We start from the raw sequence: 264,665 nt of genomic DNA, 5'->3' as shown, positions 1-264,665 counted from the left end.
AGTTGTCAAACCTTTCGATCGAACCCGCATTTAACAAATCCACATAGTGTAGATATTCTGATCAAAACAGATTGTTCTGCTTTTCGAAGTTAGCGACAATCTAAAAACCAATCTGACCCATTTTTGGGAACGACTGGTTAAAGACAGTGGACACATTGTCAAAGACTAGTCTTCACAGTTGGTGTATCTCAACATATCCATAAAATAACAAACCTGTGAACATTTGAGCTCAATTGGTCGTCGAAGTTGCGAGATAATAATGAAAGAAAAAAAAACACCCTTGTCACGCGAAGTTGTGTGCTTTCAGATGCTTGATTTCGAGACCTCAAATTCTAAATCTGAGGTCTCGAAATCAAATTCGTGGAAAATTACTTCTTTCTCGAGAACTACATTACTTCAGAGGGAGCCGTTTCTCACAATGTTTTATACTATCAACCTCTCCCCAATGCTTGTAATCAAGTAAGGTTTTATGATAATAATTATTTTGAGTAATTACCAATAGTGTCCACTGCCTTTAAGCAAGGGTATTCATTTTGATTATGCGTAAATGTTGACCCATTTTGAGGTCAATGTGACACAGATTTCAGGCCATACTGACCCAAATGGTCAGGCCCCACACGACCCGGATCCGGCTTTACTTGTACCCAAAAGTTATTAGAGTTGTTGTAAATTCAATGTTGTATGCGTTATGTACATTGTCCATAACCATCACTATAAACAATTTCCAATATCGTGTTTATCACCTTTAACCCAAAATTATCAAGGCAAAATTGTTCTGATTTATAGTTATTAATAAAAAAAACAATCCTCAAACAACTATGACGGTTAGGGTTACCATATATTTCATTTAAACCTAACCCCACACTGTATGGATGCCCCTACTGTTCGTCAATTGTCTTTGGCCTTGTGCCCATCACCTGTTCCCTCCTGTATTCAATTTCATTGCACCTGTAAAGAGGTACCCCAGGGATATAGAATACATTTCCTGTTCTATTATGGGCCGAATTAGTTGTCAGTGCATATGGGAACTTGTGATCTTGTTTAAATTGCCTCAATTTGAACCTGTTTAACTCGTTGACTAAGGAAACAAGCACAGTTAAAGACAGTGGACACTATAGGTAATTGTCAAAGACTAGTCTTCACAGTTTGGTGTATGTCAACATATGCATAAAATAACAAACCTGTGAAAATTTGAGCTCAATCGGTCGGCGAAGTTGAGAGATAATAATGAAAGAACAAAACACACTTATCGTACGAAGTTGTGTGCTTTCTGATGTCGCTAAGGTCTCGAAATCAAATTCATGGAAAATTACTAATTTCTCGAAAAAATACATCACATCAGAGGGAGACGTTTCTCACCATGTGTTATACTATCAACCTCTCCCTATTACTCGTTACCAAGTAAGGTTTTATTCTAATACGTATTTTGAGTAATTACCAATAGTGTCCACTGCCTTTAAACATTCTCAATTGGGCTCAAACGTATATCGTTTAAAAGGAAACAACGTGACCCACAAATGACTGTTCAACACTTTTATTTCTATTTACTTGTATACATTATATTTAACGTTATCAAATTACAAAGTGTAAAGTGGCTCTTTCAAATTACAATTATGCACATACGGTGTGCTGTTGGTTAGAAAACAAAGCATTGACACAAACAATCCAGAAGTCATCTCCTTAAATGATAGTGGGATGCCTGATGTGAAGGAGAATACCCGATTTAAACTGTTAGAAACTTTCAATTATATCACTACGTTTGTGTTTAATGCGTAAAGTTGTCATTTTTACATAGTGAGTTTCAGTTCTTTCCCGTTTAGTGCACGTGTGGCGTATCACTGGCTAAAACATCAGGAAAGAAACACAATTACGTAGGCCTATAGTGTGGTGAATGAAGAGTGGTTTGGCAAGGTCTGGTGTGTCATAGTAGAATGGTGCATTTTGAATGTGTATCTCATAACACTGATTTCACCCGGGTGTCAGAAGGGTGTAACACAAAAATTACTCTCTAAAATGGCTGCGGAAGAGCCATTAAGTCTGAATACCTTAAAAAAGACAATTGTTCTTCAACACGACCGCTGCAGCCAACAGTCACAGTGGTAACCAAATTGGTGTATAGAGTAGGATTGATCAAATAAATGAAAACTTCCTTGAATTTTGACAAGCCGGGCCTACTATTTTGTTTTGATCAAAATTCAGTTAAGATTGCGTCATCTACTTCACCTCTGGCAACTACACTTACAAAACGCCACCAAATAAAAAAATGCATTGATATTAAACCATATTACAACTATTTCCTTCAAATTCAGAGATTAATTATAACATGAGGAACTCCTCATAGACATTACACCTTTCATAACTTTGTAATTTAGGTTTAATAAGTGGCGAGGGTTTGAAGTTTTTTGTTGTCAAACAATTAGATCCTAATACCCAGCTTTTAGATTATTCCTCAGCTCCTCGTCGAATAAAGCAAACCAAATAAAAACTTAATCCTCCAAAACGTTTTGGTCCCGCAACAAACAATACTATCAATTAAATGTCAACAATTATTTACAACAAATGTTGGCTTGGTGCAGAAGGGGAAACACTCGAATTAACCCGGATATATAATTCGCATTAAAATCCCCGTTTTAACCGCTTTTAGGGTCAGGCTGACCCGGTTATGGGTCAGACACCCTGGGACCTGGGATCTGGGTCAAGGAGACCCGGAATTTGAGTGATCTGAGAAACCTGAAGTCATTTCCAAGAGGGATCAATCATTTCCTCAAGTCCTACGACCCCTGAAACGATCATTGCTTTATAAAATAAACTAGAAATCTCTTTCTTTACTTAGATTTGATATGGTTTTACCTCCCTGACATCTTTCATGTTGCCAATCGTCAAAATCCATTCCGAAATTAGATACCTCCACCATTAAAAAAGATCCGAAAACGCTACTTAAGAGCGCCCTCTATCGTTCGAAATCCTCTTTTTTTTTTTAAAGCTCATTCCGATTGTCTATGTCCACTTAAACAATGTTATAGTATAATATAGAAAAACTAATCTATATATAATACATGGTTACTATATGCAACATTTATACACATTTTGTAGTTTAAACATTAACACAATAATTATAGAAATACTGATCGATTACAAAGATTCTAAGACTCAATCAAACCATGCCATGGTCTTGAATCGATTAACAAATTATTATTTTTCCAAAGCTAAAACTTTAGTCACAGCTTTGCTTGGAAACCTCAACGATGACCGTGACAGTCTGACAACACATTATTAATAATACGATGTTGTCCTAAAAAATGTTGTCACTTATGAAAGAATGGCTGTATGTCGTGATTCATTTATGGGAGTGCAGGAAGTTTTTGTTCCAGTTAGAAACAACTATGGAGACTGTCAACATATGGTTGGATAGCTCATGTGGTAGACCGGAGGTCGGTGGTTCGAGTCCTGCTCCAGTCAATGTTTCTTTGTTCAACTCAAACTATTTTAAAACTTACCAAGTCAGTGTCCCTTATCGTGTATTACTTGATTATTACCAACAATAAAAGTAACATATGAAACTACCAATACATAAAATAACGCCAGCTAGCTTCCAACATTTCGTGTTGTTCAAAACATTTCGTCAACAACTTGCAACAAGTTTACCTACACCCACAAACGTCAAAAGTTACAACAAAATGTCTACTTATATGCCTACACAACGTTGAAGGTTATAATTTATAATAAGAACGGTTTACAATAACATATATTTATTTCATTTTACTTTAATATAAAATTGACAATTTGTTTAAATATTAACATTTTCACAAACTGGCAAGTGTAAAAATCGTATACTACATGTACTTACAATTTCAAACATAATACCAATCTGGGAACATTTTTTAATACTCAATAAATAAAAATGTTAGAAAGTGCAACATCTGGTCAGCTGAGATCAGTCTAAAACACGTACCGTTCAGGAAGCTAAGACTGTTAAACGCTCGTTAAACTTTGTCCATATGTTGTGTCATGTTTCTCCACACAATGTCCATTTTGGAATAAGCCACTTCGGAGTTCCAGCTGCGCATGTCTGTTAATACTGCTGACAACGGACTCTGTCTATCTCCCGTAACCTTTTGACAATACCAGCGGGTATTGTCAAAAGGTTACGGGAGATAGACAAAGTCCGTTGTCAGCAGTAACAGACGTGCGCCACTGACATTCCGAAGTGGCTTATTCATTCTAGTCATCACAGGTGAACCCGACTAAATTCCACTCCAGCTATTAAAGCACATTGGTTCTCTATATGGGGTACGGTGTGCCCCTGCCCTATTATGTCTTCAATGTGTGCATTCTCAGGATTTTGTTTTAGAAGGATTTTGGGTGAACCCTACTTCTGTACAAGAGGAAAATAGCGTTTAAAGTATATATGGGAACTTTTTGGAGATACCATCTGCTCCATTTTTAGGGGTTCCTCATGTAGGGTCTGAAAGAGTTTGAAAGGTGGTTATTTGTTCGTGTGCGCCGCGCTATACCACTGTTTCATGTTCGTTTTATATCCAAGATGGCGGCGTCATGACGTCACTGCATAATGTTCGTATCAACACGACGTCGTACATGTCTATAGCAGTGTGTGGAGACACTCAACAAGTATTAATTTTAGTGTAGTCTTGTTTTTTGACGATCATAAAAATCGACAATAAAGCAGTAACTATAATTCAATCGTACAGGAAACCTAAGATATCGTTGGACGACAGTGTCATTGGGATGATATCGTTTTCCGAACTGTGTTAGCATTCTCACACTGTGGTTGCTACGTCAAAACAATCATTTCGTTCAAAGACCATGGTTCTTAAAACTCATAAACATAAAAAAAGCATATCCGACTAGTCTACTCCTTATTTTGATCATCGATCTTGAATCGTCAAACTGTTCTACAACCTCGCTCCTTCAAGCTGTTCTACAACCTCGTTCCTTCAATCTGTCTTTAACTTCGCTCTTTCAAGCCGTTCTACAACCTCGCTCCTTCAATCAGTTTTACTACAACCTCGCTCCTTTAAAGCGCTTGGGTTAATCCATATATTGTTTTAAACCATAAACCAAAAGTCAGCCTGACACAGAACTTGTCTTAGTCTTCTCGCATCATTCACGAATTATACTTGTCATTTACAACTAACATTTCAAAATGATGTGCAACATTAACAATAACTTTATCTTATCACACAAATTAACAACAAAATCAGTAACCAAAAATTCAACAACCATGATATTAATTTCGTAAAAACAAATCTATCAAATATATATATGTATAATATATCTAAGCTCCCGCAATGCATTGGCGGGCTCTGTTTGTTTTACCCATAATGCATCAGTCACCGGAAACAGCTTCTTCTAGCCACTGTTTGATGTCTTCGTAGTTAGTCTCCATCCAATGAACGTTGACTGCCGTAGTCTCCTCAGCCTGGCGGAAGTTCTTCATCCCTGCTTTGCCGATCAAGGAGAGCTCATTACCGGCTATGAACTCTCGCAGCTGTGTAATGATAATACAAATCAAATAAATGTGCACATAAATTTAAAGGCATCTGGTACTGTTGGCAATTACTCAAAATAAACGTTAGCATAAAAAGTTTCTTGTAAGAAAAGGCTTCCTCTGAAGTAACATTTTTTTTTAAAGAGGTAAATTCTCACTCAAATAATAAAAAACTTCAGGCCTACAGCTTATTATTAGGCACACGTGCCACAATTTTTTTTTCTTTCAATATTCTCTTGCAACTTCGATGACCAATTAAGTCAAAATTTACACATAATATTTGTTAGTTTATGCAAAAAATTATGTTGGGATACACCAAGTAAGAATACTGGTCTTTGACAATAATTAACAAAGGTGTCCACTGCCTTTATAGGGTATGTATCGGGCAGGCCCTACACTTGGTAATGACTCTATCAATTAATGGCAAAAGAAGTTACTTGGTAAGAAGTAAAGCATATTTGGATAGTATAATGCATACCAAAAAAATTCACTTAACTCCGAAGCACTGCGGTATGAAAACAATGTATCACTTTTTATCCTCAAAATTATGTTGAACTTGAGAAGCGTTATTGACAGTAACGTTTCTCAGATTGTGTACTCCAATGCAGATTTGTCTTCCTGCTTGGACAAATCGCTCCAGATTTTCAGCAACAATTATCTCACAAACGCTACCCGATTTTCAAATGAATCTTGCACAGGTTTGTGTTTAGGTATATCTTATCTAAAACCTATTTCAGGATTGAACATTATCTAAGATGTTCCATAGAGCCTGTATGGGGAGTTTCTGACCTCTTTAAGGTGGAAGTCCGTGCTGAACCACTTGGTGACTGTGTCAATCAAACCGTTCATCAAGAAGATTCCACCGCTGTACCTGTATCAAGAAGAACCACAAAAGAAATAATTACACTTTACCAAATGAAAAATACATCTACAATATTGGCATGCTGTAGGCCTGGGCCCTGCTTTCACAGCATAGTTTCGTGTCATGGCCTAGCGGTTAATAAGAGAAACGGATTCAAGCTCTGGGCCCAATTTCATAGAGCTGCTTAAGCAAAACATTTTGCTCAAGCAAACAAACCTTTGCTTTGTAAAATCAGATTACCGGCTAAGACTCCACTCAATTGTTATGCTAAGTAAACAACAGCTAAATATTAGTCACAAGCAATGTACATGGTATGAAATTTTTGCCAGTAACATGTGTAAAATAAGCAAGCTATTTTCGTGCTTAAGCAAATTTTTTGCTTAAGCAGCTCTATGAAATTGGGCCCTGGTGTTTGATCAGCAGTGGTTCATACCTCTCTACAAAGATGTCCCAGTGTTGACGGAAGAAGTTCCAGGCGAGGTATCCGCCGATTGGATTATTGACGACGTGTTTGAAGACTTCCACAGTATCGACCACGGGCACCAGACTGGGATCCAGGGATCGCTCCATGAATCTGGAAAATTTATAAAAATATTGTTTGTCTTAAAAACGTATTTCTTAACAGCATTTTTGTCGCAACTTCTGCCTATCATTTTTCTTTACTAGATACTATAGTGCAGATTTTCGAAAGGGATTCAGCTTTTGGGTTTTCACGTGTGGATTTGGATATGTCTTTATTGTGTTTGGAGGGGAAAAGGTAGAGAACACTTTGGGGGTATAGCAGATGCGCACGCATCCAACGCCATGTGACGCGCGAGCTTAAATTGGAAAATGTCAATTTCGCGCCTTATCGTGAGCGCATTTTCAAACGCGCGCGTAAAAAACCGCGGAAAAGATCCATTCACAGAATTAACACAACAACAACTGCATCAAATAAAGCGAGAATTTTTCGTCAAGACGGACGTGTCTACAAATGTCCGTAACATCGGACTTTAGGGTTAGGTGAAAGCTGGATACTATACTCCAGCTAGATTCATCGTCATTAGTCAACTCTCAAACACAGTAAACAAAGCATATAGTAATGATTGGGTCTTTGATGGTAGCGATTGGATACTTTTCGTCCAATTTTGAGCTGGAGAAGGAACTAGACGAAATGGCAACTGAGCAAATGAAGCAAAACCAAGGGTAAGCTCTTCGGCATAATTTCATGTTAAAAAAGCTTCCATAACAATAACGATAAGCTGAGTTTTGATTTGGACCGAGATCATGATATCCTCGAGCAAGATACTTTTCCATCATTGTCCATAGTTAAGTGTTTTGGCCATCACATGGGACATTTTAAAACCGTAGGTCTCGTGTACTAGAGTACAGCAGAGGATTGTAAGTGAAAATAACGTATAATCGGTGTTTCTGGTTGACGTGGCATGCGTCCTTGATTACACTCACTTACAATTTATGTTTCCTCAGCTCGGGACTGCGAGGAGCTACAGTGGTTAAGTTCACTTTGAGTGAAGCATCATTGGTGTTATTTAATACCAGAAATACATATCAAAGCGCCATCTTGTTTTAATTTAAGGGATAGTTTCAGAGAGATTTGTTTATGTCTGTAAATACTCGACCCTTGACTTCCAGTGCACGCAAGAATCAGGAACATTATTGAAGGTTCGAGAGCCGAGTCACATACGCCATTGAGTGTTCGAAATAACATTGCCCCCTTGATCAATATGGCGCTTGTTATTGTGAAAGCACATCTACCAAATTCAATTACATTACATTACACTTTACCATTCAAGCAATGTACTATACCAAAAGAGCAGTGACGTTTGGTGCGTTGTGTTTCTATTCTTAATCTCGAGAATTTCACAAGTATTTTTGTCGGAATTGTTTGTTTTGTTGACGATAACCCAAACCAGACTCTTAACGTATTTATTGTACAGGCCTTGGCCGCGACTGCAACTTCAATAAGTTTATTTGAAGTTTCGGAAGTTCAAAGTTAAACTTACGGAATTTCAGGTAGCATAATATTAAAAATACTAAACAATATATTGAACTGGGCAGGGGAAGAACATCCTTGGTTGTCTATAAAGGGTCACTCACTAGCTCTTTCTTTACTTTAAATTTATGCAGCAAACATAATCGTTCAATTGACACCACATTCGCAAAGACAATGTCTCCCAAAGAAGAAAGCCGCATCCGCACTTTCGTCCTGGAGAAACTAACCGCCTTCAGACCGGGGTATCTGCATGGCAACTGCCGCAGGCAGCTACACATTGCCAAGCAGCACATCTTGACCCTGACCAATCACTACGAGGCACTCAAAGAATGGTCCCAATCAGCTGCCGAGGCCGCGATGAAGAAGAACCAATCACACGAGGCTAAGTTCAGCGCGATGTCTGCCGAGCACAAGGCCCATCTCAAGGTCCTGGACGAGGAGAAAATCAGGCTGGAGAAGAATCTTGAGAATCTCCAGAACACCTACAGAGCTCTGAGCGAGAAGGCAGAGAAGACATCTAAGCAGTTGAAGAATGCCCAAGGTAACATGAACAAGCAAGTGGACCTCAACACCACGTTGGCAGAAAAGCTGAAGGGGTCTCTGCTGAAGGAGGTCGCCCTCAAGAAAGACTACGACGTCAAGCGAGCTGAACAGCAGGCAACATTTAACGCAAGGTATGACAAACTGGAAGCCACCTTTAAGTCAACGAACAAAAAGCAAGAAGCTTGGTTCAGCCAGAAGTTGGCCGAACAAGAAACCAAGATCAAGTGTCAGGATAGGATGGAGGCTAGGTACGGGGACCAATTTGTTGAGTCAAGGCTCCGGGAACAGGAGGCTTCATACCAGAACAAGCTTGCCGAGCAGGAGGCAACCTTCACCGCCAAGAGCCAGGAGCAACTGGATGCCATGAACGACAAACTGACGGCACAGCAGGCGAAGTTCGATGCCGATTACAAGACACAGGGGGACACCTACAACACCAAGTGTGCCGAGCAGCAAGCGGCTTTCGACAGGAGATACAAAGACCTGGAGGACATGCTGGACCTGAAGTATAACAAGCAGAAGGTGGCGTTCAACAAGATGCTGCAAGGAGAGAGACGTAAGATGGAGCTCCTGGGGAAGGAGAAGCAGGCTTTGGGCAACAGGCTTCAGACCACTGAGATCGCTCTGCTAAAGTCTAGACAGGTGATTACAGAATGTTACCTCAAAATACAAATACAGACGACCAAAGAGGCAACCTTTTAAAGAATTTTGGGCCAAGTACCATCTTTTCATCTAATTTCAGCGATTATATATTTGATACTTGACCACAATGAAAACTGGAGGGATTTATTTTTTAATGATTCGGCGTTAAACAAAGATGGAGAAAGCTTGAATTGGACTAAACTAGGGCAGAAGCCAAGTATTTTTCGGGAAAATTTAATAACAGAATTGAAGGTTGAAACAGTCTGGTACTTTTTGTAATGTTTTTTTTATTCGAAAAATACCATTCGGCAAAGATAAATGATGAAGTTCACTTCCATTCAGTGAAATACACATATTATTTCGCTGAAATAACAAAACTCCACACAAAAACAAAAATGTTTTGACCCTTGCAGAGTCTTTCTCGAAGGCTCCGAGGAAGACACTCTGCGTTTTTTGTTCTATGTATACAACAGGTCATTTTGTTTCGTCAGCAGTTTCTCAAAATATTTCCATTTGACAGATCAAGGTGACCCAGGAGTACCAATTCAAGGACACAATGAACGGCGTAGTGCCCAGAGACGAGCTGAAGACAGCCCATGAGCAGTGCGTACTCTACAAGAAGATCGTGTCTGTAATGGCTGCCCTTGTGCTGGTACTCGTCGCCCTAGTGTTCATTGTATCCAGGTTTCTGCTGTAGGAGGTGGTAGGAAGGATTTGGGGGCTACTTACTAAGGGGGAACAGCACGTGGGGGTGTACAGCACAAGAACCAAAAGCACCGGGGAAACAGTCTACCCGTTCGCGAATGGGCAGCGGGAGGGGAGATCTGTTTGCCATAGATCGATGAAGTCTACATTTAAGCCGTGGGACAGAAACAAATTGGATTAAAACTTTGGGATTGTGTACACGATACTTTTATGACGGGAAGGCAATGGAAACCAAATAATGTAGAGTCTGTTCAGACAAAGAAAAAAGGTAATTTGGAAAATAACCTACGCGTTTGGGGGGTATAGTTTGCTAAATTAAATGAAAGTTCATTTTAGGAACTCGCTGACAAAAAAACGTGTACTTGACACTAAAATGCAACAAATTACCAACATTTAAGCAATGCAGACTCTGACTTGAAAAAAAACAAGTATTGGCTAAAAGAACTTAATTAACAGTAATATGTTTCTTTTGAGTTGTAACAAGAATTGCCTAGTATAAAGACGATAGAGGGAGCTATATTGTTCATGCACATGTAATAACAGACTTCTTGTAGAAAAAAATCATGAATAGAGTACAATTGAAGATCAATATCTTTAAACAGCTTAAAAAACATAATCAAGTTGATATAATAATTGTATTGAATACTTTTAGGACACGGACAATTGATTTTAGCTCATCGGAAATTGAAATATAAAATCATAAAGTAAATTACTCGTAGGGCGACCTCTACGGTTCATCATAAAACATTAAAATTGTCACCGAGGGTCAACTGAATCAATTCAATTGGCATGGACTTAGCCTACATAATAGATGATTCCTCCTTTAACAAAAAACACTCTTACAAGTAAGTATCCTGATGAAGTCATGAATTTGTATGAATTTGCATGATATCATTGGTGAAAAGATTTCAAAAACTAAGCACTTGCCATAAGTTTTGCCGTATAGTATGTAACAAGGATCAAGAGAGTGACATAATAAAAAGAATCATGTGAAAATACGTAAGCTTTCAGAGTGTTTATTTGTGTGTGGAAAGCGGTTACTAGAAGGGTTGTGAAATCAGGCCAAGCTTAAAGGGGAAATAACTTGGGTGAAATACCTGCAGAGTAGCCATGGTTCTGTGGTCCCGGCGAGCGAGGCCAGCCAAAGTAGGTTCTCGCCGGTTGTATCTGAACGGTACTGTTCCCAGGCGTACTCCCTGGTTGAACTATTGCCGTTTGCCACACCGACCTGGTACACACACGGCTTCAAATCGGGTGGTATTCTACGAACATAACAGCATTTCCAAGGTAAAACTTTGTATCAAGCACAGAACTTCCGTGGAATAAATATGGCTTTAGAAATGTAATAGTGTATTTTTTTTTTGCGGAGAATTTATACAAGCTTTCCATGCACTAAATTGCACTTTCGCAGGTAATCTGCTCAGCATATAATGCTTTGAGGCCTAAGGTCGTAAAGTTTGGGTGAGAAACTAAGCGAAAACCAGTCAAAGGCTTTTGGGTGATAATGTGTTGGCTGATACCCCGATTCAGGATTGCTTTGTGCCCAGCTACACTTTTGCCAAGCACAACCGAATTATGCTTACCAGAATAATGATATCAGCTTGTTGTAAATAAAGCACATTAGAACGTTTGTTTTTTTGCAGATTTAGGCAAACTCATAAAAACCAGTTAAAGCCATCTTCACCATAAACATCTTTGTAACATAGGCTTTCAGATTAAAATTGAACAATTTCTTGTTGTGGTCATTACCAAAGTATGACGCTAACTTAAAGTGAAGCAGCTACATTCTATCAACATAATGATAACAATGTGTTCATTATTAATAATAACCTTTGTCCATGTTCTACGTGATTCTTGAAGAGACTATTGGCTTTAGAGATGCAATCTTCGTTTCCATAACTACAGAGAGCCTTTAAGACTTCTCCCTGCAATAACCTGACATAAAGAAAAAAAAAAAGAAAAAAAATCATTACAAATCTTGTTTTTGAGTTGTTGTTTTTGACAGAGACAGAAATAAAAAGCAGTAGAATACAGTCTTCTCAAGAATGTGTACAACACAAATAATAGTTATAGTTTCAGGTGTTTGGTCTTACCTTGCACCATGCGAATCGGTGTGATTCCAGCCGATATCTCTGTACACAGGCAGTAACTGTTGTTCAATATATTTCTACAATCAAGAAAAGAAATTGTGAAAAATTAAGGAAACGTGATGTTGACTTGAGATGACGTCCCGGGACAAAAAGCAGTACGCTGAGGAGTTGAGGCTATCCGGGTGGGGTTATTTGTTATGGTGTCTGCTTGTCGATACCGATGATTTAAATAAAAAGGCCCCGGGTGTTTTGACAGATCGAGAACGTTCTCCGTTTGACTTCGCGACGCTGTTTGTTTTATTAGTCACCGGCAGAGGGCGCAACATCGGAGGGACTGGGAAGTCTATAAATTGGATGTTTGTGTAGATACAAATACCTCTTCTCCAGTCGTTCGTGTTGTGACATCAGCAACTATTTCAACAAAATGAACGTCTCAAATCAAGACTAATAAAAAAAACAATGGTTCCCTACAAAAAGCGAAGACGAAACGATGGGAGAAAAGGATAAGACCTTGGTTGAAGATGGTTTGAAAAGATTGGTCTTTCATTATACCTTCAGGTTTCCATATGAAGAAGTGAAGCTCAACATCCGTGCAACATAACCCATGAGTTGCAGCGTTACTTTCCATGGGACGTATTCTCGTTCTTTGTTGAGGTACGTGGTGAGGTTGAGAGCCACAGTGATACTCAGTCGACCTGCAGTGGCAAGATGGAACGCATCATCGATCAACATGGCCCGATTGGACGCACTGATCACCTGTTAAAAAAAATAAATAATATAGATACAATATTTTAATTCAAAGTTGTTCAGATAGAGGAAATATTTTGGGAAAATGTGCATTTGGTGGTACAAGCATGGAATCGGGCACACATAGTATGTCATGAGAAAGATATGTGGCCATAGAGAAATCGCAGATTTGTCTTAAAGTCACCTGGAAGTGGTATTTTTTCAAATTAAAGCTTTTGTCACTAATATATGTGTTTTGATGAGTGGAATGTGAATAAACAGTTAACTAAGGTTTAAAAAAATCAGTTCTTATGTTATTTACAAATTTAAGAGTAGACCCCGACACGAGAGGGCGCTGTTCGTGACGTCAATCGAGGCAGACTTTGCCTGTAATGCGTAGAGTAAACACACTTGCAAAGTACATGTACGGACCAAGTCGTGAGTTTGTACGTTTCAAAAAAAAAAATGTTTTTGTTTTTTTCCGGCAATGCCGACCAGGTGTATTGCTGTAAAAACACTTTTTGAAATGTACCAACTCACGACTTTGACGTACATGTACTTTGCACGTGTGTTTACTATACGCATTGCAGGCAAAGTCTGCCTCGATTGACGTCACAAAAGGGGTAGGTGGAGTCAGCCCCCCAAACAACTTAATATATGTTTTAAACATATAAATCGTGACAAACAATTACTAAAAAAATTGTTTTATTGTTCGTAAGCATATACTCTTATGTTTGAAAGAAAAAAAAATTATATTTCCAGGTGACTTTAAGGGGAAGAACAGAGTAACAAGCAATTTTTTAGATTTTAAATATGGCTGAAATTGCTTTGGTGTGCTATCTACATTTAGCATATGAATACTTGTAAAATTTTTACTTTTTGCTAAGCTTTTGGTTTATTTTAAAGATTTTTTATGTACATTTTGTGTGAATTTGTTTCTTGTTGGAGCGAATAATTCGCACAACAATTTGTTGCACAATGAAGTTTTTGCAGGTACGGATTGGCACTAGTTTTGTTCTGGTTAATACTGGGCTTTTTCTCGAGAAAAGGAGGAAATTACTAGACCTTCCGTAAGTGTAACTCTCGTGTGGAATCCTTGAATTTAATTCGCTTTTTAATAACACTACTCCAGTAGCTTTTCTCCTCGTACTGCATTTCTTTGGAACTCCTTGCCTCCACTGAGTTTCTGCATTTCTATGTTTTTTCCTTGTAGCCCTTTACCTAGAGTGGCTTTTTTAGCCTTGTTTTGGGCGAACTTATATAACACAAGCATGATAAACCAAACACATTAATGGACAGACTGGCAAACACACCATATGGTCTTCCCTCAGCTGTTTTATGAGTAAGTCCCAATTGGCTTCGTCGTAGTTAGTTCGGTAGAACCCGGTGCGTTTCATATTAGCCAAGATCCATTGCTCGGTTCCCATCTCCTGCACAGATAACGATCCTACACAAACAGAAATCAAGACGTGGTGTTTAGGAAAGTAAAGGCCAAGGATCATGAGAAACGGGTACATCATTAACCATTGCTGTTCATTTTGCGGAGCGTGTCCTTACGAAGAAACACAGGACCGATATTATAGAGGTCATATTGTGCTAATTTCGAGTACGAGATGGAGAAAAACAAAAAAAGAGTAAACAAAAGGACTCCATGGGGGAAGTCTAAAGTATAGACGATGTGACCTCTGACGTCACTCGAAAACCATAGTATGATTCGCGCGCATACCGCTGGGCAAAACCTTTGTGTTTTGCCAGCCAGCTAGAAAGTGTATGCAATCTTATCATGACTACGCGTCTTTTTGCCCGGCAAAACATGACGTATACAGTGTTTTGTCAACAGAGGGCGGTTTGATTGTAAACATAGGTCACATCGTCTATAAGGCTACGCTTTGTTGCAATGACTAATACATGTATATATCATTTAAGAGCTAACCTGAGGTACCACGAAGCACATGGATCGGTGGTTGGGCCAGCTGGTCTGCGTATGAATATAGTATTGGGATTCTCCATTGGTATCTGTAGGGGAATACAAAGGTTAATTAATTAATAATTTACAGTTCAATTCCTTAGATAAATTTAGAGTAATTAATGATCAATATAAGTAAATGTGAACTTTCACACTAGGTTCATAAAGTTCTTTAATAAATGATCGGACAACTAAGAAAAATGAAAAACAAGCACCCACCAAAAAAAAATTAAATAAATAAATAAATTTCTACCCATTGTTTTTCTCGATCACCGTGATTAGATCACGCTAAAATGTATATATAAATATTTATGTCTCTTGTTTTTGTATGTTATCAACTTAATTTATATGTATTACAACCCGTAGCTCATTTAATCTGTTATATAATAGCAGTATGTATCAGAGCTTGTTGTATTGATGTATGTTGTTGTTGATAATTGTTGTTGAATAAACGGAGTAGTATAACTCCACATCAAGAGAAAACAAAATAAATAAAATCAGTTTATATAGGATTTGAGGCATTGCATGGTGAGGTATCAATGTATATTTGGTTTGCGGTAACACCATGTGTGTATCTACTTGCCAGGTAGAGTTGTTCTTAGGGAACCGTCTTGCTTTATTATACTGCCGTGGAGTAGATAATCGAAGGTTCGGGAGACTTCTCAGTTCGGGAGACTTCTCAGAACTGAGAAGTCTCCCGAACCTCCGATTATCTACTCCACGGCAGTAGAATAAAGCAAGACAGTTCCATAAGAACAACACTACCTGGCAAGTAGATACACACATGGTGTTACCGCAAACCAAATATACAAAAATCAGTTTAGTCATCTAGTTTTTAAAAAAAATAATATTTGAATAATACTTTATTCAGATATAAGCCCAATACATACAAATAATATGTCTTCCTTTTTATAATAGATACAAAGAACAGTGATATTACGTTAAAAACATGGATAGTTCAAATCTACTCATTTTCAATTTTATAATTTCTTTTAAAGCCAAACTATGTTTGTGTTTATGTGGGACACCATCGGCTTCTTACCCGTACGGCGACGACGGTAGACGGTTAATAGCGTCAGGATGCAGTAGGAATGGCTCTTGCGACATCTCGACAATTCTCGTTTGGTAATCTCGCGTCATCGTGACGACTGGGTATCCCATTTGTAACATCCACGGATCCATGAAGTCGGTAATGTTGATCCTGGTGCCTCGGTCGGTACGTACGGCCTTTAGACAAAAACAAATAGGGATCCCTTAAAGGGTATATCGACTTGTATTCACTCTTAAAAAATAATGACAATACAAACTTACAAGGTCTCAATTTCTTACTGCTAAGCACAAAGAAGCAGGATACCAGTTATATTTTGTACGTGTAAATGTATACCGTAGCATGGTTAGCATTATTAAGTTGGACCAGTTTCCCTGTGACCCGGATCAGAGTGTAAACTTGCTTAAAAGTTCATTTAGTTCTGCTGCTGGCAGCGATTTGAATGTTTTTTTAATAAACCATTGGATGAATGAATGATAAAAAGAGCTATCAGTTCCCATTTGTTTTGGTTAACCTTACGATGCAGCTGCGGATGCTGTGTTAACCTTTAACCTTTAACCTTTATTTATAACCTTTCTGTCTTGTTTATAAATACCTCCGATAGTGCTTCCCACAAATCGGTTGCCTTGGCATTACTGTAGGCATGAGTCTGTAAGAATTTCTGGAAAGTACAAAACAAAAGTAAATTAGAGAACAAACCAAATGGAGGGGGACATAAACTATCATTTATTGATTAGCAAAGTAAACAATTGATGAGATGATACAGTTAAAGACCTATCTTGAACAAAAATGGCAACTACCTTTAGTTTTTTCAAAACCTTGTTGGGGACTTATTATATGATCGATGATAACGCAAAATTTTGACTATTAAAAAAATTACATTATCAACAAACGCAATGTAAAAAAGCATTCCCGTGACGTGACAGATATTGTGTTAATATCAAAGTTCACCAAACTTTAAACATGCAGTCAAGATAATTCGGAAAGGGCTCATAATAAACTCAAAATTACAAACGTTAAAATAACATCAGGGCCAGGGTATTTTGTTTGAATTGTTTGAATTCACCCTACTTTACAAAAATTGTATTATAGGTTACTTACTGTCATTCCGCTCTGGAAGACATCAGATCCAACTAAGTATCTTAACATCCTCACCACAGCTTCGCTCTACAATCGACAAAGACAGTTGTCAAGAAAAGAGAAGATAGAAATAAGAGAGAGAAAAAAAGAAATAAGATAGAAATTGATAGAGTTCAACAATTATTTATGTTTATGAAAACAAAGTTTCGTGATCAAGCTGTCGATGACATAGGGAGAAAAAAAGCAATGTTAAATATCGAGGACTTGAAACTTTTCTATGTGGAAGTATAAATGTTAGGTGTTCATCGCGGTGACCTAAACGGTCATGTATAGATGATATGACCTCTGACGTCACTCGAAAACCATAACATGATTCGCGCGCAAACCGCCGAGCAAAACTATTTTTTTTTTAGCAGCCAGCTAGGAAGTGTGTGCAATCTTACCATGACTACGCCTCTTTTTGCCCGGCGAAACATGACGTATACAGTCTTTTGTCAACAGAGGGCGGTTTGAATGTAACATGGGTCACATCGTCTATATAGAGTGAGTATAGTGTTTGGATACCACAGTCTATGCACAGACTCTCCCTCTCACACTCACTCCAATTGGGCATTTAGGTCTCACACAACATAGATTTCTGTGAACCACTGTCGCATGTCGTTTGGTTCAGCACGAAGCCATCCATTTTCCAACAAATCAGGAGAGCTTTCAATCATTAGAATAATAAAGACTCAAAGTAGTTACTTCTCACCGTTCTTCAAATGACATTATTTGAGAAGAAACCTAAGAATACCTTATAATAGCTAGTGAGGTCAAAGTTATTGAGGATATCACTGATGTCATTGATGGTACCCTGTATGGCGTGGGACGTTGGTAACGCATCTAGTAACATCACTCGCAGGAATTCCTCGGTGGCCAAACTCAGCTCATCCATCTAATATCAACAAATATATATAACAATTGAATGAATGAAACTTCCCTGAGACAGATCGAGTATCTTTTATTTAAAGTGATATAATAACTGTATTAAAGGCAGTGGACACTATTGGTAATTACTAAAAGTAATTATAGCACAAAACCTTGCTTGGTAACGAGTATAATGGAGAGCTGTTGATAGTATAAAACATTGTGAGAAACGGCTCCCTCTGAAGTGATGTAGTTTTCGAGAAATAAGTAATTTTCATTTCGAGACCTCAAATTTAGAATTTGAGGTCTCGAAATCAAGCATCTGAAAGCGCACAACTCTGTGTGACAAGGGTGTTTTTTCTTTCATTATTATCTCGCACCTGTGATGACCGATTTAGCTCAAATTTTCACCGTTTTTTTAATGCACATGTCGAGATACAGCAAGTGAGAAGACTAGTCTTTGACAATTACCAATAGAGTCCCTTGCTTTATAAAGGTGCTCAAAGCGCATGAAAAGAAGGGGGAGAAGCGACAAAGGGAAGAGGGAACAAAGGGAACCAAAGAAAGGAAAAAAAACTACTTAAAAATCTGTATGAAACAAATTGAATTTCAATCTGTTCTTAAATGTCTCCACGCTGCTACTATTCCAAATGTCTGAGGGTAGTGTTAGTGAGCACGCATGATGTGATAACTCATGAGAAGGGTCTACATACAGACCTTATGAAAATGACGCAAGTGAGTAGTGTATATTAAGCATAGATTTCAAAATTTGTGCGTTTCCGGTGTTTTCATAGTAGGTTTACCCACCTTATAGATGGCGGCTGGAATATCTATGGAGAAACGCGTACGTATTTTTTGTGCAATTTCTTATTCATAGCTTTCATAAATCTCTTGTATCATACCATATTACGTTCAGGATGGATGTGATCTAGAGCCAGGTAAGCCAGAAGATTAGCAAAGCATTCCTTCATCCAAAGTTCACCCCAGTACTCCTGCGTGACTAAGTTGCTGTACCACTGCCAAGTAAAACAAAAACAGATTCAATAGAGGGCGGACTTCATCCATAGGCATCATATCATTAAGATGGACTTGCAAGTATAAATATTCAATATTTGGGTTCTCCGTGCATGTTTTGGGGCCTAACCAGACTAAAACTCAGTGTGCATGCGTAATCCCTGGAATGAGTTTTAAATTGGTTTGTACACAGCACAAAATTGGGTGTAGAAATCAACATCTCGTGTGTTGTCGAAATGTACCGAAATCAAAACCCAATTTACACCATTATGGTGCCAGAAATAAAACTAATTTCTGACGAAGAAGGAACTTACATTGGTATTATTTTAACACTCGTTGTCGTTTATTTTTTTTAAGGCAGTGGACACTATTGGTAATACTCAAAATAATTATTAGCACAGAAACTTACTTGGTAAAAGCTAATGGGGAGAGGTTGATAGTATAAAACATTGTGAAAAACGGCTCCCTCTGAGGTGGAGTAGTTTTCGAGAAATAAGTAATTTTCCACGAATTTGGTTTCGAGACCTCAAGTTTAGAATTTGAGGTCTCGAAATCAAGCATCATTCTGAACGCACACAACTTTGTGTGAAAAGGTTTTTTTTTTTCTTTCATTATTATCTCGCAACTTCGACGACCGATTGAGCTCAAATTTTCACAGGTTTGTTATATGTTGAGATACAGCAAGTGCACAGACTGGTCTTTGACAATTACCAATAGTGTCCAATGTCTTTAAGTATATATAATGTGACAACACGTTGCCAATTTTAACTCTGTTTGTCAAAAATGTTTGCAGTGTACTAGACAAGCATGCACCTCATTTCAAGTCAACACTTGCAAACCCAGTACTTGCAGATAGTATAAGAAACTTGCAGTGAACATTTTAAAAGACATATCAGATGTTGCGATTGCTAAAACAAGGTTGACGTTTTTTAAAGTAAGGCCTTGATTTCCGATTAGGCTTTTGCTGATTTGGCTTTTGCTGCAGATTAATTTACAGAATAAGCCCCCATCCATCAAATTGGCTCTGGGTAAGGTCAAAGGTCAGGCAGACCCTGTGCAAGAACTGGAAACAGTGCATAAGACAAAGCCTATAGAAGGCATAATCTGAATTGGCGGCTACAGCTACGGCTACGGCTGTTGCTAAGGGTTTTGCTAAGGACGTCCTATACCTCAACGCACGGTGACGAGGAGATCAAGCCGTAGCCGTAGCTGTAGCCGCTAATTTGGACACGGCCTAAGCCAGAAGCAGAGCCAGTCACTATTCCTACCTGGTGTGCGATTTCATGACCTATGATCGTGGCGATTTCTTGACTGGTATCGCTTGAAGCTTCATTGGGGTCCAGTAGCATGTGAGACTCCTTGAAGGTCAGTAACCCCCAATTCTCCATTCCGGCGGCAATACTTTGCGGCAACGCTATCAGATCTTCAATAACACGAATAAGGAAATAGGCAATCAAACGAAGATGTTTTTCTGATACGACAAGTTCTCAAAACGACAAATAATCGTGAGCACCCCCCGGTCTGTTTTTTAAGGTAAGGGCAGCCTTAAAATTGCCAAGGGTGGATCAAGACAGAATCAAAGCGGAATACACCAAAGTCAAATAAGTACCATCACAAACACGTGCAGATTGGTGGCTAGGGTTTTACACAATTTGCATCCGTGCAGGAATGGATATGGGTTTATAAGGAATTATAATAATTACTTTGTGAAATATCTTGACTATATATAGCTTGTCCGAGGCATGTTTTTCCATAGTATCAAGCCAGGTACGCAAAATACATTGTTTAACTTAAACATGCACATTTAAAAAAGAATTACTGTTTGCCTTTATCTTTTGTCAGTTTGCAGCAAGATTGATGAAAGTCGCTACTTTGCAACCATGAACCACTTTTTACACTTTCTTTCAAGAGTATCCCATAATCTCATAAGAACGTAAAAGCCTTCATGGGAAATCCCCCCTCAATTGACTGACCTATTTTTGGCAGAGGGTATTCCAATTCACTGTAGTCCTCCAGGAACGTGAAAGCCCTGGTGCCGTACTCCAGAGCGAAGAGCGTGTCGTTGAATACCTCCTCTCGTGCCCAAACGCTGAACTGCAGAACAAAGCGGGAACCAGTGGGAAAACATGATTTTGTGATGTATAATAATTAGAATTTTCTACTATTGTCGTTTTAAAACAGTGGACACTATTGGTAATTGTCAAAGACCAGTCTTCTCACTTGGAGTATATTAACATAAATAACAAACCCGGTGAAACTTTGAGCTCAATTGGTCGTCGAAGTTGCGAGATAATATAAAAAGAAAAAAACACCCTTGTCACACGAAGTTGGGTGCGTTTGATGGTTGATTTCGACACCTCAAAATTCTAAATCTGAGGTCCCGAAATCAAGTTCGTGGAAAATTACTTCTTTCTCGAAAACTATGTCACTTCAGAGGGAGCCGTTTCTCAGAATGTTTTATACTATCAACCTCTCCCCATTACTCGTCAACAAGTAAGTTTTTATGCTTAGTAATTATTTTGAGCAATTACCGATAGTGTCCACTGCCTTTAAGTTAGCCTGGTATTTTATTCTTTATATTTTGTTTGTTTGTATGTTTGTTTGTTGGTCTGTCTGTATAAAGCTGTTTTCTACAGGCATCGGTTTACTCTAACAGCCTCACGTCTCGCTCCTCTCTTGTACATAGTTAATTCCTAGTTGTTTTTTGTATTGTTTGCTTTAAAGGCAGTGGACACTATTGGTAATTACTCAAAATAATTATTAGCATAAAACCTTTCTTGGTGACGAGTAATGGGGAGAGGTTGATGGTATAAAACATTGTGAGAAACGGCTCCCTCTGAAGTGCCATAGTTTTCGAGAAAGAAGTTATTTTCCATTAATTTGATTTCGAGACCTCAGATTTAGAACTTGAGGTCTCGAAATCAACCATCTAAAAGCACACAACTTCGTGTGACAAGGGTTTTTTCTTCTTTCATTATTATCTCGCAACTTCGATGACCAATTGAGCTCAAATTTTCACAGGTTCTTTATTTGATGCATATGTTGAGATACACCAAGTGAGAAGACTAGTCTTTGACAATTACCAATAGTGTCCACTGCCTTTAACTTCACATTAATCTTGTATACTTATATGCGCTTTTGCTTTTGTTACCTTTCCTTGTACTGTACTGATCAAATCTCATATTGTACTATTTTCGAACAAGAGTTTGGTTGTACCATACTAAATGTTTGTATGTCCATATGGTAGGGAACACAAGCATCTCACTTAACCTTATACCTAAATGTTGTCTTTAAATTGCTGCTTATTGAAACAAGTTGTAGTACCTAATATATCATACCTCATACTATTGCTTTTGTAATTTCGCAATAAATGTGCGTTATTGTATTACACTGTATTGTGACAACATTGAAATAATTATTACTGAAAAAATAAACGTCTTATTGAATTGAATTGAATTGAATTGGAAAGAACCCTGCATTGGTCGCCCATCGCTGAGGTCAAACGTTGGTGCGAACCACTTTTGAATCAACCGAACGGTTAACGAGGCAAATGCCTGCCTATCATTGGCTGAGATGCCTGCCTATCATTGGCTGAGATTCTCAGCCAATGATAGGCAGGCATTTGCCTCGTTAACCGTTCGGTTGATATAATCCTATAGATACATTATGCAATAAAACGCACTTGTGAAATTTTAATGTCAAAAGGTGGAAGCGTTTTTCAGATATTGAAAAAAATCCGGAGCGGTTACGTCCACGCAGGAAGAATAATCTGCAATAGGAGACTTTGGAACGCTAGGTGGCAGCAGACTTACCAGGTAAATTTCCATTGTTTACATAGTTCTGAGCATGCGTACAGGACCGAGAACAATGGATTTTACCTGGTAAGTCTGCTGCCACCAAGAGTCCCAAAAGTCTCCAATTGGAATACACAATCTGAGAGAAAGTTTCCGAGAGTGATGTTTTGCAGGATAAAAACTGACATCTTTTTCCATAACCACATACTTCGAAGTTAAGACTCTCAGAATGCTTTTCATTATCAAAAGCTGCTGTACTTCTCATGAAGGAAGTTTTTGATTGCCTTTGCCAAATGTCTACCTTCCCGCTAAATCAACACAAAACAAGCTCAAATCTTATTTACATACTCTCGTGTTGTCGACCGTGCGGCTCTCCTGCCAGAAATCGCACACAATAAATGCAACAAGATACGTAGACATTTTGGGCGTTGTCATGAAGTGGGTGGCAACCAGTCCGTCCTTGGTAGGCACTCTCTTCTCTTCTGGCATGTTCGAGAGGGCGGTATAACCCTGCTCGTGGACGATGGTGATGGTGTAGTTGGCTTTAAAAGATGGTTCATCGAAGCAGGGGAACACAAGCCGGGCCCCGTTGGGTGACAAGAAGGACGCCACGACGTACCTGGAAGGGGAAATAAAGGGAGATTCTGAAAGAGGTCTTCACCGACGTGATAGAAGTTTATGGTAATAATGTCAAAGACCAGTATCCTCACTTGGTGATGATGCATACAATACAAAATCCGTAAAAATTTGGCTCAGGTTATAAGAAAGTTATGAAAGAAATAAACACCCTTGTTGAATGTACCTTGAAAAGGAAACCAAAAAGGCAAATTGTGAAACATGTGTCCACCGACGTGATAGACGTTTTGGTGTATCTCAACATTATGTATACATTTAATCATCTGTGCAAATTTTTCCTCAATATCAACGGCACATCCAGTGCATTTCTAAGTAAGTTTTTATTGACAGTAAATTTTCGGAAGAATTTCCGGAGGTGTACCCTCCCTTTAAAACTGATTAAAAGTTTCATATAAAATCCTTTAGGAAAATGGAGGTGCCCCTTTGCAAAATGAAAACGGCCTTTCCATCTCAAAAACAAGATTCCAAGCCTGTGTCGGAAAGTTCCGATGGATTCCTGACCCGGACTAATCCCTCTTCCGAGTCATTCAGAGCCCAGAATCCGGATCGCACTGACCAAGAAGTGGGACAAGCCCCATGGAAACCGGGGTCTAGTCTTATCTCGAGTTAGGACGATTTACTCTTCCTAACTTAGGACTACCCTTAAAGGAACACGTTGCCTTGGATCGTTCGAGTTGGTCTTTGAAAAGCGTTTTGTGACCGTTTGTTATAAAATGCATATGGTTAGAAAGATGATTTAAAAGTAGAATACAATGATCTACACAAATATGCCTCGAAATTGCGTGGTTTTCTTTTTACCTCGTCCAATAACACGGTCGGCCATGAGTTCGCGACGTAAAACGAAAACCGTGCAATTTTTGAGTGATACTTGTGTGGATCATTATATTCTACTTTTAAAACATCTTTCTAACCGTATACATTTCATAACAAACGGTTTCAAACGCTTTTTATAGACCAACTCGTCCGATCCAAGGCAACGTGTTCCTTTAAGTTTTAGGACTAGGACTAGTCCTTAGTTATAGGACTACAGTCCTACTTTGTGAAATCGACCCCAGCCGGGTCCTGGTAAATTCTGAAAAGGGAGTATTTTAGGGCACGAAGGTGCACAAAACCCAAAATGGATCCATTTTCTCCAAGTAATGTGTGTACAATGAATGAATAATATCACACAGTTCCAGGGGTCGATTTCACAAAGAGTTAGGACTAGTTTTATCTCGAGTTAGGACGAGTTACTCGTCCTAACTTAGGACTTAGGACTACCCATACATTTTGTATATCTCCTAGGACTAGTCCTAAGTTAGGACTAGTCCTAACACTTTGTGAAATCGACCCCAGGAACATTAGCGTTGGAATGTGCCGACACCAATTTAATAAATCGGACGGACATACTCGAGACGCAAAGGTGTCAAAAATTAATCACCGCATACCGAGAAACGCACGTGTTTGCATTTCCTTCTCAGCGAGTGCCAATAATGAGGGAAAATCGCATAGAAACAGCTGACGGGGGAACAATATTTTGTAGAAGTTTACAGCTGTGTTTACAATATTGAATCCTTTGAAGTAATATTCGGCCTGGGTGTGACACTTGCCTTGTTGGGTAACTGTGGCAAATACCCTAAAGGCTGCCTACGTGGCCAAATTATGTTTTTGGAAGTGACGTCAGTTGGGTAAATATTTATCCGGATAATATTTTGTTGTTGTAATATCAGATAACGAAGATTCATAATCACTCTAAATTTTTTTTTTTTAATTCCAGTTCCTAAAGCCCCAGACCCGTTGCTGGGTCAGACTGACCCGCAAACTGGTTAAGAGGTGAGAATTTAAATTGGATTCCGCATCAGTTTGACCAATTTTGACACGAATTCAGGTGTGATGTTATTGACCAGTGAGTCAGGACTGCCGCCGAAATTTATTATGGTTCACAATTGAACCATTATGACATCAAAGGAGTTAAACTTGACTAAAGTTCTGTTCTCGCGTGAGAGGTCCCTTAGCTTATCGCGATAACTACACTTTTTACTAGCAATCAATCCGTATTATAGCAGTGTGCGCTCGCTGTCAAAATGTGGTCCCGAGAACGGGGGAACAGGTTGGGGATACCGGAAAATCACAAAACAAGTTTTTTTTGTGGCGATGGCACGGGATTGGGACTTCAGTCAAGCCTTCAAAGGAGTGACCTAAACAGGAGAAGTGGACTGCATGCAATCTGCTGTACAGACAAATTTCCATATCCTTTACAAAGTGAGCAGGGCTTGACCAATCATGAATTATTTTCAGACTTTTTGGTGTCATATGAAAATAAATTGAGTCAATAAGCTATCCATACATATAAACCTTTCCCCCCAGAATCATATATATTTTTTATTCGGTAGCCATTTCAAAAGTGTATTTTTTTTTAAGACACGATGTAGTGTATCTCTAATGTGATCGTTCCCTTTTAAAAAGCAGCTCGACTGTGGCGTTGTTAGCTTATTTAATACCGATCACGTGCCGTTCAAAATCAAGTGCCATTCAAGATCGATAAAGCGAGTTCCAAGTATTTAGACTACGACGGTTTACACGTGTTTGTACATTTAGCTGCCATAATAATCTAGGTCAAGTTCTTTATGACTTCAATCCCTACAACCCCGTTTATCCCTAGTCCGTATAGCATTGACCTATCTTGCAACCGTTTTTTTTATTTAAATCTTTCTATTTTAATATTTTGCAACGTTTCTGGGACGCAGTGATTGCAGTTCGATTGATTGATATTGAAAGTGACAAGTGGTTTCTGGCAAGAAAACACAACAATTTGCGTCCATAAAGTGGTGCGAGCTGGCATGCACAAGATATAGAAGTGAGTTATTTGATTTGCTGATTGGCCAGTCCTGGCCCTCTATAGGGGAATGTTTTTTTTTATTTTTATGACAGCCATTTTATCTAGCTCCCTGAACCAAGTTACGATTACGACTAGCTCGATTCTACTCATACTGTTCAGGAACCTGGCTGTTTCTAATTTTAAGTTTTTTTTTTTAGATCGATATGGAATTCTGATACATGAAGTCAGTGTTTAGCATGTCAGTGCTTAATTAAATTCCGACTAAGTCGTGCAGACAATCAGGGGCGTCAATCCGTCTTGAAGTGTGGGGGGGGGGGGGATATAACATTTACGGCGTGGGGTCCGGGGCCCGCTGTAGGGCCCCGGAATTTTTTTTAGCCCGTAGATGCTCTCTGGTGCAGTATAGTGAATCTGAGGGGTGATGTTCCCCCCTCTCAGAAGTTGGAATGTAATGCCTATTTCAAGCTATGATGCACCTATTCTTGCTATCATGGTAAATGTACCTAACTCAATTATAGCTTCGTTATATCAATATTGTTTCTGCATTCTAATGCTCAGACGGCGTTTCATCCCTATAATCACCAGACCTAAGACACAAGTCTTATGGGGCAAATCTGTCAGAATGGAACAGAACATCTGTAAAATGTGAGCAGCAGTATAGAACCTTTTTGGTTGACAGCATCTTCAAGTGCGGACCTATGAACCAAGTTTTAGGGGGTAAACCTTTCGAAGAGTGAGCTCACGAGTGCGAAACCTTTATGGCATGGGTCCGGGCCCGCTTAAGGGCCCGGGAAAATTTTGCATTCTAGATGCTCTGTGGTGCCAATAAGAGGCATACAGAACGGAACAGAACATCTGTAAAACTGTGAGCAGCAGTAGAACCTTTTGGGTTGACAGCATCTTCAAGTACGGATCTATGAACCAAGTTTTAGGGGAAAATACTGTCAAAGAGTGAACACGCGAGTGTAGAACCTTTACGGCATGGGTCCGGGCCCGCTTAAGGGCCCTGGAAAAGTGTGCATTCTAGATGCTCTGTCGTGCAATCTAAAAGCCCAATAAGAGGCATACAGAACGGAACAGAACATCTGTAAAAATGTGAGCAGTAGTAGAACCTTTTGGGTTGACAACATCTTCAAGTGCGGATCTATGAACCAAGTTTTAGGGGAAAATACTGTCAAAGAGTGAGCACGCGAGTGTAGAACCTTTACGGCATGGGTCCGGGCCCGCCGAAGGGTCCGGGCCCGCTGAAGGGCCCGGGAAAATTTTGCATTCTAGATGGCTCTGTGGTGCTATCTTAGGCCAATAATGGGCATACAGAACGGAACAGAACATCTGTAAAATGTGAGCAGCAGTAGAACCTTTTGGTTTGACAGCATCTTCAAGTGCGGATCTATGAACCAAGTTTTAGGGGAAAATACTGTCAAATAGTGAGCACGTGAGTGTGATACCTTTACGGCATGGGTCCGGGCCCGCTGAAGGGCCCGGGAAAAATTTGTATTTTTAGATGCTCTGTGGTGCAATCTTTAGGCCATTTAGCGGCCAAATGGCAAACAAAACAGAACAATGGGCTGTGTGAATATTTGTGTTCCAGTGCTCCACAGTTTCACAGTGCAAAACACGATTTTCATAATAAAGGTGGTCAAACGACACGGGGAACATTGATACTGTGTCCCCCACCCTTCGAAAATGGGGTGGGGTTGGGGGATGTACACGTCCCTTCCACTCTTTCAAGGGGGAGGTGCAAATCTGTCAAAGATGGAGGATGCGTGTGAGAAGCCTTTGCGGCTCGGAGTCGGGCCCGATTAAGGGCCCGGGGAAATTTTGCATTTTAGATGCTCTGTGATGCAATCTAGGGCCAATTTAGAGGGGATATTGTGTCATCCTTTGCCCACAGGATTAATGCCCATATAGGGACACAGGGTTTCGTCTTACACAGTGCAAAACTTGGGTTTCATGATAAAGGTGGTCAAAAAGGTGGGGGGACATTTGATATTGTGTCCCCCACCCTCCAAAAGGTGGGGGGGACATGTCCCCCTGCCCCCCCCCCCTGATTGACGCCCATGCAGACAATACCCACCCTTAAAATTGGGTATTCCCTCGAAATTTAGATCAATTAAGTTCAACACTAAAGGCTAAGGGGAAATTACTTTTACATAAAAAAACACCCACACCACCCAAACCAATGATTTACAAATAAATATTGCACATAAATTTTGTTACACTCATAATAATATTGGGTATGGACGCTATTCTGAGGCTCGATAAATCTGTTCATGTTTTCTGAAAGTGAAGACAGTGATGAATGACATGTTTAAGCTGTGATTCACATTCGTCACAAAATGACAACAAAACAATCTTTTTAGCTACAAAACTATCCACTTATCCACTCCATGCATTTCCTCGTTATTAAAGTTCATATTTGTTTCCAGGGGACCACAGGGAATAAATCAGAGTTATTTAGCCGATTGCATCCCTCCTTTTTGATGTCTCTGACTGGCGGCAAATGGCCCAATAATTGGCGGATCACGGGTCTTCCCAAGTGGTCTGTGGCCAAATCTACCGTGAAAAAATCAATGTTCCTATTCGTTGTATACTACCGAAGCGAAGCGCACCACGGCCCTGGAACCCACTCTAAGAGGCGGGACACGCAGGCAAAGTGCAGACACAGCGTTAAAGGGTTAGGGTTTAAGAACCCGGTCCAATTTTATAAAGCTGCTAAGCAGGAATTATTGCTTAAATAGCAATGCCTGAAGCAGAAAATAACAGGATATCAGTTACAAATTATGTTTAATGACATGTTAGTTTATCTGGTAAAATTTTTCTGCTAAGTAAAATGTTGTGATGTTAGCTATCCCTTACGTGCTTAAGCAGCTAAAAGATATTGGGTCATGGTGAGTTCATTCATTATGTCATCTAAATGTCATGAAACATCTTAAAGGTTATGTTGTAAAAACATCACCGACTGAGTTTTATTGCTGTATTCAATTTATAGTTTGTATGCCAAACGGGGAAGTAGTACGTTTGGTGTCACTTTTAAAATTAAAGGCAACACAAACTTACTTCATCAGAAGTACAGCAATTTTCTAGAGTATAAAGCTTTATGGAAATCATTTAACTTCAAAGAAACGTGGTTATGGAAACAAAATAATGTAAGTGTTTATCCCTCAAAATTTGAAACTTAGAAACGTTATTGTCTAATTCGTTTCTAAGAATGTGTATTCTAATGACAGATTATTCTTGAACTCCTGTTTTTTGGAGATTTCTATAAAAACAAAATGCGTCTACCTGCTAAAATTAAATTTTCTAAATTTTCACGGGTTGGTTCTACATTCATATAGGATTAAAACAATCGAATGGTTTCAAAAACCAAAGGTACTTTTAAAGGCAGTGGACACTATTGATAATATTGTCAAAGACTAGCCTTCACAGTTGGTATACCTCAACATATGCATAAAATAAAAAACCTGTGAAAATTTGAGCTCAATCGGTCATCGAACTTGCGAGATAATAATGAAAGAAAAATAACCCTTGTCACACGTAGTTGTGTGCGTTTAGATGGTTGAATTCGAGACCTCAATTTCTAAATCTGAGGTCTCGAACATATTCGTGGAAATTACCTCTTTCTCGAAAACTATGGCACTTCAGAGGGAGGCGTTTCTCACAATATGTTTATACCATCAACCTCTCCCCACTAATTGTCACCAAGAATGGTTCTATGCCAATAACTATTTTGAGTAATTAACAATAGTGTCCACTGCCTTTAAAGCAAAAAGGGCCCTGTAAAAGCCAAAATTATAAATGGTCGTCATACAGTGTTCTCAGTCGTACAAATTTGTTCACGTCTGTGTGTCAGGTATTAACGAAATTATGAGATCTAGACATTTTACGATTAACATAAAATAACATAATTATGTTTACTCTTAGTGATTGTGACATATTATTCCAGCTAAGGGGTCAGCAGTTTATAAAATATAAATTTTCCAAACAGCATTCTGATCATTTTTTTATTTTCCGTAACTTGATTTAGGAAACCTTGACCGTGAATTTGTCATTCTTCCAGTTGGTAACTGCATTCCCTGGACATTTAAGTCCTTTTTATGACTGCCATATCTGTTTTGTATACCAGTAAAACTGGCTCGAGTCATGCCTAGTATCATCTCGGTAGGGGGTGGTCGCAGAAAACAGCTAACTATTCGGAAACTATTTATGGAAACAAAAAAATGTCCTTCCGTTTCAGGACCCTTTGGAATCTGCATTCTTTTTTTATTTGATTTTGTCCCCCACCCGACTCTGCGTAGTTATAAAACGCCCAGTACTGCACGGGGAATAGTTCAACATAGAACGTGTTCAATTATACAATGTTGAAAGCCCCCCCCCCCCCCCATCAAATCAACCCGGCCTTGATAAGTTACATAGTACCCAACTTTCACCTTATTCTATAGTAGATTTACGCAGATAGAAGGGCGTAGGCATTTTATACCCTTCCACTCTGTTACGACTGAGTTTGTTAACATCTATTTGTCGATTACAAAACTTTCTGTATGACTTTATTATTATGTTCCGTTTAAAAAGTTGGTGTGTGGCCGATGGTCTTCATATTATACTATATGAATTTGGAATTGACCCGGATCGGGTCACAGAGGGCCTGACCTATTTCCGGGTCAGGCTGACCCGAAGGGATTTTTTTCTTGTTTTTCCTTTCCTTTTTTAGACATGCTTAAAGGATTATGACAATCATTTCGCTTCGAAGTAAATTGATTATGGAAAAATATATCAGTTTGTCTGAAAAAATAAACAGAACTCGATAATTTCACAAAGTGGAATCGACAGTTATTCCCTCAAATCCTGGATTCTGTTTGAACTTCCTGATTGACCTTGTTTGTTCATTTTTTTTTCTTCAAAAAAGTAGATTACGAAAAGGTTGATTCTGTTATCCAGGTCAGTGTAAGTGCCTGAAGCCTATTTGAGATTTCCAAACACACCAAAATAATCATACAGTGTAGTATACGTAAACAAACCTATTACCGTTCATTACAAACCAGTTGTTAATGTTTTGGGGTGTTTTTCAAATAAACGACCGTAGAGGACAGAACTTTCCTTCTCGTTTTGAAAAACACTTTTTTCTTTTCTTTCTGGGACACTGGCCTAAAGGTGGTGTTTGAACTCGCTTTTGTCATTGCGGGCAGTCGTTACGAAACAGTGGAATGTGTGTGCATAAGGAAAGTAGACCAGATTACCCAACTAACGTCAGAAATTACTACGCTGTAAAAAGTACAGGTCAGGATCAGAAGATGAAAGAGGAACCAGCACGAACTGGTGACGTCAATATGATTTCAAAACTTATTTTGTATCAAGACTTTTGGTATTAAACACCGTGTGTATGACCTTTTCCCCATTGTGTGCGTAAAGCATCATTAACTTGGTACTTTCCCCGAAGTTCGTATTCACAAACGTAGCTAATGGGTTTGATATCAACTTACAAGCGATAGAATAGTTTTGTATCGGGGATAAAGAATATGTTTTTACACGTAAAACGATCTGTATTAAAGGCAGTGGACACTATTGGTAATTACTCAAAATCATTATTAGCATAAAACCTTTCTAGGTGACGAGTAATGGGGAGAGGTTGATGGTATAAAACATTGTGAGAAACGGCTCCCTCTGACGTGCCATAGTTTTCGAGAAAGAAGTAATTTTCCACGAATTTGATTTCGAGACCTCAAATTTAGAACTTGAGGTCTCGAAATCAACCATCTAAACGCACACAACTTCGTGTGACAATGGTTATTTTTCTTTCATCATTATCTCGCAACTTCGATGACCGATTGAGCTCAAATTTTCACATGTTATTATTTGATGCATAATGTTGAGATACACCAACTGTGACTGCTGGTCTTTGACAAGTACCAATAGTGTCCACTGCCTTTAAGCACTGTACCCAGTACTTCCTGAGTTATGTATAAGGGTAACAACAAATTAAACAACTTAGGTTTGCATGGTGGAACTCATAAAAACTAACAATGTAGACTGACATAGGAAAATCTTAAACGATTTCTCAACATGAGGGTTAAATAATTTGCATAAAATAATTTCACCAAGCTATACGAAAGCCCATGTCAACAACATACATCTAAACCTTCTATAATACTTCTTAAAAACAAATCCTGACGACAGATTGTGTACACTGTTTGTGTGTTTGGATTCCCCCCAGTGGAACGTGAGAATATTTTGACATGAATAGAAGAGAGTGTTCATATGAAAAGCAAAACCCCAATAGTGTTGAAATTCCTCTCTATATCAGTTCATCCCAGTGAAAACATCCCACAGCAGAGCTTATTGTAGCTGTGAGGGTATCTATGCATTCCAGTCACCTGTAATAACACTGTTAGACTTCCAGGCTGAATCATAAGTTAATCTCGGCTTCGGGATAAACTAATATTAGTCTATTCAACGCGTTGATGGAAAAGGCACTTGTCAATGAGGTTGATGGCGTCACGGAACTGTAAAAGGCAAAGAGGTTAAGAATGTGTTTCTAGTGTTATTGATTTCTCCTTTGGTTAAATTATTTAGAGTTAATAGTCTATCAAACCACAAGGGGGAAACAACTTCCCACAAAGTGACCTTGATCGCGCTAGAAGGAAACTGACAACGGCTGAATGTGATCAGAAACTCATAAATGAAAGCTCCATATCTAGATTATTAAAAATTTCTGGTAATTACAGTAAGGCTATCTCACAGGTGAACTTGATCACCGTGGCTTGCCTACGCGCGGTAACAATCATGTAAAACCTGTAACCAAATGCTTGCTTTTGCGAACCAGAGACATCGTAACCCCTGCTGTTATGGTACGTGTTCTGGGTTCGTGCACTGCAAATCTAAGTACACGGGACCTACGGCTTAGTGTCTCATCCGAAGTACGAAGCATAAGTATAGTATCTCGCTAAAGACAAGTGCCACGACCGGGAGTCGAACCCACACTCTGCTGATCAAAGCACCGGAGATTGAGTCCGGTGTTCTAAGATGCTCGGCCACGACAAGCCTCCCACATCTAAATTAAACATAAATTCTTCATACTTCCTCGTAATTATGCCTACGAGTTTTAAAGTGCGTTCGTTTCATTACCAGAACGATTTAAAATAAGAGAGGAACATGTGCCAATATTATACGCTGGAACGCCAGGTAGCGGCTAAAATACAGTGTAAATGTCCAATGCTTTAAAAAGTATATTGAGCATGCCCACAATTCTGAGAACAATGGAAATACCTAGTAAGTCTGCCACCTAGCGTCCTGAAAATCCCCCATTGACCCGAATCACGGGTCTGAGGGGTTCTGACCCAATTCTGGTTCAAGCTGACCCGGAAACTGTTTCAGTTTCTGCGTGAGCTTGACCCATTTCGCAAAGCTATCAGCTACACATACTATAACTGATTAAAAGAATAAAAATAACCTAGAGAAAGCCAAAAACATGGAATAACTTGCCAAGAAACAAAACCATTACCTCCCCTTAAGGCTTTAAATGTTCTCCCTGCAACTCAAGTAGAGGCGGGGGGGGGGGGTAGGTCAAGTCTTTTAATTGTGATTTATTCCCTTGATGAACCGCCTCCTGACTCAGGCACCATCGACCCATCGCAACCGTCAGAGAGCCATCGGTGACAAGGTAACTTTAAAGAGCCAGAGAACTGACCGATTACTACAATGCAAGGAGATTATCGTAGAACACGTGCATTAAGTCATGGATCGTTGGCGAGTGTAATCGATTTGGGGGGTTTTCTTCGTTTTTATTGAGACACATTTCGTTTTAAAGGTTAGGCACATGACATTTTGTTAAGGTTGATATAGGCTTTTTTATGGACCTACTGAGCCAAAACGCAAGAATGAACAGTTTGTTTTACAAGGCACATGGGATTTTGTTAAGGTTGATATAGGCTTTCTCTGTCCATTTCCTCTAATCAGAAAAAATGGCAGAACGGACACCCTTTAAAAATTCCCTAGACTGGTCCCCTGTCGTATGCATTGGTTTATGTATACACATGTACGTCTGGTTTAACCGCGAGTCTCATAACCATATGAAATGATGATCACGAGTTTTGTTGTGCTCAACAGTATAACTCTGGCGTAATTCACGAACATCGAAGAGTGACGTCAGATTTCCAGACTAAAAAAACTCCCTGGTCAGAATATGAGATCTTTGAACGCTAGGTGGCAGCAGATTTTAAAACCAGGTATCTTCCATCGTTACGTAGTTCTGAGTATGTGCAAATTACTGAGAATAATGGATTTACTATAGGTAAGTCTGTTGCAACCTATAGCGTCCCAAAAGTTCTCCATTGACCCGATCTGGGGGTTCCAATGGCTGACCCGGAAACTGGTTGTAAAAAACAAATGGGTTTTCAGCTCGGTTAATAGAGTGTACTGCCGTGCTTTCTTTAAATGAGTCAATACAAGGTACAGCAATGGAAATGCTTGTACATTACTGTTCATGCTATATGCATGAATCACGAAAATGCAAACCGTACGAAACATTACAAATAGGCCGTGTAAGAAAATGAAAGACCAAAAATCCCATCGGCATAGAATTGTGTTTTAAGATGCACGAGTGTTTTTTAACAAGTCAGTTTATACATTTTTTTTCCAATTACCAAATGCATACACCACCTTTAAGCTAATCGCAAAAGGCAACATTCCAAATATTTAGCCATTATTTTTCAAGCGAAAAGAAAAAGCCGTCCATTTGCCTTTAACGTACACTTTTTTTTGCAATGCAAAGATAATTTAATATTGCCACAGTGGCCTAAAGAGAGAGAGAGATGCGGAGAAAAAATCGAAGTTTGAAGGCAACTCAAGATACATTTATCGCTTGAAAGGATCTGAAAGCTCTTTGCTTTAATTCCAGGCTCTTTGTGTTTTGTTTTGGGTGGATTTGATGCTGTCTCTAACAACAACTTGTATTTTCACAGAAAGAGTTTGATTATGATCAGACACCGTTATCCAAACAAACCGTATTACTATGTTACGATACGGAGTCAGTCTGCAGCAGGTTCAGCATTTTTTTCTTTCTGATTTTGTAGAAGGATAAATAAAGTTCTATTAAAAATATAGGGTTGTTGCGATACACTGAACCAAACAGTGCATTGTATGGGGTGTAACTCTGCATCAAGACATGGGGCGACAGCGGCAGGAACAGTTGTGTGTTCCTTTCCACAACATAACAACTGCAGCCAACAAACATATCTATCATAAGGCTTGCTACAAGTGTTTCTAGCGTTGGAATTACCTTGGGACCACCTCCAAACAGAATCAATTGTCCTCTAATTAAAAGTGCCTTCCAATGAGGCGAGCATTTTCCGGTAAGTGCCTCAGCTGAGGGCCTAAAACAGTTCTGCAAGTGGGAGAAGAGTAGCTTCAAAAAATATAAACAATCAACCAACTTCGTCACACAAAATATTGAGTTAAACAAGCAATCACAAATATTGCCTAACACCAAACCGACAATCAGTTGAGCTGCGACCCTGACCTTCCCCGTCATCTCTTGTCGATGAGCCAGCCTTGAAACCAACCAACGATCAATCAATCAATCATCTAACGGAAATATCAAATTCAATTAAATACAATTGTCTAGCCCTTGCATCGCACAAATGACATTTGGTTTCCCTTTTCGCAAACTTCGTCTACGTGACTTTTTAAAGGTCTATTTTACTTAATGGCTTTGCGGTCATACATCTAATTTGTAATTTCTTCTAATGGACTTCGTGTACATTCAGACCATTTCAGACGCAACTCAACCTGTATGTAATGGAGACGTCTTTTTAATTTTGAAATAAATAAACCAGTTACCAAATCAACGAGCAATGAAAACAGATATTCAAACCACCCATCACCTACCACCAACCGACGCATTCATAAGTCAAGCAACCAGCCAAACAACCCACCAACCAACAACCCATCACCTAGTCTTGGAACAAGACGTTTCTCGTTTTCCCTTCACGCACAACGCGGCCAATTCACTATTGATGAGTTGGCCTCGCTGCGCGGGAAAAGAAGACGAGAAACGTCTTGCACCAGGACTACCAATTACCAAGCCTTTTGTCAAGGCCATTTTGGCTCAGGAGCCACTCGCGTGGTGGTCTCCCGTTTCATTCTCTATGGATTGCGGCTCTCCGAGCTACGAATGCCTTGACAAAAGGCTACCAATCACCTACCACTACCGATCATTCAACCATAGACAGTCACACAACCAATAAACCACATATTCGTCAAACCGATGAAAATATCAATCAACCAGACATGAATTATAACCATGCCAGTCACACACTACACAACACTACGCCCACCAATTCTACCCAACAGTCACCAAACAACCAACTAACTCCACCCATCACACAAACAACCCAACAACCAAACATATCAATCAAACCCATCAAACCATACAAGCCATAAACGAGATAAACTAACTATTAACCACCACAAAACGCCAACCAAGTCACCAAAAACCAACCTAACAATCAGTCAACCAATTTTACCCAACCAACCCACGCATATCATTGTAGTTTGATTGGTGGAACATGCGTCACGTGTCATCTTTTTTATATTTACATAATGCTGCGACGTTCCAACTTTTAATACTGGAGTGCGATATGGATAATTATTGGACGCTTTGACGCGTCGTTACCCAAATAATCGAGGAGAGGTCATGTCACAGCATACAAGGTTGGTGTATCGACGGAGTCGTGTGTAGTCTCCCCCCTTTTTTTGGGGGGGGGGAGGGATTCCAGAGAGTGGTGTGAAAGGGTTTACTTGGCTATTTCGTGTTCATTGTGACAACAAATTAAATGTGAGTTATACAAAAGAAATACTGAATGCATTTCGTTCGTGAATTAACGCAGAATCACTCGGTGAAGCTTTTTCATTAAACGAGGCGAACAGTTTTGATCGTGACTTAATTCTGCGACATCGCACTCGTGCATCCATATGTATATAACATCTCAAGATTTCTAGTTAAGAGAGTTCCATATAAGACGGCAACAAAAAGATAGACATGTGTGCTGTATGCCAAAAGGTAAATGGCTCTTTCGGGACACTGTATTGTCTATTCGGACCAAAATAGGCTAACCAAGTGAACAAGCATTCCCTCTAGATTTGTACACATATAAGATGACAAGTGACATAGAAACCATAGCTGCAAGAAAATATTCCAATCATAAAACACCATGGGAGAAGAAAGGATTGAGATATTTTTTGAAAAAACATCTCTGTGGATTCATGAAATAAGACTTGATCCTATTTTACCTCGAGGAGCTATGGGGGAAAACACTGAGCGTTAAGTTGAGGACAATTGCATTTGCAAATAATCTTCGGACTTAAGGTTTTATGATAATGCTAATTTTTATGGATGAACAAATATTTATGTTGATTGCATTGATGTCTGAATAAAAAAAACGTTTTTGGATTTGTTGAAATAACCTTTTAGGTTTTCCATTAAAGGATTTGGGCACTTTATGTAGAACACAAAACTGTACACAGTTTTCACCGACTTACATTAAACTTACACGAGTTTAAAGAAAATGATGATAGAAAGCTTCCCTTAAAAATTGACTTGCTGAGGTGCTGTAGTTTTTATTTGAAATGTGTAGAACAAGTCACAGAAAGTGTTCGTCTCAGTGAAATGAACATTATTTTAGCATGCAGAAACGTAATAACCAATTATGGTAAAATACTATAACTGGTAAATACGTTTTACATGCAAAAACTGAGACAAAAATATCTTTTAAGCTTTTTACTTTCATTATCTTCAAACTGTGTAAGAATGTAAATCCGTGGACATTGTGTTTTGTTTTACAAAAAGAACCCAGACACCTTAATGTGAGTCAGGCTAACTCGGAAACTAGTTTAAAAAAAATACTTTAGCTCTAAGTATCAGTTTAACCCATTTCTGGGTTAGCACCGATTCCGGGTCATACTGACCCATCAGGCCCCACGAGAACAAGATTAGGGTCAATTCTGACCCATAAGTTATTACAGTGAGCATTTATTTGTTTTAAAGTACATGCACGGTTCAGGATGACAGTTTCAGCGAAACTATTACTGCTCATTTCGTTATGTGTTTTACAACCCCTTTAACCGGTTAGCATTAAAATAATGCATGGAACGGAAAACACTTCGCCCATCCTTGATATCACAGTTCCGAAAGATCTTGAAGGAAACTAGCAGCGGATGTTAGATTTCAGCGGGGCTCTTACACGTGGATGATAGATTGTGAGGTTTACAAACTCATGTAAAATTGGCCCATTTAGAAAACCACTCGGTTACCATTAAGCGTCAATTAGGGTCACATTTGTCACGGGCAAACGTCCAAAAACAACCCATCAGATAAGTTGGAGTCTTGGTGGTTGTTGGGCAGGTTTTAACTGCAGTTTTATTTGTATGAGCATCTACAGAATTCAGAAGTACAACAACATTTTTCTTTTCCCCCTGTACCTATCGAAATTTCCGATGATTGAATTACCGCACTGATTTGGTTAAAAGTAAATAGATTAGTTTGAAGTTGAAGATGCTATGTCAGATTTTTGGCCCCAAACATTAAAAAAAAATTTGAGTGAATGGTATTTCAAAGAGTATCACCCGCCCTAACGAAACAAAGTTTAACTTTTACTTTTAACGGTCAGGAACCATGACAAAAAAATTAAAACGTTTCTTATAAAACACATGAGAATTGGTCACGTGATATAATTATTGTCGGGATCCCGACAAAAACTAATTTTGAGCACTTCATTTCACTGCTACTAATAATTGGCGGACTTTTCGAGCAATGGCTCAAATGAAAGCTCGTAACTTTCTCGACCCCCATCAAAATACCTATTGGATTTTAAATCACAATTTTGGGGTCAAATCGGCCAAAAATCTAACATACCATCTTTAAGTGTTTGAGTGTTTTGTAGGCCCGTAAATTATTCAGTTATTCCGAAAATTGTCAATTCTGAAGTTTCATAAAAAAATTATGTGCGTAATGCATACAGCAAAATGGACTAACCAATCCCACTGTTTCGGTTTTGACACACTGTTTGGGTGATTTAAACAAGATATGATGTGCACTGAATGGATAAGGTTAACTGGGTTTTTATTGTAAAAACAAAACAAAAAAATTCCCGGCAAATTTTAGTAAACCAAAATAATTAAATTTCATTAACGCGAGTTCAAACTCACACATTTCCCCCTAATCTACTCAAACTATAAAGGGCTTCTTTTTAGCTGTTAAAGACTCTGGACACTATCGGTAATTGTCAAAGACCAGTCTTCCCACTTGATGTATTTAAAAGTATGCATAAAGTAACAAACCTGTGAAAAATTGAGCTCAATGGGTCGTTGAAATTGCGAGAGAATAATGGAAGAAAAAACGCCCTTGTTACACAAGTTGTGTGATTTCAGAGGCTTGATTTCGAGACCTCAAAATCAAACTCTGAGGTCTCGAACTCAAATTCAAATATTTTAGTGGAAAATTACTTCTTTCTCGAAAACTACGTTACTTCAGTTTTTCGTTTTTCTCAATTAAATTGGTTTCAGTCATTCTATTTCAATTACAGGCTTTTAAGATACCTTGACCCTTCTTATACTACCTATTTACACTCGATAAAATTGAATGGTTGACCAGCTAAATACTTGTATGGATTTCAACGAGTCTTGCAGCCTGATGAATTTTAATCATCTGATTTGACCAGTGAAAGCTAAAATGATGAAGTTGGATTACTAATTTGCTGAATGCTGCTTCAACGGAGCACTCATTTTCAAACGTAATTGGATAAGCCGGTTGTTAAAATGAATAGATTTTTGTTGAAATTGATCGAAAAAAACAGGGAACAAAAATAAAAATTCCTGAAGTCTATACTATAACCAGCACATTTTGAATTATTTGTTAAAAGTTGCATTATTTGATATCTCATATAATTATGTTTTTAGTTTACTTTAATGACATGGTTCACCCATTCCAAGTATTCACGATGATCTTCTCACGCAGCCATGTCACCTTCAAAATAAAACAAATCCCTCAAAAAAAAATAGCGCATACAATTTAGTACAAGTTTTGTCCATGTATTTTACTGGTCGACAAATGCATGTTGTCCTGTGATAAAAGACAAAAATTTCAATTCCCTCTCTTAGTCTCTACTCCTCCTACATGAACGTCGCAGGAGGAATTACCTTCTTGTCAGCCAAGAAAAGGGCATCTCAACTTCTTCTGACAAAACAAAAAGGAGACAAAAAAAGAGGAGAGATGTTGGGACACCGATACTTTATATTCAGGAGACAAAAGCCGGGCAGGGACGAATAGTGGCGCTAAAAGCCAGCGGTGTATACACGAACAATGGCCAGCAGGAACTCTGACACTGGCTCAGAGTATTGCATTTCACGTTCGGGTATCGCAATGGCGGAAGTTGATGCGAGTCCAAGCATCACTTTCTCATTTACTGGAAACATGACGTTCACTCAAATTGACGAAGTTATTTTTCTCCACCCCCCCCCCCCTTGCGAGCGCAGCCATTTTTATCTGTAGTATACAATTCCCATCCTCTAAAAAATTCCTGATTTGTTTTTCTTCAGGATTCCCTTTTTAAAATCGATTTAGAAAAGAAGAAAAAATTCCCCATTGAAAAAGCACTACGACAGTGGAAATTTTGATGTACAGAAAACAAAATCTAGTGGAACAACACACGGCGTCTCAGCACCGAGGTTCGAGCCTGAAAGATTACCTCATTACCATGTCAATAGGGGGTCCGGGTTCCCAAGGTGTATGTGTGTGTGGGATTTTTTATTTTATTTTTTAGTGTTAAGGATTGGTTGCCGGGGGCAACAGCGGGAATGGAGAAATCCCGACGGGTGCGTGCAAATAGGTTCCGTGTTTCAAACCATGAACTGTGTGTGGGTAAGAGTTCTTAGTCCGTGCTTTTGGTGAAAATTAAGAATTTTTGCTGTCAGTTTCATAATTTCAACTGGATGACTGGCTAATGAAAAGACAGTTGGTGTTTTTAGTTCTGTTTGTTTAGGTGAAAATTTAGAACCACCAGCAGACTACTGTGGGTGATTATTTATATCGGTTATATTCACTTCTAGTTTGATTAAAGGCAGTGGACACTATTGGTAATTACTCAAAATAATTGTTAGCACAAAACCTTTCTTGGTAATGAGTAATGGGGAGAGGTTGGTAGTATAAAACATTGTGAGATACGGCTCCCTCTGAAGTGGAGTAGTTTTCGAGAAAGAAGTAATTCTCCACGAACTTGATTTCGAGACCTGAAATTCTAAATCTGTGGTCTCGAAATCAAGCATCTGAAAACACACAACTCCGTGTCACAAGGGTGTTTTTTTCTTTCATTATTATCTCGCAACTTCGACGACCAATTGAGCTCAAATTTCCACAGGTTTGTTATTTTTTGCATTTGTTGAAATACAGCAAGTGAGAAGACTGGTCTTTGACAATTACCAATAGTGTTCAGTGTCTTTAAGCACGTGAAACTTAAAAAGAGGTATCACAATGTAACTTGAGGATTGTCGTACAAACAAACATAGTGTAGTTATTTATTTATTTATAATGGCGGGGGGGACGATAAAAAGTATTCACAAGCAAGAGAGGTTTATGATGTATTTGTTTTTAACGTGTATAGAGTTGGTACCCGTGGCCGTTTTTGCAAATCCAAAAACAATGCTGATTGAAACAAACTTATACAAAAAGGTCAAATATTGCTAATTGATAAAGACTATTTTCTTTAAAAAAATACAAAAAAACGTTAATCAGTCTTATACTTACGAGTTACTGCAAGTCTCCTATTGACTCCTTTGTGAGGGAGCTACACTCAAATGACGTCATAGGTACATTTTCTAAGACAATAATGCTGCATCATCCCTCATTACTTGAATTCACCCCTTAAATCGTGCTCAATGTCGTTGAACCTGGTCTAGTCACAGACCTCGAATAGATCGGGTATACTCCAACAACAAAAACGGGCATTCGCTAGTAAAATGCTATTACAGTATAGTCTGGTTTCCCAATACTACAAAATGGACTCTGTGCGACCCTTTCAGTCCGTGGCAAGATGTTCACCAATTCTCGTTTGATTAACCATTGCCCTCCGGCAGAGGGTGGTGAATCCAACTCATTATTAATCAAGTCCTAAAATGACGTCCTAAAGTGACGCCCAAAACCCCCTATGAGAAGTCACACGTAAAACGTGCCAGACTGCAACCTGTCAACAGAAACAACTCAATTGCAACGTAACATTTACCATTTTCACAATATTTGGTAGCCGAGATTACCATTTTATACAATAGAAATAGTAGAAAGGCAGATAGTAGATAGTAGATAGCATCTACAATAATTATTTCACTTCAAGTAAAATAAAAGTTCTGCGATACATTTCATTTGAGAACTTATTTTCTTCCGATTGATTTATCTCTTCCGCTGCATTAATCGAAGACATTGAATTGCCGGAGGGGACAGCGCTCGTCCAGCTTAAATTACGTTTTTATGAGATGGCCTCAGGCGGATTTAGAATAGCTACAATATTATACGATGGTTGTTTCATAATATGGGATGGAGCCAATAACGCATTTATTGTCAAACTAAAGTATTTTTGTTTGAATTAAACCTGAATTTTCTTTTGACAATGAGTTGACAAAAGTATCCTTTTCCACTTGAAACTTGTCAGTTTCCTTGAGATCTTAAACCCCGATCAAAGATTGAGGTTTCTCACTTCCACTCTGCACTCTATAATTTAAAAACCGAACTCCCCATCACCAAAAATAAAAAAGAACATTCCTTTATCAACACCACATACCCGCATCTGAAATTGAATTGTCCACACAACGAACCCCCACTAGAGACCGTTGGAGTCTCACGCAATTCGCAAATCAGATCCACGTTCCATCTCAAACTAACCTTGGAGCATATTTATTTGGTCATCCAAGTATTCTTCCACTTTCTTCTGAGTCTCAAGAGTTCCCCAGGTATTCTCTTATGCACTTAATCCCCCGGAATCTCTTTCATACCCCTTCTGTCTTCTCTCCTTAGGGGTTTTTCTCCCAATCCTCATCCATTTCCAGTGCCAGACGATACTTCAGTTAACAAGCAAGCGCCAAACAGGCTATCCGTGCTCATCTTCTTCCTCTTTTTCGTTTCATAGTGTGATAAGTGGTCTACAACATTTTTATGTTTCGATTCATAGTGTGGAAAGTGGTTTATATGGCAGTGTACGGGAAGTATAGTGTTTATACCTCAACAGCCCTTATCCAGTATTTAAATTACACCTTCTCACAACTTTTTGATACTTTCAAAAGTCTCATTCGACCCTTGAATATGGGTTTAAGTGAACGTTTTTCCAAAGGAAAACGCTCAAGTTTATCTCGTGTTTACTATAAGACCTACAGCAAAAGGGAAATAAACAAACCTGAAAAACATACGCGTGGCATCATCCTTAAGGAGTTGCCTGAAATTCTGCTCTGAAAAAAATGGGAAATCTCAACTTTTTTGAGAAAGTTGTAAACAAGTTGCTGGGACAACATTCTTTAGCTGTATTTGACTTGACTTTACGAGAGAGGTATATTCTACATACAGAGTTGTTTCACACTCTGTGGACATTCGTTTGTACTTGTGTTGTGTGCACTTAAAAAATACCTTCTAATTGAAAGCATGGGTAAGCAATGTGTGGACCTGAGAATAAAAGAGGTCCACATAAGGCAAGAGTTTTTAAACACTATGTGGACTTACACACGTCAACACAAGGTGATCAACGCTGAAAACAAAGGATTTTCATTGGGTTTATAGAACAAAGCATATTTATACACAGAGTGACTGAAGACACATTATACCCGGGGTATTCGCGAAAGGTCCACAGTTATCTCGCTTATTGTGTACGTACACAATAACTTATCATGTACGTACTCGATAACTTATCGTGTTAAATCCAAACTTATTATCGTGTACGTACATGATAAGTTATCGTGTATGTACATGATAAGTTTGGATTTATCGTGTACGTACACAATAAGTTATCGTGTACGTACACAATAACTGAGATAAAAATTATTCATTTTGCGGCCATACCCTTCCGTACAAAACCAATGGGAGCGAAAAAGTCATTTTGAAAGGTGTGTGGCCCCACGCATAGTTACTTTAGAAGTATCCCACAAGATCGATCATGTGCTTAAAATTCAATCAATCATACAGGACTCATTCAGCACTTATTTTCCACAGCCATTCATTTATAATAGAATTTAACAATGGATAAGGGCATTTGGTGTAGATCTTGCAGGCTTTTCCAGGAATGTTATTTTTACAATTTGAAAGCACAGTGTATAGCTATTTGTTGGGAGGGGGGGGGGCACATGTTCGTGTGATAAAAATCTACCGGTTTCATACCCACAACAGACACACAATGAACACAACTTTATATATATTGCTTAACGTAGATTTAGCCGATAGCTGAGCCTTTCATCATCATGGAAAAGTGCAAGGGTGTCACGGGCGTGACTGATGACAGTCTATTTGGGGTATAATATTATTGAAGCCATTCTTTAGTATAATACTGACATTTTCTTTGGTGTTAATGGAGGGAGGCAAGTTTGCCAACTGACATTGTTCCATGGTGTCAGTTTAAAACGAAAACGTTTAAGAGCAAACGACCATGCTCGAAGCACACGACTTTTGGGGGTTATAACAAACATGTCGGCAGGTACAGAGTGTTACAAGAGAATCATCAAGAATTTTCCGTTTTTATGTCCAGAGTTCCGGGTAACTTTGTGTAGAACTAAGAAGTTGTTTGAGGTTTGAAAGTAACCCATTAGTGTGACCGTTTGCTATGTGCAACTTTCATTTGAACACAAAAATCCGCACCGTAAAATCGACTAGCATATGACTAAATTTACTGCTAGCAATTAATGCCACAAACTTGGAAAACTTTATTTTAAGTATTCAAAGCATGAAACTGCGATAAACAATGCCCCATAATGAGGCTTGCTGTACAAGAAACATCCTATGGCATCCAGGGTCAGATTTGACCCGATTTCCGGTTTAGCTGACCCGGAAAGTGGTTGTAAACTTTGGGATGTAAACTCAGATTGTGCGTCATTTGACCCATTTTGGTTAATTTTGACACAGACTGGGTCAGCTTGACACAGACAGGGTCAGCCTGACCCCACAGTACCCGAGTCTGGGTCACTTCTGACCCGGTAGTTTTGAATTGTGGGTGTCTTGTGACCTTGCTGCACACCAGTGATCAGAATGACAATATTAGGCTAGTTACACAAATCAATCTCAGCAAATCAAATTTAAAAAAAATAAAAAAAATCGAAAACAAGACTGAGAAATCGAACTCCACGACTGCAGGATATCATTTTGCGGACAGGAAAACGTTTCTATAAAATGAAAACAGAACTGAAAGCACTTCCATGGTCAGGTACTTTATTTATTCCATGTAGAAACAACAAACCTACACTAGAGACACGGGTTGAGATTGTTGACATTCTGAGATGGCATGCAGGAGCTTGAAACCAATGGAGTCCGCCCAAGACGGCACTTAACATCAGAGACACGAATATTAACTATTCAGTGATTTCAAAGGCATTTTAATGGAATCAATTATAAGCAAAAACGGGCGTAAGTCACCACTCGGATTCGTAGGGGTTTCCAAGAAGTCGAATTTGACATAATGGCAAAGCGGATGCTATAGAAGTCCCCGTAAAAACAACAGAGGCTTCCGTTACTTTCGAAACTACTCAAAGGGTAGAATAAAATGTAGATCAAAGGGATAGGAATTGCAATTTCAGGGGTCAAGTTAGGTTCATTGTGGGTATAACGTGTAACAAATAAACCATCAGCATAGAGACAATATTGTGTGTTTAAACATCCTTTGCTGCATTGACAAATTACAAATGTCCAAGATAAATTCTGGATTTTTCCGCAGGCATTTGAAACGACATAACAATACACAATTCGAAATCAAACAGTTGCGTATTGGCAACAAAAAATGGCGTACGAGTTAAGTAAAAAAAAAAACATTGCCAGTTTTCTTGAAAATGTGAACATTACCAAGCGCGAATGTCAAGATACCACTCAACACATGTAATGCGCTGAGTAAAGTCAATGTTTACTGTGGAAGAGAAAGACTGCGCTGTGATCTGTATGTGTGTTGTGACTCTTAGTCTCTTTTAAACTTGGTGAAGGATTTGTGAACGAAAATTGCTATTTTCAACTTCAGTTTCAATTATCCCCGATGGGAAAGTCATTTCGGCCTTTCATACATCAAATTTGCCATAAACCTTGTTGGTTTTCGGAGCTGTAAAGTTTTGGCATTTTCTCTTGGTTAACTTTCGAAAGTTCGGTTTTTGAAGAGCTATAACTTACACAGCAAAAGTAGTTGCAGTGAATATCGAATTTGGGTCAGGGTTTTAACATTGGTTTAGTAATTTAGGTTTGACAATCATATAAAATAGCAATGCACTTTCCTACTCACTTTGTTTTTCCATGGTTAGCCTCATATTTGCTGACATAAAGCCCCATAAGCTTGTCGCTGAACTTAGCATGGTACCTGATTTTGAGCGAGTAAATATGACCTTTCTTCAGAGGGCCGTTGAGTTGAAGTTTCATGAACGCGTACGGGGTAAAGAATTCGGGTTCTCCGGTCAGCAGCCCGGGTGCCTCGCCTGCTCCTCGTCCGTCCCCTTGCCCAACTTCGGTGAGCTCGATCGAATTAGCTATGTCCAGCTCGGTGCTGTGGAGCAAAATGAAACGAGTGGGGCTGTAACACTGGAACCTTATCACGACCGCCCCCGCAAAAGAGTTACTGGAAATGTCAGGACGTAACTCCAGCTCGTAGTGCAGGGGCTTCAGGGTTATCGGGAGGCGGAAACTGCGAGGGTGTGGGTTGCCCACGGAGCCGTTGCTAGCCGGGGTGGTGATGGGGCCGAATTCGGGCTCTTGGGTGCCCCGATTCGCAACATCCTTATCGCCAGCGGAGTTACCGTCCAGTTCCGATGTCAGGTTTGAGCATTGGGTGCTCTGTCTCGCTAACAGAGTAACGAGAAGACATGCAGTTAAGATTAAGACAAGGCACACTGCTATGACTGCGATGGCGACAGCTAAGCGGTTACACGGCGTTGACTTAGCGGTGTACATCCTCACCCCCGCCATGTGGATCTCACCATCTTGGTCGTGATGGTTTTCACCACCTTTTGATGGTCCTACGATAAAGTTGACAAATCTGTCTTTCTGGGGCGGCATTGCGATGTAATGTTGAGGTACAAATGAGAGGATCTATGGCTGTTCAACCTCTTTGCATGAGGTACATTGATAAGTATCAATATCTGTGTAGATTACATCTGATGGTATCTCCGAGTCGCTCTTCGAGACAGCTTCAGAGAGCTGAGGTGGTGCGAGTACATCTATCCCCAACGCAATGCACAATGACTTGAAGAACGGTCCATCATGCGCGCACTGATGCCTGTAAGTCAATTGGAAATAAACTCAGAATAAAGACAGACCTAGGTACAAATCCACAGTCCGAGTCAAAGTCAAACTGATTCAAAACAATTGGGTTTTAGGTCATTGACTCCATTCGGCTCTCACGCACAAACTTCCATTTCAAGCTATCAAAACATCATCAAAGGATGCGTGGGGATCCCTGCAACTCTCTGAAGTAAAACGAAAAATCACAAACTCGGTGAGAAAAGCAAATTTACAACTGTGGGATGCAGCATGCTGCACATCAGGTATTGTGTGAGGAGATTAGTCCACGTGCCGTTGCGCGAAGGTGGGAGAGACAATGTCAATGCACTGTACAAGCTGTCAGATGAAGTCATGTGTATCGTGCAAGGAGAGAGCTATACATGCAGCGCAGAGTGATTAACGGGTAGTCACCGCTTCGAGGTTTCAACACGGCAAATTGTACCACGTGGAGATATCATATAGCGATGACATAGCATTGAGGACGATTGCCTCGTTCAGCATTCGGATGCAACCGAGTGAGTGGGGAGATTGAGATTGCTTGTAAATGAAAATCTTGCCAGCTCTTGCAAGGGTGAAGAATCATGTGAACCTAGTGGGCACTAGGTAAATGGCCTCTCTGCAATCACTCCATGGGAAAACGGCAATATTTTGATAGCAAGGGGGACTGTAAGCTCCTTGAATCCAAACCCTTAATCAAAAGCTGCAAGACCGAAGATGAAATGCTGAACAGCAGCCTCAAGACCGAGCTACTCCTCCTGAGTAAAAAAAAAACTAACAGCCCGTTGAGAAGGTTACCCCAAACGCCACGCCTCTCGACACCCACCTGCCTAGGCAGAGAACACACACACGCGCACAGGTCCAATGCCAAACTCAGTGGGTCAAAACCGGAGATACCATCTCCTCGATGTCCTCAAAGAAATCTTCAACTTGTGGTGATTGGTGATTATGTATCAAAGGTCAAAGATCACAGGCTATGACGGGTCACTGTCCAATGAGAGTGAAGTAACAGTGATTCAACTTGTGGCGATTATGTATCTAAAGGTCAAAGATCACAGGCTATGACGGGCCACTGTCCAAAGAGAGTGAAGTAACAGTGATTGGGGCAGTCCACCCACATGAGGAATGATGATCAAAGTCTAAGAAGGTTCATGCTTGGCGGCATAGCAATCTGGTCAAACTCATTTGAATGTCAGGTTCTTACGGAGTAGAAAAACCAGTGTACAGTATATGCATTAAGAAATCAACTTGAGTGTCAGTCTTTTTCAAAGTACAAAAATGGAGAAAAACGGCTCCGTGGGTGCGTGTGAGCATATAGCAAGGTCCTTCCTAAACGACAAAATCGAAAAATCAAAGCAGGGGAAAGAAAATGCTTAAAAAAAAAAAATCAAAAACAGACTCCCCACGAGCGATGTAACCAGCGGGTACAAACGTTATCAAAACACTGCTGCGTGAGTTGAGTACACACGCCTTTAGAAAAGAAACTCGCCGGCTGAATCTGGTGTGCATTCATGGTGATTTATTTCATGTCAAAGCATGGTTTTACCCCCACTGCCAAAATAGAAAAAAAGAAAAAAATAACTATACAATAAGGAACTCTAGCTGTGAAGGCATCCACCGTAAGCGATGATGACTAGAACCCTACCGGGGCGCAATGAGCTGAATCGCCTCACGAGTACACCGGGGGGATGACGGCAGACCAAGAGGAAGAACAAGAAAGAAAAAAAAGGAAAATCAAAGGCCACTGGAGGCAAAAGCCCTTGTTTACCCGGTGAAAATTGCGTTCGCAACACTATTAACATACTTAATACTGGGAATTTATCATTATGCAGAGACCAGATTTACAGGTTCAAGCAATGATGGGGCATTAACGTTGGAGGCGCTGTTCAACGAATGCTGCTGAGTTGAGGGTGTTTTCACAAACACGTGTCCGAAATGTGACCCTGTTTGTAAACTTAACAAAAGACAGTGCAACAAACTTTGATTACGTGCATTATTATGTCTGGAAACTTGGCACAAAAAATAAAAAATGTAATTGTCATTCAAGCTGAGAGTTGAAGTGGTGTATCGAGTTCTTGTACCGTCACGTACGAATGTAACTTTTTAAGGAAACTACCGGTAGCCTGATTGATTTTTTATTATTTGTTTTTTTAATTACTTATTGGTTATCATGTGGAAACCTTAAAGGTGCCCACTTTTTATAAACAACGTTTAATACAAATATAGACAATATTGTACGTACGAGACAATCGTGTCCAAACAAGGTACTACAAAGGATATAAAAAGGGACGATTCAAAACAACGAGTTCTGGGCCGGCCAGGAACAGATGGATGGAGAATTTTGTTTTTTTGTAATTGTACCTACATTATAGACAACCCCTTCATGCACAATTGCTGGAATACGGACAGGTTATTTTTTATCATCTCTGCCATATACGCTTGGGATATGACTCTAAAAAGTATTGTCAATAAAACGTATGTGGTAAGAAGTACCGCAGCTTCAGAGCCTTGGATTAGTATAAAGCATTTTCAGAAACATTTCACTTCGAAGTAATGTGGTTATGAAAAACAATCAGTGTTTTTATGCTCAAAATATGATCATTATTTTCTATTCATATGGATTATTCTTCACTTCATGCGTGGACATATTCGCGAAAGAAACTACAACATAGTATATCTGTTATTCAGTACGGTAAACGTCATATTGTTTGATGATATTAAGAAAACACAAAAATTTCTCAGACTCCAATCACAACGGGATCTGCTCCGGATGATATCTGAGTGGTTCAGTATTATTCTACCCACTCCGAACTGTCATCAGCCCGGAAACCGGTTTCACGAGAACTGCATCAGTTGATTTTCTTTTCTTTTTTTTTTTTCTTTCTTTTTAATCAATGGTTATATTTGTACAGTTAAAAGAAAAAAAAAAGTGATGAAAAAACTGCATTCCTTAAATACAGACTATACTTCCAAGAACGAGACCAAGACTAAACCTTACGGTGTGGGTTGTCGTTTTGCGTAATGCGAATAAAAACAAATAGTGGTTTAGAGCCAGTGGACACTATTGGTAATTACTCAAAATAATTATTATCATAAAACCTTTCTTGATTACGAGTAATGGGGAAAGGTTGATAGTATAAATCATTGTCAGAAACAGCTCCCTCTGAAGTGAAGTAGTTTTCGAGAAAGAAGTAATTTCCACGAATTTGATTTCGAGACCTCAGATTTAGAATTTTGAGGTCTCGAAATCAAGCATCTGAAAGCACACAACTTCATGCGACAAGGGTGTTTTTTTCTTTCGTTAATATCTCGCAACTTCGACGACCGATTAAGCTCTAATTTTCACAGGTTTGTTATTTTATGCATATGTTGAGATACACCCAACTGAGAACTGGGTCCAGTGTCTTTAACGTTTAACGGCTTAAAGGCGATAGACACATTAGGTATACTCAACAAAATATGTATCTGGTGCCTGGAGAAGACTTCAGACCTGAAGTATTTTTCAAATTAAAATAATTTAGTGAGAAGCTACGTTCTTCAGAGGGAGCCGTTTCTGAGAAAGTTGTACACTTATCAACAGCTCTTATAGTTGCTTGCAATAGCTTTCTAACTTGGGATTAATCTTAGGACTTAGGACGAGTCCCAGCTTAGCACTAACATGTAAACCTTTAATCCTAAAGTTCGGACTAGTAATACTCGTCCTTACTCGAGATATAGGTAGCAATAATCACAGCATTTCGTGAAATCAGCTGCCTTGCCTTTAACCCCATCCATGGTGTAACTGGTTTCACAAATCGCAATATTTCTATACACATATTTTGCTTTTATTCATATTTGTATGGCTTATATAGGATTGTTCGTTTTCTTTACTCATTTGATCATCCATCATTATGTCAGCAGCCTAAAAGGAACGCGCACAGTTCAGACTACACAAACACACGCGATGACAAAAAATATATCCACTACTAACTTGCAAATATATACCAGGCCACTGCGGAAGTGTGCTCAATATATTCAGTTTCCAATGGAGGAACTCGAGAGCTTCCGATGTGAGGCGAGTTAATTGGCCCCGGTTTGCCCGGGGTAGAGCGCTCCGTTGCCCCGTACAAGCTACCCCAGACCATCCGGTGTCGATGTTGACTCTCTTCGGAACGGATGTCCCCTTGCATCGATTTTGGCTGTGACCGGCACGGGGACCGCATCCAGATGGACTCGACGGCAGGCGTGACTCGGAAAGAATTTTGAATAAAGTATTGACTTTTTGTTTTTCAAGAGTTCCCCTGAAGATGTCGACTGAAAGCCACACCAAGATTAAAGAGCAATGCGCGGGGGAATATATTGGCACGTTATGGGGTTGACACATTGTAGGGCAAATCCAGGCGGTTTGCAGTTATTGTCTGGATTGATGTTTAAACACTAATCACTTGCTACAAAACACTAAACATTGCTACTTAACTATAACAATCCTCACGTTCAATTGGTTTGAGACGTAGTTCCTATCGCTCTAAATAAACAAAACTCCCGGTTCAGATTTGACCCGATACGTTTCTGGGTCAGCTTGACCCGGGATCAGTGACAAAATGACCCAGAAATTTGTCAAAACTGAGGCAGAATCCGAGATTAAACCCGAAAATTAGTGCACATTAGAATTGCAATCCTCAACAATTGTCCTGAAGGTTTTTTAAGGATGCACACTAATGCTGAAATTCTCAAATAGACAATCTCTCTGTCTTTCCATTTAATCAGTGGTTTTGTACACAACATCAAATCGTGGACGAATTAAAAGTATTGAATCATAACACTTTCGAAACTTTGGGGACAGAACTGACCGGGGTCTCCATCTGCACCCCCATGGGGCATGACCCTTTTCTGGGTCAGAATGACCCGTAAACTGTATCAAAATTACCTAGAAATGGGTCAAACTGACTCGGAGTTTAAAATCCCAATAACCACTTTCCCGGTCAGCCTTATCCAAAAATGGATCACCCCACCCCCCCCCCCTCCCCCACCGAAATCCGATTTATTTCTGACCCTGGAGTGGTTTTGTTTAAAGTGAAGACCATGGGATGATCACAAAAAGCCAGGTTTACAAGGGGAAATGCGGAAGGACAGGAGGTATTGAGGGACATAAAAAGGGGGACAATCACAACATAGATGCATCTGTTAAAATACTCTGTTTCAAAACGGATACAGACCCACTCCTGAACACACTACACGGTAATAGAAACTGACAACCATTCAGGTAGTACAATTCAGACTGTTATTATCTCCCCCAACCAGCTGATCTTTATCCACTCAGATAGACCCTTTTACCGGTAACTACATCAACTATCATCAAATATAACGCCATTATTGCTTGAAAAACAAATACGGTCACATTGCTTTAAAACCGTAAGAGACACTCCTCTATTCGTTATTTTCTTGTAAAATGTCCGTTTTCAAGAAACTCGTTAAATGAGGCAAAACTGTGTCCCCGGATGGTTGAAATGGATTTTTTGTGTATGCTTAGAGCGGAATGCCCGATTCTTGATTTCATCAGATGATATCAAATTGGGTTTCATTCAAGAAAAAGACAATTTACATTCGGCCGGCCTAGATTTGGCTGATTTAGTATCGCTGTTTACCAGGAAAGACGTGCATTTGGAACATTATTGCTCATCTCTTAGTCCAAGGTCATTTCAGTTTTGCTTTGTGTGTTTTGTTTTGGGTTTTTTTTTATGCGCGAGAACATCGAGTCTTGGACAAGATTCTGCAAAGTCACTCTTTCAGAAGTATGCTTTGATAACAATCTTCTTGGGGCGAATTATTCAAAGAAAACTGGTTTCCGTCTAACAACTCTTGGACATCAATTCATGTCATGTTCGTGTTTGTTTCGAATCACCATGCTATTATTTAATAAATGTAAAAATGTTGTTATTATTATTAACAGATATGATATTTGGTCCTAGGAAAGAAAAGAGACATATTAAGTGCATGGGCTGACCTCTTCACATGGTGCACGCTTCAATTAATAGACAATTCAGACTGTTTAATCACAATTTGTCACAATTCAAAGTGGTCCTGGGCCATTTATTTCATTCCTGAAACCATCTCAGCTCCTGAGAGGAACGTACAGCCTGTGATGCCAAAAATGGCTGCACCAACTACACGTTCAAAAATGGCCCCACAAACTACACGTTCAAAAATGGCTGCACCAACTACACTTCAAAAATGGCTGCACCAACTACATGTTCAAAATGACTACACCAATTACACGTTCAAAAATTGCCAAACAAAAATGTTTTGAACTTGAGCCTGAAGCACTAGTCTGCTCAGCCAGGACATTTAAGTTTTACTAACTTTTGCCTTTCTGTTGTATAGATTGTTGTGCTTCTCGTCTTTTTTATTGTATTTAGATTTTGTCTTTGTATTTAAATATTTTTAGTATCTTTATGTATGTTGTTGTTTAGGTTCTTGTCGTTAGGGCGAGGTGCTGGTAACCTCTCACCTCTAGTATTTTGTAATCATGGTTTGCTCCTTGTGGTTTTGTTAAGTTTAAATTCTATACCTTTTTTGTGGTTTTAAGACTGCCTTTCCTTCAATTAGTGTTGTTTTTTAAACATTGATAGTAGAAAGCGCCTTGAGGCCTGGCATAAGGCGTTATATATATACGCTTTCATTATTAATATTATTTATTTACCAGTCTTACTATAGGCCTATATTTCAGTATGACCACTGAACAGTCTACAAACCCTTACTCCAAAGGCACACTTGCCAACATTTGACCTCAATCCTAAAAAAATCCACCTGTTTCTCTACACTAGACTCCAACATGTTTGGACCTAGATATAGATGTGTGTGGATGGCCCAGTGATAAGGTGTTACACTGTAAAAACTGGGGTCTTCGTAAAAGTATTCCCCAAACCACATGTAAAGCAAATTGTCGCATGGATTCAACATTGAGCGTTCACTTGTAACAAATGCGAAGAATTCATTGCAATATTTATTCAAATTAACTCAAAACTGCCTTAAAGGCACTGTACAATTTTGGTTACGAATCAAAACAAAAATTAGCATAAAAACTTACTTGGTAACAGAAATGGAGAGCTCTTGATAGTATAAAACATTGTGAGAAACGGCTCCCGCAGTATTTTTTGAGAAAGAGGTAATTTTCACTCAAATATTGGATTCTAAAAAGACTTCAAGGCTGAAGTCTTAAGGTCTTAGCAGATGAAAGCACACCATTTTTTTATTTTCTTTCATTATTTTCTTGCACAATTTTCTTTTTCCACAATTTTTTTGTTATTGCTATATTTGGAATACACAAAGTGAGAACACTGGACTTTGACAATTACCAAACGTGTCAAACAGTGACTTTAAAACTTGCGGTTATATAGTATTATTATGGGTTTTCCCTCAACACTGATTTATAAATTTCTCACCTTCAATCTTGCTCTCTAAGAACTGAAGGACGACTAAAATGTGCAAACCATCGATAATAGTTTTCATTTTTCATGCAGTTACTTCTGGAGTGGGTCAATAAGAACAATTGTATGCATTGGTGGCGATGATTATTGTACATCCACATTAGTGGTTTATAGAAAGGGTACTTTCAACTTAATGTATTTTGTGTAAGGGAACATGTACCTTTTGGTTTGCTTAAAGGCAGTGGACACTATTGGTAATTACTCAAAATAATTATTAGCATAAAACCTCACTTGGTAACCAGTAATGGGGAGAGATTGGTAGTGTAAAACATGAGAAAAGATACGCAGTTTTCGAGAAAGAAGTCATTTTCCACAAATTTGATTTCGAGACCTCAAGTTTAGAATTTGAGGTCTCCAAATCAAGCATCTGAAAGCACCCAACTTCGTGTGACATGGGTGTTTTTTTCGTTGACGTTGACGACGACTGATCAAGCTCAAATTTTCACAGGTATGTTATTTTATGCATATGCTGAGATACACCAAGTGAGACGACAGATCTTTGACAATTACCAATAGTGTCCACTGTCTTTAACAATAACACACTCAGCAAAAATTTAATGTATTTCAGTACACAAGTTTAGGAAACACTGAAAAGCATGATTTTGTCTAAGTGCTGGGAATGTTGGAAAAAGCTGACTAATAATAATAACAGGCATGATATTTGGCACTTGGAAAATAGTAAGAACAAGTATCACAAGGACTGGCCTATAATATGTACATGCTTTATATAGTAATTCCATAGAGCTATATTGACTAGAGTGCTAACTTGCTCTGCGTTTTGAAGCCACCCTGGGCGCAGACATGTTTGATGTGTTGCTTGACTACGAAACGATTTTTATTTTAAGAGAACACACATTGCCGCTTTTTTTTAACACTCGGAGTATGCGCTTTAATTACGTACGCGACTGCCCTTGCGTACACCGTAAGTTCGACTTGATTGACATACTACAAAACTGTATACGCGCCTTTTAAATTTGACGCACATGACGCTCGCAGTTTTTATGCTCATTCTAGCCGTACAATTGCCGTACAAAGTTTCAAGCTTTTGTGTTGATTTGTACATAAACATGGATGCGCACACACGGCATAAAAACCTTAGTGCGTGTATAACGGGGTGTTAGCACTCTAGTCAATAAACATAGCTCTATGAGTAAATCTGACTACTAGGCCGAATGTCATGCCTGTTAATAAATAAAAACTACAACACACTGTATTTACCCTGTCCCTAAAAAACTTGAGGCAAGGATATTTTCATACAGAGAAAACAAAACCCATAAAAAATTTTTATGCAAATTAACGTAGAGTCCATTGAATAACCCAAACAGAGTGGGGAGGAAAAAAATCCTAGTACCTTTTATAAATGGAATTGCTTTATATAAAGTCAAGACTCATAAAAAAAATAACACCAGCTGTACAAGTTTTGAGATGATGTACTCCTTTCTACACATCAAACATTGATACAAATAAGACAATGCAATCTCTACAAAATATAAGACTGATTGTTTTCTGCTACCGAGCTGTGTCCAAAGCGGACCTGCAAGAAGTCCATGCCCTGTGGTTCTTTCGTAAACACGTCACACGTCACATGGTCTAACATATGTTTAAAGGGCACTTAAAAATAGTTTTTACACTGAAAGAACAGGTTCGACACAAGAATGGCAGAGCACTTGTACAGAGGGTGCAGGGGTCGATTTCACAAAGAGTTAGGACTCGTCTTATCACGAGTTAGGACAAGTAACTCGTCCTAAGGTAGGATTAATCTTAACGTCTGCATCCTACAGTGCAGGGTTTGGACTCGTCCTAAGTCCTAAGATTAGTCTTAAGTTAGGAAGAGTTTTGTGAAATCGACGGCAGGTTTGAATCTTAGATCCGCCCACATCTATCCCTTTCTTTCATACATACAGGCAATCATGCTTTTCCATCAACCGAACTAAACACCTACTGTCATGTTTCTGTCTTTGTATTTATGGAGCTGACGATCTTCCCTGCCCTCTTCAAGATGTTGTTGCAGATGAGGATCCAGATGGAGATGCCAAGAGCCCCCGGGATGCCGCTGGGGAAGGAGACAACTCCTGCTAGAGGCCATAGCCATTCTTCCTTCAGCATGATCATGGGTTCATAACGATACCTCCAGATCACTGAGATCAGGCAGCAAGTCTGAAACACAGAATGTTAAAAAAAAAAAAAAAAACGTAACTCAAAAGCCCTTTTCACACTACTCTAATCCCTGGGGAATAACCGCTTTACCCCAGTTCTACCCCGGTAATAATAATACTTATAATAACATGCATTTATATAGCGCTAAATACATGGTTTCTATGCGCTGAAACAAAAAAATAGTTAAATACAACATAAAAAGACCATCAGGTGTACGATAAAACATTTTTTTTAATTGAAATGAAAAAGCTCAATAGGTAAATGGGCAAACCCTTTGGAACAGCCACCCCTGCTCTAAGGTATGAAGGTAGGGGTCAGCTAAAACCCTGGGGTATTCTTGAAACCTGACACCGAAACCCAGTGGAAAAGGGACCTAGGAATGGACAGTGTGAAACATGGGCCTGGGTAACTGTTGGGGAGAAAATCTCCTAGGCTGTGAACAAAAGATCCAGGGAATCTGAAATCTTAGGTTGGGGGGGGGTCCCTCCTTTCTTGCTTGGTGATGATAAGTATTAAGCTAATGAATTTAAAGGCAGTGGACACTATTGGTTATTGTCAAAGACTAGCCTTCACAGTTGGTGTATCTCAACATATGCATACAATAACAAACCTGTGAAAATTTGAGCTCAATTGGTCGTCGAAGTTGCGAGATAATAATGAAAGAAGAAAACACCCTTGTCACACGAAGTTGTGTGTGTTTAGATGGTTGATTTCGAGACCTCAAGTTCTAAATCTGAGGTCTCGAAATCAAATTTGTGGACAATTACTCTTCTTTCTCCAAAACTATGGCACTTTAGAGGGAGCTGTTTCTCACAATGTTTTATGCCAACCTCTCCCCATTACTTGTCACCAAGAAAGGTTTTATACTAATAGTTATTTTGAGTAATTACCAATAGTGTCCACTGCCTTTAAGCAGTAGTTGCTCGCTCTGATCCTGAGCAAACATGTTCACATTCTTGATGAAAAACCTGACAACCTTACCTGCAGTGCATTGAGAGCTAGAGTAAGACCCCAACTGAAGGTGAACGTCTTGGCAGTTTTGCCTTGCCCTGGAGTTAAAGGATTGGCAAGAAGGAAAACAAATTTGAACAAATGGTTTGCGAGAGGCACAAGTTCATGTAGGTTTGGATTTCAAAATGAAGATAATTACAAGATGAAGGTACATGTATAAGTACCCAGGTTTCTGTCTACAAGAATCTTGGAGTAACTAGATTGAACAGCAGGACAAGCTCTTATCTGAACTAGGAAAAACCCAAGTTCCGATAATTTGACACTCCTTAATGCAATGTCTAAAATCACACGCATGCAAACTGCACAGCCACGACCACTGCAAAACTTTTTGTTACAAAGACCAACAGATAACTAACTCTTCGAGCACAGTAGTCATAATAAACTCACCAATAACATTGAGATAACTGCCATAGCTACATCACTGGATTCACACCTCTTGTCCATAAAATGGACACAAAATGTGTACCCATGATTGCGACTGTCCACACATACAAGCCTACCTCCTCCATATCAGACAACCCATCAACAGACTTGCTCATATTGACTACATTAGGGCCTATCTTTAAAGCCATTGGACACTTTCGGCACAGAAACAAAATAAAGTTCACAGATTTACAAATAGGGTACAGGGTTTACAGAAGGTAATGGTGAAAGACTTCTCTTGAAATAGTATTCCATGAAATGCTTTACTTTTTGAGAAAACATTAAAAAAATAATCAATTCTCGATATCGAGAATTAAGGATTTATTTTAAACACATGTCATGACACGGCGAAACGTGCGGAAACAAGGGTGGGTTTTCTCCCGACTCCGATGACCGATTGAGCCTAAATTTTCACAGGTTTTTTATTTTATATTTAAGTTGTGATACACGAAGTGTTGGCCTTTGGAAAATACTGTTTACCGAAAGTGTCCAATGGCTTTAAAGGAAAGAGGGTAAATTTCAATAACACTCACTGAGTTTTTTCATATCATCTTTTATCTTGTTGATTTTTCTCTCGATCCTGGCATATTTGGGGAAGTCCTCTTTGACGTTCAGTTGTGATTGCTCCTCTTGTAATTGCATCAATTCCGCTTTCTTTCTTCCCTCCTCCTGTTTCTCTCCAAATACATATCTCATTACCTACAAAGATAGTATTTAAAACGTAATTTTTGATAATCTTACAATGCTGCATGCTCAGTGAACATGTGGTGTGCCGTGGCCGAGCAGAAAAGAGCAACTAGGCTCAAGATTGTGTGTCCTTAAGCAAGACACTAATTATAGCTGCGAGCTAGGTATTAAACTGTGGGATCCTTTAGCTAACTTGATGCATTATATCATATCAGCTACCTACATGTCATTGTAAGTACCCATCACAGATGGGCTCTACAAGATTTGCCCATTTAAAAGGGCTTACGTTAGAAAAACATTGCCGGTAATGGCATCCACTCTGCCTGTATATTTGAACAAATAAACTGATGAATCTGACAAGACTTTTTTTCAGTCTTTGAAGTTTGAATGATGTGTTTTGTTGGACCTAATTTCCCCACGCTTATCAAATTATACAATTTTTAAACCTTTCCATTTAAAATCGTACATTGGAAAAGTTTCCGTATGGCGCCACAACTTTTTCATTCGATATGAAATAATATAGTATCTAATTTACCTCAATGAGATATCCCTTTTTGTAAAAATTAGTGAAAAAGTGGTGGCGCCATACGGAAAGTTATCCCGTACATTTTCCAAAACACACTTTTAATTTTATTTAAAACAGAGAATGGATAACTTTCCGTATGGCGCCACCACTTTTTCACTCATTTTTACAAAAAGGGATATCTCATTGAGGTAAATTAGATACTATATTATTTCATATCGAATGAAAAAGTGGTGGCGCCATACGGAAACTTTTCCCAGAGAATTTGTGACAGTAGGATTAGGAATCAGGATAGGCCTACAATTTACAACAACAAGTACGGGATAGCCACACCACCAGTGGCCAATTTCATAGAGCTGCTTAAGCAAAAAAATTAAGCAAATCTCAGGCCCAATTATATAACCACTCGTCTAACATCTCGGATTTCAACTCAATGAAGCTTACTTACTTGTTTCACGATGTGAGGAATGCAATATTTTGACAGGTGCAATAGCGAAATGAACAGAAAAACTATAACCATGGAGGCTGCCATTTTGTTGCGCTGGCCTCTAGTGCTCGGCGGTCCCTTGTCGCAAGAGGGCGCCATTGGTTAACAAAACTCTTGCGATTAGAAGCCATTGTGTCCAAAACAAACGCGCGGGACCAGACTAACGTGGACTACACCGCAAATTAAACATGTAGGATGCGACGTCCCACGATGACCCGGTTACCTCGCGCACACGAACAAAATCCATCGTTTTGTATCGAGTAAAAACAGAGATTCTTCTTTAGTTTTGAGCAGATCAGCAGGGAAACAATGTACTGCCATTCAGGTAGTGATATAAAATCGTTTAACCTTCCACCCAGGAACTTGTACGTTAAAGTTGTATTGAAAAGTTTGTTATGACACTGACTGAACTCATGCTGAGTCAGTCGGCGACTGTGTAAACACAATACAATACAGTGACAAATGTGGACCATGTCATTTCTGAACTTCTTAACTCTTGAATATTTAATAACTGTTTACATAAGAATGTACAGGACAAAACACTGGGAAGAAGAAATAACTGGTCCCCCCATGTCGCAACTCTCCCAATATACGGCTCTGTAAAAACTCAGAGTAAAAACTGGCTTTCGGGTGCGCACCACCACTGATGCAAAAATAATACTCATCAGTTGGAGCACTCTCGGTGACTCAACAAAATTAATAATTGTTATTATTATTAATTTGGTCTCTCAGCCCCTTCTAAACCAATCAGATATTTTTGCAGGCAACTAAACATCAAATTTCATTTTACTTTTTTGTAGGTCAACCGTTTGTAGTTTTTGCCTATTACCCTAACAAAAAAACGACAAAATAATGAAAGTGTCCTTTTTACAAAACTGACTCGCTGCCAGTTTCCACTGAGGCATCCTGCCATTTCCAAGACAAATTAAAAAAAGCCTAAATTTATCAAATCTCCTCAAACGTTGCAGCACAGAACCCCACTGGTTCGGGTAGATTGTTATAATAACTATTTACACAGTGACCACCAAAACGTCATTATTCAAAATATATTTAGGGCCGACACAATTCCGATAATAAGCTACGATAATCAGAGTAATGGCGCACGGTGCACCCTTCTCGGAAGCAACTCATTCTCTGAAAAGTAGGCTACCATTTTGGATGTTGTTACAATTCGTTTTGGTCTGTTTTGACATCAAAATCTTTGACGATTTGTTTCTATACCAGTGCTCCAGTGTACTGTTTCTGGGAACAGGAGATAGTTTCTCCCATATACGGTGAACTGTGATCTGAGACTTATTCTGATTTACTATACCTCAAACATATTCATGACCGAGAGTCGAGTTCTCATTGGTCCATTCACCATCACGCGCCAGGTGTTAATTGTGCTAGCTATACCAAGCGCGCACGTGAGTATTCACGCAAGTGAAATTATGCGCATGACAAGTTTAAATAGTTCCCTGGGAACTTTTCTACTTGTCATGCGATCGTGGACAATTTTATAACAGCTGAAACATTAATACGTGAACATTAATGGACTGAGCTAGATCCATTTTGTACCTTCCCTGTTTTTATTTATGAATCAGAGATTCAGTAAGTTTTTGTGTTCATCAGAGCCAGTTTGTGTGCTCATAAAGTGCAGAAACTAAAAAAAGTTAATGAACAAAATTATCCAGAATGCATTTTATTTTAGTCGTCATTTCCTCTTGCTCATATAATTTGCAACGGTAACTGCATATGTATGAAGTATAGTAAAACAAATATAACATGGTTTCTTTCGTGTGACTAGTTGATTATTAGCTCCCCTCGGTTATGGAAGTTGACAAACTAGTTCCCTCGGCTTCGCCTCGCCCTCTTTTGAAACACCCTCCTTCAGCTCCCATTATGGGTGTTTAAAAAAAAATTCAGGGGCCCCTAAAATTAATCAAGCGCTATAAAGCACTATAGGTGTTTTTTTTTTTTTTTACATTGGGTAGTCTACTTCTAACTTAGTAGAATAATGCTTATCCCTTGTATAGACGACCGTTCCAGTCCAGTACCTCCCGTCATGGGGTGATCATGTCCACGAAACGTCATCATCCCAACAACAATATTCATGGGCTTAAAAACTGCGAGACCCAGTCACATGTAGTTCGTGTACAAACAACAAGTATATTGTCCCCTTTTCACCAGGTCTCAGGGGGAGTGGCAGATTCACCTAGTTAAGCCAGATTGAGGATCGGAATGGAGGGAACTAAAAAACCTTGCAAAGGTAAGAGTGCTATAATTCAGATTTTTCGGACACACCTAGACTGATCTTTGCTCCATGTTCGACTTTATAGTCACTTTGGGTTAGCATAATAATAATAGGCATTGCAAACTTTTTTTGACATGGTTTGGTGGAAACTGTTCTGGATCTAATAGTAAGTGTCATGCAGCTACAACTGACAATATTGGTGTCAACTTTTATTTACACGTCAAGATAGATCGTTTAGCTGTTGCAAATTGCGGCTTACGGAAATGCCGCAATGCACATAAAATTAATAAGAACAAACACTACCTTATCGTGTACGTACACGATGAGCTATAATGTACGTATACACGACAAGTTGGGATTTATCATGTACGTACACAATAGTTACAGGTACAAGAGTGAAGTTTTTTACTTTCTTGTCCGCGAGTGGTACTGGCAGTTCCACTCTTGTGAGAGTGAAGGTCAATCTGTGCCACTGTTTTGAGTGAAATTGGAACGAACTTCACTCAAAAATCAAGTTGTACCAGTCTCTCACTCCAAAAACACAATTTGACTTGTCATTTTACGTACACGATAAGTTACTGTTGTTTTTATTCATGTGACGACACAATACGCTTCCGTAGCATACCTAGTATCTAAATATGCAACTCTGTTTGACCTGACCTTTCGAAAAGTCATATAGATATATTGCGATAAATAGCTAAATTTGTTTGTATAGGCCGATAGCATAGAGAAACCTCTGTACAAAAGCACTACATGTATAGTATTGTATCAGGCTAACAACTACCTTTACTCATGCTCAAGGACAAAGCCTGCAAAAAGCTGTGAAGTGTGACAGTGCGAAGGTCGCAAAATATTATCCAATGGCCGGGGGGGGGGGGTGTAAAAAAAAAGCTTTCCAACATGCACACAAAATTGCTAGTGGGCTAACGTTTTTACCTTCGCGAGTCTTTCTCAAGGCCATAGCCTTTGAGAAAGACTCAAACCTTTCAGGTCAAAATAGAAGTTCGAGAAAAACTTGTCTATAATGCCACAAACTGTTTAATTGTTGAGGTTATTGTTTTTTGGTGTTTTTTTTTCTCGATCCCCCCCCCCGTCACTTTGTCGTTTTTCCATCCACTCTAGGTCTCCTGGAGCGTTTGCGTGACGGGGAGACTGTAATCTGCGCAGAGGGCTACCTCTTCGTGTTTGAGCGTCGCGGTTACTTGACGGCTGGGTCATTCGTCCCGGAAGTAGTCATTGAACATCCGGAGTTGGTCAGGCAGCAGTATGAGGAATTCGTTCACGCTGGAAGTGACGTAGTGTTGGCGTTTACTGTAAGCACAGAAGTCGAGTAGTTTTCAGCACAGTTGGGCTATCCTTGGGTGTCTAGGCAGTGACTTTTCGTAATAATATTGTCAAAGACAAATATCCCCGCTTGATGTATCCAAAACATGCATACAATAACAAACCTGTGAACCTTTGGGCCCATTATTGTGGCCATCGAAGTTGCACAAAATTAACGAAAGAAAAATAGGTATACTTACTACGTAGTAATTCTTTGTTCACTTGCGGCAGTTATTTAGTGCATTGGCCACCGAACAATATTAAGATATTGACAAACGTAGGGAGATGTTAGTCTTGCTCTATAGTAAACACTCTTTTTAGAACTTAAAATTTAATAGCTTTGTAATTTTTAGTACTATGCACACAGGGAAAAGATGGCACTGATTGGTCGTGAACATGAACTGGAGGCGATCAACAAAAAGGCTCTGCGCATGGCACGTGAAGTTGCAGACGAGACTGGGACGCTAATGGCGGGAAACATCAGCAACTCCAACATATTTGTGGACACAGTGCCAAACTATCGTGAGAAAATAATGAACATGTTTAAGGTAATACTATTAGGGAGGTTTAGCTGCATGTTTCGCGAGCAAGCACGTGAACGTGAACGTGAAAAAAAATGTGTCGTTTTGGGTTGAATTGACGTCATCACTTTGGGCTTATTTCGTGCTCACGACGGGTCGTGATCATGAACGTACATGTACGTGCCTGACGTGAAAATGGTAACTTCACGTAGCCTATGCTAATAAAAACATGAGATTTTAGCAACACGATTTTTAAAGTCAGGCCTATAGAGTCCAGTCCTGTTGTCGAGTCCCATAATCAGAGTGTTCGATCCGAAAACGTACCCTTGCGTTTAACGTCCAAGTTCAAATGCCTTGCCTTTATGAGTCTAGGCCCTTTTCGAAACCACGGCTTCGGCTTTGGATTCGGCTTATGAGCGCCTATGCAAATCACGCGCAATCGTCATAACAACCGCGGGCCAAGCTAGCCTGAGCCGAATCAGGACTCCCCCTCGAGCCGAAGCCGTGGATTTGAAAAGGGCCTATGTTTAAAGCCTACTAAATTCCAAGTTCGCGTCCCAACTGCAAACGTAAGATCGTAACATTTCGTCCTTTGTCTTGAGTTGAGGGTGCATTTTGACCTCATGCATAATATAGATTTTATAGTGCACAGTGTTAAGTCTATTCGAATTGGTACTTTGATTCAGACTGCGCGATATTGAGTAGCAAAACTTGTAATTTTAATCAAAGAAAATCTGAATCTACACTACCCAAACTACACACAAAAACAACGGGAATATTTACACCATGCAATCAAGTTAAACATTGAATGTTTTCTGGCGTTTCCCTCATCAGGTTCATTACGTAAAATAAAAATAACATTGTCTGTTGTCCTAATGCTTATTACAGGAACAGATAGAATGGGCAGTAGAGTGTGGTGCAGATTTCATTGTAGGAGAAACCTACGACACTTGTGGTGAAGCATTACTGGCTGTTGAAGCTTGCAAGAAGTTCGGTAAAGGTAAGTTGGTATCTCTCCGAGTTCGATAGATTTAGCTATTAATGGTAAACAATCACAAAACATTCGTATAGACCCAAAAACTTTCAAATAAGCTCTGTATTTGGAGTACAATATTTTTGAGTACAATTTTATTCTATTTCAAAATCTGTAAAGTTTCCCGTGTGGTCTTATCAAAGCGAAAACAAGGACTAGCGGTAAATAGCCACGCCCTGACTCATTTAATAAAAATAGTTGGTGAAGACTAATGTCACCACACGCACATTCATAGGGTTTATAACAACTGCGAAAATCAGACGTTTTTGACATACGATCATTTCTGGTGTCACCCATAATCGTTAGGTCTCCCCTGCGTAGTGACCATCGCGTGCCAGAAAACGGTTATCAACGGTAAACGGGCAACCATAGACGGCGTGGAAATCTGTGATGCCATGAATCGTCTGGCAGCGGCAGGGGCTGATGTGGTGGGGCTGAACTGCGCCATGGGTCCAGTGACTATGCTGAACGTTGTCGAACGGGCAGTAACGGAATGCAAGGTGGGTTGTGGCGGTATACCTCGCTATAATTGCATAACCTACAAAATTGTACGTCTGGTACCGGGAGTTCTGTTGGGATTTATTTTCACCTGCATTTAGTGGGGAGGGTGGTGGTGGGGGCTGTCGTGTGTTCGTTCACTTGCTTGTTTCTTTTTCTAGAAAACCTAAATATTTTGTCACAACGACGAGAAATGGGTCAAACTAACGCGTTATCCAAGGTGAAATACTATCGTTTTAAAATTACCTTCCGGGTGAAATTATATATAGTACAATAATAATATGCCATCAATTAGTGTTAGGGGTTACCAGTCCTCACCAAAACTAACATATGTATCTTTATAACCCAATGTCATGCAGGCACCACTTGCAGCAGTACCCGTGCTGTATAGAACCACTGAGGAGTATCCCAACTTCATATCTTTAAAAGATCCGCAAACAGGTAAACCACAATATTTTCCACCTAAACCGAAGGCAGGAGATTCTGCAACCCCCCCCCCCCCCCACCTCCAATGAGGCGAAATGTGCCCAAACTTCTTATAGTGCCCTCTTTTGAATCATCCTCCTTCAGCCAATGTCAACTTCCCAGAGTGGACAGAACCTCCGGCGGGCGGACATATTTTCCTGCAACATCGACTTACCCAAACTTTTGACACATTAGTATTGACCACAAACACTGGTTGTTTTCATGTCAGTGTATACACATACAAATTAAAAAAAGACTGGCAATTATGACTGGGACAACCACAGCCAGCTGTGCGCAGCATTAAAGCATTAAAGGACACTATTGGTAATTGCTCAAAATAATTATTAGCATAAAACCTTAATTGGTAACTAGTAATAGGGAGAGGTTGATAGCATAAAACCTTGTGAGAAACGGCTCCCTCTAAAGTGATGTAGTTTTCGAGAAAGAAGTAATTTTCCACGAATTTGAATTCGAGACCTCAAGTTTACAACTTGAGGTCTCGAAATCAAGCATCTGAAAGTACACAACTTCGTGTGACAGGGGTGTGTTTATCTTTCATAGTTATCTCGCAACTCCGACGACCAATCGAGCTCAGGTTTGTTATTTTATGTACATGTTGAGATACACCAAGTGAGAAGACTGGATTTTGACAATCACCAATAGTGTCCACTGCCTTTAACTCCTGCAGAAACACTGTCCTTTATACCCCATATCACACTTCACCGTTTTCGTTCTTGCCTGCAGACAAGCCGATCTTCCCCCTGGATCTTGACTGCGTCCAGTGCAACCGCACGGACGTCCACAACTTCGGCAAGCGCATTCAGGAACTGGGCATCAAGTACGTAGGTCTTTGCTGCGGTAACTCCGCTCACTACACCCGTAGCCTTGCCGAGAGCCTTGGCCGTAAACCACCGGCTTCTCGGTACACCCCGGACCTCAACAAGCACTGGCTCCTCGGCAGCGACGCTAGCCTGGCTCCCCTCGACAATGACCACAAGGAGACCAAATATTCACAGAACCTTGTTCAACCTAAATAAAGTTCAAGGAGATTCTGGAAGACGTGCGAGCTACTCAGTTTCTTTTCGTTTCGCACCGTTAGTACTCATCCTGCTATTTGTGCTATGTGCCATTGGATAAAAAATAATTGTAAAACAAAATCATAGTGTAGAATGGGTTTGATTTTTTTCCCGAATGAATAATCGTTAAAAAGTTGTTTATAACTGAATGATGGAACTTTGATCACCGAATTACAAATTAATCAACCATTCTGGTATTATCTATACTCCTGGCAACAATATTAGTATAGTAATTTTAGAATTGGTCTCTTTCATTATTCGATTGTGTCAACTGTACACGTGCGCCTTAACACTATAACTGGTTGGCAAACTATGTCCCCTTTGGAAACCACGGCTTCGGCTCCAGATTCAGCTCCCCAGTCTAGCTTTTGACAACACCCAACATAATCATAACAACAAATTTAAAAACATCGATTTTGTTATTTATGTACTTTTAGGTTGCCTAAATCTCGAGTAAACTTGCATGGTCTTACATTTTTGTCAAAAGATTAATAAAGATCTTAAAACAGACGATTTCTGAGCCGTGTTATTGTCCAAATTATCAACAAATGTTTGTAAATAACTCCAAAGGTAAAAACATTCGCCCCTTTTGAAGCCGCGATCGCTTCCCTTTGGTTTTTTAATTGTATACTTTTTTTTTAAATTTCAAAAGACAGTTTTTAATCTAAAGAAGCCCATTATACTACTTTGACAAGCAATGAGTGTTATTCCTTAAGAGTGGTAGAGATTGCCTTCAGTTCAACAACTTGCTCCGGATTCAAGGTCAACTCACAGGCGCTTTTACTTCTACGAAAGCTGCGCCGTTTGCCCGCTCCCCCGGTCCCGTTGTTCTTCTTCAGTGTCGCCACGCTGCTCCCCGTGGATGATCGCACGCGGTAGCCAGACATGGCGACGCTTTGCCTCTTCCGCAGCATAACGTCATTGATGTCACCCCTCACGAAGAAGATGACGTACATCTTGGGAATAAAGATACATGACATCATCAGGATGGAGTTGGCAATCATTCCGAGTGAACGATACATGATTGACACAGACGAGACGGCCGATGTGGCGGTACCGAAACCCGCGGCGTAAGCACCCACGATGACGAGCATGGAGCCCGCCGACGCAAACGCGCAGAACTGGACCTCGTGGTAGTTGTCCGGAAGCTGCCGGGCGAGAACGCTGAAGACCAGGGTCACGAACAGGAGGACCAGACTGAAACAGATCTCGGTTACACTCTCGTGGAGCTGGATATTGCAAGCTATGAGGAGATTCACTGACTCGCCGCCTGTTGAATCATCTTGGAATGTAAACTGGTTGCTCACATCGGGCGGGAAAACGATGATCCATGCAATGCTTATGCATATCTGAAAAGAAAAGACAATGCAATGACAACTCTTTAAACTTGGATTGTACTTCTTGTTTTGACGAAATTTATCCAGTGCAATGCATGTTTCAATTAGATTGTAAATCTTAAAGTTAATACCCACCTCTGTGGCCCAAACGAATCCCAAGATAACCAACTGCCGCGTCAAACTCCAAAGTTCAGCTTCTTCTTCGGAGTCGGTCTGCTTAGCCTTGGCGAATACTCGATACAGCCTGGTGCTTTTCATTGCGAATGGAGCAAACATCAGCGAGTAGGCAAAGGACGGACCCATACGGGTAACCACACAGAGCCCCGGGGATGGTGTGAAGGTCGACGACAAGGCCGCCACAGTGGCGAGTATGATGCCCCCGTAAATGAAGAGGCAAAGCACGGGATCTGACCTCCTCATGATGCGTTGTTTATACTGCGTGAAGTAAAACAGTAGTACCAACATGGCTTCCAAGAAGGCCACACCACTCATGATGGTGACCACCGTGCCTTCGATGGTACCCCATGACATGTAGAATACATCTACTGGCCTACAATCTGTGCGATTGGCATCCGGCCACTCCGGAGGTGCGCATTCCTGACAGAGCGTTTGGTTGAGGACAATGGCATTGTCCACGCACTTGATACAGTGCCAACAGCACTTCCTCTCCTCGTCGAAAAACTCTTTCCTGTACCCCTGCGGACATGGTGAGCTGCATACAGACAGAGGCACAAAGAAGGGCAGGCCGTCTGTATCATTGGTGTAAAACCTGATGCTTGAATCCTTGATATCCAACACAGTTAGCTCTTCCCAAGATCCTACATCTTTGAAACTTGTCAAGCCCCATGCGCTGTTGAGATTCCGAATCTTGTACCTTACTTTCCCGTCTCCGTTCCCATCAAACGCCACCTGCCCGTTGGACAAACTCGTGAAGGTTGTCTCCATCAGGTATGATCGCAAGAGCTTCCCGTCTATATTCGCCACGAGAGGGCAGTATTCCAGGTTCTCTGAACCACCACACTCTGTGATGAGCATACTGTTCAGGGCATGCGCAAATGACATGACGCTATCAATCACAAGAGTCTCGTGCGGGGATAGGAGATCAGTCTCGTTCCCACAGACTCCAAAGAAGTCGCACTTCTCGCTGTATACTGCAAGATACTCCTTTGTCCAGGGGTTCGGATTGTTTGCATTCAGAGAATCGTAGAAGAAGGTGTCGAAGTCTTGGAGTCTCTCTGAGAATGGGACGACGGTAATCATACCTTCAAAAGGAAAATAAACATCGACAGTAATTAGAAAACACTCAAATATGCAATCTACTTTTGCAATCTACATCTTGAGTAAAATCCATACGAACGTTCGGTTAATTTTTGCTATACTTTTGTCTGAGAAAATGGAGGTGCAAGTTTAGAAATATTCTTTATGCATTTTAGAAACTAAAATAATTTTCCCGATGACGTTGCAAACATTATTGTTTGCATCCAAGAAAAAAATAATGTCCTTTAAAAAAACATTTTAAGTTTTTAGTATAACTGAAAGAGAGGCTTGCGACAACACCATTTGAAAATCTCTTTTGAGTAGTGTCTGGTTCTAAAAAGAACCGGTTGTTAACAACTCAGAACAAGCACTTCTCAAAAGAGATTTTCATAATGGTGTTACCGCAAACTTCTCATAGAACCTTATTCGTAGAAATACAAAATGTGAAATACAAAAGAAGAAATACAAAATGATTTTGCAACACTCACCCATAGCAGCATGTTCGACCTTCTCAAGTCCCTGCCGACCGAAGTTTCCAACCCCATCGCTGGCGATGAAGGTAAACTCCCCCACTGCCTTGTTTCTCTCCACCGCACCCAGCAGCATGACGGCCTCTTCCAGGTGGGCAAAAAGGACTACAGCCACAGCACGGTTGTATGGATCAGTCCGAAGGTTTGCGACAATTTCGTCGTAATATCTGTGAATAAAACAGTTTAAGGGAGTTAGGTTAAAGGAACACGTTGCCTTGGAACGGTCGAGTTGGTCTTTGAAAAGCGTTTGTAACCGTTTGTTTTAAAATGCATATGATTAGAAAGATATTTTAAAAGTAGAATCTAATGATCCACACAAGTAGCACTCGATATTGCGTGGTTTTCCTTTTACCTCGTCGACAAACATGGTCGGCCATTAAATATGGGAATCAAATTTTTGACTCCCGTAAATGGCCGGCCGTGTTAGTTCGCAAATTAAAAGGAAAACCACGCAGTTTCGAGGCAAATGTGTGCGGATCATTGTATTCTACTTTTTAAACATCTTTCTAACCATTATGCATGTTATAACAAACGGTTACAGACGCGTTTCAAAGACCAACTCGACCGATCCAAGTCAACGTGTTCCTTTAAGTCTCAAAAAGTTAACATACGATGTGATCTATTGACATAGGCCTATACGCCCAACAGGTTGCAATAAAGTCAGCCATTTTGGGCACGTCGTGGAGAAGCGAATACGAGATCCGACTCAAGTTCTGGTGGCTAAATCATTGCAGTGTGTGGGTTCGATTCCCGGTTACGACACAGGCAAGGAACATAACCATAATAACTTCTCTTCGCCCAGGTGTACAAATAGGAGTCTGCAATTAGAAGTACCGATAGTCGGATTTATCCCTAAGAACTACCATCAGCTGAAGCTGTGTACTCCAAAAGGAATTGAGAAAGTTTAAGGAATATTCTACCAGGGGTAATAATGTTTGTTGTCAAGCACTTTGATGGGCGCAAAAGAAAAAATGTATATAACGAAAATACAGTAAAAGTTTAGGACTTCCAACATGAATTATGCTTTTTAATGACAAATGCAGGCCTTACTCTTCTGAGAAACTTGTAGATATCTCCTTAGTGTAGGCGAGGCAGACGTTGTCATTGGCGGTGACCTGTTTGGAGAATTCATAATAACCATTCTCCCCGTACTCATCGTCAGAGAAGAGCAACGATACGTAGGTCCACCCATAGTACTGCACAATGTCCATTATGGCATTCACCTGGTGACGGTCAGACGGCACGACACGAAAGAAGTACGGGTAAGCAACTTTACTGAGGCTGTCAATTGTCGATAAGTAGCTCACCTACAAGGAATACGGAAAAGCAACAATAAGAAGTACAGTTTGAATCTTATTTCGACAGCATGTGAGTGAAGTAAACAATGTTGGGGGGTAAAGAACAGTACAGAAATGTAGGCCTAATGACATTGAGTTCTAAATTAATATAATTATTACGTTTGAACACCCTTAATATTTTGCAAAGCTATCGAACTAATAATAGAGTTATTAAATCTGATTTGATTAATGTAAGTATAATTTGCATTCCTCCTCCCTGCCGTCTGTACCTTTCCACTGCAATATCGCTCTCAATTGGTGAATATTGGCTTATAATTTAACTCCAAACTTATTCGTAATCAAACTTGTACAGATCAACCACTTTTCACATTAGCAGACTTTTCGATGTTAAAAAAATGCTTTGCCAGAAGTTAAAAAGTACTGTTTAGCTTTAATGTTTTCCAGTCGTCTCTTATCGAATAAGGGTGATAACTGTGGGTTGTAGAGGGAAAGTATGCCTTTGGTTTTTAAAACCGTTTAATTGGTTTAATCCTATGGCCTAAAAAACATAAAACTAAACCTGTGAAAATTTAAAAAGGTGGTAGCTTTTGAGAGCGGTTTAATCCAGGCAGGAATAATAATATCCGTGCTAAAAACACACTATCTGAGAAACGTTTCTGACAGTAAACGTTTGCGTTTCACACATCAATTATTATTGTTTGTTTAAAATGGTTGAATTTTTTTTAAACAATGTTCCAAAACATTAAAAGAAATCAACAGTATTTGGGTCAGACCAACGCACATTTTACCTCATGTCTTCCGATTTTGATTAACATTGCTTTGCTTGTAGGTCCTTACTAGCAATGAATGAACACCAACTGAAACAAAAAATGTGTTGGCCTGACGTGGAATGACCGATTATGTTAATAATCCAGTCAGTTTTTAAGCAGGAAAAGTTAACACTGTAGGCCCTATCCAACGAAATTCGAAGTTGCATGCAAAACACTTTAAAATGAATCTGGTGTAAGTTAGTTTTAATGTATGGGCTTATTACAAACATGATTAAAACAGTCAAGTGGTTTGAGAACAAAAAACGGTATACTTTCCCTTGTGAAAGGTACATGTAGTAAGTTGTTTTTACCCACCTGTGGTATCTGATACAATCCAAGGAGTATGGTCAGCTCCGAGCTACTCGCACTCTTCTGTGATCCAACGACACCCGCAACCCTCTTACCATGCAGACAACTAATACCATAACCCCTGCTCCCCGAAGTCACATTCTTCTCCCAGCAAGCTCGTCTCATTTCCGGGGGTATGAAGTTCAGACCTTTCTTCAGCGTCCATATGTCGCTGTAGCACGAGTCGTATATCTCGAACCCAAGACGCAGGCCTGGGAGCAAGGATGTGTTATTATTGACGTAGCTCACTGCATAGACCATGGCCTCGACCAGCTTGAGGGCTTTACTCTCGCGAATTGCCTTACATTCTCGCGAGAACTCGTCGTAGGTGTGGAGAGGGAAGAAACCGCCGAGGATGATGTCGCCATCTTTGAAGTACACGTCGGAGGGCGTGGTAGATGAGTTACCAGTTGCCGTGGCAGCGGTAAACGAATGGATTGAGTGTCCGGGATGGATGAAGACATACATCAATAAGATGAAAATTGAAGCTGACGCCATGGCTTCAATGAATAATTATCGACAACAGCTCAAAAAGAAACCAGAATTTATTTTTGAAGATGTTTCTACCGGTTCTCAATAATGCAGTGTTTTTATAAATCGCACACATCCTAGACTTGAAATTAAATGTCTTCTCTACCTCAGGCCTTAGAGGGGTTCAACATCAATCCACACATTCAGGAGGAGAACCACCGACTCAAAATGTCCGCTCATTTATTCATTTGGTCGTTTTCTTTGTAAAGGTTTCTTCACCAAGCTGTTGTACCTCTATGGCGATCTCTTTGTAATTAGTTCTCCACCGTGTGTTCATGGGACACCTTATGGTCTGTTGTCAGACCTCCAGAAGTCCAGTTCAGTTGTTGGAAATAGTGTCCAGAAAACAGTCTGCATTGAGTCCTCATTTGCTCATATTATAGTTGCAAGCGTGTCATCTGTGATAATTTATGCAAGATGAAACGATGTGCGATGCTTCTTATGTACACATTAACATCAAATACGACCACTTCAACCGTAGAGCAAGGACCAGATGCTTCAATAGTGCACAAACTCGCCCTTAATCATCTCTTTGAGCATTAAATACATCATTGTTGCAACTCACATGTAGGAGCAAGTTCTGTACTAGATGGTTTAGCCAAAACAACAACATGTATGAATCAAATTCCCATGGAATTTCCAATTGCTTCACGAAATGTTCCCACGAAATCTGGCAGGGAATCACACAAAACGTCAACACATCTTCACAGCCCCTCCAAGATACTTCAAAACATGTAATTGTGAAAACACGACCGATGTTAAAAACAACAATAAAATGTAGCCTGGAAAACAATCCGGTGTGTAACAAACCCTATCTGAGACTGCCCGTTTACTAGGAAACGGCTAAGGTACAGGCTAGCTATCTAAGTAAACTTCACCAGGGCCATGTTTCGATCCTCAGTTGTGAAGCAGACATGGTGTAATTACGTTGTTCTACCACATTGTCTAAAGAAGATCAGCTTCGACCTTTAGCACCGAGTTTGCACAAGAGATATAATCTTACGGGGTGATACTATACTATAACATTGGTATACGGAGTTTGGTAAACAAGGTTTCCACTTTAGGATCATGCATTCCGAATCTACGACCATTGTCTGTTAATTTTATTAACAAGATAGACGTGAAAGAAGCCTGCGCCCCACCCCAAATCAATACGACAAACTGTGTTAAAACTTCGTCTAGTAATAGTATAGCGCCCTCTGTTGAGTTCGCTTCCTCCAGCCAACTCATAGTCATAGGACAGATTTTCCAATGACACATGCCTTCTTGCATGTTCCTTTAAAGGCAGTGGACACTATTGGCAATTACTCAAAACTAATTACTATCATAAAACCTTTCTTGATTACGAGTAATGGGGAGAGGTTGATAATACAAAACATTGTGAGAAACAGCTCCCTCTGAAGTGACGTAGTTTTCGAGAAAGAAGTAATTTTCCACGAATTTGATTTCGAGACCTCAGATTTAGAATTTAAGGTCTGACAAGGGTTTTTTGTTTTTTTCATAGGTATCTCGCAACTTCGACGACCGATTGAGCTCAAATTTTCACAGGTTTGGTATTTTATGCATATGTTGAGACACACCTAGTGAGAAGACTGGTCTTTGAAAATTACCAATAGTGTCCACTGTCTTAGGGGTTGGCAGTTTAATGTTATTTTATTCAGTTAACTAATTATTTCCAGATGAACTTATGTATGCCTATTGATGTTTATTATAACCCGAGTCCTGACTAAAACTCTAGCCCTCTAGCATTTGCAATTAAAATGTTTAATAGGGTTTATTATTTTGTGTAATTCGAAGTATTTAAAATAATATTAAATTTGCATCGGGGTAAAGAAATTAATTTTGGTTTTACCCATTTATACACCTATGTGTGTAATAAGCACTAATCACTCAGTATTTTCCGGAGCTCTGTGGGAAAAAAAATCGAGGCAAAACATTAATTTGCTGATTGGGATTTTGAAATTTATTATCATATTATTATTTCATTCAATGACGTTTTGATCATTATGAATATGAAATTGCCATAATCTGATCCGACGTTTCGAAATGGTTCAAACGCGGACCTCATTATCAGGGCCCAATTTCATGGCTCTGCTTACCGTAAGCACAGAATCTGCGCTTACGGAAGCAGGGAATTCTGTGCTTACGGCAGGCGTATTTCACGGGTTAGCGGCGAATTTGGGCTTCTGCGCGTGTGTGCTTCACGTTACTAGGCATTCTACGCTTACTAGGCTAGCGCAGAAATTCGGCGCTTGCACGTAAGCGGGGAATCGCGATAGTAAGCACAGAATTCGGCGGTAAGCAGCGCCATGAAATTGGGCCCCGATGAACGCGCCCCGCCCTTCCCCCTCACCGTTGCTAAATACGTCAATTGATTATGAAATAATTGATGTATCGGGATTAGCGAGTTATGGCGATTTTAATCTTGTTTTTGTGACGAAACTGTTTACACAAGTAGCCTATGTGGGAAATGCGGAAGTACCTAAAGTAATATGTAAACATAAGTTGATATGAATAATGCTGTGGGTATGGCACTGATGGACACTATTGGTAATTACTCAAAATAACTGTTAGCATAAGAACATTCCTTGGTAACGAGTAATGGAGAGCTTTTGATAGTATAAAGCATTGTGAGAAACGGCTCCCTCTGAAGTAACACAGTTTTTGAAGAAGAAGTATTTTCTCACTAAAACATTTGAATTGAATGAGAGACCTTAGCTGAGGTCTCAAATTCAAGGCATCTGAAAACACACTTGTGCGACACGGGTGTTTTTGTACCACTATTCTCTCGCAACTTCGACGACCAATTGAGTTAACATTTTCACAGGTTTGTTTCCATGGATACACCAAGTGAGAAGACTGTTCTTTGACAATTATTACCAAAGGTGCCAAGTGCCTTTAAAGTATACTACTTTTGGTTTTAAAACAAAAAGCGTTCGAATCGAACGCTTTTTAATGTTTTGTGTAAAGTTATAATATAAACCACAGGGGAAACAATTAATATTAATTTTTGAAATAAAAAGATGCGCCCTATAAATAGGGATCCATCAGTTGCTTCCCAGCAGGCCCTATCCTAAACTTTGGGTGTGATCCCTGGCTAAATGGCATTTTACAGGTTAAATTGCTTCCGACTGCCCCCCCCCCCCCCCATTCACATGTGCGTTCGATTGTCACGTGAAATTAGGCTTAACCGAACGCTGCAATGTTTCCGCTTCTTGGCACTCTTGGGAAAATATAAGGTCAAAGAGCTGCCTTGGCAATGGGTGCGTTCGTTTAGCTTCCCTGGGTCGACCCCGGTGTGTGGCGGTTTTTTTCCAGGGCGAACGTGGGTATCGTTAGCTTCCCTGGGTCGACCCCGGTGTGTGGCGGTTTTTTAACAGGACGAACGTGTGTATCGTCCTGGAAAAAAACCGCCACACACCGGGGTCGACCCAGGGAAGCTAAACGAACGCACCCACAGGGACTTCAAAGGTCAACAAAGGAAACACGGATGACTCCGTCGTCTGCCTGCTGAGAAAAAAACCGATACCCAAATTTTCTAATAAATACAACATTCATAAATGCATAGTCACCAATTTGCTTGTTTTTCAGGAAACACATTGCGTTTTAATTTGCAATCATTTTTATATGAGTTTATTGTACACAAAAAACAACCAATACGTCCCTTTAAGTCGTTTAGAAACCCTCGAGTTTTATAGCACTATAGGGAACAGCGTCATGAAAATAAATCAATCAATACAGGTCATCGGGTATACACATTTTTTTTATTTTATTTTTATGAGTCACACACTATATAATGTTTCAACCCTCACAATTACAAAGGACCACTACAAAAAAAAAATGCAGAATCAATCAAATGTAAAAACGTGTATGCATGTCACCTCATTCTTAGAATATTCCAGAAAAGCCTGCACAATAATATTGTGACAATAATATTAAACACACGGTGTATTATTTCCGTGTGACAAACTCCGTACACGTGTAATCCGCATAACTACAAAATGAAACTACTGTACTCAGCTGACAACAAGATTAAACATTGACCCCTGTCATTTTCAACACGCTATAGGCGTGTATTATTGATTCATTATACGCATAGACAGCTGCTGATGGTGATCCAGAGCTCATGGATGTGAACAGCCGATAACAAACAGCACACGAAATGTTTTTAGGTCAATGAGTAAATAATATTATTGAGGTTCTATTCTAGAGGCGAGCGCTGGAGCTGGATGGGATAAGAGACCTTGAAAAGCCATACACATACCAAAGGCCATCAACACCAAAGGTTTGTTACCGTGCAGTTCAAAGAGCACCTTACATTAAAACCGCTCTCGTAACGCTGATGCCACAAAGTTGAGTAGAGACTGACATTAACTTGAAAGCACACGGAGATCTACCTCACGACAACCAAAAGGTACATCGGCATCTTAAGAAGTCTTTCAACAATTGAAGTGGGCACCGATTGTTGCACGCCTACCCTTAAGCATTGTAGTAGAGAACACAATTGGTGGCGAATTATAGTGTCTTTTGTATTGCGGACAAAGCCCACCCTACGGCCTGGCAAAAGGCCCAAACGTATATGGCATTTGCTTTCAGCTTTAATACTGTTTTTCTTAGCCTCGCCTGCAGTTTATACCAAAGTACTGTACACTGCTTAAAGTACACATCTATGGTACTAGAAGGTAAATAGAGAAGGAACACATGCTCATCAAGGTCGGTTAGTTCCTTACTCTATGGTTGGGACCATAGAACAAGGGTGCACCGTAAAGTTAAAATGTCCACATCCATGCACTGATGAGCCAACCCGATTGGACCTTGACACAACGATAAGTAGGCTATAGTCAACTGTTCGATTTGGAGTTATCAGTTCCCCGACAGTATCGAGCCACCTCTCCCACGAGTGCCTCCGACTCTGCTCTTTGCCGTGCTCCCAGGACACCGTCTTTCCACCAAGTCGGGGCCCCGTGCCGGGCCCCCACTGCAGCCGGGCGAGAGCCCCGCAGACCGAGGTATTTGAAGTTAATTCCTTTTGTAGCTCGGCTCCAAACGGACCAGTAGAGGAAGTAAAATATGGAAAATGGAACAGGTTATGAGGAGGTGCAAGATGCTGTCAACTGCTCTCAGGGGATTCCCAGCTCAAAGGAGATGGTTTTACGTAAGTCATAGTAAATGCCGAATCCATATGAATCATTCATTGAGGTAAAACCCTATATCAATTAACTTTTGGAACAAGTGAAGGGACTAAAAAGATTTGTTTTTGTTCTCAGAATACGAGTATTATAGTGTTCACTGTTCGAATCGTCGTGACCACACCGCACCGGCTCTGACACCTGGCTCTTCTCTTAGAGCCAACACGATGTCCGCCAACACTCCTCCAAAAGAGATTTTACACATGGTTGTAGGCCTACCCGAAAGTTTACCAACAATTACAACTTTTCCTGTAAAGCTATTCATCCGTAAATATTGTATTTTTTTTAAAGTATGACAACCTGTTATAATAATAATGCAAACGTGTTGCATATATGTTTGCTTGAAAACGTCAGCCCCGTGCTTACTAACTTGGCCAACTTCAGACGGTTGAGATGTTGATTTCAAATTCATATTGAACATTTCTCAAACTTGTAACAATGGTCTTGACCTTGAGCTTCTTCAAAATCTCTCTGATATCTATGTCCACTGAAAGTGTCCTTGGCAAAACAAAAAAATGGCCTTGCCCTCTAAAGGTAAAATTCCAGGTCTGATAGCAATACGCAGTTCAAGTAAACGTTTTATCACACCCGACGGGGCGTCTCACAAAATCACCCATTATTAATTATGGACAGGTATTGGAAACTAGAGGAACATTCCTTTAAAATTACATGCTGTGCTCAGTTCAAGTTCTTCTAAATAGTATTGTCTACTACCCTGGTTGTCCAACGTCAAAACAAATAACACTCAAGAATAAGTCACTCCACAATTGTACTTCAAATTGTTCTCGCCCACGAGTTCAGCGTGCGGGTCAACAGTCTTGAAAGCTATGTACGTGTTGACAAATATTGTAAGATCAGACAATGTTTGATTTAGAACCCGTTCGGTCAAAGAACCAGCTGTTAGAGGCCAAGTTCAAACTGAGTTTCTTCTTCTACCCCCTGGAATTGTTATTAACATATTAACACCTGTTTGATTCTATTCTCGTGGCCACTAAGTTATGGAGTTGGGTTCTAACTCAAGCTTCCTCCCCCCCCCCCCACCGTCTAGTCTACGCAAAAGTCTATGTTAAAGGGGGAGGGGTATCCCGTAGAATGCCGCGGTCCTGGGGGTAATTGATTCCACTGCCGATTTACAGACGAAAACCATTCATTAAAATTCGTAAATGTTATATAAGTTTGGGTTAAACAAAAACAAATTGACATAAGAAGGACCTCCTGATAATCAAATCTGCAAACAAATGAATCAACACAGCACATGCGGCATGTGCGGTGTGTGCAATAAACTGACATCGTAGCATACGTTGCAAAATGCTAAAATAATAAAACATACAAGAAAAATACTTAAAGGTTTCACAGCTTATGACAGTAAAGAGAACATTTTCTTTGACACTTGAACTTGTATCATCTGCTTAATTTGATATGGGGAGTCCCTGGGCCTGTCGAGTTATTCCCCCTCAACATAAAAACCGCTCAACAGTCCCTACAGCACCGTTGTGGTTTTCCAAAACATCCGAGCATCAATCTTGAAAATTGTCCCTGCCTCTTGGCAAAAGGACCATTTAATTCAGGGCCAATATCATACGAAATACCTCAAGTTGGAAGTCAACACCCCCAGGCTCACTGTATCCCTTTTCTTGTCTATAATAATATAATCTTTTGATGAGGGCCTACAAATTATTAACGTGCAGACGCTCCGTTTTTTCCTATTAGTGGGGTGCACCCACTTGGTTCACGAGATTGTTTTTTATTAATTCCATTTCTGATTGTGAACTTTTATTGAATTTTTCATCGCAGTGTACATGTCCCAGCCATGGTCACAAGCTTTAATGATTACGATGGTCATCGTTAGTATCCTAAGCTGCCTCATGTACGTTGAGACGGCACTTAGCATTATGAAAACCATGCGCTATGGTGAACGGAGAGGCTATACCATCTTCATCTTAGGACTAGTTCCGGTAAGTCAGCAAAACATTACTTAAAGGCACTGGACACTATTGGTAACTACTCAAAAATAATCGTTAGCATAAAAACTTACTTGGTAACGAGTAATGAGGAGCTGTTGATATAGTATAAAACATTGTGAGAACTGGCTACCTCTGAAGTAATGTAGTTTTTGAGAAAGGAGTGATTTCGCACTAAAATATTTGAATTAAATAAGAGACCTCAGCTGAGGTGTCGAATTCAAGGCAACTGAAAGCACACAACTTGTGCGACAAGGGTGTTTGTTTTTCCTTCCATTATTCTCTCGCAACTTCGACGACCAATTGAGTCAAAAACTTCACAGGTTTGCTACTTTATGCATACTAGCGGGATGCCGCTTCGCGCGGCAACCCCGCTAGAAAGCTCTAGTATAAAATGCTGCAAGTGTAGCGTTGTGTACAGGGGATGGTTAAAGTGGCTAATCGTACACTAACCCTTGGCAAATTCAAGGCATCTGAAAGCACACAACTTGTGCGACAAGGGTGTTTTTCCTTCCATTATTCTCTCGCAACTTCCGACGACCAATTGAGTCCAAATCTTCACAGGTTTGCTACTTTATGCATATGTTGAGATACACCAAGTGAGAATAATGTGTTTTTTTGACAATTACCAAAGGTGTCCAGTGCCTTTATTATATGTTAGTTTTACTTTAGGGATAAAGAATATCATTTTCTTTACCCTAACATCGATGTATATACTCAATGAGTTCTGTGTGAAACAAGTCCAACTTGAGAACACTTGTGTTGAAATGAAGTCACAAAATCTTCAACAGTACTTGATACTTCGTATAATTTGTTCTCACCCTTCACCGATGTTTAAAGGCAGTGGACACTATTGGTAATTACTCAAAATAATTATTAGCATAAAACCTTTCTTGGTGACCAGTAATGGGGAGAGGTTGATGGTATAAAACATTGTGAGAAACGGCTCCCTCTGAAGTGCCATAGTTTTTGAGAAAGAAGTAATTTTCCACGAATTTGATTTCGAGACCTCAGATTTAGAACTTGAGGTCTCGAAATCAACGATCTAAACGCACACAACTTCATGTGACAAGGTGCTTTTTCTTCCATTATTATCTCACAACTTCGATGACCGATTGAACTCAAATTTTCACAGGTTTGTTATTTTATGCATATGTGGAGATACACCAACTGTGCTAGTCTTTGACAATTACCAATAGTGTCCACTGTATACGTTTGATAATTGGCACCACTGTTTGTTTTACTCCTAAATACTTGTAGATAAAAATCATAAAACTAACCTTTGAAAATTTCATTTCAAAGGATGGTGCCTTTTTTGAGATATTACCGAACATCTGGAGCGGTTATATATGCACACAGAAGAGTAATCTGCTTTTGGAAAACACTATCTGAGAAGGTTACCGCGGTAACGCTTCATTAAGATGGTGGGGAATAAAACAAAATCAAAAACCGCAGTACTTTGTAGTGAAATGTTTCTCAACATTCAGTGTGCTATAATACAAAGCTGCTGTTTACTTCTTATCACGCAAGGTTTTTATTGTCATTAGTTTGCAGAGTTAGTACCAAACGTATACAAACTGTGAGTTCTTTCCCGACTTTTATTCTGCGAGAGTTTGGCAGCTCTACCAATGGTACAGACATTTATCACAGTGCTGACATCTAATTGTGTTCTCTTCCATGCAAATCAATGTGCCCAGACTGAGGCTGGAAGGAAAAACACTCTGGCATCCTTTGTTGTAATGAGAATTTTCAATATTTGTGTAACGTAGTATTCAGGGAACCTGACAAACAATATAGCAGAGTCTATACCTGGAATAATTGTATCTTATTTTGTTGAATAGGTGCACAGCTTGACATCACTGGCAAGTATCTTCATTCCTAAAGCAGCAATACTGGGATCATGGGCGGCCAGTTTGTAAGTTGAAGTAATGACATTGAAGCGCACTATATGCAATATGGTTCTGTTTACATTTCACATCTTTAAAGGGAAGGTACACCTTTGGTAATTGTCAAAGACCAGTCTTCTCACTTGGTGTATCCCATTATAACCATAAAATAACAAGCCTGTGAAAATTTGGGCTCAATTGGTCATCGAAGTTGCAAGAAAATGATGAAAGAAAAAACACCCTAGTTGGACGAAATTGTGTGCTTTCAGATAAGAATAAAAGACTTCTAGCTTGAAGTCTTTTATTATTTTAGTGAGAAATTACCTCTTCCTCAACAACTACGTTACTTCAGAGGGAGTCGTTTCCTACAATATTTAATACTATCAAGTTCAACAGCTCTCCAAGCTTGTTACCAAGTCAGTTTTTAAGTTAATACTTGTTTTGAGTAATTACCAAACGTGTACCTTCCCTTTAATTGATTCTAGAAAAGATTTCGTGACTGGTATTGGGGTGGGATGGGGGAGTGGTCTTGGCAATTCCCAGTTAAGGAGAGTGACATTTTGAGGATATATATCAATATTGCAAACGGATCAATGTATCAATGCCAGTTACAAGACATAATGTAAACGCCTCCCACTTTTGCCAAAACAAGTTTAATTTGGGTTTTTTAAACTAAACGTTTCTGTAACGTTGCTCCTGTAGTGTTGACTTCGAACTTAAATGATTTGTTTCGCTTTATTTGTGCATTCTTTTTTTTAATTCAATGTTTCCTTGTACTTTGCATGCATTTTTTATATTATTTTTTTATATTATTAAAGCACATTCGTCTTTTTTTAGAAATGCGCTTTATAATTTGTCTTTATAATAATTAAAACAATTATAATAGTCATTGATTTTCTGCTCTAGGTACATGGCAGTGTCTCTATATATCTTTCTGATGCTAATTTTCAACTATTTTGGCGGACCTGACGAGATGGTTGTTAAGTTAGCCACCACGACGATCTCCCTTGCACAGCCCCCTCTAGCATGCTGTTTCCCTTGTTGCTGTAGGAAGATCAGACTAACAATGTAAGTTGTACGTGTATGCTCTTGGTTACCAGTTACATGTATATGGCTTGACCTGTGGTGGGGTCAACAACAAGCATATTTGGTCATTGGGAAAAGTCAGAAAATTGTATAAGGGACATTCCAACATGTGAATATGTAATAACCTTTTATAAACTTTTTAGACAATTTACTCACAATTTTTTTGATTTTTCAACTTTTGCAAGGGCAATTTTGTTTTTTTGTCAGACTAAAGTAAGAAGAGTTTCACGCCTGTTCTTGATAGAACCATATGGTTGTCCTGTGCTTACAAGGTGGCATATGGGGTGGTTTTTAGGTAGGAACTGCAGGGGTGTACCTCTATATTACCAATATTGTCCAGTGCTTTTAAGGAGACTGAACTGAGTTTTATTTTTTTACAATCAATCAATTCACCAAGAGCCTAATCGGATTCAGTGATCAGTAACTCGGTCGATCTTTTTGATAACTCATTCAATCCATTTCTAATCTACAGGCCTCATTTACATCGATTGCGAGCTGCGGTGCTTCAGCTAGCCGTAGTCCAGCCGATGACTCTCTTTGTAACTGCTATCCTTTGGGCAGATGGGCTTTATAACCCCACTCAGGTATGTCATCAAGAAATGTGAACACCAAGGGCATGTCCATGTGGGAGATCACGGTTGTGCTCATTTCCAGCTATGGGGACAGGACATTCAGTAACATTTCACCCCGCCTCTGGAACTCTCTGCCTCAATATCTCAAGGACACACATGACATCTCACGATTCCAACATTCTCTCAAAACCCATCTCTTCAGATTAGCCTCTGCAGATATTGAGTGAAGTTTTCTGCTTGTTCTTTGACCAGCGCCTTTGCATGTTTTACAGATTAAGTGCGCTTTCAAAATGCTGTATTATTATTATTATTGTAATTATTTCGGTACCTTATTAAGACCAAGGACAAGTCAAAAAAAAAGAGAAAAGAAGAGAATAGGGGGACTAAGCAAAGAACAGAATAATGCTCCACAAGGAGGTCTTTTTGAGAACGTGTGTTCATGTAAACTATTTCAACAGATCCCAATACACACTAATAGAAAAGCCCATCTCTTTGCTGCTTAGACTCTGTGGACACTCATTGTTCTGTACACTTCATAAAAATCATATTCTTCAACACAGTAAAAAAACACTGTGTGGATGTTTGTAAGTTCACATAGTGTTTTCATATTCACTACTACCAAGTGGAGACCCGAGAACAAAACAGAAAAGGGAAGACAAAAGGTCTCCATAGGGGAATTCTAAAGACTGTACTCCACAAGAAGTGTACACAATCTATTGGAGGTTTTTAACTACAGGGACAATAGAAAGAACAAAAGATGTTTTCATAAGGATAGAATGTGTGTTTCAAGTCCTTTCACTGTGTGGACCTTTGTTCTCAGGTCCACATTTCGTATGTAACGCTTTTAAGGGTAACATGAAAACACAAATCATCGAATAAAAAATACAAATTGAACAGTACTTTAAAAGAGGTAACACTCGCCCAGAATACTAGAAGGACAACTTTAGATAAATTTACATAAATTTACATATGAGTCTCCTACAAAGAAACATGTACAGACCACCATTTTTAATTTATGTCTACACAGATAGATGCAGAATCAGCCTTCATCTACCTCACTGCCCTTGTTATTGTGTCGACACTGACAGCGATGTATGCATTGACCATCATTAACGTAGCTGCTAATGCCAGCCTGGCAGCGATGTACGGCAACTTCAGGCTCAAGTTCTCGCTGCTCAAGGCTTTCATGATCATACCAAGCGTCCAGTCACTTGTGATTAGTATCATTTCCCAGTCCATCTCTCTGCCTTGCAAGGGGGTGTTATCACCCAGTATTAGATCGACTTGTAAGTACAGTTCAATTTCTAGATTGGAGGATCAGCCTTGGGGAACCCAACAAGTCAGGATTTCCCTAACCCCTGCCCTATTTTGGGAAGGTATTCCTTAAATTCCATTCTACTCTACCAGCCACTATTCTACTCCTGCTATCCATGCCTACATCCTTACGAACTGTAAAGGGTTAACCCTGTTTCAGACCAAGGAGTACATGTGGGTGGGAACATGCCCCTTGTGGCACTTGATTCGGGTCCATAGTCCAAATCAGTTAGATCAGATAAGTGTGTAACCCTCACCTTAAAGAGGCTGTCTGTGGCCTTGTGATCGTTAGGCGATCTCTCATTTAAAACGAAAAAAAAAACTCGGGGGGGGGGGAAGGGGAAGGTAGAGCATTAAAGCCATTGGACACTTTGGGTAAACACTATTGTCCAAGTCCCACACTTCCTGTATCACAACTTATATATAAAATAACAAACCTGTGAAAATTTGGGCCAAACGGTCATCGGAGTCGGGAGAAAATAACAGGAAAATCCACCCTTGGTTTCCGCACGTTTCGCCGTGTCATGACATGTGTTTAAAATAAATCCGTAATTCTCGCTATCGAGAATTGATATTGTTTTAATGTTTTCTCAAAAAGTAAAGCATTTCATGGAATAATATTTCAAGAGAAGTCTTTCACCATTACCTTCTGTAAACCATGTAAATTATTTGTAAATCTGTGAACTTTAATTTTTTTTTCTGTACCAAAAGTGTCCAATGGCTTTAACAAATAAGTTTATTTGCTTTTTCCCTTCCAGTGCTGTACAACTACCTCATTATTGTGGAGGTGTTCTTCATTCTGTTGTTGGGACGTTGCAAAGTTTTCTTCAGCCGTATTGACCAGCCGCTCCACCAGGCTGAACAACCAGACTCTCTGAACAGATCCCAGACCAATCACCGCTATGCGGAGGTCAGAGACCTGGCTTCACCTATGTTGGACAAGGACGGGAAGAGGCCTAGCTTCCCCACGAATCTGTTGGATGTGGAGAAGGCGAATGAGGCCAACGCTACTAAGTGGATTGTTGAGCAACAGAGCCGACAACCTCAGAGGGAGAGCGAGGTTTGAAGGACATCGTCGAGAAATGCTTAACTCAAAATGCAATAAATGAGCTCCTTTTTTATACTTCAGGGTCGAGATATGTATGTGAAAACTTCCTGGAATAAAAAGGCTTGATGGTCTTGGTTTTCGTTTATTCCAGACCCGGCATCTGCAACATATTACCAGTCAGGAGATTACAGACTCTGTGCATCACCTGAAATACAAAGCTACAGGTTTGGACACAATGTGGACTATTCTTCCTTTGGTGACTGCTTCATTTCTATTAAGAAAACTTGAAGGCTTTTGTCCTGAAAACAGGGAAAAGTCCTTAGAAAGACAGCATTGGTTTTCAAATGCTTTATACTAAATATGAAATAGACATAAGCTGCCTTTGGTTCAATGACGGGGGAGAGAGGCATCACGGTGCCCTTCAAGGACCAATTCTAGTATTGTAAGTCTCCACGCCAGTCTCCCAATTCGGACCCACAGGTAATGATCTCCGTCTTGCTCTCAAATGTCTTGATCCTGACTACAACAAAGAATGTTATAGAACCACCTCAAGCTGACCTGGAAAGACCCACTATGAAAAACAAACGTACACAATAACGACAAGACTTAAAGACCAACAATACTGGCAACAAAGGATGATAGGATAGTGTTGTCTCCATTGGACTTTAACATTGAGTTTCACTGAAGGAACACTGTAAGGAGAAAACATTGAAGTGTACAGGACTTGAAATAACCCGCGGCACCCACAGCAATTGCCGTGGTGCATTTGTCGGGGTGCCTTTTTGCAAAGTTCCAATAAAAATTTACATTTTCTTCAACAAAGTGCCTCTAACCAGAGGAAAACTGCTATGCCCCTTCAAGAGTGAGGTTCAAGGTCTGATGAGAGTAACATTTTGCTCGAAAATTACCTTACCAAAGTAAAACGCAACAGCAGCATTATCGGGGAAAACACATGATTGAGAGTGGACTTTTTTCTAAAATCAAACAGTTTGATTCAATAAATGAACTGTCACAGTACAAAAGTTGGTTTTATGTCAGAGAACAATTATTTTGTCAGTTTTATTTGAAAAAGACCTCATTGTTATTACTTTCCATTGTTTTGTAAAGGCATCCCAGCCTACAAGCTTTGCTTTAATGGGCCATGCCTCCATACAGTTTTCAGTCTTGTAACATCCTACTGTTTGTATTTGTTTATTGTGTCTGTATGGAAATAAATTTTGATTGATTCGATTTGATTTGATTTGACAACCCCAACACCAGGAGGTAATTTAATTACAGCCGAATTCAACTCATATTTTCTAGATGTATTTCTTAAATTCATAGTTGTATTGCTTTCCATTGTTATTTGTAGTGTGTTTTCCATGATTGTATTTTTGCTTTCTTTTCACTGATATATTATGTACATGTTTGTTAACATTGTCTGTTTCTCTGCGCCTTCCAACATCTCTGTATAGATTGATTTTGCACATTACAAAATTCCTACATTATTATTAATATGTGGTGATATTAATTTGTACTTGATGTGGTGGCTTAACAACACCATTCAGGGAAAAATTTAAACAGAAAACAAAACAAAAAACAGAAACAAAATGTGTTACTGGCATATTACTCGCGTGGGATTCGAACCCAGGACCTTTGCAATTCTAGAGCAGTGTCTTACAAACTAGACGGCCGAGATTTCCCGGAAGCTGGAGGCAGTTCGAATCCTATAATTTAACAGCAGGGAGCGCAACAATTTCATCGATATTAAATTTGCAACAGAGATTTTTGCCTGTGATTCTTTTTCACAGAACTCGGAAAAAGTATTGAGCAAAACTAATATTCTTTGTCCCCGATGCAAGTTAAACATCTATCAAAATGTTACATAAAAGAAAAATCAACAGGAATAGTTCAAAATTTGTTGCCTTTTTAGCTGGTTGCCATGGTGAGCATGAGCTTCCGTTTCTTCTTCTTTTTCTCTTTCATCTTGATACTGGCATCTCCAAAAAGCTGGACGTCACTTCTCGACTCCACTTCACGATGGAGGAATTGCAGACCAGCAAGATTGAAACCTATTTGGTCCTGAAACACAATAGGAGAATAAGAGTTTTAGGTTGGGGTTCTGATTTCTTCTGAAATAAAATGCCAAATGATTTTGTTAAAGCCATTGGACCCTTTCGGTTCAGAAAAAAAAATAGAAGTTCACAGATTTACAAATAACAATGGTGAAAGACTTCTCTTGAAATATTATTCCATTGAGAAAACAGCAAAACAATATAAATTCTCGTTAACGAGAATTACGGATTTATTTTAAACACATGTCATGACACGGCGAAACGCGCGGAAACAATGGTGGGTTTTTCCGTTGTTTTCTCCCGACTCCGATGACCGATTGAGCCTAAATTTTCACAGGTTTGTTATTTGATATAGAAGTTGTGGTACACAAAGTGTGGGCCTTAGACAATACTGTTTACCGAAAGGGTCCAATGGCTTTAAAGAGACAAGACTGAGTGGGCTTGTGCCGTGGACTCAACTCGTGGGCTCAATTTGATAAAACCTGTGAGCACAACTTTTAAGAGTTATCTGACTAAAAATGGCTAATAATATTCAAATTTCCCACTAGAATCAGTCAACCATTTTGGGAATGCTCCATTAAAGAAAGAGGCCAAAAAGGATACATCCTTTTTATCTGACAACTTACACCTGTTATCTCCATGTAATTCCTTTTCCATACAGTGTAGCTAAGTTGATCATGCACAAACCAGTGGTCATGCTGAATAACCAAGGCAAATTAACTTCTCATCCATTTAGTTTAATGACCAAGTTAACTCAAATGATGGACTTGCGGCCCACTGTTTTTAATGGGATTTTCCCGCATGGGCTCAAAATAGTAGGTTGATATGATTTGGTGCTGTGGACTTACCCTGAGATGGTGTACTTGTCTCATGGAACTGCTGCGTACTTTATCAATGATTGGTAACAATACTTGACTAGATGTGATCTGACCATGATGCACCCTACCAACACAATTGTAAACAAAGATTTGTAAATATTTCATAGAAAGACCAGGGCTTGAATTTCCACAAAGACCTTCGGGTTTTGTAACCGTTCTATTATTTTAATCCTATATAAATGTAGATATATACGTTAAAAGTAACCTGTGAATATCAATTTCACATGTTTTAGATATTGTCAAAATTATTAAATAATTTTTCATAACAACATGATTAAGTGTAAATGGACAGAGAAAATGCATCAATATTAACTATAATAGTTTCAATACTAACAATACATGCAAAAATAAACAATTTAATACAAAGCACCAGAATATGATCAAAAGCATTCATAACAAGTATAAAGCATGGCTGATATATAAATTATGATCGCTTACAAATTAAGTAGGCAAAATAACAATGGAAATACAAAAACAAATACAGTGGAAATAAAGCCCAACATTATTTTTGCTTGTCAAACAAAATTCCTGAAGACGAGGAGAGTATACTTTTGGAACGCCGAGACCACAACACCAGGGCCCAATGTCATGGCTCTGCTCACCAAACCCAAAGAATCCGCACTGACAAAAGTAGGGAATTCCACACTGACAGCATACATTTATGGGTTAACGAAGAAAACAATTCAGCGCTTGAATAGTAAGCAAAGAATGGGGACTGTAAGTGTACAACTCCGCGCTTGACAGAGCCATGAAATTGGTCGTTGCTTTTGTCAGAGCCAACACTCCTCCCCTTTAGCCCGGTTTATACCCCCTGCAAATGTGAACGGAAGCGAATTTCGATGTCATATGGCTGTTTTCGCCTTGAATGTTTGGCAGGAGTTGAACACAAGTCAACTTATGCGACCTGTTCGTTTTGAATTTGTGATGTCAATTTTTGTAGCCCATTAACTTTCTCAGGAAGTATGAACCGGATTTTAGAGTCTTAGGCAACTGTCCTCTTCTAAGAGATATTAATATGGTTGTACCGATACCCACAAGTTTGCATGTAACAATGACTTCCTACAAACTCATTGTTTTAGACAAGCTTACCTGAGTAGGAAGAGTAGACACCTGCAAGACAGCTCCACCTGCCACCCTGAGTTAATGAAGGTCTCTAGAAGAGGTAGAAGGTCCAGTACATAGCTGAAGGGGATGACCAATAACGCCTCCTCTAACTCACTGCAAAACCAAACAGGAATAAAACAAATTAATTCCAAAGTGTTTAAGGATTTTACTACTTGTTGGAGCATCAAATAGCACATAACAGTCTGGGTTGACATGACATGCCACTAATCTGCATTGGTGGCTGATGGGTTTGGCTGTTGCTTTACAGAATTGGTAAGAAACAAAAATCGTGAAGATCACAGATTTACATAAAACTTACATGGTGATGATGATAGTAGAAAACATCCCTTGAAATATTTCTGTCTGAAATTTCATATTTGATGAGAACGAAATAATTTAATTTCGCGTTTTGAGTTTATCGCTCAGTGAGCGTTTTATTTATTTTTGTTTTGGCATCGATGCAATGCAAAATTTGTAATCTGTTTTTCACTATTCTCTCATGACCCAGATGGCCGGTCGATCTCAAACTTCTACAGGTTTGTCAGTTTATGTATATTGCGGATTGCATAGTGTGCTTACACTGCCAGCAACTTTTTTGCTAGCAAAACCAATTCTGTAAGGTTCCTTTAAGAGCAGCCTATGCATCAATGCACATTGATATTGTCATCAAGTCATAGCCGCAAATTGTACTAGATAACACTTTTCACGTGAACAAAACTGTTTTACGCTCTAAATTAAATTTATATGCTTAAGCAGTTCAACCAAAATGAATTGGGTCAAAAGAGTTTTATTCAAACTCTGTGCCCATGATGAGCATGAGCTAGTATAGAACCTTCTGATTTCACATTTCTGGAGTAAGGCGAGAGTACTATGCACATGAGCTTTGGAGCACATGCTTATGTGCATTTTTAGTCTGGGTTGACATGACATGCCCTTGTATAAAGCACCCCAGCATGTTAAGTGAAAAAAATGGTGCTGTCATCGGAGAAGGGTCTATTTAAAGCAAGGTGACCACCTTTTCATTTGGAATGTGCATTCAGCTGCAGGTCGCACTCTAAATCAACATACCTTGATTTGACTTTCCTGATGACATCGAGGACATATCTTGTGGGCTGCAAAAAAACAAAACATATGGTGATTATCTGTTTTACTTCACATTAATTTGTAAATTTGCAAAACGGCATCCCAGACATCGTTTAAAATTCAGATACATGTAATATTAAAAAATCATATGTATAGGTCAGGATGAGCTCTTCATATTGTGGATATCAATTGTTACACTTACCGATATGTTTCCGAACGCCTGAAGAATTGGATGCATCTTCATGGGTGGGATCTGTAAACAAGGAAAGATGTGAACAAACTAAAATTGTATAACTAATTACAAAAAAAGAGTAGTTTTGGACCCAACATAAGAAAAGCACAGATATAATTTTCCAAGGTTTATCAGGCATAATAACCACAATTTAAAACAGATTAAAAAGAAAAGAAAAAAGGGTATCCACGGTTGCTGTAAATAAAAATAAAAAAACATCAAAATTGCTGGAAGACTCTTACCAATCCTTTCTTATGAGCCTGTTGAGTCTCTCTATGCTCTTTTTCCTTGGCCGTCTCCTCCTTGTACAGCTCAAGAGCTTCCATGATTCTCTCTGCTGCTTTAACTGTTTCAACCGTCTTCCTCCCGGCTGTGCCTACCTCATTGGATGCCACCTGACCTGGAAGCTACAACCAGCAAAACAATAAAAAAAGACTTAATCACTGTAGGATTGATTAACTTTTTACATATAACTGCAAAAGTTGTTTTGTCTTTAAATTTCTTGATGCCTTTGTCTCACAAGTATGCAAGTCTTTAGTGCAGGTCAACCCAGATCAACTGCCACCAGGGGCATGTTGCCACCTACTCCTGGGGGCTGCAAAAAGGGTTATCCCCCTCTCCAACCGCTAAGAATATAGGCAAGGGGTATCGTCCACTAGGAGCTTGACTGGTAGAGCAAAATGCACTACCTTCCCAACTCTTTTCGAAACAAGTGTAATGATCGGGATTTGAAACCACATTCTACAGCTGACAACACCAAAGCTTGGATCCAGTGAATCAGACCACTGTAAGGGGCCATTCATAATAGTCAATTATTCAAAAATTTTGATTTTATTTTTTTTCTCGAAATTTTGGGCGGGTGGGTCAAAAGAAATAACTGAAAATCGAAATTCACTTTCTTTACTACATGATGAAAATAGGAAGGAAATAAAATACCACGCTGGTCCAGATCGTCGTCTGGCACATAGCAGTTCTGCTCGCCGTCACTGGACAATTAACTAAAATGGGTCATTTAAGGGTCTTAAGGGTCATATCAAACTAAAAACTGTTGTACAAAGTTTGATGTGCTTGACAATTTCATTTCTGATTACAACTACAAAGTTGTTTGTTTTTATAAGCCAGGAACAGCTATTATAAACTACTGATGTTGGAGTCCTCTGACCTGATAAATCTGCATCATTAGAGGCATTACTTTGTTCTTTAGTGCATAGAGTATATTGTGAAAAATCAATATTTAAAAATCGAAATTTGGGGTGGGTGGGTTGGTCAAAACAATTTCGAAAAAGAATTTGGCCCTTTAGAATAGATAGAATTCTTACCACTTGTTGCTCTTCATGAGCAATGGCATCCTCAGCAGCCTTTTCTCTCTCCATCTCCCTCTCCTCCTCAAGAACAAGAGGTTCTTGAGTCCTCTCCCAGAGACGCAGTGACTTATCATGAGACCCGGACACCTGGAGTATCAAAACAAAAAGCAGAGCAATAATTTTGTGACCCATAATGGTTTCCCAAAGTGGTGCTGGTGCATTAAGCAGCTACTGCTACAAACACTGAGACAAACCCATAGAGTTATATATAAGAACTAGAGGGCGCACTGGTGATGCTTCTTGCACAAACGCGACGGGACCACAAGGAGACGCTCGCACGCCATTCTGTACGTGCATTGAATATGAAACACACGCTGGAGTTTGTGTTTATTGAATGCTACGCGATGCTGTTTTGTCAACTTACAAAATGGCCGCCTGCGCGCATGCCGAGTCACGTATATAGGCCAGTGCGCCCTCTAGTTCTTATATATACATGTAACTCTATGGGCAGACCCCTTCTCTATGCCATAAGTGGTCCTTTACATGCAGAATACACAGCAAACGGGACCTATGTTTTTTTTGTCCCATGTAAAGGACAAAGCATTAAAGGAAGAGCCTTGCTCAAGAACACAAGGGTCAAATCCAGGACTTGAACACACACTCTGCTGATCAGAAACACCAGAGCTCGACTCTGAGTTAAAAGTCTGTACTTATTTACAAAATTCTCACCAGAAAATTGCCGTTTGAGCTTACTGCAAGGCACCAAACTTCAGCATGATGGCCCTGTAATGAGACAGTATAAGATGTTATTGGCAAAAACATAAATATATACAGAAACACATTGGAGTTGTAATTCAAAGGAGGTGTGTGGGGGGCGGGGGGGGGGGGGGGGGCCATATCAGCACTCCCATCAGTGTGGTCCATATTTGGGCAAGTACAGGATTTCAAAAATAAGCAGATTATTTACTGGTGCTTGGAAAGTTAACATAAAAGCCGTCATTACACCACTGACCAGGCCAGGAATCAAACCCACATTCTGTAAATTACAGAGCTGGAGTCCACCATCCAAGACGGCTTGGCCACGACACCCCACAAAGACACGCCCATACATGTACATAGCTATCTATTATTGTTGACAGTTGTAATCTACGTTGTCAGTAAAAATGTCTTAAACATAATCTGAACTGGAATTTCTGTTGTGTTTGACAAATTAATGTGAACAGTACATCAACATGAAAACTTTTGAAAATTTAGGACATGACTTTCCAATAATGACCTCTTTCTCTGAGAATGTAATTATGACAAATCTTTTACAGCCGCTATGGGCATTTTAGTACAAGCCACTTATGGCCACTATCATCTCTCAAGGATTATCACAATCTTCACCTCTAACGTTGTGATCAGCTCAAAGTGATCTGCATCCCACTGCTTGATCTTCTTGTCTTTACCAGCGCTGAAGAAGAGATGCGTCTTAGGGACAAACTGAAGGCTCATGATGCTGTCATCGTGGGCAAACATCGACCGGTGACAGTCACCAAAGTCAAGACCCCAGATCTTGATGTTACGATCCGCCGATCCGGTCACAATGAGAGTACTGTCCTGTGTTTCCAGAAACAATCAAACGGGTTATAGTACCAGGTCTGGAGATTCTACTTTCAGATGGCAAGGCCAGTTTCATTTAACAAAGGCTATTCCAGCAAAAAAAAATATAAAAAAATGTATAAAAATTCCAGCTACAAATTTACGAAGAGGTTTAGGGAAAGGGGTCTACATGTTGATGAAAGAAAATGAACTGTTACCCAGAGAAGTCATATTGGCAAAAAATAATAATAATATAAACCCATATTTATAACGCACCTTTTGCCAAAGGATACAAAGCGTCAGGTATTATTACTGCAAGGAGTGGGACGAAGTTTGAGATATAAGACCTAATCCTTAGCACCGTGTAATGGTTTACAAGGTTGTGTCGTGGCGCAATATGCTGCCAATCCAGCCACGAACACCGGGGCGCACCCCTTCTTTTTATGTGCCCTGGGTTCTTTTACATGCATTTACACAACACGTGAAAAATTTGCAAAGTGGTCACTGAAAGAAGTACGATAATCTCAGAAAGCTTTTACAGGCGATACTACATATTCCCATTAACAGGTATAGTAATTGGCCCTTGGGGAAAAAAAAGTATGACAATGGAAGACAAGGGCTGACCTAAAAATAATTATAATATATATTGATTTATATAGCGCCTAATGCAAAGTTATCTCTATATATGTACATTTAATATATTGTATAGGCTTTTCTATAGTTCTCATATTATTTAATAATCATTTTGTCGGCCTTTCAGAGGCAAACATTTGGAAATCAGACTAAAGAAGGGAGAACATCATGCTTTGATTAATCACATGATACGATTGTATTAATATTTAACTCAATTCAATATTTTCTGTACTCATCAAATGCATCATAAAATATTAAATATGATGGCAAGCAAAATGATGCAGAAATATATATTGATATAGAATACACACCATGATCATACATGTACATTAAGAGAAATGATAAATCAATATAAATGAATGCAACAAATGTCATAAAATATAGAATGCAAAACACAAATATAATACACTGCAAACAATACAATAAACAAGTACAACATACACAATCATAATACAATCAAGAATGCAATATGAAAATAAGATACACTGCAAGCAAAACAATTTATATGCAATTCAATAAATACATTTCAATAAAGAATGCAATAGAAAAAACAACACACTGCAAAGAAAACAATACATGCAATACAATCAATATAATATAACAGAGAATGCAGTTACACAAATATAATATACTGCAAACAAAGTCATCAATAAACATCTACACAGTTTTTGCAAAGACAAAATAAATACATCAATCAACTACACAAACAAAAAAATATTCATGAAAATAAATGTCAAGTAGCTTTAAAGGGTCTATGTAACTTTTGTAGAACAAAAAACACAATGTCCACAGATTTACACTAAACTTACACAGTTTGAAGATAATGATAGTAGAAAGCTTCCCTGAAAATACTACGAGCTGAGGTGCTGTAGTTTTTGGGAAATGAGTTAAACAATGTCACGAAAATTATTTTAATCATTTACAAACGTATTTTCATGACATTGTTTTACTCATTTCTCAAAAAACTACAGCACCTCAGTAAGTAAGATTTGAAGGGAAGCTTTCCACTATCATTATCTTCAAACCCTGTAAGTTTCATGTAAATCTATTGACATTTTGAAAAAGTACCAAAATCCTTTAAAGTGAAATGAAATATTTGTTTTTAAAGAGTTAGCAACAATGGAAATAAGTACTCACTGATGAGATGTCCATGGTTAGAACAGGCAGCTTGTGTCCATACAAGGCCAGGAAAAACTACAACAAAAATCCACATTGGAAGTTATAAGAATTGTTTCACTAAGAAATGTGTGTGTTGTTAAAGACAATGGAGTCTGGACACTAATGGTAATTGTCAAAGACCAGTCTTCTCACTTGCTGTATCTCAACATATGCATAAGATAACAAACCTGTGAAAATTTTAGCTTGATTGGTCGTCGAAGTTGCGAGATAACTATGGAAGAAAAGAACACCCTTGTCACACGAAGTTGTGTGCTTTCAGATGCTTGATTTCGAGACCTCAAATTCTAGACTTGAGGTCTCAAAATCAAATTCGTGGAAAACTACTTCTTTCTCAAAAAACTGCGTCACTTCAGAGGGAGCCGTTTCTCACAATGTTTTATACTATCAACCTTTCCCCATTACTGGTTACCAAATGAGGTTTTATGATGATAATTATTTTGAGTAATTACCAATAGTGTCCACTGCCTTTAAGTAAGAAGCCACAGGAGAAACTGACTGGGCACATTTTAATTACTTTTTTTGTTTCACTAAAAAAATATGGTATAAAGTTTTTAAAAGAAACTGACTGGATTAATTTTATTTAATTACGGGTTGAACAAAGAAGGATTTGAGCAAAAGTTGAACCTGGGACTTCCAGATCAACTTCTGGGGTGGCAGTTTCTCTATTTTGGAAATATCTTTGTAACCTGTAACTGTCACGCTGCACATAACAAAATGGTGAAATCCCAATAGTAAAATTGAGCACCCACATGTTCTTTAAAGGCAGTGGAAACTATTGGTAATTACTCAAAATATTTATTAGCATAAAACCTTTCTTGGTGACGAGTAATGGGGAGAGATTGATGGAATAAAACATTGTGAGAAACGGCTCCCTCTGAAGTGCCATAGTTTTCGAGAAAGAAGTAATTTTCCACGAATTTGACTTCGAGACCTCAGGTTTAGAACTTGAGGTCTCGAAATCAACCATCTAAATGCACACAACTTCGTGTGACAAGGGTGTTTTTTCTTTCATTATTATCTCGCAAGTTCGATGACCGATTGAGCTCAAATTTTCACAGGTTTGTTATTTTATGGATATGTTGAGATACACCAACTGTGAAGGCTAGTCTTTGACAATTACCAATAGTGTCCACTGCCATTAATGAAATAATTGAAAGAGAGGTACCCTGATAGGGAATGCAAAGCAATTTTTTTTAATGCAAACAATCAGTATGCGCTGTTTATCAACTTTACCCCACTAAAGTTTGTTTCATTCTAAAAAATTCGTGTGCGAAGTCCGAGGCAGGTTAAATGTGATTTTTCTTTTGCAAAACCTAAACACAAAAGTCTAAAAGGTTAACTACACACCTTAAGAGTATCAGCAAAGAAGACTTTGACTGTTGAATCCAGCAGTGCTACAGCAAGAAGCCTCTGATCAGGTGAGTATTTCACACATAGGACGTCATCAGACATCTGCAGAGTACGCTTGTGCACCACAGTAAGACGTTTTCCAGACTCTTTGGAGTCAGGGTCGGGAATGAGCTCAAAATCCCAGAATTTCAGGGTTTTATCGGCGCTGCCGGTCACGAAACCTCTCTGTGTAAACATGAAATGTGTCAAATGGAAAAATATTAATAGGGCAATTAAAATCACAAGATACTACATAATTATGTATAGAATAAATGAGCCAAAATCAACACACCAAATGGTCATGACAGGAAAGCTCCATTAAAGAACTTCCGAGTTTGGCCACAAAAACTCAAAAAGTATACATCCTTTTCACCTAGTGGGTGTTATCATTGAATTACTTTTGTCATTAAACCTACAGTATGGGCACTTAATCTGCCTGGGGCAGTCAGCAGCCCTACTGGTTTGTGCGCCAGTAAATACACTGTCTGTAAAAGGAATTACAAGGAGATATCAGGTGTGAGTTGCTAAAGGAAAAGGGTGTGTTATTCTGGCTTCTTTCTTTGATGGAGCTTTCTCTCAAGTTACTTTGCTTGATTTACCTTATCAGGAGCTACAGCAATGGCCCAAAGAGCGCCCTCGTGTGCTTCAACATTCTCAAGCATGACCCCAGCTGCGATATCAAAAAGTTCCAGATGGCCCGTCTGAATGAAACACAGAAAAAAAAGAAATACAGAATTCTCAAAACCTGAAAGAACTTGGGAGTAAAAATTTGGATGTCGCAATGTTTCTCACAATGTGCCAGAGTTTCATTATCGACGTACCTTGGTGCCGATCAGGCAGTGTCGTTCCCCGGTCACAAACGCAGAGCACAAAGCATAACCAGACTTCATGGAGCGAATACACTGCTGGGTGGCCCTACAAAACAAAATGCTGTTATTGTATCGTGCGACTTCCAAAATAGTTCCATGCACCACCTTTCACACTATCTCTTCCATTCATTAATATCATTATTGATTGATTGATTGATTTATTTGGATTTGAAACAAAACACAGAAGCATCACAGAGCAATACCAAGATGACATGTTTACAATATTAAGATTGATTTTTTTTTTTTTAACAAAATAAATCCCACTATTATTACTCTGATAAAATGTAGGTCAACAAAATGAAAGGAAGCAAAAAGGAATTGAATAAATTCAATGCAAAATATAAGAACATCCCAGTAGTGTAAAATGGTAAGAGACCAGGTATTTAAACAATCTTTGACAGCTATGGCAGCGATATAAGTACTTCTGAGACAGGCAGGATCCTAACTTTATACTGTAGTAGAGTTTTTATAATGACAAAAGAATACAAACCTGTTCCAAACTTTGATGGACTCTCCGGAGCCAGTCAGCACAGTGGTGTTGTCCGCACTGAAGGTCACTGTCCTGACATCTGACCTATGACCCGGTAGGGTGACGGCACCTTGCTTCTCCCCCGCCCAGCGCTTTCCCTCCAATGACTGAATGACATGGGTCTCTAGGGAGTTATTGTACAGCTGCAGTACCATCTTCACTGATGCACCGTCGTTCTCCAAGAGGGTAGCAAATGACCTGTGAATTGTTTCATTTTATTTCATTTAATTTTGTTAATTCTTAGTGTGAAGCGAAGGAAAGAGGGTAGCAAATGACCTGTGAATTGATTCATTTCATTTCATTTTATTTCCTTTCATTTAATTTGGTTTATTCTTAGAGTGAAGCCAAGGAAATAGGGTAGCAAATGACCTGTAAATTGTTTCATTTCATTTCATTTATAGGGCCCCATATCATAGAGTTGCTTTTACAGCACAAAAAGTAGCACGCACAATAAAATTATGCTTACCAGAATAAGATTACTAGCCACATTACCGTGTCAGAGTACAATTTGTGACTACTTTCCTGCTCATTTCTGCTAAGCAGAAATAGAATAATAGAATAGAATAATGTTTTATTGTCACTTGTAAAAAACAGATATTTGAACAGTGAAATTCGAAAATTTCACAAAAACAGAAAATTGAATATACCATCTGCTTATAAAAAGAACCTGTTCTGTAATATTCCTGTAAGCAAGGCACTGACCATTACCTTATTTTACTAGAAGCCTCCAAGATGCAGCAAGTTTGGATTTCATCTTTGACAGCCAAAGATTCAAGAATCTTCTCTTCTTCTTCACCTTGAGTTTCTTTCTCCCTAAAAGATCGTCAACAAATTTGATTCTATCATTAGGTCATATTACAAGCGTTGGGATTAAAAATATTAAAAATATAAAAATGGCTGTCGCAAATTGCGTACCAACCAAACAGAACTATGTTATTAATGCAAAATTATAGCAAGTGTCCTGTTGTTTTGACACTAGCAGAGTATCAAAGACTAAACGAAAACACAACACATAAACAGGGATTAAAAAGTTTCACACAAGTATTCAATCTTCCCGCAGATGACTTAAGAAAATGTAGTTTGTAATTAATGTGCTTGTTTTTAAAAACCAATGATTCTAATTCCCTTGATATTAATCAATCTCATCAAACCAAGATTAAGTTTTTTTTTTGTTTTTTTTGCAAGTCGCCAGACACACAAGGCCTGAAGGTCACTTCAAGGTGTGGGCTACAATTATTTTTTTCCAGAGGTCTATGCCAACTTTTCCTAGGGCTGAAACAGGGTTACCCCTTTTACAGTCCATACGGATGTAGGCTTGGGTATATAATAACTACTGAAGTTGAAGGCTTATTCCTTCAGTGCTTCCCACTAGTTGTTTACAGAGTGTTTTCTTACCTGATTTTCTTTCTAGCTTTCCTTTGCTTTTTGTTGAGCAGCTTTGTACGCTCATCCTCAGTAAGTACAAGGAAAACCTCTAACCTACGATCTGCCCCCTGTTGGAGAATTAAGGGGAATTTTTGTCTTTGATTAGTAATAGTAGCTTCAGTGATGCTCAACGTTCAGCATTTTCCTGCAAGGTATGTGGGACTACGTTTTTGAATTATGAGACCTTCTCCTTTTACATAGCACCATGTAATGGTTTACAAGGTGCTGTGGCGTAATATGCTGCCAATCAAACAAGGAACACCGGGGCGAACCTCTTCTCTTTTCGGATAAGTGCACCGAGTTCTTTTATGCGGGTGGCATGGTTGGCTTGTGCGTAAAGGGCTCCCCTCTCACCAAAATGACCCCTGTTCGATTCCCGGGCAGGGCCGTATGTGAGTTAAGTTGTGCGTTGGTTCTCTGCTGTGCCATGAGGGTTTTCCAGACCATCCGGTTTTCCTCCCTCGGGAAAAATCAAACACTTTCGATCTTTGGCTGTGCTCCGTGGTCATAATGGGTTGATGTGGCTGGCAGCCAAAGGCGCCCTTGCATGCCTGCTTCGTTGTAGCCGCGTCCTTCGCATTTCAGCTCTTAGCTGCGAGTAAGGATGATTAGCGCCCCAAATTATGATATAAGTTAAACAACACACAGGGCCAATAGCTTCACGTCCTATCCGAAGTCCGCAGGGCTCTTCTCATGCACAAGCTTTTGTATCAAGCCAATACAAACTTAAATGTAACTTACGTGACAAGATAGCACCCTTCCTGTGCAGTCAGTGGAGAGAGACACCACACGTTGACTCCCTTTACGCATGATGGATCCTACACAATGGCAAGTCAGTATACTCTGTGCAGAAATAAATGAAAATGGTCAGTACAGAGCCGTCAACATTTTCATCTTGCAATCAGGGATATTTTGAACAACAATCAGAGAGATATAAAAAACACAATACAATACAATACAATACAATACAATGCAATGCAATGCAATGCATTGTCTTTTCTCCATTTGTTTTTTGTCTAGTATAGTGACTTAGTTGGATTTTCAGTATCCTTGGCTTCACAACCAGAATCAAAAATGAAAATTAAATTTGTCCACCAGATCATGGAGAGCAAACTATCAGCAAAAACAAAAAACTCTTGGACAATGTCTACATACTGTGTCATCATCGTCTTCGATGTCTTCCTCCTCATCATCACCAATAATGGTCGACAGTCTAGGCTTCTTGGCCGGTACCTCAGCCCCATCTTCAGTCTATTAGCAAGAAATCAAAATAACAAGTTTTCAGGGAGCATCTAGGAACAATATCCTTAGCACTAAAAAAAATACATGTACATGTAGATCAGAGAGTAGGATTTCCGGAACCTCTCAGATATTACAATTCAGGAGGTTTCTGTGCGTCACCAGAAACACAAAACAACAGGTTTGGACAAAGTGTGGTGTATTTCTATCCTCCTTTAGTGACTTCTTTACTTATTTTAAACAAATTTCAAGGAGGTTCTATGGGTTACTAGGGATGAGGTTTGATGTGAAAACTCCTGTCAATATAAGGCTTGTTAGTTGGGTTTCCCCCCTTATTCTTTACCATTCCGTTTTCCCTTTGGTGATTGCTTTACTTCTTTCAGGAACAATTTTGAAGAATCAAGAGAAAATCCTGAAATCAGGAGAAATCCTGACAAATTCGCGTGTCTGATGTACAAGTATGGTGTGACCACATCAAAGTTCTGCAGCTAATACTTCACCATTTTCTTACCTCATCTTGAAATGCGATGTCCCAGACTCTCAGCTCACTGTCTCCTGCACCTGTCACCAGTCGATGGTCATCTCCAATTATCACAAAATCCCACACCTGCAAAACAGCAACATCGAGTTTATACAAACCTGATGTCAAACAACAGATCATGGTAATGCTCTTCCAGCATTTTAACGGTGTGGCATGTCTTGGCTGAGCGGTCTAGTTCACCGAAACCAAGCTCTGGTGTTGTCAGCAGCAGAGTGTTGGTTCGATAACCGGTCAAGACACTTGTGCCCTTGAGCAAGGCACTCAACCATAATTGCTTTGTAAAAGTTAAGAAGGTAGTGCATTCAGCTCTACCAACCAATCGCCTCATGGATCCACGACTACTCCTCATGGACTGTGGAGGGGTTCACCCTGTTTGGGCACCAGGAGTAGGTGACAAAATGTCCCTGGTGATAGTTGATTTGGGTTGATGGCCCTTGTGAGTAGAGCATTATCTCCCCCATAATATATTTCAAAAATTGTCAATTATACTACTTCAAGCATTTGAGTTACTGTGAAGAAAAAAAATGACAAACTTACTTCTGTCCTGTGTCCAATGAGGGTCTTGAAGCAGTGCTGAGTGTCGATATCCCAGAATTTGACAAATGTGTCCTTAGAGCTGAAATAAAGCAATTCACAAATCAATGAAAACTCAAGTAATTAACTACAAGGGGAAACCAACACAGTGAATTTCAATTAATTTGGGGTTGATCAAAGAAAAAATTCCTTATACTACAGCAGGTTTTCAATCTGCGACTCCTGATGAATGTGCCAGCGCTCTACTAAAAACTTCCTGCTAACCCATGTGTGTAACCCTTATGCTTGACGTATGCACGGAATTCCCTGCTTCCATAAGTGCCGATTCTTTGCTTACGATAAGCAGGGCCATACAAAACTGGGCCCAGGACTCGAACCCACACTCTGCTGATCAGAAACACCACAGTTTGAGAATCATGTGCTCTAATAACAAGATGTGCCTTGACAAGCCACTGAACGTTAACCAACCTTGTAATGAGGATGTTGTGTTTCTGCATGAAGTGACACTGAGTGACGACACCTTTGTGGCCTTTGAGTCGATACAGACCACTCTCATTCACCACATCCCACACAATGACATCCGTGTCCTAAAATTCATCGACAAGAAATAGACAAAAATTTGCTTCATGGAAAGTCCGCCCAAACTCTAAAGCTAGGGCCTGCTTCAATGGAATGTACAAATTTATTTTATACCACTTTATACTTCGAATGATTTACTGCCATTTATCCTCAAACCTACAGCCAACAAAATGTAACAAACTTCAACACCATAGGCCTACAATATTGTTTTTCAATCTAGTGGTTTGCCTGATCTCATGTAAATCCTAATGAATTTACCATTGCAGAGGCCTGTCCAACAGAATCAAACAAAACTATACAGTTAGGAATACATCACAGGGGGGCAAATTCGGCCACAGCAAGAAGAAAAATAAAATGATCAGAGAAAGTAAAACAACTTTCAGTCCTGACACTTCACAGAGGCAACAAAGGTGATGGCCTTCATGCTCCCCGTTTAATGCCTTCATCCCCTAGAAACGCTCCTGTAGAAAACTACAATTTCCTCATAGGGTGCCCACCAAAAAGAAAATGCCTTGGTGACCTTGCCCTTTCAAAAATGAAGCATACAGGGCTGAACTTTTTACCCGATTTAAGAAATTGGGTACTTACATGTATGTTTTATCTGTGTCAAATTTCAAGCCAATCATTCTGCCCATTTTAGCTGAGGAGTCCCCATGTGCCCATGAACAAAATGTGCTGTTTGATTTTGTATGGGATGGGTCGGGTCAGGTACAGGTTAAGAGCTCAGACCTTTCAAATTGAAACACCAGACTATTCGGCAAAACATTCTGGATCAAAAGAAGAAAAAACCCAGTACTCACTTTGGAACCAGATGCTAGTCTCAATCCATCCTTATCAAAACCTAGAGCCGTTACGGCCGATTTGTGGCCGCTGAAGGTGACGGTCATTTCACCGGTGGCAAGGCTGAAGAGCTTGACCGTTCCGTCAGCGTAGCCGACAGCCAAGGTCTGGGCTTGAGGACTCTTGGCCAGGATTGACACTTCTGAGGACTTGTCTCCATGGAGAACCATCATCTACAAGATACGGACATCAATCATTAACAGGTTTTATGCATCTTTTTAGCTCGGGGCTTTAAATGGCAGTTTAAGAACTTGTCGCTACCCTTTTATTCCCTCATTTAAAACATTGCAAAAAGAAACAATAATCAGATCCACTTGCCCTCAAGTCCGGTTGATACTTCCTGCGAATTCGATTGTAAAACAAATGTTGACGTCACAAACTTGCAGAGAATAATTCACAACAGTTGAACTGTGTTTGACTCCTGCGAAACATTCGCTGCGAAAAAAGCAATGTGACGTCAAAAATTCACAGGAAGTATGAACAGGCTTTTCTGATCTTCTTTTACTTTACCTTTTCAGATTTACGTAGATCCCAAATGAAGACATGCTCACAAGCTGCAGCAGCAACATACTTCCCCTTGATGCCACGGAGCTCGACAAATAAAACATTAGCTTTCTGAGTGCCTACTATGCCAAAGGTAGCGCTGGATGCATAGCGCAAGTATTGCTTTGTTAACCCCATAGTTGGGTTTTTGTTGACATCCACAAAATGGGTTTTCAATATTGAGTAATTCGGTTCACTGTAGCCAGGACTCTAGAGCCTTCCTGCAGAAGAACAAATTGAGAACTGTTAATAATGATTGATGTAGCTGAGCAATTAAATAGAATTGCAGCTGTTGACAACTGCTCACAAACTGCAAAACAATATAATTTGTTAAACAAGTTTTCTGGGCAGGGTTCGTGTCAGATTATTTTCGCAATGGTTTCAGTTGTCCGGTTACTATGCCCACCGTTCACTCATATAGCGCAAACGCACTGCATTGTAACAACCCTTTTACAGAATGGTTTAGTCCAACTCGGCCGCGGCTCAGCAGTTCGTCAATCCAATTGGCTGATACCTGCGGTTCAGCACTTGGTGACCAAAAAATAAAGCGTTGAACATATCAGGAAGTCACAAAATGGCGATGCAACAGGTTCAAAATAGAACCTGGGAAATTTGTGACTGTTTCGCTCCAGGATCTGGTAAGTTATTGTCCCTTTTCTTCAAAATATTTTCTCAATTGTGTTTTTGAATGTGTTTCATTAGACATTGAGGATTTAATAAGTTTGTGTACCTAGAATTTGTGTCATGATTTTTGAAAGTGGTAAAAATTGAGCAAATCTGTGGACTAGACCATTTCGCCCTGTTTGTTATGAGCATGGGTCGTAACCCTCCGGCTTCGCCGTCGGCAGGAGGGTTACGTTATCGCAACTAGATCTGTCTACATTGTAAATGCCAGAGTGCCACTCTCCAGGTCGTGCATCCAGCCAAAGACTAAGACTAAGAGAACAAAATATTTGCTAGAAATGCAGGATTTACACAGTACATTCGTGTGTTTCACTGTCACAGTGTCAGTCACGACTAACAATACATGACATCAGATCATCATGATTCATATTCATCATACATAAATTAGAAAAATGGAGGTCGGATGGTCGAACGTTCATCAAGTCAACCGACGACTTGTCTTGCTTTTTGCCATCCGTCAAGTTGTTTTAAATTCGAATTGTCTGAACCGTCGGGTTGTCCGAACGGTCGAATATGTCCCGACGGACGAGTTGTCTGGTCTGACCATGGAGGTAGAATCCACTAAATTAGGGGCCGCTAAATTAGTGCACTGCACGCATGGCCTATCTCTAACGTTAGTCCGGAAACTGGTCACCATATTTGAATCTCGATTATAAACATAATTAAATTATAACATTGTTTAATATACTTCAATACCAAAGGCAAAATACTTACAAATACTGCCTTGTTAAAAACACTCAAATAATACGCTCTCTTTAATCGAAATATTGGTGGAATTTATGAGCCTGTTTCTACTGTACACACACGCCGCTGCTGCAGGCGGTCGAGTGATTCGATCGTTCTCAAAAAGCATCAACTCATCGAGACCGTGCATATTTTAAAGGCATTTTGTTTCGTACCCCTGAGAACGGGTGTAGCGAGCTTTAAGCACATGGTTTCGCGGGTCAAAGGTCATAATTTATTATTTACACTTCCCTTGTCTGCTAATAAAGGTTTCGCAGCATCGCGGAAGCAGCCGGCAAAACAAGCCGGTAATTTCGTCAATTTTTGTTCTCTTTGGTTCTGCATTTTTCTGAAATAATCCACGACATAAAGAGAGAAAATGGCGAGGCATACGATGAAGTTTATCGCCACAGTTCTCGGACTTTTCTTTGTCTACAACGGCTTCGGAAAGATCAACCCAAAATTGAATGCAGATTTACATTTGCAGATGGTAAAAAAATGCTATTGTCTTTGATATTGTTTATTCGTTCATTATTGTCAATTTGTTTGTTTAAAAATATAGTATAATAATAATAATGTCTGTTCATTTTTGCGTAGTGTTTACTTCCTCAATAATGTTTGTTAGATTTATAACCATCATTATTAATAACATAAATACCTTGCTATTCTAATGGAATTTTAATTAAAATCTTCCCCATGAATGACATGAGTCCATCTAACAAATCAATACAATGACAAAACAGGTCTTCGTTTCGCTGCCATTCCATTATTGTATTTACTGTTTGATCTTAATACAATAATAGAGAGAGGACCCTCAGTGGTAGACCCAGTAACTGGGGCGCTGTACTCCTTTTTTCGAAATGTTGACATTCTCGGTCGAACTGCTAGTTTCTCGGTCGAACTGCTAGTTCGACCGAGAATGTCAAAGTACGAAAAAAGGAGTACAGCGCCCCAGTTACTGGGTCTACCTCAGTGGAGTGTGGGTCTTTTCTCTTTTTTTGTTTGATTAACTATTTTAAGTTTAAATTACCTCTTTAGCTAGGCAAACAAAATAGTTGACTGATCAGTTCTTCAGTTCAGACAAAAAAAAATATTACAATAAAAAGCCTAAAATGGCTAGGCCTATAGTTATTATATAGTGCATTCAGGACAGTTAGAGTTCATGTCTGAATTTTTGCAGTTGCACAAATGTTACACCAGCTTAATTATTTTTGTTTTTTCATTTTTAACTCTCTACAGAAAAAGCATTTTGTCAACTATGCAAGGGTTGCTCCGCTGCGTACATACTTGGACAAGAAATTCAAGGCCTCAGATTACCGCAACTTCATAGGAGGGATGGAGATTGCCGGAGGAGCAGGAATGGTCCTCCTCTCCGGAAGATTCTCGTTACAAGCGTCTCAACTATTTGTCCTCCTCGCCTCCGCCTTTATGATTCATACCCACGTCATCCTCGGTGATCCGTTTCCGAGGGCAGCCACTCTCATCGCTACGTCGTTGATGGTCGTCGTTCAGATGGTTTTCACAAAGTTTGTCGATAAGGACACACAGGAAGAGGAGAAAGCAACAAAGAAAAGTTCAGCGAAGACAGATGAAACCGACGAGGGACACAAGAAGGAGGTGTTGGTTGAAAAGAATGACGAGGTCAAGAATGTGCAAGAAAAACCAAAAACTAAGAAACAGAAAAAGAAATCAAAGAAAGATAACTGATTCTTTCTTACTAAAAAATTCCCATTATAACAATCATATCAGCATCTCTTGATTGTCTGTTTTATTTCTTTCATTTGAATCTCTTTCCCCAGCCTGATTGGCTCTGGAAGACAAACAACTTTCCTTTTTTTTCTGTTTCCAAATGAGATTTTGATCTTTAAATATCGGCTGCAAGACCAATCACTTGTAGTCAAATCTACCTCTGCCAGATGGGGCTTTATATAATTTATTCAGTTTGAAGGTAGGATCATAGATTTGAAACCGGAATGCTGATTTATATTTAAAGCGCAATTATTATAAAAGAAAGATGAACTAAATCATAAATGCCACATGTGAAAGTTTCAGCTTAAAAATACATTGTCTACTTGCTGAGAAAAGCAAAAAGATGTCACAATATTTTTTACAAGATCTCTGCTGAAGGGATTCCTTTCTCAAAATAGTTTGTTGCTATCCACAGCTGCAGTGCTTTTCACCAAGTCAAAATTATGGATTAGTATTTACCACTAACTAATTTTCTTTTGAAATAAATTGTTTGCAAGAAAAGCTTGTACAAAGTGCAGAGCTGCTCCTTGAATGCAATTACACAAATGGATTGACTTTAACATTTACATGTATCCTGTCTAAAGAAACTGCCAATAATCTTTTAAAAAGTTGTGAATCAGTAAAATTGAAAATAAATTATAATTCAGTTAATTAAAGACAGTGGACACTATTGGTAATTGTCAAAGACTAGTCTTCGCAGTTGGTGTATCTCAACATACACGTATGCATAAAATAACAAACCTGTGAAAATTTGAGCTCAATTGGTCGTCGAAGTTGCGAGATAATAATGAAAGAAAAAACACCATTGTCACACGAAGTTGTGTGCTTTCAGATGCTTGATTTCGAGGCCTCAAATTCTAAATCTGAGGTCTCGAAATCAAATTTGTGGAAAATTACTTCTTTCTCGAAAACTACGTTACTTCAGAGGGAGCCGCTTCTCACAATGTTTTATACTATCAACCTCTCCCCATACTCGTAATCAAGTAAGGTTTTATGATAATAATTATTTTGAGTAATTACCAATAGTGTCCACTGCCTTTAATGGTAGTTTATTTGGGCCTACTGTCCTCAATCAACCACAATCAGACATCTTCATGATGAGAATTTTGAAGGGGTTTGGGTTATTTGCTAACATTTTGACAGGGGCACACTTCTTCATCTTTCTGCCAAACAAATATGATGAAATTGAAATATTTTGTAAGGAAATGTGTTTTCTTTGTGCAATGAATATTGTTAAATTGATCCCACAATATATTTAAAGTACTTTAAATCAAAGTAAAAAGTTACTTGCATAGAAGAAGGTTAGATGCGTTGGAAGAATTTTGTCAAAATGTTATCCTGAATTTATTTAGAACAATCAGAGAAAAATTTACGGGATGATTGAATCCTAAATCCCCACTTTCTGTCTTTTAATTTTTTAGCCAAATGTAGGTTTTAATAAAAAGGAATTGACAAATAGTTTTAAAAATACACTAGACTTTTACTTTTCTGTTCAGGAATGACATTTTGTGTGGATATGGTTCGACACGAAAGCGATCAGATTTCTGTTGAGGAATGGCGTATTGCTAAAGCAGACTGGCTAAGTGGTTTCTTAACCTGCCTTTTACTTCTGTTGAGGAATGGCATATTGCTAAAGCAGACAGGCTAAGTGGTTTCTTAACCTGCCTTTTACCTCTGTGGACCCTGGTTTGAATCCCACTTTGAACAGGAGCCTTGCATGTGGTTTAGGTTTTCAGTCCCTACTAGACTTGTGGACAAGTCGTTAATGGTCCAATGCGGTGAGATAGTAGAGTTGTCACTGCTCTCGAGCGAACTGCTGGTTGCCGACTTCTACTCCCCAGGGGAGTAGAAGTCGGCAGCGCGCAGTAGTCGCGCAACCAGCAGTTCACGTGGAGAGCACCGCTGCAACTCGACTATGTCACCGCGTGGGACCATAAACGACTTGTCCACAAGTCTAAGTCCCTACCTGATATGCATGGCTTTTCCCCAATGGAGTTTTCCCACCACATTGAAAGCAGAACATCTCTCACTCCCTATCGATGCTGAATTGTGTAACAAATAATACAATTTCGGTGAAACATCCTGTTTAGCCCAAGTGTGTACTTGAAATTATGATACCATTTTGTTCTTAAATATTTTAGACAATGAATTTTGATTGTACATTTTGTGATGTAATTGTAATAGTACATATTAATCAAATGTCATTATTTCAACTGTGTTTTTTTGTGTGTTTTATCTTGAAATTGTGAAACAATATTTTCTAATGGTGAATAATTGGGTAGTTTATAGTAAAGAGAATGTACTGTAAGTAACACAAATACAATTTAGAAGATACAGTTTTTAGGACAAAGAGAGCTTCATTTTCAAGGCTCGAATTTGGGGTAAAATTCCACAAGACCACGACTCAAAACATTTTACCAGACCATTTTTAGAGCTTATTTTACAATATAAATAAAAGAGAAAGAACTTTCCAAAATGTTTAATTTCATTTAAACTGTTTCCAGTTAAACAATCATTGAAAGAAGAGTTAGCTCGGTCTTTTGTCTTGTGTAAGAAATCTTTGATGTTCAACACATAATTTGAAAGGCCTTCCTTAAACTAAAGATATTACACAGTATCAAGGTATTATTATTCAATTGAAAATCACAAGACCACTGAAGTTGTCCAGTCCTGAGTTTAGTGGCCTGATGCTAAAATGGCTGGCTTGGGCATGTAGTCCAAGTGGAAAACAGCCCTGATTACACCGGGCCCAATTTCATGGCTCTGCTTACCACCGAATTCTGCGCTTACGATCACGCCACGCTTATGATGCAAGCGCCAAATTTCTGCGCTAGCCACGTTAGTAAAGAAAGCCTAGAAGCGTGGAGTACGCATGCACAGAAGCCAAAATTCGCTTACCTGTGAAATGCGCTTGCCGTAAGCACAGAATTCCCTGCTTCCCTAAGCGCAGATTCTGTGCTTATGGTATAAGCAGAGCCACGAAATTGGGCCCAGATCAAGTAACCTCCGACATAACATATTTACAAAGAGCCACCCATGGTGTATACACAGCCCAATTGAAGAATGTTAGATAATGTAGTGGCCCAAGATAGTTTTTTAGACAATCCTTAGTGTAGAAAATTCCTTTCAAAATTTCACTGTCTTGGTTTGTAAAGGTTTGAATTGTAAAATACGTACATTGTTGTAAGTGTCAAATCTGTGCCTTTTGTGTTTGACATTATTGTGTACTTGTGGTGGATGTTTTGGTTTATACATAGGTGAAAAACTGCCCAAGAATATGCAAGTTTATCCAGCAATAAATGTCGGTTTTGATTCAAAGGTAAATTTGAGTTCTTTGTGTTCTTATTTAAAGACAGTGGACACTATTGGTAATTGTCAAAGATTAGTCTTCGCAGTTGGTGTATCTCAACATATGCATAAAATAACAAACCTGTGAAAATTTGAGCTCAATCGGTCGTCGAAGTTGCGAGATAATAATGAAAGAAAAAAACACCATTGTCACATGAAGTTGTGTGCTTTCAGATGCTTGATTTCGAGACCTCAAATTCTAAACTTGAGGTCTCGAAATCTAATTTGCGGAAAATTACTTCTTTCTCGAAAACTACGCCACTTCAGAGGGAGCTGTTTCTCACAATGTTTTATACTATCAACCTCTCCCCATTACTCGTAATCAAGAAAGGTTTTATGATAATAACTATTTTGAGTAATTACCAATAGTGTCCACTGCCTTTAAGTGAGTATTAGGAACCATGACCCTACATGTACTTTAACTGTACAATGTTAAAAAGGGTGGGGGTAGTAATTCCTCATTTTAAAATCAACTGCTTCGTGTTGACAGCTAACTTTCAACATTTGAAATGAAGATAAAACAAATATTTACGTTTTGATGTTTTATTTGACTAATTTTAATCAAACTCCTTAATTGTATTTACATACAATGTACATCTATAACTACAGGTAAAGTATTTACACACTGTAGTACTGCCCCTCAATATATACAAAAATAAGAATTACCTGTTGCAAACAACTTATAATTTACCAACTAAAAGGACCTATGTTATAAAAGCAAACAATAGTTAATGGCCTGACGTTTTGGCCCTGGCAGAGTCTTTCTCAACAGATAAAAAATTAAAATTCAAAATTTGCCATCATTGTATCCTGACTAAAGATGTGTAAAGGCTCCCAAACTAAATGTTTAATAATGGCTTTTCAACTACACGTTCACGCCCATGAATTAACACCTTTTACTGGTCATGAACAAAGGTTTATACACACCCACGTGACGCGCTCTCCACCAATAGGAATAGCGAAACTGTCTGAGGTATTTATGAATAAAGATTTTGGTCACTGCTTTGCAGCCTTGGTTGACACAGCACAATTGACCATCATTTACATGTATGTTGGTGGTTAAGTCTTGATAGAGCTTTAAAAGCCATTGGACACTTTCGGTAAACAGTATTGTCCAAAGGCCTACACTTTGTGTATCACAACTTATACATAAAATAACACACCTGTGAAAATTTAGGCTCATTTGGTCATCGGAGTCGGGAGAAAATAACAGGAAAACCCACCCTTGTTTCCGCATGTTTCGCCGTGTCATGACATGTGTTTACTATAAACTGTAATTCTCGTTGTCGAGAATTGGTAATTGTTTTAATGTTTTTTCAAAAAGTAAAGCATTTAATGGAACAATACTTCAAGAGAAGTCTTTTACCATTACCTTCTGCAAACCCTGTAAGTTATTTGTAAATCTGTGATTTTTTTTTCTGTTCCGAAAGTGTATAATGGCTTTAAGTTGCAGTATCTTTGGTCTACAAGTAGCCTCATTTAATGGTGTCATCGTAGTGCTTTATCAGGCTGGGGACCCGGCTGTTAACCTGGTTGTAAACAGGCTGACACAATTCAATAGGGATCGACATAGCATACGACATCATCATCAACTCATTGTTGGGCCCATTTTTATACCATTAAACAGCCAACAAAGGATGATCTCAAATATACAGATGTTACAGTTTTCTAATAGCTGGGGTCCATCCAAGAAACAAAAAATAAAACGAGTCTCTTACCTCGCGTTAAAACAGGGTAAAAATGGGTTTTCTCCAGAACGCTCCAAGCCAAATTTCTGAAAAACTTGGGGTCAAACAAACCCGCGCGACAAAGGAATCGTGACGTCAGTGGTGGCTATTTGGTGTGGAAATGCCAAAGCTGGAGAACTCTGTTCAAAACCAATAGGGGAAATTCGTCACTGGTGTCCAGGGTCATTATAATAGATAAGCCGTTTTTGACTCTCGGCTGAAAAAGCCGCGCGGCCGGGTGCATTTTTGACTTGAGATATTTATTACTTAATGCAAATTTTGAGAGTAAAATTGTTTTTAACCGGTATCTGCGATGTCTATTTGGCCATAAAAAGGTAATAGTTGACATATTGAGATCATCCTTTATTGGCTCTTTAAACTTTGGTGGTCACTACTTTGCAGCCTTGGTTGGCGCACAAGTGACCATCATTCACCTTGGTCTTAACACAGCTTTGGATTTAAAGTACATGTACATGTATAGCTTTGATCTGTAGTTATGGCTCATTTATGATAGCTGTCACTCCTGTTGATAGCAGGACGTGCAGGTCTTGGTGATCTGCGACCAGCATTAAATTGAGCAAGTTGTGTCTCTAGATTTGGCACACTCCCTTGGGTAAGAAACAAAACAAAACAAGTGTGTCATCAAGAGCGATGATAGCAGAGAAAGAAGAAGTTGTAGTTTTAGTTTACATGTGTTACTTGTGTCTAAAGTGCAAGCTCATCAGATTGTTAACTTGTTTTTTACATTTAGTGCAACTTGTTAGAGCAAGGGTGAATTTCACAAAGAGTTTAAGACTAGTATTTTATCTTGAGTTAGGAAGAGTTACTCATCCTAACTTAAAGGCAGTGGACACTATTGGTAATTGTCAAAGACTAGCTTGCCTTCATCTCAACATATGCATAAAATAACAAACCTGTGAAAATTTGAGCTCAATCGGTCATCGAACTTGCGAGATATGAATGAAAGAAAAAACACCCTTGTCACACGAAGGTGTGTGCGTTTAGATGGTTGATTTCGAGACCTCAAGTTCTAAATCTGAGGTCTCAAAATCAAATTACTTCTTTCTCGGAAACTATGGCACTTCAGAGGGTGCCGTTTCTCACAATGTTTTATACAATCAACCTCTCCCTATTACTTGTCACCAAGAAAGGTTTTATGCTAATAATTATTTTGAGTAATTACCAATAGTGTCCACTGCCTTTAAGACTAGCAGTAAGTTTTGAATATCTCCTAACTCTTTGTGAAATCGACCCCTGAGTCAGTGATATGGTACTGAGTTTTGTCACCAAAATGGGGTAACCCCTCCCCACCCCCTTTAAAAAAAATGTTTTGCCATGCGTCTTTGTTCCGCCAATTCTTAAACTAGATTTCATACACTTCCTTCTGATGAGGTGCGAGTTTAAATATGGGTAAAATTGTCATACCATGAAAATGTTAACTTTGGTATTTCTTTCATTAATGATGGATGAATTGTGTATAAAACTTGTGTTTGATGTGCAAAGTGCTGGTGTTCTACACAGTTGTAGAAAACGAATTTGATCTCCCCCTTCCTATCCGTAAAAATTGCAAAAGTAGTTTGATGCCACCATAAAAACTATTTGTGCTGGATGGATCTATAAACTAAAATTCTTGTGCAAATAATGGCGGTATAACTCATCAGATGTTAGAACCACAATTCAAAATTGATGGATTATTAACTAATATGGTGTAATCTGCAAAGGTGTAACATGACTTCAGCTATTTGTAATGTGGTGCGGTGAGTAAAACGCTTGTTATTTAAAATGCCAAAAAAAAAGAAGTTAATAGCCTGACGTTTCGACTCTAGCAGAGTCTTTCTTGCAGGCTAGAAATCAACAGCCGTATGTTAGTTGGACCCCCTTAGCAACAGATGCTATATTAAAACAATTAAATTGAAATGGTAAAGTTATTCAAATAAGGCAACATCAACTTCTAAGAAGTTCTATGATTGTCACTATTTGTGATTAGTGCTATGATTAACAATTCTTTAAATGGTAAAGTTATTCAAATAAGGCAACATCAACTCCTAAGAAGTTCTATGATTATCACTATTTGTGATTAGTGCTATGATGAACAATTCTCATTAGTGCAATTGCTGTATATACTCTGCAAAAAATGGCATTGAACAAAACAAAGAGATCAAGATGCGCTAAAGTTACTTCCAACTCCAATTTCTATAAAGACAAACTATTAGCGCTGATTGCTGTGGGTGTAACTTCTTATTTGTGCAAACGATGGCTGTATATTTTCTGGAATGAATGACAACAACACCACGAGATCTCCAGACGCTTAAGTAACTTTCAAAAATTCATTTGCATCTTTATAGAAAAACTAATTGTGGCGTGTTGCGGCTTAGCACCAAACTATGGTGTTTCTGATCCAGCAGAGTGTGGGTTCGAGTCTCACTCGTGACACGTGTCCTTAAGCAAGACACTTTAGTTAAAACACTTAATTGCTTCGTCCCTTCGGATGGGACATAAAGCCAAGGGTCCCATGTGTTGTGAATGCAGGTAAAAGAAACCCAGTGCACTTATCGTGTAAGAGAAGGGGTTCGCACCGGTGTTCCTTTTGATTGGCTGCATATTACGCCTCAGCACCATGCAAACCATTACATGGTGCTTTGTAAAAGAATCAGTCTCATACTTCAACACGTAGCTCCAAAACTGAGCACGTAGGGACCTTATGGTGATATCATGGATATAGAATTATAGATCGGCCGCGCGTACATACGCGCCATTGCCTTTGTAGAACAAATTTTGGTTCGCCATGGACGCGGTACAAATTTCATGTTCAAAAGGTTAACGCGCGAAAATAAACACGGGAGATAGGCCTTTGACGCGCTAAATGTCATGTGCTGATGGCAAAAAGTCACGTGCTGACGGCAACGCACAGAAAATGAACATTGGAGATAGGCCATGGCGGCCCCCATGCCAGAACCCGCGTATTCTATATCTGTGGGTGATATGCGTTGCATAAGAATGGTTTATTATATTATTATTATTATTATTAGTGCTGGGTGCTGTGAGTATAACTTTTTGTTAGTGCGAATGCAGTTGAGTTATTCTCAGTAGCAGCAATCTTCACCTCTGTGTCTCATATGGGATTCCTTGAGGAGTCGAGGGACGGGGAGTAAGGATCCAGAAGAGGCTGCAGGATAAACACTCATTATTCAATAGTGACCTCTTGACCCTGCATCATTATTCAATCTTGACCTCTGATCCAGCATCATGAACTTTTCAGTTAACTTCCACGACAAACTACTCATTTATGACGGATCACATTTGAAAGTTGTGAGTATTGCTTCAATATTTTGCAAGTAAAAGCACAAGTAAAAACGAATGGGTAAACTTTACAACAATTTTCAGTTGAGCAACTTACTCCAGCAGGATAACAACCTGAGACCCTCCAGAGTACCATGCCAGGCTCTAAACAACTGAGTAATCCAACCCTGTGTTGTCGGTCTCTCTATTTTGTCAATATCTTTGTTCGGGGTGACAGTCGAAAGCCATACTTTGATAGAACCATCATTGTTTACAAGCCTATAAACTTGAAAAGGTCCTAACTAAAACTTTTGTCACTTTGGTAAAACCATATTTTTACAGAAGATTTTGTAAGCTCAACCCCTTTTATAGGCATCTTGGTAAAGCAACATCTCAAATATCTATAAAATTCCTCATGTCTGGTAAGCTAAACAATTTCAAGTAAAACATCTTTCACTCTCAAAGAAAAACATGGGTAGATTCAGTAGAAAAATTTCTTTTTAAAGCCTATGTGGAAATAAAGGATTTATTCTAGCCTGAAATTGTCATACTTACTGACTGCAATACTCGCTCTGTGGCCTCTATTTCTGGCGATAGCTATTGGCGACATATCACCTCCTTGACCTAACACAAACAATTTGAAAGTCACAATGTTACAACTAAATTTAAACCCTTCTGTAATGAGATACAAAGAAGAGCCCAATGAGATGCAATAAGCACACTTTATACACAACTATCCTGTCTGCCAATTTGGGAGTCAAAATGCACGAAAACAAATCAACTCCCAAAATACTGGGAATGGAAGACGTGCAATTTGCAGATGCGTTCCATGCAAGGGTTCAATATACAAAAAGTTAGAAACAAAATATAAATTTTAGTAATCCTACAATTGACTACTCACTGATCTAAAAATAACACTTCAATTTCAAATAATGATCAAAACTTGACATTATTAACAATAAAAACAAAACAACTTACAGAAAAAATAAAATAAAATGTACTTACTTGGGTGAATGTTACTACTACCGGTGGCGCTACTATTTCCAGATGCATTGCGTTTCTTAGTTGGTCCCCGCTGCACCTGTCTTGCCCTGGTTCCAAATCCAAGGCACTGCAGCGTCTCTGTGGCAAAAGCCTGCGTCGGTGACACACAGCAGAGTACCAGGAGTTTGGCATCACCGCCTGCATGTTATAAGGGAAAGTATGCTTTGGGTTTTTGGAACCGTTTGATTGTTTTAATCCTATACAAATGTAAATGTATACAATGGGTGCGTTCGATTAGCTTGCCTGGGTCTACCCCGTGGTACTCACCCGTGGGTGAGCCCCTGACAAGAGCTAAACGAACGATCACACTCGCCCCCTCAGGGTGACGGCATGCTCCTCAGGTCACCCCCAAGTGACCCACTCCACAAGCAGGGCACTGGGGGCTGACCTGGGTGAGCCCCGTCAAAGCTATTCGAACGTACCCGGGCAGACCGGGGTCAACCCAGGGAAGCTAAACGAACGCACCCAATAAAACTAGCCTCATTTTTGAGATATCGCCAAAAATCAGGAGCGGTTATGTTATCACAGGAAGAATAATCAATTATTTGAAAACAAAATCTGAGAAATGTATCTGAGAGAAAAAATTCTCAGGATCAAACTTTGGGGGATGACTGCTACCATTTTTTACAAGCATATTACATTGGACGTGAAATGATTTTCAAAATGCTATTAACTATCGACAGCTCCTATACATCTAACCAAGTAAGATTTCAATGCCATTAATTTGAAGAGTGATTGCCGAACGCCAAATTGGTATTTTTGTTTCACTTAATAATATGAGTAAGATTTGAAACTTGCACGGTGGACACCCGATTTAGTGTTGTTTCCTGTAATATCATTTTTATAAATGTCTCCCTTGAGTTGTGTTGATTCTAAAAAGAGCAGTTAGTTTGATATCTCTGCTACTATTTATGAGGTCCAATGATTGGTTTCCAACTTATTTACTTTGGAAGTGTCTCGGCCGAGCGGTTAAGAGCACCAAATTCAAACTCTGGTGTTTCTGATCAGCAGAGTGTGGGTTCGAATCCCCAGCCGTGACACTGTGTCCTTGAGCAAGACACTTAACCATTGCTTCGTCCTTCGGATGGGACATAAAGCCGTTGGTCCCATGTGTTGTGTAACGCATGTAAAAGAACCCAGTGCACTTATCGTAAAGAGAAGGGGTTCGCCCCGGTGTTCCTGGTTGTGGCTGCTTAATGCGCCGTAGCACCTTGTAAACCCTTATAAGGTGCTACATAATTGGGTCTCAGAATTCATCACTGCAATAACCTATCTTTCTGAAACTTTGTATATACTCAGCGCCTTGAATACCTTGTTTGGTAGATACGTGCGCTATATTCGATATTATATTATTATTATAAAATTGAGCACAAATAATCCTGACTCACCAATGGAATCCTGCAGTAGATGCGTGAGACGACTGTTACGGTAAGGTACATGAGACCTGCCCTCGGCCAAAGCAGCGAGTACATCGGACAGGGCGGACAAACTCCGATTGATGTGGGAGGTCTCTCGTAAGGCAGCGCCTGTCACACCAGACATACCTGTAGCAAATTCATTATAATCAAGATCATGTTAGATGTCATCATGCAACAGGCGTCATCGGGCGCCTTATTTGATGAATTGTGCCCACATGAAGAGCTACCATTGGAAGTCACGCACAGCGTGTACACGCATGTATTTTCCAATGTTTTACATCAAAGATGACGGTCGATGACGCGTATTGCAATCCATCTATAAACCACAAGGAAAACTGGGTGGGTAGGTTTGAAATAATTCTGGGTTGATCAAAGAAACATTGACTGGGGGGGTGACTTGATCCATTGACCTCCAGATTAACATACTGGCGCTCACAAATGAGCTATCTAGCCCTATGTTGGCAGTCTCACTTTTTAGTCAATATCTTTGTTCAGGAGTGCCAGTCAAAGCTTCCCTGAGGCGAGGTATCACACCCAAGTTTACAATACAACCTGGGAAGCGGCAGCCAGGGTATCACCTTAAAGGCGTGTGTAAGGGGGATGCAACTTTTTAATACTAAATATCAAGTAATAAACCACAAGGAAAACTGACTGGGTAAATTACATTAAAGCTCCTCTGCTCTGCTTTTAATGGGTAATTCACATAACGTAGACCTCTCATCAGCCATTCAGTCTGATGGTTGATACTCACCAACGCATTCACTTCCTGCCAGGTCGACCAGCTGCAGTTTAGTCTTAACGACACCAGGCTGGCTAGAAGGGAAGAAAACAGGTGTACCACTCGCTGATGAGATTGGCGACTGCGTTCCACTCAGAGATGAGATTGCTTGGAATGAGATGGCCGGTATCGACATGTTACGCCTCGTACTCCTGGATGGGAAACTTCCTACAGTAAACAAAATAGTACAAGGTGTTTTATTGTTACACGTTTAATAACCTATAGACATCTAAAGACTGAAGGTTCATGTAAGGTCATTAATTATCTAAATTATCTTTCCATTTTATCTACAGGTCATTATAAAATCAAACCAGTATAAAATACTAATGTTAAAAAAAGGGGTTAAATGGTACAAGAAAGAAAGAGTAGGCCTAAATAGAAAGTTAAAAAGTAAACCCTAGAAAGATAAAAGGGCAGTTACTAAAAAAATGACACTATACAACAATAGTAAAAAGGTATGATAACTACAGTGGGGTTACAACCTGTACTCGGCTAAATCAATGGTATCTGATGGCTCTTTAAGAAATATGATTGCTTCTCATCAGGCTTTCCTGGTGTTTTTTTGTTTTGTTTTACCTGGTGATGGAAGTTCAGCTACTGGTGAAGCACTCCTGGATGCATTGGGTGTTGTGGTTGGTGCCCCTCTAGGGTAGGTAGTGACGGTCAGTGTTACAATGAGATGGGATCGGCTGGAGTGAGCGTGTACGAATGTGGCATCTTCATGTCTATGTAACATTCCGTGCTGTACGATCCCCACAACTTCAGCTGCACTTTCCACTTGTCTGAAATGAGGACAGAAAAATATATTAAGATATGCTGCAGTAGGATGTCGTAGCCGAGCAGTTAAGAGCATCAAATTCAAGATCTGGTGGTTAAGTCATCAGAGTGTGGGTTCGAATCCCGGTCATGACACGTGTGTCCTTGAGAAATATGCTTTGCTTTTAGTTGCTTCTCTCCAACCAGGGGGTAAAAATGGCTTTCTGCGAGGGATTGTGACCTTCTGATCTACTGAAAATTCAGGGTGTATTCAGTGTACTCCTTATTTAGATAAACTCAGTATGACACAACAATTTCTTATACCAGAGATAATTTTATGTTTGCTCACCATCTTATTAATTGATATCAAAACATAAACCACGAGGGAAACTGACCGGGTTAACTATAAATGATTTGGGTTTGAACAAAGACAAATTTACTAGAGCGGGATCTGAACCAAAGACCTCCAGTTCAATTATGCTGGCTCGCTACCAACTGAGCTATCTACATGTACTAGTCCGATGCCATACAGCCGTTAACTGCCGTGCAGCCAGGGATCACAACCAAGTTTACAATACAACCTGGGAAGCGGCAGCCATAAGCATTTTTATGGTATGGCGGTTGTGATAGGAGTGTACTATTTGTTTTGGGTGTACATGTAATACACACAGTTTTACCTAAACAAGGTGTTGTAGCATTGTGTCCGCCATATCTCAAAAAGGCTTATGGGATCACTCTAAGAGGATGCACAATGGCACATTGGCACAATGACCGATTGTCTTACCTTTGTGTCAGTGAGGGTATTTCCATTGAGCCGTCATCAGCAGTGCGAAGATTGAGTTTGGCGACACCGGCGTCAGGCTCTAAGAGGTCCCGGATATCGTTATTATAAACCTCAACAACGGACACTTCAAGGCTGTGACTGTTGGCTGGCTTGTCTTCTATCAATCTGCAATCAGATACATGTACCACAACAAAAAACATTTCCGAATTTCACTCTAACAATTCATTTATTTTTCCAGCTGAACGGAAACTTGCACCTCGGTCGGGGAACTGACTGTTGTATTTACAAGTTTAACAAAAGACAATGTCATTTGCTCCTATATCATGTATATCTCTTAAGACACAGTTTATAAAACAACTCCTCCCTAAATATTTAAGTGGAATCAGTTGTGTTGCTCTTGCGATCTCTTAAATTGTGTTTCTCATACCACTACAGATTTGTTTTGACAACATTCATGTACTCAAAAACCTTTATATTATGTACATGACTCCTGAACAGTAATTTGGGCAAACTGCGGAACCTTGTGGTACCTTCTTGCACGTCAACAGTTACTCCTACATGTAAGTGGATTAAAACCTTTCTTGGTTATATAATCTTAACAAAGACTCTAGAAAAGTAATGTGGACAAACTATGGAACCCTGTGGTACCTCAAATACACGTAAAAATAGTTACTAAAGACAAACCTTTCTTGTTTTTATAATCATCACATGACTCCAGAACAGTAATGTGGGCAAACTATAGAACCCTGCGGTACCTCTTGTGCGTGTGAATAGGTACTCCTACATGTACATGCACACATTTTTAATGGACCAAATATTGAACCCTAGCTGGGGACACCTTAATGTACATACTTGAACATTTCCACTGCAGCTCTGGGTATGACTCCATCTGATGGATGCATATCTAACTCCTCACCGATGTCTTTATGCAGGTCAGTATAGTTATCTCCAAGCATGGTATATGTCTTCCCACTGCCCGTCTGTCCGTAGGCCATGATACACACATTATAACTGGAAATAATTTAAGAAATAACTCTGCCACATAAATGAAAGCTAATATGCATGAAACCAATTTGGAGCATTATGAAATGAATAGAGCCTACTGAAGAAAAAATGTGGGTTTTGAGGCATTATGCAAGGTAAGATATCAATGTGTGGTTTGCGGTAACACCCATGTGACAAGTTTCTCAAAAGAACATAGTCTACCACGCAAGAAGAGACATTAATGGTGTTTACCGCAAGTGAAACAATATACAAAAATAAATATAGAAACTACCTCGAAAGAACAACATTCAAAGCAACAAATACTCACCCATCAAGAAGTGAGGTCAGCAAAGGTTGTACTTCCTCAAATACATCAGATTGGACATCTTGTGGTGAGTAAACACTTCGAAAGACAACAAATACAATTTTGGACAAAAGTTGAATAACAATAAAAGTATTGTTTAATTAATCCTTTTACGTAGACTAGGCAGTTTGGCTAGACTAGAGTGCGGCTCAAATACTACCTCAAATACATCAGATTGCACATCCTGTGGCGAGTAAACACAGGATCAATAAAGATGTGAAAAACATTGTATACAATTGAAATTTCGTAGTTACTAATCAATCTAAGTGAGTTTCAGCATCTATAGTTGGTACTCTTGCTCAAGATAGTTGGTACTCTTGCTCAAGATGTCTCCATGTGTGAAATAATGTCATCTTATAAAACATTATTTATAGGGGCATTTTCCACATTGCTCTTAACATTAAGGAGTGCCTTGCAACAAATCATGTTTAGGTTTTGCATGTAAACTTGTATACAAGAACAAGTAAACAAAGCTGTGTCTTGTTTGTTTGTACTTACTGTTCAAACTCAAACATTTTGTTGGTGGCTCCAGACCCCGGTTTGTTGTACTTGACTGATAGGTTTTCCTGCCACAATAGAATGTAAATAAAATAATACACATGAACTGTACACATCAACAATTATAATGCAAAACTTATTGTTGAGCTTAGAACCCATAGTGTCTCTGTTGCCGAATGATCATGTTCGGTATACGGACCCAGAATCTGGAACAAACTTCCACAATACATCAGAGATACCACCTCACTGCATACATTCAAGACACTCCTGAAAGCTCACCTGCTTCAGGAAGTGTACCATCAATAACAATTTTCCTGTTTGTGCCCATACATCAGCACCTTAGAGCAAACTTTTGATTGCGGCCATGAAATTAAACCCTGCTCTAAAATACAGGATTGTTGGAGCAATCCCCACCCAAGAAATATGTCCCTCAGCTTTTTCCACAGGACTTCGGAAAGTTCAGTGGAAGAGTAAAATCCCAAATATTATTTGACACATAATTGACTTAATAAGACTTGCTTACACAAAAACCTCCTCAGAATTAAAATAGGGTGACTGACGAAATGATTTATTATTTTTCAACTTAATAGAAATTATATCGAAATGATATACTCTTACTCACATCGTCAATTACATGAACCACCTGCTCTAATTGTGAGCCCTGCCTAGAGTCTCTTGCCATGATCGGTCTGGATCTACAATGCACTCTGATGTTACCTCGTAGTTCCTACAAGAAAACAAACACAAAATACACACAAAATAACATGTGGAACTGTTACGGGGGAAGCTACATTAACGAAAGAGGCCAAAATAAAACATCCTTTAGCCTGGTTCATACTGCGAATGTGAATGCGATACGAATGTTGACATCACATATTCGCAACGAATAATTTGCAGGGTTTGAGTTGCGCTCAACTCTTTTGCGAATATCGTTGTCAAAACAGAGTTGTGACTTCAAATTCACATTGTATTCACATTCGCACGAAGTATGAATCAGGCTTTTTCCTCTGGCAACTCATACAGACTCACACTAAGTATCTCCATGTAAGGCCTATGTATTTGAACATTGCAAAGGGCACCACAACAAAAGCACAGGGCACCACAGCATTTTCTATGGATGCATTTAACTATTGACTTGAGGCCTGACTTTTTAGAATTTTGTTGGATGCAATTTTTTGAATGCGTTTGCCTTTCAGTGCAGGAATCATCCTTACTTACCACCAGTGTGTTGTGCAGCTGTTTCCTTCTCTTTTTCTCCTTCGTGAATCTCTCCTCAGCCGTCTTGATTCCTTCCTCCAGCTCTTCTAACCTCTCCCTCAGGTCTATCCCAAAGAAATAACATCATAACATGATGTTGACAGTGGCATTTTGCGGTGAAATAAAGTGAGTTTAACAGTTTCAAATGAAAGAACTTATGTAGAGAGTGTGGAAATATTAACTTTTTTGACAATATGGGGAGTCCTGCCTGTGCGTGGAGAATTTGGAATGTATTGGGTTTATACCCCTGGGTGAAGAGAAGCCATTACAGTAAGCATCTTGCTCAAGGACACAACTGTAATGTTTGAGATCCGATGATGTTAAATAATTTTCAGAGCAACAACTCTCCTCTCATAATCAATCAAAGCAGCTAGAAAAACTAAAATTTTTGAGAACTGATATCAAAATAATATCAAGTTTTAACGTTTCATTAATCCATACCTTTCGACTCCAAATTATCTGTAATGAGCGACTGACTGAGAGACGCTGCTTTGTCTTGCAGTGAAGTCAGGTCAAAGGTCATCTTACTCGGTATTGACCTCACAACTTCACGTAGCTGCTTGAGGTCACGCTTAGTGTCCTGAAAAAAGAATAAACGAGATGAGACATGTTACAATTAAAATAAACTTCTAAAGAAAGTTTACCTGAATCTGATAAAGAGAACTTAATGTCCTTAGCTTACGTGTGGTAATCATTCTTAAAATTAATGGCAATAAAAATCTTTGGTGGTGATAAGAGCCTGGACCCTTTAAAATATAAATTTATTGGTTTTAGTTTATAACAATAACAATGTTGATTGATTAAACGAAAGTACAGTGAAAGGTGTAATGCATACAGCAAAAATAACACAAAACAATGTTTGTTTGTAATTTTTTAACAATTTGTTTGCTATGCAGCCTTAAATACATATTGAGAGTTGATAACAAAAAGGAAAATTTACAGAACATATTTAGGAAATTACAAAACTTGATAATTTGGAATGGATAATCATGGTACAGTACGCGTGTAGTTACAGGTGGTGTCATTTTAGACGATACTGGTTATAAGTAGGTTTTTCAAGTATTTTTTGAAGCTGTGCACAGTTCTAAATGAAGGTATTGGGGTGAGCTGATTCCAGAGTAGGGGGCCTTGATGTCTGACTGTTTTCATAAATAAAGTGGTCCGAGCCTTTCCAATATGAATTTTAGTAGCTGATCTAGTGTTATGTGAATGGATGTCAATATTTCGTGTAAAGAGGAGTCTTATGTTACCTGGTAACAAGTTAGATTCAAACTTAAACATAAGGACCCCAAGATGATATTTATAAAGTTTAAAAATATCGAGTGTTTTAAATTGCTTGAAAAGGGGTGCAGTGTGCTCTCTAAAGCTAGAATTGGGTTATTACTCTCAAGGATTTCTTCTGAACGTATGCCCCAAATTTTGAATCTGGAAATAAGGAATATTCTTTCTGTGTGGAAATTCCCTCCAGATCTTCGGCGAAATATATCTCAAAACCGCTAATACCATTTGAGATGAAATTTTTAGATGTCAGTTTTCTTGTATATGATTAAAACAAGGTGGCCTTAAAGTGCTGTAAATGTACCTGTACTTGCTGATAGATCTGAGAGCAGGCACGTCCAACACGCAGCTGTGTATCATCCTCAACATCCATAACACGTTTCAGATGACCCATGGCCTCACGACTGCTGATTACTTCACCTTGAAGCTGTCTCAGGGACACAAAGAAAGACAATGAGAAGGACATAGATAAGATTGATCAAAGACACCCCAACAATGAGCAACGGCATCCCAATAATGAGCAACTTAGACATCTCAAGAATGTGCATAGACATTCCAAGAACGAGCAAAGACATCCCAAGAATGAGCAAAGACATCCAAAGAATGACACAGATGCAAAGACATACCAAGAATGAGCAAAGACATCCAAAGAATGACAAAGACGTACCAAGGAATGAGCAAAGACATCCCAAGAATTAGCACAGACATCCCAAGAATGGGCGCAGACATCCCGATAATAAGCAAAGACATCCTAAGAATGTGCAAAGACATTCCAAGAATAAGCAAAGACACCCCAAGAATGAGCAAAGGCATCTCAAAAATAAAATGAGCACAGACATCCTAAGAATGAGCAAAGATATCCCAAGAATAAGCAAAGATATCCCAAGAATAAGCAAAGAATTATATAAATAAACATCACATCCATTGTTAAGTTTTATTTTATGTATGATTCTCCTGTACCCAAAAAGTTATCATTAATTTCATCTTTTTCTTATTTTTATTTTTATTTATTTTTTTAGAAAAAATGACAGCTTTTAGTTCTGAAAATATGTTTCTTTAAAATAGATCACCGTAATGATTCTAGATACTTTTTTTATTTATTTTTTTCATACGTAAAGGGCACGGGGTTACAATGGAATGTATTCACCAGTTTTACCCATACCACACTCACCTGTGCCAGTTTGAGATACAGCATGGCATTTTCTGTTTCCAGGGCAATGATTCTTTCATCTTTTTGCTGCAAGATCACAAAAAAAGAGTTGAGAGTTTGACTACAAAAAGTGTGTAGATGCCCCATACAAGAATGCATGGCTTGGGAAGGTGGAAAATTGATATTACAGTTTGTAGACCAACATAAATGAAATGTGACCATCCATCACCCATGTTGACTTTCAGATGTTCTTCTCATTTCTAGTACAATGAGCCACTGGATCAGTTCCCATGTTCAGCGGCTTCATACCACTAGAAGTTTTCTAGGCGGCCCTGTCACAACTAAGTTAATGCAGCGAAATGCTGTTCAGCAGAGTGCGGGTTCCAGAGCCGCGACACTTGTGTCCCTGAGCAAGACCCTTAAAGCCATTGGACACTTTCGGTACAGACAAAAAATTAAAAGTTCACAGATTGACCAGTAATTTACAGGGTTTACAGAAGGTAATAGTGAAAGACTTCTCTTGAAATTTTATTTCATAAATGCTTTACTTTTTGAGAAAATATTAAAACAATATCAATTCTCGATATCGAGAATTACGGATTTATTTTAACAACATGTCATGACACGGTGAAACGTGCGGAAACAAGGGTGGGTTTTCCCTTTATTTTCTCCCGACTCCGATGACCGATTGAGCCTAAATTTTCACAGGTTTGTTATATTATATATAGGTTGTGATACACTAAGTGTGGGCCTTGATGGACAATACTGAGAAAAGGACTGATTTAATGCCCAGCGCCAACGCAACAGTGGATTATCCTGCACAGAGAAATGAACCCCAGTTGGTATGGGGCATTTTACTCTCCTAAAAGCACCAATAATGGGGTGCTTCTGTCAAGTATTTTTTGCAAAATTTTTACAATTTTTAATGACTGTTTTTGTATATTGTACATTTCCAGTTTTTAGCTATATAGTTGTTCACTTCAGTATTTCGAGCCATTAATAAAAAGTAATACAGTAGGCCTAACTATTATCGAAGAAGCCTCATTAGGATGAGTAATGAAATTTTGTTCAAGATAGCTATCTTGAACAAAATTTCATTACTCATCCTAATGAGGATGAAGAACCTCTGCTTCCGTTTAAGTTCTTACCCGTATTTTGCGATCACATTCTTTCATCTTATCAGGAATGAAATGGGTGAGATCCATTGGTGCTTGTTGGCGAGGCATGGTGATAGTAACAGGCATGTCATGTAACAACTGGAAACAAAAACCAAAACCGAAACAAAATTATGAGTGTTATACACATCAGAATATTTCTTAGCTTTGCATTCTTTCAGCAATGGCAGTGGTTCTCCAATGCACCTCTACAACAACTGAGAAAAATGTTTTTGTCTTAATAGAATACCAGGTAATTGTGGCTTACTCAGATTTCTTAATGTTTCTTTATTTACTGAGAGAAATGTCCTGTAATACACCCATAGAGGTTGAAACAGGTAATATTACAACAAAATACAACAAAGTACTTACTTCCTTGAGCTAAATACTGTCTATGAAATAGCAAACTCTGTGCAATGTATAATGGAAGTTTGTAAATTTTGACTGCGAGTAGGGCCTACAAAATAATATTTGTACAAAATTTATAGTACAAATAAATCTGTATGACAAGCACTTGACACTCCCCGATGTCCAGAGTCTAAAGTTAATATGACCTGGGACACAAATGCTATTAGACCTACATTCCCCCATTGATGAAGCCAGTATAACGCTGTCTCCTTGGTAACAGTACACACAATCATGAGTGCTTTATAAAACCAAGTCCTAGACAATTCATTGTCAAGGCTGACCAAAACACAGAGGTAGCCTTTTTGAAAAGGAGTACAGCAACTACCCACTTTGACTTTGCCATTTAAGCATAACAGGGTCTCACTATGTACTATCTGTCTAGTGTCAAGGCATCTGTAGGGAAAGGTTTGTTTGATTAATTTAAAGACAGTGGACACTATTGGTAATTGTCAAAGACCAGTCTTCTCACTTGGTGTATCTCAACATATACATAACATAATAAACCTGTGAAAATTTGAGCTCAATTGGTTGTTAAAGTTGCGAGATAATAATGAAAGAAAAAACAACCGTGTCCCACGAAGTTGTGTGCTTTCAGATGCAAGTTGATTTCGAGACCTCATCTAATTCTGAGGTCTCGAAATCAAATTTGTGGAAAATTACTTCTTTCTCGAAAATTACGTTACTTCAGAGGGAGCCGTTTCTCACAGTGTTTTATACTATCAACATCTCCCCATTACTCATTACCAAGTAAGGTTTTATGCTAGTAAATATTTGGAGTTATTACCAATAGTGTCCACTGCCTTTAAACATGGAGGCGATTTAGAATGATGCACATACGCAATTTGAATGAACAGTTTTATTAAACAATAATTTAACAAGATCAACAATATTGTTTTTTTTGTGTGTTGTTACTTGTTTGGTGCAAACTTCAAAGTTCATCCTTGTGCAAACTTCTGCCGCCGCTGAGTGATCAGTGAGCGCGCAGCTTGAATCCGATTTAAACTTGTGGGCACATTAAAAAAAATTAAAGGATTCGGGTACTTTTTCAAAATGTCGTCCCCAGATGTACATTAAACTTACACTAACAAGGTTTAAAGATAATTATAGTAAAAAGCTTCCCTTCAAATATTACATACTGAGGTGCTGTAGTTTCTGAAAAAAAGAGTAATTATTTTATAGCATGTAAAAACATATTAACCAGATAATTATACCATCACAATAACATACCACCAGCCAGAACTGGTTAATACGTTTCTGCATGCTAAAACTGAGACGAAACATATTTTTGTGACATTGTTTTTTTTACTCATTTCTCAAAAACTACAGCACCTACTAGACTACTACTATTATTTATCTTCAAACAGTCAGACAGTGTAGTGTAAATCTGTGGACAATGGCCGATGGGCTAAAAGGTTTATCGCGAATAGCAAAATATCAAGAGAGGGCGCTGTTGAACCCACACAAAGGTATAGGCGTTGCGTGCGCGAGTTGTAGAAACTGCATTGAAACCGCCCCATATTCCTTTCCACAATGCATTGCGTTTCTGAATCGCGATAAACCTTATGGGCCTATTATATGGCAATTGGCAATTGGCATGGTCGCATTGTGTTTTGTGTTAGAAAAAAAAGTACGTAATATCGTAGTGTCATACGTTATCGACCCTCACATGTTTTCGGTCCCCAACTTTGATTCCCGTTTATCGCGAAGTTGTGCAATCTGCACCAGTGACAGAAGCTATATATGCAGTTTACTCACGGTCTGTATTTTCATCAGGCTTAATCATGCTGAGAATAAAGTTTCCTGTCGTTGGTTATGCTCAAACATTTATAAAATGATTGATTTTTGGTACTAATCACTAGTGCATTATTATGCCAACATTCAAATGAGTCAAAGAAACATCATCCAACCTCGAAAGTTCAAAACAAAATTACCATCTGCTAGATTGAGTTTCATTCTGCTTTAGTCACTAGATGGATCACGTGAGGTGGTTACTATTTGGGATTCTATGGTGTGCAAATGTGGGGAAAATATTAAAATATTTTAAGTGAAAATTACAATTTTTTTTTTTTTTTTACTCATGCATGCTGTAATAAATTCCGATAAGCGTAATAAATATTAAGTCTACATTTAAGAGAAAATATCATAGATTGGTTTCTTATCTCCCGAAACCAAAAATTACTGGTCTGAAATGGGGGAAAACGGATTGTTATGAAGTGAGTGCATCAAGGGGGGGTGTAGACTTGATAAGATGACAAGTCGTTAGGCGCTGCCTATTTGTCTGCCTTTCATGCAACAGTCACAGTGCGATGTTACACATGCAACAGTCGTAGGTAGCGCGAGGCAGCTCAGGCATGTCAGGTAATTGCGACTGACTCACACACACATACTGGGATCGAGGGTGTGTGTATCGTCCCCGTAGCTACGCCGCGCTGTAACTAGACACCGCGCTTAACAATTACCATCTTGACTTCAAGACTAGGGGTGGTGGGGTGTTTTACTTTCATGCCTTATGATATCTCTGGATTCTAATAAAGTAGCCATAATGCCTTAGGACAAAAATGTAATTAAATTTGTTAAGTAGTAATTGAATGTTGTTTTTTATTTATTTTGCACGCCATACTAGCTTCTGAATATTCAATAAAATACCAACCAATGAAAGGTGTGAAAACATATGACGTTGCTCCAATGTCGTGCATGCATAAGCACTGTTAATGGCGGACTGTCTCTCGCAACGTAAAACCAAAACTTTATAAATTTCAACACACCATGAAGTGAAAGTGTTATTTGTTAAAAAATTGGATAGATGATTTGAAAAAAAAAATATTTAGTTTTTGATTGTGAATAATTTTCCTGTTATCCTACTGAAACAACATGACACCAGGATAGATCATAGAGACCCTTTAAAATTAGCCTGCGTACCAAGTATTCCACGGAAATTTCATCATACTTTTTCAAAACAATTCCTTCAGTTCAGGCTTCAGAAATTTAAAAGGGATCTTAAAAGACCGAAACCTGAACTAATAAAACCCAATAAATTAAAAATTAAGATGTCATGTCCAGGAACTGATGATGAGCAATGCGCAAGCAAGCGAACTACGTAGTTACGTAGTCTACACATACGCGGCACCTTTGTTTGTAAACAAAACGAATGTAGCGCGCAAACTTCATCCGCACACGCTAAATGCCGCACGCAAGCTTTTGAAGATGGCCGGGATGGGCCGGTGCGCCGCCGATCTTAAGATTGCGCGTGAAATATTGTGCGTGCGGCTAGTTTGCGCGTGCGGCTAGTTTGCAGTTTACATTAAATTTTCTTTATTTTATGCTGGTCTACTATACAAAAAAATACCAGTCTTCATTAAAGTACAATTATCAGAAGATATCCTACCTGATTGAAACCCCCTGTCAGATATGAAAACAGCCGACTCAATCACTGATGAACAGTGTTGTTTGAGTTTCGCGGTAGAATTTCTGACACACAAAACCGACCGGAGGGTGCCATGTTTACTAACACTGTCATTCCAAAGAGGGCGCTATGCACTCTTGCTGCACTCTCTCATTAATTTTTCTTTTCTTTCTAAATTATTTATTTATTTAAAACTGTTGTTTGTTTGTGGAGGTTGGGGATTACGTGGTCCAAGTTTTGACAAATCTTCACACAATGGATTTGTAGAGTGACATTCCTAGCCCTGGATTTTGTTCCTCTTGGCTGAAATGATTTCAACAGAAGATGAGCCCGAACTCTAGAGGGGGCACTTGCAGTAACCATAGGCGATCAATAAAGCGTCGTGAGTGCAGACTGAAAAACCAAGGTAAGAGTTTATCTTTTCACCTAAGTACTTGTTTAGACTAGTAGGCTATAAATTGACACACATCTATGTAGTGAGATTTACTGAGTGTGTAACAACCCGCTGATTAACAAACTATCTAGAAACTGTTCAAACGTGTCAAATCCACAAAAAAGTGACACTGATTTCCTGAACACAACATTTAGCAGACGACGTCTAGCCTTCCCAACATTCATGACATACATGCTACACGAATGTACTATCATCATCTTCCTATATTGGCAGAAACCTCCTCTGGAGTATACTCGCACATCATGCTAGGTAGTGTAGGCTACTGGATACGATAGGTTGCCTAAACAAAACAAAAATAAGTGAGTCTCTCTATGCTATGCGATTATTAACCAGTAACACTCCACTGCACTGGTCACTCACTGCCACTGCTCTATATTGTAGCTACTAGGTAGTAGTAGTACTAGTACTAGTACAGTAGTAGGTACACGCAGTGAGATAATTTGTAATTGATTTAATATTAATAAGCATGATTATGAAAAAATGACAAGAATTTTGACAGATGAATTGAAATCCAGCATGTTGTCCAGTTGCAATTGAAATTGATGACGATATAGAACCCTGCCAATAATGGAGCACAGGGTCAGGGATAACTTTCCGTATGGCGCCACCACTTTTTCACTCATTTTTACAAAAAGGGATATCTCATTGAGGTAAATTAGATATTATATTATTATTTCATATCGAATGAAAAAGTGGTGGCGCCATACGAAAACTTTTCCTAGCACAGCCCCGCAGAAGTAACTAACTGATGTCTGATCACTCAGTGTCTGGTGCTGAGTGCCATTAACAATAGGTTTGATCAGAAGTTGTATGATTTTTGAATCCGCACCCATGTCAATGTTCTCCCAGGTTAGCAAGGAACTTTTGCTTGTGAGCATGTGTGCGCTCCAGGTTACTAAAGCGTTCTTTGCTTAAACAGCTAGCGCAGAAGTTTGTCGCTTATACTGCATTAAGTGGAGAATGATAGATCCTAAAGTGCCGATTTCAGCAGTAAGCAGCACATAGGCAAAAATATTCAGATACAAATCTAGAAACCTACCTCTTCTACTTCCAGGTTTAATCATCAGGGGTTGACATGATTCTCCAAAAAGATGCAAGAAGGTGATCTGAAGCAATCTCAGCATGGGATCAGGTTCATCATCCGACTCCAAAAAGAAATCTTCCCCAAAACGACCATCTGATCAGAAGAAAAAACACAATCTTCCGGACAAAGTCTTGGAGCTTCTGAGGAGAAGTTTGATGTCCCTGCCATTCCCAGTGGGTTTGATCGATGAACAGATTCTCAATATTGCTGCACAGAATGTTGAACGCATTGAACTGGTTGAACCCGAGGTGATACTCACTAAAGGTACTGTCAAAATTTACTTATTATTTTTCAAAGCAAGAGGGTGCTGCATAGAAGGGACAGTTGCAGTGAGGTAAATTTTCATTTACAAAACATTTTGTTCTGTTCAATTTGCATTGGGATGTAGTTTACTGAAACAAACATGTAGTGTTTAAAAGTACTGAACAGTACTTTTAAACACTCAGACTACGGAGTTCGTCTGGTAGCAATTAATCTTTTATTTAATAGGAGTTACTGCAAGGATAGACGTTAAAATTGCATCAGGTATAAATACCAAGCTGTGTTTTATCCAATGTTTACATCGCTGGAAGTGGAACCTGAAACAAGTGTGAACTTTCATTGTGCACAAGGGGGTAGACATTTTTTTTTTCTCGGGGGCACTTCTGGCAAAATAAAACTAGTTTTCATTTGCATTCTCTTTATGAAGCCCCCTTTTCAGCGTGCTGGTTGTGCCATTTAATACTTTTTATTAGATTGTGTGAGTAAACAATACATTTTCTGCGTGTAAATGGAAAGTCAGTTTTAAAAACATTGATAAAATCAGGCATACTCAGGTGTGCTTTGAACCAAAAACCTTTGCCATAATTGTGTTATATCTCTTTGTCATCGACCTTTTACTCAGGTGAAGTAGCAAAGGGGATATACATCCTAATTGATGGAGAAGCTCAGGTCGTGTCTTCATCTGGTAGTATCATCGCAAATCTCTCCGATGGAGAACTGTTTGGGGAGCTGTCAACACTTTATGATCTTCCCTGCACAGCAACGGTCAAGACGACTCAAAAGTAATCCTTTTGGTTTCTGTGTTTAAATATTCAGGCCTCAAATTAACCCACAGCACCAACAGAAATTGCAGTGGTGCCCTGTGCTTTTGCTGTGGTGCCCTTTGCAAAGTTTCCTCATAGAGGTGCCCTTTTGTTGTGCCCCTTGGAGAGCAAAGGTCAAATCCTGAACAATGCACCAAACTCTGACGAGAATAACTTTCACTTGTTTCTATTAATATTTCTGGAATTTTGTTTATATATACAGCTTATAGCTTGTCATGGCCAAGAGGTTAAGAGCACTGGACTCCAGCTCGATCATTTCTGTTGAATGTATTATATAGTTTCATCTGCTTACAATAAATTTGTTATTGAATTGAATTGATGCTTTGTCTGTTGTCAGAGTCATAATGCTGGTATTAAAAAAAGACGCCCTGAAGATGGCTTTAAAGGATAGGATGGTTCCCACTAGCCTCATGGATTACTATGTTAAAAAGAGATACCTGGATACCAGTGGTGCTGTCAGCCAATCAGAACTCATGCAACGAATTGCCGAAGCAGTACTGAAAGAGGTAAAGAAGGAACTGATATTGATGAAAGGTTGATCTACAAGTCTAGAAGCCCCCCCCCCCCACAAAACACTATGTGGACGTGGTGTAAGAAGTCCACATAATGTTTTAAGTCCTCAGTTTGAGTCAATAGACACTCCTACATACACATTTACTGACCCTGTAAAATTTATACTTCTCTATGTTCCCTCTATGTTTGAACTTAGTTTTGTGGGTTTGGTTTAGCGATGTCCCCATAGGTCTTTGTACAAGAAAGTGATGTAAGGATCCTCGCTCTATCAAAACACTTATAAGTGTTTGGAAAACCTGTCTTGAACAATACTATTCAATTTCTGTCCATGATCATAATGATAGAAGTTTAGTGTTTCTTGTTGGAAAACCGAGGGGCTATTATAATGCTGGCTCTATTTCCATTATTTGTAGATTATTTTACGTTCCCTTCCATTTTCCAGTAGGTTCTTTTGTATTTTAACCAAGTATATAAGTATATTAAACAAGAAAAATCAAATTTTTTTTTTTTGCAGGTGCCCTTATTCAAGCATTGGGAAGATGCTGCAGTGCAGTCATTAATCAAGTCTATACAGCAAGACGGTCCGATCGTGACGTTAGCGCCATCCGACTCTGTTATTGCAATGGCTGGGGATCCTGTTGACGAGATTGTCATTATAATCAAGGGCAGGTTTGTGAGCAAGTTAGAGGAAACTGGATCTGTCAGAAGTTTTTATGATATACTTTTGACACTCTAATTGCTTCTCTTAAAGGGTGGCTGCAGTGTTTTTTTAATAATTTAAACGATTAAACATGACTTTTTAAACCTGAAATATTTTTTTATTTTTTTTATTAAATGCGCAAGTATTTTTAAAATGGTTTTCAAGAGATTAGGGGAACCCACCCCGCCCCTAAACGGGAGCCTTCATTTGCATAAACGTGACGTCATGTCGGTAACCCGAGCCGTCGGGGCCCTTTGGCTGTGTGCATATAGAGAAGTGTGCACTGTGTGGCCTGGTACCAAGCGTGTACCTTCCCTTTAATCTAGGTAAATAAATGGGAACCTTAGAGGGTTTGAGACAATATTAAGTTGGTGGTTGGAGTAAACCCCTTACAAGCCTTACAGCGCTAATGTACGCAGTTGTTGTGTGCTCCCCAGGGAGTTTAGAAAGTAACATGAATGTCTGAAGTATCCCTGATGAACATGAATAATAATGTTGTAAAGTGTGCCTTGATCTAGCTCCTAGCATATAAACACAAAAAAGAACCAATTATTACTCATGTTAATTTTGAGGCAACACTTTTACGGTAAGTGGATTTTATTTTCAGGGTTGAAGTGTTCCAAGAGAAGGAGTTGTTATCCACATTAGACAGCACAAAATGGCCAGTGTGGCATGGAGAGGAAGGTGCGAATTTACTTTCTCTGTTGAACACATTTTTTATTGTCATTGTTATTGTTCACACATGATTATGTACATTTATATTTTATAGTTTGTGGCGTGTCATAGCCAAGTGGTCTGGTGACTGTGACCCAAGCTTTGGTGTTGTAAGCAGCAGAGTGCGGGTTCGATACCCGGTCTTGACACTTCTGCCCTTGAGCAAGGCACTCAACCTTTGCTTTATAAAAATGTTGGTAGTGCATTCTGCTCTACCAGCCGGGCTCCTAGTGGATGATACCCTTGCCTACATCTTTACAGAGTGAAATAGTGGTATATCTGTTTCTAGGAGTATAGCCCAAATCAGTTAAGTGTAGCCCACACCTTGAAGTGGAGGTCCGGCAGCCTTGTGATATTAAACAAAATTGTAAAATACAAAATTAACAACTTTTCGCCAAACAAAATTGTATTTGTCAGTACTAATTTTGACACATGATGCCGCTTCAAAACGAAAAACATACAAACACATAAGGGCTGATGGATGAATTAAAAAAAAAAAAAAGTCTTTCCCAAGGTATGATTTTCAATTGTTAAAAAAATGGCTTTAATTGTTTTTGGTTTTATCTCAGGTCTTTTCACCGGACGTCAAAGTTCAGCGTCTGTGAAGACATTGTCAGCATGCCAGCTTGTCATCATCAAGAATGCAAATGTCGTTGAGACGGTGAAAAGGGTATGGCTATTAAAGGAATTAAAAAATAATAACGATCAATTGATAAGTTTTCCTGGTTGTATCTTAAATATTTGAAGAGACTTTCCTTGAGATAATTGATGCATGAGCGATTGAGGGGAAGAGATATGTGGAAATAACAAGTAACTAGGTTTTTACTTGGAAACTTGCAAGACTCTTCGTGGCTCTTCGTTGACACACAAGGCAAATTTCCCTTGTGTTAACGAGTTAAGATTGTTTTCAGTAAACTCATTTTTTTGTTTCCATTCTGTCCAAAGTACAAACAGGAAACTACTGCAGATTTCACAAAAACGATGGAGAAATGGAAGCAGAGAGCTGCTAGATCTGACCCTGCAGTAGAAGCTCATTATCCAGTTGAGGTAACATTTGATGCAGTAATTGTTAATTTTTCACCCCTTTGATTGAAGGGTAAGTTTGGTAAAAAATTTCTTCTCAAATTGCAGGTATTAATACAGAAGCTGTTGAAGACTAGGTTCCTTTCAGACGTTCCTCTTGATGGGCTGTACTCAATTGCAATCAACTCTAAGACCATTGCACACCAAGTTGGCAGTACTGTCATTGGTGAGTCTGTTTCGGATATTTGTTCACAAATCCCGCCCCAATTTGTTATTCATATTTTTATTTATTTATAGTAATGAAACCAATGATGCCTCATGAACTTAAAACTTCATATCTGTAGCTGGCAAGGGGAAACCTGTAAACAAGGGTGTTTGCTGTGCGAACCAGAAACACCGGAGTGAACCCCTACTCTTCCAAGATAAGTGTTCTGATTTGTTTTATGTGCACTAAAAAATCAAAGTGCACAGGACCAACGACTTAATGCTCCATCTTGCTCAAGGATACAAGTGCCATGACTGTCTGCACTTGAAGCATTGTCCAAAGGGACTGAAAACCCAATCCAAATGCAATGACAAGTCTAAGGCGGGATTCAAGAAACTGGGGTCCACAGAGATGAAAGGCAGGGAAAGAAACCACTAAGCCAACCTGATGACCGTGACCTACTGCTAAGCTCAAAAAGCTCCTTAACCAAAAGTCAAAGAAAGATCTTTCATCAACTGAGAATTGTGCGTGGCATGAATTTTGTCATCATTTGACCTCGGCAATGAAGGCCTCGCTGCAAGGGAGTCTGTGGGACATAAACTGATGTTGACATTACTTGACTGAAGCTTTGACATTCGCCACTAACTTTCGGTTTTGATATTTATCTTTCTATTGTATGATCAAGGGGATGGTGCTTCACAACTTAAGAGTAAAATGATGAGATCTGAAGGAAGAAAGCCCACTGATCCACCCAGTGCAATAACCCCCGATGTACCGCCCGATACTGCAATCCAAGCTCTTGATATTCCTCAAGTTTTCTGGGGTAAGCATCTTCATCTTCATCTTCTTCTTCCTCTTCATCTTCCTCTTCTTCTTCCTCCTTTTTGAGTGCAGTCTTCAAATTATTAAAGATAACAAACTGCCTGACACAATCTTATCGTTGAATGTACATGTATACTGGGGTCTTTTACGTGCATTGATGGAACATACGTGAGCTACGGCTTTGCCTCCCATCAGAAGGACAAAGCAATAATGGTTAGGCGTCTTGCTGAAAGACACGTCGAGTGTTACGACCTGGACTCAAACCAAAACGCTCTGCCGACCAGATGCACCGAAGCTCGACTTCAGTGTGGCTCGTAACTGCTCGGCCACGACAGGCAACTTTTTAATCGAAGCTCTTGATTATTAGCTATACATACTTGTCCACACTATGCAAAGCTTTAAACACCTTTTATGCTTTGTTCAAACTCATTATGGCCGGTAATGCTGTATTTCTTTTACATGATTAAAACAATACCATGTACATGTACTTTCTTTGTATTTGTTGTTATAGCTGATGATGTACTAATACTGATGTTAAAAGGTGAAGCAATACTTAATGGAAATGAAGAATGGACATGTGAAGAAGGAGATGTATTATGTAAGTACTAATACTAATGATAAACAATAGTCCTAGAGGTCTGGAATTGGGGATAACTAAAATAACACCCCAAAAAGGGAGATTTTTAGCACGAATTCCAGTACCATCTGACCCTCTTTGTACAGAGGAAACAATGCTTAGTATAAGTTGCACGCTTGTGCACGCTACACAATGGAAAATCCAGGTGAATAGACACATCAAGTGTCCAACTGACCACAAAACAAACGACATACCATGACCAAAGTTGTTCCTGGCATTTATAAAAGTGCATCGTAAACCAATTTGGACAAGTTTGGCAAGTACATGTACAGCATACATGTCATCCGAGGTGAAATGATTTATCACAATTTTTTGAATTCCTCTCAATAATTTTTTTTTTAGGGGTTCCACAGAAAGTGCGTCCAAACTCCAAACTAGAGGCCAAGCAGAACTCTGTCATTCTGCAATTCAAAGGGTCAGCGTTAGATGAAGCTTGTAGGGATCTGCATGGGGTTACACTGGCGGTTCCATCCACAGTGAGGTAGAACAACAAAAGAGAACCGTCAGATGGGATTGTTTAGCTGAGTTTGCCACAATCATTTTTCTATGACAATACAGTACACGTTTGTGTCTATGTATGCAAATTTAAATTTGCTCATTATCATTCATAAAGTAATATCATTTGCATAATTCACTAAATCCTTCCCACAACACAGCCCTCAAGACGGAAGTGGCACATATGTTAACAAGATTTTCCATAATTTTATCCTAACTAAAGATGTGAAAAGGCTCCCAAACTACAAGTTTAATAATGGCTCCCCCTACTACACGTTCAAAAATTACTACACCATGAATATTAACTAAAAAACAGCTTTTCAGACCCCCAAATCGGGCTTAAAAAGTGGCCTAAACACAAAATGAACTGTTTACCAGGGCAATGTGGTATGACTTGGAATGTTGTTTTTGTATGTTTTGACACGAAGTCTAAACTGGCCCCAGGTCACCTGCTTATATTCAGCATAGAAATGTATAGGCCTGTAATTAAAAATTGATTTGCTTTGGTGCAGGACTTTTATTATAACGTATTTTAGTAGGCATTAGTCACATATTTGTCGATGACAATGATTTTTTGGTAAATTGTTTGATGTGTGATGCATCGCAAGAATGGATTTGTGATTTGTGAATGAAGGATTGCTCTAGCAATGTAAAGGTCAGGGGTTTGAGTACTAAATCGTGAGAAAGTACTGAGTAAACAGTGCTATAATATACACAACAGGGGATAAGATCCAAAAACGGAATTAAAACCAATTGGTCTGTTTGTTCGTTTACAAAGGGGTCTTTTAAAATAACTCCAAGGCATTGTAAATACAAAATTGTTAAAAGTATCTTGTCGATCTATATCTTGTGAATGAAAAAGGCAATACATACAGTCTTGCAATAAATAATTATGAACATGAGTTTCTAGTAAGCAATTTGATTTTTATTTCAGGCAAGTTTATCATTTTAAGATCGAGTTAATGTTCATCATTCAACAATAAATTACTTAGTTTGGATATCACCTCAGACCATTCGAAACACAGATTTACGTTCAAAATTAGTTGGTGTCATTAAGACGGAAGTTGATTTTCCGTAATTGTATCCTAACTAAAGATGTGAAAAGGATCCACATTTACATGTTTAATAATGGCTCCCGAAATTACTGGTACAAAAATGGCTGCACTAACTACATGTTAGAAAATAGCGACAACATTTCAAGTTCAAGTATAATGACACCAACAAGAGGTTCAAAATGACTGGTGCTACAAGCACCTCGCCTTCAACAAGCACATCAAAAATATCTCCCGCTCAGCTTCATGGGGCATATGTAACATCTGGAAGATAAGAAAGTATCATGATAAGACATCAACATGAGACTGGCTTTCTAATATTACTCATTAAGAAAAAGATGACCAATTAGCCATTTGCAACTTAGTTTGGAGTAATGTCTGGTAAACTGCCTGACCTTAAAAATAAATATAATGTCTATACAAATTTTAAAAAATGCTTAAAATAATGCTAAAAAAGTATGGCGTCCCTGATCATTGTATATTACGTAGACATTGTTACTGGAACACTAAAGACACCATGTGTGTGGGGGCATCATCAAAAGTCTATACTCTGAGGGACTGCTGTCATGGATTGTGCACTTGAGGATCCATCTGTAGTTGAGGGCGCTGTAACAGTGGACCCTGAAGTTGTCAAAGCATTCTCAGCTTGAAGCAATGCCAACTGATGAAGGAAAAAGTGACATGGTTATATTGACGATAGGTTTTGAGGTATAGTTATTGAATATTGGTTTTGAGGCAAGGTTATCGAGGGGTTTGAGACATGGTTATTGAATATTGGTTTTGAGGCATGGTTATTGAGGGGTTTGAGGTATGGTTATTGATTATGGGTTTTGCAGTATATTGTACATGTAGTTAGTGATGGGTTTTGGGGTTTTACTTGTTCTACATGTTCAATACCAATCAATCTAAATTGAATGAAGTTCTCAAATACCTTCTTCCTTTCCCTGTGTTCTTTGCCAATACCGAGCCTGGTGGATAAGATGGAGAGAAAGAAACAAATGAATAGACCGTATAGAATAACCCCTTTGTTGCTATGAAAGTCGCCATCTTGTAGGGCAAACCGTATGCGCGTCCAAACATGTACATCAATGAAGCACGCAGCACGCAGCATTCCTGGTTTGATTTCTACGGCTCATGCACGCGCCCATACACCCATACACACGCGCGCAGACGCCATGTTGTAGGGCAGATATTTGAACGGTGACATCCTATTCAATACGGGCTATTGGGAAAAAGTCAATATCTATGCTGGCTACAGGTACAAGCTGCTGTGTGGCTATATATAATAAGTTTTACTATTATCCCCGTCCATCAGGTATACTTTAGACCATTCCTCTAACTGTCTCAACTCCCTGGGGAGCAAACAACCCTACATGTAAGCTACTTAAATTAGTGCTAAGAGGTTAATCCATCAATACTGTCTCAGCGTACCAACTGAGCGATCTTGCCCCGTGTTGGCAGTCCCCTGAATTTCCAAATATCTTTTGCTTCGGGGTGCCAGTCAGAAACCATACAACCGTTAGCTGCCGTGTAGCCAGGGATCAGACCCAAGTTTACGATAAGACCTGGGAAGCGGCAGCCAGGGGATCACCTTAAGGGGGTTCAGCTTTTTTATTTTAAATATCAAGTTATAAACCACAAGGGAAAATGACTGGGTAAAATTATTGCCTAGGCCAATAACGACATACACATGTAATGGTAAAAACCAAGGGCAAATTACAAAGAACTTGCGTAAACAAAGTATGTCTTCAAATTAAGGCTACAAAACATGGTAAATCAAGCATAATAACTAAAATAATGTGACTACAGTTGTGCAGTAACATGTGTATCAAGGGTCAAATTTTCAAATAATATACTGACATGACTGTGACAGTTTCCTTGTAGTTTTATAACAGCATAGTCTTTTTGAGACTTACTTTGGCAGTCCTTTATTCAATCCTTCGAGGAGTACGCATGCCTTGCATAGAGGCCGACTAGAGATGTAGCCGCAGCGGGTACACAACCCTTGAGTTGGCATTTTAACGTCCTTCTTGATTGATAGGCTCTCACCGGAGTGGATGATATCTGGATTGGAATATTTTTTTTTTTTTAAAGGAAAGGTTTTTTTATTAACTCACTTTTAAAATTATTTACACCATTATGAAATAAATGGTTCTTATAATATTCAGAAAATTAAACAGGTTTTGAGGTTTTCATGATTTATGAGACTGATTTAAATATGTACCGGTAGTACATGTATATTATAACTGTTCGCAAGGTGCCTCAGATCATCATCATCATCACACATACTCTATGTTCCCAAAACTCGTCTGGCAAGTTACGGAGACCGTGCCTTTTCCAGCTGCGCACCGCGTCTCTGGAATTCCTTGCCAGTCGAGCTGAGGGACACACCTGATCTTTCTACTTTCAAACACAGCCTCAAGTCTCATCTGTTTAATTTGTCAGCTGACTAGCTTCCGGCGCCTTTAAATGGATCTATTCCAGATACTGCGCGCCTTATACATTTTATGTTATTATTATTATTACTATACGCAGCTAAGGGCAGAAACACAGGGCCAAATCCCTTCTCTCAAAAATAAGTGTATACTGGGTTCTATTCACACAGCTATGCGTCAAATCTGAAGGACACAGTAATGGTGGTTAAGTGTCTTGCCCAAGAACACAAGTGTCACGATCAGTTCTCCAAACCTACACTTTGCTGAAAGGATACACCAGAGCTTGAGTCCAGTGCTCTTGACCTCATAGCCATGGCACTGCTCATCGTCTTGTCTTCTACTTCATGCAAAGCTTCAAATCTTACTCCAATTCTCTCACCTATGATTGAGCTGGGTCTGATTTTCTCTAGATCCTTCAGGTATGCTCTAGCGTGGCCTCGGTAGGCGTTGGGGGAGTATATACACTCAGTGGAAAAGTAGTCCAGCTTCTTAAAATATGCGTACCTGTAAATAGAGTAAACAGAATTAGCCGTTGCAAACCTATGAGCAAACCTAAAGCTAACGCACGCTGCTGAAATATTAGAAGGGCGATTAGTACGGGCTTCTGGGATGTGCAGTGTGTGTGGGTGACGTCATGGCCTTTGTTTTTGTGTCAGCGGAATGCTTGCGCATGCCCATAGAAATGCATGTAGGTCTCAGAGGTGAAGTATTTTCTGGAATAGAAAGAACTAGCTGTTGCAAACAACTTACCAACCAAAAGGACCGATGGTTTAAATGCAAAAAAAATAGTAAATGGAGAGTCTTTCTCGAAGGCAAAAATCACAACACAACAAACATGAACAGGTAATGAAGTGTTACATTAAAGCCATTGGACACTTTCTGAACAGAACAAAAATTAAAAGTTCACAGATTTACAAATAACTTACATGGTTTACAGAAGGTAATGGTGAAAGACTTCCCTTGAAATATTTTTCCATGAAATGCTTTACTTTTTGAGAAAACATTAAAACAATTATCAATTCTCGATATCGAGAATAGCGGATTTATTTTAAACACATGTCATGACACAGAGAAACGTGCGGAAACAAGGGTGGGTTTTCCCGTTATTTTCTCCCGACTCCGATGACCGATTGAGCCTCAATTTTCACAGGTTTGTTATCTTATACATAAGTTGTGATACACGAAGTGTGGGCCTTTGGACAATACTGTTTAGCGATGCTGTGCGATTGCTTTAAGCAGTTGTTAAGTGAAAATACATGAATAGAGAGAGAGAGAGAGAACGGGTCAGAAAGCACACAGAAAAAGCAAGGGGTATAGTAGAGCAGATAAGCGAAAAAGGTGTCAAGACAACTAATAATAATAATTTGAGATTTGTATTGTGCCCCTTACATGAAAGATCTCAACAGCTCATAACACATTTTAAAATGCACATACTCACATAACTATTTCTTTTTCATATGTGTATTTGAACGGCTTGCATCTTGGAAGAGCTCCATCCGATCCCTGTAAGAATTCAACAAACGTCAATTTGTTATATTATTTTTGTTACCTATAGGATATCTCTTAAGTGAACTTGATCACTGTAGCTCTCAAGCCTGAGGAGACTTGTAAACAACAGTGCTTGCTACAAATGTATGTGAACCGTAAACACCAGGATTAACTACTCTTCCACGATAAGTGTTCTGGGTTCTTTTAGATATTATTATTATTATTATTATTAAGCATTTAGGTATGCTATTCATGGTAAAACCATATCACAGCGGTTACAAAGAGCAATAAATTAAACATTATACAAACAAACAACAATAAAAACAAAAAACAAAATCAATTAGGAAAGAGGTAGGTTTTAAGAATCTTCTTAAACACATTCACTGTTTCAGCAGATTTAATATAGGAGGGAAGTTCATTCCACTCTTTAGCTGCTGAAACAGTGAATGTTCGATCTCCCGCCTTACTGTGAGTCATGGGAAAAGTAAGGCGAAATGGATCTGCATTGGAGCGAAGATTTGTACGCAAAGGTCGATACAACTGAATACATTCATTAAAATACACTGGTGCCTGATTGTGAAAGATACACATTTGCAGGACTTTGAGCAGAAATGCCTCTAAGAGACCTGAACCCACCCTCTGAACACAAACGCCAGAGCTGGAGTCCAGTTCGCATGACCATTCGACCAAGCCAAGTCACATTTTATGCAAGTTTTTATTTCAAAAATACTTACCGTTGTGATGGCTGTGCACCGTCGTAATCTGGCAACATCTCCTCTCAACACTGAACAATATAAACAAACATATGCCATGGGGTTACACCGTTGATGAATGTAAAAGTTGAACATCTGGCGCTGGCAGGTTTCTCTGGAGATCCTTAGTTCAAGTCCTGGGCCCAATTTCATAGATCTGCTTAAGCACACAATAAACCTAAGCACAGACCAATTTTGCTTACCAGAATGAGGTCACCAGCCAAAATACAATGCAACGTGTACAATTTGCAAATGGTTTGCTAACTTGGCTAAGTAGGAATGTTTTCAGCATTATTGTCTGCTTAAGCAGCTCTATGAAATTGGGCCCTGCTAGCTCTAGTAAATTTTTCTTTGTTTAACCCAAATTTATTTACAAATAATCAAAAATTTGCTCTGATTATTTTTACTCACCATTCATAATTACAGTCTCAGCAATGTCATCAGCATTATGACCTGATGAGAAAAAAAAATACTTACTAATATAAAGATGGGAATTGTATAATTTTATTGTTGTTTTTTTTGTTAAATCTTTACACCAATATGTACAATATGAAGCACTGTATATCTCCCGAGTTGTGTGAAAAAATATCCACATCAAAACTTCATTGCAAAAAGGCAGTGAACCAAAAAGTAAAACAAATCTTACCTGTTACAATTTTGTCAGCTTTCACCAGCAAGGCTCCCCTGTCAAGAGCCTGCCGTCTGAACACACCGCAGAAGGTACAGTTACTCTTAAGCCCTATCTGTTTGACAATGGCATCCATGGTCCAACCATACAGCTCCTTTAAAGAAATGTATGGAATATTTATTGATTTATTTTGTTTGATTTAAAAACACAACTCATGGTCGGTTGTATCACATTTTTACTACAATTGACATGCTTACAAAATCAAACAATTACTTGTAGGTGTTACCAGGACAATAAAAAACAAAAACCTCGGATAGCCAGATATATAAAAAAAATCTGTAACAAAGTATTACTTATTTATTGCCACAAAACTTCCGAAAAATGGAGAAAATACAAGTACATCAAGGTACAAAAATAATTCAACTATCAATGTTAAAGTAATCACAGAGAAAGTCTTTTAGTCTTCTGTGAAATCGAAACCCTGGCCTGATGTACTTTGCGAGGGGGGAACAGCAGCCAATAGCCTCAACGCCTCCTGGTCTCTGGCAAGTACATGACAATTTCCCTCACTAAAAAAGGGCCATTAACTATGGGGAAAGTGCTTTGGCCCCATGAGATTGAAGTATCAAAGTGAGGCCACCTGTGTTCAAACCGGTTTTTCAATCAAACTGCAATTTATAAACTGTTTATTTTTATTTAACCACTGTTCATGATTCAATATTAACTACTGTTGATATTTCAATGCATTTCAGATTTCTTTCTCAATACGCAACCTTAAAAAAAAAAATTGAAATTATTACAGCCTTGAAATGTGCTTTTCTTTAAACATTTTATCAGGCACGATACCGACTGAGGTATGGTGCACCCATAGCTAACTACATGTACATGTATTTTTCAATTAGCTGTTCAAGAAACTGCTTATAATTAAAACAATTTTATTTAATACCAACTTGATGTTTTTTATTTGTTATTTTAAATAGCTACATGTACTTGAGTGAAACCATTTTGACAGGAATGCTTTTTAAATTTGTTTATGGTGTGACTGTTTATCGTTTACATGCAGTTTTGAAATAATGACACTTATATTTAATCGATCAAAATATTAGGTGCCAACCTCAAAAGTTTTTAAAAACTAGGTGGTAGAGAGTAGCACCAGGATGTACATGTATTTGGCATGGAGAGAGCTAAGAAGGTACGGAAGATGTTTGACTCACCTCATATGAAACTATCTTCAAGGGCAAGTCATACTGCATCTGGTTCCTCTTCACTGTCTGGTAATAGGAAAACAAATATCAGACAAAATGAACTGGTTAGGAACTGAGTGTCAACATACAGTAACTTTAGAATGATAAAACAATCACCTTTTTAAAAAAAGTTTGTTGCTCATATTGATTGACTGGCATTTGAAACAGTTCAAAATGTATAAATACATAAAAATTAAAAAAAGAGAAACTGAACGGAAAGTTGTAAATGATTTGGGACTTAACAAAGTGTACATCCGGATTTGAGCCAATGACCTTTGAATTAACATCCAACGCTTCACCAACTGAGCTACATGTATCCACCCTTAATTGTGGTCTCCCTGATTTTGTTTAAACATCTTTGTTCATGGGTGCCAGTCAGAGGTCATACATGTACAACTGTTACAACTGCTGTGTAGCCAGATGAGGGATCACACCAATGTTTTTATATATATTTTTTTAATATAAATTAATAAACCATGAAGGAAGCTGACTGGGTAAACTTTAAAAAAAGGTTCAGATTTAACAAAGACAAATTGATTAGAGGGGGGCTTGAACCAAGAACCTCATGTTTAACGTTCCAGCGCTCTACCAGCTGAGCTACAACCCTATGTTGTTGGTCTCCCCATTTTGTCAATGTAAAACAAAAATATCAACCAAATAAACAAATTAGCATAATTGTAAGTACTCAAAATAATTATTGGCATAAAACCTTTCTTGGTGACGAGTAATGGGGAGAGGTTGATGGTATAAAACATTGTGAGAAACGGCTCCCTCTGAAGTGCCATAGTTTTCGAGAAAGAAGTAATTTTCCACGAATTTGATTCTCGAAATCAACCATCTAAACGCACACAACTTCGTGTTGCAAGGGTTGTTTTTCTTTCATTATTATCTCGCAACTTCGATGACCGATAAAGCTCAAATTTTCACAGGTTAGTTATTTTATGCATAATGTTGAGATACACCAACTGTGAAGGCTAGTCTTTGACAATTACCAATAGTGTCCACTGCCTTTAATGGCCCCTTACCTCTAGAGAATCATCTCTGTATCCCGTGATGCCTTCATCTATCGACAGCAGCACAATGTCCAAGCCATAGTCATATCTCTCATTCAATAACTTCATCATGTAGGCCAAGACTGTGGAATCTGGAGAAACAAAACGCCACAAATCAAACAAAGAGTAAGTTTAAAGGATGTGGGTACTTTTTGTAACACAAAACACAATGTTCACAGCTCGTTCTCTGGGAGTTTGGTAGAGTATCATGGCCGAGTGGTAGAGTGTCATGGCCGAGTGGTTCAGAGCATCGAATTCAAGTTGTGGTGCTGATTCACCGGAGTGTGGGTTCGAATCCCAGTCGTGACACTTGTGTCCTTGAGCAAGATACTTTACTATAACTGCTTCTCTTCACCCAGGGGTATAAATGGGTACCTGCGAGGGTAGAGGTTGATATTGCGTATGAAAAAGCCACAAGCGCCTTACAGGCAGCTCAGGCTGTATACTCCCTAATGGGAGCTGAGAAAGATTAAAGGGATGTTATTGGCCCTGTGACCAGGACACTAATGTAAGGCGCATTAGGATTATTGTGAAAATGCGCTATAAGAATTTGTTGTTATTATTATTATTTAATAGATGTTAAATTTGCATCAGGGATTATTATTATTGTTATTATTATTATTATTATTATTATTATTGGTAAATCGGCACACACAGCAATTGTTGTGGTGCTCTGTGCTTTTTCCATTACAAAGTTCCTATACAAACATAAATTATCCTCATTGAAGTGCCCCCTTACTACATGAAAAATGCTGTGCCCGTTCAAAAACGAAATTCAAGGCGTGTCATTTTCATTATATTATTGTTATATCAACGTAGTTATTTCCACACCATGCAAAGCTTCAAACATCACTTAATCTTCCATGGCTTACAAAGATCCTCCAAAACTAATTTGTCCCAAAGTCTGCTTTAGTGCCAACAGTTGGCATCCCCGAAATTCTCCCACTGCAAAGTTCAAATGCTACTTCTATTTCATACAATTTCAAAGAGATACTACATGTATTTGTAATACAACCCCCCTGTTTCTAATTTGCTTGAGCCAAATGTAGCTATACATGTATGGCAGAAGGGTCAAATAGCCTCCAGCACACAAGGCATGTATTGTTACATGAAAAGCATACAACGCTAGAGGATCACTCTGAATAAAATAAAAAAAGACGAGCTCCAGTGTCTATACCTTTGCCTCCTGATGCCCCTACAGCAACCCTCTCCCCTCGTCTGAACAATCCAGCATCTGTTATGGTTTGGTGAACCTCCGCCTCAAACGCGCTGAAGAAACATTGCTTGCACAACGCATCTCCCTGTAAAAATAAAAAAAAACATATAAAAAAAGGATCCAGTCAGTTCAAAATACAAATGTATCCAAATGTCAGGCCCTTGAAATAACCCACAGCAACCACAGCAATTAGTCATGTTGTTACTTTTGCTGTGGTGCTCTTTGCAAAGTCTTTACAGTGCTCTTGTCCCTATAAAGCGCTCGTTACCAAAGAAAAGCTGATGTGCCCCTGCAAGAACGAACTTCAAGGCCTGAAATGTCCTGGTAAAAAAAAAACTTTAAAAGGAGAAGGGAAATGTCAGATAAACGTGATATTAGAGACTTGTTATAAATACACACAAAAAATATATATATAAAATAAACTACTACAACAAAAATGTAAATGTGATTACATCAAACATGTTTGGATTTTGACAAAAAATGCATTTGTATCACATTTACCATCTGTTACTGGTATACTGCCGGTATTTGCTTAGCACAACAAAATTGCTAAGCAGGGTACTCCCTCAACAGTAGCCAAATGCTAGTTTAAAAACAAATGAAGACCAGTCAAAGCTCTCTTTCCAGATGGTCTGGTTCCATAAGTTTAGTGTTGAAAAAAACTCTATTTCATATGAATATATTTTTAGTAAAACAACTTGATGGACTAGTGACCAGACTAGGATAGCCCTGCTACAAATGTACATACATGTAGATAGTCACTGAAAAGGCTTTTAAAGAAAAACTCTGCAAAGACAATGTTTCCTGCCTCAAATCAGCTCCATGAAAATTGGCACCGATGCAGCATGTGCCAACAAAAACCTCCCTTTTTGTAAATTTGAATAGCTCATATTATCTTTAAAATCAAAGTATTGATTTTTAAGTCTGGACATTTGTAAACTACTGTAAATTGCACAATTTGTTTCCAGCTGTACATTTCTAATAGTTCATGAGAGTTCATTGTGTCTAGAAGTATAGATTGTGATTTTCAATGGCCCACTTTAAATTGCACTTTCTTTAATTGTGATTCATTTAATAAATTTCCAATTGTTACATCACAAGCAATTGACGAGCTTGCTCTGTGTCCAACCCAAAAAGAAATGGTTTTCAGCTTTACAGGTGGCAAACAAATTGGAAATTTGGGGACATATCCGATTCCCCAAAACTCAAGTCACTAAGGGCCGAGAGACGGTCAGTCCTGCGAGGAAAGAAAAAAAGCACACAGTCGATACGCATCCTCCATTCCTCTTCCGCCATGGCTGAGTCAATACTTCAAGTTTGCTTGTTTGTGACATTTAATACTATGGGGGTAACTCGATCTTGGCTTACCCCAAGTTTCAGGCAGCCTTTTGTGTGGTACGTGTTTGGGCAGGCTGGCGTGACAGTTGGTGCTAGCCATTGCCAGTGCTTTTTACTCTGTGTCGAGCGACCTGGGGAGATTTGAATGAGCTTTTAAGTCCATCTTGAGTGTAATTGTATGGGCTAGTCACTCCTTATTTGAGAATCTTCCTCGTGTGGTCCCTTGAGGCAGAGGGGGGGGGGGGCAGTTTCAGGGGGGATGAAGTTTCCTTATATACTGCCAGCTTCGGTCAAGTTCCCTGTATGACACTGTGACAGCTAACGCACAGCATTTTCAAAACATGAGATAAAGACACCAGACTATCCTTCATTCTAAGCCTCAATCTGGTTCTGATACAGAGTGAGCTTTTGGAACAACATGGCATCAAAAGTATCTAAGAACAACAAAATTATGCTTACTAAAAAGGGTTTACCAGCCAAACTACATGTACATTACCATGTTACAATCCTGCTCTTTTCTGCCTAGCAGAAAATTGTTAAGCAATATTTCTGGAAGCACCTTTAACATCTTTGAAATTGGGCCTGTTTGTTTACCATGTACTACTGTACCATTCTTTTTCCCGGTGAAATATTTCCCTCTGAAATGAAATCTAACATTCAAGAAAAAATGTATGTGAAAACCTCAGTTGGGCAACTTTCTTAATTGTTTACACAAAGTAACCGAATATTTCATTTTAAGTTGATATAAATTTTCATAGCTGATTTTTTTCTCTAAATTTTACTTACAGCAATGTGATTACATGAAATTTGTATGGCCAGGAACTAAGTATTTGACTAAACAGAATTGTTACACAAAAAACTCAATATGGTGGGGACCAACATGGTTCTAGAAGTATGAATAAACGCAAAGTACAGTCTATGGTTGTCTCTTTTTGCTCGTTGCAACAACCCCTTGCTTATTTACTACTCCCCTCTCCCATCACATAAATGCAGGTCCCCTGCTCTGACAACCACACCCCCTCCCCCCCTCCCCCCCCCCCTCACTTTCAAAGCCGATTCTAATAGCTTTCTGATCCAGATGGTTTTTGTCTACGGGCAACTTGTCCGCCAAGTGTGCATGCAACGAACCCCGGTGGCAGTCTTTACACTTGATATTCAGATCCTGTGAATGAGGGGTGGTGGGTGAGTAGAGTGAGTGTGCAAAAGACTTGTGGTTGTGCACAGGGAGTTTGACATCTTGCTGGGGTGCCCCGTCCTTGGAACAGATGGTAAGGGAGGGCACCCCTGCACTGAGCCACACTCGACCCATTAGAAGAGACCAGGGCCAGGGCGGAAAAAAACCTGATTGATTTTATGTACAGAGTCCCCTTGCAGGGTGACAACAACAAAATACACTGAGGTGCATATGTTCCCCAGTGGAGGCCTGCCATGCCTATTAAGCATTGAATGTCACTTTTTTAAGGTTTATCACAAAGCAAGTCCGCCAAACACCGGTGTTGTTAATTCCTGGGATACACAGCAGTGTTTCTTTACTTTTCGGTCGATGTACATAAAAGGCACCCAGCCAGTGCACACAAACAATGTACATTTGCAACTTGTACAATTGCGGCACTCAAAATATCAACTGGAACACTTGTCCCAGTAGGGTCTGCCCTTAACTTTTTCAATGACCAGCAAGCAGTGGGACCAGCCAGCTTGCCTGTCAATTCACTAGCCGCCCCACATTTTCACTAGTGGCCCATACATGGTTGTATTTCAATTGATTATGGATGCTTTCCAACACTTAACTGTCCTTGAAGCCAACCAGACCACTTCACTTGCAATAGGGCTACAATGTAGCGCAACAAAATCAGTGAAGTTAAAGCGAAATCGCAATTTGTTCAAAAATCCTGTTTTGCATTATAATTTTTCCACAGAGTTCCACTGTCACGAGTCATCAAGATTAAGATATTTCTGCATGTCAAAGTTTGCGTTCGAAGAGTGTCCCACGCCCCCGCTTCCCTCCAACCCCTTCCCCAAATTTTGACATGTAGATAGTGAAAACTTTCCAACAGGGCCAAGACCTGAAGTTTATGGACAGTAACAAGGGCAACTGAAATAGTGAACACAACCATAACAAAGGTTAAATTGCTTAGCAAACAAATCAGGGCCCAATTTCAAAGAGCTGCTAAGCACAAAAATTTGCTTAGCAGGAAATTTCTTCCTTGACAAAAACAGGATTACCAACCAAATTTCCACGTGATTTTCAGGATAGCAAACCACAGCTGAATACCAGTAAAAAGCAATATGCAACAAACAGAAATTTTTTGGTTGGTAATCCTGTTTTTATCAAGAAAGAAATATCATGCTAAGCAAATTTTTGTGCTTAGCAGCTCTATGAAATTTGGCCTAAAGCATAATGTTCAATGAACGCACAATGTACAATCTCTCCCATTTTTTCTACCTCAATGTTTCCAAAACCGACAAGAACTGTGAACAAGAGAAAAAAAACATGATCGTTAAAACCCAAGGGCTAAAAACGGCTGCCTGAATTGGGCCCCGGTGTGGCAGGCCGGGCGTCAGACCATGGTTTAAATTGTGCTTTAATTCCTTTAAAATTTGTCGGTAATTATTTGCTCAAAGGAACGCCAGCTGTCAAGCAAGCATGTCCGAGATGTGGAAGCCAGAATGTACATTACATTATGTACTGCTTCCCCTGATGGTTAGGGAAGCCCCCAGAGCGGCCAGTGCATGCTTGACATATGCAGCGTCAACTAGGATTGATCCACACCAGTTTTTACTGTTTTGGTTATACAACCTAGCTGTTACAGACAATAGTCATCATTACACCAATAGGAAAGAGCTATAAACCTTGAGGCACTTACACTGTCCATGAACATTGTGCATCTACTTTTCTTGAAGGAAAGGTACACTATTAGTAATTGTCAAAGACCAGTCTTCTCACTTGGTGTATTCCAACATTTGCATAAAATAACAAGCCTATGAAAATTTGAGCTAAATTGGTTATCGAAGTTGCGAGAAAATGATGAGAGAAAAAACACCCTTGTTGGACGAATTTGTGTGCTTATAGGGATAGGAATAAAAGACTTCTGGCTAGAAGTCTTTTATTATTTTAGTGAGAAATTACCTCTTTCTCAAAAACTACGTTACTTAAGAGGGAGTCGTGTCCCACAATATTTTATACTATCAACAGCTCTCCAATGCTCGTTACCAAGTCAGTTTTTAAGTTAATACTTGTTTTGAGTAATTACCAAACATGTAACTTCCCTTTAAGGTTTGTCCCTTCTCAAAGCCAGACAAAACTTGGATAGAAAATAAACATCTCTTCTGATGGTTTCAATTACTTTATAAACTTCATTAAATTTTTCGAAAATATTGAAATGGCCTCTCGTTTTCTTTGACGCTAGCAGAGTCTTTCTCTCATTGAAGGACACATTGATTTAGCCTTTGATTGAGAAAACTGTGAAAACATAAGAACAATGTAGAATTACAACTTCTTCATTTGGTAACCACAGCAGAAGATTCACTAAGCTTGGGCGATATCACGATATTATCAAATATCGCGATATTAATTTGGAAACGATTTCGATATCGGATGGATTTGGTTTTAATTGAAATATCGATATATCGCGATAATCGCGATAATCGCGATAATCGAGATGTATTTGCTAGCTGAGACATCTTGCACCCCATAGGTTTGGAGTAAAACCAGAAGAATAGGTCATTAGAACACCTCTGTTATGCTATGACTGTCTCTTCTACAACTTTCAATTGGAGTTTGAAGACTGATGATGTCAAATTTCATTAATCACGATTATATTGAATATCGCAATATATTGTTGGCGATATATCGTGAATAAAATAAATCGATATCGCCCAAGATTTCGCTTAGATTTCACGAAATGCTAGGATTAATCCTATCTCGAGTTTGGACGAGTAACTCCTCCTAACGTACTTAGGATGGGTTCAATGCATCCTTACATGTACATGTACATGTACAGAAATGGATACAGAACTTAACTTGTCCTATGTAGATTTAAGGTCTACAGCGCCTAGATGATTAATCATTGAAAAACAAATTGTCTCCCAGAGGAGAACTCCTCAAGGAAACTTGCGTTCAAGGTACATGGGAGGATATTAAGTACAGGGATGAAGGAAAGAACAAAAGATGTCTCCAAAGGGACAAAAAAAAAATAGAAGGTGTCTACTGTCAATATGTTCATTACCTTACAAAGTAAAACTTACAGGGAAGACCTATTTTACCAGCATCAAATTTACATCACACCAAGCAATCAAAATCAAGTTTGTCAATCTATTTCTCTGCCAATCACACAAAAGCATCTTGTAAGAAAAGCAGCTTAACACATCACAGTTAACACCACGCAGACACCGTTACCGCCCCAGGGTCACACTGCACTAAATGCCTCCCTCATTACTACCCCCCCCCTCCCCTCAACCACAGCACAGAACCTTGATTGAATTAGTCATGCCTTTTCATAACTAACTAGACTTCTATGATTTGATTTTAATATCCTCAGTGGCGGTTATCATATCTGATTGTGGGACAGACGAAGAGGATGTGCGCGCGGGACAAAAACGTTGGAGAAGAAAAAACCCTGGGGGCGGTTTTTGTCCTCCTTGGTGGTTTAAACAAAGAGGAGGGTTTACACGTCGCATTGTAAAAGGGAAGAGGCCCCATCTGGTGTAGCACAAAATTGGACTGTAATTATTTACCACTCAGTGTGGAGGTTCTACTGGGTTTTGTTTTGTTCCTCATATTCCACACTTTATAAGCTCGTAAGGGAAGAAAATGTTCCAATTTGGAACAAGCTAATGACTACAGAAACAAGCAACCTTTATTGGCAGACAGCGCTGAAACTAGGGGGAAAGTTTAGAGGGTACAAGGTGTATTCTGAACTTCTTTCGGGTCTGTCATCCACAATGCTCTCCTAAAATGTTTGGCCTGGATTGATAAATTTGCCAGTGATTCTTGTTTTAAAGACACTGGACACCTTTGGTTATTCTTAAGGATCGGTCTTCTCACTTGGTGTATCTCAACATGCACAAAATAACAAAACTGTGAAAGTTGAACTCAATTGGTCGTCGGAAATTACTTCTTTCTAGAAAACTACGTTACTTCAGAGGGGGCCGTTTCTCAAAATGTTTTATACTATCAACAGCTCTCCATTGCTTGTTACCAAGTAAGTTTTTATGCGCCCAGTTATTTTGAGTAATTACCAATACATGTAGCTGTCCAGTGCCTTTAAGCAGATTGAGATATGCAATGATGCACAAACCCATTGTAAACAAACAATGCTGTCAGACCTTGTTGAACCTTTGTGATAGTTACAGTTAACTCACTGATTAACGCATGTTTGCCTGTGAATCACAAAAACTTGCTTACATCTGTAATCAGCTTTAAGAAATTGGCTCAAGAAGTTCCAGGTATGGGTGGTGGGGGGGGGGGGGCATGATGGTTGACCATGTACTGTTTTGTGAGGCCCTGATATTTAAAACAGTTTTGTGTTCTCATTATCTAAAGCTTACACAAAGAATGACAGACTCTCTTTTGTCATCCTTTAAAGCCTAAAGCAATAAGTGGTCCATTGATAATGACCAGCTGGAGCTGTTTATAACCTGCTGGCTTCCGTGTGTTGGGCGCGCATGTACCCCAATTTTATCACGCGGAACGCGCAATTCATAGCTATTAGTAACAGCACGTAATCTTTTTCTAAGCGCGCACGCGTAATCTATTTCTAAGCGCGTGCACATAATCTATTTATAAAAGCGCGTGCGTACACACAACCCACGCAAATCAAACAGATTCTTCACAAAGCTTTTGAAAAAAATACTTTTCAATTTTCAATTGTCAAAGTGTCTATAATTGTAGCTTTTGTTAACGGTTTTTAACAAAAGGGCATTTATGAATGGGAATAAAGAGTAGTGACACATTCTTAAACGTCTGTTTAAAACCATGCAGGATCGTTGCCATGCGATAAAAGCCCTCGCCTTCGGCTCGGGCCTTTATCACACGGCCAAGACCCTGCCGGTGTTAAACGACCATTGAAGAACTTGTCGCTACCCTTATACTCCCTTATATTCCTCAAGAAATCTTTGATCAAGTTCCATGCTTCTTCTCATTGAACCTAGGTCTCAACACTCATGGGGAGACAGGTCTTTTTCTTCAGCTGCGCCACGCATCTGGAACTCTCTACCACTTAATCTTAGAACTTGTCTTTGTACCACAACATTCAAATCTCTTCTCAAAACTTATCTTATGTCACAGGTTTTCAAGGACTAATTTTTTGTTGTGTCTGTTTTGTTTTGTTTTGTTTTGTTTTTGTTTTGTTTTGTTTGTTGTTGGTTTTTACTGTGCCTTGAACACCCAGCAGGGTGGATACGTGTGCATTACAAGTCTTATTATTATTATTATTATTATTATTATTATTATTTAATTCTAATGAGTATCAAAAGTATACTTGCCAAAAGTTTAATGAGAAAAGTCTTTTGTTCAAATAAAAACAGTAATTATTATGTTTAACTGTGTAGTTTTTCCCCTTCTCATGTTCATTCATGGTCCCTTAAAGGCAGTGGACACTATTGGTAATTACTCAAAATAATTATCATCATAAAACCTTTCTTGATTACGAGTAATGGGGAGAGGTTGATGGTATAAAACATTGTGAGAAACAGCTCCCTCTGAAGTGACATAGTTTTCAAGAAAGAAGTAGTTTTTCACGAATTTGATTTTGAGACCTCAAGTTTAGAATTTGAGGTCTCGAAATCAAGCATCAGAAAGCACACAATTTTGTGTGACAAGGGTTAGTTTTCTTTCATTATTATCTCGCAAACTCGACGACTGATTGAGCTCAAATTTTCACTTTTACAATTACCAATAGTGTCCACTGTCTTTAAACAAGAACTAGCTACGTATGATAACTTAGGGACAAGCCATGTGATAACTTAGGGACTTTTCAAGAAAATTAGAGCCATTGAGGGGTGGGCAGGAGATTGTTGGTGTTTTTTATTTACAAATTGTACACTGGGGGGCCTTGGAAGTTCACCATTTCACAGGACTGCAATTTATTTCACAAGATCAGAATCAAAATGAGAGAAGGTTAATTGTCTTATTCTTCCGACTGTTTTCACAAAGGTACATGTAAGATTTTACACAGTTAATACTATAATTCAACTGAAACAAGAAAGACCACCATGTATTATAATTCAACTGAAACAAGAAAGACCACCATGCTTGTCCAGTTGCCTGTTTACTGGCCCAACACCAAAATCGCTGGCCTCAGGTCTGGAAAAGTGTTGTGCCCATTCCAAGGGGAAAACTGCAATGCCCAAGGAAGAAAGTACCAGGCCTGATGGACAATGAAGTTTCACATCAAATGTGATTAGAAGAAAAAAAATTCTTCCTTTCAAGACTAATTTACTTTTTGTAAAGTTTTGATATTTCCTTATTGCCGACCACTGCACACTAAAATGCACTCAGAACTCATTCATGCACAATATGTACGTGTCTTCAAATAGAGTTGTGGCTAATGCAACTCTAAAAAAAGAAAGACAAGCAGAAAATAAAGACGTAACAAAAAACAAAAAACAACATGATGTACGTACGTACAAAGTATTCAAGACCAACAACTGAGTAATAGCATCATGCCATCCGCCCGCAGCACACCGTACCACAGAAAGAGAAGTAAAAAAGGAAAGACAAGAAAAAAATCCCCCTGAATGGGACAAAATGTTTTAAATTACATTAAGCAGCACAGACTCCCATCTGTCGAACCTAAAATCCGATCCCCATCACAAAAGGCATAGCAGAGATCTGGCCATTGTCTGTCTGTACTCAAGCCTGCCTAAACACTTCTTAATATGCCGTGCCCCCAGGGCACCGGTGAAGTCGGTATCCTTCCCCCTCCTCAATACAAGAGTCTTTTCCACGAGTTAAATTAAGAAATAAATATCCCCCGGAGCAATCTCTTGATAATGGGCTTTTTTTTCTTTTCTTACAATGTGCGTGCCGTGCGTGTGTGTGTGCGTTGCCATAATTCTAACTTGCCAGATTAGGGTATACTGTTGGCAAAGCGCATCAAACCCTGACCAAAATGTGCGGCAAGAACAATGTGAACACATTGTGAAAAGTTTACTTATACTTTGTGTCAATCGAGAAAGATGTACAGTCCTTATTTTTTTAAAGACTTGTTTGGTATGCAGAAACTGTCACCCACAGGTTATGTACATGCGATCAAAAAGTAATTGCACAACATGTAAAAGTTATTGGCCTTATTATTTAAACCTAATGCAAAACTGCATCCCGTACTACAAAGTAAACAAAAATCAAACACGTGTAACTATTTTTTTTTTTAAATACAAAAGTTTTTAAAAGAAAATTACTCAAAAACCCCGACAGACTAGGCAGTTCAGCTAGAGCAACTCCCAAATTCTTAAATTGCTCTTCTTCTACATGTGTACACACCACTCTATGAGGAAGTTTCTACTGAATTCTGTTTCAAGGGGTATGCCATTTGTACCAAGGTAAAGACCATGGCCCAATTTCATAGAGCTGCTAATCACAGAAATTTGCTGAGCATGAAATTTCTTCCTTGATAAAAACAGAATTACCAACCAAATTTTAACGTGATTTTCAGGATGAGCAAACAGCTGAATACCAGTAACAAGGAATATGCAACAAATTGAAATTTGGGTTGTAATCCTGATTTTACCAAGGAAGAAATTTCATGCTATGCAAATTTGTTTGCTTAGCAGCTCTATGAAATTGGGCCCAGATTGCCTCGGTTCATCAGAAGTGATTGTTAATAGTGAGCCTAAACCTATCGACCCACACCCCATTATTTTGGCAATTGGACACCTATGAGGAAATGAGACGGCAAGGGTTAATTAAACCCCAACCATAATTAATTTGTTACAGTTGTTGCTTTTGAACAGGCATGTGAGTAACTAGCCATCAAAAAAAGAGGAAAAGAGAAAACCAGGCAAGCAAAGACAATTTTCCTATACTTTTGTACACAGTAAGTTAAGGAAAAAAGAGGAAAAATCAAAACCAAAAAAGAGGAAATCAGCTAAAAAGAGGAAGTCTCACATGCCTGTTTAAAACTCCACAAAAAAAAGGAATTAAGTAAAATACAAAAGTTAAAGTGTTTACACATAATGTGTTTCCACAACCATCATACCTTTAAATTTCACTTTCATGTAAATACATTCTATCATTTTAAACTACTATACATAATATGTACCGGTAAGTACATTTTGTTTAACTCAAACAAAAAAGCACTCTAAATATAAACACACCAAATCATTTCACAGTTCCCCCACGCAGCGAACATGGCAAACTCCATCCACCCTTCTCTAAACGCTACTCAGCATGAAGTCTCCTTTTCAAGCCGGAAAAAAAACTTTTGATAAACTGACTGCACCACAGCCATCGACGACCACGTTATCATCAGCAACCAGTAACGCGGTTGTTGACACACGGACCAACACCCTGCCACAATCTGGCCCTCCCCAGTTCCAAAGACTGGGCCCAGTATTGAAACAACATCGACACAGCAGCATTTGGCAAGCAAAGTGGAAGTTGGCACAGCTAGAGCCCCCCAAACCCCATCCATGCAAACTGCCTATCACGCGCCTCACCCCAGGTCTACTGAGAGGAGGTATTTACAGAGACTCAGAGAGAGAGAGAAGCCGCGTGGGTTTTAACCATCCATCATCACAATGCCCTGCCATTTAACAAAAGGGGTGATTGAAATTCAAGTGCCTGGGGCAAATTAAATTAATGGGAATTTAATAGTGGAGGCGAAGCATGCAACATGGACATTGACTTAGGAACTGGCCGTGGCATGCCGTTAAAGGCTGCCCAAATTAGCTGAACAGATGTTGGTAAACACAGCATGCAGGTGCCGGTGTGCGCTTGAGTCTATCTAGAGAGTCAATCTCCCACACCCCAAACTCTGTTCCCTTCTGCTCCCATTTTGGGCCTGTGTGACTGTTTGATTAAGAATTAGGCTGCCCTCAGTGATCATTTTCAAAAGCTGTTGGGATTCTTGGATACAGAATAATGTGAAAATTGTAAAATCTCAACAAATTTGTGTACAGTATTCTAGTCTTTAGTCTTTTTAATATTCTAGTCTTTTTATTCTACTTCTTGTCGTTTCATTTTAGTCTTTTCATCGGGAGTGTCAACTGTGACTGTCAATCTCCCACCAAAAACTTGTATCCCTTCTGCTCCAATTTCTGGCCAGTATGAGACTGTGATTGTTTGATTTTAGAGTAAGGATGCCCTCAATGATAATTTCCAAATGCCATATTGATTTGTTTTATACAGAAATAGATAAAAATGGAAAATACCAACTAATTTCTGCACAAATGAAACACTACTTTTCATTCTAGTGTTTTAATTCAATTACACACACTTAAAATGTGTTGATTTTGAACATTAATAGAGACTTTTGAAAATGTTTCCATTAAAATTTACATAATTAACATAACCCCTACCAGATTTTCCAATTGGATACATAATTAAGTAAGAACTGCGAAACACTAAGTTTCCATTCTTGTCTTTTCATCATTTACACACTATAAAAGTGATGTTTTGAAACTTGTGAGAGACTTTGAAATGTAGGTGTTTTTTTTGAAGGAACAGTTTTAATCCTCCAAAAACCTATTAATATGAGTTTTTGTGTGATTGAAAGAGGTCTCTAGGGTTGCAGGTCTAAATTAAAGTTGTTTCATTCTAAATCACTGGAGAAAACGGTGTTGAGTTGCCAAAGAGTGGAAGATATTGGAGGATTGCGGTGGCCCTAGGGAGGTGGGGTTTAAAAAGAAAACTATCAAAAACTTCCCCTCTAAAAAAATTACAAAACATATTTTGATAAGAATTTGTGTACATTTACAATATACGTTTACAAAGGGTACCATCCAGAGAGATTTGCCTGTAAAGAAAATTCACAAAACTCTTGGAAGTACTCAGTATTGAGTACACATCAATGTACATGAAAGGTAAAAACAAACTACATATTAGGCCAAACAAAATAATATATGTGTTTCCTATTACACTGGCCAAAACATTAGGGTCGGTAGGGACGAAAACACATTTGATTTTGTTCAAATATTTTAGTGCTTCAAAACTTAGGGTAGGAAAGAGTGTTAAAAATATTTTTGCCCTTGCATTATAATTTCCTGTAAATTCAACGACGTCCAAGTTAGACTCGACAATCTCTAAAAATGACACAGAAAATAAGCCAAAAAAGCAACCGTTCCGAGGTCTGTAAATTAGAGAGTGGGATCGGGGTTGTTTTAGGGGGGCCTATTATATTTTATCTGTAAATGTATAAAATTCCATAGGGTCGGCGTGTTTTTCTAGGGACGGTCGGGTAACCGGAAACACACAAATTATTTTGTTTGGCCTTATTTGAAGGTTATAGAAAGAGTCTGTTGGTGTAGTGGTATCTTTCCTCGCCATCCACCTCTAGGACCCCGGGGGCATGTACCATGGATTGGGTTTTCCCATGGATTGGGTTTTCAGTCCCTACCTGACTGCCTGGATTGTCTGTGAATAAACCTCTGGACTTTTCCTCCCAGATCTAAAACTGAAACTTCCTTCCTTGTCCTAGGGTTCTTGGCTAGTAATTACGTGAATTAAAAGTTAACTTTTCTTAGAGTCTTTGACTAAATGGCTTCACATCCAGAATGAATCAAATAAAATGATCCATCCAGTACACAGCCATTCTTAAATAAGAACACAAAAGTTAGTCTGCAAGAACCCACTCGTAATTGGAAGAGTGCAAACGAGCCAATTACTGCACTTTTTGCTACTGTACTACTACTGAACCCTGGCATGCCTGGGCTGGATTTGCAAAAATCTAGGAATAGGCCTACTGATCTTTAGATTGGCAAGATGTACAGGCACTGGAAATGTTGGGTAATTACTCAAAGTATTTAGTATTTTGAGTAATTACCTTTAACGCACCATAGAAACTTCCTTGTATTAACAGGCAACAGAGAGATGGTGATATCGTCATTTTCTTGCAACTTTGATGAATAGTTGAGCAAAAATGTCCACAGATTTGTTATTTTTTGCATAGAGAACACTGGTCTTTGACGAAATCGTATTCTGTGCCTTCTTGTGATCAATCACAACAGAAATCATAGGCAGTATTATTAGTAATAATTTAATGTTAAAACTTACAGTGTATTTAGTGTAAGGATTCTCTGAGTGGCGGTGAGAACTCATTGTTTTTAGCTCACTGAGACTACAAAGAAATAATACACCCTGATTTTTGCGAGAACCAATGTCAAAAAAGCACTCTGGTCGTGTCTGCATATGAAACATGATGAGCAAAACTTTTCAAGGATGCTTTGCTAAAGGAGGCAACAGCGAAAAGAAACCAGTGTTCTAATTTACAAGGGGAACAGTTACCATCAGTCAAGTCTAAATGTTATTGTGGATCATTTAAAATCATTGATAATCGTGATGCCAGAAAATTCACTTTTTGCAAGCACACTTTTCAGAGACTTTGTGGACGAGTTTTGATCATGTCAATCAGTAAAATGATTTTGTTTAATTTGTTTTTGCTGTAAAACTATAAAAATATTAATATACTTCAACAACACTTTAATAAATCAGGACACTTTCATGTAGGTTGCTGAACACACTTTTTTTTCATCGGAAAGAAGAAACGACTATAAAGCTGTGCCGATGGGTGACGGGTAAATGATTGATCTACGCCTGTTACTGAAATTATCAGATCAGTAACAGAGGCTCGATCAGCTGAGCATGTTCAGTCTGATCAAAATTTGATTTGTCAGTGTCTACTATTAATAACAATGCATGGTTGGAGATCGTTCTAGCCATCGCGTTGCCTGACTAGTCGAGTTGTCTGACTGGTCGAGTTGTTTGAACTCCCATGCTACCTCCCTCGTGAATATGCGCATCAGTAACAAGCGTCAACAGTGTTTATCATCAATCAAATGATTGCCAGCTCCGAAAGTTTTCATAAAATTACCCCAAAACGACAAGCACTTTTTTAAATTAATGTTTCTCCACAGGATTTATTAACCTCATGGGAAACTTGGCGTAGGGCCAAGAGAAGTAAGGAGGGTCCAGCGTACATGGTGTAGGACTAGGTTCAAGTGTTGGTGTAACGATGGAGGAATAATTATAATTTTTAAACAAGAACTTTTTCAATGGTCAACCCTTCTGACATGACAATGACATGTCTGAACATGCTGAACATGCTAAAGTAAAGATTATCATTTTACCTAAACTATACAGGGAGATCATGAGTGGTGGTTGTATGCCGAAAAATAGCAAAAATTTACGTTAACCAGATTATAAACCAAATTACAACCATGTTACAACAAAAATAAAGTCAGATTGCAAACAAACGCACCTGTCAAGTGTCGGAAATAGACACCTAACCATTGCTCTCCTCAGTTCAACGTTTTTGTGTGGGCACCGAAGTCAACTGGTTTTGCCTTTCATAACGAAGTATCAATCAAATTATGAGGTAAATCAGATACAGGGATTTCAACTTACCGTTTTGGGTCTCTTCAAAATTGCAGAATTGCCACAAGCACGACAAGAAACTGGCATTTTAGGTTTCAGAAAGTCACAGCGTTCGAGCAGACATGCACAATCACTCCAGTCGGTGTATTATTGTCAACCTTGGTCCTTTAAACGAATAGTACCTCGTGAGATCTAAAGCGTTACGGGGTCGAGCGAAATCTCTAACAACCTCGTCTCGTTGTTGTTGCATTGAGCTTGTGCAAGAAGAAAGTGTAGATTATGTCACAAAAAATTTTTTATTTTTATTCTGTCGAACTTTTGCGCTCAAAAATCTGTTCATGCAGATAAAGTTGAGGAAATTCAGACGGGGGAAAAGGGTGGGGAAAAAAGTTAGAATCTTCCAACACTTGAGGGCTCTTTTCTTCAGCAACCTGACGGTTGCTTTTTAATAGATGTGCACATCGGTATAATGTAACGAGTTTTGTGATTGGACACTGCTTTTTTATTACGTCATTTCTTATTGAACTTTATACCAATGAAACCGAGACAGCAAGGTCGCATTTCTTTTGGCAAAAATGTCCTACACTTTTTCTTGTATCTTTTTGTTGCTAACCATGGATAAGCACAAAAATTGTGGATATTATGGGCTATATTATTATGCACCCGAAATGTATATAAACACAGCTTCAGTGCATGGTGTGGTGTGCCATTGGCCCTGATCATAGATTTAGTTGTGTCTTAGTTTTATGGTAATTTTCATGAATAAGTAATCATATGGCCTTATAAGATAATTAAAGACACTGGACACCTTAATTTTGATAATTGTCAAAGACAAGACCAGTCTTCTCACTTAGTGTATCTCATCATAATTTTTCACAAAATAATAAACCTGTGAAAAGTTGGACTCAATAGTTGGTCATCGATGTTGCGAGATAATAATGGACGTAAAAACGCCCTTGTCACACGAAGTTGTGTGCTTTCAAATGCTTGATTTTGAGACCTCAAAATCTAATTCTGAGCTCGAAATCAAATTCAAATAATTATTTGAGTGGACATTGGGGCCTACTTCTTTCTCGAAAACTACGTTACTTCAGAGGGAGCCGTTTCTCACAATCAACGGCTCTCCACCATTCCATTGCTTGTTATACCAAGTAAAATGTTATGCTCAAACAATAAGTTTGGGTAATTACCAATAGTGTATATAGTGCCATGATGCAAGGAGTGGTGAATGAAAACAATTGTGATGGTGATGTTGATGTGTGATGAGTGACACTGGTGTCCATTGCACAGTCTGTGGGTGTCAATTGATAAAGCAGTGATTGAGAAAAGTTATTGGAGTGACGTCAGGGTCAGGATTGAAACAGAATTTTATTGGAAATGTGGTAATTTCTGTTGAGTGTCAAAGTCACGACGTCTCTGCAATACCGCGGACGCTTCTGCTTATACGGCGCTTAATCTATGCCGCAGCGCACATCCACCGCCTGAGAGAGACACGAATTTGGGCTTTAGTGCCCACTTTCAAAAAGCCTGTAAGCACAGTGTGCTAAGCACGGGAAAGTCTTGCTTAGCTGAAACAGGGTTACCAACAACCTAAGATTGCTTCGAAACTGGTTCCAAGCCAATTACATTACGTTTATCGGACTGGTGCCCCACTCCATTTTGCTTGGCAAAGAAATTTTGTCAATTAAAATTGCCTGCTTATTATGAAATTTGGCCCAGATGGCGTCAGAACGCGATATGTTACGTATATAGAGCATTGCTGTATGGGTTACTGTAGGATTCTCTCTCAGGCAAGTTGCGCCACTTGTTACCTGACAAGCACCGTATCGAATACCTGATGTCCACGGACTCTCGGGGCAATTTACACACCCTTCAGAGGTCCCAGGTCCGTGAACATAAACTCTTCACGCTCGAGTTAGAGCGATCCCTCGTGGAATCACGTGACATGAGATTGAGGGGGCGTTAAAATTAAACATCAGCGGTGGCAACTGGAGCATTATTTTTACCTGGTTGTTCTTCTTGCTTGCCATACGCTTAGTCACTCAGTTGCAGTGGCAGAAGGGCCTGCTACCAACCAGTGCCTGCAGTCCGAGGACTGGCAAGGGAACACACAAACGAGAGGTGATGGGCCGGCAATGGTGCCAAAATCAACAGTGTTTGCACGCGTCTGGTCTTTGCTGCATATGGTGCCGAATTGATGCCCAGGCAAGGAGAGCTCTTCAAAGATCACCAGACACGTCGCAACCTGCTGCATTGTTTCTTTCCTCATCCCCTTGTGTCGTGCATTAGGTGTGATTTATCACATGCTGTGCTAATTCACTTTTGGCGTATTTTCCCCTTGCGGTGTTTCTATAATGATTGTATGCCGCCGCCGTCATGTGTAACATTTTGCCATTTGCATTGCCAGTCGATAATTTTTTCCTCAACCAGAGCCATCCAGGGCCCAATTTCATAGAGCTGCTAAGCACAAAAATTTGCTAAGCATGAAATTTCTTCCTTGATAAAAAAAACAAGATTACCATCAAAATTTCCACGTGATTATCAGGATAAGCAAACAACAGCTATCAAGCAATATGCAACAAATGGAAATTTGGTTGGTAATCCTGTTTTTATCAAGGAAGAAATTTCATGCATAGCAATTTGTTGTGCTTAGCAGCGCTATGAAATTGGGCCCTGGGCTGCGTGACCCGGTCCCGTTGTGCAGTGTAACAAGAAGATAATAACAATAAGCACCAAAACTTAGGGCTAAAGGAACACGTTTCCTTGGATCGGTCGAGTTGGTCTTAAAAAAGCGTTTGTCACCGTTTTTTATAAAATGCATATGGTTAGAAAGATGTTTTAAAAGTAGAATACAATGATCCACACAAATTGGCCTCGAAATTGCTTGGTTTTCCTTTTACTTTACGAACTAAATCGGTCGGCCATAAATTTGACTCCCATATTAATGGCCGACCGTGTTAGCCGACGAGGTAAAAGGAAAACCACGCAATTTCGAGTGATACTTGTGATGTTGATCATTATATTCTACTTTTAAAATATCTATCTAATCATATGCATTTTATAACAAACGGTTTCAAACACTTTTTAAAGACCAACTCGTCCGATCCAAAGCAACGTGTTCCTTAAACAGCAAATGCAAAAGAGCAAATCGGTATGACAAGTTACAGTTTTTAATGAAAATCGAAAGAAAATTGCGATTCGTAACCACAGAAAAGATGACTGACTTTCGAGCTAGGATTCTTCCGTACCGTGGCACCGGAGGAACATCGACAATTTACGTAAACAATAAGGTATAAATATTATTCACGAAGTCGCAAAATGTTTAATTCGTAAATTATTCACGATTTCGGCAGTGTCTCGAATAATTCGTTAATTTGCGATGTGATTATTTAGTTACCTCGTTAATCACGACAACGTTGATAAAAAATAATTATGCTAAAATACTCTTATTGCCTATTCCATTCATACGGACGTTGTTGAACTTAAATCATAAGCAGTATTTTATTAGATTTTGTGTAGGGAGGGCACCCCAGGAGTTTCGTGGCTGTGAACATAAAATGGAAGAACGGGAACAGATTGTCTATCTTTGAGAACAGGGGAAAAACTGTCGACAATTTTCACAAAACGTCGAATGGAACCATCGTCTTTCGAAGCGACAGTGGGTACCACAGCACTAAACGCGTCTCGTTTTGTACTTTGAATTCCCAACAGTTTGAATCTGAGAAGTGTTACTGTCAGTAACGTTTCTTGTGTGTTCTGGTTGTAGACTATTCTTCCTGGCGTGGACACTACTTCTCCCGATTTTCGGCAACACCTCAAAAACACTGCCACCTTTTGAAATGAAACGTTCACCATATTATGAAAAAACACGAGGGTTCCAAATGACCAATCGTTACAGACTTGTATTTAGCACGGGTGGTCATCGGGAATACACCCCCCCCCCCACCCCGTAGATTTGCAGCAAATGAGTGATCAGGATAGCCCATAACCATCGTATGCATCCGACTTGAATAAGATGAAAAGAAAATGCAACAATTGTTCCAGATATGCCCCCCCCCCTCTACCGCTTTTACAATCGACATTTATGTGGCTCAATTTTACAGAGTCCAGTTACCAAAAATTCATTGTTAGCTCGACTCAATAAGAAACACAATTCAGTGACAGATCGTATAAATCGGAATACAAAATGACGGGTGAAACCTCCCACTATACTAAAGGCTACACACATCACAAGAAAGAAGAAAAAAAACCTCCCCTAATAGCTGATTGACGATTTTATAATTTATCGCAATCGGTTTCAATTTACAAGCAGACGGTATACGGCCCAAGAAGCTTCCTCCCGCTCACATTATTTCCTTACTAACTATTATATGAACGCCGTTTCGGATTTCTCGTTTGCCGCAACGGGTGTGGGTATTGTCGTAGGCAGGCAGACCTGGCCCGTTGGACATACACAGAGAGTCGAAAGGGGGGGGGGGGGTGCCTCTGGTGCCTTTGTTATTTTGTTCATGCAAAAAACGTGACAAAGCCTCCGGATTCGGTGATTAAAATACATTGCAGGACGGGCCGGTTGCGCCCCGTACGTCGACTGTGTATACGATTTGGTTTAGTGGCGAACGGCAGAAGGGCGGACTCCGTTGGGTTCGTGTCAGTGTATTATGGACCCCGGCGGCTGTTTGCAACTCCGAATTAATAATTATATTATAATAATAATATAACTCTGAATTTCTTGTCAGTGCATATTTTTTGTTTTGTTTTTTATCCATACACCGATGTGTGTTAGCACTGTATACTCAGTACTTTCCCGTTCTATAGCAGTGTCTTACCAACTAGACTACCGAGATAGCCCGGTGGGTAGAGGCTTCTATTATAAATAGTAATATTGAATATAAATTGCCGGAACCAGAAAACATAATTCTGGCAAGTTTTTGGCTTTTTAAGTCTTCGGGAAAGATTATGCTGGTTCGAAATGTCAGCCCACTATCTATACTACTTTTTACAGTTGTTTTTAGAAAATCTTCAACAAATTAATGTTTGTCAGTGAAATGTTGTACTAAGTTGAATTCTGCCAGGTGAAGTTGCGGGGATTTTGTTAAAATACCTCATGATCTATGCTTGTTTTGTCAGCAAACGGTAAACCAACGGATATGACAGCATGAAATAACATGATCTATAAAAACATTTTTCTTATAACAAAGAACAAAAATTCGCATAGAAATTTACAGTAGTCGCTTCCGTAAACGGTCACTTTAATTGCAAACATAAAACAGTCGTCTGCCTAATGCGTTTACGTTTACTGCACGCACAGCCAACAAGAAAAGCCGTAGGTTGAATAGCGGGGCCCTTGGGCTGTCAAGAAACCTAGCAGGCTCGACGCGTGGCGCTTTTAAAACTAAAGCAGTGATAGCGCACGACAATGTTTGTTCACACACATTTCGAATGTCGTCCCGCCATATGTCTACCAGTGAGCCGCTGTTGCGTTTTGGAAACAATCAGTGGGGACCCCACATCTAGAAAACAAATCACATCTGACATGCGCACATGGGAGGTGAGGATAAGTTTGAGCCAATCCAGTGGCATGTACTAAAGGACGTTTGGTGGTCGTTCACGTAAGACGGCCTGTGATTAGCTGCCAAGTTATCAAGATGGTAATGAAGCTTCTTTTTTCCCCGAACCTCACTGACAGTAAATCAAAGGAGTGGACCTTGTGTTATGAATGGTTCGACAGTCCCTCTCGGTTTTGAACTACAAAGATTGGATGAAGTTAAACTCATCCGTTCTGCTCCTTCACCGCACGTGGATGCCACAAAAGGAGGGTATTTAAGAGCAAGTGTCCGGGGCAAATTGAGATTATCAACTGACGAGGGCACACCGCTTGACTTTATTTGCAGCCGGAACTCTGTTGCGGACGACCGGACGGAAGCAAACGAGTAGTAGTACAGGATGTTGTTGTCGACTGAGAGGACCGTACAGGAAATGGATGCGAGTACCGCAAACACTCCACCGAAGACGAGCCGATTTCCCGTCGGGGCAATGTCGAGCTGTTCACCCGCTGGGTCTGACTCGGGTGCCGAGTTCAGCGACGATGCTATGTCCGTGGACTCCACCGCGCTGTTGCAATCCTCTGATTTATCTTCGTCGCCATTGCTGAACATTGACAGTAAGGAGAAAATGAGTGCTTCGGCAGGGGGAAAAGCAGCCCGTTCTAAACATCTCGGAGTGGCCCACCGTCTCCTCAACCACGCGGACATCACCCGCAACCCATCTAAGATTCTGACCGAGGAGGAGATGCACTATCTACGGCTGAAGATCAACAGCCGTGAACGCAAACGGATGCACGATCTGAACACGGCATTGGACGGACTTAGAGAAGTCATGCCGTACGCACACGGACCGTCCGTTCGTAAACTTTCCAAGATCGCCACCCTCCTCCTTGCCAAGAACTATATATTGATGCTCTCCAGCAGTCTCGAAGATATGCGTAGGCTTTTGGGGGAGGTGTACCAAGGGTCGCACCCACCACAAATACCCACCGGACAATCAAGCGTGGGGCTCGGGTCATCGCCAACGCTGCCCCCGTCCCCAACCCGCTCGGCTTACTTCCCAGCGTCTTCTACACCCCTTGCCCCCGTGCCGAAGACTCTCTTGCTTTCGACACCTCTTTGCTCGACGACCCAACACTCAGCCCCCGAGAAAAACGCCTCATCACAACCCAGCTCGACGGTGTTCAGGACATTTGGGGAGTCCCCGGTTGAACGACACGGAATCTCGTCTTTGCCCGGCCGACCACCCTTGCCGACAGCGCCAAGTTTCGGCCTTTACAACGGCTGGTCTATGCCGTGCTCCTGTGCCCAGTGCAAGGCTAATCCCAACGGCAGCTTGTCGGCACAGCACCGCGGTTTACACGGAGTGTCGGCATTTTCTGCCACAGAACTGATCAGACCAACAAAGTGAACTTTGTACCTGAAACCTGTTAATATTATTTTCCATAACTTTTGTATTTTAATAATAATTACAATCCATACACCTCATGCGATTGTATTTTTGTAACAGTTGACATAGTTGTTCCTTTACAAAGATGTAGAAGTCTGTATCATTTTGAGCGGCTGTGATGTGTACACGAAAATACACGAAAGATTGGAATGTATTGTGAAAAGTATAGTGTGAGGGTCATTTCATTATGTTGAGATTCCTTTAAAATTTACCCAGTCTGGTTGTAAGGTCTTGGGGAAACTGATGGCAATTTAGTGTTTCCTCGGTAATGTGAAAACTTTCAAAATAAATATTGGACTAATAATCATAGGCCTACCCTAATTCATTGGAACCATGCACTTAAAGGCAGTGGACACTATTGGTAATTACTCAAAATAATTATCAGCATAAAACCTCACTTGGTAATGAGTAATGGGGAGAGGTTGATAGTATAAAACATTGTGAGAAACGGCTCCCTCTGGATGAAGTGACGTAGTTTTCGAGAAAGAAATAATTGTCCACGAATTTGATTTCGAGAACTCAGATTTAGAATTAATTTGAGGTCTCGAAATCAAGCATCTGAAAGCACATAACTTCGTGTGACAAGGGTGTTTTTTCTTTCATAGTTATCTCGCAACTTTGAGCTCAAGTTTTCACAGGTTTGTTATTTTATGCATAATGTTGAGATACACCAAGCGAGAAGACTGGTCTTTGACAATATTACCAATTAGTGTCCAGTGTCTTTAATAACCATCACATTCATTTGGGGAAGTATGAGCAAACTTGTTACAGACTCAAGTGTATGTACAGTGTCCTTTGCATTCTTGTCATATTGGTCCAATTTTCAGATGAAGTAGTACTAGCTTGAATTTAATTTACCAACTGAACGAATTTTGACAGATGGTGAAGCTGTTTAAACAGAAAACATACAGAAACCGTTTCACACAATGTTGATGACAGCCATCGCACACTTGTGTACTGGCTGTCATTATACTTACATTAATTACGAACAAAACTATGAAGTTGAGATAATTGTCAAGAACCCAAATAATGATTCATTTGATTCATTAGTTTTTAATTAATACAATTCATTGACGGTTTATGTCTGGTACAACATTCAACTCTCTCGATTCTCTTTAAATATCTGTTAACATTCAAGTCGGATCAAATCGGCAGAATCGGACATCATTTCAAAGCAAATTGCGGCTAAGGTCATACAGCTCACCCCAACTGCTATTTTTATCAATAATCTTTTGGTTTCAAAAAATAATTGTTTTACAAAGAAGGAAAATCGTGTACAAATTTATTGACAGTTTGATGATTTCACTTTGACAAGGAAAAATTATTGGAAATTAGTAATGTTAAATAAAAACCAATCATCACCCGGATGTGGTTCTGCAGTATACATTTTGATACGTCTAGATAAAACGCGAAAGGTACTTACACATTCTTTTATACCATTATAGGCCAACAATTAATGTTGTACCGTTTTTCATAAACTTTTAATCCGATTTTTTTTAACTCCGGAGGCGTCACCTATAAAAAACATTATTTACTCGACATTGTGTTTGAATCAAAATTTGGATGAAATTTGTTTACACTTTGTATTATATTATGTAAATAAACCAAAAAAATAAATCATTACAATAACTTGCTTAACTCTTGTTTTCCTGTCTAATGTCTAAACTGCAATTTTTATGTCCTTCATTGTTAAGTTTTTATGTGACCAGCATCGACTTGGGATGGGCATGTTGTGTTGGCCCGATTGTGTGATTTTTATATTATTTTATACATATACTTATATTTATATTTATTTGGGGTGGGGGGGGGGGGGGGGGGGGAGCGCACAGCAATGCTAATCCGATGGCGATCGAAGACGACAGATTAAATTTGTTAAATTTTAGCACAGTACTAAATACGCCCATCCCATCCAGTCACAATGAACGCCAGCCTCAGATATAGGGCACTTTCCCGCCCGAACCCGCCCCACCCAAGAATTTCCCATTTTGTAAACTTTCCAGGGTAGGGCCGTTCGAACTGGGAACTTTGATTTCGCTGGTGCAGATTGAAACTATCCTTTAGGCGAGCGGTGAACCTTTCAATGAGACCTATGAAAATACCACTTATAATGCTTTGTATTGAGGACAGCAGAGAGTGTAATAATAGAGAGTTTAGTAGCCGGGGGGGGGGGGGGTGGGGGTTGAGGGTAATGGACCCACCCCACGAGCACATACATGGGGTACCGGTCAACTCGGTCCGAAGCCCATTTACACATCATTTGAAAGCTTTGTATTGGGGACCAAGAGCTAAACAGTGTGGCCGGCGGGATGGGGGGGGGGGGGGGGGGGGGGGGGGGCAGGCAAGACAGGGGAACCCCCTTCCCTGGTTACGCCCACTGAGTTCAACTCATTGAAAGTGGTCTATTGGTGGCGCTATTCAGCGCGCACGTGGACGAGGAGCGTATGAAAACATTCGGAAGATTGGTTAGTTTTGTTCATTATTTGCTGTGTGTGTCCTACCAAAATTCAAGCATGGCCGACCGCAAGAGTAGTAAGGGGACTGGGAGGAGAATCAAGCCACGCAGCGCACAGCCGTGTGATAATAAGCATGAGGTAGGCAAGGAGGCCGGGGTGGTTCTGAAAAGAACTGTTGGTTTCAACTCGACGTTTCGATCAGTATGCTCTGAAGTCTGATGAGACGATCAGAGCATACTGATCGAAACGTCGAGTTGAAACAAACAGTTCTTTTTGAACCACCCCAACTCATTAGAGATAGTCATTACATGGTGTTACTGCAAACCTTTCTATATCGCATTTCCACCATGCAAAGTTTCAAACCCTACTTAATGTTAAACATAATTAGTTATGGTTTTCATGTATCAGAGTTTCTATTATTTTTACTAGAGTTTTAATAATATACATGTATGGGGGTTCCAGTCAAAACATTTTTAGCATATACATATGCGAGGGACAGTGTGTGCTTCCACACACACAGCGGACACTTAATGCACAATTGTGTGTGCTCCTGTATATAAACAACTATTAATTATCTTGATCTTTTTGGGGCCTGTACTCACAGTAGCCTACAGTGTAGGCCTATCCACTGTTTTGATGATCAATAACCAATTGGCATGTTAGCTTACAAAAAAATCAAATTGGAAGGTGAGTAGCTAGTCATTGCCTTTTTGGTCACTTTGGTCACTCAGTTGCGATAACGTAACCCTTCCTCCTGACTGCGGGAGGAGGGCTACGTTATTGCAACTATCATGAGCTATTTAATATTTGGTCACTGGAGCCCCTTGATTTTGAAATGTTCTAGAAATGTTCCCTCATCATTGATCAATAATCTTATGAGTTCCATTAGTTAGCCCATGGAATTGGACCTGGTGGTAGGAAGGACGCATTGTATTCTGCAGTAGAGGAGTCCAACCTGGGTTAACTTGTCAGTAAATCACTAATGCCCTTTATAGGAAAACTATCCTGCCACAAGTAACAAGAGTATTTTTTAAACTTTTAAATTACACTGCACTATCGTGCCTGTACTGTTCATCTGTTTGTATTTTTGTGGACAGGTTGAAGAAGAAAGTCAGTCTGAATCTCAGCGTGCTGATGGGAAGAAGAGGAAGCCCAAGCCCAGTGCAGTATCAACCACTTTTGATTGTAAATAAACCCTACCACCAGGGCCCAATTTCATAGAGCTGCTAAGCACAAAAATCTGCTTAGCATGAAATTTCTTCCTTGAGAAAAACAGGATTACCAACAAAATTTCCATTTGTTGCATATTGCTTGTTACTGGTATTCAGCTGATGTTTGCTCATCCTGAAAATCATGTGGAAATTTTGTCGGTAATCCTGTTTTTATCGAGGCAGAAATTTCATGCTAAGCAAATTTTTGTGCTTAGCAGCTCTATGAAATTGGGCCCAGTACCTAGAGCCAGTAACTTGGGGCTGTACTCCTGTTTTTTGAAATTTGTAATTATTGGTCGTACAAATTTTGACAAAAGGAGTGCAGTCGTGCGCCCCAGTTACTGGGTCTAACCAGTAGGCCTACCCTACTCCTAGCAAAGTCCAAAACACAATTCCACTAGAACAATAACAAAAGAACCCAAACTATAACAAAATAACCCAAACAATAACAAAAGAACCCAAACACTATTTATTACAGTGCTTCACACACATGTGTGTAGAGCAATTTAGTCAGTACTGTGTAAGGGAAAAAACAAATAAGATTTTTCTTCTTTGGTGATGGATTTTTAAAAAGCCTCAAAGATTGTTACCTTTAAAAGTAATATTTTGGAAAAATAGTTAAACAATTTTTTCCATTATCCAACAAGTCCAAAGCCTCTTGTAAAACTGTTTGCATTTTTTTAAACCAGGCAAGTCGAGTGGTGACATCAGTGAACCAGCAAGCAGCCTAGTTCCTCCTTGTAAAAAATCTAGAACCTCATTAGAAGAAAGACATGGACAACAGAAAGGGAACGGGTCTAGAAAAGAGGAGAAGTTACTGAAAATATCGAAACAAAATAAAAAGGAGAATGGTGACAAACAATCCTGCGATTTTGATTCTCTGGACGTATCTAGTCCAGAGAGGCTTCTCAGTTCCTTACTCAGCCCAGAGGTTAGCCTGGAGTCATTCTTTGAGGGGTACTGGGAGAAGAAACCCCTGGTTGTGCATCGTGGAGGGGATCAGACATCGGCTAGCTATTACGGAGTCAACTTTACCAGGGAGGCACTGTTTCAGATACTCTCTGAGAAGAAGGTGGACTTTCTGAAGGACGTAAACGTCTGCAGGTACAGTTTACGAGCTTGTAATGTGGCATGTTGTTATTGCTGGGTAGTGTGAGTGCCATCGGATTCGAGTTCTGGTAGCTGAGTCATCAGGGCGTGGATTTGAATCCTGGTCATGACGCTCAAGTCCCTTTTTAAAGCAAGACACTTACTACATTTGTATAATTGCTTCTCTTCTCCCAGGTGTAAATGGGTATCTGTGAAGGCAGAGATGGTTCTTTCTAGGTCTTATACATTGTAAGTCCTTTCTGATCTGAGCCAACTAGGTCTTTCTACATGTAGGTCTTACTAATCTTTTTGCTCTGAGCCAATTTAGTCTTTCTAGGTCTTTAAGTCCTTTCTCCTCTGAGCTGACTAGGTCTTTCTAGGTCTTACTAATCTTTTCTGCTCTGAGCCAATTGAGTCTTTCTTGGGCTTAAAAGTCATTTCTTCCCGGAGCCGACTGTTTTTTTTCTAGGTATTATAAGTCCAACAATATTGTTCACATACTTTTTTTAAATTTGTAAAACATTAATTAAGTCTGCTTATTTTGTAGAAAGGAGGAGTTATGTAATTTGTATTTTTCTGACAGATATGTAGACTCCAATCGGGAAGAGTTAAACAAAACGGGCAGAGCGACTGCTGGAAAAATCAGAACTCTGTTTGACCAGAAGAAAGCAACTCTACAGTTTCATCAGCCCCAGAGGTTTCAGGTAACATGTGGGTGAATTTTAAATAATGATTTGTATGTGTCAGGGCCAAGCAGTTAAGAGCACCTGACTCAAGCTCTGGTGATTCTAGTCGGCATAGTGTTGGTTCGACTCCCAGTCGTGGCACGTGTGTCCTTGAGCAAGATGCTTTACCACACAAGAACCTACACACTTTATGGAAGATTTTGGAATAATGTTTATTATCTTAAATTACCAAACATTGATGTTCAATTGTTGACTGTGAGTCAGGTCTTTTAATTGTGTTAAGTATCAAATTATACTCCCCATCATAAGACTAAGATAAATTTTTCCCTCAGTGCTTGGTCAGTTAAAAAAAAGTTGACATGTTAAACTTGGTTGAAAGTTCTTTCTCATTCAGATTCTTGTCTTGTACAATTTAATCTGGTTCGATAACAATCTTGTAGTCTTGTGGAATTTTACCCCAACTTGAGCCCTTTTTAAGGACTTTGTGTCTCACAAGCTCTTCGTGTTTGCTTCCAATCAGGACAAGCTGTGGCAAATCTGTGAGCTTCTAGAGAGTTTCTTCAACTCTCTGGTCGGAGCAAACATCTACATGACACCAGGAGGATCCCAAGGCCTGGCTCCACACTATGACGATGTTGAGGTAATTATAAGCCCCGTTCACACTACTATACTCCCCGGGAGGGGGCAACCCTTGGGAATAATGGCCAGCCCTTTCACACTTGGTTCGCTTTACCTCTGATATACCCCGCCGTCGATTTCACAAAGAGTTAGGACTCGTCTTATCTCGAGTTAGGACGAGTAACCCGTCCTAACTTAGGATTAATCTTAAGGTCTGCATGCTACAGTGCAGGGTTGGGACTCGTCCTAAGTCCTAAGATTAGTCTTAAGTTAGGAAGAGTTTTGTGAAATCGACGGCTGGCAAATGGGCATACATGGGAATAGCCAACCCTGCTCTGGAGTAGGGGTAAGCGGTGAAACCCCAGGGTATTCTTGAAACATGCAGCTGAGGAAGCCCTGTGGAATAGCGACCTTGGGTGGGCAGTGTGAAAGTGCCTCTGCTTGTTTCTTTCGTTTTTGTTAGTCTGCCCATCGGGCATCTCACCACAAGCCCCAGCTTCTAGAAGATGCCTCCATTCTTAGTTTTCTGCCTTGTAAAAATATTCTGTTTTAGGTTACTCGGTTTTTTTTTATATTTTTATATTTGTCTATGTACTATTTGGAAACTTTCATGAAGTATGGAAACAAATGTGAGTTTGAAATGAAAAAAAAAAAAATTGTCTGTGTTGCCTTCCCAAATAGGTTCTTATTCTCCAGTTGGAAGGGAGGAAACATTGGCGTTTGTATGCTCCCCCACAAGAACTGCCACGAGACTACAGCAGGGACTTGGATCAGGATGACATCGGTCTCCCAACTCATGACTTCATCCTAGAGGTACCAATCAAAATAAATAAATAAACATTTTGACTATTTGAAAGAAAGAACAAAATACCAGGAGTCTGCCGTTACTAAGGGTTTTTCATTATTCCTGTTGTGCGTCTGTTTAGTTTGTTGTACCATTTTATCTTGCACATTTCCATATGTATTGTTCATCTGGTCCCAATTTTATAAGAGCTGGTTAAGCAGAAAATACTGCTAAGCAAAAATGATCAGTCACAGATTTTACATAGTATTATGGCCGATAAACCTTATTCTGGTAAGCATGCAACTCAATGAAATTTGGACAAGGCCAGTAGGCAATGAGATGTGAAGTACGTTTATCCCTCCACTGTCGTTGTTGATGAGCTGTTAATTCTGTCTGCAGACAGGTGATTTCATGTACTTCCCTCGGGGCACTGTGCACCAGGCTGACACACCAGATGACTGTCCGTATTCGACCCATGTGACCATCAGTACCTACCAAAGATCGTAAGTTATGTTCAAATGTCGCCACAATAATAAAATTGAAGTACTGAGTATAGTGGGTGCGTTCGATTAGCTTCCCCGATCACTCACCCTTTCGTGGTGACGCCATGCACCTCGGGCCAGCCCCAAGTGACCCGTTCCACAAGCAGGGCAATTGGGGCTGACCCGGGTGAGCCTGGAATGATGACCCTGGAATGATGTCAAAGCTATTCGAACGTACCGGGGGAAGATCGGGGTCGACCCGGGGAAGCTAATCGAATGCATCCACAGTGTATAAAACACATTAGTAAATGGGTTATCCCTGATCAAAATTTAACCTCTATTCAATCCGGGTACTCTCGTAAAGATTCCAAACCATTTGAGATTTGTTTTTTTCGACAGATCCTTTGGAGATGTACTGATGCTTGCCATTCCGAATGTCCTCAACTCCGCGATCAATAACTCTCTGGATTTCAGGAAAGGTGTACCAGTGGATTTACTTACTAACAGCGTGAGTTTCTACTTCAAGTGTTCATTCTGAAGACCGTAGAAGGCTCCGCTCTGCTTCTGACGTCACACGCTTACTTGTTCCTCGCTCCTATAAAAAGGTTGGAGACAATCTATTTTTCAATGCAGCTCCTAAGCTTTGGAACCAACTGCCCTGTGACGTGAGAGAAGCAGTGTCTACTTTGATCTTCAAGCGATCTCTCAAAACGTTTTTGTTTCCCCACTGAGAGCCTCTAGTTTTTTTTCTTTAGTTTTGTTTTCTACTAATGTTATTTTGTTTTTCTTGTGAGGCGCTGTGTTAATTGTAGAGTGCCATACATAATGTTTATTATTATTATTATTATTAATATTTAGTAGAGTGAATGAAATAGCCAACAAATTACATGTGTGTGGCGTGTCGTGGCCAATCGGTCTAAATGTAGTTTACTGGACCCAAGCTCTGGTGTTGTCAGCAGCAGAGTGTGGGTTTAATACCCGGTCATGATACTTGTGCCCTTGTTCCTGGTTTGATTGGGGCAGCATATTGTGCCACAGCACCTTGTAAACCATTACATGGTGCTATGTAAGGAGTAGGCCTCATAATTCAAACTAGTCCCACATACCTTGCAGGAAAATACTGTTATGTCAAAGCGCCTTGAGCGTCACTGAGTGACGGATTGGATTAGATAAGATATGCGCGCTTTATAAAAAGCTACTATTATTATTATTATTATTATTATTATTATTTGCCCAAGGTCTCGGTCTCAGTTCCACTGTTCCCTCTTCTCTTTCGTAGGACACTCTCTCTAGCAGCAAGTCATCCTTTCAGCGTCTGCTCGGACAACTCTCCAATCACATTGGAGATCATGTCCAGCAAGCAGCCAATCAGATGGTACTGGACTTTGTAGCCAATCGTCTTCCTCCTTTTAAATTGGACCACGCAGACTCTGGAAGTAAGTTCAGGCTATGAGGAAACAGCTTATTTTATTTTCTAGCCTTTTTTCTTTCTAGGCTAGAAATGTTAATACTGAAGTCCAATTTTATAGAGTTTCATTGCCTATTATTTATTATTTTTATTTATCAGCTTCATTGCTAAAAATTGAAACTTCCTTCTGGGCCATGGGCACTAGGGCAATTCCTGGTCTCCTCTCCAATTGGGTTCTTGGCTAGTGCAGTGATTTAGCTCACTTTTCTGAGAGTCCTTGGCTTCACAAGGATTCAAGGCTTCACAACCAGAATCAATAAATGAAATTGGTATTCACAGATAAAATAACCGACATCGTCCATGTTACGTAAGACTCTAGAATTAGTGTTAGATTTGGGAGGTCGAGGCAACTGTCTGTGACGGTCTGATTTCAAAAGTTTAGTCCCAAAATGAACAATACATTGCGTTCCATAAGCCGCCTGCATCTGTGCTCATGCACTGTGAAGAAAACCAATGTGTCCTTATTCACCCACGGTGGCTCAACCGAACATATTGAAATTTCTCTTCCTCTTTGCCTCATGGCAGACTCTCTAGGTCAAATGCCGACTGAGACTTGTAAAGTCAGACTCAAGTTTCCGAAGCACGTCTTTGTGATGACAGAGACGGAGGATGAGGAGGGGGAGGAGGATGATGACGAGGAGGGGGAAGATGAAGAAGATGATGAAGACGATGAAGGTTTGACTCCAGATGTTGGAGTTAACGAAAAGAACTTGAGTTACGTCGTCGTCAGACACTCGCTGAACAACACAAGAGAGGAGCACATGATGAGCTCAAACCAAGGAACGGTAAGTCTTCATTTTGGAGTGTGACTTTTCGGGTCAGGGTGTCAGTGATACTTTTAAGTATAGGATAATGTCTGAGGTGCGAGTCCTTCGTGGGTGCATACACTGAGGGCATTATGTGATTTAAGCTCCACCTGTGACGCCATGCTATTTTGTTCCAATGCTCCATTTGCTCGCACAAAATATCTCGATATTTTTTAAAGGTACTCATCACACCATTCACGCAAATAGAGCGATGGATGGAGGACAATGTCACAGGCGCTCCGGTAGCCCTTAGCTATCATAGAACTGTACAGCATAATGTGTACCTTTTGGTTTTTGTAGGTTCTAACCAAATTGTTGTAAATGCAGGGTTTGTGAAGATGTTTGCTTTTAACTGAGTGGAGCTATTCAAAATTAACTGTAAAAGTAATATTACAGTTACATGTGCACCTTTAAAAAACAATGATTTATTCATCAATGAACCGCTCTAAGAGTTTGAATAATTTCCCCAATATTTGCAGTCGAATGGATTACGACTCCCCGTCTTGTATCACAAAGCACTTAATCAACTCAAGGAGTCCACAGCCTGGTTGCAGAGTAAGACGTTAAAGCTACCTAAAGAAGACACCAAGAACTTACTCATGTCTCTCTGGGCAGAGGGTCTCCTGGAAGTATCGCAGTAAGTGACCTTTCAACATTAGGCGAGGAACTAGCAAGAACATCTGTGGCCACACCTCAAGGCTCATGAATTACTCCAGATACCAGGGCCCAATTTCATAGAGCTGCTAAGCACACAAATTTTGCTTAGCATGAAATGTTTTCCTTGATAACAGGTTTACCAACCAAATTTCAATTTGTTGCATATTGCTTGTTACTAGTATTCAGCTGTTGTTTGCTTATCCAGAAAGTCATGTGTAAATATGGTTGGTAGTCCTGGTTTTTTTTTGAGACAGGAACTTCATCCTAAGCAAATTTTTGTGCTTAGCAGCTCTATGAAATTGGGCCCAGGCCTGGAATTACACGCAGGCCATGAAAGCCATGGTTTTCGTTGCCCCCTGGTCTAGGGCCTTGGTGCCCTTCCACAGTTTTTAACTGATTTGCCCTTTGCAAAATGACAATAGCCCTGCCCTCTCAAAATGTTTATAAATGAAATTGCAGGCCTGGGATACCAAGCCTAGAGGGACTATCCAGATCCATACAAGTGTGCCTTTGAACTTGCATTCTTTTCATACAGAGTGTGCACTTTCATATTTTGCAGCTGCAGTGTTCCGTTAATGAACTATTATCCTAAGTTGAGAAATTAAGACAGTACAAAACCAATGGACTGCATATGATTCCATTTTATTTATGGTTCAATTTGAAAAATACAATTTATTAAGGTGAACACGAATCAATGATTTGGAAGAAATGTTGATATTTTTACACAGAAAAATAGGACTGGATTGATCAAACGTTTACAGAGTAATCAGAAGTTTATGTTAATTAAATAGATAAATATGCATATTAAGTACTGCATATCTTTTTGTTTCGTTTCAGTTTCTTCAAATTAGTTCTTTAAATTTGCATATCATCTGGTCAAAATGATCAAATATATACACAGTGTATTTAAAAAATCTTTGACAGCAAAATCCATCGATATTTCAGAAAAAATAAAATTATCAGGAAAAAGATTTTTATTGTAAAACATTAGCGCTGTTGTCGTTCGTGTCGTTCACAATTGAAACAAAATCAGACTTTAACCACTCACAAAAGGTGTCAGTTCAATTAAAAGATGTGGCTGATTTATTCATTGTGTGTGCTTGGGTAAAAAACAGACTGCGAGAATCACCAGAAAAACATCAAGTTCTACAGTTCACATCTTCATGCTCCACCCAGGCACCTCAGATCATCGTCCACCAAACTTCTAAACATTCCACGCACACGCCATTCATGGGGAGCCCGCTCCTTCTCACACTCTGGCTTATCACTATGGAACGAACTCCCCCCTAAACTCCGACAACTCACTACATATTCCAGCTTCAAAACCCATTTGAAAACTTATTTGTGTGCTTAACTATATTCTTTGCATTCTGGCTTCGGCATCTCTCCTGCGCCAGGAGTGTCTTTTAGACAGACATGGCGCATTATAAATTGCCACTATTATTATTATTATTATTATTATTATTATTATTATTATTATTATTATAGCAACTGGTCCCCTCTAATTCTTCTTCGATCTTGAGACATGTGTAACTGTACATAGTTTAGGGTGACTGTGTTAAAAAAATGTTTTTTTTTGAATCTCGTAAAAATATTTGCATTTTGACACTCCCATACGTTTAAGCACCATACAAGCGCTCATGCAAAGCAGTTGCTTTTAGGAGTCATTCGGTGTTGTTTTCCAGTATAACACTACAAGGGGTTAGTGATAGATAGATAGATAGATCAAATGTAACCCGCTACGTGAAAATGAGTCAGATGTCGCCCAATTCATTATTAAGTTATGGACAGTTTAATGTGGAAAAAAAACAAAAAACTTAAGAACACTTACCTTTAGGCTATAAAGCCATGAATACAACAATTTTGTGATCCAACTTATGTCTAATTTGTATCCTTACGCGCGCAATGGTAGTTTAAAACATCACGTTACTTGTAATTTGTTTTTCAGAAAAAATGATGTATTGGCTAATTTTAATCGGGAGTAACTCAGCAACGCGACACACCCCAAAGCTTAGACATATACCAAATTACTGCTGCTGGTGTGTTCTTTCCAGCCATGCATACAACTCAATTCTTGAAATTGTCAACATCTGACTCATTTTCAAGTAGCGGGTCACAAATGGTTTATTAAAAAACTGTCCTCGCAGCACAAAGGCCGAATTACAACAATGAGAGAGGGATCGATAAACCCATGGTAGCGAGGCTGAATTGGGTAATTGGATAAGTGTCTTGTACAATCTTGCATCTGATTTCAGTTCTTAAATTAGATCATGTCCGAATTGGCGGCTACAGCTGAGTGCTCCACGTCATCATTTTGTTGTTGAAGTTTAGGACTTCCTTCGCAATAGGCGTATTCATAGCCATAGTTGTCAATTAGGATACGACCTTAAGGCTAGCCTACCTCATAAACACCGTATATACGTTTAATTTTTACCAATATACAATATTCACACACTTGTTGTCGGACTATGCCCCATTATGTCTCCGTCACCGTCTTGAGCATCTGTGGAGTGATAGGCCAGACATCAGGAGCAGACAGCTTAGCTTCTGCCTCCTCATCGGTCAGTTTCTTAGGGCGCTGGAGAGTCATCTTATGACCGGTCACTCTGAGAAGTTTCAACTCCACAGGACCAAGGTTGAGATAATCCTGTAAGTGTAAGAGAGAGAGAGAGAGAGGTTTGTTGTCATTAACACAGGCCTTGTAATAAATAAACTTACGGCACCCACAGCAATTGCAGTGGTTTCTATTTGCTTTTGCTATGGAGCCCTTTGTAAAAGTTCTACTACATATTAGCATTTCCCACAAAGAAGTACCCCTAATTATAGGAAAATTGCTGTTCCCATTCAAGAGCAATGTTGAAGGCCTGTTTACATATGCATGCTAGACTCTCTACTGGACCCGAGTTAATTGAGCTGCTAAAAAGCAGAAAATATTACTTAACAATTTTCTGCTTAGCAACAGTAAGCAGGATACCAGTTACAGTTACTACACATGACATGGTATTTTGTCTGGTAACCTTATTGTGGTATTGCAAGATTTTGCTGTGCTTATCTACATTTTATGCAAATTGTACGACTAAAAATCACATCACATATGAAGAAGAATGAAACCAATGCATCAATCTTACATCAATATTTTCATCCTCGTACTCCAAGTAGTTATCCAATCCTGCCTCGTCTCCGTCCGCCCATTCCTGAATGCCCCGCCCTCCAAGATCTTCCTCCTCCTCTTCATCATCGGACTCCTCCTTGATGGCCAAGGAAAACACCTTGGCTTCAACTGCCCTCTGGGTGGCGCTCTTTGGACGAGGCCTTCTGGAACCTTCATAATTATGACATTCATGGTCTATTATTACAAAAAATACCAATTGGTAAAGCCCGGTTTATACTTTCTACCAATGCGATACGAATTTTGACGTCACAAATTTGCCACAAATAATTCGCATCAGTTGAAATGTGCTCAACTTCCTGCGAAAGGTTCGCTGCGAAAACATCCATGTGACTTCACAATTCACTATGCATCCGCATTCGCAGAAGAATGGACCTGGCTTTAGAGTTCAATAATTTTGATTTTTCAGCCATTGTCGATCCATTACAGGAAGAAGACCTCAGCATGCTCCAAAATGTCTTTATTTTGTGCTTGTTGATACCTCTTGACTGCCCCCAGTAATATTGCAGCGTGTCTCTCCATCTTTTTCTCTGGTGCCCTCTAATCCATTTGTTTCCATATTGGGTCAAGTTATTAATTGCTGAGCTCCTAAGTTTAACAATTTTTTAGTTATTGTTTCCTGCCAAGCTCCATTTTCTTTGTTTGACTTCCTAAAGATGTCCTGAACTTTGTTCTGTTACTCATTCTCTTACTCATTTGTTTGTTATTCTGTCTTCGTACGTGATCTTTAGTGTATCTCTTTCCATTTATTTGTTGAGCTGTTGCTAGTTTTCTTTACATTTGTGATGTCACCGTCCAGGTTTCAGCTCTGTATGAAGTTTAAGGGTAAAAATGGTTGACAACTGCAAGAAAATATATCGAGATTAACAAGGAAATGATGACTATAGACCTTTTTGCAAATACCCTGTGCCCAATCTTGATCGCTAGCTGGATAGCATGCACCTCATTCCACGCCTGAAGAGCAAGACCGAGTATTTGCGATAAGGTCACAACTGAGCTACCTAGCCCTTTTCTTCTATGTCTTCTTACCTGATACAGTGCCCCCTATTGCCAAGGGTTTCTCGCTACCTTCCATGTCCATTTGGGCGAGGTCTTCCTCTAGTATTCCTGCATCATCCACATCATCCCCTTCACCAAACTGGGTCAAGTAGAAATTCCTGAAAATACAAAATGTTTCGCCAAAATGTTTAGGATAATGCTTAATTAGAATGCAAAGGGAACTCTTTTTCTTTGTAACATGTTTAAATACAATGCTTTGATTATAGTTTTTGCATTAGGTTGGGCTGTTCACCACATGCCTCGTCTTATTCGATCAGCCTCCTTTCTCACAGCTTAGAAATCTATTCTTGAATTCTAATTATATGTGTTTAGCGATGTACCTTGATATTTTCAGGTCTTCAATGCGACAGTCAAAGAGTCCACTCATAATCTCCAAGTTCTCCTTTTCTAAGTCCTCAACCTCCAACACAAGAAGCTTGGTCTCTGCCCGGTGAAGCTCCGCCTGAAATCAACAAACATCTCCAGGTTTTAGATGACATCTTCAGAGCCACTACAATAACTTTTAAGAAAATCAAAAACTGTTATTTAAAACAAGAAGCACAGTAGGCTTCTGTGATTGGTGCAGTAGTCCGCTTTGAAATAGTGGAGAATTATGTTATATTAGTGGGCAAACTGAACCCCCCCCCCCCGATAGAAAATATCAATCAACAAATTGGCTTCTATACACCCACCTACAGAAAATGCCCATGTTGAATTGCCCCAGAACACTTGCCTACCCCCCCTCCCCCCCCCCCAAATAAGATGGAGAAGAAATGCACAAAATAAATGGTTTGATACATCGAAATCCATCCCCTAGCCCCACCTTTAAAAAAAGGTGGGATCTCACTCACTAACACTTCTTTGTGTACTTTCTCTTAAAAATAACAATGCATACAACTGTTCAGCCCTGTTTTCTCTAGATGAGTCGAATCACTTTACCTCTTTCTTCAACCATTTGTTGTCCTTCACTTCCTGTGTGCTCCATTTGTCCATCGTTGTCATTGCTTTCTGCATGAGGGAGAAAGACAAGCAGAATAATGATCCGCAAATTTTCCTTTGCCTTGTACAAGTTCTGCAAAGTCTCAAGGTTCTCCCAGATTTGTCAGTCTCCATCACAACTTAATTTTTTTTTCATTTAATAAAAAGCTTTGGAGCTGGAAGTGGCCAAAACTCTGTGCATACATCAGATTAACTAATGTACATGTCTTTGAACATGTACATAGGGTTTATTCTGGTGTTCTCATTTAACTTGATAGCAACCATGGCACGGTTGGCTTGTGCGTAAAGCGCTCGCCTCTCACCAAGGTGACCCCCGTTCGCTTCCCGGCCAGGGCCATATGTGAGTTGAGTTGTGCGTTGGTTCTCTGCTGTGCCACGAGGGTTTTCCAGACCATCTGTTTTTCCTCCCTCAGGAAAAAATCAAACACTTTCGATCTTGGCTGTCCTCCGTGGTCATAATGGGTTGATGTGGCTGGCAGCCAAAGGCGCCCTTGCATGCCTGCTTCTCGAACACGTTGTAGCCGCGTTCTTTGCAATTCAGCGCTTAGCTGCGAGTAAGGATGATTAGCCCCCAAATTATTATTACTATTATTATATCAGAATCTGACTTACCTGTGAGGCTATGTGTTTTTGCTCCGTCAATCTCTCCTCTGTAGATTTGTGAATCTCATCCTTGGCCACAAAGAGGGTTTTCTCCAAATGAGCTGATTGAAAAAAAAGTGATTACAAACTATTGTCGTTCATCAGAGAACAAAGTGAGGATATCTGGCTTTGAAATTAAAGGTAATATACAGGATTGGTAGAGCTGACAGTGTTCACGTTTTGTGTGATCAACCATTGTACGTGATAACAAACCTGTAAACATTTGGACAATGGTGATTTGAATACGGTAAAGATTGTTGAAGTGAGTGATTAGCAACCTATTTGCCCATCCGGTTGCTGGGGCTGTCTAAAGACTCGTGTAAGGAGAATAAATGATTTTGGAATTCTAAGGTTCGGGCCCACTCATTTACCATTTTCAACTGAGCAAAAATTAGCAGGGCACCAGTCACAGATGGTACGCGTGGCCAGGTATTTAGCTGGTAACTTTGATTCTTGTAAGCAACATGTGTGTGTGTATACTTAGCTACTCTTCGTGCTTAAGCAGCTTTAAGAATTGGGGTACCGCAGGCCTTGAACTCGCTCTTGAAGGGGTACAGCAATTTTTCTTTAACGGGCACTTGTATGCCGGAAATGTAAATTGGTATTGGAACTTTGCAAAGGGCACCACAGCATAAGCACAGGGCACCACGCCAATTGCTGTGGGTGCTATGGTAATGGTGTCATACTTTGAGGGACCTACTCGATATGACACAATGGAAAAACCACCACATTATTATTTAATATTTTAAATATTTTGTCTACAGCTCTGGCCAGTGGCAACATCGATGAATAAGCCTCATTATTGGCCATCAATTCGGACTTGGCATAATAATAATTAAGAAACCAGGGCCCAATTTCATAGCGCTGCTTAACGGTAAGCAAATTTGCGTGCTTACTGTAGCAGAAAAATTTGCTTAAGCCTTAGCGTATTTCACAGGTTAGCAGAAAAAATTGGGCGGTCATATTGCGTGTTTACCGTGGATTTGCATTGTGACGTCATTTATTTTCGCGCGGTAAGCACCGGAAGGTTAGCATGCCTTTTCGTGTGCTTACGGTTAGCAGCGCTATAAAATAGAAATCGCACAGTAAGCACAAAATCGGCCGCTAAGCAGCGCTATGAAATTGGGCCCAGTTGTTGAGTGTACCTTTCATATCATCAAAGCTATATTGCATATCTTCTAGTTCTTGTTCTAATATCTTGATCTGCTTGGCGTGTTCATGTTGACCTTTGTTCTTGTACTCCAGCCACTTTTCAACCGTGACCAGGGCTTGCTCTAACTCAACCTCCTTCTCCACAATCAGCTTCTTCAGATCTGGATCAAGAGAAACAAGTTTATTGCAATTTGGCAACTAAACCTTTGCAACTCACTCTTTGACTGCTCACTAGGTGTCGCAAATAATTAGTGCCCATCCCATCTATCAACTTGTCTCGTTGTTAAAATGATAGCTATCGACCTACAGTACTCCTCGCTAGAGTTGTAGCCATGGTGGGCAGTGCTGGCCTGCCCAGGATTCACAATTTCTGCACTGCACTCTGAGCAATACACATTTCTCCAAGAATTACCAAAATATTGTCCACTGTGTGTTGATCTGAGACACAGCTAATGATATGGTGTAGCAAATGCCACTGAGTGAAACTCAGTCAAAAGGCCATTCAGCCTATTGCATGGCCTCCATAACACAAACAGTTTGGAAACATGGCATCATGCCTGAAGCTTGCACTTTATCAATGATGGCCCCCATAATAACCATGCAGGCCTGTGTGCTTCGTTTTTGAAAAGGCAGGGGCACTAAGGCATTTTCTCTTCGGTAAAGGGCACCCTATGAAGAAATTGTGAATTTCTACTGGAGAATTTCAAAGGCAACAAGGCAACGACCAAGGGCATGGAGGCAATCGCCTTCGTTGCCTCTGTTAAGTATCAGGCCTGACCATGAACAATTTTGTTGATCAACTCTCTGTTGGTGGACTTAAAAAAAAAAAAATGATTTATTGCCCACCGCTATAAATGGTCTAGCTACAATCCTAACTCCTCACCTTCAATTTGTGCATCTTCCTCCTTGGCTGCCTTCCATTTCTCCTTCATAGCGGCCTCTACATGTTCCTTATTGACCACGCTAACTTGCTCTAGTTCAGAGTCCCTCTCCTTCGCCTGTTTGAGGAGAGTGCGGATATGGTACAGTTGCTCTTCCTTCAAACGCTCATTCTGATTTTTGTGAAAGAAAGAACCCAGTTCAATAACCCTCCAAATATTTTGTAGACAACCAACCCATACCTCGCTATGCCACAACATTGGCCTTTTGGCAGGGCTGGAATAAATTCAGGCCCCACAAATTTGTGGGAATTAACCACAAGGTGCAGGAATTTTTCTGGACCAGAATTTTGTTGACAAAACCAGAATAAAAGTGAGTCGAACAAAACCAAGAAAATCTATCTCATTTGTTTTGTGACATTATTTTAACTTCAATGCTCAACATAATTGAAAGATTACCATACTCATAGTCAGTTACTTTGTTCACAAAGATACATATATTACACAATGAGATAGCCTTTAATAACTTTTTAAATGAAAAACACAAGACCACCGGGCTTGTCTGGTCATAAGTCTACTGGCCTCAAGAAAAATCACTGGCATCGATATATAAGTACTAGGGTTAAATTTAAACAGTAATTATACACTGACAAAGATGGATGCTTTATATATGAAAATTCTCACCCTTTCTTTATGTTTTTGGTTCTTATCTTCAAGTCCTTTGATTTCATACATGAACTCCTCCAGTGCTTCCTCTTTTATGTTAATCCTGAGCAAGAAAAAAAAAGATTTATATTAAATACCCCTGAGCTGTACAAGATTTCAGATAAAAATAGTACATTTCAAAAACCTTTGTTGACATTTTGGAGAAAAAAAAGGGGAAAAAACGAAGGGTCACCACTCACCACAGGGGAGTTCTAAAGACTGGGGGTGGTGAAACTTAGAACTTGCAATTCCAAGGTTATGGGTTTGAATCCTGCCTAGCTAACTGCTAATTTCACAATGACTACAATTACGTATTGCTGTCTAGTTATTTGTGCAAAGTTTGTGTTTGGAGAGATTGGCTGTTGCACAGCTGGGTGTTTATATCCCCTTGATGGAGTTTGCCAAACTCCCTTGACAGGAAGATCATCTAATAAAAAAAAAAAAAAAAAAAAAAAAAAAAAAAACACACAAGATCATTGTTCTTACTGGTAGGCTAAGATGGCTTCTTTGATGGTCATCTGAGGCTCTGTGGATTTCTTTTTGCCGCCTCCTTTCTTGCCACTCCCCTTCTTTTTGCCACTCCCCTTCTTCTTCCCTTTCTTACCCATCTCAAGCTGAGCCAGCTACCGGACACCTGAGAAGGTAAAAGACACGTCGGTGGTTTTGCTCAAGAGTCGATGCATTACGTCATCAGAAAAAAGAAGTGGCAGTTGGCAGGACAGAAACTTTTCCGCAGTAGAACAAATTCTGTATCCTGAAACCCCTTTTTTTATTTGTTATAAAAATAAATTTGTATCTAATTTTCCTCAAATGAGATAGATATTGCTTTTGGTAAAGATTTGTGAAAAAGTGTGGACTGTGGTGGCAGGATACCAAAATCTTTCCTTAGCACCTACCAACAGCTTTAAGAAAATACACATTAGTTGTCATAAACGGTAATATTGTATGATTTTCTATGATTATGAATTCATTTTGTAAAAAATAGGTATAAAAGTTAACTTTGTAAATTTTAGTTTTAGTACTGTAAATATTATCTGTATTTGTTTGTGATATCTAGATTTAGAACACGGGACGACACATTGATTTTTTTGGGGCATAAATATAGGCCCACTTAATTATTAAAAATAAAGAAAAGTTTCTGTATGGCGCCACCACTGTTTCATTCGATATGAAATAATATAGACTATAGTATCTAATTTACCTCAATGAGATATCCCTTTTTTGTAAAAATTAGTGAAAAAGTGGTGGCACCATACGTAAAGTTATCCATTAATAAAAGTAAACAGCACACTTTTATTTTGGGAGCCTTTACAATTATACATAGGCCGGAAGTGGTGATTATAATGATTACGATGCATATTGGGAGAGTTTACGAGTAAGCTATGCACGTTTTATGCATGACGAACATCCCAAAACATCGCATCCTATCCCAGAATGCATTGTTTTTTCCTATCTGAGTGTAAAGGGGTCTATGCCTTATTTTGTTGTTTTGTATAATCAAAGTCATGATTGTCCAAGTGAACGAAAGCGATATACATTTATTTCAATAATGACATTTTGAAGGTCCCTCTAACCCAGAATCAACCACTAAAAGCCCAACGCATCCATGATGATGGTCCATGACCAACAATAGTGCCAATCAATGGAGTCAAGTGTATTGGCACTATTGATGGGGCTAATGACCAACCGGCAACCACGACCAGTGCCAGCCCACCACTGACCACCAAAAACAGGGTAAGGTGATGAAGTTGTTTTTCCCACCCCAAAAAGACGCGGAAACATCATGAAATAAAGTATAACATTGTTATTAACGAAACAAAAAAAAACTCACCAGATAACGATGATTAGCAGTCATTCATTACGATGTGTTTTCTTCACGATAGTTGTGAATTTTTTGTGCGGAAAGCGTCGTCGGTTTCCAAGCACCCTCGACTCGATGACAATCTGAATTTGAGTTTGTTAAACTGTAGAGGGCGCAATTTTGAAAAACGCTGGTAATCATGTGATTGCGGGTCTTTCGCCTGCTTTCGCCTCGTACCAGTTAATACAAAATGGCAGCCCCCGTGGACTAACATTTTTGTGTCAATTTCGCTCCATAAATTGGTCCTGACTGTTTCTTAACAAACCAATATAATTGCTTAAAAATGGCTGTGCTACTAGAAACAACGCTGGGTGATATTGTGATCGATTTATACCCAGAAGAGAGACCTAGATGTGAGTATTGCTGATGGTAGAGTGATGATCTCAATTCAAATCAAATTCAATTTTTCAACTTCAAAAGTTTTGACTTGAGTTGAGAATGAGACTTTGTTTTTGTTTGACATTTTTGTTAATAAGCCGATTCACTATTACAACTGCGCATGTCCGTTACTGCTGACAACGCAATTTGTTTATCTCCCGTGACCTTTTGACAATACCCGGGTTTATTGTCAAAAGGTCACGGGAGATAAACAAATTGCGTTGTCAGCAGTAACGGACATGCGCAGCTGCAATAGCGAATAGGCTTATTGTATTTTGTTAGGTTGTGGAATTCCAGAATGTCTATCTCTAGCCGACCTCTTGTACACTGTTACATGTAGTGTCCAGACAAGCAACTAACTTTTCAGCTGATCAGCTGATTTACATGATTATAAAATTTTAGATTGATTAAATTACTCAATAACCATGATAACATTAGTCTGACTACATTAAAATTAACTTGTCAAATGTTTTACATTGCCCATTTTTTTCTTCAAAACAGTTCCATAGTCTATAGCAAAATGAAAACAATGTTCAGAAGTTGAGTGTGATCAGCCATTTCCCTCTTTTTTTGCAATTATAAAGTTGCTTGTCTAAGTGTCTGTCAGCATGGTCAGTCTGAGATCTCATGAGACCTTGTGAGTTTGAGTCTTTGACGTGAGTGCCATTTAGTCACTGAATCAGAGTTATGGATGTAGTGTCAGCATGATGTCAGTAAACCATGCCGCTGAGGACAGGAAATTAGTAAAAATAAATACTCATTTACTGACGATGCTGACGGAACATGCTAAAATGAACGATTGACTGACTAAGTCAAACAATTACAATTATATAAGTTATTTTTTCAATCACATTTTTAACACTGCAAATTGACTTGTTGAAATGGACAATTTGATTTAATAATATTGTTTACTTAAAATACCTAAAGATATGCAGGTGATGGACATTCTTAATACTCAACCAAATTTGCTAAAGTCGAGACTGGGTCTGTCTTAATTGTTGTATAAATAAACAAATGTTTGTATTGATATAGATTGGCTGTTGCCAGCTTGGTGTTTATATCCCCTACTGGGCATGTTGGGGGTCTGACCGGAAGATCATAACAAAAAAATAAAAAAACCTGAAAGTTCTAGGGCACGTACACGTATTCATTGTAGTGTGCTTTTAAATACCCCCCCCCCCAAGGTTAAAATTGTAATTCTGAAATACTATGATCAGACATGAAACCTGCTAATGTTGATCTCGTTTTATTTTCAGGTTGTCTCAACTTTGTAAAGCTATGCAAGATCAAGTACTACAATTATTGCCTCTTCCATTCTGTACAGGTAATTTAAATATCACACTTCAAGAAGAAACTTGTATTGTATAGTAAAGTAAAAAGAAAGTGCCCATTCAGATTTCAGAATGATCACTGTTTTAAAAATCTATTCTAAAAATCAAATCTTTTACGTATGTATGCAAATACTTCGCTTTTATGGTCCTCGACTTTGAAACGCACTCGATGACCGAATTAAAGATCAGCATTCTGTGGGTCATATTAAAGCCTTGTGTTCAAGAGAGTCCTGCCCAATCATTCATTATGTAACTTAGCTTTCTCTTCCAGCTCCACTACTCGCCTTCAGCTTTCTTCTTTCTGGTTTTAATGCTGTCATTATGTTTTGCATTATTGATTACATAGTATGTCTTGTCTGTTTAGTCTTTGTTTCTTGTGTTATAGTTTGAACTCATTTGAACGTACATGTACTCACTACATTCTACTGTACTCATTTTCATGATCACTCAGCAGTCATGTTTACTCGTTTACTCATATTGACCTGTGACTATTTTTGGACACAGCACTTCTGCCTTTTGTTGATTTTGTCTTTGTCTTAGGGGAAGGGGAACAAAAAGCATTTGCTTTTCCTTTTTCCTACATGTTAGTGTCACACTGTTAATATCTATTTATTGTTCATTAACTGGATCAAGTTTTCATTTGTACAAGTTATTACTTGTTTTCTGAACAATCTTATCACACAATGTATTGATTGATGTTGACGTGAAATAAATGTATCTGCTGAAATGAAGAACAAAATTGTGAGTAAGACAAACAAAATAATTTGTTGGTTATTGAATACATGCATGTGTATAAATCTAAACTTTTGAATTTTGATCCTGCAGGGAAATTTCACTGCACAAACAGGAGACCCTACAGGTACTGGCAAAGGAGGTGATTCAATGTTTAGGTAAAGTATTAAAGGCACTGGACACTATTGGTAATTACTCAAAATAATTGTTTAGCATAAAATTTACTTGGTAACAAGCAATGGAGAGCTGTTAATAGTAAAACACATAGTGAGAAACGACTCCCACTTGGAGTATCTCAAATTATACACAATATAACGAACCTGTGAAAATTTGAACTCATTTGGTCGTCGAAGTTGCGAGACAATAATGAAAGAAGAAAACACCCTGTCACATGAAGTTGTGTGCTTTCAGATGCTTGATTTCGGGGCCTCAAAACCTAATTCTGAGGTCTTGAAACAAAATTTGCGTAAAAAATTACTTCTTTCTCGAAAACTATGTTACTTCAGAGGGAGCCGTTTCTCACAATGTTGTTTTATACTATCAACAGCTCTCCATTGCTTGTTACCGAGTAAGTTTTTATTCTAACAATTATTTTGAGTAATCACCAATAGTGTCCACTGCCTTTAAGTATTTTTATTGTCTTGTACATTAAATTGGCTGATTCAATAAGGATAAAAGTTATACTAATTATTATGATTACGTCAGGCCATTAACTATTATTATTATAAGAAAATGTCTTTCTTTTGTTCACTGTATTTCAGCAAATTGTATGGTGACCAAGCTCGATTTTTTGAGATGGAGACCAACCCTCGCATCAAACATAAAAAGCTAGGAGCTGTTGCCATGGTGAACAATGGTGACAACATGCACGGCTCTCAGGTATGTTTAAATATAGGGACTCAAATTGATTGTTGTATTGCACTTTTTCAAGTCTCTCACCTCACTTTATAATTGTGTAGCATATAATTGTTGTTGTTCTCATCAACGGACAGTGAAAACACTTAAGCTCATAAGCTAAAATGCTGTTATGATGAGCCTTATCAGAATGCAGGAATGAACTGAAAATTCTCTGTACAAAAATGTACAGATCACAAAATGTGACGTCGTTGAACATTATTTGAATATATGACATATTATATACGTAATGTTATGATTGATAAACGATAGCAAGCATCCTGTGAAATTATTTTGTCTAAACTGCCCCCATTTGATCAGAAACCAATAAAGTATGTCAACAATTTGACTTTTCAAAGATCACCAGTAGACACATGACTAAAGTTGAAAATCAAGCTGCACTTTTTTTTTAAAACGCCTCTGATTTCAAATTCCATGTTCATTTTCCCTATCAGTTTCTTTTGACGTTGGCAGAGAATCTAGATTACCTCGATGGCAAACACACAGTGTTTGGAGAAGTTAGCGAAGGGTTTGACGTACTCACAAAAATCAATGAGGCTATCTGTGATAATCAGCATCAACCATATCAAGATATCAGGTGAGGTCAGATTTACTCTTACCAGCCCCTTTTTCCCCACCTCTTAAAGACACTGGACACTATTGGTAATTGTCAAAGACCAGTCTTCTCACTTGATGTGTCTCAACATATGCATATAATAACAAACCTATGAGGATTTGAGCTCAATTGGTTGTCGAAGTTGCAAGATAATAACAACAGAAAAAAACACCCTTAACACGAAGTTGTGTGCTTTTAGATGGTTGATTTCGAGACCTCAAATTCTAAATCTCAGGTCTCTAAATCAAATTCATGGAAAATTACTTCTTTCTCAACAACTATGTCACTTCAGAGGGAGCTGTCTCTCACAATGTTTTATACTGTCAACCTCTCCCCGTTACTCGTCACCAAGTAAGGTTTTATGCTAATAATTATTTTGAGTAATTACCAATAGTGCCCACTGCCTTTAGTGGCTCTGCTTACTGCTGTATTCTGCACTTGCGATTGCCATTCTTTGCCTCCAGGGCAAGTGCTGAATTTCTGTGCTAGGTGTGTTAAGGTAAGAATGCCTACATGTAGTAGCGTGGTGTTTGCACCTTTACCAGCAAAAGTACCCTGCTAACCTGTAAAATTCGCTTGATGTAACCACAGAATTCCCAGCTTCCATACGTGCAGATTCTTTGCTCATGGTAAGCATAGCCTTGAAATTGCCCCCGGTCCTGACACTTGTATCAATCAAGGCACTTAACCATAAATGCTTCGTCATTTGGATGGGAGGATCGGTCCTGTGTGCTGTACAATCACAAGGACTTTATATCTAAAAACAAATACTGCAAAATGAGGTATAGAAACATATTTAACTTTAATGATTTCTAGACAAGAATGTTGCTTTGATAAATTCCTGTTTTATGGCGCTCGGACATGCAACTTTTCAGCTGATCAGCTGATTTCCTCTTCTTCTTTTTTTCAAAACAGTGGCATAGAAAACTGAAAAGCACTGTACAAAAGTTAAATACGTTCAGCCATTTCCTCTTTTTTTGCAATTAGAAAGTTGCACTTCTTGGCACTACAGCAAGTGTTTGTTTTCATCGTTTCAGAATAAACCATACAGTGATTCTGGATGACCCCTTTGATGATCCCCAAGGACTTGAGATCCCTGATAGGTCACCTGAGCCAACCAAAGAACAGCTGGAGGTAAGTGTGTTGTTGCTGAATCGTGTTGGGACAGACTGCTGTATAGACCTTTGTCATGCTGCCTCCATCTTGGTCATGTTCCTCGAAACGAATAACAATAATGAATGCTAATAATTATTTTGAAAACAGGAACCAGACTATTTTGTTCTACCAGCCTCGGTTTGGTAACGTTGGTATCAATGGGAGAAATTCAAGATGGCTGCACTATGATAATGGTCTATAGAAACCAACCTTGTCAAGTACTGGGGCCTGTCTCAAACCTCGGCTTAGGCTCCGGCTCAGGCTCTGTGTGATGATGTTCGTGCAGTACGTGCTGCTTCAAAATGCAGGTTAAAGGCGGAGCTGCGTAAGCAGCGCGCTGAGCCTTAGCCGGAGCCTAAGCCCAGTCCTGATATTCCTGTTCATATCCTTGGTGCCCTTGAAATGCTCCAGTAGAAAGTATGTAGAGCACCAAGCTGAACCAATCACAAGAACCATCTCCGCCCTCATACACTGTAGGTACCCATCTACCCTTGGGTTACTAAATAGCTACCAGAACTTGAGTCCAGAGCACTAGACCGCTCGGTTTATAGCATTATCATTCCTCTGATTTTGATTTCTTTGTTGAAACCAGCCTTGTGGAGTACAGAACTTGTGCTCTCAAATATGTAGCGCACCAAGCTAAATCAATCACAAGAACCATCTCTGCCCTCGTAGGTACATGTACCCATCTACCCCTGGGTGACGATATGCAAATTTAGTTTAAGTGTCTCGGGCCTGTATGCTTCGTTTTTGAAAGGGCAATGGAACCTAGGCAAATTTCTCCTTGGTAAAGGGCACCCTATAAGGAAACTGTAAATTTCTACTGGAGCATAACAAGGGCACCAAGGCAATGAGCGGGGGAATGGAGGCAATGGTCTTTATGCCTCTGTGAAGTATCAGGCCCGGTGTCTATCCTAAGGACACAAGCGTCATGAACGAGTTTCAAACCCACAACTCGATGACTAAAAAGCTACCAGAACCTGAGTCCAGTGCACTGGATCGCCTGGCCTATAGCATTATTATTCCTCCGATTTCTATTTCTATTTTCTATTTCCTCAGAGCGGTCGAATAGGAGCTGACGAGAAGATAGATGACACAGAAGGTAAAACAGCTGAAGAAGTGGAAGAATCAACAAAGGAGCAAGAGGCTAAAGCAAGTGCACAAATTCTAGAAATGGTAAGCAATTCACTTGACTGCCTAATTTTTCTCTGATTTGCTGCCTCGATTCTCCCAAAATTTAACAAAGACGACCTACGTGTACTAATGGATACTAAATAGGACGCTTTGTCTGCTTTCAGTGTCATTTCTTAAAGAAAAAAATTACCTGTCTGTTTGTCCTGATGAGGCAAGATCACGTCGCCGCTGACAAGGTTGGCGTCTACAATGAAGTCGTCCAAGATAACTAGAAATGTTTTAAAAGAGTTTTCAGTGTGGGGTGGATGAGCTTTTGTGTCTATTTTGTGTTAAAGCAATTGGACACTTTCGGTAAACAGTATTGTCCAAAGGCCCACACTTCGTGTATAACAACTGATATAAAAAATGACAAACCTGTGAAAATTTGGGCTCAATCGGTCATCGGAGTCGGGAGAAAATAACGGGGAAAACCCACCCGTGTCATGACATGTGTTTAAAATAAATCCATAATTCTCGACAACGAGAATTGATAATTGTTTTAATGTTTTCTCGAAAAGTAAAGCATTTCATGGAATAATATTTCAATAGAAGTCTTTCACCATTACCTTCTGTAAACCCTGTAAATTATTTGTAAATCTGTGATTTTTTTTTTCTGTGCTGAAAGTGTATAATGGCTTTAATTGTGAACAAACAATCAAATGACCATTGTGAGTTACAGTTACAATTAATTAAGGTATTTTGTTAATGTTTTGTCACAGAATGTAATCATTCGGTGAAATCTGGCTTTTCCATTTCAGTTTGCTTCAGTTTGCTTCACGGTCACCAAGTAAAATTTATTAGTTCAGATTCCACGGAGAGATCATATTTTGCGGCAACGCACTCACATGCATCCAATATTTATGAAATATTCGCTGACAAAAATCGGACAATTCACAAAGGACCGACTGTCGTCAAATTTGATCTATTTTTGTTAATGACAGGTGGGTGATCTGCCTGATGCAGATGTGAAACCTCCAGAGAATGTCCTCTTCGTCTGCAAGTTGAACCCAGTGACCACCTCAGAAGACCTGGAGATAATTTTCTCCAGGTTCGGAAAGATTGATAGGTGAGCTTTGAGAGTGAATTCTGAAAATATTGTATACAATCATTGTTTTAATTGCTCTTTATTTATGGAATTGTTTTGTGTATCACCAATAATCACAAGGCGTTCAACATGGATTAGTCAAAATTTAACTCAAATTTGAGAATGGTCCAATTGTGGTCTTGAATGCCTAATGAAATAGAACGACTGAAACGAATCTGAATGAGAAAAAAACGAGCTCCTGTTTGCACGATAACGAAGTTGAATGCATTAGTAGCTTAGAAGAAACCCTAGTGTGAGAGGATTAGCCAAACTTGAATGAGCAACTTGAATGCAAAATAATTAAATGGAATGCACTTTCTGCTGAAATTGGCAGGGAAAACCTTTGTTTATATCTTTTTATCTTATACCTTTGGACAGTTGTGAAGTGATCAGAGACCAGAAAACAGAAGAATCGCTTCAGTATGCCTTTGTTGAATATGAGAGGGTAAGTGAGAATGACTGTCCCCCTTTTGTCTCTGTTTGTGTTAAGGATTCAATTTATCCAGCTTTTTAGGATGTTTAACATTGGACCACATGCTTGAAGGCAGTGATTGCAGTGCTGGGCTTGAAGGCAGTGATTGCAGTGCTGGGCTTGAAGGCAGTGATTTCAGTGCTGGGCTTGAAGGCAGTGATTGCAGTGCTGGGCTTGAAGGCAGTGATTTCAGTGCTGGGCTTGAAGGCAGTGATTGCAGTGCTGGGCTTGAAGGCAGTGATTGCAGTGCTGGGCTTGAAGGCAGTGATTTCAGTGCTGGGCTTGAAGGCAGTGATTGCAGTGCTGGGCTTGAAGGCAGTGATTGCAGTGCTGGGCTTGAAGGCAGTGATTGCAGTGCTGGGCTTGAAGGCAGTGATTGCAGTGCTGGGCTTGAAGGCAGTGATTGCAGTGCTGGGCTTGAAGGCAGTGATTGCAGTGCTGGGCTTGAAGGCAGTGATTGCAGTGCTGGGCTTTTACACTTGAGACCGGACAGGTGCGACAGTTCACCTTGTGGCAGAACACTTTGGGACAGTGTCAGAACATAGGGGTATAGGAACATAGGGGTATAGGAACATAGGGGTATAGGAACATAGGGGTATAGGAACAAAGGGGTATAGGAACATAAGGGTATAGGAACATAGGGGTATAGGAACATAGGGGTATAGGAACATAGGGGTATAGGAACATAGGGGTATAGGAACATAGGGGTATAGGAACATAGGGGTATAGGAACATAGGGGTATAGGAACATAGGGGTATAGGAACATAGGGGTATAGGAACATAGGGGTATAGGAACATAGGGGTATAGGAACAAAGGGGTATAGGAACATAGGGGTATAGGAACATAGGGGTATAGGAACATAGGGGTATAGGAACATAGGGGTATAGGAACATAGGGGTATAGGAACAAAGGGGTATAGGAACAAAGGGGTATGGGAATATGGGGTTGGTTGAACAAAGGATTGTCTGAAAATCTAGGTTTGTCTGAACATAGGTTTGGTTGACTGAACATAGGCCTGTTGGTACATGGGTTTGTTTGAGATATTACCACATGGTGTTATGCAAACCAAATGCATGTTGGGCACCACGCGTTATTTCAATGGCATATTCCTTGACTTCATTGATTGACTTCTTGTTGTTGTATATAGGAGGAGGACTGTGAGAACGCTTACTTCAAGATGGACAATGTACTCATTGATGACAGAAGGATTCATGTTGACTTCAGCCAGTCGGTGGCAAAGGTCAACTTTAAGGGCAAAGGTCAGAGTTGGATCTAAATAGTGTTTTTATTAGTAAGAAGAAGGGTTCGGAAAAGGGTTGAACTGAGCATGGTGTTAAGTTTAGCTTTTTCACAAAGTGACAAATGTGTTTAGGAATGAAATACTTGTCAAAACTGTTGCATGATTAAAAAAACATTGACAGTTCAGTTTTCTGAACAAGTAGACACTTAACTGTGTTTCAGCTGAATTTTCCAAAACCAGTATGGAGAAAAAAGCAAATAATTTTTTTTTTTTTTTTTTTTTTTTTTTTTTTTTGGGGGGGGGGTAACTGAAATGCCCAAATGGATTTTAATTTATATTGGCAACTTCTTTCCTGATAAATAGCATCAAAAAGTGGTTAAAAATTAGTATTGAAATAAAACGTGCCAATGTATTTTCAATAAACAACTTGGCTTTGAACCTCTTCTCTCACACTTCTTGGCGTTTCTACTTTCACAACTTTTGAATCAAAGGTGGTATCAACATGGGGTTTTAACAGTATTAAACCGTAGATGAATGCTGTTTTCAAATGTATCAAAAAGTGGAAAATTACCTGGGTCGACAAACATCTCATTTTGCTTGAATGCATTGTTCGTGATATTGGTGCTCATAAATAAGCATAATGTTGACAAAAAAAAAACAAACAAAGACCCCACCTTTAAGAAATATTGTAAATCATATTCACACAAAATATCCTTTGCATTATTCATCTTTGGTTTGCATACTTAGGACCGATGCAGATGCCTTCGTCTAGTTCTGATGGCAGACTTAAGTTTGAGCTCAAAGACAAGTCCAGGCAATATGGGTAAGTTAACACTAGCAGATTTTCCAACACCTTTTTTTTCAGTTGATCAGTGTAAATGTAGTGTGTTCATGAACTCATTATTGACCTCTGCTTAACTTCATGGAGCTGTTTAAAGACAGTGGACACTATTGGTAATTGTCAAAGACTAGTCTTCACACTTGGTGTATCTCAACATATGCATAAAATAACAAACATGTGAGAATTTGAGCTCAATCCGTCGTCGAAGTTGCACGATAATAATGAAAGAAAAAATCACCCTTGTTTCATGAAATTGTGTGCGTTTAGATGGTTGATTTCGATACCTTAGGTTCTAAATCTGAGGTCTCGAAATCAAATTCGCGGAAAATTACTTCTGTCTCGAAAACTATGTCACTTCAGAGAGAGCCGTTTCTCACAATGTTTTATACCATCAACCTCTCCCCATTACTCGTCACCAAGAAAGATTTTCTGCTAATAAATATTTTGAGTACTTACCAATAGTGTCCACTGCCTTTAAATATATATTTTTTATACTATTATTGATATAATTAATTCCAACAGGAAACAGTACGATCTTGTTCTGGAGGGAGATGAAGAGACAGTACCATCTGATCATGCAGCAACAAGTCGCAAGAGAAGCCGAGACCAGACTCAAGATTCAAGGAAGTCAAAGGTGATTGTAGTTTGTGTTTTCGTTGAGGAGTTATTTTTAGTAGTAAATAATTCATTAAATGTAATAAACATTTGATACATACATGGTGTTACCGCAAACTAGATATAATATACACATGTATTAATACTTCTCCATGCAATGCCTTAAATCCCATGTGTGTATATATATATATATATAAGTAACCAGCCAAGGAATGCAAACTAACCAAGTATCAAAACTAACCAAGAATCACAACTAACCAGGTTTAAAACTAACCAGTCAAACTATATCTAAACTGGTCAAGTGTCAAAAGTAATTCAGTACAATATCAAACTGTTAAAATTTCAAAACTAACCAAGTATCAAAATTACCTGGTTAAACTAACCAAGTATCAAAACTAACCAAGTATCAAAACTAACCGATTAAACTTACCAAGTATGAAAACTAACTGAGTTTAGTATTTCCCCTCCTTTTTGCCAAAGCAAAATGGTCAAGTTGAATGTCATCTTTTAGAGGTTCACAAATGCCTTTTCTATTAAAGTAAAACTGTTTTGTTTATAAAACTTGACAAGGTATTAAACGTAGTAATTGATTCTTCTTTTTTGTTTTCCAGACCAAAGGGTCAAAGCATTCGAAGAAGAGCCATGGATCATCCTCTAGTGACAGCAGCAGTAGCAGCTCAGAGAGTGATGGCGGCAGAAGAAAAAATACCACAAAGGAAAGACGGCGGAAACATGCCAGCTCAAGTGATGATGACAGAAGTAGAGATAGACGAAGAGGGGCAGACAGAAGGGGAGAAGGTGACAGAAGGGGTGATAGAGGCGGTGATAGAGACAGGCGGGGAACGGCTAGGGACAGGGAGGAGAGAGACAGGGATGAGGGTAGAGGGAGGCACGGGGAGAGAAGTCAGAAGGACAATGACAAATACAGTCATAGAGACAGTGGTAAATATGGTCGCACAGACAGAGACAGATATAGTAATAGAGATGGTGATAAATACAGGGGTGATAGGGAAAGAGATAGAGATAGGGGAAGGGACAGAGGGGGTGACAGACACAGAGACGGAGAGAGGAGGTAATATTAGGTTCGCAACTTGTTGGAATATCGAACACAAAAATTATTTGGACTATTCAACAAACTTTCACTTGTCCAGGAACTCTCTCAAAGGTATCACAAAGCCCAAAGCTTGACCATTCAGAGACAATTCACTTCTGTATAATCAGCACCGTCATGCTCAGACATGGTTTTGTTGATTTTGTTAACCTTTTTTCTCTTGCACATGTTTTCATAAACAAGTGACATCGAACAGAAATTTAGTTTTCTTTTATAAGCTTAGTTACTATTTTAGTATGGGAAATATTGGAGAATGTCAACTCGGGTCATGAATTTTTGTGGACCTTTTTGGTTGAGTAGGGGTAGATCTTGTAGCAGTTTTGGCCATCATGATTATTTTGGTGAGGGCTGTTTCTGATAGTGATGGGATTTTAAGGTTTAAAGGGGGAGGAGTGTCTTGGCACAACCTAGAAACTGTCTTTTCTATTTTTCTATTCTGCAATTAAGTTCAACCCCTCCCTCCAACGCAGGCATTTTCTTTTACTCGGACCCTTCTAAATGATGTTTTCTGGTTGCACATCTTCCGTTAGAACCCTCATGATTTATGCCCATTTAAAAATTGTTTATAGAAATTGTTTTTAGATTGACTGCTACCTTTAGTTGGACTTTGATAAGAGAGTAAGCAGTCTGTAAATACTTTGTTACTTCAATGAAATAAACTTATCTGAAACTGAAAAATTCTCTCTCTTGTATTATTTTTGTATGTCCGCCAAAAGGGCTACAACTACTTTTATAATTTTAAGGACAAAACAAAAGTCGAAGAAAACAATTGTTAAAACAAAGACGTAGTCAAAATTAAAGTAACAAACGCATTAACAATCAAATATTTCTTTTTTTGTAAATAGTAAACAGTGGTTGCTTGGTGCTGAGTTTGTTAGTCAAGAATTTTGCCATGCCGAGTTCGTATGGTGCTGACATTCTTGGTGCCGAAGGTTGCACGATGCCACGAAGAGTTCATACCGGTATATCCTTCTCAGTGAGTTGGGGACTTTCGAGATTTGTTTCCCCAAAAACACTTACAATCTATCCTGAACTACGAATACCCACTACAGTGTATTGTAATTTTATAAACCGGAATTAAAGTAAGGTTTAAAGTTTGAAGCAAATGATTGCAAAATACAAAAACAATAGGCAGTCTGGCAAGCCATATAAGTTATATAGCGCCCTCCAGTGTCAATATGAGTTTTCAACAAAAGCATGTGTGTGTTTACGTTATTTTGTACAAAGACCCGCGGTTTAACCATCACTTCCATTGGAAAATCTTGTAAAGTCAATGGGAAACTTTTGAAGGAGCACCGAGGCCAAGACCATGCCCAGGGGCAACCGAGACCATGGCCTGCATGTAATCCCAGGCCTGTTGGGCCCCATCATTCCTGGACATATTTATATCGACTGGACCTGAACTGAACTGAACCTGGACATCGACTTCAATACATGTAGGTAGGAAGTTTTAAACATTGGATTTTTTTTAGTCAATGTGTCAATGTTTGAATACAGTTGTAAATGCCTTTAAGCCTAAGGTCTAAGGATAGAGGACCATTGCACAGATGTGATTGATCGATGGTCATTGTGTCACTTGTATGAACCGTTTTCAGTTGTCCAAAAATTAAATGTTGATGTAATTGGTCATTTCTAAAGAAATGGGGCATCGTAGCGTCGAATACCAGTCATCTCGCCCCCCAGCAAAGTCGCCCACAACAAAGTCGGCCCCCAGCAAAGTCGCCCACTGCAAAGTCGCCCCCAGCAAAGTCGCCCACTACAAAGTCGCCCCCTCCCTTACAAAGTCGCCCCCTGTCAAAGTCGCCCCTCACAAAGTCGCCCCCGACATAGTCGCCCCCCCAACAAAGTCGCCCCCCGACACAGTCGCCCCCTAACAAAGTCGCCCGAGAAGATTTCACTAAGTGAGGGCGCCCTTTGTTAACGGTTTAGATTCAACCATTGGAGATTCCAGGCTTGGCGAATGCTCTGTCTTTTCGCTAGATAACTAATTAGCTATTTTCTTTTTTTTTATACTTTGAATTGGCCTTCTAATATTATGTAAATCTGTATCGAACATAGACAGTTTTCTGAATTAAATTAAGCATGCCAACCATTTAAGATTGTATACATAATTATCCCGCTAGTGAATATTCCCCGCTAGTATAACTAGAAGATCACCGGAGGCTCGTAGTGGTGTGGTGATGACCAAGCATAGATGAATCACACTGGATTCACCAACTTAAGACAGTCCAAACTTCTCAAAATAAACACTCGTGAAATAATTTTCCATCACCCTCAGGTTCACTTCTGCTTGATAATTTATTTAAATAACTTGTTATATATATATATTATTTTAGTGTTCTAATATCTAAAAGAAGCTGCTACAAAACAAAGATTAAACACGCTCAAACCCGTCGTGCACGCTCAAAATCCCGTAGCATTCCTTCTGTAACAGCATGAAGGGGCCTACATTTCGAAAGTGCCCTCACTTTTGTGTACGTCGCTCAACCATGCACTGGGCGACTTTGTTAGGGGGCGACAGTGTCGGGGGGCGACTTTGTTGGGGGGCGACGCTGTCAGGGGGCGACTTTGACAGGGGGCGACTTTGTGGTGGGCGACTTTGCTGGGGGGGGGACTTTGTAGTGGGCGACTTTGCTGGGGGGCGACTTTGTTGTGGGCGACTTTGCTGGGGGGCGAGATGACTGGTTTCCGTAGCGTCATATGTTATCAACCCTCAAATGTTTTCAAATCCAAACTTTGATTCCCATTTACTGCTCAAACATTTATAAATGATGAATTTTTGTACATATCACCAGTGCATTATTATGCCAACAATTAAATGAGTCTAAGAAACATCATCCAACCTCTAAATTTCAAAATAAAATTATCATCTGCTAGATTGAGTTTCATTTTCATTTAGTCACTAGATAGGTCACTTGGTGTGGTTGCTATTTGGGATTCTATGGTGTGCCAATATGGGGAAAAATTACAACATTTTACTGCAGACAGTAATAAATTTTGATAAACGTAAAAAATAATATGTCTATATTAGAGAGAAAATATAACAGATTGGTTTATTACCCCTGAAACCAAACAATGCTGGTCTGAAATGGGGGAAAACACACTATTTTGAAGTGTTTGTGCTTCAAGGGGTTGGGGTGTTTTACTGTGCCTTGCGATATCTCCGGATTCTAACCACGTAGCCATAATGTCTTGGGACAAAAATGTAATTAAATTTGTTGAATAGTAATTGAATGATCTTTTTTTACCCTATTAATTTTTGCACGCCATACAACCAATGAAAGGTTTTAAAACATACGACGCCGCTCCAATGTTGTACATGCATTGGCACTGTAAATAGTGGATTATCTCTCGGAACAGAAAGTTTAATTGGATTAACCCTGGATTCGGAAATGTAGTTCTTTACTCAGGAAGCGGTTCAACGTGAACTTATAGGTTTTATTTTGGCAGAATTACTTTGGAGAAAAAAACCATAATAATGATATTTCAAATATGCTGCAAAACTAATATGGGGGTGTAAAAGCTTGGTATGAGGATTTTTTGATACAAACAAAAGAAACAATTATTTTAGTGTTTCTAAAATAGTTTTGATGATCATGTTGTAGTTTACTTTGATGGTGTAATTGACTCATGATAAGATTGCTGTACAATCCTTTCAAGATGATCTACACAAAAACAGGGCACCTTTGATAATTGTCAAAGACCAGTCTTTTCACTTGGTGCATAATATATATGCACACATAACAAACCTGTGAAAATTTGAACTCAACTGGTCGTCAAAGTTTTGAGATAATAATGGAAGAAAAAACACCTTCGTCACACGAAGTTGTGTGCTTTCCGATGCTTGATTTTGGAGGACCCCAAAATCTAATTATGCGTGGAAAATTACTTCTTTCTCAAAAACTACGTTACTTCCGAGGGAGCCGTTTCTCACAATGTTTTATACTATCAACATCTCTCGATTGCTTGTTACCAAGTAAGGTTTTATGCTAACAATTATTTTGAGTAATTACCCATTAGTGTCCACTGCCTTTAGGTAGTTATACTACAAAGCATAGACTCCAACTATATAACCACTCCAATAATAAATGAAATATTAAAATATTAAGAGAAGGTGCACTATTGAGATATCTTCAGAAACCAGGTACATCAGCATTGTAAATATAACTTTTGTTTAAGACTTGTACTTCACAATAACCTGTGAATATTTTTTGTTGGTAATGTTTCTTTTCGGAATATCATAAGTTAGGAATAATGTTTAACTTAATCATTGACGCTTACTCTGATTGCTTAAAAACAAAGCAAGCTTAAAGTTTATATTATACTACATTTTGTAACACTCCAAAGTTAGGTTTTCTGAATTCACAATTTAGCAAGTACTTTCCCAAAATCTAATCGGTTTAAAAACACAAAGATTATTTTTTGAGATTTTCTAGATTATTTATCTTAATATTATTGTAAAAACCCTCAAGTGAAGTTACTTTTATATTCGCAAACAAATCTTATCAACAGCAGACTAGGCAAAACAGCATTTATTATTTAAGTACAAATACAGCTTGAACCACCAAACTATCACCACGTATGGGGACTGCTATTAAAGAAATGTACAACACCATCAATGACATTAAGCACAATAGCATTTTGTTTTGAACAAATTTCCTACAGGCAACTTTATATCAAGTAAACAAATTTAACCAAAACATGTAAACGAAAATTTATTTTGCATTCTTTCAGTTATTTGTCGATTTTTCGTTTACTAAAATGAATCAGTGAAACTTGACAAAACATGGCAGCTTGTATATTATCTTTAAATATTATCTTTTCAAAAATCAGCCTTAAAATAATGGCTCTGATACAAAACTGTAACAGGAGAGGTTAGGGTAAGTGCTAACTAGAGGACTTTGTACAAACATTGATTGTAGTGTTTTTAAGTGTGTTTTTACACATTAATCAGTTTACTTTAAAGGAACACGTTGCCTTGGATCGGTCGAGTTGGTCAGTTGAAAAGCGTTTATAACCGTTTGTTATAAAATGCATATGGTTAGAAATATGTTTTAAAAGTAGAATACAATGATCCACACAAATTTGCCTCGAACGCGGTCGGCCATTTATGGGAGTCAAATGGTCGACCGTGTTAGTCGACGAGGTAAAAGGAAAACCACGAAATTTCGAGTGATATACCTGTGTGGGTCATTATATTCTACTTTTAAAATATCTTTCTAATCATTTTATGCATTTTATACTAAACGGTTACAAACGCTTTTCAAAGACCAACTCGACCGATCCAAGGCAACGCGTTCCTTTAATGTCGTGTAGTTAGGGAATAACAGTGCGAGGACCCGGTCCCCCACGCAGTGAACATCGGGTCCACTGTTATTCCCCAACTAATATATTCAAACATAGTTGTTGTACATTTCCTGCTTAAAGGTTTAAACTAAAATGAAAACGTCTTCTTATTTGGACCAAACACAGAATCAACTAGTTATTATAATTTTAATAAAATATAGCTTAATAATGATATAGATCATCTATACCGGAACTGGTACAACATTGTATTGTGACGCGTGCATGTACTTTACACAATTCCATTGCGAATTTTCAATCTGTCGTGAATAAATTTAAAAAAAATTGTACTAGTCTCGCTGCAGCATTTGATAGATATTATGTTCAGAGAGTTCAATCAAAACAAATGTGCATCTCTTAAAACACACACAATTCTTATCTGTCCGTTTCCAAAATATTTCATTTTTTTTTATGACAAAGATTAACTTACAGTATGTTAGCGGGAAATCTTGGTGGGCTAGTTGGTTAGACACCGCTCTTGATTTTTAAAAAGGTCATGGATTCGAATCCCACCCGAGTAATATTTTTATTGCCGTTGTTGTGTTCAGTTGCAGCCGATAATTTCGAAGCGCATGCACAGATCTCCCATCCACAACCAGAGTTCTATGCGGATGAATCTTGTTCGAATCATTCTCTGCTGTGATGAGGTCTGGACAGAGATCAAAACATCGTCACCAGCAGATCTCGGTTCGGCTACATAGTACTGGATTAGCAGGAAAAAAATGATACAAAAGAGGTGTTTAAGATTTCAATTAATTATTTATCGTAGACATCACAACGACCATTATTTTCTTCCTCATTATACGCTCGAGAAAAGTTTGAGTGGCCTTTGATTTATGGTTCACCCAGGCCGAGCAAGTTTGCCTTGTGCGCTTTAATACCCTTAGCATGGGGGTATAGGAGGCTGACATTGAAGCTTTTATCCGTGAATTGTGGGAATTGTTGTACAAAGCAGTCTCTGGACTTTCTGAAAGTTGGAAATGTTTGGTCCATTTTGTGTAGCGGTATATGCCCGCGTGCAAGCAGTACATTGCACATGTTCGGGTGAGCGACCAGACTTGACCAGAAGCCGTGACGTAGTTTTCGTATTGATCATAGTCGACCAGTACAAAGTTAGACCATAATTATTATACCACCCCTTACAAATATTGAACAAAAACTACGATATCATGATAGTTACCATTCGACCCCGACCCTCTAGATACATCAATGAGTTTTCATCATCTCCATACATCAGATAAAAAATCCTCTGGCTTTGGTATAGTTGGTAAAGTCCCTGCTGAATGATCAGGCCGTAGATGTCCACCGTGTGGCCGAAATCCACCTGAATCCATGTGTCAGTCCACTTGATTCCACACCAGTAACCTGTAAAATAAGAAGGTTTTTGTTTCTTATCTCTTGATACCAAAAACATCTATTGTACACGCAAATGACTTCAAATCGAATACCTTAAGAAGCAGAAGAACATAATAGTCCTTGACACTTACGAGATTTTACTGATTTATAGCCATGGGTTGAAGAAAGAAAATGTTACACGACTCGTTTGAATTTATCATGTACGTACACGATAAACTCAAATTTATCATGTACGTACACCATTTCTTACGTACACTACCTCCAAACTTATTGTGTACATGATTAATTCAAACTTATCGTCGTACCTATATCCAAACATATTGTGTTTACGATAAATTCCAACTTATACTGTACGTACACTATATCCAAACTTATTGTGTACATGATCAATTCAAACTTATTGTGTAAATACTCTTAACATCCAAACCTATTGTGTACTCGATATATTCAAATGATCATGTACGTACACTGTATCCAAAGTTATTGTGTACGCACACCATATCCAAACTTAGTGTGTACATAATACGATCAGTTCAAACTTATCGTGTACGTACACGAAATCTTTAACTTATTGTGTACGTACACGATCGTGTACGCACACGATAAGTTAGCATTTATTGTGTACGTACATGATAAGTTATCGTGTGAGAAATTATGTATTCATGTGGTGGCAATACGATTCCGTAATTGTTCATTATTACTAGGAATGAAACATTTGAATCACTTAATTGACAAACTCTGCATTACCTTCTTGTTTGTGCAACTAATTGGATCATACACAAGATGTCCGTCAGTTTATGTCATCAAACAAAATAATGTACCGATGATAACAGTTTTAAAATGACCAAGCGGATTGTTATCAATTGCGTTAAACATGACATAATGATTGTACAGTAGTTTTTTTTACGGATTCGTTGTAAAAAAAAGGATATACTTACCATTGCTGTTCAACCTAGCTAGTGCTGGTCCGTAGTTGTTGATGTCGTTGTCAAAGACGTTCATAGCAGTAATCTGATTGTCGGCTATGGCGCCACTTTCCATACCCAGGCGATTCATGTTACAAACTGGCTCAAATATAATTAAAAAAACATACAAAAACATAACAGTAATGAAACAAAACAAGTCAGTGGAAACTCTTTACAAGACATTGGTGTATATGTTGAGTCACTGACGCTCCTCTGGACGTGTTTTGTTTCTCTTTTTTTTCTTTTCTTTTTTTTAAAATGCTTTTCATTTTGTTAGTAAATTGATAGCAGAAGCCGCGCTCGCATTGAATATTTTGGTAACTAATCACGAGGCAATGTTTACTTAAATGTCGCGTTACGTTACAACTGTTCATCTACTGTTTCGTTTTCTATTATTGACAAGAATAACACGTAAATGTTGGTAATGCTTCAAAGCGTTTGGGCTGAACCATTATTGTAATGATATAGAAAGGTTTGCGGTATTACACCATGTAATGATAATCTCTTAATGAGTTGGGGTGGTTCTAAAAAGAACTTTGGGTTTCAACTCGACGTTTCGATCAGTATATGCATGCTCTGATCGTCTTCTGGAGAAAGCTCAACTCTGATGCTGCATACATAATGAACATGTTCCAACACACTGAAAGATATGCTTCTTGATTTTGCTTATTAGTGAACATTGATTTTCTTACAAACCTGTGACAGTGACTGAGAATGTACATTGTGCAGGGTTTCCAGCAGTATCCGACGCCGTACAAGTGACGTTAGTGGTACCCACTTTGAAGAAGTCACCTGATTTGACAGTCCTCCCTTCGGCATCGTCTCTGCAAGTGACATAGAGCACAGCCTTATCTTCTTCGTCATACGCATCTACCTCCCACCACTGAACAGAAGCGGGAGCATTGCTGTCGTTGGTTAAGCCGAACACATCTCGGTCGCAGCTCATTGAAGGACCTTTAGTATCGACTGGATTATGAAGCATATAAAAGAGTAAAGACTAACAAATACTTGAATCTTTTTAATAGTTGCTGCTGTAGCCTTCAACACCAATGTTCTACCAATGGATATTGGGATTGGTTCATTTTTCAAAAGGGTTACTGATCCGACGTAATGTGAATGATTTTTTGAAATTGCCAGAATCTGTTTAATAAGATTAGTGCTTTCGAACACACACACCTTATTTCTGATAACCAACCGCGTCTGACGTCATACTTGCGATCGTGGCGATATTCACGTGACAACAAAATTGCCCCCCCCCCAATATTCAATTCAATAAACGTTTATTCCATACTCTTGTTAAAAAAATATGTGAGAAATAAACAGTACATAGAAATTTAACAAATATTGAGAACTAATATTTTAAAGCAGACACACGGATAGTACTTTTGATTAACAATCAACACAAATTAATAGGATGGTAGGCCTAGCATTGAATAAAGGGGATACAATGATATCTGCAAATATGTTTTGTTGGATTCTTGGTCACCTTAGCAACACAACAACAAAATCATTATGCCCGGAAAACGATCTAAATAAGAACGCTTGCTTTATGCTTGGAATAACGCTAACATGTATTGTCTCAGCCCTGTTTCCTACCTGCTTTTGCTGATGTTGAGTCGAGTATTGATGTTGAAAGTTCCGTTGAAACTGTGGTGATCTATATACACATAAATTGAACAATATTCCAAAAGCCCATTCATTTGGGCTTTCTGCATAGAAGCTTGAAATTGTAAACAAATTTTGTCGTGATCCTTAAAGGAACACGTTGCCTCGGATCGGACGAGTTGGTCTATAAAAAGCGTTTATAACCGTTTGTTATAAAATGCATATGGCTGGAAAGATGTTTTAAAACTAGAATACAATGATCCACACAAGTTTGCTTTGAAATTGCGTGGTTTTCCTTATACTTTGCATACAAACACGGTCAGCCATTTATGGGAGTCAAAAATTTGACCCCCATAAATGGCCAACCATGTTAGTCGACGAGTTAAAAAGAAAACCGTGCAACTTCGAGGCATGTTTGTGTGGATCATTGTATTCTACTTTTACAACATCTTTCTAACCATATGCATTTTATAACAAACGGTTAAAAACGCTTTTCAAAGACCAACTCGGCCGATCCAAGGCAACGTGTTCCTTTAAAAGTAAATCTGAAAATTAAAGGAAGACGTTGCCTTGGATCAGGCGAGTTGGTCTATGTTATGAAAAGCGTTTGAAACCTTTTGTTATGAAATGCATAATGATAAGAAAGATATTTTAAAAGTAGAATCCACACAAATATGACTCGAAATTGCGTGATTTTCCTTTTATTTTGCGAACTAACACGGTCGGCCCATTTTGTGGAGTCAAAATCTGAACTCACAAAATGGCGTGCCGTGTTTGTTCACGACGTATAAGGAAAACCATGCAATTTCGAGGCATTATTGTGTGCATCATTGTATTCTACTTATTAAACATCTTTCAAACCATATGCATTTTATAACAAACGCTTTTCATCTCGTCCGATCCAAGGCAATGTGTCCCTTTAACGTCCGGTTTATGACCAAAAGTAAAGGTAAAAAAAAAATTTAAAAATTAAAAAGGTAAAAATCTCTGTATAAAGGATTTATAATATAAAGGGTTCTTATGGGTCATTCCATGTCAGACCAACGCACTTTTTTACCTCATGTCTTCCGATTTTGATAAAAATTGCTGTGCTTGTAGGTCCTAATGAGCAATGAATGCACACCAATTTTCAGCCCTATCGGACTTTCTAGTGGAAAGAAACCACTAACATCTGACATGTTTAGGGTAAAATAACAACTTTTTGGTCAAATCAATTCTTTCATCAAAAATTTTTTTTTCTGAACTGTAGGTCACTGTAATCTTAAATATGTTATCGTGACCTTTGACCCCGTTTTTGAAATAATGTATCATACATTCCAAAAATCAACGAAATAAAAATCATTTGATAGAGCATGTCTTCCTCTATCAGAATCCACTAAGAAACAGTTGGGCTCTTCAAAATTTACAAGTTTATGACTATTTTTGTACAAGTCACTATGATCTTTAATATAATATCGTGACCTTTGACCCAATTTTTAAAATAACGCATCATTCCAAAAGTCAATGAAATGAAAATCACTTGATAGAGCATGTCATCCTCTATCAGAATCCACTAAGAAACAACTGGGCTCTTCAAAATTTACAATTTTAAGACTATTTTTGGTAGGTTACAAATTAGTCAATTTATACATTGTACTTTACTTTATAAATAAATAAAAATAAAAAACTTTCCAAAGTTACTGAAATTGTTATTGGTTTGGGATTTTTTCATGTTGAGGGCTGATGTGGTCTAACCAGAATCATACTTTAAAATACCAGCAGTGACGCACCCAGGATTTAATTTGGGTTGTGGGTGGAGGGGGGTGGGGGGGGGGAGGGCATTTTTCCGAAACAAAATTCTTTCCAAGATGGTAAACAAAAAATGTCACAATGCTGCAACTCTGACTTCATCGGAAGGTTAGCATGCCTTTTCGTGTGCTATACGGTTAAATGGAAATCGCACAGTTCTATTAAAATGGGCACTGAAGTCAGAGTTGCAGCATGGTGAACAAATTGTTCTTGAGGATTTCTCAGAAAGTTACTATGCATTAGTTTGTTGTTCAAGATTCATCACAGGGGGTTAAAGTATCTACTGAAGAAAGGCAGACAGCTTCTCCATCTCAACCTCGATGTAATCTCTAACTGGGATCACTAATAATCACAGTGGTGCACCCGAAAGTGGGGGGGGGGGGGGGACGATGGGTCTGGGGGATTGATCCCAACCCCTCCAAGGTTTTCAATTCGTTTGTTTGATTTGTTTTGATTTTTTGTTTTACAATCTTCGAAAGAAACTTTTGGGGAAAATATGGCCCACCCCCCAAAAATAATAAATCCACATCAGACCTCAACAAGAAACAAATCGCAAACCATGAACACTTTAAGTAACTTTAGAAACAGAAGAGTGAGGTTTGTTGGTGGATTTATTATGTAAAGTATGTAAATTGACTAGCTTGTGACCTAACAACTGTACAAAAATGGTAATAAAATTGTAAATTTTGAAGAGCCCAGTTGTTTCTTGGTTGATTGTGATAGAGGAAGACATGCTCTATCAAGAGATTTTTATTTCCTTGATTTTTGGGATGATACATTATTTCAAAAACTGGGTCAAAGGTCACGATAACATATTAAAGATTACAGTGACCTACATTTCAGAAAATTTATTTTTGACAAAAGAACTGATTTGAGCATGCAATTCACATCATTTTGATACCAATATTGCATATATGTGATGAGAATTGACATGGTTATGACATATTTTTACCCTAAAGGTGGTTTTTACCCTAAAGATGTCAGATTTTAGTGGTTTCTGCCCTGACCACATGGTAAGTCCGATCGGGCTAAAAATTGCTGTGCATTCATTGCTCATAAGGACCTACAATCACATCACTTTTTATCAAAATCGGAAGACATGAGGTAAAAAAGTGCGTTGGTCTGACATGGAATGACCCACATAAATTATGGTAAAATTATAGTTTTTGAGATGAACTTTCTGAAATATTTAAGTTCTGCTTTAACCGGAAGTCAAGGTCAAATTGTATCGCTTTACCTGTGTAGCAATTGTTGACCTTCAACGCCTCGTCGGATGATTTGTAAAAATTACAACAAGTGCACGAGCTATGATTTTGCTACGAATAATAGAATTTGATTTGATTTAATTCAAAATCTGATGACGTCGTCATGACATAATCAAATTGGTGTCGTCTTGATCTTAGGGTTCATAATGTCTGATGAGGTTCAATTCAATTTCAATATTGAGTTATGCTGCAAATAAGCCCGACAATGACTTTTTGAGGGAAAACAGCGAAGGCAAACTACAACCCCGGGTACCCGGAAGTTAGGTTGTACAATTTTGGCGTTAACTTTTCAAATGTTGCCCAAGTCATGATTTATCAGATGCCCAACTATGAACATTAAAACTGTTACATTCAATGAGATACAGCTAAAAGCAAATGGTAATTTTTCAACTTTAAAAAACCCTGTCAATCGACACCTGATGACGGCATGACAGCTGTGCTGTCTTAATATTGCGGCTGAATTTTGATGAGTTTAAAAGCCATTGGACACTTTCGGTAAACAGTATTGTTCAAGGCTCACACTTCGTGTATCACAACTTATATATAACATAACAAAACTGTGAAAATTTAGGCTCAATCGGTCATCGGAGTCGGGAGAAAATAACGGGAAAACCCACCCCTGTTTCCGCACGTTTCGCCGTGACATGTGTTTACTATAAATCCGCAATTCTTGATGTCGAGAATTGATAATTGTTTTGTTTTAATGTTCTCTCAAAAAGTAAAGCATTTCATGGAATAATATTTCAAGAGAAATCTTTCACCATTACCTTCTGTTAACCCTGTAAGTTATTTGTAAATCTGTGAACTTTTTTTTCTGTACCGAAAGTGTCCAATGGACAGGGTTCCGTGGAAGAAGGAAACAGAAACGCAAAAACAGAACAATATCAAGAGGTGTTCGTGCTTGTATCGTAAGAACACCTAACAATAATCATAATAATAACAACAACAACAGCAGCAGGAGCAGCAGCAGAAGCAGCAGCAGCAGCAGCAGCAGCAGCAGCAACAATAATAACAATAATAATAATAATAATAATAATAATAATAATAATAATAATAATAATAATAATAATAATAATAATAATAATAATAATAATAATAATAATAATAATAATGGCTTCTTATATATAGCGCGTGTATTTGCACTCGGTGACGCTCGGGCGTTTTTTAAGATATCAGTACTTTCCTGCAAGGTATGTGGGACTACGTTTGAAATATGAGACCTACTCCTTTTTCATAGCACCATGTTATGGTTAACAAGGTGTTATTGCGCATTTTGCTGCCAATCAAACCAGCCACCCAGAAGCGAACCCCTTCTCTTTTTGATAAGTGCACTGGATGTTTTTACGTGTGTCACAGCAACACACGGGACCAGTGGCTTTACGTCCCATCCAAAGGACGAAGCATCGTGGTTAAGTGTCTTGCTTAAGGACACAGGTGTCACGGCTGGGGATTCGAACCCACACTGTGCCGATCAGAAACACCAGAGTTTGAATCCGGTGTTCTTAACCGCTATGCCATGACACCCCAATATAGATTGTTATTCCTTTATTTTAAAATACACTTCACTGTTGTCAACGCGTTCGGTTCCAGCACGAATTGTACTTGGCGAAAATGTGCATAATTGCATTATTGGTTCGTTGACCCATTTGCAACAATTCTTTGATGAGGTAATCTCTAAGAAATAATACATATAATGTCTGGTAAAAGTTTACAGTAATCTGCAATAATTATGACACCAATTTGTATAACCTCGTTTTGTGTCCGCGTCCGAGAGCAATAAAGGAGGAACTTACTTGTTCAGTCGATGCTGCTTGGGCTTGTGACGTTTCTTGATTTGTTTTGATTGTCATCGTCGTTTCTTCAGGGAGTGGTTTGGCTTTATTTGATGAGACACCAAAGTAGGAAAAGCCGCCATCTTGCTTGTAACTCTCTGGGAATTCCTCCTTCCTGGCGTCGTTGAGTTGACAGATGTCACTGATGTCATTGTGATTGAATGACATACAGCGACTGTGCCTTGAGCAAAGCATCATACATTTGATCCGATCTGACCCCGAGTGATTTTGAAATGAGTGACCAATCAATGTGTGGTGCTGTTGTGGTAGATAAATGGTTCCACGGGACCCGATTTTGCATTTACCTGTCACTGATGCCTCGTAGGACAACCAGGCTACCATCGCAATGGTGAACGATATCAGAACTTTCATATTGTTCTGGTGTGTCTTTCCACAACCGGTTGACACCAGCTCAAGAGTGGAAATGACGCACTGCTCAAAATCACTGGCGGAGTAATATCGTCCTGGAGCGGTGGTCAATAATAAAGCAGGGGTGTGGAATCCTTCTTAAGTCAATATCTGAATACATTACGTTGTTTTCATTTGGTAGATAACACTTGGAATAGTCTTGTTTGTGATAAAATACTTCGTAAATCTTTCATATTTCAGCTCTTAACATTTTACATTCAAAAACACGTCGTGCCTTGCCTAATATCCATATTTACTAATATCCATTGGTGCTGAAAAGGCTACATTACAAGGGGGGGTCGTACCTTTAAAACAAAATGTTTTTTTCCTGGACTTGAAAGACAAGGCGAGAGTCGGAAGAAAAACGTCATGGTTACGCCCAAAGCTTGGTTGGAGGAGATTATACTGCTAGTTATATTATTCGGTGACATAAGTTTAAAGACACTGGACACTATTGGTAATTGTCAAAGACTAGCCTTCACAGTTGGTGTATCTCAACATATGCATAAAATAACAAACCTGTGAAAATTTAAGCTCAATTGGTCATCAAAGTTGCGAGAAAAAAAATAATGAAAAAAAAAACCACCCTTATCAGTTGAAGTTATGTGCTTTCAGATGCTTGATTTCGAGGGCTCGAAACCAAATTCGTGGAAAATTACTTCTTTCTCGAAAACTACATTACTTCAAAGGGAGCCGTTTCTCACAATGTTTTACACCATCAACCTCTCCCCATTACTCTGTACCAAGTAAGGTTTAATGATAATTGTTTTGAGTAATTACCAATAGTGTCCACTGCCTTTAAAGCCATCGGACCCTTTCGGTAAACAGTATTGTCCAAGGCCCACACTTCGTGTATCACAACTTCTATATCAAATAACAAACCTGTGAAAATTTGGGCTTAATCGGTTTTCGGAGTCGGGAGAAAATAACGGGAAAACCCACCCTTGTATCCGCGCGTTTCGCCGTGTCATGACATGTGTTTAAAATAAATCCGTAATTCTCGTTAACGAGAATTGATATGTTTTACTGTTTTCTCAAAAAGTAAAGCATTTCATGGAATAATATTTCAAGAGAAGTATTTCACCACTACCTTCTGTAAACCCTGTAAGTTATTTGTAAATCTGTGAACTTTTTTTTTCCTGTACCGAAAGGGTCCAATGGCTTTAAATCAATTAGTGTATCGTTTTATCGTGTGTATCGTTTGCTTTTTTTTTTTTTTTTTTTTCGGTGAACAAGTTTATCAGTACTTCGTAGTATTATGGGTTGGTTAATTTAAGAAATCACTGAGCCGAGAAGTGTATGCATCAAAGTGAAAATCACGTTTACATTTTTAGTGCGTCTTTCATATTGATATTGAACCCAGATATAGTCAACAAATCAACTTGGAATTTAGAAGGGAAAAAAGGAAAACATTTGAAAAATAAAAAGGGTTATCAGAGACCAGGTTTATCCGTCACTTGGTTGCTGAGCGCCTTTTTTGTCCAACTGCAGCACAACCCAACTTGCAATCTAATCTGGCACTATTATGCGCTGATGTTTGTTGGTGTTTATACTCAAAATAATTGTTAGCATAAAACATTACTTGGTAATGAGCAGTGGAGAGCTGTTGATAGTGAAAAACATTGTGAGGTATTGAAATCGGGCATGGAAACAAGGGTGTTTTATTCTTCCTTCCATTAATATCTCGCAACTTCGACGACCAATTGATTTACTAGTGCATACGTTGAGATACACCAACTGTGGAAACAAAACAGCGCATACTGAATGTTTACTTTATTGTAAAATTATTTTTGACTGAATTGTGAACCGTCCAGGTAAAGGTTCGTTGTACGGTGAACTGTTCAATAATCAATACTTCCCCGATAAGAAACCTATAGAATGGTAAGAGAATTAGACTGGTGTCAATCAATGTGTTTAGGAATGTTCTTTTAAGGGAAAATGAGACAAAGAACATTGGTCAAACGATTATGATATTTTATGAAGTGATTTATTGACACGCAATACGATTTTAAATTTGTGTACAAATTGTATTGTTATACCTCGGTAACAAACTGTGAAGTTTGATTGGTCGAGAACCAATCACGTGACGTGCAACAGAAACGCATGTTACATGGCTCGGGGTCGGGTAACATGAAAAGTGATGTACACCGGTGTACATCACCTTGATCGTTCCCAGTGTTGTTCGATTTCCAGCGCTGTGTACGAAACACATGCGGGTTCGAGGGAACAGTAAGGAATTGTTTCTTGTTCGTCTGCTTATTAAACAATGAATACTCCATCGTAATAATGTTTGAAGATCACAACAGAACTTCGAGAAGAGGAATATTAATGTTACCAAGGTATAATAAAACAATTGTTGCACGCTGTGATTGGGGTCCATGGGTTTTGTACACCCTCGAGGGACAATGGCACCCTCGGCTTCGCCTCGGGTGCCATTTCCCCTCGGGTGTACAAAATGCCATGGACCCCGTCACATCGTGCAACAATTGTATAATGTAAGCTGGTCCGCAATGGATACCGGTTGTATAATGTTTAAAGATACAATTTAAAAGTGACTATAATGAATTGAATTATTGAGTTAAAACAACAGTAAACATTGTCTGTGATACCATATTGAAACAATTCGATTAAGTATACATCCTGACTTTGTGTGACATTTAAAATATTTAACTGTTTATAGACTGCTTTGATTTTATCGAGTATAAACAAAAAAAACTAAGACCACTTGCTGCATACTGAGCGTATACGAGGCTTGTTGGCTATACAAATAATGGTTTTACCCTGTCGAAGCCAGCACCTGCTAACAATGAAAACATCTTCAAGGGCAGAGGGGTCTTTGCCTCATTCAAGTTGCTGTCCTTATACTCGTGAAATTTTTAATTAAAATGTTATTGATATGTGTATTATTGTATTATGTTTCCATGACAACAGCACGCGGTGAACCTAACAGATAGAATGGAGTTGTGGTTTATTCTATAGCGGCAAGTCCAAGGCCAGACCGGCCGTTCTTGTTCAATTATCCAACCATACAGCCGTGAAAGAAATAATGGTCTTAATAATGTCTTAAGGTGGCTGTTATGTTTCCAAGACAACAACCTGTGAAACGTGGACAGCCTTTGTTTAATGTGTTGATGCTTTGTTTAAAGACATTGGACACTTTTGGTATATTGTCAAAGACCAGTCTTCTCACTTGGTATATCTCAACATATGCAGAACAACAAACCTTTGCAATTTGAGCTCAGTTGGTCGTCGAAGTTACGAGATAACTATGAAACTAAAAACACCCTTGTCAGACCAAGCTGTGTGCTTTCAGATGCTTGATTTCGAGACCTCAAATTCTAAATCTGGGAGGTATCGAAATCAAATTTGTGTAAAATTACTTCTTTCTCGAAAACTACGTTACTTCAGAGGGAGCCGTTTCTCACACATTGGTTTATACTATCAACCTCTCCCCATTACTCGGTACCAAGTCAGGTTTTATGCTAATAATTATTTTGAGTAATTACCAATAGTATCCACTGCCTTTAAAGTCTTCCTTGGATTAGTAAACACCGTACGCTGGAAACACGTAGAAAATGTGTTGTATTAGGTTAAATAGCGCATAATCCGGCTTCTGAAATGACATAAACAAATAACTAAATGAATACTTATGAGTGAGTCGGGTGCTCTTGCAACTGTCTTTTCCTTTTTACAATTTAATGATTTCATCGTTGACTGTTATAAAGATACATGCGAAACATTGACCGTGTAGTTTAAAGGCACCGGATACTGTTGGTAACTAATCAACATAATTGTTATCATATAAACTTACTTGGGAACGAGCAATGTAGAGCTTTTGATAGTATAAAACTTTGTGAGAAATTTGTGAGAAATCTCTAAAATATTTGAATTGAATTCGAGACCTCAGCTGAGGTCTGAAATTCAAGGCATCTGAAATCACACAACTTATGCAACAAGGTTTTTTTTCTTCCGTTATTCTCTCGCAACGTCGACGGTCCATAATTAATTAGTCCAAACTTTCACAGGTTTGTTAGTTTATGCATAATGTCAAGATACACACAGAAGAAGACGTGTCCATTTCCTTTAAAGGCAGTGGACACTATTGGTAGTTGTCAAAGACTAGCCGTCACAGTTTGTGTATGTCAACATATGCATAAAATAACAAACCTGTGAAAATTTGAGCTCAATCGGTCATCGAACTTGCGAGATAATAATGAAAGAAAGAAAAAACACCCTTGTCACACGAAGTTGTGTGCGTTTAGATGGTTGATTTTGAGACCTCAAGTTCTAAATCTGAGGTCTCGAAATCAAATTCGTGGAAAATTACTTCTTTTTCGAATACTATGGCCCTTCGGAGGGAGCCGTTTCTCACAATGTTTTATACCATCAACTTCTCCCCATTAATCGTCACCTGGAAAGGTCTTATGCTATATAATAACTATTTTGAGTAATTACCAATAGTGTCCACTGCCTTTAACACAGACATGAAAGTACAGGATTATGATTCAAAGTTTCCACATTTTCAAAGCATTATTAAGACCACTCGATTAGGCAGAGAGGTTGACGCAGGCTGTTGGCCTATCAAAACAATTAGGCATATTATTCCATAGCCGCACTCCAAGGGCAAACAGGCCTATTATTAATCAATCATTTATCCACACACCTGTAAAAGGTAAATACGATCAAAACTCATTGTAGCTGTGGGTTGTCCTTGAGAACAAAATGCGGCGAAAGCAAAACGCATGATGACGAGTTTAATTAAAGGCACTGGACACCTTTGGTTATTGTCTAAGACCAGTCTTTGCACTTGGTGTTTCTCAGCATTAAAGAAAAATATTCATAAAATAACAAACCTGTGAAAATTTTAACTTAATTGGTCGTCGAAGTTGCGAGAGAATGGTGTAAGAAAAAACACCCTTGTCGCACGTAATTGTGTGCTCCCGAGGTCTTGAAATCAGTTCACAAATTTTAGTGAGAAATTGCTTCTTTCTCAAAAACTACGTTATTTCAGAGGGAGCCGTTTCTCACAATGTTGTATACTATCAACAGCTCTCCATTGCTTGTTTCCAAGTTAGTTTTTATGCTAACAATTATTTTGAGTAATTACCACTGCCTTAAACACCACTGCACAATCTTGGGCGTTCAACTGACACCATTATGACATTTTTGGGTTATTTTAACAGCCTATGAATAACGTGTTATGTCTTTAATAGCAACTCTCTGCTCTCTAATAATGTTGTTAGATTAAAACAGGTACTTGCGTAACTGTCGTCCAACGTGCCCATTACAAATTCATCTTGCACCTTCTTTGTTCTCTAATATAGCGGGAAAACTCAAGCGGGGTCTCCTTATGATTGATCATTGTCAAAGATCAACTGTCTCTCTGTAGCTATCGGGCAATCTCGATGGTCTAATTGGTGAGACACTGCTCTAGAATTGCAGGGGTTCGAATTCTAATTGAGTAAAATGCCTGTGATTTTTTTTCCCCACCGAACTCGGGAGCACACAGTGCTTCACACTCATCGGTTATTATGTGTAAAACCTATAAGGGGGTAATCTTTATCTCCCATGTGCAAATTTAACATCTATTAAAGAATTCATAGGCGTGATATTTTATCTCAAGTCCGTGCATGTCAGGGGGAGCTAGTAAACAGGATTGTTGCATAAGTAAGTAAAATCGTATTATTTTGTTAGGTTCGGACCCCGAATATTGTGTCATAATGACCCGTTAGATTGTTCAGACAGACGCGCAGGAACATAGTAATAGTATTAAAAATAGTATCATTGAATATTCATGAGTATTTAATTGTCCATACTATAAAATCATGAACAAAACCAATCAGCTTGATGGCCAAAAGCAAAGATAACATTTCCACGAAAAAGCCAACACCCACAAAACAAGAATGCATTTCAACTCTCTTTCACACTCGACTTAAAGAGCTGTGGCGTTCAAGTTAGTCCCTGTAGCATTGTATAATGATTCGTTATGGTGGTCAATAGACGACTTTCTGGACGCTTGGTGGCAGCAGACTTACCAGGTAAAATCCATAGTTCTCGGTCATGTGCGCATGCTCAGAACTACGTAAACAATGGACATTTTCCTGGTAAGTCTGTTGCCACCTAGCATTCAAAAGTCTCCTATTGCTGTGGCGTTCAGTAAGACATTGTGGCGTTCTAGTAAGTGACTCTATAGTTCTAATGATACGGCGGACAATCGCTGTGGCATTCAGTAAGACATTGTTGTGCTCAAGTAAGTGGTTCTAGCGTTCTAATGGTATGGCTGTCAATTGCTGTGGCGTTCAGTAAAGTGACATTGTGGCGTTCTAGTAAGTGACTCTATAGTTCTAATGATATGGCGGACAATCGCTGTGGCGTTCAGTAAGACAATGTTGTGCTCAAGAAGTGGTTCTAGCGTTCTAATGGTATGGCTGTCAATTGCGTTGGCGTTCAGAAAAGTGACATTGTGGCGTTCTAGTAGGTGACTCTAGAGTTCTAATGATATGGCGGACAATCGCTGTGGCGTTCAGTAAGACAAATTGTGGCGTTCAAGTAAGTGACTCTAGCGTTCTAATTGTATGGCTGTCAATTGCTGTGGCGTTCAGTAAGACATTGTGGCGTTCTAGCAAGTGACTCTATAGTTCTAATGATTGGTTATGGCGATCAATCGCTGTGGCGTTCTATTATTCATTGCGATGTTTTAATATTAAGTATAATATCACATAAATTAAATCTAACCGATCAAATATAATCAAGCACGTAAAAACCCTTAATTAAAGTTACCTTAATATACACAAGCAAATCTTATCAACAGCAGACTAGGCAAAACAGCACTTAATATTTACGAATCAAAGTACATTTATAGCTTGAACCATTAAACTATCACCATACGAAGACTGCTACTCAAGGAATGTACAACAGTGGTATACGCAGAATACCATTTTGTCTTGAACAATTTTCTACATGCAGCTTATCAAGTAAACAAATGTCCAAAAAAACATGTGAACTAAAGGTTATTTTGTATTCTTTTCTGGTATTAGGTGAGGTGTTCCTTTTTTAAACTAACTAACTGAAACTTGTCGATATAGACAGCTTGCTTCTTTGCAAAAATCAGTCTGAATTAATTCCTCTGATACAAAACTGTAAAAGGAGAGAAAGTATAGAGTAGGTGCTCATTGATTGTAAATGTTTAAGTGTGTTTTTACATGTTATTCAGTTTGATGCCGATGTAAAGTTAACGTTGATAATTCTGAACATTGTTGTTGTACATTCCCTGATGTTTTAAACTAAAATGAAAACAGCTTTTTATTTCAACCAAACACAGAATCAATTATTATGGTTATTACATTAATGATATAATATTTAAATACAATATAGAGAAAGCGTAATGCACAAAGATCTTCTGAAACAACATTGTAAATGTGACGCGTGCATCTTAGCACAATTCAATTGCGAATGTTCAATTAATAAGTGGAAATTTGTGACGCTCACACACATGTGTGTTTCACTTTACAACTGTATGGTGTTGTGAACTTATGAGAGGCATGTGACCTCCGAGCTGACGCTAAGGGTGCCACATGTATTTCCGGCCTCAAGGGCCCGTGACATTTTTTAGATGCTCTGTGGTGCAATCTTTAGCGGCCAAATGGCAAACGAAACAGAACAATGAGCTGTGTGAATATTGTGTTCCAGTGCTCCACAGTTCCACAGTGCAAAACACGATTTTCATGCATGCTTAAGGTGGTCAAACGACACGGTGAACATTTGATACTGTGTCCCCCATCCTTCGAAAATGGGGTGGGGTGGGGTGGGGTGGGGTGGGGTACACGTCCCCTCCACTCTTTCAAGGGGGAGGTGCAAATCTGTCAACGATGGAGCATGCGTGTGAGAAGCCTTTACGGCTCGGGGCGGGGGCCCGATTAAGGGCCCGGGAAAAAATGTGCCTTTTAGATGCTCTGTGATGCAATTTAGGGCCAATTTTGAGGGGGGGGGGCTTCATGATAAAGGTGGTCAAAAAGGTGGGGGGACATTTGATATTTTGTCCCTCACCCTCCAAAAGGTGGGGGACATGTCCCCCTGCCCCCCCCCCCTTATTGACGCCCATGTCTGGAGCAGAAACCATGGTTTGGAAGAGGGCCTATATGTTGGGTATGGGTATGATATCCGCAAGGATAGGGACCAGTCTAATTTGAAATAACACCGTCATACAGTTTCATACAGTTTCTCATTAAGAGTGTATTTGTTTCTCTAAACGAGAGTTCGATCGAACAAACTCTATAAGAAAATAAACACAGACCGCAAAGGTTTTTTTCTGTTTCAGAATTGTTAAAGAATGCATCTCTTTTATGAAAAAGATTAATTTTAAGAATGCGTTAGGTTTCTATACGTCTTGATACTGTTGTCTTCAGTTGCAGCTGATGATTTCGAAGCGCATGCACGGAATTTCATCATACAGGGTTTTTATGCGGATGATGCTTGCTTGGATCGTTCTCTGTGATGTGGTCTGGACAGAGATCAAAACATCTTGACCATCAGATCTCGGTCCAGATGCATAGACCTGGATTAGCAAAAGGATACAAATAAGTGTTTTTCGTCAGTTATTCCCACCGATATTAAATCACTGTTTCGAACACACATTCACACAGATCGTAGACACCACATCAATTTCATGTGTTCATTATTTCGTTATAAGTTGGTAGGGAAAATATTGCGCCTCTTATCATGAATTTTTGGAACATACTTAATGACAAATAAATGATTATTTTATACAGAGCTGGCAGTGCAATATCAACTTGTTCTCGTCATTTGCTGTACATGTAGGCCTCTCGTAGATGTATGGAACTTGTACTGAGATAATGCTCGTTTTGACACAGAAAGGGAATGCATTAATGAGAGATGATGAGATCTGTGGAATTCTGTTTCGGATTGTGGCGGGTTTCATCCCGTCTACCAATGTATGAACATGACATTCCCACCTTAAACTGGATAAAATAGGAACATCGGTAACCAACATGATATGAGTTTTATTTGACTATTACAGTTACCTTTCGACTATATTTGTCCTTCGCATACATCAGTGTGTTTTCATCATCTCCATACTTCAGATAAAACCCTCTCACGTATTCGTTTGATTCGTAACGTCCCTGGATGATCAGGCCGTAGATGTCCACAGTGCGGTGGAAATTCACCTGAATCCATGTGCTAGTCCCCCTTTGTCCACACCAGGAACCTGTTTAAACAAACAGGTTTTGTTTCTTAACTTTGTGTTAAAATATACACACGGGTGACAGCAAAACACAAACTTTCACTAACAGTGTGCCTTTAGAGGCACGATCACAAAGGACCAAGAAAAAGACACGAGTACTTGAAATATATTTTAATTGATTTATTTTGGGATCGAAGAAAGGAAAATTTACTTGTAGTAGTTGTCCCTGAAAAATAGAAATGAAACATTGGAAACGATATTACTTCGTTTTTGAAAGATGTTTGAATTGCGTGTACAACAAGTTTGGTTATAACTTATAATGGAATAAATTGCCTTCTTGTTTGTGCAACTAATAGGACCACACGCAAGATGTACCAGTCAGTTTATGTCATCAAAACGACTAAGCAGATTGTTATTGCGTGCGTTGACGCATAAAACAATGTCACGTATCCTTCTTGAAAAGAGGTATTATACTTACTTTTGCCGTTCAACCTAGCTAGTGCTTGTCCGTAGTTTGCGTAGTCGTTGTTCAAGACGTTCCTTGCAGTAATCTGATGGTCGGATATGGCACCGCTTTCCATACCCAGGCGAGTCATGTTGCAAACTGGTTAATAAACAAAAAAAACTAAAGAACTAAAACTATAGACATCAATCCCAGAAATGAAACAAATCAAACTGACAATAAGTATACCCTGTACAAGTATTAGACACTGATGAAATGTTTTGAATCACTAACAATGCTCTCAGGATGTGAATTTTAAGTTTTTGTCAATGTCAATAATTTAATGGCAGAGGGCGCGCTTGTGTTTGATATTTTGGTTAAGTGATAGTAATGTATCCCATGTTTAATGTTTATTATTGCTTTTATGGCAATTAACCGGCTATGCACATTAAAAACGTTAGATCTGAACATGTTCGATAGTTCAACTACACAGAAAAATGCTGATTTCATTTATTTCAAAGAGCAATAACTTTCTTACAAACCTGTGACAGTCACTACAAAACTTATCTTATGTCACAGGTTTTCAATGACTAATTTTGTTGTGTCTGTTTTTCTTTGTGTTGTGTTTTGTTTTTGTTTTGTTTTTGTTTTGTTTTTGGTTTTACTGCGCCTTGAACACCCAGCAGGGTGGATATGTGCGCATTACAAGTCTTATTATTATTATTATTATTACGAATGTACATTGTCCAGGGTTACCAGCGGCATCCAGCGTTGTACAAGTGACCGTGGAGGTACCAACTTTGAAGGTCGAGTTAGGTTATGTTCAAATCCATACAAAATACGCCTCCGAATCGCCCTCTGGAACTCTGAAACGCTTCTATGTATGTGGTTTTTACGCTTTTCATTTTGTCAATTAATCGACGGTAGAATCTGCGTTTTTTTTTTTTTACTTTGGTGAAGTGGTATAAACCAACCACGAGGCAATCCACTTTTCATCCATTGGTTTAGTTCATCATTCACGACAAGACTAAGATAAACATGCTAAGAAGTATTGTTTCCCATAATTCATGTTCATATTGCTAAGTGGCAATTAACCCGCTCTAAACACTTGGTACGAACCATGTGAAATGAACATGTTGGTTGGATGTTCCAACTACACAAAAAAATACTTGATTTTATTACTTTAAGTTATCATTGGTGTTCTTACAAACCTGTGACAGTAACTAGGAATGTACATTGTCCAGGGTTACCAGCAGCATCCCACGCCGTACACGTGACGTTGGTGGTACCCACTTTGAAGAAGTCATCTGATTGGACAGTTATCCCTTCGGCATCGTCCATGCATGTGACTTGGTGGTATGATCCATCTTCGTTGTCATACGCATATGCATATTCATAATACGCATACATGTATTTATAATACGCATACCACTGAACCATAGCAGGAGTATTGCTGTCGTTGGTAAAGCCGAACACATCTCGGGGACAGTTCACTATAGGACCTTCAGTATCGACTGGAGGATAAAGTACAATATTGAAGATTATTCAATAAATTCAATCTTGTTCGATACTATGACATTCATTGCCGATGTCTTAAACATTGATATTGAGATTGATTTGTTTACTGATCCTGCATAACACCAATCGTATTTATTTAATGCCGAAATCTGTTTAATTTTTGTTTGAGACTTAAAACACACCCATTGATTTCTGTTGGGCAACTATCCGCATTGGATATGATTCACAACTGCAGCGATAATTAAATTAATCTGACACAAAGTTGCCCCTCCCCAAATCGTCCCCGCACATCCTTCATTTCATTGGCATCCAACCGCAAAGCTTTGTGTAAGCGAAGCACGAGTGAACCGTTGGGGACAGTGTATTTCCGGATCATGCAAATCGAAATATTGGTTCGAAGATATTATTAAAAGCTTGATGTTCAGTCGTCATAATTATTTCGTGCTTTGTTTTGTTTTAAAATTGATTTGTGCAAACATTTCGTTAGAAAAACATTTTTTTGTGAATGTGCCAATGCTGATTTCTAATTTGAGCCTAATGTTGTCAATTTGGCAACGTAAAATTAATCCCTAGCCAGCTTGGCTCACATAGCTGCTAAAGAATGTTACGTTCTGTAACGCACACACAGGTAACCTTTGATAAACAGCTAACAATATTTAGAATGGCAGAATTATGTAATTTGATTGCTTCCGAATTGGACAAGCTTTGTGATAAATAATGATGTTTTCAAGTGTTTTGTTTAGATCTACGGTTCACCGTTACAACACAAACGATATAACATGGTAACAACGACGAGGATTTGAAACGGTTGTAAACACTTAGCCCCCATTTCCTACCCGCTTTGCATGGTGGAAATATGATATAGTAAAGGTTTACGATAACACCATGGTTCGCGTTTTATTTTAACATGTGTTTTTTCTGAAAATGATTGCTAAAAAATAACATGTTCTTTGCAGTTGCCATCAGATGGTAGACTTTGGTGCCACTTTCGATACCGAGGCGACTCAAGTTGCGAACTGGCTCGCCGCTTGGCCCTAAAAAGGAAAACAACCTCACCCGGAAACTTACATTTTGAGAAAACAAGTACAGAAATACGCTACCAAAAAGGTCGAGTTAGGTTATGTTCAAATCCATGTAAAGTACGGCTCTGAAACGCTTCTATGTGGTTTTACGCTTTTCATTTTGTCACTTAATCGACCGTAGAAGCTGCGTTCTTTTATGACATTTTGATGAAGTGGTAGCTGACCACGAGTCGTTACAACTTTTCATACGTTGGTTGGATTCTTCATTCATGACATGAAACAACAAAATAGTTTCCCATGTTTTATGTTTATTTGCTATGTGGCCTTTAACTCGTTCCACACATTCAAAACTCTTGGTACAGACAACTGTGAAATTAACCTGTTAGATTTTCCAACAACATAGACAAATACTTGATTTTATTTCTTTAAGTTATCATTGATGTTCTTACAAACCTGTGACAGTAACTACAAATAAACAGCTTCCAGAGTTACCAGCAGCGTCCGACGCCGTGCAATTGACTGTGGTGGTACCCACTTTGAAGAAGTCATCTGATTGGACAGTTATCCCTTCGGCATCGTCCATGCATGTGACTTGGTGGTTTGATCCATCTTCATAGTCATACGCATATTTATAATACGCATATTCATACGCATACCACTGAACCATAGCAGGAGTATTGCTGTCGTTGGTAAAGCCGAACACATCTCGGGGACAGTACACCTTAGGACCTTCAGTATCGACTGGAGGATAAAGTACAATATTGAAGATTAATCAATAAATTCAATCTTGTTCGATACTATAGAATTCATTGCCGATGTCCTAAACATTGATATTGCGATTGAATTGTTTACTGATCCTGCATGATACCAATCGTATTTATTTAATGCCGAAATCTGTTTAATTTTTGTTTGAGACTTAAAACACACCCATTGATTTCTGTTGGGCAACTATCCGCATTAGACATGATTCACAAGACTGCAGCGATAATTAAATTAATCTGACAAAAAGTTGCCCCTCCCCAAATCGTCCCCGCACATCCTTCATTTCATTGGCACTACAAACATCCAACCGCAAAGCTTTGTGTAAAGCAAAGCACAAGTGAACCGTTGGGGGCAGTGGATTTCCGGATCATGCAAATCGAAATATTGGTTCGAAGATATTATTAAAAGCTTGATGTTCAGTCGTCATAATTATTTCGTGCTTTGTTTTGTTTTAAAATTGATTTGTGCAAACATTTCGTTGGAAACACATTTCTTTTGGGAATGTGCCAATACTGATTTATTTCTAATTTGAGCCTAATGTTGTCAATTTGGCAACGTAAAATTAATCCCTAGCCAGCTTGGCTCACATAGCTGCTAAATAATGTTACGTTCTGTAACGCACACACAAGTAACCTTTGATTAACAGCTAACAATATTTAGAATGGCAGAATTATGTAATTTGATTGCTTCCGAATTGGACAAGCTTTGTGATAAATAATGATGTTTTCAAGTGTTTTGTTTAGATCTACGGTTCACCGTTACAACACAAACGATATAACATGGTAACAACGACGAGGATTTGAAACGGTTGTAAACACTTAGCCCCCATTTCCTACCCGCTTTGCATGGTGGAAATATGATATAGTAAAGGTTTACGATAACACCATGTTTCGCGTTTTATTTCAACATGTGTTTTTTCTGAAAATGATTGCTAAAAAATAACAGGTTCGCTTTTCATTTTGTCAATTAATCGACCGTAGAAGTTGCGTTCTTTTATGACATTTTGATGAAGTGGTAGCTGACCACGAGTCGTTACAACTTTTCATACGTTGGTTTGACTTGGTGGTTCTTTGCAGTTGCCAGATGGTAGACTATGGCGCCACTTTCGATACCGAGGCGACTCAAGTTGCAAACTGGCTCGCCGCTCGGCCCTAAAAGGGAAAACAACCTCACCAGGAAACTTACATTTTGAGAAAACAAGTACAGAAATACGCTACCAAAAAGGTCGAGTTAGGTTATGTTCAAATCCATTTAAAGTACGGCTCTAAAACGCCTCTGGAACTCTGAAACGCTTCTATGTGGTTTTACGCTTTTCATTTTGTCAATTAATCGACCGTAGAAGCTGCGTTCTTTTATGACATTTTGATGAAGTGGTAGCTGACCACGAGTCGTTACAAGTTTTCATACGTTGGTTTGATTCTTCATTCATGACAATACTAAGTAAGACATGTTAAGAAACAACAAAATAGTTTCCCATGTTTTATGTTTATTTGCTATGTGGCCTTTAACTCGTTACACACATTCAAAACACTTGGTACGAACAACTGTGAAATTAACCTGTTAGATTTTCCAACAACATAGACAAATACTTGATTTTATTTCTTTAAGTTATCATTGATGTTCTTACAAACCTGTGACAGTAACTACAAATAAACAACTTCCAGAGTTACCAGCAGCGTCCGACGCCGTGCAATTGACTGTGGTGGTACCCACTTTGAAGAAGTCATCTGATTGGACAGTTATCCCTTCGGCATCGTCCATGCATGTGACTTGGTGGTCTGATCCATCTTCATAGTCATACGCATATTTATAATACGCATATTCATACGCATACCACTGAACCATAGCAGGAGTATTGCTGTCGTTGGTAAAGCCGAACACATCTCGGGGACAGTTCACTATAGGACCTTCAGTATCGACTGGAATATAAAGTACAATATTGAAGATTAATCAATAAATTCAATCTTGTTCGATACTATGACATTCATTGCCGATGTCTTAAACATTGATATTGAGATTGATTTGTTTACTGATCCTGCATAACACCAATCGTATTTATTTAATGCCGAAATCTGTTTAATTTTTGTTTGAGACTTAGAACACACCCATTGATTTCTGTTGGGCAACTATCCGCATTGGATATGATTCACAACTGCAGCGATAATTAAATTAATCTGACACAAAGTTGCCCCTCCCCAAATCGTCCCCGCACATCCTTCATTTCATTGGCACTACAAACATCCAACCGCAAAGCTTTGTGTAAAGCAAAGCACAAGTGAACCGTTGGGGGCAGTGGATTTCCGGATCATGCAAATCGAAATATTGGTTCGAAGATATTATTAAAAGCTTGGTGTTCAGTCGTCATAATTATTTCGTGCTTTGTTTTGTTTTAAAATTGATTTGTGCAAACATTTCGTTGGAAACACATTTCTTTTGGGAATGTGCCAATACTGATTTATTTCTAATTTGAGCCTAATGTTGTCAATTTGGCAACGTAAAATTAATCCCTAGCCAGCTTGGCTTACATATCTGCTAAAATTTTAGATTCTGAAAAATTAAGTCAAGCAGACACGGGTAACCCTAGATAAACAGCTTAGGGAATAACAGTGCGAGGCCCCGGTCTCACTGCGTGGTAATGACCTTGGTTGGTGGCTGGCGCTGTTTAAGGACCGAGCCGGTTTTTAGTTTAAGCAGTGACTGAAACAAGGTCGTCGATACGTGACAATTTTCAAACACGTTTCTAACTTGTAGCCTTATATTCTTTATACACGGACCCTATCTGGATAAGGTTCGACACGGATCGAATGTCGATAGTGTGAAAAGGCCTATTGGTTTTATTTTTCAAAAGGCTCAATGATCCGACGTAATGTGAATGAAAACAGCCAGAATCTGTTTAAAGGCAGTGGACTTTATTGGTAATTACTCAAAATAATTATTTGCATAAAACCTTACTTGGTAATGAATAATGGCGGGAGGTTGATAGTAAAAAACATTGTGAGATGTAGTTTTCGAGAAAGAAGTAATGTTCCACGAATTTTATTTCGAGACCTCAAGTTTAGAATTTGACGTCTCGAAATCAAGCATCTGAAAGCACACAACTTCGTGTGACAAGGGTGTTTTTTTCCCCATTATTATCTCGCAACTTCGATGACCAATTGAGCTCAAAATTTTCAGAGGGTTTATTATTTCATGCATATGGTGAGAAAACTTGCCTTTGACAATTACCAATAGTGGCCAGTGTCTTTCATCTGCATTAGTGCTTTCGAACACCCACGATATGTATTATTCATTTATTTTTAGCCCTCACATTCTTTTGGGTATAGTTAACTGCATGGAAAGCCCGTAGAGGGCAGTGCACTAAAGGCATTGCAAATCGATGTTTGTTGTTATGTCTTCTTTAACTTGTAATACTTTCCAGAATATGCATTTGACCAAACGGTGTCACACTTTGCTTCAAAATGTGTTTTTTTTTAAACAGTGTCTTAAACCCAAAGGTATCCTACGTGACAATTCTCAAACTCGTTTCTAATTTGAGCCTTATAATGTAAACTCTTGCAACTTCTTCATCCAGAGCCTTTTAGGGCTCAAATAGCAAATTATAGCACACCCATGTTACTTTTGATTAACAATCGACACAGATTAGTAGGTTGGTAGCATTATTAAAAAATATATATGAGTAGTATGTAAGGCGTATATGACCTCCTTTTTATAAGGAGGGTCATGACCCTCAGTCATGAGGGTCTTCGATCTACCCTAGCAGACTTTGGACCGGGTTGCTCGATTGATGTGTAAGGGGTGTACTTGTCTAGAAAAATGGTTGTTTGTTTGTTTGTATGTTTGTTTATTTGTTTGTTTGTTTGTTTGTTTGTTTTTTTGTTTGTTTGTTTGTTTGTTTGTTTGTTTGTTTGTTGTTTGTTTGTTTGTTTGTTTGTTTGTTTGTTTGTATGTTTGTTTGTTTGTTTGTTTGTTTGTTTGTTTGTTTGTTTGTTTGTTTGTTTGTTTGTTTGTTTGTTTGTTTGTTTGTTTGTTTATTTGTTTGTTTATTTGGTTTTGTTTGTTTGTTCCTGATTTGTTTTTAGCTTGTATCAACTGGCATGATTAGTTTAAGGAAATTAAAGAGACATTGTTCGATGCAAACATCCGTCGTTAGTAACACACCCCTTCATGAGTGTACGGGGCCGGTAATTTTGATGTCGTCTACCAAGTTTTGATCGGGTCTGAACCTGCTCTAAATGTTCGTTTGTTGTTGTTGTTGTTTTTGTTGTTACATAATTGAATCACCTAACAATGGTTACAAGAAAAACATGAAGAACATGGGCCATTTCTCGATGCAAATAACTCGTTTAAGAATCACCCCTCGGTCAAGATTGACGTGTCCGCTAGTTCTTTTGGTCGTTTGAACTTGCTCTCAGTTGCCTGACCGACAACCGAAGGGAAGGCCCAATCAAACGGACGTGGCGTATACATTTCTGTATTGCGGTGCACTAATTGATTCCTTTGTTCAAAAATAAAACGGCTCTGTTGGAATGCCGCCACGAACCATTATTTGAATATAACGTCTAATAATTTGTTTTTTCTTTTTACTCTTTGTATAATATCCATCCACAATTCGGCTATTTTGACAACCATGTTTGCATTTTTAATAAACCAATAATAGTAATAATAAGAAAAAAATAATAATAATACACCTCTTTTTTCTTTTTTCTTTTTTTAAAGGTTTAAATATTGTGTACATTACAGTAATAGTATCATAATTGAATATAATTAAATACTTTATGGAAAATACGAAGAAAGGGTACCGATTTTACAAAAGCAATATACCGTTGAAATCAAAGACCGACGATATATAAACAAGGTCGTGTTTTTTTTTTTGTTTTTTTTTGTATTACACATACAATGATTTAAACTTTTGACGACAACACCGGTAATCTACACTACTTTTAATAAATAAGAGCCCCAAAGTGTGGGTGCAACCGAGTTAGCCATCGGAAACAAAAAAAAAGATTAAATGTTTAGTTTGTTTGCATTAACACGCCCCCCCCCTTCTTTTTTTTTTTTGGTAGGCCTAAGCAGTTTGCAATACAATTAACAGATAATTTTCTATGCGTACGTTTCTGTACGGACTTATAAACTTACGGTGCATATCCAGGATATGTCTCTGCAAACGATCATATTATTTCCATCGTTCTCTAAAAAAGATTTAACGTTAAATAGAGTTATGGTGTCATAATTGAATCTAATAATTACTATCCTAATCTGTAATTGCCAATGGCCTTCACTTCGTGTACAAACAAAAAGACCGGTGCATGGTTTACGTGAAAACCTCAATGACCCTTGATCACTGAGCCTTATCTGTAGTTTAAAGAAGACGTCACAACTGATTGGTCTACCAGCCAAACGTGTCAGTTTTTGTTCCCCATACAGTGGGGCTATCTTTGTTTTCTATAACTCCAAGCCCACATCATGTACCACAATCACTCGGACACGGTATTATGTTTGTGTTTACCTTTGCAAAAAGGGGCTGCAGAGAAAACGAGTATACACGGAAAAACAAGATATACGTTAACCAAAAACTTTATTCGGTATATAACACTCCATTAACAATAACATCTACTTAAAACCTCCACAATACTTAAAACAATTATACATGACGAAGACCCCCCCCCCCCATTATGACAAGAACTTTGAAATCTGTCAACTGAACTGCGTTAGCATGTAGGTGATTGATTGGACCCCAGCGACCCCGGCCTGCCTATTAAGGAGATAAGGTGGATGGGTTGAGATTGTTGGAAACTGGAGCAAAGACATAATTGTTTTCATGGTTTTGTTTTTGTTTTGAGTATGTTTTATATATTAATTTATTTTTACTCATCTTATTATTGTTAATATTATTATTATTAGTGTTATCATAGTGTTTACAGTTGATAGATTATTTGCATCGAGAAATGGCCCATGTTCTTCATGTTTTTCTTGTAACCATTGTTAGGTGATTCAATTATGTAACAACAAAAACAACAACAACAACAAACGAACATTTAGAGCAGGTTCAGACACGATCAAAACTTGGTAGACGACATCAAAATTACCGGCCCCGTACACTCATGAAGGGGTGTGTTACTAACGACGGTTGTTTGCATCGAACAATGTCTCTTTAATTTCCTTAAACTAATCATGCCAGTTGATACAAGCTTAAAACAAATCAAGAACAAACAAACAAAACCAAATAAACAAATAAACAAACAAACAAACAAACAAACAAACAAAACAAACAAACAAACAAACAAACAAACAAACAAACAAACAAACAAACAAACAAACAAACAAACAAACAAACAAACAAACAAACAAACAACCATTTTTCTAGACAAGTACACCCCTTACACATCAATCGAGCAACCCGGTCCAAAGTCTGCTAGGGTAGATCGAAGACCCTCATGACTGAGGGTCATGACCCTCCTTATAAAAAGGAGGTCATATACGCCTTACATACTACTTATATGCATGATTGAATGAAACAATTATATCTGCAAACATGTTTTGTTGAATTCTTGGTTGCGTTAACAACACATAATTATGCCCGGGAAACGATCTAAATAAGAACGCTTATTGGAAATAGCTTTATTTACACAGGCTAATTAAGATGTCCCTGAGCGCAGTAAACTATACAATGGGTCTCATACAGGGAGATGAATTGTTTTGTCAAACGCATGGAAGGGTTAATAAATGGAAATAACGGCCTCGGTCTCGGGCCCTGTTTCCTACCTGCTTTTGCTGAAGTTACGTCGGGTATTGGTGTTGAAAGTTCTGTTGAAACTGTGGTGATCTAAACACATAAATTAAACAATTATGGCAATTAATTTATAAGCCCATTCATTATATGTCTTGGTCTTTCGGCGTAGAAGCTTAAACTCGTAAACGAATCGTGTCAGGATCCTGAAAAAGTAAGCTTGCAGGTTTTATTGTCAAAGTTTGATTGAGCACCCAAAAAATAACTTCAAATATTTCATACAACGTCATTGTTGGTGAACCAAAAATTGTGATGCCTTTTCCCACTCATTGAATGATGACTACCAACTCGAGGTTGAGTTTGGTTATGAAACAATCGACTTAAAAACCGATTAGGAGGTAAATCTGACTGTCGGGTATATTTCATTATGACCGAAAGGTCGTAATCTTTCACTTAAGCAGCCACTCAACAACGATTTCATCCATTTGTATGATTCGTTTTTTAGAGCCTACCTTTTTCTTAGTTTATATATTTTTTTTACTACCAACGTGACAGCTCAAATCATATCGAATGGACAACGTTTTTGGATTTTCAAACCATCCGGATCCGGTTTTCCGTTGTCCTCGTGATGTTTACGGATAGCCAAGCTTGTTATAACTTAGAGACCGGCGTGGCGGTCTCAACTTTCCACCGTGTTCAGTTTTCCGAATGACCAAGTACGGTAACATTACGTCATGCGATGCCTGCGCACAGCAAGCGAAAACATTCCATTTTTAGTGCTGTTACTCTCTCCGGTAGCTGTCATGGCGGCGTCCACGAGTACAACGAGCGGCGAACGCGTGGATCGTAGGAGAGAATTTGGTGTGAAGATTAAGCAAATTATCCTTTATTTAACCAGTGGTGCATATACCGCCGTTGTACGCATGAATAAGTGTAAAGATGGGGCAAGAGAATGTGACTAAACAGAAAAGACTCAACGGAAGACAGTTCTCTAAGAACAAACTCTATCTGGCAAGTAGATACACACATGGTGTTACCGCAAACCAAATACATACAGAAAAGAATCGCAATAATAAAGAATTTGGGGTCACCGAGAGAACTGCAGTACTCGCTAGGGTACTCGCGGCGATATTTTTGTCTGACTATACGTCACCCGGAAAACTGAACACGCCGGAAAGCTAAAACCGGTCGAACAACGTGCTGAAATGTCCGGCTACGTCACCCGGAAAACTGAACACGGCGGAAGACTGAAACCGCCACACCGGTTTGTGAATGGTGAGGAGTACTGGGCCACTCCCCATCGCATTGAAGTGTCCCATATGATCAGCGTCCCAAACAGCCTCTCCTAATTCAAACTCCCACTGCCCGGCTTCATGCGCCGATCCCTGTTGCAAACTGTGGGCAGATGCGAATTTCTGGCGCCTTAAAACCAGATTGCTCCGGGCAGGTGGGCTAGTTAGCCTTGGAGGGCAGCCCACCTAGAAGGAAAACTCTGATCACAAACCCGGGTGTAGGTAGAGCTCGTTAGGCTATTCCGGCAATCTACCTTAGAGAAGAAAGTGTCTGACCACATCAGAGGGGTGGCACAGTGCAGGAGACCATGATGAAAGCAATAAACTAAAATCGTGTTCTTCCTGGACCGAAGTCCCCAGGAGCTCGGCAGCTATGACCCGACAACAGGGAATGCCTGATGATGAAGTTGTTGCCCCAAATCCACCCTGTGGAAGGGTACCAACGGAAGGACGACGGGGAGAAGCTGCCAATATCTTCAGCTGGTGTAAACGACCTCTCAGGGTGGCAACCTTTAACAACAGAACACTCAACTCATCTCTGGAGGCAGGTAGTGAACGAAGGGGGAGGCTGTCCCGAAGACTGAAGAGCTCGATTGGAATGTAAAGACATGAGGGGTTGAAGTCTGTGGCTTGCAAGAGCAAACACTCGTCTAAAAGGAAGGGAGAAAGCAGGAGATAATCACCATCAAGACTGAGATGGTGCAGACACTTCATCAGCATGGCGCTACTTGAGCAGTGCAACAACTGGAGGAGTGGGTCTCGTGCTCGGGAGAACAGCACAGAAACTTCTTTTGGCTGTTGAGCGAGTGTCTTAGAGGATTGTCAAGGCATCATTCCAGAGTAATCCAGCATTGACAGTCATCGAAGCGTACGCACCAACAGTCGCTCAACATGACTTCCTGGCTGTTCTTGGCGACTTGCTCACAGCCATTCCAGAGACCAACGACAATGGTAGACGCCTTCTAGAAGTCGAGGAGGAACACTATGGGCGGCCAAAAGGGTCAAAAGCTAAATAAAATAAAAACTAACTATATTTTTGAAAACTAACATAAAAAACGAAAATCAAAGAACAATTACAAATAATTAAATACAAAAAATAAAACGAATAATAAATTAACGAAATATATGTGTTGATCGTAAACACAGAGCACCAAAAAGTTATAATGAATATTATTTAAAAAAAAAAACAGTATACTGTAAATTTAGACTAAAGGGAAAAGCTGAAGAATTAATCAAAACTGGAAATATTAATCCATTAGAAAAAATTACACTAAATGAAAACAAAATTAACAATAACAAAATGTTTATCCCTTAAAATAATCCATTAGAAAAACCCCACACTAATTTAAAAAAAATGTTATAATAAAAAATGTTTGTCCCAAAAAATACATACACGAAATGTGTCTAAATTAACAATAAAAAAAAACCTATCCAATAAAAAAATTCATTAGAAAAAAAATACACTAAATAAAATACAAATTTATAATAAAAAAATGTTTGTCCCTTAAAAATAAGTACACGAAATGTTTTTAAAATTAACAATAAAAAAAAATTATCCTTTAAAAAAAAATACTTATTTTTTTTAAAATTAATTCTTACCTAAATACCAACAACGTAAACTAAAATGCACAAGCTACGTTTAAAAATTTAAACAAACATTGAGGGCGTCAAACTAAAGACAAATTTTGTAAAGGAAAAATTTTGTAAAGGAAAAATTTTGTAAAGGAAAAATTTTGTAAAGGACAAATTTCAGAATCAAGGAACAAAAGTGTTTACGAACTGACCATAAATGAACATAGAGGGCGCGTATAATGGCGAGTCGCGAATTTATTTCCCAGTGGTAAGGCCAAGATTTCCCATTGGCTGCAAGACAGCATCTTCATCGTACATCACTTCTCGCCGGGCCAGTGTTCCCCTATTATTAAAGCTATTGTTTGCTCTATGGTCTCAGATGCTGGCCATGCAATTGCAAGACGACTTAAAAGTTAAAAACTATTGTACGTGTATCCATGGAGGTAGGATCCATATGGAGCATTTTGGCATATGCAGCTGAAAGCTGGCCTACTCTGGTGGCTTACGATTAGGGATAACATGAAAATAAAATTAAATCAGTGATACAGTCTGCCCTGAAAACCAGTTGAAATTTTGGACTGTTGGCTGGTGCCCGACTAAATTTTTTGATAGTGAAGAAATTTTGTTAGCAGTATGATTTGCTAAACAAATGAAACTGGTGGGCCCTGTTAGTAGTCACAGTGAAAGATTTTTTAATCTTGGGGGAAGGGAATCTTGAGGGATTCGAAAGCGTCCTTGGTTTTTGAAACGTAAGTGATGCTGCAAATCTTGAAACGTGAGCCTATCGACTAGGGATTGAAAGCGTACCTTTTGATACAATATAGCGTAACTTGGAACCTAAATGTGTCTTGGAATGTAAAGCGTAGCTGCGTAGCTTGGAACGTAACCATATCTTTTGGAACGTAAGCATATCTTGGAACGTAAGCGTAGCTGGGTATCTTGGAACGTAAACGTAGCTGCGTATCTTGGAACGTAAGCGTAGCTTGACTCGGGCTTGAAAATGTATACCGTTTTGATAGTATAGCGTAACTTGAAGGAAAGTAACCGTATCTTGGAACGTACGCGTATCTGAGTAGCTGCGTAGCCAAGGAACAACAATGGTTATAAGGTTGGATACTTGGTTTCAATGGTTTATTGAGCAACTGCAGATCTGGTTGTGTGACATACAATCGGCTTACTAGCATAAGATTAAAAGCATGAGTGTAGACTTGTACAAGTCCTTCGTAAGTAGTATTATTATTATTATTATTATTATTATTATTATTTTATTCGCCATAACAGTACAAAACAAAATACATTGACAACATTATACCCCAAGATGGGCAAGGGACAACAAAAGCAAATACATACTATGATCCGTAGATCTGTTGCCCCACATCTGGGGTACACAATAAAATTATTATAGATTTAACATAATATAGTACACAAAGCAATAATAAAAGCAGAAAATTAAAAATCAATAGAAAATGCTAAATATATATTAAGAATAAAAAATAAATTAAATTAAAAATAAATAAACGTAACCATATCTTTTGGAACGTAAGCATATCTTGGAACGTAAGCGTAGCTGGGTATCTTGGAACGTAAACGTAGCTGCGTATCTTGGAACGTAAGCGTAGCTTGACTCGGGCTTGAAAACGTATACCGTTTTGATAGTATAGCGTAACTTGAAGGAAAGTAACCGTATCTTGGAACGTACGCGTATCTGAGTAGCTGCGTAGCCAAGGAACAACAATGGTTATAAGGTTGGATACTTTGTTATGAGTTGAAACACAATGGTTTATTGAGCAACTGCAGATCTGGTTGTGTGACATACAATCGGCTTACTAGCATAAGATTAAAAGCATGAGTGTAGACTTGTACAAGTCCTTCGTAAGTATTATCACAACACTATAATACAAAATATCTTTTGGAAAGTAGTCTTAACCATATCTTTTGGAACAACTCATGGGAAATTGCGGATTTTGATTGCTTAGTCGAGTCGCGACTATTGGTATTCAACCCACTTGGTTAGTCGTGCGACTAAGACTACGTACTATGAAAGTAGTCGCGATCGAATTCGTGAAGTGCGCACGGGCACAACAAAATCCCCCGCTAACCTGTGAAAATGTTGACGTAAGCAAAGAATTTCCTGCTTTCCAAAGTGTTGATTCTTTGCTTACGGTGAGGAGCTGCTAACGTAGATTACGAATGCGCAAGAGCCGAAATTCCCCGCTATCTTGTGAAAACGCTTGACATAGCGCAGAATTCCCTGCTTCCGCAAGCGTCGATACGCACAGTAAACAGAGCCATGGAATTGGGGGCGGGCTCCAGTGCTCTGATGTGTACATGAAAACCCCCATTATATCATGGGAAATTCCCGAATTTCCACAAGAGCTTTTCTTTTGTTTGCAGGTCCATAGCACACACATGATCAGGTTTGTATATGTTATATGTTGAGATACACCAAGTAAGAAGACTAGTCTTTGACAATTACCAATAGTGTCCAGTGTTTTTAAACAAATACCGGTCAATATTAAGATCATTGAAATTCACTAAATTGTAAAGTTCAAGTTTGCCTTTTGTCAGCCACATTTCATCAACATTATTGTAAATAGTTTTTTTTTGTAAAAAAAAAAAAACTCAATATGTGTTTTTCCTATATGCGCAATATTTATTTAGATACGACGAATAGCAACACAGCACATGCCAATCACCCCTGTTTCAGATGCGTAAAATCCGTCGTATCATACAGCAGCGGGCCATGGTAGATTCGCCGTTTTTAGTTTTGTTTTAAATAAATTTGAGCTTTAACGGCACTGGACACTACTGGTAATTACCTAAAATAGTTGTTAGCATAAAAACTTACTTGGTAACGAGCAACGGAGAGCTGTTGGTAGTATACAACATTGTGGGAAACGGCTCCCTCTGAGGTGTTCTTATGAATCTCACAGCGCGCAAAATAATGCAGTTAGGCTGTTTGTTCTTTTATTCGATGACCTTGAGCCCAAATTTTCACAGAATTGTTATTTTAAACAAATGTTGAGATACACAAGTTAGCATACTGGTCTCTTGACAATAACCAAACGTGTCAAGTGCCTTTACTCGTCATTGACAATTTTAAAATGCTGCCTTAAAATCTTATTTTGTCAGATGTACATCTTGTCGGCTGAGACTTGTTTGATTGTTAAATACAAATCCGGGGTGCGTTTTGAGAAAATCTTGGAGTTAAGATATCATACATTTCTGAATGTTAAGTAAATTGTCTAAAGTTTTCAAAACATCTGTCTAACTAGAGGATGGTAATATCCCTACTGGCCATTGACAACATGTGCCCCGTACAATGTAATACCATCGCTCATTATAGTTTGTAACCCGAATGTATAGCAGTTAAACAAAAAAGCAGAACAGTTATTTTCAGAATCGATGATATACTCCGCGGTAGTAGAATAAAGAAAGACAGCTCTCTATGAACACTCTATCTGGCAAGTAGATTCACACGTGGAGGCAAGACCCTAAATAAGGCAGGTAGCTTGTAGCGGCTTGCCTTTATATAACAAATGACATAAACTAAATGTCCATGCTTATGACAAAAACAGACGAAACATACAGACAGACAGACAGACAGCCAGACAGACAGACGGACAAACAGACAGACGGACCGACAAACATAAAATACATACGAACAAACTACTAGAGAAAATGACAATGACAAAGTAAGCAAAACTACAATGAGAATGTAGGTATATAAACTATGTTACATACTGGGAAATAAGAAAATTGTTATAAGATATTTTGAACCTAGGTACAGAGGATGAGGCTTTGAAAGTCTGGTCAACCGAATTCTAAAGACGAGAACCGAAGTCACGGAGAGTAATGTATGTACATAATATGCGTGCAAAAGGGACATGTATATTGTTACTACATCTATTGTTGTGGTTATGAACGTCTTTATTAAAGGTGAAGTAAGACGTGAAAAGGCGATGGAGGAGGTTACGAGTTTATTTTTACATGAAGGTGCCTAAACAAGATTGGTAATCAATCAATTGTTTTACGTCAATCCCTTGACAAGTCTAGTGTGTAATCTTGTGTAAAATGCTTGACTGAATAACACAAAACTAATAACAAAATTGAAAAAAAGTTAACAACAAAGTAAATCAACGCGAAGCCTATCATGCATGGGCCCTGTTTGTGGATTCAAATACTCGTTGTTACAACATTGACATTTCTTGGAGCTTTTTCAAGCTGATTTGATTGAATTTTGTTCTTTTCCTTTCAACCTTTAAAGGCAGTGGACACTATTGGTAATTACTCAAAATAATTATTAGCATAAAACCTTACTTGGTGACGAGTAATGGGGAGAGGTTGATGGTATAAAACATTGTGAGAAACGGCTCCCTCTGAAGTGACATAGTTTTCGAGAAAGAAGCAATTTTCCACGAATTTGTTTTTGATACCTCGGATTTAGAACTTGAGGTCTTGAAATCAACCATCTAAACGCACACAACTTCGTGTGACAAGGGTTTTTTTTCTTTCATGATTATCTCGCAACATCGACAACCAATTGAGCTCAAGTTTTCACAGGTTTGTTATTTTATACATATATTGAGATACACCAAGTGAGAAGACTGGTCTTTGACAATTACCAATAGTGTCCAGTGTCTTTAATACATTTGTTGGAAAAAGATCGCTGCGAAAATTCACGAATCGTTACAGATAAAACCTACAGTGGTTTTTTGTCCGGGGCCCTGATCAGAGAACCCCGGGAAAATTGAATTGTATCGTTATGGTTTATTTATAACAAATGCATCACAGCCAGAGGTCGAAATAAGACAGATAAGAATATATACAAATATAATGTTTTGATAATAAAGACATTATTTCAAATGCACACAACAGAAAACAGAAATCAAATATAGGTAATATGGAAATGGACCTATAGCACAATATTACCCATGATCAAATACCACCAAAAGCTGATAAAAAGATTACAAACGATTGCGGCTTAAAGACACTGGACACTAATGGTAATTGTCAAAGACCAGTCATCTCAATTGGTGTATATTAACATATGCATAAACTAAGAGTGAAAATTTTAATTCAATTGGTTGTCGAAGTTGCGAGATAATTAGATAATAATGAACGAAAAAACACCATTGTCACTCGAAGTTGTGTGCGGTTAGATGCTTGATTTTGAGACCTAAAAAAATATTCTGAGGTCTCGAAATCAAATTCGTGGAAAATTACTTCTTTCTCGAAAACAACGTTATTTCAGAGGGAGTCGTTTCTCACAATATGTTATGCTATCAACAGCTCCGAAGGTTTTATGCGAAACATTATTTTAAGTAAATGCCAATAGTGGCCACTGCCTTTAAGATACTTTCAGGCTATTTAGCCTTTCTGGATTATCTGTATAGCGGCACACATCTTAATAATTGTTTTTATATATATATATGTATATATCAAATAATAAACCACAAGGGAAACTGACTATATATATATATTTTTTTTTTTTATTCAAAAAAATAGGGTAAGATGCAAGCCTCTCCTTCTACATTATTCTTGCGACTGGTGTCCGTTCACTCTTAATTAACTACTTTGCACAATGTTGACGTTATTCCCACTCGCGCTGCGCCTGTCCTTCCAACATGGCATGCCTTTTGTCCACTACTCTATTAACATCAACATGTTCTCACTCCCTTTTACCGGGTCATCCATTCAACCACCGGAAGCAGCAAGCGATCTTGAACTGACATTTTTAATATCGTCAGAAGTCTATACGGTAGCGCTGATGAAATTTCCCCAAATAATTGTTGATGTTTTGTTAAAAATGGACCCGGCAGTGTAAATAGCTCACTGTTCCAGTCGTTTGAGTTGTTATGACAGCACCAATGATACAATATCGATTTTTCTCAGAGGCTGCCGCAGCTTGTGTCTTTGGTTCGAAGGCGGGCTAATAAATTGTTTCACTACCAAGCCCCTTTCACACTAAAGGTATTTCCTGGGAAATTCCCGGGAACTTTTGGCCCATCTTTTCACTCCCCGAGAGTTGCCCGGAAAATAGCGTTTTCCTGGAAAAAAAATTCCCCTGCTCAGGGGTAGGAAGTTAACCCCGGGCTAAAACGTTTTTCATGAAACGACCGTGCATATTCCCGGGGAATAGTACTCCAGGGAGTTACCAATATACACATATTGACTGGCAATGAGGTAACTAGTGTACGTCTATTCCCTCGATGGACTTTGAGTGACCAGAAGAGGGACCTATTTCCCAAGGCCGAAATCGCGATTTTTTGCATAGTTCCTAAGAGCAATTGCAATGAAACTTTCAGGGATCGAAGGTTATGGTGCAATAATGATCCTAAGGCAATGATGTCATGATGACGTCATCACCGGTCACATGACGTCATCTTAAAGGTGTTTTATGTTAAATGTTTGAAAATCTATATCAAATCAGCCAAAAGGGACCGTAGGTTTCTGTTTGCGGGATTGGGTAGGGGAAAATTAGGTCTTCATTTTTTTTTTGGTGTGGTTGACCTAACATGACATCTACTTCCGGTCGAAACGGGCCAAAAACGTAAGTGCCCTGTAACTCAAAAGTGGTAAAAGTTATGAAGTTGCTTTCCAGGACGTAAGTGTCTAGCAAGGGTGGACAGTTCAAACAAAATATTGATGACGTCACAAATTGCAACAGCGCCCTCTAGCGGCAGGTTGAAAACTTTTCAAAATTGACTTTTTGTAGATGTCTGTGGTGAAATTTGTGCTCAACTTCTGCGAAACTTTTACTGCGAAAACAGTGACTTAAAAATTTGATTTGCATTCGCAGGATAACCATGTTTTTTACTTGTGCAAAAGTAGGCCGTGGCGACTAGTGTGCTTTATTAGTGTTAAAGTCGCGACTACAAATTATTTAGAGAGGTTTCGCAAGCGTACGGATACAGATACAGATACGGATACGATAACCATATCCGTTCACGTCAGCAGCCGCGTGTTGCATTTTGTTTCGCAAACTATATAGTCCAGGCATTATTTGATATGACCTCGGAAAAATTGTAACATCAAGTCTGTAAACTGTTTCATACTCAGAATTTTGTCCTCTATAACATATCAAAACTCTTAAGCAATCCGAATGGGGGAAAGTGTCATGGCGGTCTTTTTTTTAAAATGGCCACCAAACCCGAATTTTTCCTTTTCAATAGCTTCGCTTCTAAATGACTAAGGGCTTAAATTGTAAGTGCTAAACATACATTTTCACTGACTAGGAATCAAGTGAAACGCATTTTGTAAAGTTAAACCTGGCCAAAAAATACATGGCGACGATTCTTCAAATCGTCGGTATACATCTTGACGTTCATCCTTGAGCTTGCTCATCCGATGCACACAGAGGTAGGCTGATTTTGGTGTAGGGGTTTTGCCCAGAAGCTGCCAGGTAGCGAAGCATTTCTGACACAGCGTCAATGTGCAACGCCCAGTTGCCAAAGCGCTCCTCTCTGACAAACTTCCGTAGTATATCCACCATATCCACGTACTGTAATTAGTGCGTGGCAGTCCTAAATGACTTCAATAATTTGGTTTGGCCCTATGGAGCTCCTTGATCCTGGATAACACATCAGCTTGGCAGAACTCCTCTGCAGAACCTTCCATCTGGTTCTTGTAGAGGGCAGCAAGTTCATCAACCAGGTGTTGCTTGGATGCCCTCTGGGTCTCTTCTAGGCTTGGCCAGGACCGAGGACCCAGCCCCCCCCCCCCCCCACTCGAGCGTTGACGCTCAGCTTGAGGGCGGCGTGTGCTGGAGTGTCTTCTGGAAGCCAACGGACGTGGCCAAAGAGGAAAGAGGGAGTGGCGTCGCGGTGAGATGGTCACACGGAATGTCCTTAAGACCGGTAGTTTCCAAAAATTATTCGTTTGAGATTAAGCCTGACCAACGGACACCGAGTATCCACTGTTGGCATCTGGTGTTAAATGCTTGAAGCCTACGTCCATCTTCTACCAAAAGTGTACAGGTTTCTGACCCGTAGAGAAGGATGTGTGTACACCCTCAACTTAGTTTTGAGGTTGAGACGCCACACACGATCTAACTGGTCAAAAGGTTGAAAAGGCGAGCTCGAGTCGTCGATGGATGTCGGGAGAAGAATGACAGATTTCGCAGTCGAGATATCTGAACTTATCTGTGGTCTCGACAGGCTGGCCCTGTACAGCTAATCCCTCGCTAATCCAACTAATCCTCCACGGCCAGGAGTACTGGTAACAATGGTTTGGTTTTGGCTTGGTGTGGTGTGCACGCCCAGGTAGTAGCTTTTTCTTAGCATCATGAATGAACGTATTTTTGGGGGGCAAAACACGGCTTTGAACATCGTGTTGTGTAATTCAAGTCGAAACAATCGGGATTCTTGATTTTGAGAGGTAGACCCGAACGGAAATCATAAAAATATTTATTAAATAAACAAGGCTGTTTCAATTGATAAGTTGGTTAACGGATCGCGGTGAACGATTTTCTACCGCGATCCGCTGGGAAAATTGGGGGAAATGGAAATTTCCCATTTCGTTTGTTTTGACGAACTTTTGGTCACATATTATCTAGACTATATAATCTTATTCAATTGGATGTTTGTTATCTGATGTGTACCTCGGGTTCATTACATTATTTTTGAGCAGTTCTTGTAGTCACGCCCGCCCTGATTGTCGTAAGTTAAACCAGTTATTTCAATAAATTAACTCAGTCAGTTCTTTAACTTTTCATTCAATTCGTTGTTCTTAATAGTTACACCTTGCAAATATTTATGGTTTGCAAACCTATAGTTTCAAGTCAACAGTCTCAAAATGTCACTGAATTGGACAGCGCCATCATGTATTTACCAACAAAATGTTCTGATAATAAGATCCGTTAATTTATTCCAATTAAGCATAAAACAAACAAGTACACACACATACATTTGGTATTGTTTTATTGCAGTCTTTTTATTATTGCAATGGTATTTCTTCTTCAATGCCAACAGTTTGTTTAAAATTAAAATTCTTCAAAATTAAACCTTCTGACGAGGACGTACTGATTACAATCCTATTTGCAGATCACACCCAAATTCAACAACATGGTCATACGTTTATTAAAAACATATACATTAGTTTGGAAACATTCTTAGTTGGTCACAACCAACCAAAAATTGAGTTCGTCTCGAACGCTCAAATGCATGTATACATGTACATGATGTACCCATGTGAGGTATATTGACGTTGCCAGCGCTAGGCAAAGCCAACCAGCAAATACATGACAACAAGAGGTAAAGTAGAATGTCAGGTTATACTTCATCGTTTTTCACGATTAAAAAAAGTATGTGTGGTATCTTTTGACGAGTATTTTAGAAATGGAAAAAACACAGCGCAAAAATAAAGCGTTAGAACAATTTAGTTTTTAAATTCATATTCATAGTCCACAACCCAACAGTCAATTCTATAATCCAAACTGAATGGACAGTAATCCGATTATAGCCCCTTTGTTCGGACTCCGGACGACCAGACAAGCTCAGCGCACTGAAGCGTTTGAAGAACCTATCCCCCCGATCGTATCACAACCGCTGCTGAATCGTTTGCTACTGTAATCGTTTGACAATCGTGTGATGGTTGCCGAACCGGCCCTAAATGGACCGTGCGCCTAAAGCATTCATGGCCCCAATAAAGTAGGCCTACTACCGCATGATGCAGTTTGGAATGCGATCGTGGCGTTACGTGCTCCCGACGTGCCAGGACCCAATTTCATAATGCCTTCATAGTGGCACAACATTTTCTTAGCACAAAATAGTATTGCAAAGCTGAAACTGCTTACCAGCCAAATTTTAATTAAATTTGAAAACTTTTGGCTGGACCCCGACTAAATTTTTAAACAGTAAAGACAATTTGTAAGCAGCATTTTCTGCTAAACAGATGAAACTGATCAATGGTGACAGATTCGTTTATCTCGGGGGGGGGGGGGGGGGGGAGTGCATCTTGGGGGATTCAAAAAAGTCCTTGTGAGAATGTATTTTGAAACGTAAGCGTAGCTGAGTATCTGCGTAGCTTGGAACAGAACCAAATAATACCTCAACAATCTCAAAAATAACACTTCATTCACAGAATTAAAAAATTAAGATTTTTTGACAAAATAATGCTTTGATGGAATTTTGTTTTATCATTATTTTTGTTTCAACCTTTTACACAATTCTTATTCACCTGTCCTTTTTTACTACGATCGGGGCTCCCTTTTTTGTTATTCTTTTTGTCTTCTTTATAAAACATTTTTTAAGCTACTCACACAGTAACACTGTCAATATAACAAAATGCGGTATTCCTACGTTTTGACATAATCAATCTTTTTTCACTATCTGAAAACTCCTAACAAAAAGAAACTAGGAGCCATGAAACAAAACAGAGCATTATGCGATCATAAGAAATAACGGAATCGTCACGAGGTGTACCGACTGACAAACCCACGATGACAAACATGTACTTTGATGTCTGGCTCCCAACCCCTCCCAAGCTCACGGCGAGACCCACACGCTTGGAGTTCATAGCGCCTGGGATTACACCTCCAGCCCCCCACGAGACACGGCATGTGCGGTGCGGTATATTCCCCGAGGCTTACGTTCTGATTGCTCCACGCCGTGGGGCCATATAACAAGCTTCCGTTACACGGACTCTTTGAATGCGAATCTTACGTTAAATTTTTGACCATTATTTACATTTTGTAGCGATAATTTGAATACATGATCTTTTTCGTCAATTATTCGTTAATAATTTAAAAAAAAAATAAAAAAAAAATTTGGTTAAGTAAGTTACTTTAGACGGCATGAAGTAAAACTAGCCCGGAAGGTCACGTGATTGTTTGTACCACTTTTTGGTCAGAACAATCACGCGACCTGCGTTTTTGTCCTAAAATGCTCAAAAACGGCTAAATTTGATGATTTTTTTTAAGGACTGTTCTTCTTCATTCCTGGAAACCCGTTGAAGTCACATCTTAGTCTATGTTGTAGCCCAAATAGCCCAATTCGGCCGGTGTGTCCCTTTAAACACATGTCATGACACGGCGAAACGTGCGGAAACAAGGGTGGGTTTTGCCATACCGATTGAGGCTTAATTTTCACAAGTTTGTTATTTTATATATAAGTTGTGATACACGAAGTGTGGGCCTTTGGGACAATATTGTTTACCGATGTTGTGCGATTGCTTTAAGAGTTCCTGCAACGTGTTGTTGGAATACGTTTGAATTATTAGACCTACCCCTTTCTCATAGCACCATGTATGGTTTGCTTCCAATCAAACCAGTCACAACTTGTCTTTTCGATAATAAGTGCACTGTGTGCTTTTACGTGTGTTACGCAACACACGGGAACAACTAAGTCCAATCCAAAGGACGATCGCATCGTCGTTATAGTGTTTTGCTTATGTGCACAGGTGTCATGGCTGGGACTCGAACCTACACTGTGCCAATCAGAAACACCAGAGTTTGAATCCGGTTTTCTTAACCGCTCGGCCACGACACCCAAAATATAGATTATTATTTCTATAATTTGAAATACATTTCACTGTTGTCAACGGTTCCAGCACGAATTGTACAGCGCGAAAATGTAGATAACTGCATTATTGGTTTGTTTGATTATTTGATGAGGTTATCGCTGAGAAAACAAGAAATAAAGAATGTCTTGTAAAAGTTTTCAGTAATCTGCAATATTTATGACGGAGGAACTTACTCGTTTAGTCGTTGCTGCTTGGGCTTTATTTGATGAGTCGCCGAAGTAGGAAAAGCCGCCATCTTGCTTGTAACTCTCTGGGAATTCCTCCTTGCTGGCGTCGTTGAGCTGACAGATGCCACTGATGTCATTGTGATTGAATGACATACAGCGACTGTGCCTTGAGCAAAGCATCATACATTTGATCCGATCTGACCCCGAGTGATTTTGAAATGAGTGACCAATCAATGTGTGGTGCTGTTGTGGTAGATAAATGGTTCCATGGGACCCGATTTTGCATTTACCAGCCGCTGATGCCTCGTGGGACACCCAAGCGACCGTCGCAACGATGAACGATATCAGAACTTTCATTTTTGTATTCTTGTGTGTCTTTCCACAACCTGTTGACACCAGCTCAACAGTGGAAATGACGCAGTGCTCAAAATCACTGGCGGAGTAATATCCCCCGGGAGGAATTGTCAATAATATGGCAGGGGCGTGGATGGAATGTCTTCTGCAGTTAATATCTGAATACATTAAGTCGTATTCATTTGGTAGATAACATTAGGGGAACAGTCTTCTTAGTGCTAAAATACTTTGTCGATCTTCAAACTTCAGCTCTCAAAACACGTCGTGCCAAGCCTGCACTTGTCAAATGTCAAATAGTGATGTTTACTGAAATTCAATGGTGCTGAAAAGGCTATAAAAATTGTAAGGGGATTGTACCTTTTAAACAAAATGAATTGTGCCCTGTTTTTTCCCTGCAGTTGAAACGCAAAGTGAGATTCAGAGGAAGAAAAAACAAACCATGGTTGCAATATAGTAGGAGAGTCTAGGTAGGAGGAGACTAGTAATATTGCTGGTAATACTATTCAGTGACATAAATTTTAGTCATGTTAATAGTGTGTTGTGTCATCGTTTATATCGTTTGCTGCTGCTGTTTTTTCTCTTGCGTAGTATTATTTATTGGCAGATAAACCGCCATTATATTTGCCTGAAGAAACACCGAAACTTCATAAAGCAATTTTAAAGGGTCGGTATGCGTTTGATTAAAGGCACTGGACACTATTGGTAATTGTCAAAGACCAGTATTCTCACTTGGTGTATCACAACATATGCATAAAATAACAAGCCTGTGAAATTTGGGCTCAATTGGTCATCGAAGTTGCGAGAAAATGATGAAAGAAAAAAGACCCTTGTTGAACAAGTCTGTGTGCTTTCAGTTAGGAATAAAAGACTTCTAGCTAGAAGACTTTTAGAATTTAAGTGAGAAATTACCTTTCTCCAAAACTACGTTTACTTCAACGGAAGTCGTTTTCCACGATTGTTTAAACTATCAACAGCTCTTAATGCTCGTTACCAAGTCAGTTTTAAAGTTAATATTTGTTTTGAGTAATTACCAAACTTGTAGCTTCCCTTTAATCACTGTGAAAACTAATTGCAATACAAATTTACGTGGTACAAAGTGAAGCTGCTTTGGACATTATAATGCATTTTCAGAAACGCCTCACTTTGAATAACTAGCATGGTAATGGACAGAGATATCACTTTTTTTGTCAAAACAAATTTGAATGTAAGAAGCGTTACCTTCCCAGATTGTGTTCTCCTTAAAGACACTGGACACTATTAGTAATTGTCAAAGACCAGTCTTCTCACTTGGCGTATCTCAACATGTGCATAAAATGACCAACCTGTGAAAATTTGAGCTCAAGTAAGTGGTCGTCGAAGTTGTTCGATAATAATGAAAGAAAAAACATCCTTGTCACACGAAGTTGTGTGCTTTCCGATTCTTGATTTCGAGACCTCAAATTCTAAATCTGAGGTCACGAAATAAAGTTCGTGGAAAATTTCTTCTTTCTCGAAAACTACTCCACTTCAGAGGGAGCCGTTTCTCACAATTTTGTATACTATCAACCTTTCCCCATTACTCGTTACCAGGTAAGGTTTTATGCTAATAATTATTTTGAGTAATTACCAATAGTGTCTATATACTGCCTTCAAGGGAAGTATTATTCCTGTCTGGACATAATTCGCTTAGCTGGAACTTCGGTGATATCCCCAAAACGCGCCCATTGTTTTAAATTATTTTTTTACATGTTAATTTGTTGTGTACATTCAAACACAATTATGCAGGATTGAGAATTAAACGGACCCAAAAAGCAAAGGTTATACATTGCCTTGGAGCAAGGACGATTCCAAAAACTATTTTCTGATCAGCAGACAAGTTGGGTGTTGTCATTTAGCCTGTGAGAAAGACTTTGCTAGGGTCGAAACGTCAGGCCATGAACTATTTTTTGCATTTATACTCTCGGTCCATTTGGTTGGTAAGTTGTTTGCAACAGCTAATTCTATTTTCTCAGCAAACAAGTTATAACAACGAATTGTGGAAACAAAGATAATGTTATTGCATCACTCTTAGTACTTTAAAAACAGTGAATACTGAATGTTTACTTGAATACGTAAAATTGTTTTCGACTCAGTTTTTAACCACCTGTTAAAGCAATCGCACAACATCGGTAAATAGTATTGTCCAAAGTCCCATACTTCGTATATCACAACTTATATGTAAAATAACAAACCTGTGAAAGTTTAGCCTCAATCGGTCATGGGAGTCGGGAGAAAATAACGGGAAAACCCACCGGTTTTCCGCACGTTGCGCCGTGTCATGACATGTGTTTAAAATAAATCCGTTATTCTCGCTATCGAGAATTGTTATAATATTGTTTTAATGTTTTCTCAAAATGTAAAGCATTTCATGGAATAATTTTTCAAGGGAAGTCTTTCACCATAACCTTCTGTAAAGCCTGTAAGTTATTTGTAAATCTGTGAACTTTCAATTGTTTTTGAGGGTTCGTTTTAAAATGAACTGTTCAATACTTCCCCAATAAGAGACCCAAGTAAGAGAATAAGACTGGTGCCAACAAACGTGCCGGTGGCCAACAAACGTGTTTAGATATGCTCTTTCAGACCAATGCCTCAAAGAAGAGTGGTCAAACTAGTGTGATGTCTTTATGAAGTGATTCATTAGCACGCGATACGAATTTTAGGAAACTGACAAATCTTCAAGGGGTGTCCCCACGGCCAGAAGACTACGGGATAGATGAAATAAGATGGGAATATGAATTTACATGAAGTGTAATTTGTGTACAAATTGTATGGTTATACCTCGGTAGCAAACAATAAAGTTTGATTGGGCTAGACCAATCACGTGACGTGAAACAGAAACGCATGTCTTACCGTTGCACACAGCGCGGCGGGTAAACATGAGTGATGTTAACCTTGATCGTTCCCACCATTGGTCGATTTCCCCCTCGCTTAGTGCGAAACAGCCGCGGGTTCGAGGGAACAGTGAATAATGATTTCTTCTTTGAACAATTTTGCTTGTTAAACTATGCACACTCCGTCGTAAATATTGTTTGAAACCGACAACAGAACTTTGATGTTACCACTTGAGGTATAACAAAATAATTGTCTCTCTGTGATGGGGGACCATAGGTTTTGTACACCCTTGGAAAAAAAAATGACACCCTCGGCTCGGTGTTGACTTTAATTGATGAATTAATGAACTAAACAACTGTAAGCACTGTCTGTAATACAATGTTAAAACAATTAGAATAAGTATATATCAAGAAGCTCCCAGGAGAAATCAAGATGAAAATATCTGATTGGTAAATAAGTAATCTTATTAAACACTGTATATTTGTTACTGATAGTTGGTAGTATTATTAAACACCTTCTTCAAAGCTTATTAATTTTGTACTGCAAGCCTCAGTCGGTATTGGATGAGTGGGTATCAATAATATAATAAGGTAAGAATGTCGTGAACAGCAATATTCTTGAGAAAATTGACGACTCAGCTTACAAGAGTTTAAGAAAGTCGTGAATATTTACGCAAACATTCTTGTTATACCTCGGTAACAAATTGTGAAGTTTGATCGGTCCAGAACCAATCACGTGCCGTGCAACAAATACGCAAGTACCCTGGCTGAGTGATGTTCACCGGTGTATACATTACCTCGATCGTTCCCACGGTTGGTAGATTTCCAGCGCTTAGTACGAAACAAACGCCGGTTCGAGGGAACAATGACAAATTGTTTTAAACTGTGTAATAATGTTCGAGGATGACAAAAGAACTTCAAGAAGAGGAATAATAAGTTACTAAGGTATAACAAAACCTCGAGGGAAAATGGCACCCTCGGCTTCTCTTCGGGTGCCATTTTCCCCCTCGGGTGTACAAAACGCCATGGAGCCGGCCCGTTGCAGCGTGCAGCAATTGTATAATGACCACACGAGTTGGGCCAATGTCGCATGACATCTGAACGTCTTGCTGGTTTTACTGCTCTGACCGAAGTTGTACACAATCCGTCAATATTGGTGTGCATATTAATGCCCTGAGGTCCTGGTCGTTTTTATTTTATTTTATTGTATGTATAATTAATTTTGTTTCTCTAGTTGTTGCCAGTTTACGGGGGGTGGCGGATGTTTTGTTATACAGTTATTAATACCACCTACAATGCCTTCTTAGTTCTAGTAGGGGTACCCTACAGAGAAATTCTTATGGAGGGGATTCACAAAGAAAGTAAGAAAGTACCCCACATGCCCGATCTGAATGGTGGCTTTGCTCATTTTTGGGGTACCTCGTGGAGACAGAGGACATTCAAAGAGGGACGATGAGAGGACTCCATTGGATATTTCTCAAGACTTGGGTGCTCGACAATAAAATGTTGTGTATAAAGTCTATGCCAAACCCGGCAAGAGTGTAAAATACAAGAGAGCTCCACAAGGATGCATTTTGGTTAATAGTTATACTGGGTGCGCGTTTGTCTGGGCCCACGTGACACCCCTGTGATGTCTTTTAAACAATCGGACAATGGACCTCACAAACTACTTCATTGTTAAACATGTACCCCACAATGGCATTATGGTATATTCTAGCCGGAAGTCCAAGGCCAGGCCGGCCAATTAACGAACCATATACAGCTGTGGAAAAATGATGGTAGCTCTTATGGTAGTTGGCTGTTTTGTGAAACGTAGACAACCGTCGTATACTTTGTTGATGGTCTTCCTTGGATGACCATATGTTTACTCATTATATGTAAACATCGCAGTAGAAAATATTAATGTGTTGAATCTGTTAAAAGCGCATAATCTGGGTACTGAAATGAGTGAATCTGATGCCTTTGCAAATGTTTTCCTTTCAATTGAATTATTTCAACATTGACTGTTATAAAGATACATGCTTATATTAAGATATTTAATAGCAATTGTCATTGTCTGCTCTTCTGCTCTACACTTGCGAAAAAGGGTGTCCAGTGCCATTACATAATTCATATTGCACCTACGGTGTTCTCTATGGTGCAAAACTCATGCGGGGTCCCATTGATCATTGATCAACAGATCAACAAACAAAATATTACGCATGATAGCCTTTTTCTATCTCAAGCTAGTAAACAGACTTGTTGCCTCTGTAAAATCGTATCTTCTGTTAGATACGGCCCTCGAACATGTGTCAAAATAACCCATTAGATTGTTCAGACAGACGCTCAAATAGGAATTTTAGCGAACATGAATATTTAATAAGCTATATTTAAATAGCTGTGGCGTTCTAGTACGTCTCTGCCGCCGTAGCGTTGTAATGATTCGTTATGGCGGTCAATCGCTTTGGCGTTTAGTAAGACATTGTGGCGTAAGTGGCTCTAGCGTTCTAATCATTCGTTATGGCGGCCAATCGCTATGGCGTTGTAGTACGTCGCTTTAGCGTTCTTGTAAAGCGCTGTAGCGTTCTTAGATTCAATACGGCGGCCAATCGCTATGGCGTTCAGTAAGACATTTAGGCGTTCTATAAAGTGGATCTATAGCGGTCTAATGATTCGTCAATTTAAATCTACCTAGTGCAGCAATATCAAGATGTGCATGTAAAAACCCTTAAGTAAAGTTACCATCAATATACACAAGCAAATCTTACCAACTGCTGACTATTTACGAATCAAAATACATTTACAGCTTGAACCATTAAACTATCACCATACTAAGACTGCTACTCAAGGAATGTACAACTGTACACTATTATACGCAGAATACCATTTTGTTTTGAACAATTTTCCACATGCAGCTCATCCAAGTAAACAAATGTCTCCAAAACATGTGAACGAAAGGTAATTTTTTTCTTTTTTTTCTTTCTAGTATTTGGTAAGGTGTTCCCTTTTTAAACTAAATAAGTGAAACTTGTCAGATGAAAGCTTGCTTCTTTACAAAAATCAGCCTAAATTAATTCATCCGATACGAAACTGTAAAAGGAGAAGGTAGGGTAGGTGTTGTCGAGTAAGTACTTTGTACAACCATTGATTGTAGTTTTTAAGTGTGTTTTTACACATTATTTTGTTTGATGCCGATGTAAGGTTAATGTTGATAATTCTGAACATTGTTGTTGTACATTCCCTGTACATGTAATATATGTTTTAAACTAAAATAGAACGTCTATTTATTTCAACTGAACACGGAATGAACTATAGCTATGCATCAATAATAATATAATATTTAAGTATATAAAGAAACCATGTGACGCGTACATGTAGTTTTACGCAATAAAGTGTGGATATTCATTCTGATAGAATAACGAATGAATGAATGTAATTTAGTTAAATGTTTCTTTGCCAAAACTTACAAGCGGAAGTTGGTTTGTCATTTCATTTTCATTGGTTTGAATTCGAATGTGACGCTCACACATAAGTAGAGTATGCTTTATCTCATCTTGTTCTTGAATTACAATTGCCAACTACTGCATGATTCGATGATGGTACATGGTGTTGTGTACTTCCGAGGGACAAACGGCACCTTTAGTGCTATTCAGACGACATAATTTTAACTGATGTCCCTTGCTTTATTTTAGCATGGTTGTAAAATGTAGCAATGTTTGGAAATATTTTGCAAGAGAACTTGAACAATAGAAAGAATTGTTGTCCTTTCACACAAGTACATTTAGTAAAATTTTACAAAATCATTTCATGCACTCCGAGTTGTAGGCGTACGTTGCATGCTTCATATTCATACATCAGTTTTTCTGACTGTCTTATGAGAGTAATAAATTGAGATTATCACTAACAGTGCCATCAATTGTTAACCAATCAGCTTGATGGCCAAAAGCAAAGATAACATTTCCACGAAAAAGCCAACACCCACAAAACAAGAATGCATTTCAAAAGGGCAGATGGGCCTTAGCATATTCAACTCTCTTTCACACTCGACTTAAATAGCTGTGGCGTTCAAGTTAGTCCCTGTAGCATTGTATAATGATTCGTTATGGTGGTCAATAGACGACATTCGGGACGCTTGGTGGCAGCAGACTTACCAGGTAAAATCCATTGTTCTCGGTCATGTGCGCATGCTCAGAACTACGTAAACAATGGACATTTTCCTGGTAAGTCTGCTGCCACCTAGCATTCAAAAGTCTCCTATTGCTGTGGCGTTCAGTAAGACATTGTGGCGTTATAGTTAGTGATTGTATAGTTCTAATGATACGGCGGTCAATTGCTGTGGCGTTCAGTTAGACATTGTTGTGCTCAAATAAGTGGTTCTAGCGTTCTAATGATACGGCGGACAATCGCTGTGGCGTTCAGTAAGACATTGTTGTGCTCAAGTAAGTGGTTCTAGCGTTCTAATGGTATGGCTGTCAATTGCTGTGGCGTTCAGTAAAGTGACATTGTGGCGTTCTAGTAAGTGACTCTATAGTTCTATTGATATGGCGGACAATCGCTGTGGCGTTCAGTAAGACAGTGTGGCTTTCTAGATAAGTGACTCTAGCTTTCTAATGATTGGTTATGGCGGTCAATCGCAATGGCGTTCTATCATTCATTGCGATGTTTTAATATTAAGTGTAATATCACATAAATTAAGTCTAACCGATCAAACATAATCAAGCATGTAAAAACCCTTAAGTAAAGTTACCTTAATATACACAAGCAAATCTTATCAACAGCAGACTAGGCAAAACAACACTTAATATTTACGAATCAAAGTACAATTATAGCTTGAACCATTAAACTATCACCACGTACGAAAACTGCTACTCAAGGAATGTACAACTGTACACTATTATACACAGAATACCATTTTGTTTTGAACAATTTTCTACATGCAGCTTATCAAGTAAACAAATGTCCCCAAAACATGTGAACTAAAGGTTATTTTGCATTCTTTTCTGGTATTAGGTGAGGTGTTCCCATTTTAAACTAAATAACTGAAACTTGTCGATATTGACAGCTTGCTTCTTTGCAAAAATCAGTCTGATTTAATTCATCTGATACACAACTGTAAAAGGAGAAGGTAGAGTAGGTGTTTGAGTAAGGACTTTGTACAACCATTGATTGTAGTTTTTTAGTGTGTTTTTACACATTATTTTGTTTGATGCCGATGTAAGGTTAATGTTGATAATTCTGAACATTGTTGTTGTACATTCCCTGTACATGTAATATATGTTTTAAACTAAAATAGAACGTCTATTTATTTCAACTGAACACGGAATGAACTATAGCTATGCATCAATAATAATATAATATTTAAGTATATAAAGAAACCATGTGACGCGTACATGTAGTTTTACGCAATAAAGTGTGGATATTCATTCTGATAGAATAACGAATGAATGAATGTAATTTAGTTAAATGTTTCTTTGCCAAAACTTACAAGCGGAAGTTGGTTTGTCATTTCATTTTCATTGGTTTGAATTCGAATGTGACGCTCACACATAAGTAGAGTATGCTTTATCTCATCTTGTTCTTGAATTACAATTGCCAACTACTGCATGATTCGATGATGGTACATGGTGTTGTGTACTTCCGAGGGACAAACGGCACCTTTAGTGCTATTCAGACGACATAATTTTAACTGATGTCCCTTGCTTTATTTTAGCATGGTTGTAAAATGTAGCAATGTTTGGAAATATTTTGCAAGAGAACTTGAACAATAGAAAGAATTGTTGTCCTTTCACACAAGTACATTTTAGTAAAATTTTACAAAATCATTTCATGCACTCCGAGTTGTAGGCGTACGTTGCATGCTTCATATTCAAACATCAGTTTTTCTGACTGTCTTATGAGAGTAATAAATTGAGATTATCACTAACAGTGCCATCAATTGTTAACCAATCAGCTTGATGGCCAAAAGCAAAGATAACATTTCCACGAAAAAGCCAACACCCACAAAACAAGAATGCATTTCAAAAGGGCAGATGGGCCTTAGCATATTCAACTCTCTTTCACACTCGACTTAAATAGCTGTGGCGTTCAAGTTAGTCCCTGTAGCATTGTAAAATGATTCGTTATGGTGGTCAATAGACGACATTCGGGACGCTTGGTGGCAGCAGACTTACCAGGTAAAATCCATAGTTCTCGGTCATGTGCGCATGCTCAGAACTACGTAAACAATGGACATTTTCCTGGTAAGTCTGCTGCCACCTATAGCATTCAAAAGTCTCCTATTGCTGTGGCGTTCAGTAAGACATTGTGGCATTATAGTTAGTGATTGTATAGTTCTAATGATACGGCGGACAATCGCTGTGGCGTTCAGTAAGACATTGTTGTGCTCAAATAAGTGGTTCTAGCGTTCTAATGATACGGCGGACAATCGCTGTGGCGTTCAGTAAGACATTGTTGTGCTCAAGTAAGTGGTTCTAGCGTTCTAATGGTATGGCTGTCAATTGCTGTGGCGTTCAGTAAAGTGACATTGTGGCGTTCTAGTAAGTGACTCTATAGTTCTATTGATATGGCGGACAATCGCTGTGGCGTTCAGTAAGACAGTGTGGCTTTCTAGATAAGTGACTCTAGCTTTCTAATGATTGGTTATGGCGGTCAATCGCAATGGCGTTCTATCATTCATTGCGATGTTTTAATATTAAGTGTAATATCACATAAATTAAGTCTAACCGATCAAACATAATCAAGCATGTAAAAACCCTTAAGTAAAGTTACCTTAATATACACAAGCAAATCTTATCAACAGCAGACTAGGCAAAACAACACTTAATATTTACGAATCAAAGTACAATTATAGCTTGAACCATTAAACTATCACCACGTACGAAAACTGCTACTCAAGGAATGTACAACTGTACACTATTATACACAGAATACCATTTTGTTTTGAACAATTTTCTACATGCAGCTTATCAAGTAAACAAATGTCCCCAAAACATGTGAACTAAAGGTTATTTTGCATTCTTTTCTGGTATTAGGTGAGGTGTTCCCATTTTAAACTAAATAACTGAAACTTGTCGATATTGACAGCTTGCTTCTTTGCAAAAATCAGTCTGATTTAATTCATCTGATACACAACTGTAAAAGGAGAAGGTAGAGTAGGTGTTTGAGTAAGGACTTTGTACAACCATTGATTGTAGTTTTTTAGTGTGTTTTTACACATTATTTTGTTTGATGCCGATGTAAGGTTAATGTTGATAATTCTGAACATTGTTGTTGTACATTCCCTGTACATGTAATATATGTTTTAAACTAAAATAGAACGTCTATTTATTTCAACTGAACACGGAATGAACTATAGCTATGCATCAATAATAATATAATATTTAAGTATAATTATAAAGAAAACCATGTGACGCGTACATGTAGTTTTACGCAATAAAGTGTGGATATTCATTCTGATAGAATAACGAATGAATGAATGTAATTTAGTTAAATGTTTCTTTGCCAAAACTTACAAGCGGAAGTTGGTTTGTCATTTCATTTTCATTGGTTTGAATTCGAATGTGACGCTCACACATAAGTAGAGTATGCTTTATCTCATCTTGTTCTTGAATTACAATTGCCAACTACTGCATGATTCGATGATGGTACATGGTGTTGTGTACTTCCGAGGGACAAACGGCACCTTTAGTGCTATTCAGACGACATAATTTTAACTGATGTCCCTTGCTTTATTTTAGCATGGTTGTAAAATGTAGCAATGTTTGGAAATATTTTGCAAGAGAACTTGAACAATAGAAAGAATTGTTGTCCTTTCACACAAGTACATTTAGTAAAATTTTACAAAATCATTTCATGCACTCCGAGTTGTAGGCGTACGTTGCATGCTTCATATTCATACATCAGTTTTTCTGACTGTCTTATGAGAGTAATAAATTGAGATTATCACTAACAGTGCCATCAATTGTAATACGACTAACGAATTATTTTTTAAATAAACACCACCGTACAGTTCTCCCAATTATAACCGGTATTTAAAAAAAAAAAGATGCGTTACTCTTTCAAGCCTGAAGAAATTTTGATCGAAAAAACTATTCTTTTTGCCCTATAACACACAAAAAACATTAGTTTTTTGTCTGTTCCCAAAATATTGGTTTAAGAATGCTGTTTATTATAACAAATATTAACTAACGGTAGCCCTAATAGTTATAGGTATGTCTTGCTTGTATTCAGTAGCAGCTGATGATTTCGAAGCGCATGCATTTATTTTGCGTCCACCACCAGGGTTCTATGCGGATGAATCTTGTTCGGATCCCTCTCTGCGATGTGGAGGTCTGGACAGAGACCAACACATCTTGACCGTATGGTCTCGGTTGAGTTACATATTTCTGGATTAACAAAAATGATACAAAACAAGTGTTTCTGTTGTCAAAAAATCACATTTCTGTGCCTTCATTTAACAATAATGATCGATAGACTTAGTTAGTTTCCATCGGGGATAAAAGATTAGCAGTAACGTGTGGATTGTCACGGTTGACAACCAGTCAACCTCTACATGCCATAAATATTGTATTATTATTATGACCAGGTACTTAAGAGATAAGCCCTTTTTCTATCACCACGACAGCAATTTATATAAGGATAATAAACATGACAGCAATTTAACTTGGGTCCCTTCCCTAATTTAGCAT

The 264,665-nt window shown here is 39.0% G+C and overlaps 15 protein-coding genes across 18 annotated transcripts; 7 read left to right on the top strand and 8 right to left on the bottom strand.

The window, feature by feature from the left end:
* Positions 1 to 4,144: 4,144 nt before the first annotated feature.
* LOC117296888 (aminopeptidase N-like) lies at positions 4,145 to 48,860 on the bottom strand. Its single transcript, XM_033779992.1, has 18 exons — positions 46,825 to 48,860; positions 23,227 to 23,497; positions 21,058 to 21,178; positions 20,353 to 20,507; positions 18,973 to 19,086; positions 17,958 to 18,098; positions 17,186 to 17,251; positions 16,680 to 16,745; positions 16,079 to 16,263; positions 15,004 to 15,086; positions 14,384 to 14,517; positions 12,897 to 13,100; positions 12,348 to 12,421; positions 12,085 to 12,189; positions 11,352 to 11,516; positions 6,805 to 6,945; positions 6,299 to 6,380; positions 4,145 to 5,509 (listed from the first exon to the last, which is right to left on the bottom strand). Exons 1-18 carry the CDS (start codon positions 47,589 to 47,591, stop codon positions 5,348 to 5,350), a joined length of 3,036 nt encoding a protein of 1,011 aa, XP_033635883.1. The 5' UTR covers positions 47,592 to 48,860; the 3' UTR covers positions 4,145 to 5,347.
* Positions 48,861 to 57,063: 8,203 nt separating this feature from the next.
* On the bottom strand, positions 57,064 to 60,626 carry LOC117296810 (tail-anchored protein insertion receptor WRB-like). The gene is made up of 4 exons (XM_033779873.1): positions 60,529 to 60,626; positions 59,404 to 59,569; positions 58,418 to 58,485; positions 57,064 to 57,436 (listed from the first exon to the last, which is right to left on the bottom strand). Exons 1-4 carry the CDS (start codon positions 60,610 to 60,612, stop codon positions 57,224 to 57,226), a joined length of 531 nt encoding a protein of 176 aa, XP_033635764.1. The 5' UTR covers positions 60,613 to 60,626; the 3' UTR covers positions 57,064 to 57,223.
* A 2,033-nt stretch (positions 60,627 to 62,659) lies between these two features.
* On the top strand, positions 62,660 to 68,226 carry LOC117297075 (betaine--homocysteine S-methyltransferase 1-like). The gene is made up of 7 exons (XM_033780203.1): positions 62,660 to 62,815; positions 63,923 to 64,113; positions 64,477 to 64,671; positions 65,533 to 65,644; positions 65,984 to 66,177; positions 66,535 to 66,616; positions 67,385 to 68,226. The coding sequence occupies exons 1-7, from the start codon at positions 62,788 to 62,790 to the stop codon at positions 67,675 to 67,677; spliced, it is 1,095 nt and encodes a 364-aa protein (XP_033636094.1). The 5' UTR covers positions 62,660 to 62,787; the 3' UTR covers positions 67,678 to 68,226.
* A 194-nt stretch (positions 68,227 to 68,420) lies between these two features.
* On the bottom strand, positions 68,421 to 73,793 carry LOC117296679 (metabotropic glutamate receptor 3-like). Its single transcript, XM_033779709.1, has 5 exons — positions 73,263 to 73,793; positions 71,891 to 72,147; positions 70,799 to 71,007; positions 69,189 to 70,315; positions 68,421 to 69,065 (listed from the first exon to the last, which is right to left on the bottom strand). Exons 1-5 carry the CDS (start codon positions 73,791 to 73,793, stop codon positions 68,421 to 68,423), a joined length of 2,769 nt encoding a protein of 922 aa, XP_033635600.1.
* Positions 73,794 to 77,580: 3,787 nt separating this feature from the next.
* Positions 77,581 to 86,922, top strand: LOC117296434 (organic solute transporter subunit alpha-like). Its single transcript, XM_033779357.1, has 7 exons — positions 77,581 to 78,981; positions 80,810 to 80,970; positions 82,818 to 82,891; positions 83,769 to 83,930; positions 84,421 to 84,532; positions 85,548 to 85,806; positions 86,593 to 86,922. The coding sequence occupies exons 1-7, from the start codon at positions 78,897 to 78,899 to the stop codon at positions 86,898 to 86,900; spliced, it is 1,161 nt and encodes a 386-aa protein (XP_033635248.1). The 5' UTR covers positions 77,581 to 78,896; the 3' UTR covers positions 86,901 to 86,922.
* Positions 86,923 to 87,905: 983 nt separating this feature from the next.
* LOC117296433 (WD repeat-containing protein 3-like) lies at positions 87,906 to 106,926 on the bottom strand. Its single transcript, XM_033779355.1, has 24 exons — positions 106,817 to 106,926; positions 105,386 to 105,639; positions 104,836 to 105,048; positions 103,925 to 104,043; positions 103,460 to 103,538; positions 102,893 to 102,988; positions 102,298 to 102,393; positions 101,884 to 101,985; positions 101,113 to 101,210; positions 100,426 to 100,530; positions 99,679 to 99,915; positions 99,141 to 99,234; positions 98,919 to 99,020; positions 98,278 to 98,505; positions 96,889 to 96,945; positions 94,924 to 95,136; positions 94,267 to 94,320; positions 93,553 to 93,684; positions 92,476 to 92,640; positions 92,204 to 92,254; positions 91,987 to 92,030; positions 90,904 to 91,032; positions 89,785 to 89,878; positions 87,906 to 88,943 (listed from the first exon to the last, which is right to left on the bottom strand). Exons 2-24 carry the CDS (start codon positions 105,554 to 105,556, stop codon positions 88,791 to 88,793), a joined length of 2,832 nt encoding a protein of 943 aa, XP_033635246.1. The 5' UTR covers positions 105,557 to 105,639; positions 106,817 to 106,926; the 3' UTR covers positions 87,906 to 88,790.
* A 157-nt stretch (positions 106,927 to 107,083) lies between these two features.
* LOC117296777 (transmembrane protein 35A-like) lies at positions 107,084 to 109,268 on the top strand. Its single transcript, XM_033779824.1, has 2 exons — positions 107,084 to 107,315; positions 108,065 to 109,268. Exons 1-2 carry the CDS (start codon positions 107,205 to 107,207, stop codon positions 108,530 to 108,532), a joined length of 579 nt encoding a protein of 192 aa, XP_033635715.1. The 5' UTR covers positions 107,084 to 107,204; the 3' UTR covers positions 108,533 to 109,268.
* Positions 109,269 to 113,956: 4,688 nt separating this feature from the next.
* Positions 113,957 to 132,316, bottom strand: LOC117296520 (kinesin-like protein KIF25). 3 transcript variants are annotated; one of them, XM_033779492.1, is made up of 18 exons: positions 132,187 to 132,316; positions 128,388 to 128,495; positions 127,261 to 127,326; positions 126,394 to 126,516; positions 125,253 to 125,391; positions 124,773 to 124,876; positions 124,177 to 124,281; positions 123,555 to 123,622; positions 123,021 to 123,095; positions 122,561 to 122,719; positions 121,709 to 121,873; positions 120,745 to 120,950; positions 120,142 to 120,336; positions 119,361 to 119,516; positions 117,934 to 118,110; positions 117,484 to 117,552; positions 116,753 to 116,815; positions 113,957 to 114,257 (listed from the first exon to the last, which is right to left on the bottom strand). In XM_033779492.1, the coding sequence occupies exons 2-18, from the start codon at positions 128,481 to 128,483 to the stop codon at positions 114,151 to 114,153; spliced, it is 2,073 nt and encodes a 690-aa protein (XP_033635383.1). In that variant the 5' UTR covers positions 128,484 to 128,495; positions 132,187 to 132,316; the 3' UTR covers positions 113,957 to 114,150. The 3 variants fall into 3 exon arrangements, with proteins under 3 accessions (XP_033635383.1, XP_033635382.1, XP_033635384.1); XM_033779491.1 differs by lacking the exon at positions 132,187 to 132,316 and adding an exon at positions 129,714 to 129,875; XM_033779493.1 differs by lacking the exons at positions 116,753 to 116,815; positions 132,187 to 132,316 and adding an exon at positions 129,714 to 129,875.
* Positions 132,317 to 132,328: 12 nt separating this feature from the next.
* On the top strand, positions 132,329 to 139,943 carry LOC117296521. Its single transcript, XM_033779494.1, has 12 exons — positions 132,329 to 132,610; positions 133,713 to 134,006; positions 134,626 to 134,785; positions 135,165 to 135,333; positions 135,855 to 136,009; positions 136,648 to 136,724; positions 137,324 to 137,424; positions 137,700 to 137,801; positions 137,886 to 138,003; positions 138,668 to 138,805; positions 139,316 to 139,402; positions 139,784 to 139,943. The coding sequence occupies exons 2-12, from the start codon at positions 133,781 to 133,783 to the stop codon at positions 139,924 to 139,926; spliced, it is 1,476 nt and encodes a 491-aa protein (XP_033635385.1). The 5' UTR covers positions 132,329 to 132,610; positions 133,713 to 133,780; the 3' UTR covers positions 139,927 to 139,943.
* Positions 139,944 to 140,050: 107 nt separating this feature from the next.
* Positions 140,051 to 164,822, bottom strand: LOC117296522 (cytoplasmic tRNA 2-thiolation protein 1-like). Its single transcript, XM_033779495.1, has 12 exons — positions 164,703 to 164,822; positions 149,765 to 149,888; positions 148,561 to 148,679; positions 147,506 to 147,562; positions 146,310 to 146,445; positions 146,075 to 146,116; positions 145,646 to 145,695; positions 144,862 to 144,926; positions 143,803 to 143,927; positions 142,905 to 143,052; positions 141,920 to 141,956; positions 140,051 to 141,649 (listed from the first exon to the last, which is right to left on the bottom strand). The coding sequence occupies exons 1-12, from the start codon at positions 164,757 to 164,759 to the stop codon at positions 141,524 to 141,526; spliced, it is 1,086 nt and encodes a 361-aa protein (XP_033635386.1). The 5' UTR covers positions 164,760 to 164,822; the 3' UTR covers positions 140,051 to 141,523.
* A 5,725-nt stretch (positions 164,823 to 170,547) lies between these two features.
* Positions 170,548 to 172,057, top strand: LOC117296941 (oligodendrocyte transcription factor 3-like). Its single transcript, XM_033780045.1, has one exon. The coding sequence runs from the start codon at positions 170,616 to 170,618 to the stop codon at positions 171,624 to 171,626; it is 1,011 nt and encodes a 336-aa protein (XP_033635936.1). The 5' UTR covers positions 170,548 to 170,615; the 3' UTR covers positions 171,627 to 172,057.
* Positions 172,058 to 174,092: 2,035 nt separating this feature from the next.
* Positions 174,093 to 182,051, top strand: LOC117296969 (ribosomal oxygenase 2-like). Of its 2 annotated transcripts, none has more exons than XM_033780072.1 (11): positions 174,093 to 174,256; positions 175,216 to 175,279; positions 176,019 to 176,433; positions 177,002 to 177,122; positions 177,625 to 177,744; positions 178,404 to 178,535; positions 178,906 to 179,009; positions 179,388 to 179,496; positions 180,268 to 180,424; positions 180,982 to 181,241; positions 181,742 to 182,051. In XM_033780072.1, the coding sequence occupies exons 1-11, from the start codon at positions 174,107 to 174,109 to the stop codon at positions 181,901 to 181,903; spliced, it is 1,794 nt and encodes a 597-aa protein (XP_033635963.1). In that variant the 5' UTR covers positions 174,093 to 174,106; the 3' UTR covers positions 181,904 to 182,051. The 2 variants fall into 2 exon arrangements, with proteins under 2 accessions (XP_033635963.1, XP_033635962.1); XM_033780071.1 differs by having other exon boundaries at positions 175,216 to 175,303.
* Positions 182,052 to 184,006: 1,955 nt separating this feature from the next.
* Positions 184,007 to 192,420, bottom strand: LOC117296730 (coiled-coil domain-containing protein 83-like). Its single transcript, XM_033779774.1, has 11 exons — positions 192,334 to 192,420; positions 190,989 to 191,136; positions 190,482 to 190,566; positions 189,803 to 189,971; positions 188,913 to 189,080; positions 187,738 to 187,829; positions 187,066 to 187,134; positions 186,468 to 186,589; positions 186,118 to 186,245; positions 185,048 to 185,241; positions 184,007 to 184,566 (listed from the first exon to the last, which is right to left on the bottom strand). Exons 2-11 carry the CDS (start codon positions 191,108 to 191,110, stop codon positions 184,396 to 184,398), a joined length of 1,320 nt encoding a protein of 439 aa, XP_033635665.1. The 5' UTR covers positions 191,111 to 191,136; positions 192,334 to 192,420; the 3' UTR covers positions 184,007 to 184,395.
* Positions 192,421 to 192,548: 128 nt separating this feature from the next.
* Positions 192,549 to 204,072, top strand: LOC117297057 (peptidyl-prolyl cis-trans isomerase-like 4). Its single transcript, XM_033780180.1, has 13 exons — positions 192,549 to 192,716; positions 193,998 to 194,065; positions 194,898 to 194,962; positions 195,566 to 195,683; positions 196,154 to 196,296; positions 197,352 to 197,448; positions 198,529 to 198,645; positions 199,584 to 199,708; positions 200,105 to 200,171; positions 201,348 to 201,459; positions 202,188 to 202,263; positions 202,804 to 202,915; positions 203,508 to 204,072. The coding sequence occupies exons 1-13, from the start codon at positions 192,647 to 192,649 to the stop codon at positions 203,970 to 203,972; spliced, it is 1,635 nt and encodes a 544-aa protein (XP_033636071.1). The 5' UTR covers positions 192,549 to 192,646; the 3' UTR covers positions 203,973 to 204,072.
* A 5,761-nt stretch (positions 204,073 to 209,833) lies between these two features.
* On the bottom strand, positions 209,834 to 218,329 carry LOC117296678 (neuropilin-1-like). Its single transcript, XM_033779708.1, has 6 exons — positions 218,123 to 218,329; positions 213,268 to 213,328; positions 212,368 to 212,637; positions 211,645 to 211,770; positions 210,531 to 210,715; positions 209,834 to 210,053 (listed from the first exon to the last, which is right to left on the bottom strand). The coding sequence occupies exons 1-6, from the start codon at positions 218,327 to 218,329 to the stop codon at positions 209,895 to 209,897; spliced, it is 1,008 nt and encodes a 335-aa protein (XP_033635599.1). The 3' UTR covers positions 209,834 to 209,894.
* Positions 218,330 to 264,665: the final 46,336 nt, after the last annotated feature.

Source organism: Asterias rubens, chromosome 11 (genome assembly GCF_902459465.1).
Source record: "Asterias rubens chromosome 11, eAstRub1.3, whole genome shotgun sequence".
NCBI classification, from domain to species: Eukaryota; Metazoa; Echinodermata; class Asteroidea; order Forcipulatida; family Asteriidae; genus Asterias; species Asterias rubens.
This window is presented reverse-complemented; position numbering and strand designations above follow the sequence as displayed.

Excerpts from the sequence above, each read along its gene's own strand:
- LOC117296777 (XM_033779824.1), top strand. The coding sequence starts at position 107,205 with ATGGCGAGGCATACGATGAAGTTTATCGCCACAGTTCTCGGACTTTTC. Across the intron at positions 107,316-108,064 it reads CAGATTTACATTTGCAGATG|AAAAAGCATTTTGTCAACTA; the intron begins GTAAAAAAATGC and ends AACTCTCTACAG.
- LOC117297075 (XM_033780203.1), top strand. The coding sequence starts at position 62,788 with ATGGAGGGAACTAAAAAACCTTGCAAAG. Across the intron at positions 66,178-66,534 it reads GGGCAGTAACGGAATGCAAG|GCACCACTTGCAGCAGTACC; the intron begins GTGGGTTGTGGC and ends AATGTCATGCAG. Across the intron at positions 66,617-67,384 it reads TTTAAAAGATCCGCAAACAG|ACAAGCCGATCTTCCCCCTG; the intron begins GTAAACCACAAT and ends TCTTGCCTGCAG.
- LOC117296678 (XM_033779708.1), bottom strand. The coding sequence starts at position 218,329 with ATGTCATTCAATCACAATGACATCAGTGACATCTGTCAACTCAACGAC. Across the intron at positions 210,716-211,644 it reads AGCTAGGTTGAACAGCAATG|GTTACTGGTGTGGAATCAAG; the intron begins GTAAGTATATCC and ends CTTATTTTACAG. Across the intron at positions 210,054-210,530 it reads TAGAGGGTCGGGGTCGAATG|TACTATGTAGCCGAACCGAG; the intron begins GTAACTATCATG and ends CTGCTAATCCAG.
- LOC117296521 (XM_033779494.1), top strand. The coding sequence starts at position 133,781 with ATGGGATCAGGTTCATCATCCGACTCCAAAAAGAAATCTTCCCCAAAA. Across the intron at positions 136,010-136,647 it reads GTCATTATAATCAAGGGCAG|GGTTGAAGTGTTCCAAGAGA; the intron begins GTTTGTGAGCAA and ends TTTTATTTTCAG. Across the intron at positions 137,425-137,699 it reads TCGTTGAGACGGTGAAAAGG|TACAAACAGGAAACTACTGC; the intron begins GTATGGCTATTA and ends TTCTGTCCAAAG.
- LOC117296433 (XM_033779355.1), bottom strand. The coding sequence starts at position 105,556 with ATGGGGTTAACAAAGCAATACTTGCGCTATGCATCCAGCGCTACCTTT. Across the intron at positions 103,539-103,924 it reads CACAACATCCTCATTACAAG|CTCTAAGGACACATTTGTCA; the intron begins GTTGGTTAACGT and ends GCTTTATTTCAG. Across the intron at positions 95,137-96,888 it reads TAACCATGGACATCTCATCA|GACAGTACTCTCATTGTGAC; the intron begins GTGAGTACTTAT and ends CTGGAAACACAG.
- LOC117296969 (XM_033780071.1), top strand. The coding sequence starts at position 174,107 with ATGAAAACATTCGGAAGATTGGTTAGTTTTGTTCATTATTTGCTGTGT. Across the intron at positions 175,304-176,018 it reads AGTATCAACCACTTTTGATT|GCAAGTCGAGTGGTGACATC; the intron begins GTAAATAAACCC and ends TTTTTAAACCAG. Across the intron at positions 177,123-177,624 it reads ATCAGCCCCAGAGGTTTCAG|GACAAGCTGTGGCAAATCTG; the intron begins GTAACATGTGGG and ends GCTTCCAATCAG.
- LOC117296730 (XM_033779774.1), bottom strand. The coding sequence starts at position 191,110 with ATGGGTAAGAAAGGGAAGAAGAAGGGGAGTGGCAAAAAGAAGGGGAGT. Across the intron at positions 186,590-187,065 it reads ACAAATGGTTGAAGAAAGAG|GCGGAGCTTCACCGGGCAGA; the intron begins GTAAAGTGATTC and ends TGTTGATTTCAG. Across the intron at positions 185,242-186,117 it reads AATAGGGGGCACTGTATCAG|GTTCCAGAAGGCCTCGTCCA; the intron begins GTAAGAAGACAT and ends ATAATTATGAAG.
- LOC117296810 (XM_033779873.1), bottom strand. The coding sequence starts at position 60,612 with ATGGCAGCCTCCATGGTTATAGTTTTTCTGTTCATTTCGCTATTGCAC. Across the intron at positions 58,486-59,403 it reads AGATGATATGAAAAAACTCA|GGCAAGGCAAAACTGCCAAG; the intron begins GTGAGTGTTATT and ends CTTTAACTCCAG. Across the intron at positions 57,437-58,417 it reads TAGCTCTCAATGCACTGCAG|ACTTGCTGCCTGATCTCAGT; the intron begins GTAAGGTTGTCA and ends TCTGTGTTTCAG.
- LOC117296434 (XM_033779357.1), top strand. The coding sequence starts at position 78,897 with ATGGAAAATGGAACAGGTTATGAGGAGGTGCAAGATGCTGTCAACTGC. Across the intron at positions 78,982-80,809 it reads CTCAAAGGAGATGGTTTTAC|TGTACATGTCCCAGCCATGG; the intron begins GTAAGTCATAGT and ends TTTTCATCGCAG. Across the intron at positions 84,533-85,547 it reads GGCTTTATAACCCCACTCAG|ATAGATGCAGAATCAGCCTT; the intron begins GTATGTCATCAA and ends ATGTCTACACAG.
- LOC117296888 (XM_033779992.1), bottom strand. The coding sequence starts at position 47,591 with ATGCCGCCCCAGAAAGACAGATTTGTCAACTTTATCGTAGGACCATCA. Across the intron at positions 20,508-21,057 it reads ATACCCTCTGCCAAAAATAG|ATCTGATAGCGTTGCCGCAA; the intron begins GTCAGTCAATTG and ends GTGTTATTGAAG. Across the intron at positions 13,101-14,383 it reads AGCTGAGGGAAGACCATATG|GTGATCAGTGCGTCCAATCG; the intron begins GTGTGTTTGCCA and ends TTTTTTTAACAG.
- LOC117297057 (XM_033780180.1), top strand. The coding sequence starts at position 192,647 with ATGGCTGTGCTACTAGAAACAACGCTGGGTGATATTGTGATCGATTTA. Across the intron at positions 194,963-195,565 it reads GGAGGTGATTCAATGTTTAG|CAAATTGTATGGTGACCAAG; the intron begins GTAAAGTATTAA and ends ACTGTATTTCAG. Across the intron at positions 197,449-198,528 it reads CAACCAAAGAACAGCTGGAG|AGCGGTCGAATAGGAGCTGA; the intron begins GTAAGTGTGTTG and ends CTATTTCCTCAG.
- LOC117296679 (XM_033779709.1), bottom strand. The coding sequence starts at position 73,793 with ATGGCGTCAGCTTCAATTTTCATCTTATTGATGTATGTCTTCATCCAT. Across the intron at positions 72,148-73,262 it reads GATTGTATCAGATACCACAG|GTGAGCTACTTATCGACAAT; the intron begins GTGGGTAAAAAC and ends TATTCCTTGTAG. Across the intron at positions 69,066-69,188 it reads GATTCGTTTGGGCCACAGAG|ATATGCATAAGCATTGCATG; the intron begins GTGGGTATTAAC and ends TTTTCTTTTCAG.
- LOC117296522 (XM_033779495.1), bottom strand. The coding sequence starts at position 164,759 with ATGCCAGTTTCTTGTCGTGCTTGTGGCAATTCTGCAATTTTGAAGAGA. Across the intron at positions 146,446-147,505 it reads TGAAGATAGTTTCATATGAG|GAGCTGTATGGTTGGACCAT; the intron begins GTGAGTCAAACA and ends ATTTCTTTAAAG. Across the intron at positions 143,053-143,802 it reads CAGACCCAGCTCAATCATAG|ATATCATCCACTCCGGTGAG; the intron begins GTGAGAGAATTG and ends ATTCCAATCCAG.
- LOC117296520 (XM_033779491.1), bottom strand. The coding sequence starts at position 129,740 with ATGAACTTTGAAGTTTGCACCAAACAA. Across the intron at positions 127,327-128,387 it reads AATGTGATCGCAAAATACGG|CAAAAAGATGAAAGAATCAT; the intron begins GTAAGAACTTAA and ends GTGATCTTGCAG. Across the intron at positions 126,517-127,260 it reads TGTATCTCAAACTGGCACAG|CTTCAAGGTGAAGTAATCAG; the intron begins GTGAGTGTGGTA and ends TCCCTGAGACAG.
- LOC117296941 (XM_033780045.1), top strand. The coding sequence starts at position 170,616 with ATGTTGTTGTCGACTGAGAGGACCGTACAGGAAATGGATGCGAGTACC.